A 288,358-nucleotide genomic window follows, 5' to 3' on the forward strand; every position below is an offset into this window, starting at 1 on the left:
ATTCTGATATTATGTAGCATGTCATTTTTGGAATTAGAGTTGAAACAGAAGAGGAATCTATTATTTTTCTGATATCATAATTTGCCAGCCTTATGTTAGTTTTTCTAGAATATTTGTCTAGGTAAAATACATTACAGCTAGATAAATATTTCCTCAATGGAAGCAATATCTTCAGAGTCGCCTAGAAAGTAATCAGTCATTGCTTATTAAACTATGGTTAAATCATGTGTGATGGTTAATTTTATGTGACAACTTGCTGGGCCACAGTGCCCAGATAGTTGGTCAAACATTATTCTGGATGTTTCCATGAGAGTGTTTTTGGATGAGATTTACATTTATATTGATGGACTTTGAATAAAGCAGATTGTCCTTCGTAATGAGAGTGGGCTTCATCCAAACAGTTGAAGGCCTAAATAGAACAAAAAACTAATCTCCCCAAAGAAAAAGGAAATTCTTCCGCCAGACGGCCCTCAGACTTCAACTGCAACATCAGCTCTTTGTGGTTCACCAGCAGATGGCCTTGGACGTAAACTCCAACTCCTTGAGTCTGCTGTCTGCCAGCCTCTCCCATCAGATTTTAGACTTGCCAAGCCTCCACAATCTCATGAGCTAATTCCTTATAATAAATATCTCTGTCTCTCTCAATCTCTTTCTCTCTCTCTCTCTGTCCTCTCACCCCCACCCCCACCCCCATCCTGTGGGCTGTTTCTCTAGAGAATCCTGACTAAATGTATTCATTCAACAAACTATGATTTATGATTCAGTACCCGTCATATGCCAGGTATTATGCTAGTGCTAGTGACACGAAGACAACTAAGACAGAGCCCCTGCCATCAGGGAGCCCATGAGTGAGGGAACAGGTAAAATATTTGGTAGAGTGAAGTGTTGCGGGTGTTACCCTAGTAGCGATAGGGACTCCAAGAAGGAGTGGTCAGTTTGGGGGGGTGAGAGCGAAGGGAGTTGCCTAGAGAAAAGGACAGCTGAATTGATCTTCCTTCGCTCCTTTTGGTGGAAGGAATGGGCAGCAATGGCTTGCAATGCCCATAACCCCTGCCTGGTCATCTGGATTCACCTGCCTGCTTTGTGCCTATGGCCTGACAGTCATATGAGGGCACTGTGTATGATGACAACATACTCATAAACTCAAGGACTCATCTACTGGGCCTTGAGTTTATCAGATAAGAACACTCCTACAGGGCCGGCTCCGTGGCTTAGCGGTTAAGTGTGCGCGCTCCACTACTGGCAGCCCGGGTTTGGATCCCGGGTGTGCACCGACACACCACTTCTCCGGCCATGCTGAGGCCGCGTCCCACATACAGCAACTAGAAGGATGTGCACTTATGACATACAACTATCTACTGGGGCTTTGGGGGAAAAAAAAAAGGAGGAGGATTGGCAATAGATGTTAGCTCAGAGCCGGTCTTCCTCAGCAAAATGAGGAGGATTAGCATGGATGTTAGCTCAGGGCTGATCTTCCTCACAAAAAAAGAAAAAAGAACACACCTACAAATACTAAGTAGAAGTGAAATGAATCAATCACACCCCTTTTCTGTTTTTCTGATCTTTTTTCAAAGTTAGTAAAAATTTTTTTGGTAACTGCAGTGTTCTTATATTTATAGAAATATAGCTCATAATATATTGATGCAATATTTATAAAGTTCATTTATCAGTTATATAAATTTAGAAATTGTCGGTAAAACCATCCATTTCGGGGCAGAGACAAATGACATACTTATTCATTATTCATTTATTTATTTACTTTATTAAAGTTTTAAAATGAAAGAAAACCACTTTCCCTTTGCCATAATGCTCTTATAAATCTACATGCCATGCAGGATGTAAAATATACACATGGTATGTACTTTCATAGACTATTAGTTGAGACAACTTTTATCTTTATGAGAAATGCACAAGAATGTACACCCATCTCTACAACTTGTGAAAGAGACAATTTTGCCTAAAAATTTGTCCTCAATATCCAAAACTAAAATTTTTCTCCAAATCAAGATCAGGTTTATTAAGGTATAGCTGGGATTTGAAGCAGAGTAAGAAAATGGAACTATCTAACATGAATTAAGGCTCATATCGTTAAAATGGAGGTTTTTCAGACAACAACAACAAAAATAAGATTTGGAAAACAGAAAGCATAAGCTGCTTGATGGCAGACTTTGATGCTAAATTTACTGGATGTAAACTCTGTCCAGCACATAAAGTAAATGAGAATAAAATATTCTCTGAGCTGCCCTCTGAGAGTCATAGGTGGAACAAGACTGGGAGAAAATACAGCAGCCCCAACCAAGCTTTCCAAGAAGTACGAAATAAATCATAGACGAAATAAAATACTTGTTTTCCAGCTGTCTGGTTGCTGGCTCCAACAAGAGACAACTCTATATACTGTACCCCAAAAGGTCTGGCCGGCAGCAGGACAAGCAGTGCCTGGGCTTTCAAGCTCTGAGCATCCTTCAATAGGCCTGGCCCTCTCCATCCAGTTAGAACATGAAATGCCCCGGGCATTTGTTTTGCTGATATACACAACTTGGTTGAGGAGATCAAACTCTGAAATAGAACCAGGAAGGTGCTATCTCTCACTGCAGATAGACACAGCTTGTCGTTATCACAGTGACTTTTATTTTTCCTGTTAGTAAAAAATATGAGGGATGTGTACGTGTGTGTGCGTTTAATGGTTTAACTTTACTCAAAACTGAATATTTTCCACAAGTCTCCAGAATGGAAACATACTCATTAAAATCCTGAAAACAAGAGATGAGAACATTTTATAACCGTTCAGTGAGCCCAAAAAGGATAATAACAGTGAATATGTATACTATGTTCAGATTTACAACTTTTTGATGATGTAAATATTTTGGAAATCCTCATTCATTTTCATTTCACACCGTTTATTATTAAACTTTAATACGGTAATATCTATTTTTAGAAGCACATGTGAAACATCTGCCTCAGACCAGGTATTTGCCAGATATTGCCCTCTGTAGACTGAATGCTCCATGGAGCCAGAGGTTTAGCTAAGTTTGCAAACCCAGCCCCTCGCACAGTGCTTGGAGAACATGGTCACTCCAACAGTAGGCCAATGAGTGTTATCTCATTTTGTACTCATAAGCCCTTGAGGTAGGTATTTTTGTCTCCATTTTATAGATGAAGAAACAAGTTTAAAGCAGTTCAATACAGCTAGTCACATAGCTTGTCAGTAACTAGTGACACATGGAACATGTGACAATCTTTATTCAAAATGCCAAACCCCAAGCGAGATCAGAATCCTCACATTACTAGTCCTCACTATGGTGTAATACTTGCCTTGGTGGGAATTAATATAGTCACAGTAATGGCCACTATTACAACGGGCTGCTGCATTCTGTGAATGTCCTCAGAAGGAAAGACACTGGTGGCCCCACCAGCATCCTTACTGCTCCTGAAACCACTGTGGTTTCAGAGTATTTACCTTCTTCGCCCTCTGAGGCCTTGTTAGTATCATGTAAAAGCCCAGAAATAAGCAAGATCCCTGCTGGGGATTTTTCTGACCTCTTTCAAACTTCTAAGACCATTTGGGAGGAAATTAAGGAGGTAGTAAAGAAAAGGACCCAGGAAAAAGGCAGTGAGAAGAAGAACTGACGGGAAAGGGCCAGCTCAAGCACGGCAGCCAAATATCCAAAGACTATCATCTGCCAGAAGATTTATGTGAATCCACAGAGCTTTCCTGATGTTGATTAGAGTGGTGAAAACTGGGCCTTGGAGGAAAGATTAGTGGATTATTGTATCCAGGGAAGAAAAGGCGGGGAAGTGGTATAATAATAGTCTTCAGGTACCCAAGGAGATAAGTCTCCATTTCCACGGACTGCAAAAAAGAAAGGAAAGAAAAGAGAGGGAAATAAATCTGTCCTGAAGTGGGAGGCATTAAGATTGCCAATAAGAAAACCTAATTTCATCAGTACCCTGGTGATTCTCAACCTGTTTGGGCTTGTCCTTCCTTGTTTTTGTTTGTTTTTATGACAGAGTTTTGAAAATCACCCAAGGGGAAAAAGACTGGGTGACATATGAACACACACATTAAAATTAATGGGAACTGAAATGAATTTTGTTGCTAGTGACCCAGCCAGGGTTTTAATGCATGCTCTGGCAGATGGGGCAAGCAGGCTTTGTGGGGAGGGACATTTGAGACAAGGATGTCCCAAAGCATTCTAGTGCCTAAGCTAACACATTCACACTGGGGCTTTAGAGACAGCCTCCCCCTCGCCCCAAGAGTCTGTTTCCCCAACTCTCACTCACTCAAGGACCTAGTACCTGCCCTCCTAGCAAAGTGAAACCCCCAGGTGAGGTAGATTTCCTGTGGAAGCAGATTTTCCACTGCTTGAGTGTGACTGGGAGGTAGCAAGGTGTTCTAGCAAGCCCAGGCCAGAGTTAGGCAGACCTGGTTCACATCCCTGCTCTTCCTTTGGGTTGTATGACCTTGAGCAAGTTAGGTAGCTTCTCTGAGCCTCAGTCTCCTCAACTGAAAAATGAGAAGATAATACCACCCTTGCTGGGATGCAAGAATTAGATAAGACCAAGCACGGAAAAAGCCAGGCATGTAGAGGACACTCAAATATTAGCTACCTTCCCTCACCCTTCCCCCATCTCTATTAAGTTACCTCTGGGGTCACCACAGTATGGGAACTGCCCAAGCAGAAGGCAGTGTCCTCCTGGCCCTGAGATCTTCAATTGTCTCTTGAAAATGGGAATAAAATACCTTGATTCTGCTTTGCCAAGGAAGCAGGGTGAAAACAAATCAGTCTTTCTTACAAAAGGCAATGGTTTATGCAAAGTTTACGTAATTAGAGGGCTGGTAATTAAAAATACCTTTTCCGTTTGAGGTCAGGGACCCACTGGCATCACATTCTACCGTTCTACCAACCTACCCATTCCCCCATCCCTGGAGGAAGACAACTTCACATAGATGCTAAGCTGCCCATCTGGGATATTGGAGGTGTTTGGTAGAAAATGAGTCTAGAAGTTGATTTCAACTTATCCCCAGGTGCACTTGTGAAGTTGCTCAATTTCAGCCTCACAGCTAACCCTGCATACATGTGCATGTGCATTCGCACACAAAGACAGGGAGCTTAGTCATGGATGTGGGTACTTTCATTACATAGCTTTTGTAAGTAAACCTTAGCAATGATTGACTTGCATAAGCATCTCCTTTACCGCATCTCTATAAACGATTCTTTTGCATCTACTACTGCCCATCATGGCTATACCCAAAATCAGTTTGCTGGTCCCTCACAGCAGCACCCAGAGCTGTTGTGAGGTTGATGAGTAATATAGACCCTCACTAAATATTGAATTTAATACTTCAAATCTGAATATGAACATGATCATATGGTCAAATCCGAATATGCTGATTCCTTAACCAGGTGAGAACTTCACATACTTTCTGAGTATAAGGCCTCCTTCTACGTGTCAACATCCTGCAAGGACCACCTCCAGCAGAGTGGTTATACCTTTACTTTCTGCTGATTAAGACTAAATAGGAGAAAAAGATATAATATATTTACATAATCACAAAAGCATCCATGTCCAGTTTATACCATATGTGTATTGTATCAGCCTGTGCAAAACACATGGTGGGCGTACAGGGTCTCAGATTTCACTTGCAGCAATTTCAAGTCTTCCTGGGGGGTCTGACACCCACAGGCCAAGAACTGTTAATATGGGGTGCATGAAATTGTGGGGCTGCTGCCTGCTCTGTGCATCTAAAGCAAAAATACCATGTGACATCAGTAGAAATGAACTTCCGTGAAATTATGTGGTTTGAACCATCGTGGTCCACCTTTAAGAAACTGAGCCTTAACAACAGTGTGCTGGGTCCACTGGGGATGTAATGCTGCCTCTCTCACTGTGTAATGCAGGTAATGCAAGCCTCCTTGATTAATGGACATGGCGAGATTTTTTTTTTTAATTGAATATGGTAAATTACCAGTAGATTCACAGTAATGTTAACCTGACCTGAACTCGGCATCTCAACTTGGTTTCAATTCGGCTCATATTGTCAGTGTTTCTAGGCAGCCTAATTTGCTTTAGATGTTTGTTCTTAATTTGGTTCTATACAGCACTGTGGGATGAACATATTTCCCAAAAGGTAACAAATAATGTTAATTCCAAGGGACTTCACACTTAGCAGCAAAGCATTCTCTAGACTGTGAGAGATGATAAAGGAAGTTGAAAATTTGTGTTCCTTTTTCCCTGCCATTCTGTAAAAACTCATCGTGAGATATGCTTCAGACTCTTTTCCAGGCTCACAAAGCCCTGGGGGGCCTGGCCCCTGTTGGTCTCTCTCCCGCATTTCCCAGCGTGCCCTACCTCGCTCTCTACACTGTAGCCACAGTGTTCTTTCATCCCCTCATGTATACAATGCTCCTTCCTACATCAGGGCCTTTGCACATGATCTCCACTTTATCTGGAATGTGCTTCCTTCTCCCGTTTCACCCTGTTAACTCTCACTCATTCTTGAGACTAGACTCAAAAGCATTTTTTCTCCAGGAAGCTTTCTCTTAAATCCCTGGTGTGAAAGAAAGTGTGTGCGTGTGTGTACAAGTGTATATGCCTCCTTCTGCAGGGCTTAGAGATGGAAAGGGAGGGGGAAGGATATAGCTTCTCCTGGGACTTATATCACTCACTTCCTTGCACTTTTCACAGTTTCTACTTTACATGTGTTTGTGTAATTGTTCTATTTATACAAACCTCCCCTTCTAAACTATAAATTCCACAAAGACAGAAACTGTGTCTGTATTTGTTCACTATTTTTCCCTAATACTAGGACACTACCTGAAATATAGAAGAGCCTCAGTAATAGGAAGTGCCTCATTTGTTAAATTAATGAAATATATATTATTATTTTCTGTATTTTAAAAATCATAATTGATAAAGGGAAATGGAGGAAGTGATTCTGAGATATCCCGATATAGCGAGAGGCAGTGTGGCATGATGGAGATGGATTTTAAAGTAGGAAAATGACTCGGCCTTTTCTGGCTGCGTGATCTTGAGGGAATTATTTAACCCCTCTGAGCCTCGGTCTCCTCATCCACAAAATTGTCATAATAATGTCTACTTCAAAATATTGTTGTGAGGATTAAATAAGACATATATGAAATAAAAATTGATTGGTTTCCATTCATTTTATCTTCTTATATTTTGCTGGGCAAAGACCAGGTGTGAGGTTTGGCAGTACAATATATCCAAGGGGACCAGTCTCGCTGGTCAGTGTTTAGAGACCCCCAAACACTTTCTTCTCCTTATAGCAGAATGGGCAGATTTTCAATAGAGCAGGACACGGAATGAGATTTCTAAAGACAAAACATGCCCCAGGAGTTAGAGATCACATGGGGGATGACTCGCTTAATTTGAAGCCGTTTTGGAACCAGGAGCCCTTTGTACAGATGAACTATTGTAGATTTCAGTAGCACGTCTTCATTTACCTCCTGGCTTCCTTCTTTCCAAGTTAATGTATCATTTTGGAAAAAGCTTCAAAATAGCTTTGGAAACAACTTTAAAATAGCATCAAGTGATTCCATTTATTTTAAGTACACAAATAGGCAAAGGAAGTGAGGGCAGTGGTGACTCTTGGGGGAGGGGCCGTGACTAGAATGGAGAATTAAGGGGACAAGAAAGGTTCTGCTTATTGATCTGAGTACTGGTTACCTGGGCGTGGTCACCTTGTGAAAACTCATTGAGCTGTACTCATAAGATGTGCACACCTTTCTCTACATATGTTATGTTTCATTCAGGCTCTGTGGACAGTGTGTGGAGATTTGAGATTGCCCTGTAGCTCTGCTATGATCGCTGTAATTTAAATACCAGGATCTGGAAGTCAGTTTGTGCTTTTCTCTCTCCCTCCATCCCTCCTTTCCCCTCCCTTTCTGACCCCTACCCCTGAAGAAGCACACATACACAGGTGCACACACAACATACACCCACACCCACAGGTCTTGCAGTCCCTCACTGTACTGACCCTTCTGTGATCTGTACCGACAACTGACCCCACTTGTTTCCAGCTAGAATTTGCCAAAACCCAGCCTCCGGAAATTTTTCTGTCCTTAGTAAAAGGAATTTATTGTAAAAACTCATGTAACTTAGTATCTTAGACCTTTAGCATCTCCCCTTGCCCTACCTAGCCAACACACACACACACACACATTCTATCCACACACAGCAGTCAGATGGGTAGTTCCAAAATGTCAAGTCACCCCTGTTATGGACCAAATGTTTGTGTCCCCCACCCAAACTCATATGTTGAAGCCCTAACCCCCAACGTGATGGTATTTAGAGGTGAGCCCTTGGGAGGTAGTTAGATTTGGATGAGGTTGTGAGGGTGGGATCCCTATTGATGAGATTAGTGTCCTTATAAGAAAAGGAAAAGAGACCAGAGCTCTCTCCCCCCAGTGTGGGGACACAGTAAGAAGGCAGCCATCTATTAACAAGGAAGAGGGTCCTCACCAGAACCCACATTTACACCCTGCTCTCAGACTTCCAGTCTGCGGAACTGCGAGAAATTAATTTCTATTCCTTGAGAACCACTCTCAGTACTAAAAGATACCTGCTTCCGAAAATCTTCAACGGCTTTCCCTTTTTCTTAGAATAAAATTCAAGTCCCTTGTCTCATCCTACAGGCTCATCTCACAGCACACACACCCCCACCAGGCCCTCCTCCCTTGCTGTCTCCTTTCTATTCCTCACTGGCCTCTGGGCCTTGGCCCTTGGCCCTTGTTGTTTCCTCTTGCTGGACCTCAGAACTCCACACAATGGCCACGTCCCACCTTTCCAGGCACAATACAAAAGGTATTTCTTCAGCTAGGCCTTTCTTAGCCACCTCCTGATGGTCCATCTCATTATCCAAAATTAATTTCTTAACAGCACTCACTACAATATATTTTCCTTTTCTTTCCTTTTTTCAGCTTTTACTGGGGTATAATTGACAAATAGAAATTGTGTGTATTTTAGGTATACGATTTGATCTATCTGATATTTTCTTAGTCATTGACTGATTGATTTGTCTGTCATATGCCTCCCCTTGCTAGAATGTGGGGGTCCATGAAGTCAGGGATCTTACTTGTCTTATCACCTCTCTCCACCACCAACCCTCTGGTCTAGCAACATGCTGGGCACATAACAGGTACACAGCCGAAATTTATTGAATGAGGGGATGACTAAATAAACATCAAACACTGTTTTATTCTTGCGTCTGCTTTTACTCTGTAATCAAGTCCCCACCCTGTACCCAGTTTCTTATCTGACACCTCCACATCTGGCTCTCTGCCCTAAAAACCTGCTCCGTACTCTATTCTCCCAAGCCTGGTCCTTGCCTCACTCCCACCAGGCCCCACCCAGGTGGCCCTCCCATCTGCTGCCAGTCCCTCAGAGAGCTAACTCCTGCCCACATTGATGCACATGGCCCACCCCTCGCTTCCTGGGCTTCACCCCACCCACCCCAGCCCTGCCCCTTCCCAACACCCACCACCTGCCTGTGCTTCCACACGCCACCTGCCTCCGTATTCCTGCACAGCAGGCCCCACCCTCTGGCCCGCACGCTCCCCACAGCCTGGCACTGGCGGGTGTGGCCAGCAGTTTGTCCTGCTGAGTCCCGATCGGCAACTCAAAGGACTTGGAGCTCCAAGTCTGGCTGATTCCATCTGCTAAATGTCACTCCCCCACTTCCTCTTCTCCTACTCTCATTCCTTTGGTTGAAGCCCCATCACTTCTCCTAGACTATGGCAACAGCCTCCTTATAGGCCTGACTTTTCCTCTTATCCCTGTTTCTTGATGGATCATTGGATTACTTTCATAATTAGAAAAATAAGCCATTAAAACATTCATCAAGCATATATTTTGTGTAATGTCTGCTGTCAGACACTAGAAAGCATATAAAGATGGTACAAGATATGTCCCCTCACCGCTCTGGGCCTCCCAGTCTAGGGGGGGTGATGAAATAAGTGTATAAGGAGCTGGTTTGCAAGTAAAATGTGCTAAGTGCCATAGAAGGGAAGTAAGCGATATGTGCAGACATGATGGAAACAGATGAGAAAACCAAAGATCGGAAAGGAGTGTCTGAGACGAGTGAAGATAAATATTAGCCTGCGAGCTCCAGCATGGCGAGGACCAGGTCTTCCTATTGTTCCCCAGTGAACCCTGAGACCCTAGCAGAGGTCCTTGTCCAAAGCAGATGCTCAGTTACTACACGCAGAATGAATGAATGACTCTAGTACAATGCCTCTTATTTAATAGAAGAGGAAACTGAGGCCCCCAAAAGTTAAATGACTTGTTAAAAAGTCATAAAACTGACTAATGTCTGACCAAAGTCCAAATCTGCCCCCATCCAGGGCTCTTGCGTCTGCATGACCCGGCTGACCTCAGCCGTTTCTTCTCCAAGTTAATGAGGCCAATTTATTTTATCTTTCCTTTCAGCATCATTTTTATATCCCTTTAAACATCTTTTGTAATAGAAGAGCAGGTTAGGCAATTCTTGGCATTAAAAATAAACTTTTCCCATGTTCAAAAAGTTGAATATAAAAACACAGAGCACTATGCTTTCCTTTGGCATGCTGCTTTTGTATTTGATTATTAAATATGAAATAAATACAACCGCATATGTTGCCATCTAGCTGGAAAGAACTTACATACTTTGATGTTCTCCCATCGACTTTTCTCCTTTTGGCAGGGTGTCATGAACTAAAATATGGCTTTTTTTCCGGAAGAGTTCTGTATCTCGGGAATATACTGCATAATCTGAATATTGTAAGATTTCAAAGCACACACATAAACATGCCTGTGTGTTGTTTATTTTTATTGTGGTAAAATACACATAACATAAAATTTACCATTTTAACCATTTTTAAGTGTACAATTCAGTGGCATTAATACATTGATAATGTTGTACAGCCATCACCACCATCCCTCTCCAGAACTTTTTCATCTTCCCAAACAGAAACCCTGTACCCATTAAACAGTAATTCCCCCTCCCCTCTTCCCCTACCCCTTGGCAACTACCATTCTACCTTCTGTCTCTGAGTTTGACTTCTCTAGGTACCTCATTTAGGTAGAATTATACAATATTTGTCCTTCGGTATCTGGCTTATTTCACTTAGCATAATGTCCTTCTGTATCTGGCTTATTTCACTTAGCGTAAAGTTCATCCATGTTGTAGCATGTATCAGAATTTCCTTCCTTTTTAAAGCTGAATAATATTCCATTGTATGTATATACCATATCTTGTTTATCCATTCATCCATTGATGGAATCTTAGGTTGTTTCCACCTTTTGGCTATTGTGAATAAAGCTGCTATGAACATTGGAGTACAAGTATCTATTTGAGTTCCTGCTTTCACTTCCTTTGCTTATATACTCAGAAGTGGAATTCCTGGATCATATGGTATTCCTATGTTTAACTTTTTGAGAAACCACCACACTGCTTTCCATAGCAGCAGCATTATTTTACGTTTCCACTGGCAACGCACAAGGGTTCTACTTTCTCCACATCCCCCCCAACACTGGTCATTTTCCCTTTTTTTTGTTTTTTGATTTTTTGGTTTTAATAATTACCATCCTAATGGGTATGAAGTGGTATCTCATTACAGTTTTGATTGCCTGCATGTTTCTGTGTGTGTGTGTGTGTGTGTGTGTGTGTGTGTGCGCACGCGCACAGCTAAAGATAGAGACAGAGAGTAGCTGACTCTCGTGGGGCTGCAAAAGACCTCTGTCATTAGATCCTGAGCCCCATCCTCTTGGTAAGGCCAGGACATCAGTCCCCAGAGAGAGGACATAACTCTTGATCTTGACCCAGAGGCCCTGAGCAAGTTCACAAGAGTTTACAGAAGCATGTTAAGCTGAGAAGCTGGCATCTTTCCATGGCTTTTCAAACTCGCTTCCTAAAGATTCTTCAGAACGTTGGAGGGAGAAGGTGAGGAAGCAGGGAAGAGGAGACAGAAGGATTAGGGTGCACATCAGAACCCAGCATGGCCAAGCAGAGGGACATAAAGGCCCATGAGTATCTTTGTTAGGGGAAGGGATTAGGCTCCTCTCACTGAGTTGCCAAAGCTAATTATATGAGAGTCAGGGTCCAGCTCAGCCTCAAATATAGAATCAAATACTAACAGGGGAGAAATCCAGAATCCGGGTAAGGTTACCAGGGAGGTCAGAACCTCAGAGATTAGGAGCTGGATGAAGTAGAGGCAAAATAACAGGAAACAGGGTCAAAAAATTAGAAGGCCCAACTGGGGCTTCTAAATTGAGATTAACTGATCTCAATTAGAGGCAGGAAATTAGAGGCAGAAAAAGTTGAGGAGGCAGTAGTGTTCAAGGTCACTGACTAAGACCTGTTAAGTGCAGAGAAGCAGATCACCAGTATTGTGTTGGGGTCCCCAACATCCCTGGCTATGCCCAGTGGTGTGTCTTCTTCTACCCAACTGACAGCCATTGCTACAAGCTTACCTACTCTCCTCCTGGAGGACAATAATACCCTCGAGGTCTTTCCAAATAGCTATTAGGCAAATCATAACATTTATTTCTCATTTCTTCAGTGGAGTGAGCAAAGAGAATAATTAAGGGTTCTGCCCCCGCAAAATGGATCTGCCCCCACCACCAAACCAACAAAAGAAAAATTTTAAGGCTGGTTATAAGGGGCGATGGATCCTAGAGAAAAGTTAGTAGAGGACTTAGAGACATTATATGGTAGGTGTGATTCTAACGCGGCCTCCAGATGCCCACCTCCTGATGTGCATGCCCTGTATCATCCCCTCCCCTTGAGTATGAGTGGGATCTGGGAAGATGATGGGATATCACCCCCATACAAAAGGGGTGGGCCTGACTTAATGAGAGGAGCCTTTAAAAGAAGAAGCATCAGAGAGACATTCTCCCATTGGCCTGGAAGAACATGAACACCATGTTGTGAACTGCCTGTGGGGCCACATGACAAGGAATGACAGGCAGCTTCTGGGAGCTGAGAGCATTCCTCTGCTGAGAACCTGCAAGAAAACTGGGACCTCAGTCTTAAACTGCAGGGAAGTGAATTCTGCCAACAACCTGTGAGCTTGGAAGAGAACCCAGGCCCCAGGTGAGATCACAGCCCCAGCTGACCTGGGCTTCTGACCCATGGAAACTGTGGCTAGGTTTGTGGTAATCTGCTATTCAGCAATAAAAAACAAATACACCTTGCCTACCAGATGGAGGACATAAGCAGTAGGTGTAACCTGAACCTTGAGCTTCTTTGATTTGCTCTATGTGATACAGAACAACAGATCAATACTCACTTCATAGATTCAGAGATCCACATGAGACGTTAGAGAGCATCTCATTCAACCCTCGGAGAGGTCTGAGTGGCTTGCTCAAGGCCACACTACTAATTAGTGGCAAATACAGTGGTCAAACTTAAACACACCCATCTCTGGAAGTAGTTCTGCTGTAAAATGGGTCAAGGATGCAGAGAATTATAAACTGCCAGAGTCTTAAACATCATCTTGTTGAAGCCCCACCATTTTAGATGAGAAGAAACTGAGGCACAGAGAGATGAGGGAATTTGCAGTGTTCCTTCCAATTAACAGAGCCATGTCAAAGCAGCAGGTGAGCCATATAACAACCACACGGATGCAACTGCCCTTCCAACAGACATGAGCGTGTGCCCAAAACTGCTGCCTTCTCATTGATCCCCAAATTAATAAACAGCAAGCAAGACGCATAAGAGATACGCGGCTCCCCTGACAGCCAACCGAGCTGTGCCCAGCTCACGCAGGACATAGTTAGGCAGCCACTAAAATGGCCAAGGCGTTTTCCTCTACAGGAAGCCTCAGCTGCAGGAGCAGAAAGTGGGGAGGGCCTGGCGGTGGAGGGAGGGGCAGGCTCACTAGTCTTTTTATTTTTTTTTAGAAGCTTAGAAACAAAAGAAAATATTTCAGCTTTGCTAGTCAAGGACCTTTTGTAGAGGTTGATGTGCGTCAGTCAGATTTGGGGTGTGTGTGTGTGTGTAACCGAATAGCCTGTCAGAGCCTCATTTTCCACCATGCAAGTCTCCCCTAACTGATAACACTCTAAATAACAGGTGAGTGACTCCTGGCAGGAAGGAGATTGTCTGACCTCATTGTTTGCCTCTTTCCCCCCTCTTTGTTCTTCACAAATAAAGGTTTTTTAATAAACTGAAAGGTCCTCCGCTCCTGCCTGATGATAAAATGAAAGGAACCAGTGAGGTATGGTACGACGTGGCAGCAAAAGAGGAGAAGCTCATCAGAAAATAACAAAGGTGCAAGTTAAAGATAAGGCAGCTGTCAGAGATTAATCCTGCCCGCCTGATTGTTTTCTTTAATACCAAAGCCTGCAATAGCAAGCGATAAGTTTGCTGAGTAATTTGGTTTTGGGTGAGGAAATAAAATTCAGGTAGGCCCCATAATTGATTTCCCTTTCTTTAGTTTTCTAAACATTAAACAACAACACCAACAACAAAAAGGCCTGCTCTGGCGACATTCTCGCTCTTCTAGCTGCCCTGCCTATGCTGTCCCCTTGACCTGGCCCACCTTCTTTATCCCAAAAGCTTTTAGGAGGGTAGGAATGAGCAAGAAAAAGTTCCCCGTTCCTGGCGACATTAGGTGCAATTTACAGAAAACCCTTAAATTCATGTCTGTTGTGGACTGAACTGTGCCTCTCCCAAAAAGATGTTGGAGTCCTAACCCCCAGGACCTCAGAATATGACCTTATTTGGAAAGAGAGTCTTTTGCAGAGGTAATCAAGTTAAAATGAGGTCCTTAAGGTAGGCTCTAATCCAATATGACTGGTGTCCTTATAAAAAGGGGAAATTTGGACACAGACATATGCACACAGGGAGAACACCATGTGAAGACGAAGGCAGAGAGAGGGCGATGCTTCCACAATCCAGGAAATGCCAAAGATTGCCAGCAAACCACCAGGAGCTAGGAGAGAGGCGTGGATTCTCTTTCAGAGTCTTCAGAAGGAACCAGCCCTGCTGCACCTTGATCTCGGACTTTCAGCCTCCAGAACTGTGAGACAATAAATTTCTGTTGTTTAAGCCACCCAGTTGATGGTACTTTTGCTATGACAGCCATAGCAAACTAATACAATGTCTATCTCTAATACACACACAGGCAGCAAGGAACTCTAACTTGAATGTCACCTTAATCCAAATGCCGCTCATTGTCTTCACATCCCCCAGGCCCTATCAGTTTCTTGCAGCCTTAGGCACAACACTACAGAAGGCAGTCAGGAGCAAGTAAAACCTGAAGGCACATCCCTACCCCTTCCTTCTGTGTGTGAGAGGGTGAGAGCCCCTTCCCTCCTAGGACCCAGCATATTTATGGACATGGGTGCTGGTAACCGTGCCCTTGCCACATCTGCACACTCAGCCAGTTCCCCTTCATCGTCCCTGGTTAGTAAAAGCCCAGAGGCGTAACCTAGTGCTGATCCTAGAGAATGACTGGAAGGGGAAGGCTGCTGCAGAAGCCCTGAACGTCAGGTAAAATGCTGTGGCTGGACTCCTGGATTTACGAAATCCACTTGAGCTTTTTTAGGCCAGTGCTCTTCAAACTTGAATGTGCATAGGAATGAGTCACCTGGGATTCTTGTTAAAATGCCGGCTCTGACTCAGTCCAGGGCGGGGCCGCGGAGGCTGCATTTCTAACAGGTACCCACGTGATGCCGACGACGCTGCTTGCATGGACCACTCCTGAGGCGCACGGTTGAGATCATCGTGGGGTGGCGGTGTGGGGAAGGGGGCTTGGGAGAAGGGTCCCTATGATAGCTGCCCAGAGGCAAAGCTTTAAGTGGCCACAAAACCCCCCAGATTCAGATGTCTCTAGACTGAGAAAACCTTCAGCAGGATCGGAGGGAAAAACACAAAAGGAAACATCTGTGGGGGTGAAGCTGGGGGCGGGGGCTCTCAAATGAGAAAGTGCGACGTGTGCACGCGCACCAAGGCGCACGCTCGTTGGCAGCGCCAGCAGCGGCAGAACCTTATTTATTGTGACAAAATGAACAGCCCCCAGGTTGCTCATCCAGCAGCTAATTTCTCATCTTATCTATTATGTGAATGAGATGGGAAAACAGTTTCCTGTTTCTCACAGATATCACTGACATGAAAGATACTCAACGAATTCCCTGGAAAGCCAGGCAGTCACATCCATCGGTGAGCGCGCTGGTTTCAAGGGGAGGAATTGATGCAGCTGGGGCTGCTCCCAGATGGAGAAACGAGTAAAGAAGATTCTTTGCAGACGCCCCGTGTTAATATCACCTTGGAAAACGGCTGGGGGGCTGACAAGTATTTTTCGGTGGTCTTATTCCATGGCGGATATTCCTTAAGGCCCAAGTGATTGGCCAGGGGGTGGTTTTGAGAAGGAGGCCTTACATGGTCCATCTCCAAGCTGGCTGTGTGATGGGGTGATCTCCATCAGAAAGGAGGCCCAGCCGTCAGCCACTGCCTCCTCCAACCTCACCTCTCACCCACTCAAGGAGCCCCACAGCCCCACACACCTGCTTCCCAAAGCCGGATCAATCACAAATCTTCCCCAGGAGAAGGATGATACCCCTGTTCTGATATAACTAAGAGTGTCTTGGGGAATCACAGATCTTCATGAGCATTTGGCTCAACTCTCTTATTAACAATGAAGAAACGGAGGCTGAGTGGTAGACAGATTTGCCCAAGATCACCCAGCAGGTAAATAGTTCAGCCTTGGATCCCTGCAGTGGTCAAGGTCTGGCAGAAGGGCAAGTTTTAGATAGGAAGTAGTGTGGGTGAGGGTAAGAGGGTTGTCTAAAGAAGAGAGGATATCAGAAAAATCCTCCTGACTCAGAAAGTTCCGGATTTTGACCTGGAAACAACACATCTGAGAACAAGTTCTGATGTGGAAAGACAGAGCACGCAACCCCACACGAGAGGTTCCCAACTTGGGCTGTTCATTATAATCATTTGAGGGAGCTTTTAAAAATGCTGATGTCTGGGCCACACCTCAGACAAATTGAATCTGAGTCTCTCTGGCCTCAGAGAGTCTCTCTGAGACTCTGGCCTGAGTCTCTCTGCACTTGTCAGAAATGCAGACTCTCGGGCCCCACCCAGTTTCCCTGAGTCAGAATCGGAGTGATGTCCGTGCATGTTAAGGTTTGAGAAACACTGCCCAGGTGGCACACTGGAAGCACTTTTGTCCCAGGCCAAAGAAATCAGAATCTCCAAAAGGCCTGCCATGGGTGGTTTTTAGGGAGGCAAGGACCATGGAGAGAAAAGCAGGGCACAAAATGTAAGCTTGAAGGCCCCAAAGATATATTGATCTGTATTCCAGTTTCCAGGCATCTTCTGGGAAAGGAAGTGTGGGTGAGGAAGTACAGACGAGGTCTGGTCCATCTCAGCTCAATTTTATGACCTGGAGCAAATCACAGCCAACTCCAGTGATCTAGATCTAAAGGCTGACGATGCTGTGTTCCCTTGAAACAGGGCAAGAGCAGAGAAATGACTCTGAAGGCCCAGTGTACTATACTGGATAAGTACGGGAAGGTAATGAGGTGGGCAGTATAAAATAGCTGCTAGAATCAAAACTAGGTTCTAATAGTTCTGTGTAGCTGTATGACCTTGGGCAAATTATTTCACATCTAAGCCTCGGTTTGCTCATCTGTAAAATGGAGAAAATAACAGCTAATTCATAGAGTCATTGTGACCTGCCAGGAGCTAAATGTATAAAGCTCTTGACAGAGTTTCTAGTACGTATGCACAAAAACAGTGGCTATAATTAGTAGTAATTCAACTTCAACTCTGTGGTCATTCTGAGGAAGATTTTAAGTTAGTAGAAGACTGATGAGATGTGCACAATAACCTTCTCTTTGCAGAATGAAAAACGAATGTCATGGTTTATAAATAACTGTTCTGGTTATGGAAGACTATTATCTCGTCTCCTCCAGGCAAGCCTGGTTTAATCCACCGCAGTGCTTTCCTACAAATGTAAAAAGAAGAACAATGCCCAAGATGATACAAGAAAACCTGGGGAGGCCTAATAAAGCAAAAATGCATTAACCGATAGGGAAAAGAGAGCAAGGAACTAGGTTAAAATTATGCAGAAGACCCTCCAGATAATACCAGAGTGAAAAGACAGCTAATTGAAGAATGAGAGAGTTTTCTTAACCAGTGCTAGCTGAGTAAAAATATAATTATCTTTGATTCATGAAGATTGCTACAATATGACTCATTTACCAAAACAGTTACTAGCAGAATTACATTTGTTACTGTGAGAAGGCCACGTGGGAGCGAGGGCTGTAGTAAATACCAAATATGTTTCTGCTTTCACAGTGGCACCTTGACGGAGACTTTTGTGTCCTCATTAGCAGTTTTCTGTGACGTGGCTGCTCTCAGCAGGGCCTTTGGCAATTCTCAGGAACACAGAGACCTTCCAGAGAGATGGGAAAGGCTAATGGAGCTGCTCCCAACCAGGTCCTGGGAGGGTCTCAACTTTCCTGGCCTGGGCACAGTACTGTCTGGGTCTCAAACTTCTTCTTTTGTCCAGGTGAAGTCCTAGCTTTTCAGCAGCTGGGCCCGTGGCTTTCATGCATATTCAGTTGATGTCTCTCTCCTCAGAGATTACACACACACCTAGAAACTGGAAGACATTCCTTTTTGTTGATCAGTTGTCTGATTGCTCTAAGAAAGGAAAACCAGCATTTTCCCATTTAGATGTTTTCTCTTTAACTCATCCGGGTGAGTTGAGGCTGGATGTTCATCCCCACAGCACAGAGCCATTTAAAGATTCAAACCTTCAACAATCTGTGTGTACAATTAAGGGACGATAAGTGCTAGGTCAATGCACTAAAATAGGTGGGAAGACACTGAGAAGACGGAATCTCAAGAGTAAAAGGGATCTTAGAGATGTTCTGGCCCCTCCTCCAAAGTTCTAGGGGGTCTGTGTGTGTAAGTGATGAAGAGAGCCATATGTTTTATAAAAATGGAATGAATGGTACAGGAAGAAATAAGAGGATGCATTTCTGACACAGTAAAAGAGCCCTGCAGGGAGAAACGTCCAGAAAAAGGCAGCAGCAAACAGTTCTGCAAGTACCAGAGTAATGAAAATAAATACAGCTTACAAGCCTAATGAAGAACATTTCAGAGAAGGTTGAGACCCTAACTGATACAAATGAGGATCATTATCTTCCCGGGCTCTCCTGTTCAGTGTAGGACAAGAACCATGCAAATAGAAGGAGATGACCAGAGCTATAATGGTAGAATTATAACCCCACACCAGACCTGGGTCTCTTAATAAGAAGAGCCATTTTCATCTCCAGTCCCAAAGCCACTTGAGGGCCTGAAGACCATCAATATAAATGATGCTTAGCTGTCCTCATCCTGGGGTAATTAATGCTTTAAGAGCCACCCACATTGCTTACCTCCTAATATGCTAAGTGCATAAGTATTTCCTTAAGCCCTAGAAGCTAAAGATGATTCCAGAGATGATTCTCTCTCAGGCTGAGACTGACTACACTATTTATTATTGATTCAGTGCCCGCGTGCTGGGCATTACCCTAAGTACTTCAAATGCGTTATTTCATTTAATCCCATATAGAGGCCTAGGAGGTAGGTATTATCAATATCCCCATTTTAAAGAAAAAGATAACTGAGGCTCAGAGAGGTTGAATCACTTGCCCAAGGCCAAACAGTAAGTGACAAGTCTGAGATTAAAATAGAAAACCATCTTTGATAGATTGTTTTTAGGGTCATCCCTCTGTGAGGAGGTGACAAAGAAGAAAACGAGCAGCTGTGTCAGAGCAGACAGGAAGGGAGGAATCATTCTATGCAGAGAAAGGACCTGTGCAAGTGCCAAGAGGCAGAAAAGGGCTTGGGAGGTATGAGGACCTTTCGGGTAGCTATTGCTGAATGACAACCCGCCCTAAAACTATGACTTAAGACAACAATATTCATTCATTCACTCATTGTTTTGCAATTTGGGCAGAGCGCCTAGGGACACCCCATTACTGCTCCATGTGCTGTCAGTCGTGGCAACACAACTGGAGCTAGAGAATCCACCTGTAAGGTGGCTTACTCATGTAGCAGGAAAGTTGGTGCTGGCTGTCAACTGGGAGTTCAGCTAGGGCTGTCGGCCAAGGGCCTTGTTCTCCTTCACTCAGCCTTTCCACATGGCTGCTTGTGCTTCCTCCAGCATGGCGGCTGAATACCCAGTGGGAAAAGATGGCAGCTGCCAGTCATTTCAAAGGCAGAACTGACGCAGTGTTACTTCCACCCTATTCTATTGGTCAACTCAGTCACAAGCCCAGCCCTGACTGAGTGGGTGGAATGACAAAGAGTGAAAAAAGCCAGTGTAGAGGCAGCATAGCTGACTGGGTGTGGAGGAGCAAGGAAAGGAAAGGTCCCGGAACATGAGCATGAGAGAGAGACTTTGCAAAGCTTTATTGGCCATGTGAAGGAGTTTGGATTTCACTCTAAGTACAATAAGAAACCTTTGCTTCTTTTGGACCCTTGCTCTTGTCTCAACTGTAAGACTAAGAAAAGTAGGTATTCAAGGGATTTCATTTTAAGTCTATGAGCAAATCTACATGCACGTAAGAAGCATTTAGTTTAGACATTTAAAGAATATAAGGCATTAGTGCACTGTCATCCTCAGACATAAGCTTCCCTAAAATTTCATCTGTTGCTGAGTGACCCATATAACACACTAGGTTTCCAAGATACGTATTCCAATGCCAATATACCTAACTTGGTACCATACCAGGTACTGCTATACCACTTTCCCATGGAGACATGACTGCTGCTTGTTTTCTTGTCTACCTACCACCTTTAAATATTTTATACTCCTGAAGACCAAAATTCAACAGCCCTTCAGTTTGTCAATCATCAGTCTGTCTGTGTATAAATATCCCTTTGAGGTCAGGGAGCTTGGCTGTGCCCATGCAACTGAACCACCAGGTCCAACATGACTCCTCAGTGTTTTAGTGTGTCCATGGTTAGAGAACTAGGTCCATTTGTGCTGGTTAGAGTCATTAGATGAGGGAGAATGGAGGAGGAATAGCTTTCCTTTGTTGTTAGGGACCTGAACTTCTCTGTATACCCATGGGTATAAGTGTTATGACACTATGGAAATTGGAACGATTCTACCAAGCACATATTAAATACCTTTTGTGCTGAGGTGCTGAAGATACCAAGATAAGTTAGATACCCCCCCCAAGTTCTTGAGCTGCTAAATATTGTAAAAAGAATTACCCATAAATAGATGTTTTCAATACAATGTAGTAAGTACAGTGATAGAGGCATTCAAAGGATACAATGAGATCACAGAAGTGGGGAACCTAGCTCAGCTTTTAGGGGTGGTAAGGCAGGAGAAAATTCCTGGAGGAGGTGATTTAGGCCTGAATTTAGAAGGAGGAATAGGAGTTAGAAAAAGTATTTCAGGCAGAGAGAACATTTGTAAAGAGGCTCACTAGTGGGAGACATCAAGGTGTGTGTGTGTTTTGAGGCAGGGGATGCATGACAAGGCCACATAACTGGAATATGACTTTAATGCAGATTGTGGCAAGGGATGGAGAGGGCAGATCACAGACGGCTGTGTATGCTGTATTAAAGAACTTAGCATTTATTCTGTAACAATCAGTGATTTTTCAAGAGGAGAATCACTTGAACAGATTTATGTTTTAGATAAAGTATTCTGGTAGAAATATAAAGAAAGACAATATTGGGGCAAGATTGAAGGCAGGGAGACCAATAGGAAACACTGACCCAATTTAAAAGAGAAATAATGACAGATCTATGGCAGTGGCGGGGGGAATAGAAAATATGATACAGATCTGAGAAACATGTATGTGGTCGAATTATCAGAATTTAGCAATAGGTGTGATATAAGAAGAGAAGGAGAAACTTAGGAGACTCCAGGACTTGGGAAAATGAACAAAGAATGAGAAGAATGCACAGGGAAGATGATGAGTCAAGACTAACGTGTTGAATTTGAGGTATCTGATGACATTTCAAATTGGTGATGGCCAACATTCATTTGGATATATGAGTTCAAGGTTGAAAGTAGCCATTAAAGCAAGAAAAAAAGAGATGTGTGTTCTCATCATATAGGAGACCATCAATGCACACGGCTGAGAGTCTCTGGGCTCAGAAGAGTAGTGAACATAGAATGGAATCCTAGAGCTCATCAATTTTTAAGGGAGGCCAAGAGGAGAAACTGTCATAAAGGAAGCAGAAGAATTCGCACCATCTTGTGTAATTAAAGCCAAGGTATTCAAGATTCAAGAAGGTGATGGGGGTGATCAACAGAATCAAAGCCACCGGAATAGTCTAGTCAATTAATTAACTAAGGTAAAAGTAGCCATTGGATTTATGGCCTGATGGAAGTAGAAACCAGATTATAAAAGTTGAATAGTAAGTGTGAGATGAAGATGTGAAGACAAAACAGTGTATAATAGACTTGCAAGAAGTTTGGCTGTGAAGGAGCAGGAAGCACTAGCATGATCTGGGGTGGGGTGGTCAATTGAATTTTTTGTTTCTTAAGGATAGGAGAGACTTATGAATGAGATGAGGGAAATTAGCCAATAGAAATAGGGGAAATTTTATGACACAAGATCCAGACATGATATGAGGAGTTGGAATCAAGGGGTAGGCTTGAACCTTAGAAGAGGCACCCTATCCTCTGAGACTGGAGGAAGAATGAGTTCACACCTACTTCAGACAGGAAGTTAAGGAAGTTCCTATATGGTGGTATCCCACCCCTAGCATTTTCTGAGCCCAGGGCAAGAGGACAAACAGATGCTCACACATATATGTCTGAATATTTTGAAATATAAATAAATCAGGACCAAAAATCAGTTAAATAAAATATGTTCAATAGATAGGATAAATCTGTTCAATAGAATACTCTTATCTTTTAAAGAAATACCTTCTTTAAAACTTGGGAAGCCAAGTTCTAATTTAGGATCTTGGACTCCTCAGAGTTCCATGCTGGAACATAGTGGCATGGGAGAGCCACTGCCTCTTTTCCTTCTGCTGGCCCCATTATACACAACAAGGGACCTGACAAGTACACATGTGGACACCTAAGCCTGCACTCCCAGGCTCTGTCCACATCCCTCTGCAAACAGCCATTCTTTGGCTACCCCTTAGGCCTAGCGATGCATACACAGTAGGTTCATCCATCTTTGGGAGAAAGGATTTGGGGAAGGGGCCCACGCAAGCCATGGAAGCAAACTCATGGCAATCTGTGCAAGGAATTCTGGGGTCCTGTGTACTTAGATCACGTGGGATGAGTACCCAGCAAAGTGAGGTGTAGGCTCTGGGTGGGTATGTCTCCTTAGCACCATATACCCCTTGCCCTGTAGGGAGGAGCCTAGGCAGCGGAGGCTAGAATGGTGCTCTCTAAAGCACAGGGTGCAAGGCAGGGGCTCCTCTTGCCCACGCCTATGGGTGGAAGAGTCTGGAGCCTCTATTTTCTTGATTAGACACAAAAAAGCTAAGGTTATCTGCTGAGACTGAGGTTGGGTGGGATCCTTCCAGAGGAATCAATGCCACCTTGCTGGTTTGGTTCTTTTAACACTTGAGGAACAGTATCCAAGCAGTTTGCCATGAGAATTTGTTTCTTAACTTGAAGTAGAACCACTCACCAGGCAAGCAAATGTTGATTGGAATCCCTGAGGTACTACGACTTTCAGGCATTGGCTTGGTAGAACTTTTTCTCCTTACTGCCAACTTGAATACACCCATAAAATTTGCTTTGTGACAAAAGCATGAACTGAAAGGGGGGACAAAAAGATGCATCACACACCCCACTTCTAAGCTGGAGGGCTATTAACCCTGATTTCGGCTCACGGGTCCCCAGCAGTATTGAGAGCAGGTCACCTTTAGAAAGAGATCTGATCATCATGAAGGCTGCAGGGCTTTGGTGCAGGAGGGTCTTCTCTTCTGCCTTAAAGGCAAATCTGAGTTCAGATGACATCAATGGCCAACAGAGATAGTGACCAACATAAGGTGGGACGTCCAGAGGAGCATTTAAAAAAAATCTGAAAATAATAACTTTCTTTCAAAGAAAATGAAATGCTTCAAAAAAGAGGATGATAGCATGAATTAAATAATGAAGAAATGACTAAACACGTTATACAATTTCTTAAATATTTTTATACATTTGTAAAATTTTCATAATGTTACTTTAAGGGTATTTTAACTTTTCTCCTTGTATATTACACCTGAACATTGACCAAATGATGCTTTTTTAAATATTAGGATTCTAAAGACCTGTTCTACCATTAATTTCCTATAATAGCTGCTGAAATCTTATCTGCGTTTTATTACTACAAAAGGTAAAATATGGAGCAGTTAAGTGACTACCCAGTGAACAAGTGGCAGAATTAGAAATAGCACCCAATATTTTATTCTGCCTATTAAATCATACTTCTTGCTAACCTAGAGGTGCCACTTTCTACACTAATCTACTTTCAATTCATGGCTACTGATGTCCTATATGCTGGCCTATTAGGAATCTACAATCACTCAGCACCTAGCTGTATATTAGATTCTGTTAAATAATTTCATCACAAGAGTAAGGGGATAGAACTTGAAACTTTTTCTTTGAGGACAAAGTAACTTATGACATGTCATACAATGAGCCATGTATCAATAAAGGGAGTCCTGGTGTAGAAAAGAGGTAGTAAGGAAAGTGTTCAAGAAGGATTTACATAGATTCATGTATAATGTATTCATAATATATGGCCTTATATTAAATGTCTCTGTTGTCTGAACACCCCTCTCCTACTTTAATTTACCCTCTCTCATAGCAATTGTTATTGATTACCTTATATTTAGGTCTATGCATGCATATTTTATTTTCCCTACTAAATTCTAAAGGCAGTGGTTGTGTCTCATATATTGTGTGTCCTCCACAGTGCATAACAATGCCTTGCTCATGGTAGTTGCCCAATAAAATGTCACTGAATAAAAAAAGCGAATATTTTGGATTACATCACTAGCCTTTTGAGACTGATATCCAGCAGAACCAGGTGTATTCATTGGCTAAATCCTAGGACCCCGGTCAAGGACAGAGCACTGGGTGGGATGAATTCTCATGCTCTAGAATCACAAACTGAAGGATTGTGCATTATGGAAATGCTGCTATTGGGATAAAAAAGAAAATAAAACAGATACAAATCCCTCATTTAGTTTCTTCTCTGACTGCAAAGAGCAGGATACATATATTTCTCATTAGGCCAAAAAGACTGCCTAGATGAGAAATAAAAATCTTAAGTGAAAGATATTTATTTCAACTATATGGGGAACTCCTTTATGGTGAACTTGCACTCAGGGAAAATCTGTTTATTGTGAAGTAAAAGGAAAGTCTCAAATAATTATGAAGCATCCTACACATCCAAAGAAAGGAAGTCAATAACAGTATTTCACTGTGTGTTGTATCTAAACTAAACTACAAAAGTAGCTTTTTACCGTTGCATGCAAATGATGTCTGGAAAATAGCCTAGTTTACATAATTGCACAGCTGTGGGCAGTCTGGCTTCCAAAATTCAGGATGCATCTTGATAGCATGTGTCAGACCCATAAAAGGGTTAATTTTGAAAACAGCCACTTTCATATACAGATGGAGACAGAGTGCCATCATCAATGTTTAATCAATCAATAGGCATTTATTCCTATGATATAAAGTTTACATTATGTTCCATCTGGAGCGAGTGGAGGAATAAGGAAGGGAATCTGTCAAAAGCAAAATTACTTCTTGTTAGCTTTGCCCCTGTAATTTCAGTTCAGCTTAGTACGTGTTAATCTTTTTTATGACTTAAATAAAGCAATGAAAGTGATTATACTTTAACCCTCTTGTGAATTTCTCAAACACTTTACTCTAAACCCAACAATTTAGACCATGCTCTGGGATGAGCTGTCAGGGCTCTGTCTCATAACATGATCAGATAATTGGCCAGTTACTTTGTAGATTCTATTTCCTTAACAATTCTGTTAAACCCTGTAGTTCTAGATTTCTCAACCCCTCTCTTTCTGTAGCAACTCTGCTCTGTGTTTTAATTTCTAAGTTGAGGAGGCAACGTTGTAGAATATATGAGTATGGACTTTCTGTTCAAATAGACCCACATTTGAATTCTGATTCTATGGAATTGCCTGTGTGAGTGCCTAAACAATATGTTAACCTCTCTTAGACTCAGTTTCTTTATCTTTAAAATGGTTACACTAATGCCTGTCTCTTAAAGTTGTCGTGAAGATTAAATGAAATAGCATATATGAAATGCCTGGCACATACAGACAACTTAATTCATGACAACGTCTTTTCCCTACCCTCAAATGGAATTGCTTGTTTTCTCTGCATTTAGAATAGTGTTTTGTTAGTGTTGTTGTTTGTTTCATTTGCTAGACTGTGACTCACTAATTCACATGGTCAAAGCACAGTGTAGAAGAAGCAAATTTTTGTCTTTCATTTCTGAAAATACTAATTAGTAAAAAGGAAAAAGAAAAAAGATCGACCATGCAAATGTGTTTAGTTGATCACCAGGGAGTGAGATTATTAATTATTATTTTGATATATTATTTATATATTATTATTTATTGTTATATAAGTTTGATAATTACCATTACTGAGATGTATGTAGGTGGTGGTAATTGAAAGTCCATATCTTCCTAATAGGGTAAATAATACAGAGGAAGGCACACTGCCTAAATGCATGTACTACAGAACACGTGTACTATTCTGCATTATATCTTATCACCTAAATTTTCTTAGCATAGAAAGAAGTGGATAGGAATTAATGAATTCTTGCTGTGCCCCTAGGATTTCCTCATTCATGACTATAGACTCCCAAAGGAAAGGTCTCCAGACCTCCTATACTTTCAGTAACAATCATCTATTATGTGCGGAAAACCGCCAGGTAGAAAACAGAGAGCTGCCACCATTGTGTTTAAGTTCCCAGATACATGTTGGCAGTTTAAGGTAACAGAAAGACCTAGTTCTCATTGTAGTAATTTGTATTTAGTTCAGGGCAATGTGGGCAGCCATTAGAATGCAGCATAAATTCAGTAAATACTAATGAATAATGAATAAACGTTCACTCCCAAACCTGGCCATCCAATGGAAAGTCTAACTTGATTTCACAATCCAAACCATTGTTCACCCACGTGTTCTGCTTCTTGCTCTCTGTATGTCCTACTTTTCTGTTTGTAGCCTGCTAAACCACCAAGCAGACCCATCACACATAACAAGTTTAGCCTGCTTCTTTAGTCTAACCTAGACTTTGCATCACAATCAAACATTCTTCTATAGCAAGAATCTAGAGTGCAGATGCTGAACACTCTGTAATTCTTATGTCATGAGGGTCCCACAAGGTTCTTCATTGGACATGCTCTCAACATGACATCAAACCTGTCAAGGTGGAGAAGAAGTAGTTACATTTCTGACAGGCCCTCCTGAGAGGTGCAAAGACTGGACAGAGTATAGCCAATGACCAACCACCAGGACAGAGAGTGCAAGAAATATCACATTTCCTCATTTTTCTTTAAATCAACCTAAGTCAAATTCTAAGCTCCAGCCCCCTGATGAGTAGAAAACTCAAATTTAGTCATTACAGGAGCTCCTCACCCTCAGACCACACAAAGGTCCCTGGATCTTAAGAAGCACTAATCTTAGAGAGGTCCCACCAGTCCTGAGACATTGAGGGCATGGAATATCACTGGGGTCTCTAAAGTCCTGGCCCTTTGGGATATGGCAGCTCCTTGCTTCTCCTCCACTCATTGAACTCAGAAAATCTTTGATAAACTGGAAGCCCCCTGCCTCCTGATGAGTGCCTCAGACAGACATCCCTCTGAATAGTGGTCCTCCCTAGGGCGGCTTCCACTTGGGGGTGCCTGCTCCCCACTACTGGTGAAACTCATCAACCTCCAACCTCCTCCCTGTCCAAGGTGGAGGGTCTCTCGCCTCCCTTCTCAATGCCCTCAAAAGCACTCCCAACTCTCCCCTTCTTCTGCAGGGATACCTAATCTCGCCTGAGCTTAGGCTTTTATAAAAATCAGGGAGATCTTCTGCTTTTGAGGCAAGAGAGGGCAAACCTCAGATTCCTATTAGAAATGGGAAGGGTAGAATGACTTCAAGAAGGAAGCAAAACTGAAATCTCAGAAAATTATCCTGTCCCATTGGTCTCAGAAACAAGTAGGGGGTAAGAGTCACCCTTGACTTCTTGGCCTGAGGACTGGGTAGGACCAAATGTTCCTGACAGAGAAGTAATAGGAGCCACAATCAAATGCATCAGCTCCAGGGACACTGGCCCAGTGTGAGAACTGAGAAACAATCACGGGTGTTTCAGGGCAGTGCCCCCGTGTGCCTTCCCACCCATCCCTCAAGTGATTCTGGGCAGAGGTTCACATGGGTAGGGAGTAGGAGTGGATCAAAAGGAATAGAGAAGACGAAATAAAAGAGTTTTAATACCAAAAGCATGGCGGGAATATGAGACACAAGAACATCCCACCTTTGAGCCTGAAATCCAGCTGGACATTTGGGAAGTCACTCCATCAGTGGCCAAAGGGATGACCAGAGCTATGCCAGCAGAGGGCACCAAGGAGAAAGGGAGAAGCTCAGCACAGAACACTGTTACTGCCCAGAGCCAGCTGGAAGGGGCTCTGAGAACCAAGCAGGACAGAAGAAATCATGTTTACCCAGGAGCTGTTGTGTCCATGAAATGGACACACAACGGACGAATGGCAAGGAAAGACTACAGGGCACTGGAGCAAGAGGACAGGTGAGGCAAACATGCCCAATACTCAGAGACTCTGCCAGGGGACTAGAGGCCTCCTATCCAGGGACCCTGCTGCTGGAGGTTCTGGAAAAGTCCAACCTACAGCCATTCACCATTGTAGACAGAAACTTCTGATTGTGCCCAGTCAGTCTGGGATTGCCAAGAAAACTTTAGTTACACTTTCAAACACAAGTAAAAACCTGTTAATACTCTAAGAAAACAGTTCATCTTCTTAAATGACAAAGTATCTTGGTCTGATGCCTATGTGATTTGACTGAGATTGAACTTAAGCAAATATTTATGGGAACAGGAAGCAACGATTAGCAAATTCATTAATTCAATTACAGCACAGGGTAGCTCCTCAATAAATGTTTGTTTTCGCTACTGCCAATGATAATTAAAATCCTGTTTATAGATGAGTTGTGATGTATAATCATTTCATAACTATCTAAGTCCTTATGCCTTGATGAGAACTATCATTATGTGTAAATATTGACTAAGGCTGAGCTTTACACATGCCATTGAAATTCAAGTTTATAATCTCCTACTAACCAACAGTAATGAACTAAACTGAGACCTCAGTCTGAACAAACCACCGCTTGCAATGATGGTGGAAGTGCAGACATGATCCTAAGTCAATACATCTTGTAGTCATTTTTCCACATTCTACAGATGATCTGGGCCTTTTGGACAGAAATTTTGCGTGAGATTTCTGACATTTCTTCATCATTCAGTGACTTTTAGGATTTCTAGTGGTGAAAGTCCTTTCCCTGATTCAGCCTCCATGAAGTACCAGGAGGAGGTTGAGTACCTGGAAGGTTCAATGGGCCCATGATACTCCCAACGCCACCTACTGAAATTTCCCGAGAGGTAAAGAGGAGTAGTAGCTTTTTCTTTAGGAGACTATCTTATCCTCAGAATGACCAAAAAAAATATTTTTCTAAATATCATTCAAACTGGTAAGAACTAAAGTGCTGAGCTGCGTTTAGTTCCTGGCAGGCACTCATCCACATGTCTTCCTAATTTCCAGCAGTAAGGTAAAGATTGAATGGATATAGAAATGGGGATCCTTTAGATACATACACACACACCCCATACACACACATACTATTTAATAATTTACCAGATGGAAATGATTTATAGGACACTATTTGTGAGGGAATTAGAGTGACGCAGCAACTTTAAAAATCAATAAACCCAAACTCACATTGTGCCACAAGTTACCCTTCAACACCATCCACCCCAAACAAATCAGCTGAGGTGTTTGCACCAACAGGACTACCAGAAAAAAGAAGTAGAATTTCCTCTGCATAGAGCTTTGGGAGGGATTGGAGTGGGGGGAGACTTGTCTTTTTTACAGACACGAGTAAGGTTAGTATGGAGGGGGCAATAAATATTAGTGTGCTTTTTCTGCATTTCTGTATACATATCGTCTCTCATTTGGAAGTAGCTATTGAAGGGCAGGGGTGGGGTAAAGTAGAAAGCATTAGGATTATTCAAACAGAAATTCAAAGAGAAATACTGTTTGTATTTAGCTTCTGGTATTCAAAATTGAGAAACACAATAGTTTGAAAAACAGACTTTGTAGAAAGGGGACAAAGAGAAAGCAAACTTTCTAAATTCCTTTAGTATATCAGAAACCAAGCCCAAAGGCTCATATCTTAGAGTTTTTTCCATAAGGTAAATAAGATTCCCCTTCTGCTTATGACTGTTAGGTCATTATACTGGTTGCCCTAAAGTAGAAAAAGGGTATGCCATAGAGGAAGATGTACAGATGGAGATGCTGAGCCTTTAAGAAAAATTTGGAGGTTGCCTTTTCTAGGAGTGGATCATGGGAAGAGTTGAGAGAGGCCAAGAAAGCAAGTTCCAACATCAAGATTCTCATGGCCCATTCCTTCTCCTTTGGGTGGGGTAGAGCTTTTGAAATATCCAGAAAGGTGTGGGAGATCCAGCAAAGTTTGGGATAGTGGCACACTCTCAAGCTTTAGCAGGGAGTAGTGGCAAGCCTTCCCCCCAGCTCAGGGGACGGGATAGCCTCATCAGTGGAAATGGCATGATGGGTCTTCTGACATCCCTCTTCCCAGCGGTGTGCATGGGGACTCTAAAGGAACTTTGTGCCTCTTGCAAGGCTGCAGAAGGAGATCAGCACGGGCTGGGTTAAGATGATGAAGCTCTCAGATGGGGGCTTTAAGAAAAGGGGCAAATGGCCCAAATCAGTGGTAGATGCTAGTGCATCAGCCCTCCAAAAGCTGGATGCAACCAGGCATGCCTCATTGGTCACCAAGCCAGGGAGCAGGAAAGGCCAGCCACTCTGTCTCAGAGGACAGTAGGGATACAGATGACCTTACCTCCAGGATGTCACATGCCATCTGGAGGAGAAGCAGAGCCAGGGATGGGAAATCTGAGAAACCCAAAGAGGCAGAGGCTAACCAATACATCAGACTAGGGTAATGGAATTTTACCAAAAAGTGGGATTCCCCTGCCCTCCCCGTCACTACCCAGCAGACAAGGGCTTGTGACAAGATAAGAACAATGAAGAGGTCATATTTTCTTTGGGCAGAGGAGTGTAGCATGAACAAATTTGCAACTTGGGTCCAGTAGCTTCAGGAAAAGTCTAAATCAGCTACATGTATAGATGGAAGATTCTGAGCCTTGGGAAAAGTTGATGTTACTAATTTCAAGAACATAAAATTTCACTCTTTAACAATGCTATTTTGTATTGTGGTATTGGTTTTATACCGTATTATATGTGTATGTATAATCTATAAATTTTTATCTTTAAAAATTTTTCAAATCGATGAGCATATGTGGCAGGACATTTTGTCTCCTCCTGCTTTACACCATGTTTGGATCATCCCGTACATGCACCCTTCTGGGGCAGATCAGAGGAGCTCTCCCCCTCCAACCAGGAAAAAACGGGAATGGAATAGCAGATCATGTGGCAAGGCAAGGCTAGAGAGAGGAGGAGGAACTCAGGGGTCTGTGGGTGAGGGGATGAAGAGAGAGAATATCCTCAGGATGAGAAATCTTCTCCCAAGGTCCAAGAGAGAGGCAGCCATGCAGGTGGCTGCAGGAAGAAAGAAAAGAATGAAGGCTCCTGTGTGTGGCATGCGGAGCAGATGGAGCCATCTGAACAGGTTCGAGAAGGCACTTTTTATTCTCTGGCCAAGGGGAATTATGGATTGCGATGGGGATGCTTGAGCCAGAGGTAAGGAGCTGTACTGCTCCTGTGTGTGTGTGTGTGTGTGTGTCTGTGTCTGTGTGTGTGTCTGTGTGTGAGAAAGAGAAAGAGAGAGAGAGAATAGTAAGACTGGCTAGTAAAATAAATTTCTCGGGAATGAATGTACTGTCCCTCCTTCCAAGGTGAAAGGCAAGGTCGTGAGGTTACACAACACAAAGAATCACTCCAAATGCATTTTAAAATATTAATCTTATTCTTTTATTATAGCTTGGAGAAATTCCCATAGCTAAATAATATTTAACTCCAACTTCCTTTTCTAATCAGGAAAGAAGTATATCACACATAGATACTGCTTGTCAGAAACAAAAGTAATAACTGTTTTCAAAGTTACTTTAAACCAAACGCATTCGTCTGTACGGATGTTTGTGTTTATAACCACCATGCTTTTCAAAAATCAATATATATTGAAAAATGGGGGAAGATGAGGAAGGGTGGGGTAGAGAAGAACATATCAACATTTCCAATTCCTGGAACAGTGTCCCCAACTTGCTATGAGACATTGGACTGCATGCTGGATTCTGAATGTTTGTATCTGGACAACATGTTCCGTTGTTTTATTTTACTAACTCAGCCCAAACAAGTGTCTTCACTCTCTTTCATCTTGCTCCTGAATCTCTACAGCATGAACAAACATTAAGAGACAAACGAACAGTCAAATGGAGCAAAGAGTAATCACTGCAAAGAATTACCTTGAGGTTCGTTGGGGTTTTCAGAGAGTCAGAAACGTTTATGGGCATGAGTGGGCAACTGATTTACTTGCTATAAATGTAAGTGGCTCTTCACACAGACGTCCCCCCTCTCTAAAAATCACCCCCTTTCTGGGGCGTGAGGTGGAGAAGAAAGACTAACCATCTAAAATTGTCAGCTACATAAATTCATTTCAGCATACACTCATTGCAGCCTAAAAATTTTGACAATTTAAATTTGTGAGAGAGAAACGATATTCTTCCCTTTAATCTGGAGAGAATAAGCAGGGAGTGTGGGTGTGAGGGACCATGTGTTTTGTGCTCTGCCTTTGAAAAGAGAAGAAAACACAATGTCCCCAGATAAATTGTCATTTTTCTGAAGCTACAGTTTTCTTACAAATTCTTAGGGAAATGGTGCCACCTTCTGGAAAAGAGAGCAATAAGCAGTCACCGCAACTTGGACCTCCAGCCTTTTTACAAACTCATTTAGGTGGGTTGGTGAAAACAGATTTTGCTTTGGCTTCCCTTTTCTGTCATTGTGCCTGCACAACATTGATATACTAAAAAAAAAAAAAAAAGTCACTATAAAAGCACTAATCATATGCATAATAGAACAGTAAGCCCATTTCACCAATTAAGCAGAGTCTTCAAATGAGGAATAATCAATCACACTGACAAAGTTACCAGATTTTTTTCATCTCATTCACAGACTTCTTAACTCTTACAGGGCATGAAGAGAAGTGCATAGATTCTCAACCAGGTTTTCTCTTTAGTTTTTTTATTATTAATACTTATTTCTCTTTCAAAAATAGGTTCAAGTTTGCCTAGCTAAATGGTCTTGAATTTGATTTTTTCAATATATTTTAAGGTCATCAGTAATAATTTGAGCATAAAAAAGTGACATGCCACTAGTCATAACCAGATCAGTTGTAAGATGTTTATGTTCCTTCTTCCTTTTTAGTGTGCCTCCTCCTATTAGTCAATTCTCACTAGCAAACATGTGTTCAATAAATAAGGCAATTAAGATGGAGATGTTCGTTCGTTTGAACGCCTATGTATTTGTCCATCTGAAGAAAAATAAATAGCAAAGAAGGAGCCAGCACACTGAGGCAGAACACGCCACCACAACAAAAAACTGGAAGTCGTCTTGCTGATGTTTTAAGTCTCTAATGTGAAGTCTGCGAATCTAGAAAGTGTGTTTCTTGGCTGAATGAACACGACATGGCGGACCAAATTCTTGTTCTTCTCCGCCCTCTAAATGTGTAGGCTTCCGCAGTAAGCCCAACGTCCCCATCACTAAGGACCTGGCAGAGGAGTTAGAAGAAAGCGGCACCATTTCCCTGAGAAACTACTCATTACTGTGAGGACGTGGTTGATGGTGATTGACAACCCTGCCCACCTGCGTCAATGTTGCCCCTATTTACACCAGGGAAAAACCGGTGGTGAGGCCCATCCTCACTCATTGCAGCATCTCCCCAAAGCTATTGGCGGACCATCATCCATTTCCTCACCCTTGGGGCGGGTGGCCAGGCGCCCCATCACCCCATCCAAAAGTGCCAGCTCTGTGCTAGAACACCACCTCAGTTTCTTCTCCACTCATCCTCGGGCTGGAGGCAGCAGCAAGTTCCTCGGCATCTTTGCGAATGAGGTGAGTACAAGGGAAGGAGGGAAGGCAAATTTCTTTGACCAACGGGCAGACAGTCCTTTTTGTTGTCCACCAGACGCTCGCTAGGTAACTACATCAAATATCACCTACAAGGCCAGTGATCAGGTTGTGTGTCACCACAGGCCCCTGGGGAATGGTAGGATGGTGCATAGAGAGGGAGGGACTCAGCTGCCGCCTGCCTCCATATAAAGCTCAAATTACGAGCTGCAGTGCTGACTTTAAAAGCACAACCTCAAAGCCTGACTAGCAGCCTTTCCGTGGATGCAGCATCGCATGGGGGCTTCAGTGACTGCCTGGAAAAGCACAAAGAGAACCAAAGGGAAAATAGAAAAAAATGTGTTCTTAGAAATCTTCTTGTTTTGAATTGGGAAGTCCCTGGTGCGGAAATGTCTTTGGTGCTGGTGATAATCTGGGCCTGCAAGTGCTAAATTGATTCACTGTCCTGCAGACACCCAGGGGCTGAATATCAAGGAACAAATGCATTAATCACGGCAGAGTCTGTGTGCCAACTCGCGTAAGGACCACTGCTCCCAGCAGCAGCGATAGCGTGAACCTTTCCACAGACCACACGGTCCCAAGTAGCTCTCTGAAGTCTTATTACTGAGAGTGTGTATGGGTTGGGAATGGGTGTTGTATCCGACTTTCTCTGAAACATGCATTTAGAAATAAATGCATTTACATTTAGCCTTATATTTACAAAAGGGGTGGGAGGAGGTATTCTTTGGACCAGAGTTGTTACAGATGCAAGAAACGCACGGACATAGATACACACATGCACAAAAGCTTTCAGGGAGAAACAAAAAATGATGTTTAGCAATTACAGTCCACAGCTGCTGCAGTTCCAATGTGCGCGTGCTACACAGGTGCGGCCATTATAACAATGAATAGCACACATTAAAGGTGCCATCCATAGGGGTAATAATACTAGGGTTGAAAAGGTATTTTCATTTGCAGCCTGATGTTAGGCAGAAAATAAAATAAGGCATTTCACAGCCAGCCTGATGGCTCAGCTGCCACATGGGAGGCCAAAGCCTGAGATTAATCTAGGACTCTTATGTGTGCGTCTGACAGTGGGAATCTGGCAATGCTTACCTGGAGAGACCACCAAATCTCTTCCTATTCTTAAAAAAGGCTGCTGATTGGGGAAACTGAGGCACCCCACAGGTTATAGAGTTAGCAGCATCAGCCAGTATGACATCTATCCCTGCCTAGCACCTGCTAGTCTCCGGATATTAGAAATATTGTTGGAAAAAAACTACAGAGAGAGGCTCCCAATGGATGGAGCAGTAGAATGGTTCCCACAGGGGCGGAAGCCTGGAGGAAGATTCCTCCCTCCTCCTTAGGCCTTGTCTCTGGATAGTGCCATCACTATGCCCCACCCCACATCACAAAAATGCCCTTCCCAGGGCCTGGCTTCCAAGGATTGGCCCTAAACTGAACACAGCTAATCTGCTTTGCTCACCGCTCCCTTTAAAAAGCCCAGTGGCCAATGGGCACAGTATCTCATCACGTTCACCTGCCAGAACTCTCAAATCACTACACTCTTCAACCTCAGTGGAAAAATTAATCTTCAGGCAACCAAGACATTTGCGCAGATTGATAGTTGAAAGACGCTGAGGAAGGGAGTGCCTGGGGCAGTGACGAGAGTGAGCTTTCGAATCAGAATACAAAAGGCCAGATCTTGGCGCTACCACAAGCCAGCTCGGTGACCCTGAGCTAACTACCGAGAAACTCGCTGAACCTCTGCAAAATGAGGATAATAGTGTCTGCTGTGGAGGGTTGTATTGAGGCTCCAATGAGACGAAGTATTTGAACATGCTTAACACCAAGCCTAGAACTCAGTAGGCGCTACGTAAATGGTAGAGGTTATTTGAGTAGCTTCCATTTATCCATATTCACTTTCCTCAGTAGGTCTGTGAATAACCTATAAGTGATTCTAGGCAAGAAAATGGAAATCTGTATCAAGAAAGGAGAAAAAGTGTACTATACATATTTCTCAGTATCATAGAGTCAGCTTCAGAACAAACATTCCAGGCAGACTGTTAAAAAAAAAAAAAAATTGTTTTAAAGCTCGGCAGAATAATTGTTTTCACGTTGTCTACTTTTAACAAGGGTGAAAGCAAATAATAAATAATAATGTGTGTTGTGGGGTGAATTTTAAATCTGAGGTCCATCAAACCCAAGTGGGCGTTGCCTGGCTGCTATGGACTGGGCATGCTTTCCCAGTGCCCAGGTGGAGAGCCACCCACAGCTTGGAATTCTGGAAGCCTGCTGGGCTGGCACAGAGAGACACAGGGGATGTGGGGGCAGGCAGCCCTCACCAGGCTGAAAGCTGTCCTAGGGAAATGGGATAGGCCCCAGTTTACCAAGGAAGGTGGGAACACAGCCCCTTTTAGAGGCCTTAAAAGTGAGGAGAGAATTAAAATTAATTTGAAACTTCCCAGGAAGCCTGCATAATGAAAACAAAACTCAATTGCAATGCTGGCTGGCACGCTCTGGATCTGGAAGAGCTCACACAGCGGATTTCTAGAGAGGTGGAAGTCTGCTGGGGAAATCAACAACAACAACAAAACTGTACTATGGTGGTGGTGGTGGTGATGGTGAAGATGAAGATGAAGATGAAGATGAAGATGGTGGCAGCAATGGTGGGGAAAAAAAAGCCTTGCTAGTCAAGCTTTCATGGACCACAGATCCCTGAGGCACTGTCATAGTGTGTTCATTTATTCATTCGACAATAGTTGTTGATCACATAGTATGCACTGGCACCCTCCTAAGGACCATTAATAAGACATCAGGACCTGTGTTTAATAAGCCAACAGTCTGGAAGCAGAGGCAGACATATCAACACATAATTATAAGATTGTATATTAAAATATTTAGCAGAAGAAGAAAGAGGTGCCAGGAGAACACTTAAGGGGGGTTACCTAATACAGACCAGGGGTTCAGGAGAGGTTTTTAAGAGGAGCTGATATTAGGTAAAGAAGGAGGTATGGATGCAGAATGCCCAGAGACCTAAGGATGAGAGTACAAGTCATTCCGCAAACTCATAACTGAAGATTGGAATGGGAAGGGGGAGGAGGAAAAGGAGAGCCTAGGATGGCAACAGTTGGTCCAGCCCAATATGCTGTGTGTACTAAGGAGGGGTGGGGGGGGTGAGGGGAGATCTTTGAACCAAAGTCATTACAGATGAAAACACATGCACGCGCACACACACACAAAGCAGTAGCCAAACTTCAAGATGGCCACCAATGATCCCCATCTCCCAGTATTCATACCCTTGTGTAATCCCCTCCCACACTGTACCAGAATTGGTCTGTGTGGTCAATAGAATATGACAGAAGTTTTGGTATGTCACTTCTGAGATTAGGTTATAGAAGACATTAGAGCTTTGCTCTCTCAGATCACTCACGCTAGGGGAAGCCAGCCGGGGTTAATGCAACCCTGTGAAGGGTACCCACATGGCAACAATCTGAGGCCTTGTGAGTGAGCTTGGAAGCAAATCCTTCAGCCTCAGGCAATCTTCAGATGACTGCAGCCCTGGCTGACATCTTAACTGCAGCCTCACGAGAGACCATGAGCCAGAACCCCCAGCTAAGGTGTTTCTGACCCTCCGACACTGCGTGAGATAACAAATGTTTGCTGTTTTGGGCTAATTTGTTACACAGCAACAGATAGCTAATACACCTAATAACATGGAAAAAAACATATATATTACTATGTGAAAGAGCAAATTATGAAGAAAAATGTATGTTTAATATGATCCTATTTTTTATATATTACAGGCTGGTATATTGTCTTTATAATGATAAAGTTTCTTTTTTATTACTCTTTATATCAAATGAACCACAACAGTAATTTTTAAAATCTAAAGTTCCATGATAATGTCAATTAAGGCTTGTAAATAGCGTAAGAAGCAGATCACCGGAGGCATTTTAAAATTACAGGCTAACTCTTTGGAAGGTTGTTAAGCTACAGAGTAGGCCTGCTCTCTTCCTATGCAGTGCCTCAGTTGCAAGTGGAAGGCCTAACTATGATTGGGAGCAGAAAGGAAGCCACTTTCTCAGCAGAGAGGGATAGTAACGACAGAGCAGGACAAAAATAGCTGAGGCCACATGTTTTCCAAGGCAGTTTTGGGGAGTTGAGGGGCAGGACAGACACCCAGAAAGGCCCAAGTTATTCCAAAGAAGAAAGTTAGAAGGGGCCAAGTTGGCAAGAGAGGAAAATTTACCTGCTCAAGGATTCCAAAGTTAGGAGAAAAGCACCTGGCCTCAGCAAGAGGAACCAGAAGTCCCAGTGGGTATGAAAACATGTTCTCATGTAAAGCATCACAAGGACACCCCTCAAGGTTGGTCTGAAGGGGGTCCAGCATGACAGCCTCTCAAATGTCACTCAGAAGCTATGTTAGCCTGTGTGTCTGCTCTACCACATTGGGCACACATCCCTAAGTTATCAATTATTAATTAAAATTACATTAAGTGTCTAACTGTTTTCTTGCAATCTTAACATCTTTTCTCCTAAACACTTTTGTCATATATCGAAGACCTAGTATCTATTATAAAGGTGGTGTTTAAGGTCATATTCGCTTGTTCTTTTTTGGGAAACAGGAGGTTCTCAAAGTCGATTAGCCACAGATGTTTGAGAAACTCTCCCCAGCAATGCCTCTGAATGACCATGTCCTTGTCTCAGGGCATCAGGGTGACAGATTATCATCAAATTCCCAATCAATGGACAGGACAGTGGCCCAACGGGGTGGGACGCTGCTGTCCATGCATTGCCTGAGCATATATGTGAAAAAGGGAAGCCCCATTCTGATCTCTTCATTGAAAAAGCCCACTCACCAGTGGACATCAAAGTCTCTAATGGGATTTTTGAGTGTGATTATGAATGATAATGTCCTCAAAGGAGGAAAGGTGGCCATTGGTTATACAAATATTAAAGAAATCCTGGAAATACATGCCAGGGGAAGATTTTATTAAATTTTTGTCTAGTCTCTGTGCTTAGAACAGAGCCAGATTTATCAAACTAACTTTGAATTAGTCCTCAACTTCAATAAGCATTTGCCCTCAAGACCAGGTACCCAACCCACTGTGTGTTTAGATTTAAAAATACCAGACTAATCATTTTCCACTAAATAAAACCCTATTTTCTAGATGTAAAGACGGCATTTATTTTTATTTGTGATAGATATGTTATTAATCTCAGATCACGCCATACTGCCTTTTCCAGGGTACTGGGAAAGCCCTCAGTCCCTGCAGTCGGAAGGATATACGCACTAAATTGTTATTTTTCTTCTTAAATGGAAGAGTTCCTTTTGCTCTGAATTTTTGTTAGTGCCGTGGAGTTGATTCCGGCTCCTAGCGACCCTGTGTACAGCAGAGAGGAGCCCTGCCTAGCCTTTTTGCACTATCCTCTCACCTTCTGGTGCTATATCAGACAACGCTCCACAGCTATTTACAAGGTTTTCATGGCCAATTTTTTTGAAAGTGGGTGGCCGGGTCCTTCTTCCTAGTCTGTCTTAGTCTGGAAGCTCTGCTGAAACCTGTCCACCATGGGTGACTCTGCTGGTATTTTAAATACCAGTGGCATAGCCTTCAGCATCGCAGCAACACGCAGCCACCACAGTATGACAACTGACAGATGGGTAGTGTGGTTCCCTGACCAGGAAAGGAAACCAGACCATGGGGGTGAGAGCGCTCAATCTTAACCACTAGACCACCAGAGCTGGCTGTTTTGGTCTGATACCCTCCATAAAGATAGCACAAGTATGGTAAAATATAGTTAAACCACATAAAACTTCAGAAACTACTGAAGCAACTACTACTGTCAACACAAAAGATGAATCACTAAGAAAAGGGGGATCCTTAGCAATGATAGTTTTATTGGTTATAGCTTTAATAACCACCTAAGTGAAAAAAAATCATTTATTTTTCCTCATTATATGTATACAATTGTTTGTAATCTTTATCCGAGATGCACACCATCACTCACATATTCAACTCCTATCATGTCATTCAAAATTAACAACAAAACGAAAGAACTTTTATCCCTTCTCTTTTTTTCCAAGTATAAATAGACCTCCAAATGTTTTTACTTTTTGGAAATGCCTAAAAGTATTGATTCATCTTGGAATAATTCTGTTAAATAATTTTAAGAGAGAGAAATTTCGCTCTATTCCATAAACAGGCTAATGGTCAAAGCTGACGTCTGTCAAATGGCTTTGTGACCATTTGGTGGTGACCATGATTGTGGCAGGAAGAGGGGTTTTTCACTAGATTTCTTGACTTTAAAATCTGAATTACATTGAAAATTCAACACCCTTACAGGTACATCGCAATATCTCTCTCGCGCATACTCCTTTATATTGATCTATCTATCTATCTACTTATTTATTTATTATTTATTTATTTATTTATTATAACTATGTAGTTCTCTCTGTTATTGGTAGGGATGTCTGAGATAAACCACAAAACCTGCAGACTCTGTTAACCTGATGTGACATTGGAGCTGCTAGAATTCCTTAAAATAAAAATTACCATTATCATGCTTTGAAATAGATTTAACTCAGATAATAGTGAGAAGTGTCAGAGTCTGATGGACAACACTGTCTATTTTCAGCTGCTTCCTGAGGCTTCTTACCTCTGTTATACCCTTTTGGCCTGTTGAACCAAGTTCTCAGAGCACCTGGGACTCACTGCCTCCTTATTGTAAGGTCCATTTCAGGTTAGTAAATTTTTGGCCTAAACAGTTGATCAAAATCCTTTCTATAAAGCAGATTTCATAACAGGCTGACCCTTCCCTCACCTAGTTTAGCCCACTAGGGAGGTGACACTGCTTCTCGGCCATTGGGATATACTCTCTGTGGGAAGCTGTTTAGCCACTTAGCATTGGTTTGATTTATGGCCTTGATGTAACAGGCTTGTGGGTTTTTAATTTAAAGATATTAAGACTTGGGGGCTGGCCCAGTGGCATAGTGGTTAAGTTCGTGCGCTCCACTTCAACAGCCGAGGGTTTGCAGGTTCGGATCCCAGGTGTGGACCTACATACCACTCATCAAGCCATGCTGTGGCGGCATCCCACATACAAAATAGAGGAAGATTGGCACAGATGTTAGCTCAGTGACAATCTTCTTCACCAAAAAAAAAAAGAAAAAAAGATATTAAGACTGAATTCACTAAAATTTATTCTAAGAGGGATGGAGATATTTATACTTCTATACTTTTTTAGGTATCTTTTATTTTAGCTTAAAGTTTAATGCCTAACTTTCCACTGAACATGGCAGATAAAATTGTATATTTATGAATAAGCATAAAAAATTTTGATGACAAAATAAGTCACTGGTGTGTTGGAAAGAGCATAGGCTTTACAGGCATATAGATCTGAGTTTAAATCCCAGATATTCCCTTTATTATTACCTAAACTCTCTGGGCCTCAGTTTTCTCACCTGTAAAATAAGGATGTATGGCCCCCTCTGCACCTTCCAGGTTATCACTCTGTTGTTCCTTGTAATGAATGACATTTGACTGCAGATGAGTTCTTGAGACCAGAGACTGCAGATGAGTTCTTGAGACCAGAGACTCCTAGTGCAGGCCAGGCATAGAGTAAGAATTCAAAATGTTTTCTGGCTTGAATTAAATTGATGTTGGCCACTGAGAGGTTGTGAGTTCTCCCACCTATGTGATGGTGACAGATTTTCCTGCCAAGTGGACTCACAACAAATAGGACTCCAGTCTCCACCAGTGAAATAGAAGAATGGCTCCAGATAGGGTCTTCAAGATGGTCCAAAAGAAGGGCCAGCCCAGTGGCATAGCAATTAAGTTTGCTTGCTCCGCTTCACAGCCCGGGGTTCGCAGGTTCAGATCCTGGGTGCGCACTGATGCACTGCTTGTCAAGCCATGCTGTGGCCACGTCCCATAAGCAGAGGAAGATGGAAATGCATGTTAGCCCAGGGCCAACCTTCCTCAGCAAAAAGAGAAGGGTTGGTATAGGATGTCAGCTCAGGGCTAATCTTCCTCACAAAAATAAAAACAAGATGGTCCAAAAGTAATTCCAAATTGCTGTTGACAGCATGAAATATTAGGTTCATTTGTTTACGTAAACCTTTGCCAACTATGAATTTAACACCCAGAATATACAAAATAATGGCTACATGTATCTGGACAAAAGTTCTACTCAGCTGCTAAGTGTTTTGGCACCACCATCAGGAGTGTGTAAGGAGTTCACAGGGCTTTTTGTCCTGACAACATTTGAGAACCCGAGATTTCAGTTCTAGTATTAGCTCTTCAACCAACCACTATAGGACCATGGGAAAGTCATGTAATCTCCTTGTCACTTATACCTCTCCCATGAGGGGCTTCTCTGGCATTACCATTCTCATTTTCAAAATGGAGAAAGCCAGGTCATTATGAAGTGATTTACCATGCCCAGAATCCCTTCCCAAATAGGGCTTGGGGCCTTAAGGACAAGGCAGCCATTTTTAAAATTTAATTTTCAAATAAGTAATACATTCACGTTGTTCAAAAGTTCTATATGTACTGTAAATGGACACTTCACCAAAGAGGATATAAGAACGTCAAATAAGCACATCATAGGCCACTAGGGAAATTCAAATTAAAACCATGATGAACTACCACAATGTATTAAAATGGCTAAATTTTAAAATACTGACAATACCAAGTACTGTTGAGGATGTGAGGCAACTGGGCCTCTCGTGTGTTGTTGGAAGGAATGGAAAAATGGATAGCTACTTTGGAAGACAGTTTGGCAGTTTCTTGTAAAGATACCACAACACTTGCCACACAACCCAGCAATCCAGCTTCTGGGCATTTAACCTACAGAATTGAAAACACGTTCATAGAAAAACATGTGCATAAATGTTTATAGAAGCTCCATTCACAATTGCCAAAAATAGAAGCAACACAAATGTTGTTCAACAGATGAATGGATAAACAAATTATGGAACATCTATACCATTGAATATTACTCAGTAATAAAAAGGAATAACTACTGATACACACAATTTGAATGAATCTCAAAGGCATTATGCTGAGTAAAAGAAGCCAGTCTCAGAAGATTATGTACAGTATTCCATTTATAAGACATCCTTGAAAAGATAAAACTGCAGTGATAGATAACAGATCAGTGGTTGCTGTTGGGGGCAGGAAAGTGTGGCTACAAAGGGAATTTTGGGAGATGATGAAACTATTCTGTATCCTGAGTGTGGTGGTGACTACATGATGGTGACAAGTATTAAAATTCATAGAACCGTACACCCAAAAAGAGTCAACTTTACTGTCAGTTTTTAAATAAATTTTTTAAATCCAAAAATAAAAGATGATAGAATGCAAAGTATTTTTCTCATCTTTGACCTCTGCCTATCCCCACAGCCTTGCCAAGAGGGAACTACTGTTACTAGTTTATCTTTCAAAAGAGTTTCTTTATACCCACACAACAAGCAAATTTATTTTTCTTTCTTCTTTTAACACAAAAGGTGGCCTGTAATAATTCTGTTTTGAACCTTGCATTTTTCACTTGACAATTTATCTCAAATATCTTTTCATATCAGTGCATAGAGAACATTGTCATTCTTTTTTTAATAACTGTATAATATTTTGTTGTATGGATGTACCATAATTTATTTAATCCCTTAATGAGACATCTGGTTTGTTTCTAATCTTTTACTACTACAAACACTAATCCAATGAATAACTTTGTATATATACAATTTTACACATGCAAATATATCTATAGAATAATTCCCAGAAATGTAGTTGCTGGGTCAAAAAAGTAACTGCATTCGTAAATTGTAATGGATATGGCTAAATTGCCCTCCATGGAAGTTGTATGAATTTACACTCCCACCAGCAATGTTTACAATCAGAGCAGATATCTTTGAGAGCTAAGAACAAAGAGAGAAAATGGAAAACCATGGAATAAGTTGTATTACATTTGGAAAAGTATTTGCTGCAGAAATTAAATGCTAGGTTACCTTTCGTTCAACAAATTTTATTGAATGTCAACTATGTTCTTAGCAGAGTACTTACTACAGATGAGATGCAATAGAAAATGTAAGGCACAGTCCTAGCCCTCAAACAATTTATAACGTAGGAGCAACAAGACACGTGTAGAAACCCCTTAACAATAAATGCAATCTCTGACTTAGTGGCAGAATGTGTGACCAAGACCCTGACCTGCGGGTCTCCCTGCTGTGCTCCTGAAGCAAAGTCTTTCAACCCATCATATTTTAAATCATCTGTTTTCACATCTAGAAACTTCTCAAAGTCAAGGGCCAAGTCTTTTCCATCATTGCATCTTTTTGGGAACATTTCAGGTTACAAATGTGTATAAGTAATACTTAACACTGTAACCCCTGGCACCTCGCACAGTGCCTGGCATGCAGTAGGAACACAATTAATGTTTGTCCAACTGCAGCATTGGAGTCAGCAAGGAGGGAGGAATATGAGAGGCTTGTCACTGGTTTCTAGAATCATTATGTCACAGTCAAACCTAAAGTTTTCAGTTAGTGACCTCCAAATAACACACCAAAATTTCATAGGATCAGCCAGTTGTCAAAGATTCAGGACATTGCTTGACATTATTGCAATTTCTTTTTCCTCTCCCCCTTCCCCCAAAATGCAAAAACTTCAAGTGCCTCCATAGACCATTGGACAAACGAAATGCCCTGTGATGAGAAAATTTGTTAATAATGAAAGCAATGGTCCCTGTTTTCCCAAATACAAAGAAGAGACTGCCTTTTTGTTCTACTCATCAGTCCTATGAAAGCATAGACCATTATTACTGACTTTTTTAACAGGGCACCCAGATTAAGAGTTCATAAAACCACAGCATTCTAGAACTGCACGGAGTCTGGGAGCTTTTGATTCAGTCTTCATTCTTAATACTGCTTCTACTTTAAAGAGACTCATCTAGAGCCAATTAAAGCAGTGCAAATCTTACCTTTTCACTTACGTACAATCTTGCAAATGTTTTGGTGGTTTCAGAACCCAATTTTCTGGATTTTGTTGTTGTTGTTTTATGAGCTTTAGCAGTGTCAGCATTGGCAGCTGAGAGCCCCTGACTCACAATCCTGTGCTTTATTTGCCAAGTGTAGACACAACTCAAAAGCTAGAAGAGCCCAAAGGAAGGGGGGCTGGTCCCCTCGGCATTGTGTGCTTTGCAGAGAGGAAATGAGTACCCACAAGGCCAGCTTCTTCCCCTCACCCTATCTCCTGAATGCAGTTTTTCCAATAATTTCATAACATTCACAGGGATATTAGATTAATTGGATTTTAATTCCGAATGACTGTGAAAGCAGAAAAATGAGTCACCAGCTCATACTAATGAGACAATCTATTAAGGGCTCTTCTCTGATAGACACATACAGCAGGGTTATAAATATTTCATAGCCAATTAATTGAATTTTGCCCCCTATATATGACACTGCCCTGAAACATCAATCAAACAGGACCAGAGAAAGAATAGAGGGATGGAAGAAAAACTAGAGCTTCTTTGGAATAGCAACTACATGTCTACTGGCCTTCCCCTCCCTTCCCACCCCTCAAACGCTCCCCCCACCCAGAGAACCCCTGCCATTCGCGCAGGGACTGCAGAAAGGAGCTGGAAGTGTTTACACCAACTGCAGCTGGTTCCATATGGCAGGGAAATTAATGTTAATTAATCAGACAGCAGTTTTATACAGGGCTGTGTGCAGAAGGTTATTCGAGTCCTGCTGCAAATAGATTTATAGGTGTAATTGCCATATTGAATGACCCTCTGTAAATAGGCTCATTAAACTGGCCATCAGTCAAAAAGTCTAATTGAAGCGATGCAGTAGCCTGCAATCAGGAACATGTGGCTCTCGATAAACAGAGCTCGCCCATGGCAGCCCGTGCTCTGGACGGTTTAGATAGGGCTGCTGGCCGGCCTTCAGGTGGCCCCAGCTTCTCCTGCCTCCTCCAGTTGGTTATCTCTGCAGGAAGGCAGAAGCATGCTTCCTGCTCAGCTTTACCCTGTTCCTCTCTGTCAGCCCCAGGAGAGCCCATGGAAGTCTGCTATGGCAAGCATGGAGTAGAAACCCTGTGCATGGCGGGTGAATAGAATTTTCTGAGAGACATGAAAGATTACCACTTCTTGCTCCATTATCTTGCCAGTGTGGTCATGTTTGGGCAGGGACAAGTGGCTGGCGTGCCCAGGCCTCATCCCTGTGCATCCCCATAGCCATTTATGAGCTCCTTGTCAAATTCCTAGTCTCCTTTCTTTTTATTCCCATGCTCCAAAGTACAAAGAATAAATACAAATTATTTTTCTCCATAATATGGCAAAAAAAGCAAGCTATAGTCACAATTAGGAGTCTGAAAGCTTTTCAGGGTGAATTGTGTGCATTTCAATCCTCTTTGTGGATGTTTATCACATCATTTTCTATAAGAGTGAAAAATTAGAAACAACCTAAATGTCCATCAACAGGAGTCTGGATATTTAAATTGTGATATTTATAGGCAATGAAATACTAATCAAATATTAAAAATGATTTTTAATGAGATTCATATTTATTAATCCAGAAAGCTATCTATGATGTATGTTTGTATGGGAAAAACAGATTACAGAACAGATATAGTGTGATCCCACGTAGTATATCTTTACCTGTGGCTGGATATGCAGAGGAAATGTAATTTTTTTTTCTTTTGCTTAGAGCTCATCTATTTCCTTTCATAATCTCCCATTTAGTAGCTAATGGGATAAAAATTTAAAAAACCACTAAATCTCCAATCTTGATTAAACTTAGTCCAATCTGATCATGTAAACAGTCCCTTCAGCTAATAACTCTGTCTCTTTTAGGAAAAATTCTATTTCTAGATGGTTCCCTGTGGTAGTTAATTTTACATGTCAACTTGACTAGGCCACGGGTACCCAGATATTAGGTCAAACATTATTGTGGGTGTCTCTGTGAGGGTGTTTCTGGATGAGATTAACATTTGGATCAGTAGACTGAACAAAGTAGATTGCCCTCCCCAAGGTGGGTGGGCTCCATTTAATCTGATGGAGGCCTGACTAGAACAAAAAGGCTGAATAAGGGAAAATTCACTGTCTCTCTGCTGACTGTCTTTGAGAAGGGCATCAGTCTTCTCCTGCCTTGGACTCAGGCTAGAACTATACCATTGGCTCTCCTGGGTCTCCAGCTTGCCAGCTGTACATCTTGGGACTTCTCAGCCTCCATAGTCATGTGAGCCCATTCCATAGATAGATGAGAGAGAGAGAGAGAGAGAGAGAGAGAGAGAGAGAGAGAATCTCCTATTGGTTCTGTTTCTCTGGAGAATTCTAACCAATATATTTCTTTTCCCCGCTTCTTCCCCAGGTCTGTGAGCTGAGGGCTGGGTGTTATGGTACAGGGAAGAGCCAGATCTTTAAAGTCTTTTGAATCTAGTCTCTGGGGCACTATCCCTTTGTCCCCCAAGATTCTCAGCCAACTTTGGTAGCTGCTGATCTCTTTCTCAGCTTGGCCAGAGCTGGAGCTCCTTCCTGGCTGATTTGGGCTTACCTGAGTTCCAGAGGCCTCAGACCCCAGATCTCTGCTAAGGTCCCCTTCCAGTCTGCAGGCCCAGAGGCCCACCCCAGCCTCTGTAGCTGAGTCATTCAACCCGCCCTGGGAAAACTCCCCAAGCAGGTCCAGTGGACCTCCATCCAGTGTCCACTGCACGTGGGAACTCAGGAGGATCAGGAACTTCTCAGGCCCACCTCAACTTGACTCTGCTCACCTCCAAGATAGTGCAACTGTATCCAGGCTGAGTCAGGGCTTACTGAGAGGGGGCCTCCTCCCAAGGTCCTAAATAAGGAGTCAGGACAGGGGCCCCCTTCTGCCTTCCAGGTTACCCTCCCTTATGAAACACACCTCCTGGTCTCAGGGCCTGGATCCAGGGACATCAGGACAAAGAACTCAGAGTCTTAATTATCTCCTTTTCTTTCCCTTCAGTTTCCTTCCCACCATTACCCAGGGCTGGAAAAAAAGGAAGTCTTCCTTTTACATTCCCTATTTCATATCCTCCTTTTGCCTACTAGGCTAGGCCTTTGATATATTAAAGAGAGGGAGTCAACTTACTTGGAAAACTCTCTCTCGAAACAATAGCCTGTTTGCTGTCCTGCTCTATAATCTATTTTTTATGTCAGAAGCTAGAAATTGCCTCCCTCTTTCCTTTGTGCACCTTCTTTTCATTTATTTTTTAAATTGAGATATAATTGACATACAATATTGTATTAATTTTAGGTATACAACATAATGATTCGATATATGTGTATGTTGCAAAATGGTTACCACAATAAGTTTAGTTAACATTCATCACCACACACAGTTACAATTTTTTTTTTCTTGTGATAAAAACTTTTAAGGTCTACTCTCTCAGCAACTTTCAAATATATAATACAATTTTGCTAACTAGAGGCACCATGCTGTACATTGTATCCCCATGATTTATTTATTTTATAACTGGAAGTTTGTACCTTTTGACTCTCTTCACCCATTTCACCAACCCCCTCACACTCACCAACCACCTCACCCCCTGACTCTGGCAGCACCAATCTGTTCTCTGTATCTATGAGCTTAGATTTTTGGTTTGGTTTTTTTTTGTTTTTTTCGGATTCCTCATATAAGTGATATCATATAATATTTGTCTTTCTTTGTCTGACATTTCACTTAGCATAATGCCCTCAAGGTCCATCCATGTTGTTGCAAATGGCAGGATTTGCATCTTCTTGTGGCTGGATAATATTCCATTTTATATATATACCACATTTTCTTTATCCATTCCTCCATTGATGGAAACTTACACTGTTTCCCTGTGTTGACTATCATGAATAATGCTGCAATGAACATGGGGGTTCATTTTCAAGATAGAGATTTCATTTCCTTTGGTTAGCCAGAGGAGGTTACCCAGAAGTAGAATTGCTAGATCATATCTATTTTTAGTTTTTTGAGGAAGCTCCATGCTGTTTTCCATAGTGGCTGCATCACTTTACATTTCTACCAAGAGTGCACAAGGGTTCCCTCTTCTCCACCTCCTCACCAGCGCTTATTATTTCTTGTCTTTTTGATAATAGCCTATACCATATTGTTTGGATTACTATAGCTTTGTAATATAATTTGAAATCAGAAAGTGTTATGCCTCCAGCTTTGTTCTTCTTTCTCAAGATTTTTTGGCTATTGGGGTCTTTTGTGGCTCCATACAAATTTTAGGATTTTTTATCCTATTTCTATTAAAAATGCCATTGGAATTTTGATAGGGATTGCATTGAGTCTGTAGATCACTTTGGGTAGTATGGACATTTTAGCAATATTAATTCTCCTAATCCATGAGTACAGAATATCTTTCCATTTATTCATGTCTTCTTCAATTTCTTTCATTAATGTCTTATAGTTTTCAGTGTAAAGATCTTTCATCTCATCTGTTAAATTTATTCCTAAATATTTTCCTATTTGGATGCAATTATAAATGGGATTGTTTTCTTAATTTCTCTTTATGATAGTTTGTTATTAGTATATAAAAATACAACTTATTTTTGTCTATTGATTTTGTATCTTGCAACTTTACTGAATTGATTGATTAGTTCTAAGAAATTTTTTGTAGAGTTTTTAGGATTTTCTATATATAATATGATGTTATCTGCAAAGAGAGATAGTTTTACTCTTTCTTTCCAATTCTGTTGCCTTTTGTTTCTTTTTCTTACCTAATTGCTCTGGCTAGGACTTCCAGTACTATGTTGAATAAAAGTGGCAAAAGTGGGCATTCTTTTCTTGTTCCTGATCTTAAACAAAAAGCTGAAAGCTTTTCACCATTGAGTATGATGTTAGTTGTGGGCTTGTTATATATGGCCTTTATTATATTGAGGTACATTTCCTGTATACCCAGTTTGTTAAGAGTTTTTATCATGAATTGATGTTGAATTTTGTCAAATGCTTTTTCTGCATCTATTGAGATGATCATATGATTATTCTCCTTCATTTTGTTAATGTGGTGTATCACTTGATTAATTTGTGGATGTTGAACCATCCTTGCAGCCCTGGAACAAATCCTGCTTGATCATGGTGTATGATCCTTTTAATGTATTGTTGAATTTGGTTTGCTAATATTTTGTTGAGGATTTTTGTATCTATGCTCATCAAGACTATTGGTCTGTAATTTTCTTTTCTTGTAGTGTCCTTGTCTGATTTGGGTATCAGGCTAATGCTGGCCTTGTAAAATGAGTTTAGAAGTTCTCCTTCCCCTTCTATTTTTTGGAAGAAGTTGAGAAGGATTGGTATTAATTCTTCTTTAAGTATTTGGTAGAAATCATCAGTGAAGCCATCTGGTTCTAGACTTTGGTTTGTCAGGGGCTTTTTGATTACTGATTCAATCTTTTTCTTGGTAATTAGTCTGTTCAGATTTTTCATCTCTTCCTGAGTCCGTCTTGGTAGGTTGCATGTTTCTAGAAATTTATCCATTTCTTCTAGGCTTTCCAATTTGTTGGCATATAATTGTTCCTGGTAGTCTTTTATGATCTTTTGTTTTTCTGTGGCATCAGCTGTAACGTCTCCTCTTTCATTTCTGATTTAATTTTGAGTCCTCTCCTTTTCTTAGAGAGTCTGGCTAAAAGTTTGTCTATTTTGTTTATCTTTTCAAAAAACCAGCTCTTAGTTTCATTGATCTTGTCTATTGTGTTTTTAGTTTCTATTTCATTTATTTCCACTAAGATCTTTGTTATTTCCTTTCCTCTACTAACTTTGGACTTAGTTTGTTCTTCTTTTTCTAGTTCCTTGAGGTGTAGAGTTAGGTTGTTTATTTGAGATTTTTCTTGTTTCTTAATGTAGGCATTTATCCCTATGTACTTTCCTCTTAGAACTGCATTTGCTGCATCCCATAAGTTTTGGTATATTGTATTTTCATTTTCACTTGGCTTAAGATATTTTTTGATTTCTTCTTTGACCCATTGGTTGTTCAGGATCATGTGGTTTAATCTCCACATACAGTCATGCATCACTTAAGTGGGATACAGTGTGAGAAACATTTCATTAGGCAATTTCATCGTTCTACAAACATCATAGCGTGCACTTACGCAAACCTAGATTGTATAGCCTAGTATATACCTAGGCTATATGATACTAATCTTATGGGACCACCTTTGTATATGCAGTCTGTTGTTGACTGTAACATTGTTACATGGCACATTACTGTATTTGTGAGTTTTCCAGTTTTCTTCCCATAATTGATTTCTAGTTTAATACCATTGTGGTCAGAAAAGATGCTTGATATGATTTCAATCTTTTATATTTATCAAGACTTGTTTTGTGGCCTAATCTGTGATCTATCCTGGAGAATGTTCCATGTGCCCTTGAGAAGAATGTGTAATCTGTTGCTTTTGGATGGAATGTTCTGTATGTCTGTCAAATCCATGTGGTCTAACCTGCTTTTTAAAAATCTTATTATTTCCCAAGGCAGATAAACATCTAAGACCAACCTTGACAAAGGTTCTGAACTCAGAAAACAAAAAGGAAAAGGCACAATAGTGATGTTAAAGTAATAGCATTTTATGTATCTATATATGCCTAGAGTCATGTTTGGAAGAATGTTTATCAAAAGGATATTAGTAACTATTTCTGAATAGTAGGGTTCAGGTGATTTTTTACTTTTTTTATTTTGCTGATACTAGCTTTTCTTGGGAACTGTGGAGTCTATTCCTTCATCAACAGTATGTTCTGATAAATCACTATGCCCCAGGCACCTGTCTAGGTACTGGGAATACAGTTATGTGCAGGAAAGGGAAGCCACTCAAGGACCAACATGACCCAACTTATGTTTAAGTGGAATTGCTCCAGATGCTTTGTTGAGAATAAAGTAGGGCAAGGTGTGGTGCAAGGGTGTCAGGAAGTAGGAAGACATAATTATGAGGCTACTGCAGTGTTCCAGGAGAGTGTTGGTTCACAACCTTGGCAGCTTCCTGGTTGAAATCTGAAACGGGCCCCTGTACGCAGAGGGCAAGAAGAAACTGAAGAGAGAGGCAGACCACTCCAGATTGGTAGGTGGCAGGTTTAATAAGCAAGGGAACTTACATATAAGACATATGAAGCTTGTCTTGGGCAGCCGCAAGATGAGGAGATCTCTGCACCCACCTGCCAGAATCTTAAAAGTTTATATAGAGGCCTTAACTGGGTTTAGCCACATATGTCATCCAGATGGTCTCAACAACATATTACTCTCTCAAGGCTGCATCCTTGAATATAGCTTCTACTGTGAGAACGGTGAGCAGAACATACTCCAAGGAAAGGAGAGGGGGTGAGGAGCCTCTGAGGGTCAACTGGTGGTCATGTCCTCTTGATGACCCCCTCTAATGGAGAGAGAGATAATGGCGATTTCCCTTCCCTCACAGTTTAAACTGCTGACCCTATGTATTAGTTTTCAATTGCTGCTATAACAAATTATCAGAAACTTAGTGGCTTCAAACAATATAGAATTATTACCTTACTGTTCTGGAGGTCAGAAGTCCAAAATGAGTTGGACAAGGGATAAATCAAGATGTTGGGCAAGACTAAGATAGTCTCCCTATCTTAAAGTCAACTGATTATCAAGCTTAAGTCCATCTATAACCTTAGTCTTCTTTTTCCTTATAACATATTCACACATTCTGGGGATTAGAATGTGGACATCTTTACTGTGGGGATAGCAGGAGGTGGCAATCATTCTGCCTACCACACCCCAGCTGGCAAATCAGACTCTCTTCTGTGAGATTTTATCCATTTTTTTTCAAGAAGACTTTTTTTTTTTTTTGTGAGGAAGATTAGCCCAGAGCTAACATCTGTTGCCAATCCTCCTCTTTTTGCTGAGGAAGATTGGCCCTAGGCTAACATCTGTGCCCATCTTCCTCTACTTTATATGTGGGATGCCACCACAGCATGGCTTGATGAGCGGTGCATAGGTCTGCACCTGGGATCCGAACCCACAAACCCCAGGCCACCAAAGTGGAGCATGCAAACTTAACCACTATGCCAAAGGGCCTGCTCCAAGAAGACTATTTTTTAATTGAGATATAATTGACATATACATTATATTAGTTTCGAGTGTACAACATATGATGTTATATATGTATATATTGCAAAATGATCACCACAATAAGTTTAGTTAACATCCATTATGACGCATGGTTACAATTTTTTTCTTGTAATGGGAAATTTTTTTTTTTTTTTTTTTTTTGTGTGAGGAGGACCAGCCCTGAGCTAACATCCAATGCCAATCCTCCTCTTTTTTGCTGAGGGAGACTGACCTGGGGCTAACATCCATGCACATCTTCCTCCACTCTATATGGGATGCCGCCACAGCATGGCTCAACAAGTGGTGCTTCGGTGGACGCCTGGGATCTGAACCAGCGAACCCCTGGCCACTGCAGCGGAGTGCATGCACTTAACGGCTTTCGCCACTGGGCCTGCCCCAAGAGAACTTTTAAGATTTACACTCTTATCCACTTTCAAATATGCGATTGAATATTATTAACTATAGTCACCATGCCATACATTATACCTCCAGATTTCTTAAAAGAAGACTTTTAAGAATATCAATTGCAGCATTTTACAAGAGCAACAATTTAAAACAACTTTCGAGGGCAAGCTACTTGAAGAATTACTGAGAGAATGAATAAATTATTGTATATTAATACAGTGGGGGCTTATATCATTTTAAAACAAGCTGGTTCTACATACATCATCATGAATAAATCTTAATATGAGTAAAGTGAACAAAGTAAATTGCACAGTGATATGCATACAACTGTTATGTGTAATCTTAAAACACACATAATAATACTATATGTTGTTTATGGATGCCTACACAGTTAGCAAAAGTATAAAATTCATAAACCTCAGGATAGTGATTAACCCCAGGAAAAGAGACAGAAAAATCAAATCGTTTATCTCAAAAAAATAATTCAAAGTATCTAAGCAAATGAGACAAAAAGTTAGCATGCAAACTAATGTATAGATATAGAGATGTCATTTTATATCATTCTCTATACTTTTGTATTTTAAGCAATTATTTTAAAAAGAAAATGAGTAAAAAAGAAAGACACTTGTTCCTCATAGAAACTTTGAAAAATATGAAATAGTCATTAAGAAGAAAATGATCACTCTCAATGTTTTGCTATATTTCCTTCCAGGCAGTTTCTATGAATATTTAACATAGTTAAGAACATATTTTTTCACTTTTCTATTCTGCTTTTTGTTTACTTAATACAATAGCATAAGCATATCCCTTGTTGTAATTTTGGCATGGTATCCTATAAAACAGTTGTGCCATAATTTATCCAGCCAGTCTATAGTTGGGGGCATTTGGCTTTCTCTAATTTTTCTTTTTTAATTTTTCCAGTTTTATTAAGATACAATTGACATATGAAGCTGTATAAGTTTAAGATGTACAGCACAATGATTTGACTTACATCGTGAAATGATTACCACAATAAATTTAGTTAATATACATCATCTCATATAGATACAAAGAAAACCACTTTTTTTTTCCTTGTGATGAGAACATTTAGGATCTACTGTCTTAACAACAACTTTCATATATTCCATACAGCAGTGTTAATTGTAGTCATCATGTTGTACATTACATCCCTAGTACTCATTTATCTTATAAGTGGAAGTTTGTACATCTTGACTATCTTCATCCGCTTCCCCCGCCCCCACCCCCTGCCTATGGTAACCACAAATCTGATCTCTTTTTCTATCAATGTGGTGTTTCTTTTTTTGATTCTACTTGTAACTGAGATCATACAGTGTTTGTCTTTCTCTGACTTATATCACTTGGCATAATGCCTTCCAGGTCCATCCATGTTGTCGCAAATGGCAGGAATTTCTCCTTTTTTTATAGCGGAATAATATTCCATTATATATATACCACAACTTCTTTATCCATTCATCCATTGATGGAAACTTAGGTTGTTCCCATGTCTTAGCTATTGTAAATAATGCCACTATAAATTGGGGTTGCAGAAATCTTTTGGAGTTAGTGTTTTCATTTCCTTCCAATATTTTCCCAGAAGTGGAATTGCTGGATCATATGGTAGTTCTATTTTTAATTTTGGGGGGAACCTCCATACTGTTTTCCAGTGTCTGTACCACTTTACAGTTCCCACCAACAGTACACAAGGATTCCCTTTTCTCCACATCTTTGCCAGCATTTGTCATCTCTTGTTTTTTTGATGCTAGCCATTCTAATAGGCATGAGGTAATTTTTTTTTTTTGTGAGGAAGATCAGCCCTGAGCTAACATCCGTGCTAATCCTCCTCTTTTTGCTGAGGAAGACCGGCTCTGAGCTAACATCTATTGCCAATCCTCCTCCTTTTTGTCCCCCAAAGCCCCAGTAGATAGTTGTATGTCGTAGTTGCACATCCTTCTAGTTGCTGTATGTGGGACGCGGCCTCAGCGTGGCCAGAGAAGCGGTGCCTCAGTGCGCACCCAGGATCCGAACCCAGGCCGCCAGTAGCGGAGTGGGTACACTTAACTGCTAAGCCACGGGGCCGGCCCGGCATGAGATAATTTTTCATTGTGGTTTTGATTTGCATTTCCCTAATGACTACAGGCGTTAAGTATCTTTTCATGTACCTGTTGGCCATTTGTATATCTTCTTTGGAAAAATGTGTATTTGGACCTCTTGCCCATTTTTTAGTTGGATTATTTATTTTTTAATTATTGAGTTGTATGAGTTCTTTATATATGTTGGATATTAACCCCTCAGATATAAGGTTTGCAAATATTTTTTCCCATTTCATAGGTGTCTTTTCATTTTGCTGATTGTTTCTTTTGCTGTCCAGAAGATTTTCAGTTTGATGTAGTCCCACATGTTTTTTATTTTTTTGCCTGTGTTTTAGGAGTTATATCCAAAAAATCATTGCCAAGACCCATGTCAAGGAGTTTTTTCCCTATGCTTTCTCGTAAGAGTTTTATGGTTTCTACTCTTATATTAAATCTTTAATCTATTTCAAGTTAATTTTTGTGAGTGGTGTAAGATAGAGATTCAGTTTCATTCTTTTGCATGTGAATATCTGTTTTCCCAGCACCATTTGTTGGAGACTGTCTTTACTCCTTTGAGTATTCTTGACTCCCTTCTCAAATATTTGTTGACTGCATGTGCTTGGGTTTATTTCCTGGCTCTCAATTCTCTTCCATTGATCTATTTGTCTCTTTTCATGCCAGTACCATACCATTTTGATGACTATAGCTTTATAGTATAGCTTGAAATCGGGAAGTGTGATCCCTCCTGCTTTGTTCTTCTTTCTCTGGATTTCTTTAGCTATACAGGGCCTTTTGTGGTTCCATATAAATTTTAGGAGTGTTTTTTCTACTTCTGTAAAAAAATGACATTGGAATTTTGATAGAGATTGCATTGAATCTACAGATGGCTTTGGATAGTATTGACATTTTAACAATAATAATTTTAATATCTATGAACACAGGGTACCTTTCCATTTATTTGTGTCTTTGATTTCTCCCATCAGTGTCTTGTATTTTTCAGAGTAGTGTTCTTTCACCTCCTTAGTTAAATTTATTCCAAAGTATTTTATTGTTTTTGAGGCTATTGTAAGTGGGATCAATTTATTTCTTTTTGGGAAAATGGGTTGTTAATGTATAGAAACACTACTGATTTTTATATGTTAATTTTGTATCCTGTAACTTTACTGAATTCATTGATTAGATCTAACAGTTTTTTGGTGGAGTCTTTAGGATTTTCTGTATATAAAATAATGTCATCTGGTCCAGCCCTGGTGGCCTAGTGGTTAAGTTTGGTGCACTCCACTTTGCCAGCCGGGGGTCAGTTTCCAGGCGCAGACCTATACCACTCATCTATGAGTGGCCATGCTGTGACAGCGGCTCACGTACAAAATAGAGGAAGAGTGGCAACAGATGTTAGCTCAGGCTGCATCTTTCTCAGCAAAAAAAAAAAAAAAAAAATTCATGTCATCTGCAAATAGAGACAGTTTTACTTCTTTCTCTCCATTCTCATGCCTTTTATTTCTTTTTCTTGCCTGATTGCTCTGGCAAGAACTTCCAGTGCTATGTTGAATAGGAGTAGTGAGAGTGGGCACACTTGTCTTGTTCCTGATCTAGAGGAAAAGCTTTCAGCCTTTTCACCATTAAGTATGTTAGCTGTGGGCTTATCACACACGGCCTTTATCATGTTGAGATATGTTCCTTTTTGTGCCTAATTTGTTAGGGGTTTTTACCATAAATAGATGTTGAATTTTGTCAAATGCTTTTTCTGTATCTATTGAGTTGATCATAAGACTTTTTTCTTTCATTCTATTAATGTGATATATCACTTTGATTTGTGTATGTTGAGCCATCCTTGCATGCCAGGGATAAATCCCACTTGAGCATGATGGGATCACACCCTTTTAATGTGCTGCTGAATTCGATTTGCTAGTATTTTATGAGAATTTTTACACCTATATTCATCAGGGATATTGGCCTGTAGTTTTATTTTCTAGAAGTGTCCTTTTCTGGTTTTGGTTTCAAGGTAATGCTAGCCTTGTAAAATGAATTTGGGAGTGTTGCCTCCTTAGATTTTTTTTTTTGGAAGTGTTTAAGAAGGATTGTTGTTAATTTTTTAAATGTTTGGTAAAATTCACCAGTGAAACTTTATGGCTTTTCTTTGTTGAAAAATTTTTTATTGCTAACTCAATCTCCTGACTAGTAATGGATCTATTCAGATTTTCTATTTCTTCCTGATTCAGTTTTGGTACTTTGTATGTTTCTAAGAATTTTTCCATTTCTTCTAGGTTGTCCAGTTTGTTGGCTTATAGTTGTACATAGTAGTCTCTTATGATCCTTTGTATTTCTGTAGTATCAGTTGTAATGTCCCATTTACTATTTATAATTTTGTTGATTTGGGTCCTCACTCTTTTTTCCTTGGTTAGTCTAGCTAAAGGTTTGTCAATTTTTTTTATTTTTAAAGAACCAACTCTTAGTTTGATTCATCTTTTCTGTTGTTTTTCTGTTCTCTATTTTATTTCTTTCTGCTCTAGTCTTTATTTCCTTTGTTCTTCTAATTTTGGGCTCAGTTTGTTCTTCTTTTTCTAGTTCGTTAGGGCGTAGAGTTTAGATTGTTTATTTGGGATCTTTCTTCTTAATGTAGGTGCTTATAGCTATGAACTTTCCTCTTAGAAATGCTTTTGCTGCATCCCATAAGTTTTGGTATGTTGTATTTCCATTTTCATTTGTCTTAAGATACTGTTTTATTTCCTCTTTAATTTCTTCTTTGATCCATTAGTTGTTCAGGAGAGTGTTGTTTAATTTTCATGTATTTGTGAATTTTCCAGTTTCCTCTTGTTATTGATTTCTAGTTTCATACACGGGCAGAGAAGACACTTGGTACAATTTCAATCTTCTTGAATTTGCTAAGACTTGTTTTGTGGCCTAACATAAGTTATATCCTAGAAAATTTTCCATATGTACTTGTTAAGAATGTGTTGAATATAAAGTTTTGTCTATGTCTGTTAGGTCCATCTTGTCTATGTTGTTCAAACTCACTGTTTACTTATTGATTCTCTGTCTGGATGATCTATCTGTTGTTGAGGGTGGCCTATTAAAATCCACAAATATTATTGTACTGCTGTTTATTTCGCCTTTTGGCTCTGTAAGTTTTCCCTTTGTACATTTGGGTGCTCTGATGTTGAGTGCTTTAATATTTACAGTTGTTATATCTTCTTGATGGATAGAACCCTTTATCATTATATATGACCTTCTTTTTCTCTTTTTTTCATTTTTAGTTAAAAGTCTATTTTGTCTGATATAATTATAGTACTTCTGTTTCTTTTGGATACCATTTGCTTGAAATATCTATTTCCATCCCTTCACTCTCTGTCTATGTGTGTCTTTAAGGTAAAAGTGAGTCTCTTATAGGCAGCATATCATTGGATCCTGTTTGTTATCCATTCAGCCCTCTATATCTTTTGATTAGAGAACTTAATCTTTACATTTAAAGTAATTATTGATAAGTAAGGACTTACTATTGCCATTTTATTAATTGTTTTCTGGTTCTTTTGTAGATCCATTGTTCATTGTTTCACATCCTGCTATCTTTTTTTGTGTTTTGATGTCTTTAGGTTTCAGTAAGCTTTGACTTCTGTATCATGTTCTTTTGTGTAAATACAATAGGTTTTTCCCTTGTGGTTACTGAAATGATTCTAATACCCAATTACAATGTGGAGATAGTGTCAGATTCCACGGGTTAAGGGCTCAATCCCACAAGACTGCTCCCACCCCACTTAAGATGCCAATTGCAAGTAGTAGGTCTCCAGGTTACCCATAACTTCTATTTGACTTGGCTACAAAGTGAGGGTTCCCATGACCTCTTTCTCGAGTTCAGTTAATTTGCTAGAGCAGCTCACAGAGTTCAGGGAAACACTTAGGTTTACCAGTTTATTAAAGGATATGATGAAAGATACAGATGAACAGCCAGATGAAGAGATACATAAGGCAAGATGTGGGAGGGTCCCAAGCACAGGAGCTTCTATCCCCATGAAGTTGGAATGTGTCACCCTGCCAGTGTAGATGTGTTTGGCAACCTGGAAGCTCTCCACACCACATGCTATTGGGATTTTCAGGGAGGTTTCATCACATAGGCATGATAGATCATTAACTCCATTTTCATCCCTTCTCTCTCTTCTCAAGAGAGTAGGGGAAGGCTGAAAATTCCAAGCTGCTAATCGTGGCTTGTTCTTCCCTGTGACCAGCCCTCATCTAGGAGTCATCCAGGAGCCCACCCAAAGTTGCATCACTAGAACAAAAGACACTCCTATCACCCAGGAAATTACAAATGGTTTCAGGAGCCCTGTGTCAGGAACTAGAGTCAGAGGCCAAATATTAGAACAAAAGACGCTCCTAGTGCTCTTATCACTTAGGAAATGACAAGCGTTTCAGGAACTCTGTGCCAGAGACCAATATATATTTTCTGTTATCTCACATGAGGCTTACATAAAATATCTTAAAATTATAACATCCTATTTTAAACTAATACCTCCTAACTTTTGAAAGCATTCCTGAACTTCACACTTTTACTTCTCCTCCCATCATATTTTGTTATTGATGTTACAAGTTACAAATTTTTTTGTATTGTGTATCCAATAACAGATTATTGTGTTATGGTTATTTTTACTACATTTTTTTTAACCTTTTAAACTAGAGTTGTAAGTGAATTACATACCACCATTACCATATTACAGAATCTAACTTTGACTATATATTTACCATTACCAGTGAGTTTTACACTACCTTCTTATGTTTTTATGATATTAATTATCATCCTTTTATTTATACTCTAAGAACCCCCTTTAGCATTTTTTGTAAGGCAAGTCTTACAAAAAATGGTGATGAACTCTTTCAGTTTCTGTTTGTTCAAGAAAGTCTTTATCTTTCCTTTATTTCTGAAGGACAGCTTCACCAGGTATAGAATTCTTGGTTTATAGGGATTTTTTCTTTCAAAATTTTGAATATATCATCCCATTCTCTCCTGGTTTGAAACGTTTCTGTTGAGAAATCCACCTGTCATCTTATGGAAGTTCCCTTGTGTGTAACTTCTCTCTTTCCACTTGCTGCTTTCAAAATTCTTTCTTTGTCTTTGACTTTAGACAATTTAATTATAATGTGTCTCAGTATAGCCCTAGCCAGGTTCAAATATTTGCTATTCTTTAGGTCTGGTGAATCTAGATGTCTGTTTCTCTCCCCAGGTTTGTGAAGTTTTCAACCATTACTGCCTTAAATATACTTTCTGTCCTTTTCTATTCTCCTTCTAGAATTCCCATGATGAAAGTATTGTTTCTTTGGATTATGTCCCATTAGCCCCCTAGGCCATTCTTTTTCATTTGTTTTCTTTTTGCTCCTCTGACTGGATAATTTCAAATGTCCTGTCTTCTGGGTCACTGATTCTTTATTCTGCATCATTGAATCTGTTTTTGAAACTCTGTTGAATTCTTCAGTTCAGTCATTGTATTTTTCAACTCTAGGATTTCTTCGGGTATTTTGATGGTTTCTGTTTCTTTGTTGTACTTCTCATTTTGTTCATGCATTGTTTATCTAATTTTATTTATTTGTCTGTGTGTTCTTGTAGTTCACAAACTTCTTTAAGAGGGTTATTCTGAATTCTTTGTCTGACAGCTCATAGATAGAACTCCATTTATTTAGGATCAATTATTGGAACTTTATATTAGTTTCTTTTGGTTGTGTAATGTTTACCAGGTTTTTCATAATCCTTGATTCCTTATTTTGGTATCTGTGCATTTGAGTAAGCAGTCTCCCCTTTCAGACTTTACAGGTTTGCTTTGGCGGAGACAGTTCTCTACCAGTCAGCTCAGTTTGGGTTTCTAGATATGTCTCCTAATATCATCCTTGGCCACGTGGTGATTGCTATCAGGGTCTATTTTTGGTTGAGGCCACTGCCCAGGCTCTGAGATCAGGGTGTTGGAGGTTTGCTGCTGGCTGAAAACAATTGGATAGAACTTCTGGCTTGGTTGCCTACCCAAGTGAGGCTATAGAATGGGCTTCATAGTTGCCTATGTTCTCTTGTCAGGCTTATTAGACAGTCAGGATGGGTACTATACTTAGCAGTAGGTGGGGCTATGAATTAGCCTCTCTGCCCTGGCAGGGCAGCATGATAGGCCCTGGGGCGTGCACAACTCATTGTTTGGAGGCCCAAATGAGACAGGACTATGCACTGAATTTCCTGGCCAGACAGGGCCACCAGTTTTTCTCTGCATATGGGAAAGCCATGGGCTGTGCTCTCTGTTTGTGCTCTCTGCCACTGTAAGCAGTGCTGTTCAATGAGGTATGAGGCTTCCCACGTGCTCTGGTTAGGTTCCCTGGTCAGGCAGGCTGTAGGCTATGTTCAGCGGTGGGCAGGGCTATGAATTTTTTTCCCTGCCTGAGTGGAGCAAGGAAACCAGTTCCAATGGTGGTAAGGCTCTTTGTTTTTGGTCTGGACTCAAACCAACCAACTCCCCCAAGTTACCTGGCCAAATGGTGCCACTGGCTTTGCTCTGTGGATGATCAGCTCTACCTGTCATACTCGCTGCTCAAGCTTTGCTTGACAACACAGCTTCCAGGTGTTCTGGCCAACCTTTCTGGTCAGGTGGGGCCAGAAACTACACTTGAAGTGCGTTAGGCTGTAAATTAGCTCCCTGCCTGGGGGGAATGGGAGGGCCATTTTCAAGCAGCCTCCAAGGTTCTCCCAGTCAAGGCTTTCTGGGTGAGAGGGGCCAAGAGTTACACTCAGTGGTGGGTGGGGCAATGAATTAGCTCCCCTGCCTGGACTGGGTGAGGGAACTGACTCCAAGACCAGCAAAGCTCTTCGTGGTCTTTTTTTTTTTTTAAGTTATTTTACTGAGGTCATAATGGTTTATAACATTGTGTAATTTCAGGGGTACATTATTATTTATCAGCTTCTGTATAGACTGCATTGTGCTCACCACCAGTAGTCTAATTTTTATCCATCACCATACATATGTGCCCCTTTCCCCGTTTTACCCACCCCCTAGCCCTCTTCCCCTCTGGTAAACACTAATCTGTTCTCTTTAGCCATGTGATTGTTTATCTTCTATGTATGAGTGAAATCATGCAGTATTTGTCTTTCTCTGTCTGGCTTATTTTGCTTAACATAATACCCTCAAGGTCCATCCATGTTGTTGCAAATATGATGATTTTGTCTTTTTTATGGCTGAGTAATGTTCCATTTTATATATACCACATCTTCTTTATCCATTCACCCATAGAAGGACACTTGGGTTGCTTCCACATCCTGGCTTTTGTGAATAATGCTGCAATGAACATAGGAGTGCATAAATCTCTTTGAATTGTGGATTTCAAGTTCTTTGGATAAATACCCAGTAGTGGGATAGCTGGATCATATGGTATTCTATTTTTAATTTTTTGAGAAATCTCCAAACTATTTTCCTTAGTGACTGCACCAGTTTGCACTCCCACCAGCAATGTATGAGGGTTCCCTTTTCTCCATATCCTCTCCAACATTTTTTAGTTTTTGTCTTGGTAATTAAAGCCATTCTGACAGGCATAAAGTGATATCTCATTGTAGTTTTTGTGTGTGTGTGTGAGGAAGATTGGCCCTGGGCTAACATCTGTGCCCATCTTTCTCTATTTTATATGGGGTGCTGCCACAGCATGGCTTGCCAAGTGGTGTGTTGGTGCACACCCGGGATCCGAACCTACAAACCCCAGGCCACTGAACCAGAGCACGTGCACTTAACTGCTATGCCACCAGGCGGGCCCCTTGTTGTAGTTTTGATTTGCATTTCCCTAATAATTAGTGATGTTGAACTTCTTTTCATGTGTCTGTTGGCTGTATATCTTCTTTGGAAAAATGTCTGTTCATATCCTCTGCACATTTTTTTATTGGGTTGTTTGTTTTTTTGTTGTTGAGTTGTATGAGTTCTTTATATATTTTGGAAATTAAACCATTGTCAGATATATGATTTGCAAATATTTTCTCCCCATTGGTGGGTTGTTTTTTCATTTTGTTCATAGTTTCTTTGCCTTGCAGAAGGTTTTTAGTCTGATGTAGTCCCATTTGTTAATTTTTTCTTTTGTTTCCCTTGCCTGAGAGGACATGGTATTTGAAAAGATGCTGCTAAGACCAATGTCAAAGAGTGTTCTGCCTATATTATCTTCTAGGAGTTTTATGGTTTCAGATCTTACATTTGAGTCTTCAATCTGTTTCAAGTTGATTTTTGCGTATGGTGCAAGATAACGGTCTACTTTCATTCTTTTGCACATGGCTGTCCAGTTTTCCCAACAACATTTATTAAAGAAAATTTCCTTTCTCCATTGTATGTTCTTGGCTCCTTTGTCAAAGATTAGCTGCCGATAGATGTGTGGGTTTATTTCTGGGCTTTCAATTCTGTTCCATTGATCCGTTTGTCTGTTTTTGTGCCAGTACAATGCTCTTTTGATTACTATAGCTTTGTAGTATATTTTGAAGTCAGGCATTGTGATGCCTCCAGCTTTGTTCATTTTTCCTCAGGATTGCTTTGGCTATTCAAGATCTTTTTTTGTTCCATATAAATTTTAAGATTCTTTGTTCTATTTCCATGAAGAATGTCATTGGGATTCTGATTGGAATTGTATTGAATCTGCAGTTAAATATAGACATTTTAACTATGTTTATTCTTCCAATTCATGAGCATGGGATATGTTTCCAATTCTTGATATCTTCTTCAATTTCTTTCAGTAATGTCTTATAGTTTTTAGTGTATAGGTCTTTCACTTCTTTGGTTAAATTTGTTTCTAGATATTTTATTCTTTTTGTTGCAGTTGTAAATGGGATTGTATTCTTGACTTCTCTTTCTGCTAGTTGGTTATTAATGTATAGAAACGCAACTGATTATTGTAAGTTGACTGTGTACCCTGCAACAACTTCGCTGTAGTTTCTGATTATTCCTAATAGTTTTCTGATGGATTCTTTAGGGTTTTCTATATATAGAATCATGTCGTCTGCAAACAGCAAGAGTTTCATTTCTTCCTTTCCAATTTGGAGTCTTTTTATTTCTTTTTCTCGCCTAATTTCTCTGGCCAAAACCTCCAGTACCATGTTGAATAGGAGTGATAAGAGTGAGCACACTTGTCTTGTTCCTGTTCTCAGAGGGATGGATTTTAGTTTTTCACTGTTAAGTATGATGTTGGCTGTGGGTTTGTCGTACATGGCCTTTATTATGTTGAGTTTTTATCGTAAATGGATGTTGTATCTTGTCAAAAGCTTTCTCTGCATTTATTGAGATGATCATGTGATTTTTAGTTCTGATTTTGTTAATGTAGTATATCACACTGATTGATTTGTGGATATTGAACCATCCCTGCATCCCTGGTATAAATCCCACTTGATCATGATGTATGATTCGTTTAATGTATTGCTGTACTCGGTTTGCCAATATTTTTTTGAGGATTTTTGCATCTATGTTCATCAGTGATATTGGCCTGCAATTTTCCTTCTTTGTGTTGTCCTCACCTGGTTTTGGTATCAGGGTAATATTGGCTTCATAGGATGAGTTAGGAAGTGTTCTGTCTTCTTCAAATTTTTGGAATAGTTTCACAAGGATAGGAATTAAATCTTTGAATGTTTGGTAGAATTCTCCAGAGAAACCATCTGGTCCTCGACTTTTGTTTTTTGGGAGGTTTATGATTACTGTTTCAATCTCTTTACTTGTGATTGGTCTATTCGGATTCTCTATTTCTTCTTGATTCAGTTTTGGGAGGTTGTATGAGTTTAAGAATTTATCCATTTCTTCTGTTATCCAATTTGTGGGCATATAGTTTTTCATAGTACTCTCTTATAATCCTTTTTATTTCTGTGGTATCCATTGTAATTTCTCCTCTTTCATTTCTAATTTTATATTTGAGCCTTCTCTCTTTTTTTCTTAGTGAGTCTGGCTAAGAGTTTGTCAATTTTGTTTATCTTCTCAAAGAACCAGCTCTTAGTTTCATTTATCCTTCCTACTGTTTTTTAGTCTCTATTTCATTTGTTTCTGCTTTAATTTTTTTTATTTCCCTCCTGCTGACTTTGGACTTTGTTTGTTCTTCTTTTTCTAGTTCTATTAAGTGTAGTTTAAGATTACTTATTTGAGATTTTTCTTCTTTGTTGAGGTGGGCCTGTATTGCTATGAATTTCCCTCTTATAACTGCTTTTCCTGCATCCCATAAGAGTTGGTATGTTGTATTTTCATTTTCACTTGTCTCCAGGTATTATTTAATTTTTCCTTTGATGTCTTCATTGATCCAATTGTTGTTCAGTAGCATGTTGTTTAGTCTCCACATAGGTGTGACTTCCCCAGCTTTTTTCTTGTAGTTGATTTCTAGTTTCATAGCATCAAAGTCAGAAAAGATGCTTGATATGATTTCAATCTTCTTAAATTTATTGAGGCTTGCCTTGTTTCCCAACATATGGTCTCTCTTTGAGAATGTTCCTTGTGCACTTGAGAAGAATGTGTATTCTGCTGGTTTTGGATGGAATTCTCTATATATATATCTTTTAAGTCCATCTGATCAAGTGTTTCATTTAAATCCACTATTTCCTTGTTGAATTTTTGTCTGGATGATCTATCCATTGATGTAAATGGGGTATTGAGGTCCCCTACTATTATTGTTTTGATGTTAATTTCTCCCTTTAGGTCTGTTAATAGTAGCTTTATATACTTTGGTGCTTTTGTGTTAGGTGCATATGTATTTATAAGTGTTGTGGAATGTCCCTTTTATCATTACATATTACCCCTCTTTGACTCTCACTGCCTTTTTTATCTTGAAGTCTACTTTGTCTGATATAAGTATGGCAACACCTGCTTTCTTTTGTTTGCCATTTGCTTGGAGTATCATCTTCCATCCTTTCACTCTGAGCCTGTAAACAAATATATATTTGTCTTTAGAGCTGAGGTGTGTTTCCTGGAGGCAGCATATTGTTGGGTTTTGTTTTTTAATCCATCCAGCTACTGCACATCTTATGATTGGATAATTCAATACATTTACATTTAGAATGATTATTGATATATGAGGTCTTAATACTGCCATTTTATCACTTGTTTTCGTGTTGTTCTATATTTCCATTGTTTCTCTTCCTTTGTATTTCTGACTACCATTTCAGTGTGGTGGTTTTCTCATTTTTCTCTTTATTTATGAATTGTATCTCTGCTCTGATTTTTTGTTTAGTGGTTACCATGGGGTTTATATAAAAGATCTTGTAGAAAAAATAGTACATTTTCCAATAGCCTCTTATCTCCATTAGCCTAAGCAGGTTCCATCCCTTTCTGCTTCCCCTTCTGAGTTATTGTTGCCACATATTATTCTGTTTTGTGTTATGAGTTTGTGACTGAGTTGAAGTGTTTATAGTTACTTTTGATGCTTTCCTTCCCTTTATCTTTTAAGTTATAATTAACTATTTGCTACCCTGTTCTGAAAGAGAGCTGCAGTTTTCTGATTTTGTCTTGTCTGTTTATCTCCTTGCTCAAAGCTTTGTAGACCTTTGCCTTTTTGTTTCAGTTATGAAGGCATCCTTGATCATTTCTTGTAGTGAAGGAATAGTTGTGAAGAACTCCCTCAGCTTTTGTTTATCTGGGAAAGCTTTTATTTCTCCATGATATCTGAAGGATAGTTTCACTGGATAGAATATTCTTAGCTGAAAGTTTTTGTCTTTCAGTATTTTGAATATATCATTCTATTCTCTCCTAGCCTGTAAGGCTTCTGGTGAGAAATCTGCTGAAAGCCTGATAGGGGTTCCTTTGTAGATGATTTTCTTCTGCCTTGCTGTCCTTAATATTTTTTCCTTGTTGTTGACTTTTGCCAGCTTTACTATTATATGCCTTGGAGAAGGTCTTTTTGCATTGATGTAATTAGGAGTTCTATTGGCTTCATGTATTTGTAAGTCTAGTTCCTTCCCCAGGTTTGGGAAGTTCTCAGCTATTATTTATTTGAACAAGCTCTCTGCTCCTTTCTCCCCCTCTTCTCCATCTGGGATATCTATAATCCTTATGTTGCTTTTCCTAGTTGTGTCAGATATTTCTCAAAGAATTCCTTCATTTTTAAAAAATCTTAGTTCTCTCTCCTCCTCCACCTGAAGCGTTTCTATATTTCTATCCTCTAAATGACTAATTCTTTCCTCCATAACATCAGCTCTGTTTTTTAGGGATTCTAGATCATTTTCCATCTCATTAATTGTGTTCTTCATATCCAGAATTTCTGCTTGTTTTTTTTTATAGTTTCAATCTCTTTGGTGAAGTATTCCTTTTTCTCATTAATTTTATTCCTGAGCTCATTGAACTGTCTTTCTGAGTTTTCTTGTAACTCATTGAGTTTGTTTATGACAGCTATTTTGAATTCTCTGTCAGATTGTAAATTTCTGTGACTTCAGGGTTGGTTTCTAGAGAGTTGTCATTTTCCTTCTGCTCTGAATTGTTACTGTAGTTTCCCATGGCATTTGATGAACTAATCCTTTGCTGGCATATTTGTGGTGGTATCAGGTCGCAGCTTCCACCTGCTACTGCTTGGGGGGAAGCAGGAGCTGTGTGTCTGATCCCACCCCATCTGCTGGAAGTTGTGCAGGTATGGTGGACACTCCTGCCAGCCAGAAAAGTGTTCATATGCAGGTTGAGAGCTGCTGCCGCCTCTTCTCATAGTCATACTGAGGCACGTTCCCACTGCAGTGGCACTAGGGACACTTCTGCTGGCTGGGAAATCATTTGCATGCATGCCAATCTGCTGCCTCTTCTTACAGGTGCGCCATCACTGTGCTTGGTGGGAAGGGCTTCTTCACAGGGTCCAAGCCGGGGCCGCTTGTTGGGACCACAGTAGCACAGTGGAGGCTCCCACCAGCTGGGAAAGCATTTGCACATGGTCTCAAGGCTGCTGCCATCTCTTCTTGCAGTCACACCAAGGCGTGTTCCCACTTACAGGGCTGCAGTGGCACTATGGGCACTCCCACTGACCGGGAAAGTTTTCACACATGCATACAGGGCTGCCAGGGAAGAGGAGGGGAGTGATCTCCTATCTCCATTACTTCCTGGGGGCCCAGTTCATCTACCTTCAAATGTATAGCTGCGTGAGTCTCTCAGGCACTCTGTTGTGCTGTGTGGGTGTCCTCCATTGATCAATGATTGTCCATTTAGTTGTAGTTCAAAGGGGGAGAGATAAAGGGAACAGCTCACTCTGCCATGTTGCTGATGTCACCTCCAGTTCTGTCTTTGTGGTCTTGACTCAAGTCGACCTGCTCCCCAAGTTCCCTGGCCAAATGGTAGCACTGGCTTTGCTCTGTAGAAGATCAACTCTGTCTCCTGTGCTCCCTGCTTGAGTGATGCTGGGCTTTGAGGCTTCTAGGTGTCTTTGCCAGACTTTCTGGTTAGAGAGGGCCAGGATCTACTCTCATCAGTAGGCTGGGCTATGACTCAGCTCAACTGCAGGGGTAGCCCAGACTCCAGGGCCAGCAAATCTCTTTGTTTGAGGACCAAAATCAGTCAGACCTGCATCCCTCTGAGTTGTCAGACTGCACTAACAACTTAACTCTGCAGATGAGCAAAGCCACTTCTTGGGACTATTACTTGGGCACTGCAGGTAGAAACTCAGTCTGCCAAGATCCTAGTGCTGGTGGTTGCAAACCCCTCCCCGCTTCTCCATCACAAATGATTCCCAGTGGTCAAGCCCCACAGATTTCCCCACAATCCCTTTGGGGCTATTTCAGAATGGAGGCTCCTAAGAAGTGACTCACAATGCTAAGGGAGCTAGGTGTCCACCCTGGGCTCTCTTTTCCCCCTGGAGGGACTGTAGGCTCAGGGGAGATCTCTTGGTATGGTGCTGCACTGGCCAGGGGGAGGGCTAATGCAGTCAACATGTTGCAACTCCTCTTACCCTTCTAATGTGGTCTGTCTTGGTCTCTGTTGTGCAGGGATGTGCTTTAGTTTCACCCCTATATTCTAGGATTTTCTCGGTGGTGTCTTGCCCATGAATAGCTGTTAGTTGTTCTTGTGAGGAGGAGCAAAGTCAGGAATGTCCTATATTGCCATCTTGGTGAAGTCACTACGAAGATTTTTAGTTTGACGTAATTCTGCTTGTTAATCTTTGCTTTTATTGTTTGTACTTTTGGTGTCATATTCAAAATCATTCCCCAGATCAATGTCAAGGAACTTCTTACCTATGTTTTCTTCAAGGAATTTTATGGTATTGGGTCTTATGTTTCAGTCTTTAATCCACCTGAGTTAATTTTCATGATTAGTGTAAGAGAGGGGTCAGATTTTATTTTTCTGCATATGTTCTGCAGTTTTCCTGCCACCATTTGTTAAAGAGACTACCTTTTATCCATTGAGAGTTTTTGGCTCCCTTGTCAAACGTTAGTTGACCATATATGTGTGGGTTTATTTCTGTGCTCTCTATTCTGTTTCATTGGTCTATGTATCTGTTTTTATACCAGTACCATACATTTTAATTACTATAGCTTTGTAGTATAGTTTGAAATCAAGAAGTATGATACCTCTCACTTTGTTCTTCCTTCTCTTGATTTCTTTGGCTATTGGGATCTTTTGTGGTTCCATACAAATTTTAGAATTGTTTTCTCTATTTCTGTGAAAAATGCCATTGGAATTTTGTTAGGGATTACATTGAAACTATAGATGGTTTTGGGTACTATGGACATTTTAACAATATTAATTCTTCCAATACATGAACATGGGATATCTTTCCATTTGTTTGTATCTTCTTCAATTTTTTCATCAAAGTCTTGTAGTTTTCATTGTACAGATCTTTTACCACCTTTGTTAAATTTATTCCTAAGTGTTTTATTTTTTTTGATGCTGTTGCTAATGGGATAGTTTTCTTTATTTATTTTTCAGATGTTTCCTTATTAGTTTATACAAATGCAACTGATTTCTGTATGTTGATTTTATATCCTGCAATTTTACTGAACTTGTTGATTAGTTTAACTATTTTTGGTTACGTCTTTAGAATTTTTCAGATATAAGATCATATTGTCTGCAAATAATGACAGTTTTACTGCTGCCTTTCTGATATGGATGCCTTTTACTTCATTGTTTTGCCTAATTATTCTAGCTAGGACTTCCAGTACTATGTTGAATAAGATTGGTGAGAGTGGACAGCCTTGTCTTATTTCTGATCTTAGAGGAAAACTTTTCAATCTTTCACTGTTGAGTATAGTGGTACATGTCAGTTTGTTGTAAATTGCTTTATTATGTTGAGGTATGTTCCTTTTATACTCAACTTGTTGAGGGTTTTTGTCACGAAAGGATATCGTATTTTGTCAAATGTTTTTCCACATCTATTGTGATGATCGTTATGATTTTTATCTTTCATTCTTTTAACGTAGTATACTACATTTGTTGATTTGGGTATGTTGAAGCATCCTGCATCCCAGGGTAAATCCCACATGGTCATGGTGTACAATCCTTTTAATGTGTTGTTGGATTTGGTTTGCTAAGATTTTGTTGAGAATATTTGCATCTATATTCATCAGGGATATTGATCTATACTTTTCTTGTAGTGTCCTTCTCTGGCTTTAGTATCAGAGTAATGCTGATCTCTACAAGGAGTTTGGAGGTGTTCATTTTTCTTCTATTTTTTGGAAGAGTTTGAGGTGGATTGATATTAATTCTTCTTTAAAGTTTTGGTAGAATTCAACAGTGAAACCATCTGGTCCTGGGGCTTTCTGGGAGGTTTTTGATTACTGATTCAATCTCCTTACTCATTATTAGTCTGTTTAGATTTTCTGTGTCTTCCTGATTCAGTCTTAGTAAGTTGTAAGTTTCTAGTAATTTATCCATTTCTTCTAGGTTATCCAGTTTGTTATCTCATAATCATTCATAGCAGTCTCTCATAATCTTTTGTATTTCTGTGGTATCAGTTGTAATGTCTCCTCTTTTATGTCTGATTTTATTTATTTGAGTCCTCTCTCTTCTCTTCTTAGTTAATCTAGCTAAAAGTTTGTCAATTTTGTTTATCTTTTCAAAAAACCAGCTCTTAGTTTCATTGATCTTTCCTATTATTTTTCGGACCTCTCTTTCACTTATTTCTGCTCTGATCTTTATTATTTCCTCCTTTTGCTAACTTTGGGCTTACTTTGTTCTTCTTTTCCTAGTTACTTGAAGTGTAAAGTGAGGTTGTTTATTTGAGATCTTTCTTGTTTCTTACTATGGGCATTTATTGCTATAAACTCTCTTAGAAGTGCTTTTTGCAGTATCCCATAGGTTTTGATATGTCATGCTCCCATTTTCATTTGTTTCAAGATATTTCTTGATTTCTCTTTTGGTTTTTTCTTTGACCCACTGGTTGTTCAGGAGCATGTTGTTTAATCTCCACATATTTGTGAATTTTCCAGATTTCCTCCTGTTATTGATTTCTAGTGTCACACCACTGTGGTTGGAAAAGATATGGTATGATTTCAGTCTTCTTAAATTTGTTACATGTTTTGTGACCTGTCATGTGATCTATCCTGGAGAATATTTCATGTGTGCTTGAGAAGAATGTGTTCTACTGCTGTTGGATGGAATATTCTGTATATATCTGTTGTGTCCATTTGGTCTAAAATGTCACTCAAGTCCATTATTTCCTTGTTGATTTTCTGTCTGGATGATATCCATTGTTGAAAGTAGGGTATTGATATCCTCTACTATTATTACATTGACATTTATTTCTCCCTTAAGATCTGTTAATAATTGTTTAATGTATTTTGGTGCTCCAATTCAGGTGTGTATATTTTTACAATTGTTATATCCTCCTGATGAATTGACCCATTTATTAATATATAATGACCTTCCTTGTCTCTATATAGCTTTTGACTTAAAGTCTATTTTGTCTGATATACATATAGGTACCCCAGCCCTCTTTTGATTTTAATTTTCCTGAAATATCTTTTTTCTTTTTTTTTTTTTTGTGAGGAAGATCAGCCCTGAGATAACATCCATACCAATCCTCCTCTTTTTGCTGAGGAAGACCAGCCCTGAGCTAACACCTATTGCCAATCTTCCTCCTTTTTTTCCCTTTTTCTCCCTGAGGCCCCAGTAGATAGTTGTATGTCATAGTCGCACATCCTTCTAGTTGCTGTATGTGGGACGCCACCTCAGCATGGCCGGTACAAGCAGTGCGTCAGTGCGCGCTCAGGATCCGAACCCGGGCCGCCAGTAACAGAGCGCACACACTTAACCACTAAGGCACGGGGCCAGCCCCACTGAAATATCTTTTTCCATCTTTTCACTTTCAGCCTGTGAGTGTCCTTAAAGCTTGAGTGTCCTGTAGGCAGCGTATAGTTGGGTTTTGTTTTTTTTATTCCATCTAGCCACTCTATGTCTTTTAATTGGAGAATTAAACCATTTACACTTAAAATAATTATTGATAGGTTTTGACTTTCCATCAACATTTTGTTAATTGTTTTCTGATTGTTTTGTAGTTCCTTATTTCCTTTCTTCATCTCTTGCTGTCTTAGTGATTTCATGATTTTTTTGTAGTGGTATGCTTTGGTTCTTTTCTTTTTATTGTTTGTGTATCTATTATAGGTTTTTGCTCTGTGGTTACCATGAAGTTTTCATAATATATCTTCATAATATATCTTATATCAATTTATTTTAAGCTGATAACAACTTCACTTCAATTGCATAAAAAATTTCTACCCACTTATTTGCCCCTTCACAATTTATGTTGATGTCTCAATTTACATCTTTTTATATTGTGTCCATTAACATAATATTGTAACTATAGTTGTTTTCAATGCTTTTGTTTCTGAACCTATGTTTCGCTTCAAATTGATTTACACATCACCATTGCAGTGTTAGAGTATTTTGAACTTGATTATATATTCATCTTTACCAGTGAATTTTATACTTTCATATGTTTTCATGTTACTAATTAGTGTCCTTTCATTTCAGCTTAAAGAACACCTTTTACCGTCTCTTGTAGGGCAGGTCTAGTGGTGATAAATTCCCCATAGCTTTGATAAATTCCCCATAGCTTTCATTTGTCTGGGAAAGACTTTATCTCTCCTTCATTTATGAATGACAGCTTTGCTGGGCAAAGTATTCTTGGTTCACATTTTTACTTTGAGCACTTTGAGTATATCATATCACTCTCTCCTGCCTTGCAAGATTTCTGCTGAGAAATCTGCTTATAGCCTTATTGGGATTCTCTTGTACGTAATGATTCTTTTTTCTCTTGCTGCTATCAAAATTCTCTCTTTGTCTTTGGTTTTTGAGAGCTCAATTATAATGTGTCCCAGTGATGATCTTGTGGCCTTAAATCTGTTTGAGGATCTTTGAACTCTCTGTACCTGGATAGCCATATCACTCCCCAGATTTGAGATGTTTTCAGCCATTATTTCTTTAAGATTTTGTCCCTACTCCCTCTCTTCTCATTCTGTGCTCTCATAAAGTGAATATTGTTTCTTTTCATTGTTTCCCACAGTTCATGTAGGCTTTCTTCCCTCTTTTTTCACTCTAATTTCTTTACTTTCCAGTGACAATAATATCAAGAGATCTATCTTCAAGCTCACAGATTCTTTCTTCTGCCTGATTGAGTCCGCTGTTGAAGCTATCTATTGCATTTTTCATTTCATTCATTGTGTTCTTCATCTCCAGAATTTCTGTTTGATTCCTTTTTATGCTTTCTATTTCTTTGTTGAACTCATTTTGTTCATGTATTGTTTTCCTGAGTTTATTGGCTTGTCTGTCTGTGTTCTCTTGAATCTTGCTGAGCTTCCTTAAAATAGTTATTTTGAATTCTTTTTTCAGATAACTCATACATCTCCATTTCTTTGGGGTCGTTTACTGGAATATTATTGTGTACCTTTTGTAGTGTAATGTTTCCTTGTTTTTTTGTATTTCTGATGGTTTTGTGTTAATGTCTGTGCATTTGAGTGCACAGTCACCTCTTTAGTCATTTCAGGCTGGCTACAGTGGGTAAAGACTTTCACCTGGAGGTGGCTATAAGGGCACCAGCTTGGCAGGATGCAACATCTTTGGTTCCTGTGATGGCCGAGTGGTGTAGTCTCTGTGCCACTCCATCAACTGAGGTTGACATTGGTCAGACTGTATGGGTCTTCTGTAGCTATGACTGTAGAGGAACTTCAGAGGCAAAGGCTGCTGGAGTCTTCCCGTTCTTCTTCTTTTTCTTTTTGTGCTGTGGGAGGAAGTTCTAGCTGAGGGGATCCTCAGCACCTGGTCTGGTGTCCTGGTGCTCAGAGCACTCAGAACAGCATTCTAGCCACGGTTCCTTAGATCAGGCATACACAGAACTACCACAGCACCTGGGTTCTGTGGCACAGGTCATTTGTTGCAGCTGTGGCACAGGTGTCTATGGTGTGGGCATGTGCAGATATCCCATGGAACTGTTCCTGGGTATCAGGCTCACCACTATGACTTCAGCTGGCAGGGGTGAGGGGGATTCAGCAGTGGCATGGGCCCTGGGATGACAAGGTACAGTGGTGGCTTGGGCCCAGGGGACAGGAGACAGTAGTAGCACAGCCCGGTGATGGTGGGTCAAAGGTTCAACTCTGGCCCCAGAGAGCAGTCAAAGAATAGCAGTAGCATGTCTCTAATGATGGTTTGTTAAAGCCACATGTCAGGACCCAGGAAGCTGGGCTCAGAGCAGTAGCTGTATGGCCCTGGCAATGATAGTTCAGAGCCATGACTTTGGACCCAAGGGATATCCACAGCAATGACTGTAGAGCCATGACCTGGGACCCAGGGGGCAGGGCTCAAGGGACTGATAGAACCCTTGGCAATGATGGTTCAGAGCCTTGGTCTGGGACCAGGGGGTGGAGTTCAGGGCAGCAGCAGCCCAGTCCCAGCAATGATGGGTCAGATCCTTGACATGCTCTGGGGGGGGTGGGGTTCAGAGTAGCAGAAGCCCAAGCTGATAATGGGGGTCAAAGCATGACTTGGGACCCAGAGAGTGGGGATCAGGGCAGAAGAGGCTGCCCCAGTAATAGTGGGACAAAGCCACAACATGGGGCCAGGATGGGCAAACAGTAGTGGCTCTTGTCTTGTATATGGTAAAGTGCTGTGTGTGGCACCCAATCCCTGAGAGCAGGGCACAGTGGAAACTAGGTCCCCTAAGGGGAAGTCTCACCTCAGCGACAGCTCCAGCCTCTGGGAGTTGATGCAGAAGGGGGCATTCCAGGCTGCTTCATCAGCTGGGATCAGCATTGGTGAAGACTGTGGGAGACCTCTGTAGCAAAGGCTGCAAACATCCACATTGGTGGGGCTTGCGGGGGTTCTCCTGTTCTCCTTCTCCCTGTGTGGAGAACTTCCTCCAAGGGGATCCCTCTCAGTGCTGAGGTGCTCCTGACTCGGGGGTGGGGTGACACAGGCAAAATGTGGTCTGTACTTTTCTATGCTGACAACCTCAATTTTTGAGCTCCTTAGGGATTTCGCTGGTTCTTCTTTGTAGTCCAGAGTTACCCTGATCTGTTTTCTTCAGTTTGTAGTTGTTTATTTACCGTTCTTGTTTTTTTGTGGGGGAGACAAGCATTGGGACCTCCTAGCCTTCCATCTTGCTGATAGTCATTCTTATTTCCCCTGTCTTTGTCTTTTGTAAATCGACTCTAGGTTTTTGCTTTGTTCTTGCCGTGAGGCTTATGTAAAACATCTCATAGATAAAACAGTTAATTTTAAGTTGATGGCAACTTAATTTTGATTGCCTAAAAAAGCTGTACCCTTTTACTCCCCCCTTTTATATTTTTGATGTCATTATTTACCTCTTTTTATATTGTGTATTCATTACAAATTGGCTATAATTATTTTCAATACTCTTCTCCTTTAATCTTTATACTATAGGTAAGTGGTTAACACACCATCCTATTACAGAATTAGTTTTCTAAGTCTAAGCGTATATTTACCTTTACCAGTGTGTCGTATACTTGCATATGTTTTCATGTAACTGATTAGTTTCCTTTCATTTCAGCTTGAAGAACTTCTTTCAATATTTATTGCAAGGCAGATCTAGTGGTGATGAACTCCTTCAGCTTTTGTTTGCCTGGGAAAATCTTTATTTCACCTTCATATGTGGAGGATAACTCTGCCAAATAGAGTATTCTTGGCTGGCATTTTTTTTTTTCTTTCAACACTTTGAATATGTCATTCCACTCTCTTCTTGCCCATAAGGTTTCTGCTGAGAAATCTGCTGATAGCCGAATAGAGCTCCTTTGCAGGTTACAATCTTTTTTTCCCTGACTGATTTTAAGATTCTCTCCTTATCATTAATTTTTGACAGTTTCATTATAATGTGTCTTGGAGAGGGTCTTTTTGCATTGAGATAATAGGATAATCTGCTAACTTCATGATCTTGGATGTCCAAGTCTCTCCCCAAGTTTGGGAAGTCGTTAGTGATTATTTCTTTAAATAAACTTTCTGTATCCTCCCTCTTTTCTTCTTCTGGAAATTCTATTATTCTAATATTTGTTTTTTAATGAAATCTCTTAGATCATGTAGGCTTTCTTCCCTCTTTTTTATTCTTTTTTCTTTGTTTTTCTCTGACTGGGTTATTCCAAAATTTCTGTTCTCTGGCTCTCTTATTCTGTCTTCCATTTGCTCCACTCTGCTGCAGATGTTCTCTCTTGTATTTTTCATTTCATTCATTGAATTCTTCAGCTCCAGAATTTCTATTTGGTTCTTTTTTAAGATTCCTATCTCTTTAGTAAATATCTCATTTTCTTCATGTATTTTTTTCTTGGTTTCCTTGAATTGTCTTTCTGAGTTTTCTTGTAGCTTGTTGAGTCTCTTCCAAACTACTGTTTTGAATTGTTTATCAGCTAGATCACAAAATTCATGATTCTGAGCTTGGTTATTGGAGAATTATTGTTATCTTTTGGTGATCACCATCTTTCCTTGATTTTTCATGTTCTTTGTAGTTTTGCATTGTTGTTTTCACATTTTAAGTAACAGACCCATCCTTAAATCCTTGCTAGTTGCTTTCAGATGGGATATACTGTTTGTTGGTGCTGTTATATCTGGGGTTTTCTCTGCCTTCTGGGTTTTCCAGAAGGTGGTGTGATAACTAAAGTTTGTGGTTTCTCTCTTGTCCACACATTCTGATCTGTTTTTCTGATAGCACTCCACTTATTTGACTTGCTGTTAACTGCTGCCCTGGGAAGTGAGCACAAGGAGCTGGCCACAGAGTTGGGGGAGGAGTGGTTTTAGCACTCAGGGCATTGGGGGGTTCCTGTGGACCCAGTGGGGAGATCCTTGGGTGAGGTACTCCCAGAGGCTCCTTAGCAGACTTCCTGCTGAAGTCCCAAGTGCAGTCAGCAGGAACTGCATCCTTTTAATGCCCTTTGATATTCTTATCTACCTCTTTCCCAATCTCCTCCCTCCCCCAGTCATGGAGGTCCCACCTCTGTACTCTGGGTGCTGCTTGAGAGAGAGAAGTTTCTTCAGCTGCATCCCACACAACTAAGGTAGCCAGGGACTCATTCACCACTCTCCTTTTCCCCTGTGGGAGAGGTTGCCACTACCAGATAGTTCAGCCCCATGCAATGTTGCCTTGGGGGAGGTGGCAGTGCTAGGAAAATTCCTCTTACCCTCTCCACTGTGACCAAACTCTTTTTTATTTTTTAACAGTGGCATGCTGGTATCTCCTGTCAAGAAGGCTGGACTTCTGCAAATTCTCTCTCATCCATGGGTATCTGCCCAGGTCAGCACTCTCTAGATTTTTTCCCAACTATGGCAAGAGGGGTCAGGGCAGGTTCACTTGCTTTGCTGTCTGCACAGTCTGCACCAAGGTTTGTCTGCCTATTACTGGATGCATCAGTGGATGAGACTCCTCTAAGGTCCCTTGCCATATGGTGCTTGATCCCACAACTTCCACAAAGGCACTTCTGTTCATGGACAGATGTCTAATTCATTGTTAAAAATGGGATACAGAAAGGAGGAATGTCTTATGCTACCATGATGCTGATGTCACTCCTCAACCACCATTTTATTTCACAGCTTTGAGAGCTTAATAGTGTGAACTGAAAGGAGTTTCCTGATCTAGAATAATGTGATGAGGAAAGTGTGTGACAAGCAAGGAGAGCTCAAGGATTCATGTGTTTCCAATATCCCACTCCCACCCCCACCCCCAAGATCAAGCATCAGAAGCTGAACTCTGCTTTCAGAGTGCCCTAGATCACAGATCAGCAAGGGGAGACTCTCACAGCTCTCCAAATCAGGTATAAGTCCCATCGTCACCCGGAGTCTCTGCCCAGCCACACTGATCCCAGCTGCTCCACAGTCTGCTAATATGGCCACCTTTCACTCAACCAGCATCCTTTGCTAGTACCCTGGTAAGCTGTTACTATGGTTTGTTTCTAGGACCCCCACGTCTCCATCCAAGGAGAGTTCAAAGTAGATTGCCTTATACAATGACACCATTTTCACTTCATAGGGCTTTGCAAATTAGAGGAAGAGGAATCAACCCAACTCCAAGCACAACTCCAACTTTTTGAAGATACTTGGACCCAAGTCTTTGATGGCAGATTCCTAGAAAATAAGACCATAACTAGTCCTGCATTTATGTATTACAACTCTCTTTAATGACTTGCAAATGTTCCACATTATGTAATTAGCCAAAAATGTCAAGGTTCTGGTCCTCATGTTCTTTTTTTCTTTATTTTTTTTGTGAGGAAGATCAGCCCTGAGCTAACATCCATGCTAATCCTCCTCTTTTTGCTGAGGAAGACCAGCTCTGAGCTAACATCTATTGCCAATCCTCCTCCTTTTTTTTTTTACCCCCCAAAGCTCCAGGAGATAGTTGTATGTCATAGTTGCACATCCTTCTAGTTGCTGTATGTGGGACGGGGGCTCAGCACAGCCGGAGAAGCGGTGCGTGGGTGCGCGCCCGGATCCGAACCCGGGCCGCCAGTAGCGGAGCACACACACTTAACCGCTAAGCCATGGGGCCAGCCCTGGTCCTCATGTTCTGACTTGATCCAGAGAAAGTTAGAGACACTGGAAACTACTATCATTGGGTAGCAAGCAGGTCATGTTTACTGTTAATAATAGTGCAGGAACTAGGCTAGGATTTAGCCTTCCCCTGCCTTTGTTGATTATCATACCATTGCCCATTTATGTTCTCTTAATTCTCTGATCATTTCTTCTTAACTCCTATTTTGCCCCCAAATTAAGTGTGTTTCCAAAGTTATGATCTTAGAAACAGAGATTTTCCATTCTTTGAAGGTTAGAAAGAACTCAACTATAAAAAATATCTGGGCATGGCTCCTTTTTTCAATGAAAGTAGATCTTTAGTGACCTTTACAATTTGTTCTGCAGTTATGGTCTGTCCAAGTTTTGTAACTGGTAATTTGTATTTTGCTAGAGAATTATCTATTTCCTCTACATTTTTAAGTATGTCATAAAATTGCATATAATATTCTTTTATAATTATTTTTACTATGTGCATACCTGTCGTTGCATCTCCATTTCCATTCCTAATGCTGTACATGTTTGTTTTCCTTTCTACCCATTCTTTGAATGTTAGGCTTCCTTAGCCCTCTTCTCTGTTCCACTTGCTTTCTTAGACAACCTCACTCATACTCATGGCTTCAGTTACCACCTTACCACCTATGTGCTAAACAGCCTGAAACTTTTATCTTTAGCCCTGACTTCTTCCCTGAGATCTAGAACAGCAAATCCTCACTGCCTAACCTAACTCTCCATGTGGATATTCCAAAGCCACCTCATACGTGTTGTACAAAATGGAACTCATCACTCCCTCTAAGCCTGGATCTCCTCTACTATGCCTTATTTCAGTGAATGTCATTACCATCCCCCATCAGCTCTATATCCTCATTAACTCCTGTTTATTTCATGTCCTAAATACCTCTTGATTCCACCCATTCCTCTCCATCACCACTACCACCTCTCATTACCAAGTTACCAGAACCACCCTCTTGGATGACTGTACTGCCTGCTAAATGGGCTCCACATATTCCCTTTTTTCTTCTCTCTAATGGATTCTCTTATTGCAGCCTAAGAAAACTCTTTTTTACTTTAATTTTAAAATAATTTCAGACTTACAGAAAAGTTGCAAAAATAGTACAAAGAATTCATTGTACCCAGATTCCCCCAAATATTAATATGTTAACATGTTTTATCATGATTGCTTTATCATTCTTTTTCATGGTCTTTCTCATTCCCATTAATTCTATTTATCTTATCTGTCTGTCTGACTGTCTATCTATCCATCTATCTATCCTTTTTTCCCTAGACCATTTGAAAGTTGCACACAAGATGCCCCTTTACCCCTAAATATTTCAGTGTGTAAAGACAAGAATATTCTTTTAGACAACCACAGTAATTATCAAAATCATAAAATTAACATTGATCTAACATCTAATCTATAGATCTCTTCCAAACTTTTCCAGTTATCCTACTATTGTCCTTTATAGCAAGAGAAAAAAAGTTCTGGCCCAGGATTTAACCCAGATCACTTGTTGCCGTGTCTCTTTAGTCTCCTTTAATTTGGAACAGTTCATCAGTCTTTGGTTGTCCTTCTTTTTTTTTTGAAGGGCACAGGTATATATCTTGTAGAATGTTCCTCCAGTTGGGTATGTCTTATGTTCCCCCAAGATCATATCCAGGTTATGTATTCTGGGCAGGAGTATCACAGAAGTGATATTGTCTTTTTTTCAGTGCATGATATGAAAAGGCACATGATGTTGATTTGTCCCATAACTGGTGACATTAACTTTGGTCACTTGGTTAAGGTGGTGTCTATTAGGCTACTCTACTCAAAGTTATTATTTCTCCCTTTGTAATCAATAAATATTTTGTGACAAGATAACTTTGATACTATATAAATATCCTGTTTTTCATCAAACTTTCACCCATGAGTTTCAGCATTAAGTGATCTGCTCTGCTTTGAACCTTTTAATAACTTCTCATGCCCTTAAGATAGACACTGAAATCCTTAATTTGGCCAAAATCCCTAAATGGTGTAGCTCCTGCTTACATCAGCAGCCTCATCTTAAGCTGCTTTCCCCCTTGCTCTCAGCTGTAGTCACTGGCTGCCTTCAGTTCGATACTAATTCACCATACACCTTCCCTATTCAAGATTTTCACATGGGCCGTTCCTTCTGCCTGGAATGTATGCCTCCCAGTTTCCTCTTTGCATAGCTAATTCTGGCTCACCCAGATGTCACTTCCTCAAGGAAATGTCCCTGTCCCCTCACACTAAATTAAGTCCTTTATCACTTTTTCATAATTGTAGGCATCACTGTTGGTTGCCCCCCTTTCTTCTTCTTCTGAGAGAACAGAATAAGTTGCATAAAAAAGGAACAATTAGAGAATGTAAAACATAGAAAATTAAACAGGAAATTTTAAAATTCAATAAAAATAATGGACTATAAATTAATAGCTGACTAATAAGTGTCCCAGAAAGGGAGAACAAATTAAAAGCAAAAGGAGGAAACTTTCAAAGAAATAATAAAAGCAAATTCCCCAGTACTGTAGAACTTGAGTCTCCATATTGAAAAGATCACCAAATGTCCAGAAGAATCACCAATACCAATAGATATTAGAAAGAAATATCGGAACACAAAGCATATATATAAAGAAAAACTCTAGAACCAAAAATGAACAAAAACAGCATGCAATGGGGCAACACCTTAAACCTCTAAGAGAAAATGGCTTTCACTCATAAATTCTATATCCAACCAAACTCTTAACAAAGTTTTGAGTAGGCTAGACATGTCTCATGCAAGATTTCTCCTGAAGCTACTCTAGGATGTGCTGCACTAAACGAAGGGAGTAAACTGAGAAAGAATAAGGTAAAAGATCCCAAGACACAGAGGATCGAATATTGGAGGGGAGTGAAGGCTACTAGTAGGTCACTGGAGATGGGCAATAGGCCAACAGAGCAAGGAGTCTAGATTGGAGGAGAATAGAAGGCTTCAGGAAGATATCTCCAGAAAAAAAATGGAATTGATAAAGCATCTTAAAGGATTGACCATGTGAGAAATAATATTAAGAGGCATTTTGGAGATCTGTGAGAGAGTTTGGGGAGGATTACCAATAAGTACACAGAAAACCAGGCAAACAAAAAGACAATTATTAATCTAGGTTAAATAAAAGTTCTTCAAGAAAAGAAATATTATCACAATACTCCATTTGGCTTAGTAGTGAATGATATTTATATAATAACATAAATATTCAATATTAGGAGGGTAGAGGAAGGGGAAGTGAATAGGGGGTTAAAAAGTTAAAATCTACTATAATAGGAAGTCATCAGATAAGGTCTAGAATCAGTAAATCAAAAAATATCAGTAGAGGGACCAGCTGCGTGGCCTAGTGGTTGAGTTCGGCATGCTCTGCTTCAGCAGCCCAGGTTCAGTTCCAGGGAGTGGACCTATGCCACTTGTCGGCAGCTGTGCTGTGGCAGAGACCCACATACAAAATAGAGGAATATTGGCAACAGGTGTTAGCTCAGGGCGAATCTTCCTCAGCAAAAATATATATATATTATCAGTAGAAGTATGGAGATAAAATAATAGCAGAAATAGCCGAAGAGAGTTGAAGTTGATTGCCTTTTGGGAGCAGGACTGGTGAAGGTGTGGGAGCAGAAGGGGGCAGAGAACTGTACCAGAAGACCGTTCTAAGCGAGAGACTGCCAAGATTACTCTAATCCCAGGTCAACTCACCAGGCACCTTCTTCAAACCCTGGATTTCTCCATGCAGAGATATTGATCACTTAGTGTTATGGATGTGGCATCTTGATACATAATCACATAATTAACTACACAAATATGACCAGAGAGGATGGAAGAATAAATTCATCTGCAATATTCCAGAAATTCTTAAAAGCACATGCTTGAGTTTCAATATTTATACAAAGCTAAAATTCCTTTCTAGGATTTTCCTTTGGTTACTCACAGATTTCAGCCCAGTAACAAAACCACTCCTTGAGCTTTCCATGGCACTGTCTACTTTTTTTCCCACAGTTTTATTGAGATATAATTTACATACATCACTGTATAAGTTTAAGATGTACAGCATAATGGCTTGACTTACACATATTGTGAAATGATTACCGCAACAAGTTTAGTTAGCATCCATCATCTCATATAGATACAATCAAAAGAAAAAGAAAAAATATTTGCTTCCTTGTGTTGAGACCTCTTAGCATTTACTCTCAACGACATATATATCATATATATCAACATATATATCATACGGCAGTATTAACTAGAGTCATCATGTTGTACATTTCATCCCTAGTACTTATTTATCTTATAACTGGAAGTTTGTACCTTTTGACCACCTTCCCCCAATTCCCTCTACCCCCACCCCCTACCTCTGGTAACCACAAGTCTAATCTCTTTTTCAACAAGTTTGGTTGTTTGGGTTTTTTTTAGATTCTACATATAAGTGAGATCATACAATATTTGTCTCTATATGGCTTATTTCACTTAGCATAGTGCCCTCAGGGTCCATCCATGTTGTTGCAAATGAGAGGATTTCCTTGTTTTTTTATGGTTGAATAATATTCCATTATTATATATATATATATATATATATATATATATATATATATATATATATATATATATATCCATTTATCAGTCAATGGACTCTTAGGTTTTTTCCATGTTTTGGCTATTGTAAATAATGCTGCTATGAACATGGGGATACAGATATCTTTTTGAGCTAGTGTTTTTGTTTCCTTTGGATATATTTCCAGAAGTGGAATTTCTGAATAATATGGTAGTTTTATTTTTAATTTTTTGAGAAACCTCCATACTTGTTTCTGTAGTGGCTATACCAGTTTACAGTCCCATCAACAGTACACAAGGTTTCTCCTTTCTCCATATCTTTGCCATCTTTTATTATCTCTTGTCTTTTCCATGATGGCCATTCTAACAGGCATGAGGTGATATCTCACTGCAGTTTTGATTTGCATTTCCCTAATGACTAACGATGTTGACCATTTTTTATGTATCCATCGATTGGCCATTTATATATCTTCTTTGGAAAATGTCTGTTCAAGTTGTTTGCCCATTTTTTTATTTGGCTTTTTTGCTGTTGAGTTGTATGAATTATTTACTTATTTTGAATATTAACTCCTTGTCAGATATATGGTTTACAAATATTTTTTGCATTCCATAGGTTGTGTTTTCACTTTGTTGATTGTTTCTTTTGCTGTCCAGAAGGTTTTTAGTTTGATATGGTCCCACTTGTTTTTTATTTTCAGCTTTTTCTTTAGCTGTCATATCCAAAAAATCATTGCCAAGACCCATGTCAAGGAGCATTTTTCCTATGTTTTCGTTTAGGAGTTTCATGGTTTCAAGTCTTACATTTAAGTCTTTAATCCATTTAGAGTTACTATTTGTCACCATGATCAAGTGGGATTTATCCCAGGTATGCAGGGATGGTTTAACATTCCCAAATCAATCAACTTGATACACCACATTAATAAAATGAAGAATAAAAATCACATGATCATCTCAATAGATGCAGAGAAAGCATTTGACAAGATACAGCATCCATTTATGATAAAAACTCTGAATAAAATGGGGATAGAAGGAAAGTACCTCAACATAATAAAGACCATATATGAGAAACCCACAGCTAATATCATCCTCAATGGTGAAAAACTGAAAGCTATCCCTCTAAGAACAGGAACCAGACAAGGATGCCCACTGTCACCACTCCTATTTAACATAGTACTGGAAGTCCTAGCCAGAGCAATCAGGCAAGAGAAAGAAAGAAAAGGGATCCAAATTGGAAAGGAACAGTGAAACTCTCACTATTTGCAGATGACATGATTTTATATATAGAAAACACTAAAGAATCCACCAGAAAACTTTTGGAAGTAATAAACGAATATGGTCAAGTTGCAGGATACAAAATCAACATACAAAAATCAGTTGCATTTCTATACACTAACAGCAAAGTAGCAGAAAGAGAAATTAAGAATACCATCCCATTTACAATTGCAACAAAAAGAATAAAATACCCAGGAATAAACTTAACCAAAGAGGTGAAAGAGCTGTACACAGAAAACTATAAAACATTGCTGAAAGAAATTGAAGAAGACACAAAGAAATGGAAAGATATTCCGTGCTCTTGGATTGGAAGAATTAACACAGTTAAGATGTCCATACTTCCTAAAGCAATCTATAGATTCAATGCAATCCCTATCAAAGTTCCAACAACATTTTTCACAGAAATAGAACAAAGAATCCTAAAATTTATATGGAACAACAAAAGACCCCGAATAGCTAAAGGAATCCTGAGAAAAAAGAACCAAGCTGGAGATATCACACTCCCTGATTTCAAAATATACTACAAAGCTATAGTAACAAAAATAGCATGGTACTGGCACAAAAACAGACACACAGATCAGTGGAATAGAATCGAAAGCCCAGAAATAAACCCACACATCTATGGACAGCTAATCTTTGACAAAGGAGCCAAGAACATACAATGGAGAAAAGAAAGTCTCTTCAACAAATGGTGTTGGGAAAACTGGATAGCCACATGCAAAAAAATGAACGTAGACCCTTACCTTACACCATACACAAAAATTAACTCCAAATGGATTAAAGACTTGAATGTAAGACCTGAAACTATGAAACTTCTAGAAGAAAACATAGGCGGTACGCTCTTCGACATCGGTCTTAGCAACATCTTTTCAAGCACCATGTCTGACCGGGCAAGAGAAACAATAGAAAAAATAAACAAATGTGACTACATCAAACTAAAAAGCTTCTGCACGGCAAAGGAAACCATCAACAAAACTAAAAGACAACCTAACAATTGGGAGAAGATATTTGCAAACCATACATCTGATAAGGGCTTAATCTCCAAAATATATAAAGAACTCAAGCATCTCAACAACAAAAAAACTAACAACCCAATTAAAAAACGGGCAAAAGATCTGAACAGACATTTCTCCAAAGAAGATATACAGATGGCCAACAGATACATGAAAAGATGTTCAACATCATTAACTATCAGGGAAATGCAAATCAAAACTACAATGAGATATCACCTGACGCCCGTCAGAATGGCTATAATTAACAAGACAGGAAACAACATGTGTTGGAGAGGATGTGGAGAGAAGGGAACTCTCATACACTGCTGGTGGGAGTGCAAACTGGTGCAGCCACTATGGAAAACAGTATGGAGATTCCTCACAAAATCAAGGATAGAACTACCATATGATCCAGCTATTCCACTGCTGGGTATTTATCCAAAGAACTTGAAAACACCAATGTGTAAAGATACATGCACCCCTGTGTTCATGGCAGCGTTATTCACAATAGCCAAGACTTGGAAGCAACCTAAGTGCCCATCAAGGGACAAATGGATAAAGAAGCTGTGGTATATATACACAATGGAATACTACTCAGCCATAAGAAACGACGAAATCCAGCTATTTGTGACAACATGGATGGACATTGAGGGTATAATGCAAAGTGAAATAAGTCAGAGGGAGAAGGTCAAACACCGTATGATTTCCTTCATTAAGTAGTAGATAACAACAACAATAAACAAACACATAGAGACAGAGATTGGATTGGTGGTTACCAGAGGGGAAGGGGGGAGGGAGGAGGGTGAAGGGATAATTCGGCACGTGTGTGGTGATGGGTTGTAATTAGTATTTGGGTGGTGAACATGATGTAATCTGTGCAGAAATAGAAGTATAATGATGTACACCTGAAATTTATACAATGTTATAAACCAGTGTTACTGCAATAAACAAAAAAAAATTTTTTTTTAAAAGGGTAGAGTTAATCTTTGTGAGTGCTGTAAGATGGGGTCTAGTTTCATTGTTTTACATGTGAACATCCAATTTCCCAGCACTATTTATTGAAGAGACTGTCTTTTCTCCGTTGAGTATTCTTGGCTCCATTGTCAAATATTAGTTGACCGTATATACTTGGATTTATTTTGGGGCTCTTGATTCTGTACCATTGGTTTATTTGTATGTTTTTGTGCCAGTACCATACCAATTTGATTACTATTGAAATCAGAAAGTGTGATGCCTCCTTCTTTGTTCTTCTTTCTCAGGATTGCTTTGGCTATTCAGGGTCTTTTGTGGTTCCATATAAATTTTAGAATTGTTTTTTCTGCTTCTATTTTTAAAAGCCATTGGAATTTTGATAGGGATTATATTGAATTTATACATGGCTTTGGGTACTATTGACATTTTAACAACATGAACTCTTCCAGTCTGAACGTAGGATACCTTTCCATTATTTGTGTCTTCTTGGATTTCTTTCATCAATGTCTTGTAGTTTTTAGAGTAGAGATCTTTCACTTCCTTGGTTAAGTTTATTCTTAAGTATTTTTTTTGATGCTATTGTAAATGGGATTATTTCCTTTATTTCTTTTTTTAAACAATTCATTGTTAGTGTATAGAAATGTTTCTGATTTTTGTATGTTAATTTTGTATCCTGCAACTTCACTGAATTTGTTGATTAGATCTAACAGTTTTTTGGTGATGTCTTTACGATTTTCTGTATATAAAATCATGTCATCTTCAAATAGAGACAATTTTATGTCTTCCTCTCCAATTCTCATGTCTTTTAGTTCTTTCTCTTGCCTGATTGCTCTGGCAAGAACTTCCAGTACTATGCTGAATAGGAGTGATAAGAGTGGGCACCCTTGTCTTGTTCCTGCTCTAGAGGAAAAGCTTTCAACCTTTCACCATTGAGTATGATGTTAGCTGTGGGCTTATCACATATGGCCTTTATTATGTTGAGATTTGTTCCTTTTTATGCCTAATTTGTTGGGGATTTTTATCATGAACAGATCTTTAATTTTGTCAAATGCTTTTTCTGTGTATATTGAGATGATCATATGATTTTTTTTCATTCTCTGAATGTGATGTATCACATTGATTGATTTGCATATGTTGAACCATCCTTGCATCCCAGGGATAAATTCCACTTTATCATGGTGTATGATCCTTTTAATGTGCTGCTGAATTTGCTTTACTAGTATTTTATTGAGAATGTTTGCATCTATATTCATCAGGGATATTGGTCTATAGTTTTCTTTTCTGGTAGTGTCATTTTATGGCTTTTGTATCAGGGTAACACTGGCCTCATAAAGTCAGTTTGGAAGTGTTCCCTCCTCTTCAATTTTTTGGAAGAGTTTAAAAATGATTGGCATTTATTCTTTAAATGTTTGGTAAATTTCACCAGTGATACCATCTGGTCCTAAACTTTTCTTCTTTGGGAAATTTTTGATTACTGATTTAATCTCCTTACTAGTAATTGGTCTATTCAGACTTTCTATTTCTTCCTGATTCAGTCTTGGTAGTTCATATATTTCTAAGAATTTTTCCATTTCTTCTAGGTTGTCCAGTTTGTTGGTGTATAATTTTTCATAATAGTCTCTTATTATCCTTTGTATTTCTGTGGTATCAGTTCTAATGTCTTTTTCCTTTATAATTTTGTTGATTTTGGTCTTCACTTTTTTTTCCTTGGTTAGTCTAGCTAAGGGTTTCTCAATTTTGTTTATCTTTTCAAAGAACCAACTATTAGTTTGGTTAATCATTTCTATTGTTATCCTGTTCTCTATTTCATTTATTTTTGCTCTAGTCTTTATTGTTTCCTTTTTCTTCTACCTTTGGGCTCAGTTTGTTCTTCTTTTTCTAGTTCTTTAAGGTGTAGAGTTAGGTTGTTTATTTGGGATCTGTCTTGTTTCTAAGGTAGTGTTTATAGCTATGAACTTCCCTCTTAGAAATGCTTTTGCTGCATCCCATAAGTTTTGGTATAATGTGTTTTCATTTTAATTTGTCTCAAGATACTGTTTTATTTCCCGTTTAATTTCTTCTTTGAGCCATTGGTTGTTCAGGAGAGTGTTGCTTAATTTTCATGTATTCATGAATTTTCCAGTTTTCCTCTTGTTATTGATTTCTAGTTTCAAATCATTATGGTCAGAGAAGACACTTGGTACAATTTCAATCTTCTTGCATTTGCTAAGACTTGTTTTGTGGCCTAACATATGGTCTATCCTAGAAAATGTTCCATGTGCACTTGAGAAGAATGTATATTCTGCTGTTGTCAGATAGAATGTTCTGTATATTTCTGTTAGGTTCATTTGGTCTATAGTGTTGTTCAAATCTACTGTTTTCCTATTGATTCTCTGAACAATGCATCTATTGTTGAGAGTGGGGTATTAAAGTCACCAATTATTATGGTAATAATGTTTATTTCTCCTTTTAGGTCTGTTAATTTTTTGCTTTATGTATTTAGGTGCTCCATGTTGGGCACATAGATCATTACAATTGTTATATCTTCTTGATGTGTTGACCCCTTTATTATTATATAATAACCTTCTTTGTCTCTTTTTACCATTTTTAGTTTAAAGTGTATTTTTTCTGATATAAGTATAGCTACCTTTACTTATTTTTGGTTGCCATTTGCTTAAAATATCCTTTTCCATCCCTTCACTTTCAGTCTATTTATGTCTTTAAGGGCTACAGTGAGTCTCTTGTATATAGCATATTGTTGGATCTTGCTTTTTTATCATTCAGCCATTCTATGTCTTTTGATTGAAGAATTTAATCTATTTACACTTAAAGTAATTATTGATAGGTAAGGATTTACTATTGCCATTTTGTTAACTGTTTTCTAGTTGTTTTATAGATCCATTGTTCCTTGTTTCTTGTCCTGCTGCCTTCTTTTTGTGTTTTGATGTCTTTTGGTGTCAGTATGCTTTGACGTCTTTATCATGTTCTTTGGTGTATGTACCTCAGATTTTTCCCTTGTGGTTACCATGAGGCTTACATAAAATATCTTAAAATTATAACACCCCATTTTAAACTAACAACAACTTACACTTTACTTTTCCTCCCTCTCACATTTTAGGTTATTGATGTTACAATTTACATATTTTTTATATTGTGTAACTAATATACATTATTGTAGTTATGGTTATTTTTACTATGTTTTTTAACTTTTAAACTAGAGTTATAAGTAAATTATGTATCACCATTACCATATTACAGAATCTAACTTTGGCTATATATTTATCATTACCAAGGAGTTTTACTCTGCCTTCTTATGTTTTTATGATGTTAATTAGTGTCTTTTTATGTCCACTCAAAGAACCCCCTGTAGCATTTTTTAAAGCAAGTCTAGTGGTGATGAATTTCCTCAGTTTTTGTTTGTTTGGGAAAGTCTTTATCCCTTCTTCATTTCTGAAGGACACCTTCTCTGGGTATAGAATTCTTGGTTGATGGTTTTTTACTTTCAATATTTTGATTATATCATCCCATTCTCTTTTGGCCATAAAAGTGTCTGTTGAGAAATCCCCTAATAGCCTTATGTGGGTTCCCTTTTATGTAACTTCTCTCTTTTCTCTCGATGCTTTCAAAATTCTTTCTTTGTCTTTGACTTTTGAAAATTTAATTGTAATGTATCTCAGTGTAGCCCTATTCCGGTTCAACCTGTTTGGGATCCTTTGGGCCTTTTGGATGTGGATGTCTATTTCTTTCCCAGGTTTGTGAAGTTTTCAGCCTTTATTGCTTTAAATATACTTTCTGTCCCTTTCTCTTTCTGTTCTTCTGGAATTTTCATAATGTGCATATCGTTTCTTTTCATTCTGTCCCATAAGTCCTGTAGGCTTTCTTCATTCTTTTTTTTTTTTTTTTTTTGCTCCTCTGACTGGATAATTTCAAATGGCCTATCTTCTAGGTTGCTAAGTCTCTCTTCTGCATGGTTGAGTCTGCTTTTGAAGCTCTCTATTGAATTCTTCAGTTCAGTTATTGTATTTTTCAGCTCTAAGATTTCTTTTTTTTTTTTTTATAATTTTTTATTTATTTTTCCCCCAAAGCCCCAGTAGATAGTTGTATGTCATAGTTGCACATCCTTCTAGTTGCCGTATGTGGGACGCGGCCTCAGCATGGCCAGAGAAGCAGTGCATCAGTGTGCGCCCGGGATCCGAACCTGGGCCGCCAGCAGCGGAGCGCACGCACTTAACCACTAAGCCACGGGGCTGGTCCTCTAAGATTTCTGTTTGGGTTTTTTTTTTTTTTTTCTTTGTTGAACTTCATTTTGTTCATGCATTGTTTTGCTAATTTCATTTAGTTGTCTGTGAGTTCTTGTAGTTCACTAAACTCCTTGAAGATTACTCTGAATTCTTTGACAGTTCGTAGATCTCCACATCTTTAGGGTCAGTTATTACAGTTCATTAGTTTTCTTGGTGGTGTCATATTTATCTGATTTCTCATTATCCTTTATCCCTTATGCTGAGCATTTGAGTAAGCAGTCCTCTCTTTCAGACTTTATAGTTTTGCTTTGGCAGAGACAGTTCTTCACCAGTCAGCTCAGTTTGGGTTTCTGGATGTGTCTGCTGGTAATATTTTGGAGCAGGTGGGGCCTGCTATTGGCTCTATCTTTGGGTAAGACAATTCTTTGAGCTCTGAGGTTGGGGTGGGAGGATGTGCCACTTGCTGAGAACAACTCTGTAGGACTGCTGGCTTGGTTCCCTGCCAAAGTAGGGCTGAAAGATGGGCTCTGCAGTTGCCTAGATTTTCTCATCAGGCTTACTAGGTGGTCAGAACTGGGTACTACACTGGCAAAAGGTGGGGCTATGAATTACCTTCCCTGCCCTGGCAGGCAGCAGGATAAGCCCCAAGGCCTTCACAGCTCATTGTTTGGAGACCTGAATGAGGCAAGACTGTGCACTGAATATCCTGGTCAGATATGGCCACTGGTTTTGCTCTGCAGATAGGGAAAGCCATGGGCTGTGCTCTCTGTTCAAGTTTCACTGTAAGCATGGCTGTTGTGCTTCAGCTATATGTGTGCTCTAGACAGTTTCCCTGCCCAGGCACAGTGGGACAAGCAGCTCCATAGCCACTAAGGCTCTTTGTTTGTGGTCTTGACTCAAGCTGACTCATGCCCCAAGTTCCCTGGCTGAATAAAGCCACTGGCCTAGTTCTGGAGGTGATCAGCTCCGTCCCCCTACCTCTCGGCTCAATGGTTTCTGGGTTATGCAGCAGCTTCCAGGTGCTCTTGTCAGCCCTTCCTGTCAGATGGGGCTGGACCCCACACTCCACAGCAGGTGGGGCTATGAATTAACTCTCCTGCCTAGGCATAGCATGGGCATCTAGTACTGGCTTTGCTCTGAGGGAAATCAGCTCTGCACCCTCTCCTCTCAGCGTACGAGTTGCTGAGTTATGCAGCTTCCAGGGCTTCTCGCCAGCCCCTCCTGTCAGATGGGGCTGGTGGCCATGCTCTGCAGTGGGTGGGGCTATGACTTGGCCCTCCTGCCTGAGTGGGACCAGGAGGTCCCACTTCAGGCAACTCCCAAATTTTCCCCAACAGGCTTTCTGGTCAAGAGAGGCCCTTGCTCCACAGTGGGTTTGGCTATGACTCAGCTCTTCTGCCTGGGTGGGAACAGACCAGGCTATAAGGCCTGCAAAACTCCTCATTTAAAGACTCAAATTAGGAAGACCTGCATCCCACCAAGTTCCCTGGTCAGACTGCACCATCAACTCGGTTCTGCAGATGAGCAAAGCCATTGGTTGGGGCTACTACTGGGCTCTGCAGGTAGGAACCTGGTCTGCCAAGATTCCAGTGCTGGTTGTTGGAAGCTCCTCCCTCTTCTCCATTGCAATTAGATTCCCCGTGGTTGAGCCAAGCAGATTCCCCTGCAGGTGAAACCAGAGTAGGGGCTCCCATGAAGTGACCCACAATGCTGGAGGGTGCTGTATGTCACCCCTGAGCTCTCTTTCCCCACTGGAGGAACTGTAGGTAAGGAGAGACCTCTCAGCATGGTGCTGTGCCAGCCTGGAAAAGGAGCAATGCAGTCAACATGTAGCCATTCCTCTTAGAGTTCTAATGCAGTCTGTCTTAGTCTCTGTGATGCAGGGGGTACTTCAGCCTCACTCCCAAGTTCTAGGACCCTCGCAGTGGTGTCTGGTCCATGAATAGTTGTTAGTTGTTCTTCTTGTGAGGGGGAACAAAATTAGGACAGAAATTTGTTGTCATCTTGGTGACATCACTCCTGGTACTGTCTACTTCTGTGTCCACATTAGGCTTGTATATCCTTGCATTATTGTGTCCCTGTATTTTTGACACAATTTGATGGTGGGATTCCATGGTTATAAATTAATGCTCGTTGGTTATCTTCAAATTGCATTCAAATCATTCATGTTTCTGAAGCCAAAATTATGTTATATACATATTATACATTATAGATACCGTTGCTTATTAAGCTGACCTATCTAGCTTTTTAATTTTATTATGTTAAATTTTAACATCCATGCCAATAATTGAGATATACATTTGTTTTGTTCACTTACCACAAAGTGAACATCTATGTTACCACCATCTAGATCAAGAAATAGAGCATTGCCAGCCTCTAGAAGACCTGTGATGCCCCCTCTCTCTTTCTCAAAGTAACTACCATGGCTTCTAATAATATATTTTGGGTTTTCCTGCTTTTGAACTTTATATAAAATGGGATCCTATAATATGTATTTATTTGTGTATAGCTATTTTCCTTTTCTGGTTATTATTATAGAAATGCTTTTGTATATAGACCTTGTATTTCATGACTTTGCTAAGCTTACTTATTGATCCTAAAATTTATCTGTATGTATTTGCTACAGGATTTTCTGTTTATAAAGTTATAGCATCTGCATTTAATAAAAGATTTATTTCTTCCTTTTCAATCTTTATATCTTTGATTTCTTTTTCTAGCCTTATTGTATTGAATAGGAATTCTAGTACATATTTTCTTATCCCAATTTTAAGAAGAAAACCTTCACATTTCACTATCAAATATGATAATTGCTATAGTTTTTTGTATGTATTCATTAGATAAAGGAAGCTTCTTTATATTTTTAATTTACCTTTTTTGGGGGGGCACTGGAGTGAGATACCTTATTTTTTTCCCAGTTTTATTGAGATATAATTCACATATAACATTGTATTAGTTTAAGGTGTACAGCATAATGATTTGATATATTTATATATTGCAAAATAACAATAAGTTAACATACATCACCTCACATACTTACAATTTTTTTCTTGTGATATAAACTTTTAAGATCTACTCTCTTAACAACTTTCAAATATTATTAACTATATATATAATATATAATAATATCAATATTATTAACAATATTATTAACTATAGTCACCATGTTGTACATTACATACCCAAAACTTATAAGTGGAAGTTTGTATCTTTGGACCGCCTTCACCCATTTCCCCACCACTCACCTCCCACCTCTGGCAACCACCAATCTGTTTTTGTTTCTATGAGTTTGTTTTTTTCAGATTCTACATATAAGTGAGATTATATAGTATTTGTCTCTCTCTGTCTGACTTGTTTCACTTAGCATAATGTCCTCAAGGTCCATCCATGTTGTTGCAAATGGCAGGATTTCTTTCTTTTTTATGGCTGACTAATTGTTCACTGTATATATATACCACATCTTCTTTATCCATTCATCTGTCAATAACACTTAGGTTGTTTTCATGCCTTGGCTGTTGAAAATAATGCTGCAGTGAACATGGAAGTGCGGATATCTTTTCAGAATAGTGATTTTGTTTCCTTCAGATATATACCCAGAAGTAGAATTGAGGAATCATATAGTAGCTCTACTTTTAATTTTTTGAGGAATTGCCATACTGTTTTCCATAGTGGCTGAACCAATTTACATTGCGTCCAAAGTGCACAAGGGTTGCCTTTTCTCTACATCCTCAACAACATTTATTATCTCCTGTCTTTTGGATGACAGCCATTCTAATAGATGGAGGTGATATCTCATTGTGGTTTTGATTTGCATTTCCCTAATAATTAGTGATGTTGAGCATTTGTTCATGTACCTGTCGGCCGTTTGTATGTTTCCTTTAGAAAAAGAGTCTATTCAGTTCCTCTGCCCATTTTTAATCAGATTGTTTGGTTTTTTGCTATTGAGTTTTTTGAGTTCCTTACGTATTTTGGATACTAACCCCTTATCAGATATATGATTTGGAAATACTTTGTCCCCTTCCATAGGTTGCCTTTTCCTTTTGTTGATGATTTCCTTTGCTGTGCAGAAGCTTTTTAGTTTTATGTAGGCCCACTTGTTTATTTTTGCTTTTGTTGCCTTTACTTTTTGTGTCAAATCCAAAAAATCATTACCAAGGCTGATATCAACAAGCTTACCCTCTAAAATTACCTCTAGGCGTTTTATGGTTTCAGGTCTTACGTTCCAGTCTTTAATGAATTTTTAGTTAATTTTTGTGTATGATGTAAGACAGGAGTCCAGTTTCATTCTTTTGCATTTGGCTGTCCAGTTTTCCCAACACCATTTATTGAAGAGAGTACCCTTTTCCCATTGCATATTCTTGGCTCCTTTGTCGTAAAGTTATTGACCATATATGTATGAGTTTATTTCTGGACTCTCTATTCTATTCCATTGATCTAGGTGTCTGTTTTTCTCCTAATACCATACTGTTTTGATGAGTATAGCTTTGTAACATAGTTTGAAATCAGGAAATGTGATGCCTCCAGCTTTGTTCTTTCTCAGGATTGCTTTGGCTATTTGGGCTCCCTTGTGGCTCCATAAAAATTTTAGGATTGTTTGTTCTATCCCTGTGAAAAATGCCATTGGAATTTTGATAGGGATTGTGGTTAAATCTGTAGATCGTTTAGGGTAGTAAGGACATTTTAACAATATTAATTCTTCAAATCCATGAGCATGGAAGATCTTTCCATTTATTTGTGTCTTCCTCAATTTTATTCATCAGTGTGTTATAGTTTTCAGTGTACAGATCTTTCACCTCCTTGGTTAAATTTATTCCTAGTATTTTATTCTTTTTAATGCAGTTGTATATAGGAATGTTTTCTGAATTTCTCTTTCTGATACTCATTATTATTGTGTAAGGTGTAGGTTTTTTTGTACAGATGCTACCCAACTTACAATGGTTCTACTTAGGATTTTTTGACTTTACAATGATGTGAAATTGATATGCATTCAGTGGAAACTGTACTTCAAATTTTGATCTTTTCCTGGGGTAGTGATATGTGTTACAATACTCCCTCATGATGCTGGGCAGCTGCAGCAAGCCAGAGGTCCCAGTCAGCCATGCGATCATGTGGGTAAACAATTGATACACTTATAACCATTCTGTACCCATACGACCATTCTGTTTTTCACTTTCAGTACAGTATTCAACAAATTAAATAAGATATTCAATACATTTTTATAAAATAGGCTTTGTATTAGATGATTCTGCCCAACTGTAGGCTAATGTAAGTGTTCTGAGCACATTTAAGATAGGCTAAGCTAAGCTATGATGTTCCGGTAGATTACGTGTGTGAAATGTATTTTTGACTATGATATTTTCAACTTATGATGGGTTAATCAGGACATAACCCCATCAGAAGTCAAGGAAGATCTGTAGATAAATTTTGCATCATGCAGCTTGACTGAACTCATTTATTAGTTCTAACAGTTTTTTGGGGGAGTCTTTAAGGTTTTCTGCATATGCTATCATATCATCTGCAAAAAGTGACAATTTTACTTCTTCCTTTTTGATTTGGATGCCTTTTATTTCTTTTTCTTGACTAACTGCTCTGACTAGGACTTCCAATACTATGTTGAATAAAAGCGGCCAGAATGGGTATCCTTGTCTTGTTCATGATCTTAGAAGAAAAGCTTTTAGCTTTTCACCATTGTGTGATGTTAGCTGTGGGCTTGTCATAAATGGCCTTTATTATGTTGAAGTATGATCCCTCTATATCCACTTTGCTGAGAGTTTTTATCATAAATGGATGTTGAATTTTGTCAAATGCTTTTTCTTCATCTATTGAGATGATCATATAATCTTTATCACTCATTTTGTTAATGTGGTTTATCACATTGATTTATTTGCAGATGTTGAACTATCCTTGCATCCCTGGAATAAATCCCACTTGATCATAGTGTATGATCTTTTTAATGTATTGTTGAATTCAGTCTGGTAATATTTCACTGAGGATTTTTATATCTAGGTTCATCAGGATATTGGCCTGTAATTAGCTTTTTTTTGTAGTTTTCTTGTCTGGTTTTGGTATCAGGGTAATGCTGGCCTTGTCAAGTGCGTTTGGAAGTGTTCCCTCCTCTTCTATTTTTTTGAAGAGTTTGAGAAATATTGGTATTAATTCTTCTTGTAGAATTCACCATGAAACCATCTGGTCTTGGACTTTTGTTTATTGGGAGGATTTTGATTACTGATTCAATCTCCTTACTCATAACCAGTCTGTTCATATTTTCTGTTTCTTCATGATTTAGTCTTGGTAGGTTGTATGTTTCTAGGAATTTATCCATTCCTTCTAAGTTGTCGAATTTGTTGGCATATAATTGTCAGAGTAGTCTCTTATGATCCTTTGTTTTGTGTGGCATTGCCAAGACTTTTTAAAAATCATGAGTAAATACTAAATGCTTCCAGTTGCTTTTTATGCAGCTGTTAAAATGATCATTATAATTTTTCTCCTTTATTCTGTAAGAATGTTAATCACACTGATTAGTCTTTAAATACTAGACCAAGCTGGCATTCCCAAACTAAACCAATCTGAGCAAGATTTATTATCCTTTTTACATATTGATCAGTTCACTTTGTTAATATTTTGTTTAGGACTTTTGAGTAGATTCAACCGTAGTTTTTCCGATAATGTGTGCCATGTTTTGGTATCAGTGTTATTTAGGTATCGGGGATGATCTTTTTCTTCCCTATTCTCTGAAAGAGTTTAAAAGTTTAGCATTAATTCTTTCTTAAACGTTTGGAAGAATTCACCAGTAAGACTTCTGAGCCTAAAGTTTTCTTTATGGGAAGGTTTCTTAATTATAGATATCGTTTATTTAATAGTTATAATATTATTCTGATCTATCTAGTTCTTCTTATGTCAGTTTTGGTCAGTCACAACTGACATGCTTGAGGAATGTATCAATTTCATCTAAACTGAAATACTGTTTAAAGCTGCTCATAATATACTTATAATATTTTAAATGTTTGCAGCAAGATCTATACTATTGTCTCCTTTTTTATTTCTGATATTAGTTATTTGTGTTTTTTGCCTGCTTTCGTTTAATCAGTCTATCCTGGAGTTTATAACTTTTATCAGCTCTTTCCAAGAACCAGCCTTTAGCTTTCCTGATCCTCTTTCTAGATTGTTTTCTATTTCATTAATTTTTTTCTCTTACCTTTACTATTTTCTTGTTTCTACTTTTTGGGGGAGTTTAATTTGCTTTTCTTATTCTAACTTCTTGAGATGAATGCTTAGCTCATTTATTTTTGTATATTGTTCTTTAAAAATATATAAACTTAAGGCTATAAACTTTAAGTGTGGCTTTAACTGCACCTCACCAATCTGTTTTATTAGTAGCAGTAGTACTTTGGTAGCTTTGTATGCATAAGCCTAATTAAAAAATAATATTAGACCTACTTTTATTTACCTCACATCATAAGCCTCTAAACTATTCCTTTTCTTTTAAGCTATATGCATATATTAATTTGATACAAAGGTGGGGAGGACTTTCAACTTCCCATTTTCTAGAGGATGGATGAGAAAGATATACACACTTACCTATACTTTTCATTTGACCCCACCTTCAATCTTCACTCGCCACTTCCCCAAATCCCGTCAGCCCTTGGAGTTCTTCCTCAGCAAGGCTTTCCAATCTCTTCCTTCTCTGAACTTTTATAGTATTTGATATCCATTTTACTCATTTTGACACTTGATAATAAACTGACTTATAGTATTACTTGTTTCAAGTGTGTATGTATTTTCAATCAGCCTATTGTGATAGGGAGAGACCCTATTATCTTTAAATTTATTTTGTGACTCCTTCAAAGGAGCATGTTGCATGATGCTGGACACGTGACTCACCGTTGTAATAACACCAGGAAGAGCAGGTGTATCTGGAAGGGGACATGGCCGGTGCCTGCCCACATCCTCTCAGCCCTCACCTTCCCGGTGCATGCTGCTGCTGCTTACTGCACTCGCCTGCAACTCTTCCCCGGCGCCCTGGCCTGTGTGGCCTGCCGTAGTGCCATAGTGCTGGGGAGTTGTCTCAATGACAAGTGAGAGCTGGTCCATCAATACCCAGCCTCCTCTTCTCTCAGGTGAGACAACTCTGGGGTGTGCTCTACACTGCCTCCCAGTGGTCCCCAGCAGACTGAGCCCTAGTTGCCCACAGTGGTAATCTACTAATTAATGCACCCTCTATTAGTTTCCATCCCTTCCCTGTCTCACTTCCCCATTCCGAATCCTTCTGGTGTCCTGGTATCACTTCCCCAAATAACTATTTAAAATGAAATCCCCACCTCAGGGTCTGCTCCTGGGAAGACACAACCCAAGACCCTCTGTTGGGTCTTTCTGTCTTTCTGAAGGGATCATCCCTCATTCAGAGATTAACAAGCCTTAAAAAACAACTTCTAACTACAATTTATTCAAACAAATACCACAAGAAAAGTTTCTGATATAATTCTTGAAATGAACTTACACAGGGTGGTGATACCAGACCTAAGCCCGAGAGGGCAGTCCCAGGTTCCATGCTGATGCCGTCACTCACCAGATGTGTGTCCACAGGAAAGGTACTCAGCTTCTTCAGGCCTCAGGTTCCTAACTTGAAAATGGACAGTAACACCTGGTTCTACTAACCTCACATTGTTGGTTTGGGAGGCAAAGGAGAGAATGTATGGGAATAGGTTTTATGAACTGTGAATTATAAATAAAACGTGGTATGAAATGGAATATCACCTCTTTTCATGTGGGACTGAAACTATTCTTATAATGTTTAGAAAACTTCACAAGAAAAAAAAAGAGGAAGGGAGGGAGGGAGAAAGGAAGGAAGAGGTGGAGGGAGGGAGGAAGGAAAGAACAAACTTGCCTAAAAGATATGTTGCTTTCTGATATTTTTCCCTATGACAGAGAGGCATAAATTCAATTTGTGAGTTTTATCCAAGTGCCTTGTTTTGTTGAGAAACAATTGAGCGGGGAAGGGAGACCTAGAAAGAAAGATTAATTTACTGCGTCGCTCATCCTAGCAATCTTGGGCCAGAAGAGGGCAGACACCCATGACTTACTCATGTGTGAACATTTACTGTGCCTGTTGGAAACAAGAGAGCTTTAAACATTTGTCAAAATGTTTCCCTGTTTCTTTCTAAATTCAGAAACTTGCCTAACTCCCCCAACTATAAAACTGAAATGTCAACAATGAAAGATAACATACAAAATGCCTGTATTTGCCTTTTGAAATTGGCCACTCAGAACTTATTACCCAGGAAACAAAATATTTACCCCAAAGTTACAGGCCAAAAAATAATTTAACACACACTGGCACAACCATAGGCTGGGGAGCTCACTACCAGAAATAAAGAGACTCATGACAGTGTGAAGGAAAAGATCAAATGTAGAATGTTAGAAGCAGAAGCGACCGTGACGGTCAGCTTGTTTTTCATGTACCTTTTATAGCTGAGAAAATTGATATACAAAGAGCTTCTATGGCCCCAGCCCCCAATGACTTGATGATTTCCACTATACACATTTCAGAAATCTATCAGCTTAATAACTCACATTATGGCTTAACTCCTTTTTAACCTCCACAATTCTGCCCAGTAGTTATTGCTATTATTCTATCTAAAAAGGAAAGTACTCAGGGAGTTGGTTCACTTTCTCCATACGGTCACGCAGCAAGAAAGAAGCAGAAATGTGCCTTAAACAAAGCAGTTTTGCCTCCAACATCTATGCTCCTTTGAGTCCATATAGACTCTTGTTTTTGTTTTTTCTAAGGTAGAGAGAGGACAGGACAGTATGTGAGGCTACAGGAACACAGTCATTAAAATCTGACCTTTACTCCAACAGACTGTCATTTACTGTTTAAAAGGAACACCAGAGAGGTTAAAGTGGCATTTGCTGGGTATTCAGAGTGTGAGTGAACAAATGAATGAATGGACGAACAGATGGGAAAACGAATCCTTGGCTTTGTAATGCAACACGAGTCACCTGCAATTACCACAAGTGTCCACAAGATGTCACTACTTTACACCACTTCAGAAAACCCAGCCACATTCAAGTCAAGAATTTTAGATCATCTGGGCAGAGAGATATGAGTTATCGCTCATAATTGAAGGAGGATCGGTCATTTCTAATGTCTTTTGACTGCTTCCTTGTTTTCTCTACCTCAAGAGATACTGCAAAACGTAGACTTTAAATAAGGCCTGAGACCCTTAATGCTGGGAAATATTTACCAAGAAGTCACCCACTCACGGGCCCCAGGGCTGCTCAGCAGAAACAAAGGCAAGGCTGGAGACCTTGTATTAAGACCTTCACCTGCTCAGTTGCAAAGCTCCTCTCAGCTCTCGCTTGTAATTCTACCTCCCTCACTGCTTCTGACTCATGGGAAACAGTGATTCAGCAACATTTAAAAGGCCGCGCATTGGGGTTTTAAATTGTGCTTTCTTCCTGAAATATTTGTCACGTTTTCTTTCACCAGGACTGAAGTTCAGATGACTGTAGTGAGTTTGTGTGTGTTATAGGTGCGTTTAATTGTTCAGTTCAGGGCTGTCTTGTGCTTAGTTTTTGGGGGATTTTTTTAAGTATAATTCGAATTCAATTTGCAAATCATTGTTTCAAGTTTTTACAAGTTTTAAAAACATCAAAATTATGTTAACCAGGCTCAATATTTCAACTTCAGGCATTTTTAGCATTGAGAAAACTTAAGTTTTATTTTAATTTAAATAATTCATTCACATGAGATCTTCTGATGCAAAATATGCTTGTGAATTGTAGATTTTTAAAGTTCCCAGAAAGTTTTGTTTTATGTACTTTATTAGTGTTCTCTACTAGATTCATTCTCCTAATCTTTTTATATTTAAATTGGGATAAATAATCTTCATTAATAACAATTCAAGTCTGGTGAGCCAGAGAAGGCAGTGAACTCATTCTGTTATAAGAAAAAGCTGCTTGATAGGTTTTTGGAAGATTGTTCAACTTTGCAGACCAAAAGAGCTTTTAAGTTTTGGTTTAAAGGCCCATATTTCCTGAACAAACACATGAGAAGCTAAATAAAGTCTCTTAGTAGGCAGCAGGTTAAATAGCTCAGAGAAGCTGGCCTCGGCCTCCATATTCTGATGGATTGTGAGATATGTCAAAGTAATTTCTTACTAATTATTTAAAGAGCTAAAGTTAGCACTGATTTACCTTTTAAAAAATTAAATGAATTACTAGACCATATTCAAGCCAGCCCCCATTATGGGCTCACCAGTTTTCATTCCTCAATGTGCTCACTGGAGCAAAAAGAAAAAGGGAGGGAAGATTTAATTACATGGGGACATGCTCAGACTGAAGTTAAATGAAAAATACAATTTCGAACTCTATAGGAAGTATTAGGCTTTTGTAAAAATAAGTACCTATAAAAAGTATAACTAGAAATTTTTTTTTAACTATAAAAGAAAAATTGGAAATACAATAAAATGTTAACAGGTACTGGGATTATGTGTGCCTTATTCTTTTCATGAATTTTAAAATTTTCTTTTGTGGTTTTTTTTTGTGTGTGTGTGAGGAAGATTGGCCCTGAGCTAACATCCAGGCCAATCCTCCTCTTTTTGCTGAGGGAGACTGGCTCTGGGCTAACATCTGTGCCCATCTTCTTCCACTTTATATGGGACGCCAGCACAGCATGGCCCGACAAGCGGTGCCTCGGTGCGCACCCAGGATCCGAACCCTGGCCGCCAGCAGTGGAGCACGCGTACTTAACTGCTACGCCACAGGGCCGGCCCCTTAAAATTTTCTAAAAGGATTCTTTTTTAATTGTTTCATTGAAATCATATTGGCTTATAACTGTAAATTTCAGGTGTACATTATTATATTTCAGTTTCTGTGTAGACTGCATCATGTTTACCACTAATAGTCTAGTTTTTATCCATTACCATACCTATGTGCCCATTTACCCCTTTTGCCCTCCCCCTACCCCCTTCCCCTCTGGTAACCACCAATCTGTTCTCCTTATCCATGTGCTTGTTTATCTTCCACATATGAGTGAAATCATGCAGTATTTGTCTTTCTCTGTTTAACTTATTTTGCTTAGCCTAATACCCTCAAGGTCCATCCATGTTGTCGCAAATGGCACAATTTTGTCTTTTTTATGGCTGAGTGGTATTCCATTGTATATATATATACCACATCTTCTTTATCCGTTCATCTGTTGATGGGCACTTGGGTTGCTTCCACATCTTGGCTGTTGTGAATAATGCTGCTATGAACATAGAGGGGTATATATCTTTTTGAATTACTGATTTCATGTTCTTTGGATAAATGCCCAGTAGTGGAATAGCTGGATCATATGGTATTTCTATTCTTAATTTTTTGAGAAATCTCCATACTGTTTTCTATAGTGGCTGTACTAATTTACATTCCCACCTGCAGTATATGAGAGTTCCCTTTTCTCCACATCCTCTCCAACACTTATTTCTTGTCTTGTTAATTATAGCCATTCTGACGAGTGTGAGGTGATATTTTATTGTAGTTTGATTTGCATTTTCCTAATAATTAGTGATGTTGAACATTTTTTCACGTGCATGTTGGCCACTTGTATATCTTCTTTGGAAAAATGTCTGTTCATATCCTTTGCATTTTTTTTTTTTTTTTTGGTGAGGAAGATTGGCCCTGAGCTAACATCTGCCAATCCTCCTCTTTTTGCTGAGGAAGACTGGCCCTGGGCTAACATCCATGCCGATCCTCCTCTACTTTATATGGGACACCACCACAGCATGGCCTAAAAAACGGTGCGTCGGTGCACACCCGGGATCCGAACCGGCGAACCCTGGGCCGCCGCAGAGGAGCGTGTGCACTTAACCGCTTGTGCCACTGGTCCGGCCCCTCCTTGGCCTATTTTTTGATCGGGTTGTTCATTTTTTTGTTGTTGAGTTGTATGAGTTCTTTATATATTTTGGAAATTAACCCCTTGTCGGATATATGATTTGCAAATATTTTCTCCCAGTTGGTGGGTTGTCTTTTTGTTTTGTTGATGGTTTCCTTTGCTGTGCAGAAGGTTTTTAGTCTGATGTAGTCCTATTTGTTTATTTTTTCTTTTGTTTCCCTTGCCTAATTAGACATGGTATTCCAAAAGATACTGCTAAGATCAATTTCAAAGAGCATATTGCCTATGTTTTCCTTTAGGAGTTTTATGGTTTCAGGTCTTACATTCAAGTTTTGAATCCATTTTCAGTTAATTATTCTGTATGGTGTGAGATAATGGTCTACTTTCATTCTTTTGAAAATTACAGGCCAATATCGCTGATGAACATAGATGCAAAAGTTCTCAACAAGATATTAGCAAATGGAATACAACAATACATTAAAAAGATCATATGCCGGGGCCGGCCCAGTGGCTTAGCAGTTAAGTGCACGTGCTCTGCTACTGGCGGCCTGGGTTCGGATCCGGGGCACGCACCGACGCACCGCTTCTCTGGCCATGCTGAGGCCGTGTCCCACATACAGCAACTAGAAGGATGTGCAACTATGACATACAACTATCTACTGGGTCTTTGGGGAGAAAAAAGGAGGAGGATTGGCAATAGATGTTAGCTCAGAGCCAGTCTTCCTCAGCAAAAAGAGGAGGATTGGCACGGATGTTAGCTCAGGGCTGATCTCCCTCACAAAAAAACAAGATCATATACCATAAACAAGTGGGATTTATTCCAGTGATGCAGGGATGGTTCAACATCCACAAGTCAATCAATGTTACACACCACATTAACAGAATGAAGAATAAAAATCACATGTTCATCTCAAGAGACACAGAGGAAGCATTTGACAAGATCTAAAATCCATTTATGATAAAAATTATCAATAAAATGGGTATAGAAGGAAAGTACTTCAACATAATAAAGCCATATATGACAAACCCACAGCCAACATCATACTCAATGGTGAAAAACTGAAAGCCATCCTTCTGAGAACAGGAACAAAACAAGGATGCCCACTCTCTCCATTGTTATTCAACATAGTACTGGAAGTTTTAGCCAGAGCAATTAGGCAAGAAAAAGAAATAAAAGAGATCCAAATTGGAAAGGAAGAAGTAAAACTGTCACCACTTGTTGATGACATCATTCTATATATAGAAAACCCTAAAGAATCCACCAAAAAACTATTAGAAATAATTAACAAATACAGTAGAGTTGCAGGGTACAAGATCAACATACAAAAATCAGTTGCATTTCTATATACTAATAATGAACTAGCAGAAAGAGAAATCAAGAATACAATCCCATTTACAATCACAAAAAAAGAATAAAATACCTAGGAATAAATTTAACCAAGGTGGTGAAAGACATATATGCTGAAAACTATAATTCATTATTAAAAGAAATCGAAGAAGACATAAAGAAATATAAAGATATTCCATGCTCATGGATTGAAAGAATAAACATAGTTAAAATGTCCATATTACCTAAGACAATCTATAGATTCAGTGCAATCCCAATCAGAATCTCAATGACATTTTTCACCAAAATAGAACCAAGAATCCTAAAATTTATATGGAACAACAAAAGATCCCGAATGGCCAAAGCAATCCTGAGAAAAAAGAACAAACCTGGAAGCATCACAATCCCTGACTTCAAAATCTACTACAAAGCTATAGAAATCAAAACAGCATGGTACTGGCACAAAAACAGACACACAGAGCAATGGAACAGAATTGAGAGCCCAGAAATAAAACCATACATCTATGGACAGCTAATCTTTGACAAAGGAGCCAAGAACATACAGTGGAGAAAGGAAAGTCGCTTCAATACATAGTGTTGGGAAAACTGGAATATCTTTTTAAATGAAGCAACAACCAATGTCCAACAATTAGGGGGATGTTTTTCAAAACTATGGCACATTCACTCCCAGAATATTATGCAGCCATTAAAAACAACTTTTAGGAAGTTTGTGTAATAATATGGAGAAATGCTTATGATATTTTCAAAAAGCTAGATGCAGGGGACAGAATTTCTCTGAAAGGCTGTATACAAAGAAGATAATAGTGGTTGCTTCCAGGGAATGGAACAAGATTGCTGAGGACAGACCTCGGAGGGAGAATTACTTTTCTGCATATCTTTTCACATTGACCAGATTGGCAAAAAACAAAAGTCTGGTTATACCAAGTACTGATGAGAATGTGGACAAAGGAGAAATGTTATACATTGCAGGGCAAGGGAAAGATTCCTATAACCATTTGGAGAACAATACACCTAGGCAAGCTGAAAGTCCATTTCTTTATACTGAGATCCCACAATTCCACTTCCTCATGTCTACCTTATCACCCTATATGAGCACAGAGAAATAGAAAAGGATGGTCCCTGCAGCAAGGTTTATTATCACAGAAACAGTGGGAACAAGCTAAAGGTCTGTTATGGGCTGAATTGTGTCACCCCAGAATTCTTATGTTGAAGTCCTAACCCCTAGTACCTCAGAATGTGACTGTATTTGGAAACAGGGTCTTTAGAGAGACAATTAAGTTAAAATGAAGTTATTGGGTTGGGCTCTTATCCAATATGACTGGCATCCTTATAAGAAGAGATTAGGACACAGACACACACAGAGGGAAGACCACGTGAAGATAGAGGGAGAAGATGGCCATCTACAAGCCAAGGAGAGAGGCCTCAGAAGACACCAACCCTGCTGACACCTTGATCTCAGACTTCTAGCTTCCAGAACTGTGAGACAATAACTTTCTGTTGTTTAAGCCTCCCAGTGTGTGGTTTTTTGTTATGGTAGCCCGAGCAGATGACACAAAGTGCCTCCGTAGGAGATGGATAAATAAGGCCTTGGTTATGCAGACAACAGAACCACTAACTACCAAAAGTTGTAAAAGATGAGGGTCCCAGCAATATGGAATCCAGAGGGTGAATAACCCCCAGGAAGTTAGTTCCAGCATGCTCATCTTACCCCACCTGAACCCCAGTGGCCAGAAGAGCTTTACCCAGCATATATTCAAGGGAAAGCCTGGATGTTAAAGGACAAGGAAACGTGGAGCCTTTGGTCATCACTAGGGCCATTTATAGAGCTGGTCTCTAAATGCAGGGGCCAGAACCCCACACCCAACCTGCCTCTCCAAGATGCCCTGTCTCCCTCACCCCAGAGAAATAATCCTGCCAGAGTGAATGGAATTCATTTATTCACTCATTTGTTCAACCAACAGGGACTTTTGAGTCAGGGCCTTGCTAGGTATGAAGATAGAAAGAAAAACATAACCTATAGTTGTCAGGCAGCTGGTGAGACAAAATCAAGTCACTCAGGACACGGGTGTTATTGGGGATCTATGAGCAGAATCCAGAGGTGAGTGGAGAAAGACATCACAGTGAAAGCAGCATCTTGTACATTCAATTTTTCTCTGCCAGAAAGGCCTTTTTTGCTTTCAGAAGTGCCTGCTCAAAAAGGCAGGTCTTGCAGGCAGCAGCAATAAAGGGTACAAAGACACCGAGTCAGACACCCCAGGCTGCTGGGGCAGGGCTCGGAGTGGGGCAGTTGCGTTGCCTGGCGGAGAGGCGGGAACCAGGCTGGTGAGGGTCGGAAGGGAAGGTGGTGGGTTTTATGCCATAGACAGCAGGAGCCAACAGAAGTTGTTATGAAGAAGACTGGCCTGATGGGCTGTCCAGGAAGCTTCTCTGGTAGCAGCTTAGAGAAGAACTGGAAGGAGAAGGGACTGGTGACCAGGCAGAAAAGTTGTTCCAGCATCTGGGCTTTTCCAGGCCAGTGCACACAGAGACAGTTGCAACCCGGGGCTGCAGCTGGAAATGCTGAAAGGTCATTTTGCCTGTGAAACACGAGACAGTAGACAGAAAGACAGCCAGGAATGAATGGGCAATTGTAGCTGGCAAGTGCTTAGACCATGTATATTTTATGTCAAAAGTGCTTATTCCGTATGAATTTTCTTTGAGAACAAAAGGGGTCATTTGATCCTCAGGGCTATGTGGATCCAGAAAGTCATAGAGAAAAGTGCTGCACGGTCCAGAAAAGTGCTCCCCATCTGCCTCCACTGGTTGGATCAGCAGTTCTGGAAAAACTGGGAGGCAGCCTAGGAGCTGACATTATGTCATGGCACGTGAGGGCCAACTGGTATCTGGGGCATGAGGAGGTCCAGGTCTGCTGAAACACACCCTAAGGCTCACCTGTACCCTCATCCTCAGGCCTCAGAGGGGCACGCTGATTTGAGAAAATGCCGTAGAAGATTTAGAGGGCTCCCCTTATCCCGTTTGTCTCCATGACATGCACTCTGCTGGGTGTAAGAGCTTTGTGATGCCTCGGGCAAGTCCTTCAACCCCCTGGGCCTCAGTTTCCTCAGATGTAAAAAAATGATTAAGCCTGTAGTTTCCAAGCCTGGCTGCACATCAGAATTATGTGAGGAGTGATTCCTAGTTACAACTCCAGACCAACTGAGTCAAATTATCTGGGGATGGGACCTGGAGTGAGTCTGTAACCAAATATCTGTTAAGGCATCTGTTACCTGCATATCCCCAAGGGCTCTCACTTTATAAGATATCCCTCTACTCAGAAATTCAATTAATGAGAAGCATAGCACCACTCCAACCCAATGGCCAAGATATTGGCCAGTGTTTTGGGGGATTCTCACAGGGGCTTAGATTACTCCTGGGTGTATCTTGCTCCAATCTCTAGCATCTACTGCATTCTCTACCTTAGTCTGTTCTCTTCTTTCCTCCCAGTGCCAGACCAAACTGGAACCAAGACCACCCTTTAGGATTAAAACTGTCTCTAGCTATGGCAGCAAGAGAGGAACATTCCATAACAGCCCAGCAATTCTACACCTTCCTATTCTTAAAGGTCACCCTGACCTGGCCACTCACTGGGAATTCCCCTTCTCCTCAGGCCCCAAATTTCTGCCGTCTCATTCTTCTCCTCCCGAGCAGTGAATGCTTAATTCCCCCCAAGTTCTGTTCATTTCTCCAGCAAATCAGTTTGCTCCCCATAACACACATGGATGACTGAAAGTCTAAGCCAACCGTGGCATATCTCAAAATGCGCTAAGGATCACGTTAAACAAAAGGTCTTTTAGGAGCACAAGCACTGATAGAAGCTTCAAAATACTTTCTCGTGAACAGAATCGAATGATTCAGCTTGGCTCCCACCCACCAGTCTGCTCCTTCCCCTAACCAGCAAAGAGTAACAGCAAGGTTACCATTACCCTCCGTTGATATGAATTCTGTTGCTCCCTGAGAAGATGGAAGTAGCAGCAGTCAGCATTTTCTTTCAACAGCAAATTTATTTCCCTGTTCCTTGCATGTTTCACAAGCTCCCCAAGTGACAGGGCTGCCAGTCTGCATTTGGAAACCACTGGACCAGGTGAGTTGTAGTGTTACTTTCAGCTTTAAAATTTTCTCTCTCTGAAAACAAAAGTGCTTCTGCACTAGGGGGTGTGATGGATTTCAGAGTTAGCCAAACCATGATTCAAATCCCAGCTCCGCCACTAACTAGCTGGGTGACCTTGGGCAAGTTACTTAAAGTCTCTGAGCCTTGGCTTACACATTTGCAGAAAGATAATAATACCAAGTTCTCGGAACTGTGTTAGGTAACGCATGTGATAGGAACTGTTAATAACTGATAGTTTTCGTCGTCTCAGCATATGGTAGTAGCCTTACATGAGTTTAGGGAGTTGGACAAGGCTTATGTGGGATGGGCCTTCTCTCTGCAAATACCTTTCCTCCTGGGCCTCATAAAGGCATGCAATGAGCCTAGAACCTTCACTAAAGATTCTTCCAGAGGGCAGCCAGCCACCCCACTACCTCTATGGGCAACCCATGAAAGTACAGCCTGCTCCTTTGATGGCTACTACATTAACTGGTGCTCATAATGTTGCAGTGTCAACATCCAATTTCAGGACAAGGGCAAGTTTAACTCTAAAGGACTGGACACGAGCCCTGGACATGAGGCTGGGGAGCAGTGATGTTGCTGGCCTGGGTAACCTTCAGGCACCACGAAATGAGGGAGCTCCACACTTACAGGAAACAAGGATATTGTATATTTCTGAATGCTGCTGTTCTCCTGGGCACTTCTACAGCACACGCTTTGGATCCCGTCTTCCGGTCACACTGTGAACTCTTCGAGGGCAGAGAAGGGGTCTTTAGCATCTTTTACCTGCTGTGCCTAACAGCACGACAACAACTGACAAATAAGTGAATGCATTAATTAATGGATGGACAGACCAGGGAGTTCCAGACTATGTAAACTGCCTGAGTGGTTATTTCACATAATGTGCTTTCAAAATTCCCTGAAAACAAAAGCCTTTATTTCAAGAACTAATTCTGAAAAGCAGAAAAGATGCTTCCCAGTGCAAAGGCGACTCCATCAAAACTGTCAAGTGCAATGACGCATTAAACTAATTCATTCAATCCTTCATTCATTCAACAAACACTTACTGAATCTTCATTATATGCCAGGCACTATGCCAAGAGCTAGAGACAAGAATTAAAATAAGATGTGTTGCCTCGAGGGGCTGGGCATCGATCACTTTTTAAAACACTTTCTTTGTGGTCTAATGTGCAGCCAGGGTGGAGAGGGGCTGCCCAGGACGGCCGTCTGCTCCCCACCCAGAGCCTGCACAGTAATTGAGGGTGCACCCACCCACTCCTCTTTTCTCCTCCCAATCTCCCAGTTTCTGCCTTTTTCTCCCCCCGCCAGTCAAAATCTCAGACTGAATTATTTATTGCTTTTTGTGACTACTGAATAATGTTCCTGTTCCTTATGGTTACCTTAAAAAATAAAAAGAAAAGAATAAAATGAAATAGAATATTTTAGATTTGGCCCTTTCAAAAACAAAACCATAAAATGTATTTATTTTAAACTGAAAGCTCATCAACCCAATACATAATTATTAAATGCACATTATATTTAGGACAACTTGGAACTCAAAGGCAATAGAAACAGTCCCAACCTTCTGTCTAAACTTTGGTCCTAAATTGACATTTTTTTCTATGGGTAAATAGTTCTCAGGGGAAAAAAGGTGCTAGTCACTCTTCTAAGTGTTGTCTTTTTAGTACTGAGAAAAGCCTCACAAGAAGAAAGATGTGCCCACAGGCCCAGCACTATCTGACATACAGCATCTCTAAGCCCAGATTCCAGAGGCTTGACTTCCACTCCATTCCACAAGGACTAACTGATTCTGCACAGTCACTAGGGGGACCAATGGTCCCACTTTGCCCAGGATTGAGGGGTCAGCAGAGTCTCTGGCAAAGCAAGACTACTGGTCACCCTGGCAATCACCTCTCCTCTCGCTACCAAAGTTCTTCTCTCAGAACTAAAGATACTTAGAGTGAAACCTGGACATAAATCATATTGCAAATTCAAAGACTGCACTGTAATATGGATTATTCCACAGGCTTCATGCCAGTGGTGATATATACCATTTTTGCTGGTGTGCAAGATGTGCATTGTTCTTGGTCTTGCACCTCAAAATATTCCTGTTGGAGACAGACTCTGACAGATTTTAGGTACCTACATCCCCTCCCCCCCCCACTCACCATCTAATATTCCTCCTGGGACAGCAAAGTAGGGTTGCCGCAAGATTTCCTGGTTAAATTGGGGTGAACCTCATACATTGGCTCAAACACGCAATGTCGTAACTTCCATTATCTCACATGAGAGCCAGAGTTTAGGTTCTAGCACTCTCCCCAGCACCAGTTTAGGGGACAAGAGCACTTCACATTTCACTATCCTAACAGAAGCACCAGCAAGACCCCTCATGGAAAGACCAACGGCCAACAGTTTTCTTGCGCCTGCCCTGGATTCAGATCTCAGCTTTACCACAAACTGTGACTGTGGGGCAGTTAGCAAACACCTCCTGATTCTGTTTCTTCATCTGTAACAGGAGATTAAATCCTACCTGCAAAGTTCGGAACGAAGGCTGGAAATCAAACCCCAAACCAAAACCTTCCAAGTGCCCGACATAGCGGACAAATTGAACATGTTATAATGCTCAAATGTCAAACAAGTAAAACCTGAAGCTTGTGCACATTTGTTACAACACACACAGAAACACACACACACTTCAAAATGGCAAGTCTCTACTGACACACAAAAAAAGCAATTCTTCTGTTCAGAAATATTTTCTTTATATAGAAACACAGTATTCATTAAGAAACTTATTTTTTTACCATCTGATTTGAAAAAATTCTCTCCTCCCAAGGCATTTGATTGAGGGCACACCATTATAGCATATATTTTATTATCAGTATTATTATAATTTTCCACAACAATTAATACCACGTTTCCTTTTCCCACAGAGAATCCTACCCAATAGAAGTCCCCAAAAGGAACCACAGCACATTCATAACAAAGATTGAAAAGTAAACCATCTTTCTTTCAATTTCTGCTTTCCAATATGATGATTCAACTAAAACAAGTTGGATTTAATCAGCTATGAAATCGGGAAAATGAAAACCAGCCTGTGTGTACATCATGATTGTGACCATCTCTGTGAAATGAGGGGAGAAAAGAGAGAAATGTCTGCTGTTTCTTACAAACTTCAGTTTAAATTACTTTTTTAAAAAATTTCTGTAAAAGACATTTCACTGCCTTTGATGGTGTGAACATTTGGGTGTTTTCTCAGGATCAGCCGTGGGCAGGCAGATGGTGCATATGAAATGGAAGACATTTGGACAACAGTGGCCCCACCTAGACTCCTGGTATGGGTACAGGAGACTTGCTGATTTCCAACCTTGGCTCAGTTCAGAAGGAAAAAGGCAAGAGTTACATCCCTGGAAAATAACGCAGCCTACTTTAGGGCCTGCCTGCCTCTCAGTCCCCTCAAGTGTTCATGGTTTGTCCTCCTGGTTCGTAGAGTTTTTGGTACCCTGAAAACCTCCCTCCATGCTCCCTCTCCTCCACGGTCTTCAGAGTGTAGTTATTGTGTTTGAAAACAGCAATGCCACAAGTCAAAGGATTTGGGGCTTCCAGAGGAACGACCATTTCTGGGTATGTTCTGGAAGACAAGTCATCTCAGCTTCACCTTCTAACTTCTGGAGCCCGGGTTGCCAACATTCAGATTTCAGTGGCTGGAAATCATGCCAGATAAGCACAGACCCAGCAGCCCAGAATGGACTGTCTCTACAGCTCTGGCACATTCTCCACACCACTCAAATGTCCTATAAAATATTAAATCAACCGGACATGGCTGATTTAATGGTACAAAAAGGCTTTATAAAAATATTCCCTGCACTTAAAAAAAAAAAAAAAAGATGCATGTAAACATCGCCTCTAAGTCACCGGAGAACTCTTGAGCGTTTTCATCTCATCTTTCCAACGTTTTGCAGTTCTCCTTGTTCAGCTTTTCTTGGAGGTATCAATCTGTTTTTTTCTTATTAACAGAGTTCAGAGTCTGAGGCTGCCTTTGAATATGAGCTTGTGGTTTGATTGGCAGAAATAGTATTATCAGGAGACTTATGATGTGTAAATAAAAGTACATGGACCTAGGAATAAAAACACACAAAAATTATATTTCAAACAAGGATACAAATGAGAAAGGTCACATGAACGTGATGGCACTGCTTACGGCAGCAGTGGACGTGTTTGTCCTCGGACTAGCCTTGATCCACAGCACAGGTAACTCCTTTGCTGGGTGAGTGGGCCAGGGATGGACCGAAACCACAAAACTGGCAGAGCAAACCAACCAGCTGTCTATGGATAGATGTGTGATATTGTCCCACTGACATAATAAGCAGAGCAAGAGCATTAACCCCACCACAGCCAGCAACCACCCATGTTCAAAGTCTAAGAACGCCCAGGACCCAACTCAAACCTATACTCTGTTCCCCAAACACAAATGCAACTGACACTTTGACCAATATGCTCTACTCAAGTGTAAGGAGTTCTTCTTGTGTGTATTTGGAGCCAGAAGAATCCAGATTTTCAAAACCTACTCTATAACTCTGAAAATAACTTTCATCCAAACTAAAAGAAACAAGCTTTGCTTTTGAGGCTTGTGGCCTTTTCCAGCATTAGTGTGACATTCAGCACACTGGGTACAACGTAGACTTGCAATAAATACTGGGCATATCAGTAAATGCAAGTAACTAGGAACAGCTTGCAGTTGTACAACTGTTCTAGAACCATTTGGAAAAGCTGAACTTATACTTTCCCAGTGCCTTTTTGAAGAATAAGGAAAATAATGTTAAAAGGGGGGGGAACCCACAATTGGTTTATGGATCATTCTCCAGCTTCTGTGATCATAAGGTCAGGCGCATTAGAATCAGATAACTCACACATGCCCTAAACTTCCCCACCCTTTAGCAAGAGGAACAGCTCCTGGAAGATGTCTACAGAACAGTCAAGAGCTCCAACAGAAGCAAACAGAGCTTTACTCATTTATTCTTTCAATAAGCATTTACTGCTTAGAATGTACAAAGCATTACACTGGAATCTACAAAAAGACAAAGCCCCTCCCCCTTTTCTTGAGAATGGAAAAGAAGACTAGCACAAGAGTAATGGTAATTTAACCCACAGAGGGGTGAAGAGCCACAGGCGAGTGACCATCGAATGTACTGTCTAAACCAGGACATTACTGAGAGAGAAAAAGAGCTCTACAGACAAACACGCTGGCTCAACAGGTGTAGACTGGGATTCTCCAGGCACACCCCAGCCATAGGTAACCCCAAAGTCTGCTCACCTAAAGTATACTTTGTTCTTGCACTATTTTGCCTTCATCGTTCATATGTGGCCAAGTCTACACTGGAGCAATTATGTTAAAGTCAAATATTTTGAAAAATCAAAAAAATTTCAGTCCCCTAGTGAGGCATAGTAACCTATTCTGCCAATCTATATTTCTCTAAAATTTTAAGGAATACTTGATCTTTTTATTATGGAAAAACTCAACTAACATTGATTGGGCGTGCTAGGACCGACCTACGTACTCCAGATACACAGATAAATAAATCATAGTTCCTACTCTCAAGCAGTCTGCTACCTACACAAATTTCTACACCAATTCTAAGATTCTTAACACATTGAATTTAAGAAAGTGTTATCTAGTTAAAGACAAATTAATATATGAGGATTTGCTTTTCAAAATGATTTCATAGAAAGGTTCTGCTATGGACTGAATGTTTGTGTCCCCCCAAAATTGATATGTTGAAGCCCTAACTCCCAGTGTTGATGGTATTTGGAGGAGTAAGCTTTGGGAGGTAATTTGGTTTAGAAGGGGCCATGAGAGTGGGGCCTCCACGATGGGATTAGTGACCTTAGAAGAGGAGAAAGAAAACAGACTGAACACACGCTGTCTCTCTGTGTCTCTATCTCTTCTCCCCTCTCTCTGTCTCACTGTCTCTTCCTGTCTGTGTCTGTATCTTTCTCCCACTTGTTTCTCTCTCCCCATCTCTCTGTCTCCCTGTCCCTCTCTCACTCTCTCTCTCTGTCTCTCTGCCATGTGAGGACACAGTGAGAAGAAGCCTTCTGTAAGCCAGGAAGAGAGCTCTCACCAGAAACAGAATCTGCTGGCACCTTGGCCTTCCCAGGCTCCACAACTGTGAGAAATAAATGTTAAGTCATCCAACCTACAGTATTGAGTCATAGCAGCCAAAGCTGACTAAGGTTCTTTCATAATACATTTCAATGTTCACTTGGGGCTCATTTACAACTTAAAGAAAATAAATTAGACTGAGAAATTTAAAGCTGAGATTTGAAGTCACTCTAGATCAAAAACAAACTAGACATAAAAATGAGGCACATCTGAAATTTAAATGTTCAGCAGTGGAGGATACACAGAGAAATGGATATGCATACAACTGTCGTTCACTGCCAGGGACTGAAATTAGCCCCACGTGGGGAACAGATCTGGAATGCAGCCCGACCCACCTCCACTAAAAGACCATGCAATTTTAATTTATTTTGCCAGATTCTGTAATTCTCTTAAGAGATTCTGAAAACACAGTTTTTGAGATGCAATCTATAATAGCCATTGGCAACATGTGGCTGCTAACATTCAAATTAATTAAAATTAGATAAAATTGGAATTTCAGTTCCTCAGTCACAGTTGCCAGATTTCAAACATTCCATGGCTACATGTGCTGGTGCCTCACCTATGGGACAGCATTTCCATCACTGTAGAAATTTCTATTGGACAGAGCTGATCTAGATAAGGAATTTAAATTATATATATAAGCAACTATAATAACGAGATAACACATTAGGTTGAATCATCTGAAATTGACAAAATTGACAGAAATGTCGATTTCACCCTAAACAAATTGTTTGTGGAAAGAAACGGAAATCTACTTACACATGATCTGGATTGATAACTATTTGATTCTTCCCCTAGAGCTCCTGCCTAAGTGTAGGAATTAACATACTTTAGTTGGTTAAAGGCATGTCATCCTAAACAAACCATCACTTAGTATGATCCCTAAGCCTTATTTTTCTTCCACAACAGCTTCTCCTAAAGAAATTTTTAGTAACTGTACTATTGATTTTACTGTTAAAGGAACCGTGAGTCTAAAATTCGGGTGCACACTAGCACTTACTTACTGTGTGAGTTTTGTTAAATTACTCACCCTCTCTGAGCCTCCACATCCTCATATGATAAACAGGGATACCGATACCTAACACCTCTCTCTTCTCAGCTCACCACTTTCTACCTTGATTCTACGTTCTGCCCATACTCATGTCTCTAAGGTCTTCAGTGCACGAAGCATCCTCCTATCATGAGGGGGCTTTGCTATTCTGTTCCCTGTGTCTGGAAGCACAGCCCGCAGTGCTCCACCTGCTCACCACCCTCACACATGCTGTGCCTGCTTCACTCCCACTCTGCAGCCTCCAGGACTTATCGCAAATGCCACTTCCTCCCAAAAGCCCCCCCTCGATGCCAGTCTTATTCCTGTTACACGCTCTCTTAAATCTTTGTACCATTCACTCAGAGTACGATTTCAGTGTGTATTTATAAATTTGTCAGTTGTTATTGCCTGTCTCTTCCATCAAGCTATCCCCTGCATGGGAGCAAGAATGAGTTCTATATTTTGCTCACCATTCTATCCTCTAGCTTCTAGAACAGTGCCCAGCACACTGCAGGTATTAAATGGTACTGAGTCGAAGACAGGCATTTCTGCTGTAACATGATGCATATATTCCTGAAAAATCTTGCATTTGGCAATATCATGTGCTTAAAATACACAGGCTTATGGGGCATGGGGATCATGTTAGAAGCAGACAAATCAAAACCTCTGAGACTTTGTAACTACAGCACTAACAAAAAACAATTAGCACCTAAGCCAACAACTTGGCCAGCCCAGGCAGATGGCTTGATGAGGGTAACAGCTGCTTCAGGGGGTGGCAGACAATGAAGGATAAATGCTGGCTGGAGGGTGCTGAGACAAGGGGGAGGAAAATGGACCTGTGAGCAACTGGGGCTGCCCTAAGGCTGGGCACAGAGGAGATAAACCCAGCTGAGGGCCAGGAGGTGCAGGCTTTGGGGCGGGGGGTGCCTCTTAGAAGAGGGAGCCCAGGGCTGGCCCCGTGGCTTAGCGGTTAAGTGCGCGCGCTCTGCTGCTGGTGGCCCGGGTTCGGATCCCAGGCGCGCACCGACGCACCGCTTCTCCGGCCATGCTGAGGCCGTGTCCCACATATAGCAACTAGAAGGATGTGCAGCTATGACATACAACTATCTACTGGGGCTTTGGGGGGAAAAATAAATAAATAAAATTTAAAAAAAAAAGAAGAGGGAGCCCAGTGAAGGGGTGCTCAATTTCCGGGTTCTTATATAGAGCTGAAGTGCTTCTACTTCTGTAGCAGCTGAACTGAGGGCTTTTTTTTGCTGAAGATTGTAATTCTCTTCCCACTATACTGGCCTCTTTTGTCTAGGAAAATTTATGTAGTAATAAACCAGCTCAACTTCCATGTTAGACTGACATAACTCCTATGACCTAATTGATATTATAGAAACAGGCTTTATGGAAGAGTGTCGTATAGTTCCCTCTACCTCCTTTTCCTATGACCTGAAAAACACTGATACCTGTATTGAGTATTAAAAGTGTCCTTCATCATTCCCGACCAGTGCATCGACTACAGGGACTCCCCAACTTACAAATAAGGCACGTTTGCATTGTTTATTTCTAAGTTACTCTTCTGATCATAGCTATGTTCTAAAATCAATCTACAAAAGCCTGTGCAAACCATTAAATAATACAAGTTAGCATTTACTGAGTATAGAGACTATGCCAGGCGCTGGCTGAGCCCTTTGCACATTTGCCTCATTCGATCCTAACGAAGGTGCTTTGAGGTGGATTCTATCCTCACCCTCATTTTGCAATTGAGAAAACACAGGTAAAAGAGGTTAATAACTTGCCAGGGGTCACACAACCAGTTTGCAATAGTGGAGAAATACGATGCATTCAACATAAAGAGTCAAACAGTAAAAGTAAGCAAGGATAGGTTTGCATTTATCTGGAACGCTGGTGTTTGAATATAAGGGCCTGACATCCTTTCCCTAAAGCCTCTTGTCTCTGGTTTGAACCACCTCCTCCACCCCAAATGCCACATACTCCCTTCTACGAAGGGCAACTCACAGCATAAATCCCCCACACGCACCCACCAGCACTGCCATCTCAGCAGAGCACAGAGGTCTCCTGCAGACCACTCAAGTCAGCCAGCCCAGCGCCTGCCCATTTCTGTCCTGCTCTCAGAACGCCCCACACTCTCCAGCATGGCCTAAGCCCAGGAAAAAGAGGCAAGGGCAGCAAATTCACCCCCTGAGCTTGTAATCCAGATACATCTTCTAAAAATTCCCTCCCATAAGCGTTCCTTAGTTATGTTAGGAATGGCTGAAGGGCCTCCCGTCACCTTTGCTCATGTGTATTGCTATTTGTATGTTGGTATCTCCAGGATGGCCATTTCTTCCTAAAGCTTTCTATGGACATTTTCAAAGTGAAGCCGTATTCAGAAATTCTTAGTACTGGTTGACTTAATTTACCAACTCCTAACTCAAACAGAGAAAACAGACAAGTTTACTAAACAGCAATTGGGAAAAGTGAAAACTTACTTGTATAAACTGATGGTTGGTTCAACTGCCAACATAACAAAGGGTGCGACCGTGTAACAGACAGCCAGCTGAGTGACAGCCCAGGTGATCACGTCATAAACAAGCTTGAGGGCTTTTGAAGAAAGGAAGTAATGTCTGTAGTTCTTCCTCATCTGCAAGCCCAGAAAGGCAAAGTGAGGGGAGGGGGCATGAAAAATAATAGCTTCTACTCCGTGCACGCAGGATACCTCAGGAACATAGAATTCAGATGGCTCGTATTTTTGAAAGCCTATTTTCAACTAAAAATACCATTATGGTTTTTCTTACTACAAAAAAAAAAATATGAGTCCACTATAGAAAAATGTTCAAAGATCAACTAAGCAAAAAAGAATTTTTTTCTTTTTTAACGTCTCCCAAAGAATAGCACTGTTTATAAACTTGGCACATAGCCTTCCAAGCCTTTTTCTTTTTTTTTTTTTTTTTTTTTTTTTTTCCCCCCAAAGCCCCAGTGGATAGTTGTGTGTCGTAGCTGCACATCCTTCTAGTTGCTGTATGTGGGACTCGGCCTCAGGATGAACGGAGAAGTGGCGCCTCGATGCGCACCCGGGATCCGAACCCGGGCCGCCAGCATCGCAGCGCGCGCACTTAACCGCCAAGCCACAGGGCCGGCCCCCAAGCCTTTTTCTATTCATCTATATCTACATTTATATTTCCAATGGCATCAATGTATTTCTTAGCTTGTTTTTTCATTTAGTACTATATCACGAATCATGAATTTTTTTCCACGTTGGTAAATATTAATCTCCAATATAATTTTAAGTTAATTATGGAAAAGTTAGCTTGACACCCACCCCTGCTGTTATAAACAATTGTGTGATTCATATCCTTGTAGCTAAATCTCTGCATTGTTTCCTAATTATTTCCTTTGAATAACAGTAATAAAATAACATTACTATTAGTAATAAGAGCAGCTACCATGTGTTGAGTGCTTACTGTGTGCCAAGCCTGTGCGAATGCTTTATATATATCATCTCTATTGACTCTGCCAACAAGCCTATCATGTAAGCATCATTATGCCCATTTTACAGAAAAGGAAACTGAGGTAATTCTTTGAAATAGAAAGTATTGGGTCAAAGGATACACTCAAGGCCTTTTGATACATGTGACTAGATTTGCCTCCAGAAAGACACCTAATTTCCAGATCCAAGTATCAAAGGCAGAGCTGGGACAATGGCTGGTTTATAGGTAGGTCAGCCCCAAAATAAGACAGGCTTCCCAGGGCTGCCTGGTTAAGTTAAGAATTCCTCTCCTCGGCCTTGAGTTCCTCAAGACAGAGGTCAGAGGTCCGTCCACTGGGAGGAGCCTGAGCAGTATCTGGAAGCATGTAAGAGATTTGACTAGGTAACTCCCTGGGCCTAAGACACTTTATGCCTATTTGCGTTCATTCTCCTTTCAGAAAAAAAGGGGAATGGGAACACTCTCCTCTCCACCCCCTACCTAACTCATCTGTGAAAAATGTTTCCAGGCCACCCAAAAGAAAGGTTTTACATAAATCAATGCTTTTATACCAGCTGAGATCAACAAACTAAAGAAATTTTAAGGAATAATACTCTGAATATATTAACAAACAAACTTCTGGCCTCTGTTTTAGTTTGTCCTGGCCATCTGTTCTTTAGTTTTTTTTTTATAATCCAAGTAGGTATATGAATGGGAGAAAAGAAAAGGTCTTTCCTGTTTTCTATGCACAAATATGTACAACATATATAGTATTTTGAAAGTGCGCTAATCAGCATGAATAGTAATCAATCATCCATTTTGTTCACACATATATTCAAACAAACGTTCATCTAACTAAAATAGGAATTCCATGGGGAGGGACCCTTGTCTTGTTCACTGTGGCATCCCAGTGCCTAGAACACTGACTGGCACATAGTGTGGCTCCTGAAATATTCACGGATGAATTCAAGAATGAGTGAATAGCTATGCTGGGGCTCCTCAATTCACATCCAAAATGCAGTTCGACAAATGTCATTAAAAATTTTTGCACCTGAATAAGGAAAGCCACAATCATTGTCAAAGATTGCACTGAAATCAAATACAAAACTCTATTTGACAAGAGCACCTTGAATTGCAATTACTTATATACAGGTTCATCGCATTCTTTGAGGACAGGCATATTTTTTATTCCATTATTATTCTGCTCCAGAACCAGCAGATAGGAGGAACCACCTAGAACAAACTGAAAACTACCCGAAAAACCTAGAGAACCAAATTTATAAAAGTTACAAGAATTTTACACAAACTAATTTAATTGGATCAGGCTTGAGATCATGCGTGAAAGGTTAGAACAATCTCTAACAGAACACAGTTCCCGTGGCTGCAATTTTACTGGCTGCTCAGAGACTTTGTGAATTATTTCTAGGCTTAGGATAATGAAATGAGAAATTAAGTGGAGTATAAGCAAAATGAAGTCCTACAGAGCTTACATTAATTGATAATCATCGTCATCTGTAATTAGTAGACTGTGTTTGTTTACAGCCTTTAATAACTAAAAATGTTTTCATCTCTTAAGGTATTTTTTGTGTGTGTGTGTGAGGAAGATCAGCCCTGAGCTAACATGCATGCCAATCCTCCTCTTTTTGCTGAGGAAGACTGGCCCTGGGCTAACATCTGTGGCGATCTTCCTCTACTTTATATGGGATGCCACCTCAGCATGGCCTGACAAGCGGTGCGTCGGTGAGCGCCCGGATCCGAACCCCAGCTGCCAGCAGCGGAGCGCGTGCACTCAACTGCTACGTCACCGGGCCGACCCCTTATCTCTCAGGTATTAAACATTACTCCTAAAATTCCTTTTGTTTTGCAAACACCCTCTGTAAATACTATGAAAATAAAATGGCTAACCATTTTATGACTACATGTTCCCATATATTGAGGTATTTCTCTAATGGGAAGACTTTTGTTGTTTGATTTTTTTAAAATATTACTCCCACCCATCCCCCTCCCCCGACTCCTGATGGAACCTAAAAGACAACAAACAAACAGGCATCAGATTATTAAGGAAAAGACCCTACAACCAAAGGAAGCTTACCGTTCTGGCTGCTATTGTGACAAGGGTTCCAGTTAAGAAGGTAAAATAGTATCCAGGGTAGACCCCGTGCCACAAGGCAGACAGGATGAAGGTTAGCATGGTGGGGTACCATGGAACCCGCTCATAACACACTCTGTGAAGAGAAGAAGGTATAATGAGCCACAGGTCAAACATTAAAGAAACTTCTAGCTACAGTGCATCTTTCCAGATCAGACCATGCAGAAATCATTTGATCCATTACTGAGGGCATGTCTGCCTAACCCTGTTCAGGGACTTGCAATGCATTCCAGGCAGCCTGAATTCTGGTTTTCTTGAACACTACCAGATAGGCAATTCACAGTTCAGTCCTTTGGGGAGATGAATATGAATTTTTAACTTCCATAGAAATAACTGATCTGGACCCCATCATATTATATCTAATACAAGGCCGAGTGGTCACTCTATACCCACCATGGGCTCCTTCTATAGAAGCTTATTCCACCAATGGCCTAATCTACCAGGGATACTTACGGATAAGTGTCATTGGTGCTAAAAACTTTGGAATCAAGATAAGGGTCTTTAGAAATGCATATCCTCATTTAGTCAAAATTAATTTACCTTTCCAGCCTGGCCCATATGCCTTCTAACTAATCAACACTGCAACCCTTTTCATCTCTCTTGGCAATGACTCCAGCACAAAATCTATGTGTTGGTTATATGAGCTCTGCAGCCCTTACAGTGTCCATCAGATTTCAATCCATGTATTTGCCTTAAAGAATGAGGATATTGTGAGGATTTAGAAATTGTCAAGAAATATCCTGGAGATCTTTGGCTTCTTGGTTGATTATTAAAACAAAGTGATAGGGGGCTTTCTCTCAAATTCAGTCTATGAATTGCCAGTGGTACCATAAGGAAGCCACTACATGGTTTACTAAATAAGAGGACCCAACTAAAACATAAACTAGAAATTCAAACAGTTAACACCAATCCAGCACTGTATGGGTTGTCAAAAGTAACTGATTTAAACCCAAACTAAGGATTATGGCTCCTTCTTCACAGGAAGAAACAACACATTTGGGGAGAGAAACAGGGGACTGGGACCCCATTTGCAATGTTTCTTTTTGAAATGAGGGGTAGTTTGCATAGGTATTTGTTTCCTACTCTCTGTATCGTTTTGTATGAATGACATAGTTCATTTTCTAAAATGATTTTTTAAATATTTTTTTCATTTTTGATGTGCACACATGTATGTTCAGTCATCTCAGAATATAAACTCCTAACAGAGACTGTAGGACTCTTGGTACATTGGGATTACTCAATATACAGAAATAGAAGTTTATGCTAAAATTATTTGCAAAATTAATAGCAATAATATTAAGGGCAAAATTTCAAAAACTGCATGTTCAGATCAATTTTCAGACAACACTGCACGAGCTTACTTTGGAGGGATTACTATACATTGTCACTTCTTTCACTCCAACGTTTTGGCCTACAAAAATGCTACTTATCAAAAACAGTAGAATCTACAGCTTAATAATTTTATATTCTCCCTGCACTCATATAATAGGAATATTCACTAACTAGAGTTTGCTGCTTCAAGGATAGCATATTATTAGTTCCATAATAAGTAATGTTTCTAATTTTGGAATTTGTAGGGCAACAAAAGGACGGAAATATCAAAAAAAATATAGTTAAAAAGCATCTGGGGTACCATAAAGCTTTTAATGCTAGAGATAAACACAGAGATTGTCAGTGATTTGATGCTGATATGGACCCTCCTTGATATCTGAGCAATAGACTCTCCTCTAGGTAAGAGGCAGCACAGCACAGAGGTTAAGAGCCGGGCTCTGGAGACAGTCTGTTTGGTCTCTTATCTATTACTTTACTCATTAGCTGTATGACTTTGGGCAAGTCACATAACCTCTCTGTGTCTCACTTTCCTCATCTGTAAAATGGGGATAATAACTACCAACATCTCATGGGATTGCTCTGAGGATTAAATGGGTGCCAGGTACACAAGAATGGCAGCCTCAAGTGTTTGATAAATTAAAATAAATATGCTACATTGTGACCTTCTCAAATCACTATATTTCTACTTTTACAGGGCATAAATGTTAATACAAAACAAAAGTGTCAGATGACATTACTACTGGCAGAGGATCGCTGTTCATCTAATGACTTCCATCTAAACATATCCCAGCGCCATGAGTAATGAGGTCATTTTTGTTTTTCTTACCGCTTTAGCCAAGTAACTGTCTGAATATTCCAGTTTTCTAAGTACATTTTGAAACTTGTAGCAGTCTAGAAAGAAGAAAATAACACCTATCATTAGCTTTAAAAATACCCCAAGTAATGGAAAGTCTTCCGCAGAACTTCCCTGGCAGCAGAGTAGATGTGCTATTTCAACGGTGACTACTCAGTCAAGTGTAGATCAGCTGTTCCATCATATGCAATAGAATTTTCTGGTGTTTATAAGATTTACTTTGCACTAAAACTTGGCTTGCAAAGTCTCCATTTTTCTCAAAATTTATTTTCAAATTATAGGAAAACTAAAGGAATGTTTTGTGGGTTTTCCTTCCACTGTGGTTAAGAAAAATTTTGTCATCTGAATTTTAAAACTAAATAGTCTAAAAGGGGATTTGCCACAGGAAAAGTTTAATCATGTGACTTTCATGCCTTTTTGGAGACAGCTTGAATGTAACTGTCATCTTTTCACTATGCGGCCATCTATAAACTAGGTCAGTCTTGTGGAGTTATTCTACAAATAGCTATACAGGTTCAAATGCTTCCTATTGTATCTAGAATAGTAAGAGATTTTATGCATGAAGGAGTCACAATGCAGAAAAGAAAACAAAGAAATATCACCCAACTGGCAATGACGCAGGTAATCAACCACTGAGGAGGAGAGATTCCAAAATAAGCCATCAATCGGGTTTTCTCATTCAAAAAAAAAAAAGTCTTTTCAAAGGCTGGTGGTAGAAAGCATGAAGCAAACATGCAAGAACCAGAATTCCTAATGAACTTTGAAGTACAAGTGCCATTTTTTTCTGTTTCAACCATAAGAAAATCTTAGATAGCCATACATTGGCCTAATGTAATATGTTTGGAAGGAAGGAAGAGAGGGAGGGAAGGAGAGAGAAGACAGGTAAGTAGGGAGATGGGTGGATGGATGGACGGACAGATTTTGTATTATGAGTTTTTATTTCGAAACCCTAAGGAGTTTTATTTATCCATATCTTCTCTGGCTAATAAAATGCTATATGCACAGCTTCAAGGTACCTTAACTAAATCAGACTTCCTTGGAGTTCTTTAGCTCCCTGCTGTATATCAACTCCATTGGAAATACAAACTTTCTCCTTCTGATTTTCCTTTATAATAAATACATAACTTAATAACTTAGCCCTTTACCCTGAACACATTCCCACCTGAAAGAACTCGGTCTTTCGGTGTACAGCTAAGGGGACTGGTGGGCAGCCAAAGCTCAAGGGGAGCCACTCTGAAGGACATTTACCCACAGCACTCCAAAGCAGCCAGCAGTGGTCCAAGAGTTTTGAGAGAGAGAAGAATTTTAGTGGGAAAAGGCAGGAAAGTCATAACATTTGGACTGTCTCCAACATCATCTATATAGAAAAGAGAAGCTTGTAGATTATCTACATTGCTTTTCTCAAACAGAGAAAGGTTGTTCTGAAGGCTGGAGCTTGTCTACTTAAGATAAAGAGAAGCCTCAGGCGTCAAGAAGGAGGAGGACGTCCCCCACGTGGCCACCTAACGTGGGTGGCAGGTGATCAGTCTCCACATCCCTGGGTTCCTGCTATACATGCACATCCTCTTCTGCCCAGACTCTCCAACAGCACTCTGCCTTCCCTGTGATGGTGGAAAACCCAAACCAACAGCAAACCCGAGTCCCCTGGCTAGAGAACCAATACTTCTGTATGTTGAGAATCATGTCCTTACTCCCATCCAGCTACAAGGAGGAAAAGGTCTAAGACTGGGCACTCCTATCAGCTCTGAGTTCTGACAGTGCCCAGGAAACCAAGACTGATATGGCTCCAAAGAAACCACATCTGATGATGAAGACATATCGAGGATTGTGGTCAATAATTGTGGGAGAAAGAAGACCACACTGATTCTAGTGGCCTAAATTAAGCTGTGTGCCTTGACAATTCTTCCCAAAAAGAAATGGATTATAAATGCATCCGAAGGAACCACAGAGAACACTTGAGATATTAAAATCTAAATACAGGAGCTTCCAGTATGTGCTCTCGACTGAAGAAAGCAGAACGTGAACAAGAGAAAATGACATCTGTACTTTCTAGTTGAAAGAACAGGAATATAAACAACAAAAAAGATTTTCCTGGCTCTTTTTCAGACTTGTATGTGTCATTATTCCCTGAACCATTAAAACTATCAAGAAAGTAGGTATCTTTAAAAAAACAATGAGGAAAAAAAATTTCTTAGATGCAAAGTGTCCAAGACGTTCCTGGACCTGGCGTCCCTGATAGCAGCTTCTCCTTAGACACTGAGGAAGAATGTCCAAGGATACCACACTCCAAGCAAACCATTTGCTTCACTCAGTATGGAAGCTTGATTCAAAAGCATAATAGACTCACCTCAATTTTCCAGATGTTTAGGTTAGAAAGCAGATCCCAACAGAAATTTCCATTCTTATCCACTCCGCTGAACCCAAAGCCAGCTGCATTATTCACTGCATCAGCTATGGTTTTTAAAACAGCACATTAGGATATGGAACAAAAGTCACATTGTTGCTTTAAAAGATACTAAATGTCTGTCTAGCTTTAAGATCGAGAGATATGCAGCAGTTTCCTTGGAAAAGAAACCAAAAAAATTTAAAGGCCCTGCTACCATTATGAATCAGAGAAACCTTTGATGGCCTCAATTTTTATTCATTCATTTTTATTCATTCACTAGCATTTAGTGAGCACCTGCTTAGTAAGAAAGGCACTAGATGCTCATAGGATGCAAAATGAGAATAACAGAGAAATGAAGAAACAAAACAAAGCAATAAACAGGAGGATTTAGTGACCACTTGATATAAGGGGAGAAAGGGAAGAAGGTAAAAATACATCTAAGCTCAGAAGCAGAGAGCGGAGAAACGGGACCCAGTAGTGGTCCAAGAGCTGTCATTAAAGAAGGCAGGACATTAACTGCTAGACAGCACTAAGTCAGGAGGGAACCAGCTCTGAGAGAGAAATTGGAGCTCATTCTGGACATATTACGCATGACACGTCAGTAGGATCTCAGACGGGGCTGCCAGGATGCAGTCAGAGAAGTTTAGGACACGAGAAAAACAACAGAGCTGGAGGTGTGAATTTGGGGCCAGCTGCCACAGAGGCCAAAATTACCAAAGCCATCCTACCCATCAAGTCAGTCAAAAAGCTCCTGTTTCCATCTTTATTTCACCTCACTGAACTCGAAGAAAATGTCCCCCAGTGGTATTATATTTCTAATGAATTCCTTAATGAAATGTTTTTGTAATCAGATAGAGACCTGACGAAATCAACATAGTTTTATGATGATGATGAAGAGGCTAATTTTCTCTTTTCATTTATCTTATTTTGAGTTCATTCTCTTAGAATATTTTCTGAAAAATGTAATTAATTAAATCACAGCACTGTAAAGTCTTAGATCTGGAGGGAATCTTAGAGAAATCTTTCTTTCCCGTAGCTCTATTCCTTCTGAATCTATAGAAGAGGGATTTCTGAAGGGCTCCTCTAAAGAAAAACAACCTGTTCTGTGTTTGTCTCATTTACTTTTGGCAGAGGTGATGATTTAATATTGCTTATCTTATGCTTGGCTTCACTGCAAAATGATCTGGTTTCTTTTAGAAAAGAAAGGATGAGAAGTGCTGAGTCCTGCTATGTCTCCCGAGCTGACTGGGTAGAAACTTGGTGGAAAAGAAAAGAACAAAGCAAGGGTGTGCCAGTTAACAAACTAATAGTTTTATATGTGTGGGAAGAAATCTGTGAATGACCGAAGATAAACTAAACTGGGAGAAGAAGAGCCCTTGAGGTCTGTGTTGACAACTAAAAACCAGACTGGACTGACCATGCTGGGAGCAGCATAGCAATCTCTAAACTTCTCCCATCTCCAGCCTCAGATCTGGCATACCTGGTCAGATCCAAAAGAACAGAATAATAATAACCATCTTCACTGTGTGGTGTGTGTGTGCGTTTAGAATCTTTCCAGGATTCTATGAAGCACTGTACGGACATTTCTCATTTAATGCTCATAACAGTGTGAAGATGGTAGTTAAGGGCAGGCTCTGGGGCAGATCTCCTGGGTTCCTGTCTCCACTCAGCAACGGTGCAAATGCATGGCCTTGGGAAAGTTGTCTAACTTCTAGAAACCTATTCCCTTGAGTATAAAATGGATATAATAATGGTACCTCTTTTAAAGGGATAGTGAAAGGATTAAACGAAATTAAATATGTGTCGAGTGCAGAGCACAGTGCCTGGCCCAAGTTAGCACTCAAGAAATAGTAGCTGCTGCTATCATTATTATTATTATTACCCCCATCTTGCTGTGAAAGGGACTGAGGCTTAGTGATATTAAGATCGCTCATGTGGTAACAATGCCAGAATATGAATACTAGAACACTGGTTCCACAATCTGGGTGACTGAGAGCCACTCTGGAAGATAAACGGTGAAAAACCAGAAGCAGTGATTCTCAGAACCGCTGCATTTAGACAATGTTGGAATTCCCCACTTTCCTTAGCGCATTCCGCTGCACGTCATCACAGACTTGTTTTTGTCTTAGAACAGTTAGAGGTTCTAAGTTCACCAGCCCAAAACTGGCTGTACTTGTATTGTGCATTGTATTGTATTATTACAGATAAAACAGATAAATTAATTGGGACACCCATATTTTGGAGTTTGTGATCCTTAGAACACAGCCTGGGCTCAAGTCGAGTCTCACTAATTAGTACTAATTAGTAGGGGAAAAACAACCAGAATTGTACACTGAGCCCAAAGAAAATAGCTGTATTATTTCAATATAAACAGTAACTAGAACTAGGCTAACACAGTGCAGCTCAGCAGAGATTCATTAAGAGGCCAACTTTAAGGATTAAATTTATAATCATGTATAATTAGTACATCAATTATAGGTAAATGCTGTTTTAAGGAGCTGGATAAAACAATTATTAGGTTAAGCAGTTTAAATATTCCCTATTATACTACTCATTGCTTCTTTATTCATAAATAATACAAAGGTTAATGTCAGACCAGCCCGTGAAATCTAAGCTGTAACAAACTTCAAATTGAGGCCATACAAATTAATGAAGAGTTTCTAATGGAGCTACCAAAAAAGATAAAGAAAGGGGGGGAAAAAAGAAAAGAAGGAAGCAGGGGAAAAAAAGAAAAGAAAAAGAGCTAAGTCCACAGAGAAAGCTACCCACAGAAAGGGTTACTTCTATACTCCAAATATCTGGGGTACTCCCAAAAGGGCAGAATGGTGCCAGACACCCCCTGTTCCCTGTCACCCCCTCCCCACCCAGAGCACCACCAGCACAACCCACCTTGTGTTAGACTTCCCCTATGAGGCCATGGGATGGCCTTTCTTTCCTCCTTAAATCAGGAGCTGATTTAGTCCAGAAGCCAGCCCACAAGCCCTGGGATACAGAATGTGGGAGAGGGAAGGGTAGAGAGAGGGGAAAAGAAAAGCAGGATAAGTGAGGAAGTAGAAGGTAGTAAAAGGAGCAAGAGAGTCTCTCTTATACACGCACACACACAGGCACACACACAAACATATACAAACACAGCTTAGAGCAAAGTGAAAATACTATTTCACATAGAAAAGTACTCCTGGTGTTCCAAGTAGGGTTCCAACCATAGTTGGTATCATGCCTACCTATTAAAGAAATTATCATTTTCAAGTAATGACACAATTGCAGAAAAAGGAATAAGACTTTTGAAGCCTTCCCCAATAACCAGTCCATACTCATCATCGCCTCTGTATTCCTACCACTAAGTCAGCTCTTGATGCATATTGCCTGGTGGGGGTGCACGTCTGTGTCCCCACAGAGTGTAAAAATCTTGAGGGTAGAGAATATGTCTTACTCACCTTTGAATTCCTCATAGCACAGAACCTGGTACTCCACAAAAACTCCTTGAATTAAACTAAACAGAAACAAATGTCCCATGCTGCAAATTTTTAAAAAGCTCGAGGTCAGATCTCTCTGGCCAACTGTTACATAAATATTGCATTGGACTGAACTGATCCCTGAACATTTTGACCTTTAAAAATAACTGGACCAGGAGCTGGAGAGAGGGAGGAATGGGGAGTTATTACTTTGTTTAATGGATAGTCCAGGGTTTCTGTTCGGAGTGATGGAAACAGTTCTGGAGATGGGCGGTGGTGATGGTTGCACAACATTGTGAAATAACTTAATGCCACTAAACTGTAAACTATAGATGGTTAAAATGGTAAATTTTATGTTATGAATATTTTACCACAATAAAAAATAATAAATGAAAAAAGTAATTTAATAGCTACAAACTCTAATTTGAGGCTAAAAACTTGGAGCATGAAATGAGAGAAGAGGAACTCAATTAAGTGCTATGCACTCACTCATGGAATATGGGCTAAGCACTAGGAACCGAGTTTTATCACCTATTTGACTCAATAAACCAAGTCCCTGCCCTCTGATCAAGCCCCACGTCACTTCCAGCTAAGATGTTAAACTTCCATTCCTGAAAGGGTTCCAAATGTGAAACACATAAGGCTGCCATGCCTTTTCCAAATCCTTTACCATTCTTAGTGTGTAACTAAAGGATTTATTGCCCACTTTAGCAAAGCTTTAAACTTTTCCAGTCTAAAACTGTTTGAAAGGAAAAAGATAAAAGCTTAATATTGTCTAAGTTACCTCACAAGAAAAGAAAATGTGTGATAAAACCAAATGAAGTTGAACTTTCTACCTTTAAAAAAAAAAAAAAAAAAAAAATCAGGGGCCAGCCTGGTGGCGCAAGCAGTTAGGTGCGCCTGCTCCGCTTCAGCGGCCCGCGGTTCGCAGGTTCGGATCCCAGGCGCACACTGACACATCGCTTGTTAAGCTATGCTGTGGCGGCGTCCCATATAAAGCAGAGGAAGATGGTCACAGATGTTAGCTCAGGGCCAATCTTCCTTAAGAAAAAAGGGGAGGATTGGCATCAGATGTTAGCTTAGGGCTAGTCCTCCTCACAAAAAAAAAATAAAATCACTTGAGGTCAGCTTCTTTCTAAGGCATAAAGCTTAACCAACAATTTCTTAAAGAAAAAGCACATCTAAACCAGCACGTGTGTTGATAAAATTAATTCAGTCTGTATCCTCTATGATGTACAAGCCAGAAAAATTACAAGAAAGCCAGATCATTCTGGAATTTTTCCCTAACTTTCCACTGCACTAAATGGCCAAGTTTGATTGGCGGAAGAAGCAGCTTCCAAGTTTTGACATCTGTTAATAACATTGGGTTTAAACAACTGCCAGGATTGCTTTTCTCTTTATCAGAGATGAGTTTATGGACGGCAGGAGAGAAGAGTGCTATGCTGGAAAGTAAGAAAGGATACTGGCTCAACTGCCTTCCAGAATATAGAGGAAGATTAGCCCTGAGCTAACATCCATTGCCAATCTTCCTCCTTTTGTTGAGGAAGATTGGCCCTGGGCTAACATCTGTGCCCATCTTCCTCTACTTTATATGTGGGACACCTGCCACAGCATGGCTTGATAAGCAGTGCACAGGTCCATGCATGAGATCCGAACCTGCGAACCCCGCACCACAGAAGCAGAGCACGCAAACTTAACAGCTACACCGCAGGGCCGGCCCCTGTATTGGACTTTTTTTGATTAGGTGATCCAAAATGTTGTTCTGGCTAAGCCATCCAAGGAGTACTGTTTCTTTCCTCCTTCATTTAGGGCCACTCCATCAAACTTACCTAATGTCCAGGCAAAGTAATACTTGGGCTTTGAGGCTTGCATGACAATATATAAGTAGCAGAGTCGAGTCGGAAAGTTTGCTTTATGAACAAACCAGTCATCAGCTAGGCAGGTGATGGGGAAGGTCTTGGTGAGTGTCAAAAACAAAAGGAGAGACACCAAGGTCATGCACAACTTCTGTATCACAGCTCTCTGAAAATGAGGAAAAGATCAGTGTAACCATTCAGAAGATCCGGGATGAGGAAAACCATTTCAGCAAGGGCACGTTAAGAACAAAGCTATTCCAACAGCCGCTATGACAATATTCCCTGGAAGGAGACTTTCTTCCTCATGACACAAATTGGGTGATAGACATATGTGCTATATTTAGATTATCAGAATACACCTCTGACACCTGAGGACTGAAGGTATCTAAAACGGAAGAAAACTTTTACCAGAAAATTCTACCTCCAAAGGTAACATAGATAACATTACAGAGTGGCAATCTTCCATCACAAAGAAAGAACCACTGCCTTCCAATTCCATAGGCAGCAGAGGCAAGGAAATGGGTTTGAATCACCAACAAGGAGGGGAGAAGCTTAGTCAGGAAGGATTCTGTGCAAGTGATTAAATGCCTGAGCCGGGACATGGCCGGTAATGGCAAGCTTTAGAGAGCCCCCTAGGGTGGTTACATGCAGTCTGCTGTGACATTTTAAATACCTCTGGAAGGAGTGATTTTGCCCAGTTTCCCTGACATTCTAGGTAATGTCGTTTAACATCAACAGAATTATAGTCCCCAACTTTATAAAAACAGGCTACTTGTATTTGTCATATGGGGATAGCAATAGCATCTCCCTCAAAGAGTAGCTTGGGGTTTAAAGGAATGAATATTTACCAGGTACTGAGAACAGTGTCCGGGTCCCAGTTAAGTGCTCCCCACACTTGGCCACAATTATGACACCACCACTGGGGACGCACCAGCTCGTGGCTGCCAGACCCCTCCCAGCAACGTGTCTTTAGCCAAAATGCAACCTCACCACTTCACTTTCTCCGTGCACAAAAATGCAAGAGTCTCCTTGGAGAGCCATGTTAAGACTCTCTGATAAAATTATTTTCTCAATAAAAGCATGTGAAACACAAAAGCACGACTGTGACAGATACTGCCTACAGACACCTGTGGTTACTTTGGTGTCTCATAACCATGGTGACTTCACTCCTAGATGGTTTCCTTAAAGCAGCTGGAGCTGAGACAGTTGAGCAACCATAAAATGCTGAGGACCCGACTGTGTCAAAGCTATCCGAAAATTCATGCTAAATTAATAAATCACTTAAATTTTCAAATCATTAATTTTGCCTGAACGTTAGCATTTATGTATGAAATACTTAAATTATCCTCATTTTTTGCCTTTTCCAATTTTCCCTATTCCTTCAAAATAATTACAAATTTCCCTTCAATATAGGATATTTGATCCGAATAAATTTAGCATATTTGTAAAGCTCAATAAGTTATCCTAATTTTGACTAATTTGAGATTAATAAAATTCAGATTAAAATTAAAATATTATTTCAAAAAACCATCTTAAACTTTCTCAGAGTCAATAAAACCAAGCTTCGGGCATGCCAGTGTAAAACTGGTTTCCCTTGCGATAAGCAGGCTCTGCAATAAAAAGCTCGTTGATTCTGGTCCCCACTTCCTTCCCCTCCACCTTTGATGACATATTATCCTTTGGCTGTATATGAATTTCTCTTCATAAAGACAAAACACTCATAAATTAGAATGTGTTAACTAGCACAGCGCTGAGCACATTGTAGGCACTGAAGATTGGCTGGTTGACTAATGGATCAATTGCTTTAATAGTCCCAGCCAATGAGCTCCTCTGTGAAATAAACATCTGTTGCTCCACACAGAGAATTGCTGCAAATAAATACCAATACTGGTATTTTAAACAAATGGGGAAAAAAAGTTATTGGCCAAGCTTTCTGGTAAACTGTTTGGCTTTTTAATTAGAACAATGATTAGTGAGAGCCAGCCCTGGCAGCAAAACTCTATTTTCTGGACCTCTGGGTAAATACCTGGCACTAAAAACTTACAGTGGGAGAAGGCTCTGGCAGGCTGTGGAAACCTTTTTGCTTCCAGTTCACTTCCAGCAACTTCATGTGTATATGTCTCCCCTCAATGAAGGCTACATAGTCCTTGAAATTGTTACAAGGGCCAGCTATGACACTCATGAAGTTGAGAAGGTAGCTTAAGTATTCCAAAAAAGAGGGTTTTACTCTGTGAAAATAAACAAAGTAAAAAGTTGACAAGTCTTCAGTCTTTATTTTTCTTTCATACTTGCAAATAAGCAAACTGTAAACACACGTGTTGTCTTTGTAGGTTATTAAACATGACGTGGTCTTTTCTTGTTCTGTTTCTTTAAAAATCCACCTAAGAGAAATCTTGTTGAAAGGAAAAGTTAATGAGGTGGGTGGCTTAGAGAAGGCACAGCACTCTGTACAGCTCTCTGCTAGCCAACCATGGCTATAAGCACGGAAGGTGGGGTCTAGGGTAAGGGCAACGCTGAGGCTGGTAAATGCTCTTTCTCATAAACCTTATCTGTCTACAAGGGAAGACCAAGGTAATAAACATAAGGCAGGGTGGGAACCTGACCTAATGTTAGCTGATGCTTTGAAATGCGAAAACTCCCTTCCCACTGCCAAGATAAACACAAAACAAATGATGGGTGGAACCAATTTCCACTTGAAGAGACCACACAAAACTACTGCTGTACGTCTCTTGTCTGTTTTGGCACCCAGGCATGAGGTCCTGAACAGACAAGGGAAGTGGAAGGAAAAAATTCTGTCGAGACCAGTTCTGTGTAATGTTGTTTTTTTTTAAATCTTTTTTGTGTGTGTGTGTGAGGAAGATCAGCCCTGAGCTAACATCCATGCCAATCCTCCTCTTTTTTTTTTTTTTTTTTGCTGAGGAAGACTGGCCCTGAGCTAACATCTGTGCCCATCTTCCTCCACGTTATATAGGATGCCGCCACAGCATGGCCTGACAAGTGGTGCCTCGGTGCTCACCCAGGATCAGAACCTGGGCCGCCAGCAGCAGAGTGCGAGCACTTAACCACTATGCCACGGGGCTGGCCCCTTCTGTGTAATGTTTTAATGGCATTTTAGGAGGCATGCTCTTATAGCAAGATAGAACTGTGCGGAAAGGCTTCCTAAAATGCCAATGCTAAGCAGTCACTGGAATTATGCTCTATGGCCTTTACACACCCATAAGCTTAGCGAAGAACTTGATTCATTAGACTCTTCCAATGATTCTCCATTGCTTCCAAGTCCCAAATTCCTTAAGGAATGAAGCACTCAATCTCCTTACCACCCAGGATCGTCCCTTATCCCATTTATCTCCTAATACCCTCCTGTAGGAGTCCTCCACCATGGCTGCGCCACTCTCCCGGATGTGCTACCCCACATGCCATTTCCATTCCCATTCCCATATCGACGTTATTCCCCTACTTTACATAGCCTCTCTTTCTTTCCAACACCCACCCGCCTTTCTACTGCACACCAACACTGGCCAAAGTCCGCCTTCCGCCTTCCTCCTATTCCCAGCCAATATTTATCTCTCCAGCCCTACTTCTTACCTTTTTTCATGCTGGCATTTAATCCCACTGCTATGCATTGATAACTAAGTGTGTCTTGAGGACCCCCAGACACATGCCCAATAAAAATAATTCTGGAATAGACATAACTCCAATGAAGGAGAATCCTGCAAAACTAACAAAATTACTGATCCATTTACTCTTTGGCCTAGCAATCCCACTTCTGGGAATCTATCCTACAGCTATACACGAACCCATTTAAAATGACCCATGGACAAGGTTATTCATCGCTTACCATTTGTAAAAGCCAAAGATGGGTAGACAACCCAAGTGTCCATCAATAGCAGATTCTTTAAATAAACAATATTATATCCATATAATGGAGTGAACATGTAGATACAAAAGAAAGGAGGAAGAGCTCTAGATACTGATGTACAAAGGGCTCAGGTATATATTGTTAACTTACTTTACAGCAAGTCGATGTTGCTCAGCAGAGAGGTCTTCAGCTCTTCGACCTAATCCTATGAAAAAGAAAATTTAGAAATAAGATGTTTGAAGTGAAGTAGATAACTAATCCTTAAAAAGGCTTATAAAACTCCTTTGAAAAAAGTGATTTATAAAAAGTCTCTGTAGGTTCTTATGAAAAGGGGAGAATTTAGAGGTTACTCCTATTTAATGTGCACAGTATGACATGGGTCCCAGAGAACCCTCCACATCGCCTGTACTCCTTGCCACGTTGTATATGTTTTCGTTGCTACACGAGAGAGAAGCCTGCCTTTTGCAGCCTGCAACAGCTTAAATATCCCCGTGATTATGCTGGGTGCAGACACCTGGTACAAGCTGAGAACACAAGTGTGAAATGTAATGGGGAAAGGAATAGGGGACTTTCCTCTTCCAAAAAAAACAGGAAACGTAACCCTGAATGCAGGGAAAACACAAAAAAATTAATCAGGAGATTTTTCTTTTAAAACTCATCCATGCCAGAAAAAATCCCAACCAAATCACATCTGTGCTTCCTACAAAATTTATATGTTAACTTACAGTCAAAGAAACTGAAGTGTCACCTTATAAGCAATAGAAGTTGACTTTAAAAGAGTATATAATAAATCAGTATATTCAGCTAAGACTGATTATGGTCGCCAATCATAAAGGCCACTCAAAAACATGCCTAAGAGAAGGCAAGTGTTTCTGGAATTTACTTGTTCTTCCCACACACAAGAAAAAAAGAAAAAAGCAAATAAACATTTTGCCTCATAAAGGATGTTCCAGAAAATAGGGTAAACTGAGAATGCTTTAAAAAGTAAATTTAGGCAAAAAGCCTATGTATAAAAAAACAAAACAAAACCAAGAAGCAGTGTTAAAAAAAAATCACTCACTTTTTTCTAAAATCAAATAGTACATCTCTGGCAATCCCAGAAATTACACTGATTTTAGCTATTGGTTTAAAACCACTACCGAGTGGATTTTCAGGTACAAAGATGGTGACCAACTCACCCCAGTTTGCCCAGGACTTTCGCGATGTGGACACTGAAAGTCTCAGGTTCTGGGAAACCTCTCAGTTCTGGGCCCACCAGGACACTTGGTCACCCTAGGAAGACTCCATCCTTGGTCTTACCCAGTTCTCTACAGAATGACTAAATAGCCAAGGACTATTTAGGACTACACAGGGTCAAAATGAAATTCAAGTAGTTCTCAAGATTTAAGGAAACACAAGAGGAGTAGCTAGCAGAGATTATAAATCTTCTCAACCTGTCAACATCTAAAGAAGTTTCAACAGTCAAAAAGCATTTGCCAGAGCAGTACACATCTGCAGAATATACTTTTACTAATTGCACCTGGCATCTCTTAAGCTCATATTGAAATCTTCTGCCCAGCTGAAAGTACCATCCTCCTTCCCTGGAACCCAGTTTTAACAGTGGAAATTGCACATTCTGGCAATTTTCAGGAAGGGCCTGAGCGAAGAAAATGTTCAGTTTTATACAAACAGAAGATTCTTCCTTCTCCCAGCTTTTTATAGTCAGGCTAATCCCACTAGATGATTTTCCAAGCCAAAAAAAAAACTAGCATTAAAAATATCGTTAACCAGCCAATGCTGTTTTTAATCTTTTATTACCTCGTGAGCTTCTCAGAGATTAAACCAAAGAAAAAGGATGCCATGTCTTCTTAACAGATTTGGAGATGAAGGGCAGAGAGTGTCATAAATTAACTTAAATTTAAAACATTGTAAACGTAAGCAGAAAAACACACTGTTCTCATTGCAAATAATCCTGCAAAGTTAGACTACAGATTCAGCAGGGAAATGGTAAATAATAGCTGGGAGAGTAAAAGGCAGTGATTAAAGAGGCATGGAAATTTTTGACAACATATAGCAGGATCTGCCAACACTGTCTAAACTTTGGACTGTGTATATAGGATAAAAGAAGAGCTCTGAACGTCAGGCTCACTCTTAAAACTGAAAGGAGGGCCCTTTTTCTCACCGTCGTGAATTTGGAATGCCAAGACTGTGATCTTCTGAGTGACAATCATCAGAGGCCTAAAAGGAAGATAGAAAACAGTCAAGATTGGTAAAAGTGCCACTGGAAGAAACTTTTATTCTATTTCTCTGCATGGTGGTTTTTCATCTTGAAGATTATTAAATAAAATACAAAAACACTGAATTCAAAACCAACAATTTTTATTTCCCTTTCAAATCACTTTAAATAAGTAGATATAACAACACTGTACAAGATCACACTAGAAAGTCCCTCTTGCACTGTTACTCAGAGTAAGTTCCAGGACCAGAATCATCAGCACCATCCGGGGCTTGTTGGAAACGCAGAATCTCACCCTCCATTCCAAATCCAGAAAATGAGAATCTGCATTTTAACAAGATCTCTAGGAAATTCGAATGCATACTAAAGGGTAAGCAGCACTGGTTTGGGAGATGCCTAATCCAGTGTCCTGGTTCCACCTGGACAGATGTATATTTTGGCTTCTTCACCCTAAGATGCTCTAATAAGCTTTGTTCTATAAAAGGCAGTTCTTCCATGCACACATAGTAAAAGTGTAAAAATTGGTAAAATGCAGCTGCCTGCATTTAGTGACCAAAAAATAACACCAATCTTAATTTGAAAAAAGCCATCAGATGCAAACTTGCTAAAAAGTGGCACCCATGTACAATAAGGGCGCCAAGATAATTCAATGGGGGCAAGAACAGTCTTTTCGACAAATGGTGATGGTACCACTGGATACCCTCGTGAAAAGAATACAAAAAGTAATTTAAAATGGATCAAAGACCTAAAGGTAAGAGCTAAAACTATAAAACTCTTAGAAGAAAACACAGGCATAAACCTTAGTGACCTTCGACTTGGCAGTGGTTTCTTAGATGTAACACCAAAAGCACAAGTAACAGAAGGAAAAAATAGATTAAATGAGTATCATTAAAACTTAAAACTTTTGTGCTTCAAAGGACACACATAATCAAGAAAGTGAAAAGATATTTCACAGAATACATGAAAATATGTGCAAATCATATATCTGATAAGGGACTTGTACTAGAATATATAAAGAACTCTTACAACTCAAAAATCAAATATCACAATTTAAAAATGGCCAAAGGATCTGAATGGACATTTGTCTAACAAAGATATACAAATGATGAATAAGTACATGAAAAGATGCTCAACAGCAATCAGCCATCAGAGAAACGCACATCGAAACCACAATGAGATCCCACTTCACAAGAACTAAGATGGCTAGGATCACAAAGACAGAGAATAGTAAGTGTTCCCCAGGAGGTGGACCAATTGGAACCCTCATGCATTGCTGGTGGGAATATTAAATGGTGAAGCCACTTTAGAAACAGTCTGACAATTTCTCAAAAGGTTGAACATAGAGTTACCACATGATGAAGCAATTCCACTCCTAGGTATATACCCACGAGAAATAAAAATATGTCTACACAAAAACTTGTACATACATATTCATTGCAACATTATTCATAATAGCCCATAAGAAAATAACCCAAATGTCCATCAACTGATGAATGGATAAATAAAATGTAGTATATCCATATTATTCAGCAATGAAAAGAATGAAGTACAGATACGTGCTACAACACGGATGAACCTTTTGAAAACATTATGCTAAGTAAAAGAAGCCAGACACAAAAGACCACATATTGTAAAATTCCATTTATATGAAATGTCTAGAAAATAAATCCACAGAGAAATGAAACAGACTTTGGTTGCCTAAGGCTTGGGGAATCGGGAGGAAATGAGAAGTGATGGCTAATGCACACTGGTTTCTTTTGGGAGTGATGAAAATGTTGTGAAATTAACTGTGGTAGTGGTTGTATTCCATAAATCCCCTCTGTGAATACGCTAAAAAACACTGAATTGTATACTTTAAATGGATGCATTATATGGTATGTGAATTATACCTCAATAAAACTGCAATAAAAAAATGGCACCTGTTTTCCAATCATCGACCCTAGTTTAGTACCTTTAATAGCTCTGTTCTTGCCCAGCAAGACAATAAAATCCCATTGCTCTGACTACCGTACTTTCTTTCAAACCTTCTTAGTCTAGCCTGGTTTTCTGATCTCCATTCTTGTGGCTTCTCACTGAATTTGCTGTCTCTGATGCCTATGGACTGACGGCTCATTTATATAGACAGCTGAGGTTTAGATCAGTGTCCAATGGCAGCATCCCTGGGATGACCCTGGGATGCCACACAGCTTCTGTGCCCTGAGCTCAGGCCAGGCCCAGGTGTGTGGGAGGAAGGAATCAGACACAAACCATCTTTAGGCCCAGTCTGATCTGTGTCACCTGCACTCAGCCACTTCTCTGTGAGTCCATTTTCCTCTTTAATTCCTCTCATTCTAATTCCTATTTTCCATCTCTTTAAAATAAGCACATAACATTTTAAACTATCAATATAAATTAGTAAGAGAAACCATTTTTTTAAAAAGTACCACCCAACCTTTGAAATCTTAACACCTGTGCTCAACGTTATATTTTATTTGCAAAAGCCCAATGGCCAACCTTTGAAACAAGATTCCTAATGTTGTGTGTGAGGCAAAGAGATGGGGAAGAGAGTCTGACTGCAGAAGGGAAGGGTGACTGTGCTCTGCCAGGACTGGTGAGAAGCAGGTGTGACAAGCAAAGGAACCACCATGGTGATCATTCTCGGGCAGCAAGACAAGCTCATAGCTAACTGATTTTGACTACGCTCTTTTATAGTGAAGAAAATAACGCTCTTCCAGAACACTGAGGTTTGGGTCTTAGTAATAAGGGCTACATCAAAGCCAAATTGGTCTTATAGAATAATACAACCTTGCAGCTCACCTTCTTGATAGTCAACAAAACCTCTGACCTAGAATGTATACCAGATGCCGAGAGCTGTTTTCCTTGAAAAGGACTCACTCTAAGCATCACATTAAGGTAGTTTCCAAATAGGACTTTCAAAGCACCATAGTTTTCTTTCCAAAGCCTTTATGTCTTTTTTTTTTCCTGAAAGATTCAAAGTCCTAGGAATCAGTAATAGGACCTAAACTTCAGTCTTCCTTACACAAACCCCAGTACAAAATTTTTTTTAATTTGAGGCAAACTCTCTGGTAACTATGCAATTTGCAAATCAAGTAAATTCCTCCATGCAATTTAATTCATCACTTCATTTTTTAAGGGCCTAACAAATTGATATATCAATAAAGAAAATGAGTCATGGAATTAGCCTACCTTTTGTCTCTATAGAAATATAACATTTGTTTTCCTCTATCTGGGTTAGATTTAATGTATTCCATAATTAGGCACATGTTCAGAAAAGCATTTGGTAATCTAATATTCACATATGCGGTGGCCATGAGAATACGCCTCTCAGATCAGCTGCTGGAGGAGCATAACTGACTGGGTCCAGGCGCGCCCTCTGATTCCACTGCCACCTTGTTCATGCTGAGCCTATGCCCCCCTTGAAGCCAATGACTGAGCGCAGCGGGGTACCCAGGCAGGCCCTTCCATACAAGGTGTAGTACTCCTCCGCCCCATGACTCCTTGTTGAACTTGCCGAAACTTTCCTAGAATTGCACTGCAGTCCAAGACGTCTCTTCCTTCCTTCTCTCTCTCTTTTCTCAGGGGTCAGATGTGCAATTCAATCTGATGGCTCTCCCAGCCTCATCCAGGTGCCTCTCCATTTTCCCTCACAGGCATTTCACCCAACAAATCTCTTACACTTCTGTTCCCACCTTGGCATCTGCTTTTCAGAGAACCTAGACTAATGCAATACATAATATTAAATTTCTAGATCAATGTCACTAAATAACAATTATTCAATATGAAATCTGCACCATTTTGTCTATGTAAAAACCATATTGTTGTCATTCTTTAGAAAAAAATTTTCCTTTTTTGGAAAAAAAAAGCTATGGATCAAATATTGTTACGAATCATCCAGACTCTACTGTCAATAATATATTGCTTCTGTTTTAAACATCTGAAGAAGTTTCTAGCAACTTAAATAGGAAACAACTCACACATATGACCATGGGTTTATAAAATACAATGTTCTGATAACTTGTGAAAAAGTAGATCTAAAATCCACAAACTAGAACTAGAACTTGTTCACTAAAGAGCAATAGAGTTAGAATCCTTCCACATTCTTACTTTTCTATGGGTGTAAGGAAGTGCACCCTATGCTCTTACTCAGAGGAAGTCCTCTCTGAACACTTTTTCTTTGACCAAACTATTTAAACTTATGGGTAGATCAAATGCCAAATTTAGATTGCACAAGTTACTGAGATTCAAGAGTCAAAGCTGTAGAGTTAATGACAACATAAAACTCAAATACCATCCATGCTGCATTTGAATCAAAACATAAATAGATCTAAGACATGTTTGTTGTTTTGTGATTGGAACTCATGCTTTCCTTTTGCAAACATGCAAAACCCAGCATACACAAGCACATACTACAAGCACAGGAAGGACACAAAAAGGCTCTTTGGTGCAGCCAAAGAACTTCCTCAAGACAATGAGGCCTTAGAACTCGAGCTGTACTCCAATTTTCCACCCCTTGAGAAATGTGCTCTGTCCTTGAATTTGTACAGACTCTTCAGTCATAGGCCCTGCACTTGAATCCATGGGACCATCTGACCAATCTGAAATCAAGGTTTGCATCCAGCCTGGTTGAGGTAGGGCCACTTCTCTTTTGTCCTATGAATTTTTTTCATGAGTGGAAAAAAAAAGCCAAAGAAAACCATTTTTTTCTCCCCAAATCTAAGATTATTAGTCTAATTTGGATAAAGAAATATAGGGTGAAATGAATAAGGGAAAACAGGCAGATGGAGATGTGTTTAGAGTAAAAAGAAAGACAGAACAATGCCACTCCCCCTCCCACTAAACACACACACAATCAATCAATGCCTTCTGATACAAACTCTGGGCAATTTACCAGAAGTGGTACCCATTCACCCATTTCCATCAACTCTCAACAAAAAATAACCTATCTCTAAAACATTGAACAAAAACTCAGTTTTGAGAATATTCCAATAAAACCTACCAATTTTACCTTAATCTTTGGACCTAAGGTGGTTAAGGTCTCTGTCCTGGTAAAGCTAGGATGGAACAATGAGATGATGCAGTCATCAGTTAAAGGCCTCAAAAGAGCCAACCAATCACACAGCTGGCCGGCCAGCATCAAGCCAGATCTGACATTCAAGGATCTTATTTTCTCCAACAGATAATTCTAGATCCAAAAGGTTATACTTTATATTTTTATTACTTCTTTGTTTAAAATAAAAATCTACTTGTAATACTTACATACTAGGAAAGCAATGAGTTAGACAAGCATGAAGTTTGGCAGGGTGGGAGAATACAAGTACAGCAAACTTCCAATCAGCTGCAACCTAGGCCAGGCCTGCCATCTTGCACAACAACCAAGGGCACCAAGACACAATGTGAACTGTGCAACCCGGAGCCTGGACCCAGCAGCGGAGGGACAGAGGAGGCTCAGGCAGTATTTCCTCATCTCCCCGTTGCATCTGCCCCTCTGGTACCTGCTGCTCCCTGGATAACTAAAGAGGGGGGTGATGATATTACAACTTTAGTGGAATGTTTCCAAACTCCTATCAACCATGTCAGCATGGGAGAAGAAAACAAGGGACTCTAGGAGTCACAGCAAAGAAAAAACAGTTTCATCAGGCTTCAACTGAAGGCAGTGGGAACTTCTGGACTCATTTCAGAGTTCACTGGTATCTGTTCAGAACCATCCAGTGGTCAATCAGAGTAGAATGGGTTTTTACTCTTTCCATTAATCTTTTCATAGATTTAATCTCTACACTTTGACAACAACAACAACAAAATCACCAGTTCTCCATTTTAATAGGAGCCCACCAAATATACTTGGTATAACTTATACTCATGTCCTTGGAATTAAATTCCAAGTGATTGTGCTAATTCCTGAAAAGCTGGCAGCAGCTTGAAGGAGAAACATGACATAAGCAATCTTGAAATCTTTTTGCAAATATCTCTTCTTCTTTCCATATTATAGAACCCAATTATTTGCATACTGGGCTGGTCAGGTGGAGTGATCAAGATGTCATAACCCAACGGAAGGAAACATTTCCCATGGTACAATAGGACAAATGATCTGCACCACTCACAAGGGCTGTGGGCAAGTGATATTTCTATTATGCCCCAATAGGGTAACAGGGAACACAAATGGCTATTGTTCCACTCGTGTAGGCTGCAGTTCACCGTAATATGCATGCAAATATATTTAAATAACATTTAGGATTTCTCATTATTATTATAATCATATAAAAGAATAAAACAAATATTAAAATCACCAATAAAGACCTCCCAACAGAACCACTGTCTTAGCATTTTGAGTATTTCCTTTCACTCTTTTTTTCTATGCACATGCACATTCATAAAAATGGAATCTTAATACACATATTTGTTTTGTGATTTTGATTTTCCATTATATTTTAAGCATTTTCCAGTGTCACTAAACATTCTTTGAAGACATCATTTTCACTGGATGCATATTTAATTTAATTTAATTTAATCATTCATCTCTTTGGATCATTTAGGATGCTTCTAGTTTTTCACTATTATTGACAACAGTTGAACATGCTTACGAATAAATTAGGTTTTCTTAAGGTAATTCAATTCCTAGGAATTTATCCTATTATAGGAGATGAATTTTAAAAAAAATTCTTGCTTGAAATTTATGGCTAAATGGCCTTCTAGAAGAGTTGTACCAATTTATACTCCCACTAGCAGTGTATGAGAGTTCTCATTTCATAATGTTTTCAAAAACGCACAGGCAACGCAAATTGCCAATGTGATGGGAGAGCAATTATCTGCCTGAATCTGGCCTAGCCTGCAAAGAAGACATAAGGGTGCTTCTTGCTGCTTCTGTCAGAAGAAAACTCGATCTGCACTCTTCTGTGAGCAAAAAAGAAGAGTTAGTTCACTATCACAAACTTAAAAGGAATCAAGTACCAGCTTTATTATAAGCAATAGTTGAGCATCCCCTAGGGAACCGTAAATGTTCTACTATTTTTAACAGCCCACGTTCACAGAGAAATCACAGAAGACATTCATCACTATGTGTATTGATATAAATTGTATCAGCAGCACTAATAAAAGTGTATCTTGTGTGTTACCCTCACCATTAACACCAGTCCAGCCATGAAAACTTGATTACTGTCAGAATAAATAAAATTTCAAGCCCTAGAATAATCTAAAATACAACAACTTTGTGTGTTCCCCAAAATTAAAAACATATATATATTGTTTGACACAAACACTATTCTAGTCCAATCCCATTCAATTCCTGATGTGCTCTTATTCTGAAGGTGTAATAAGATATGCTACGCCCTTGGAAGCGGATGCATGCTCAAAAGAGAACAGGTACTGCATCAGGCTGCTTTAAAACACCACGTTCAACTTCAAAACACTACTTTATTCCTCAATAAAATCTTAAATTTAAACTGAAATAAATAGTAATGTTAAATTACATTCTGAAGGATAACTGGTGGTTGCTTGCATGCATAATGAGAACAGACATTGGTAAAGAATCTAATTGACAATTTGCGATTTTAAACATCTTGTCAATTTCAGGTTGGTAGGTACCTCTCTATTTATGTTTACTGACATTCCCCAAGAAGACGGATTTATGTCAGTGCCTTGAGGCACTGTGCATTTATGGTGATAGGGAAAACATAGTGCTGCTTAATAATGCTCTATAATTAAAAAAGTAAAAAAAGACATATGCCCCAAGAACTGGATAGTATGGCCACTGAGCAATTAAGAGAACTAAACTGCATGCCATTTACAGGTAACAGACACATTTTCTTTGTACCCTTTCCCTATCAACAGTGTCCTTTCTAGTTCAAACATTCTGTGGTTTTGTGTGTAATGTCAGAGATTTCTTAATACAAGGAGATCCAAAAACCACCAGAGAACAAACATCACTTGAGGAAATTTATTGTGACGACATTGCTGAAAGTAAAGTTGACAGAAACTGATTTCCATCCTCCCCTGCTGTCAGACCCCAAATCCACCACATTCCACAAGCACATTGCTGTTTTCCACAAATGCCCTTTATTTTTTCCTTTCAGTAACTTTCCACAATTCTGATTATACTAGAAATGATGTAACAATCATTCCAGAGTTTATGGTTTTATGAATAAAACCAATGGAGGAGGAGGGTGTGACAAGAGCAGGGAGACACATGGGCAGTAGAGGCACTCTTATCCTGCATGATCAGGAGCAGGGGACAGTTGTTAGTTTACCAAAAGGTGTGCAATCATAAAATAATGTGTTTCCTAGAGCTGCCATAAGGGATTACCACAAATCGGACGGCTTAAAACCAGAAACATTGTCTCACAGATTTGGAGGCCAGAAGTCCAAAATCAGGGTGTTGGCAGAATTGGTTCCTTCCAGAGGCTCAGAGGGAGAATCTGATCTGTGCTTCTTCCTAGCTTCTGGTGGCTGATGGCAATTCTTGGAGTTCCTCGGCTTGTAGCTGTGTCACCCTTATAACTGCCGCCATCGTCACATGGCCCTCTGCCCTCTATGTGTCTCTGTCTCTCATGGCCTTATAAGGACACCAGTCATAATGAATTTCGGGTCCACCTTAATCTAGTGTGTCTTCATCTTAACTAGTTACATCTGCAAAGATCCTATTTCCACATAAGGACATATTCTGAGATTCCAGGTGGATATGAATTTGGAGGAACACAAATCAACCCAGTACACAATGAAATGCTCATATTTGAACTTTTTATACAAACTCAAAACAGATAACTGTACATTCATTCTGCAGTCTTTGCTCACTCCTGTCTCTTGTAACCGTGCCTGGCATTTACAGAGTTCTCAATCGGTGTCTGCTTAATGATGAATGAATGAACCTTTTGATGCAGGACCACAGCCTTTCCATGGAGTATGGATCTGCTGAATGACGGCATCTCTCTTACATAAACCCAATCCACTCTCTCATTTCCTCTAACATGGGCTGAGAAAGTAAAAGCAAGTACAGATGCTTGCAATCTGAGTGCAGAATCCTTAATTTTTGTAATCCTCCCACACACCCTTTCAGCATTCTCACCCACATTTAATTCAACAGCTATTACTTTGAACACACTAAACTTGCTTTGGTGGCTTTCCAAAGGACCCAACCTAAATTTAGGTTCTCCTAAATCTCTTTCACATTCATATATAATCAGCTTATATGTAAGGACAAACTGGAATGAACAAGTTTGGGGATATGACACTAGATAAGCATACAAATCCACTGATGAAAGCAGAAGTACCTGTCCCTGCCCGCTACAAACACTCCATGTACCAGGGTCTCGGTGAGAATGATTGACAGGCAACGGGCAGCACCAGCCATTGAAAGCCAGGTGCAAGGTCCAAAATGCAGTGACTAACTCGAGGTGGAGGAAGGGGACGAGGAGGGAGGGGGTGGCAGTTAGCGAAAGCTTTGTAAAGCAGTGATCCTTTGAGCTGAGTTTTAGAAAATGAAGTAAGAGATTTCCACACAGACAAGGATGGTAAAGGGCCTTCTAATCAGGCGAATGAGCAAGGCACAGGCACAGAGACACGAACTAACCTAGCGTGTCGGGGACCATAAACTTTTCAGCATTGCTGCCATCTACAGTGCACAATGGGAGCAGGAGATGGCAGGGGAAGAGGCAGATCCAGCTCCTCATCTGCCTGATATTTTAGAACCTCGTTCTGGTTGGTGTAGAGAGCACAGACTGGACCAGGGACAGGGTGGAAGGAAGGACGGCCAGTTAGGAAAGGTGTAGACATGTCCAGGGTGGTGGCAGGGGGCATGCAGAGCAGTGGATGGAGCCTAGCAACAGCCAGGCTGCCAACCTGATAGAACCTGGTGACATAGGGATGCTGGTGGTAAGGGAAAGGGAGGTGGCTTTCTGTGACCTCCACAGGCATCTGTTTCACATCTCTGTCCTCTTGCAGAGCTGTTCCCTCTGCCTGGAATACCCTTCCTCTGGCACCTGGCACTGTGCCCAGCATACTGGAGACTCAAAAATCATTGCAGAAATGAATGAATGAATATACACTTTGTGCCCTAAAAAGATCCTATAGATGAGAAACTGATAATAATCTACTTTGGGCTAAAGTCAAAGTTTTTTGTTCAATACCCCAACCAAATATTGCTGGAGGGGCTGTTTAAGGCTTCTGGAAGTATTGAAAAAAAGACTGACAAATACTAGGTACTTCACACATTCATTTATTGCACACCTATTAAGTGCCAGGAACTCTTCTAAGTATGGGGGGGCAGGGACACAGTTCTGGGGTGAAACCAAATAAATGCCATTTATTGATTAAATACTGGGGAGAGTTATGATCACTGTTTAAAAATTTCTCTTAATGCTATAACTTCCTGGCTATATTGTTATCTTTGTTGCTCCCATATGTTGCATATTTTGCTAGCAACACACATCATTAAAGAATAAAAAGAAGTCTGTGAACTTGTTTCAGACAAATTGAAAAACCATGCTCCACAATCTGGGAGGAAAGGAACGCAGAAAGGAGACAACTCAAAGAGAAACAAGTGAAATCCCAGAGGCCTGAGGGTAAGAAGGGCTGATGCACAAAAAAGCCAGGCTAAGACCAAACGACGGTCACGGAAATGTCAGTGCAACAGTCTTTGTGCCCCAAAGCAACACGTTGCCTTCCTAAGCCTCTTCGTGGTGGGACAGTTTAGTTGCACAACTTGCAAAGTTCACAGAGATGAGCTGTGAGTTGTAACCGCTTTATTTCATTGCCTATTCTCCAATAATTCATTCAATAAAATGCAATTCATTCTCTCAAATGCAATTCAGGTTCTCCCTGACCTCAGAACTGAACTCCTAAGGAAGTATTGTGGATAATATACAATGTGTTATGAGGAATAATTCTGCTTTAGCATCCATTCCTTAAGATTCATAAAAAATTCCTGAACAAACATCACCAGAGCATAAAATTTCCACTGATCCCTCCATAGTCTTCACCAGCTGACCGATCAGGAGAAGGGCGGCCCACCAGGGCAAAGCCTAGTGACAGAGAAAATTTTTACTACTAGCGTGGAGCCCCCTGCTGTGCTGGGGGCCCTTCTAGTTCCTGGAAATCTGGGGGTCTCGGGGGAGGGGCTGGGGCAGCCAGCAGGCACTCAAGGGGGTCAGGTGGCAGCTATTTATCAGTTAATATGGAAGAATTTCTGTATTATTAACTAGTAAGAGAAAAACACCAACCCTATGTTAAGGGCCTTAGAATAGGTATTGGGAAACTTTTTCTGTAAAGAGCAAGATAATCAATATTTTAGACTTTCTGGCTCCTATGGTTTCTGTTACAACTACTCAACTCTACCATTGCAGTGCAAAGGCAGCCAGAGACGATACATAAATGAGTAAGTGCCTGGTTGTGTTCTAATGCAACTCTACAAAAACAGGCGTTGAGACAGACACAGCCCACAGGCCATAGTTTGCAACTCCTACCTTACAACACAGCAGAGCTAACGGTCCTGCAGAGCAATCTAATCTTCAACCTCAACCTCATTAGCAAAGTCTTACCAACTGATTTAACCAGCCACCCATGATTCTTATGTGCATGCTTGATCTTTACAGACCCCAAGAGACTGAGTCAAAGTCAGCAGTCAAACTGCCCTCACCCAAATTAAGATACTCACCCAGAAAAGTCTGTAGTGAGAATTCCATAGCGGAAGATGTAGATTCGGCTGATGTGGCATATTGTAAGGTATCCCATTGCTACAAAAAGGGAATATCTGAAACCAAAAACACAGAGGCTCAGATTATTACGCCTAACAATTTTCTCTTCTTCCTCTCCCTCAGCCCCCACTTGAAATTAGTCACAAAGTCCTATCTGGTCTATCCACACCCCAGTCCCTCCCCTCTCCTCACCTTCCCACCACTGCTAAGTCCTTCATCTTTTCTTACCCGGTCAACTGCAGTGGTTCTCAACTTTGGCAGCATATTGGAATGACCTGGGGATCCTTACAAACTACAGATTTCTGGTCCCCACCCCCAGATATTCTGGTTCAATTGGTATGGGATGCACCTGGCAGGTGTAATTCCAATGTGCAGCCAGAGCTGGGAACCACTGACCTATAAGATCTTGCACTCAGCTTCTTCTCTTTACAAACCGTCACACTTACACAATGATCCTTTTGTAAAATAGAAATCACCATGTGCAGATCACTTTCTTTCTGACACACTCTGTTCTCTTGGCTTTCATTCTCCTTGTTTTCTTCCCACCTCTCTGGGTAATTCTTCCAAGGCTCTGCTCAGTTACCTTCCTCTACCTACTCCTTAGGTGTTAACATTCCCAGTGCTCTGCTCTGTCCATGCCTGAGGCTTCAATTACCACCTGCTCATGATCACTCCCTAGCATCCTTCAGAGTCAGAGTCTGACCCTGACCACTACAGTATAAGCTAGCAATACATACACACATGCGTGCCATTCAGAACATTCATCAATTTGTAATTATAAAGATATGTGATAATCTGAGTAACTACTGTCTCCCTTATGAGACTAAAAGCTCCATGAAGGCAAGGATGGCCATATGTTTCATTCACCAGAGCCACCTACTGTGTGTTGAATGAACAAACAACCAAATAAAAGTTACTTGTCTCAAAAGTCTCCAACAGATCCTACACCCTAGTCACATCAAAACTCCTAAACACAGCACTCCAGGTGCTTCATACCCTAAGCTGTACCTTTCCTTTCTGGACTCATCTCCAGCCATGCTCCATGTCCACCTTATGTTCCACCTACACTGGACTGCTCACTTTCCACAATTATATCCTGCATTTTCAGGCCAGATATCTTTCTGCATGCTCCTTCCTCTGCCTGCAACTCCTTTCTCCATCCTATCTAGAAACTGCCTAATTATCAGATAAGGTTCAGCTCCAATGTCACCTGGCTTGATCTGGCTCCATCCATCCCACTCCCACTCCCAGCACAATTCATTGCTCCATTGCCTGTGTTTCTCTAGTGCTACAAGTTAACATATATAATTATAATATTAAAATTATACATATCTGTTTCCCCAACTCATTGTGACCTTGAGCATCCCAACCCTTGACCATAGGAGGGGTTCACTTACTATTAGTTAGAATGAACTGAAATGAGTATGTTAAACATTTTAAATGGTTCAGGAGCCCATCAGAAACAGACATAAATTCAGAAGGTATAACTTTTAAACATGTGTCATAAAACAGGGAAGACATATATTCTGATATTCAATTATATAGAAATTTATAAATTCACATTAAAATAACTCATGAAGACTAGACAAACCTAAGGAATAGTAAAGCAGGGATAATAAAAATTCATTTGGCAGCAAGGGAAAGCCAGATAATGAGCATGAAGGAGCTCTGTAAACTCTAAAGCACTATAGAACTTTATGTCTCCTTACCATTATTTGCAAACATAGATGTTACTACACAAAAAGGACTTTTCCTACCTTGGATTCATCCTTAACCGTTTCCAAACTAGGAAGATGGAGAACAAAGCAAATGACTAAGAAAAAAGAACTCCTGTAAGAGCTGAAGCAGAAGTAGAATGGATCTAGGCCTTTTTTCCTCCAGCACCTGCTCCCTTTCTCCAGCGAGTTCATGAGGCTCAAGGCAGAAGCACAAAGCAGATTCAAAAGACAGATTCTTCCAGGGCCCTTTCAAATGCAGCCACACCTGCTGCTTCCCTTTTCTCCTCAACAGGAACTAGATCCATACGTTCTCCTGCCCCCCACCCAGAGAGAAAAACAAGTTCCATTCAATTGTTATAAGACTCACCTATCAAGAATGGTGCCAAGTACTGTCTCTCAATACAACAGGGCAAGGCATTCATCATGCCCTGGACAAACCTGAAAAATCTAAGGAATCTAGGAGTGGTAGAGACAGCATGTATTCTGAAGACAGACCAACATGAGTTCAAATCTCAGCGTTGGCAAAACTAATCCGTGGTGTGTGAAGTTGGGATGGTGGTTATTTTAGGAAGGAGGAGTGTGGTAGAGATTGGGACATGAGTGATGGTAATATTCCACTTATTGACATGGGTGGTGGTTACATGGGTGTATTCACTTGGTGAAAATTCATTGAACCATATACCTATTTACCTCTCTGAGCTTTCATTTCCTTGTCCCATAGAGTTGTCCTAAAGAGAATATATTTGCAATAATGATATGAAATATGAAATGTATATTAATACATTTATATATATTAAATGATTAATACAAATATATTAAATGATATACTAAATACAAGTTTATATATTAAAAATAAGGAAATGTAATATATTTAAAAGAACCTGGCTTAGCACTGGCACAAAGCAGGTACTCCAAAATTACTGCATCACCAAGTTCTCACACGAGGCCTCTGTCCTAGAGATACTAACTGTATTCTGCTCCAGTTGGTTCATATATAGTAAATTAATGCCTGTAACTTCTGCCCAACATAGCTGCTTGGGAATGAAACAGAGGTGGTACCCCAAGAACTCTCTAGACAAATCTTGAATAACAACAATCAGTCCAGAAATGGGTTGGTTCCACCTGGCAGCAAATCCTAATCTTCCCCTTCTCTTCCCAGCCATATGAGACAATTCTTATAACTGGCTCAGTGAAGGGAAAAGGAGAACAATTCACAAAGAATCATGAAATCCTGGTCTTGAAGAGAACTTAAGTTCAAACTTCCCACAAACCCCGCATTTTATAGGTGGGAAATCTGATGTAGAGAAGCTGCGTGACTTGTCTGAACTCTCACTGCTGGAAAGAACCAGATTTCCTGACTCCAGGCTAGTGCTTTTTCCCTGCATCAAATAGGAAACAACTTCCATCCATCGGGAACTATGAACCACCCCCTACGTCTGCAGTTCTGGCAAACACATAGGCAAAGAAGGATGGGAAGAACTTGTTCTGGCATCCTTTCTTTTTGGTCTTATGACACAGCCCTCTGATACCACAATATGATTGTGGTGAAACAGTCATCGCTTGTCTATAAACTGCTCAGCTCTGCCAAGGCTGAAGAATTCCATTCCTGGCCAGAGTATTCCATTCCTAGCCAGAGACGAACACAGCAAACCTGGGCCTGGTACGGAACAATGCATGTAAGAACTTATGCATGTAAATTCTCGACCCTCTGGGAAATGGACCACACCCCATCAGCATCACTCAAGTGTGGGCAGAGCAGACAAATTACAATTTCTGAGGTAGTTGGAAATGTGCTTGCTATAGAGATGTAGCAATATTTTTATTAATCATTTAATTGCTTCCAAAATCAAGTTTAGGAAAAGCCAGGCATTTTCACCCCCCACTAAAAAGGGCATTTTGTCATAATATGAAGCATTTCCCAAACCCATTCTTCCTAAATTAGAAATATGGATTTCCTATTTCCCTTCTGAAGGAATGACACTATCCTCTTCAAGGAGGGCACTTAGAATAGAGATGATTAGAATTCAAATTTTTGCAGCTCATTTGGATATTAAGTTGAATGATTATAAAATGTAAAAGTACAAGAAAATATTTTACCTTGAAAACCATAAATTTATTTTAAGTAATTATAAGATTATACACTGAAAAGTTAAATGTCAATGCTTTTAAGAAGGAAAACTATGGTGCCAATAGTCTTATTAATTAAAGAGCTTTCTGAAGCTGAAATAAAGCATCTGCTTTTTCAGAGAATCCATCATAAAGAAGTCATAAAAGAGTAAATGTCTTTTCAAAGATATTCAGGTCATTCATTCCATAAATATTTATTGAGCCGTTACTGATGCCAGGTATTGTTCTAGGCTCTGAGGATGTAACAGTGAACAAGAGAGACAAGTCTTTGTTTTCACAGAGCTTACATTCCAGTGTTACTGAGAGGCAGAATTAATACTGAGGTTTCAGAAAAACCATGGGAAACAGAGACAATGCAAAACAAATACCCCAGGTATCTTAATTGATTATCCAAGCATGTGGCCTTCAAGGTAGAATTAAATTACTTCTGTACTTTAAAATCAAAATATCATAGTAAGAAACTTAATAGTTTTATTGTACACATTTAAAGTATACAAAGTTTTGATGTATATACACACCCAGGAAACCACAGCCAAATTGAAGATAACAGACATATCCATCACCCACCAAATTTCTTCATGCCTCTTTATGATCCTTTTCACATCTCCCTGCACCAGTCCACCCCAGGCAACCTCTGCTCTGATTTCTGTCACTATAGATTAGTTTACATTTTCAAGAATAGCATTTGCGTAGCTTCCATCATTTGGCCTATTTATTTTGAGATTCATCCATGTCACCGTGTGTATTAATCATTCACTCCTTGTTATGGCTGAGTAGTATTCCATTGTGGTGAACATTTGAGTTGCTTCCAGTTTGGGGTTATCACAAATAGAGCTGCCTAATTTGATATAGTCTCTTTCACCTGAGGCCCAATTTGCATCCCACCTTTTTCATAAAGCTTTCTCTAAAGACTCCCAGCATTTAGGGCTTCCCCATCCCTCCTTCTGAAATCCCAGAGAACTTAGGATACACCACTGTGACAAATGGGGAAGGTACCCCTTTTACCTGGAAAATACATTTCAAAGATTATGAAAAACCTCACCTTGCATTGTTCATTCCCAGGGTCTTACCTGTGAATATTAGATACGCTTGCAGTGACCAAGATTCCATAGCACATTAACACCAGCACAAAAAGATGTACAGAGTACCTTTAAGACATAATGCGGGAAGAAGGAACACTGAATATATTTCATATTAACATACCTATTGGCCACCCACACTGCTACTCTACCTCCACCCCCGCCAAAAAGCAAGTAATCTGTTAACTCATGTTTATGTAAGAGAAAATAAATCAAGTACTTTTGTTCTATGTAATTAAGATACTATATCTTGAAATGAGACTAGGAAGTCATGACATAGTCTGCCAACTCCAGTGCTAGTAATGTCAGGAATCCAGAAATGGAATGCTTATACTATGCTCACATATACACTTGAGAGTCTGGAAGGGAGTCCTTTCTTCCTTCAAGACTTCTTTTTTTTTTAATTCTAAAGTACCAGGACCAAAACTGAGCTGCCCCAGATATAAGATTTTTATCTGACGCCTGATTCAAAACACTCATCATCGTTTCTCAAATTTTTGTTGCAGGAGGAGGAGCAGTATCCTAGTACCCTGAACAAATTCACAAATTGCCTTACGTTGGACTTCTAGAAATGTTGGTTCTTAAAATTTCTTCCCCAAGAAGTGCCACTCCCAGGGTATTTGTCCAGCTTACCTAGTACAGAAAAGTGTAATCCACAGGCTTTCTCTGTTCAAGAATAACTCCCACTCCCTAAGACGGGAACAGAAACTATTGTTCTACTCTAAGTGCAGGACTAACACCAACATCTCCAGCTGTCATGCAATAAAACATCAATATCTACAACATTTAGAAAAGGCTCCCTGTTGGGAAAATGAAACCTCATAATATTCCATTGACATGACCCAGAGGAGATCAGTAGAAGTAAAATTTTAAGAAAAAATTCACCACACTGACTTCCCATGGGTAGTCAGTTTCTTGGTCCCAGGCTCTTACAGTAAATGGAGATTCCTGCAACTTCCCCATGATTTTACAATAAGACTTAATATATTTCCTTCCTTAGTGTCTGGGAAATGCAAAAAATATGGCCACAAAACACCCAAATGATAAATATTAGAATTTATAAGGCTTATACTCACCAGCCAAAACAAAAGATGACAAAATAGATGCCAAAAATGGTGGCAAATGCGTGCCGGACATCAGGACTGGTTTTACTAGGACTTAAGTAGATGCGAAACCAGAAAGCAGCAAACAAAGCAAAGAGCTGGCATGCCACAAAATTCACCTACATGGGAAAAAAGAGAGCATCAAAACCTTTACTGTTTTGCCTGTGTGCGAATTTTCTCTTCTCTTTTCAGATTTCCATATCAAGGTGCATCTCAGACTTTGATTTGGATTTTTTTCCTCAGTAGAGTGTTCGTTTGGAGGAGATGCGAGAGATTGACAAGATAACCACAACCTCATCTGATATAAGAAGTGAGGAATTCAATAGTTTCTTTTCCAACTCTTTAAGACTAGCCAAGGTTGCTTTCCCATGCACAAAACAGGGGACTTTTTAATGCAAATGGCCTTCGCTGACTGTGAGGTCAGCTTTCCGGGTCTCTTCCCCCACTCCCCACAGCACTATCCTAAGATAAAGAATGTGTTCTTTTAGAGACACAAATGAATCAAATCAATGAGGCTTCCCTCATTTGGTATCTAAGAAATCAAATGCTTCTCCAACGTAATCATCAGCTGTTTTCTCTGTTCAAGAATAACTCCCACTCCTCATTTTAAATTAACACCAAATAAGCAAGAGCATTGCTCAAATTCAAGGTGTGACACTAAAGATCCACAAAAAAAGAAACAGCCCTGCCTTAAACTTCCAATGTCAACACTGTCTGCTTATGCAAAATAGACACCAAATTTCCTTAGAGAAAATCTCAATGATCTATCTCTCAAAAACATTTTACATAAAAGAAAATATAAAATAATTTCCTGATACTCCCGGAAAGATCAGCAGATTTAAGGCAAGACCAAAATACATTGTCATTTAACCATAAATAAAAACTGGAAAAGCAGTTTAAACTTTTCAGAGTACTCAGAATGAAAACTTCAGTATCAATTTGTTTTTAGAAGGCACTTAATTGAAAAGGGATCGAGAATATAAATATCTGAATAGACCCTCAACTTCAGCCTCGGCAGTTTTTCACACAACAACCTGTAGCTGTTAGTGAAATTCATTAGGGCTGCACTGGGAGGTAGGGCTGGAGGTAGCAGACATCAGCTCCATCTGAGCTCATTTTGTTTTCCCAACAAAAAACAAGAATACTTTGGACCCCTTATAATTCATAGAAAATAATAATTTCAGAGAATTTTTTGTTTCGTTTTTAAAAATTGACTGCGCTGAGTTTCCCCTCTATTTGGAAATCATTCTTCACCAATCTTTCCAAAAACTTACTCCCGCCACTGCCCACCCTCACATTCTACCTCCAAAGACAGAGAGGAGGTGAACCGTGATCCTATCCTGCATCATTTGGTCAAATCTTTTTATATAGCCTAAATGCACAACCAACAACTCACACACACACACACACACACACACACACACAGAAAAATAATCAGCAAGCTTCAAAATGGAAAGGAATTAACAACTTGGAAGTCAAAGTTAGGATCATGTATGACCATATGATCAGACAGTTATGATCAGTTATGTAGGCGATCCATCACACGTGTTCTTTCATTCTCTCAGCCCAGGGACCAGCCCACAGCCACAGCGGAACATACTGATGCAGGAGAGCAATCAAGAGGAAACGCGCTCCATTCCTTCTGGTTGGCCAGTAATTACTGAGCATCCCTGCACATGAGGAATGATTCAGAGGATAGAGCAGTGGTTCTCAAGAGCGTGTTCCCTGGACCAACAGCATCAGCATCACCTGGAAACTCGTTAGAAATGCACATTCTCGGGCCCCACCTCAGACCTACTGAATTAGACATTCCCAGGGTGGGACCAGCAATCTGTGTTTTAACAGGCCTCCCGAGTGATTGTGATGAACATTTAAGTTTGCGAACCGCTGGGACAGAGGAGAAAGAAGGCATGATCCCTGGCTTCAGGAATTTATAATCTAACCAGGAGAAGAGCACAAATAACCTGCAAATAATTGTGAAGTAACATTAACAATGTGTGAACCTACTACATTATTATTATATTCTTACATTATGTGCCCTTTAGATCCAAAGTAAACAAGAAGTTTCATGGTTAAGGAGGGATGAGAAGCAGGCGAACAATCAGGAAAACCGTTGAAATGGGTAAAAATTGAGGGAGATTAAGGACATTAAACATACTGCTGCCTGGGTCCTATCCCTAACCATTCTGACTTAATTGGCCTGGCATCAGGGCTGTCCAAAGTGTTCAGGTGATTCTAATATGCAGGCAAGATGGAGACCTCCTAGTTTAGAAGCATAAAGAGAGAGACCTACAGAGGCACCCATGAGGAAATGGGCTTCCCCAGAATGAAGAAACATACAAACAAAGGACGGGAAGATTGGACTGTGAAAGCTCTGGGGCAGGGATGAGATGGAATAGATTTATGAGTGATCAAAGCCTGGTGGCTATCATGCAGCCAGGCCATGCCTCTTCAGTCTCCTGAGCTGGGTTTGTCTTTTTTTTTTTTTTTTTTTGGTGAGGAAGATCAGCCCTGAGCTAACATCCATGCTAATCCTCCTCTTTTTGCTGAGGAAGACCGGCTCTGAGCTAACATCTATTGCCAATCCTCCTTGTTTTTCCCCAAAGCCCCAGTAGATAGTTGTATGTCATAGTGGCACATGCTTCTAGTTGCTGTATGTGGGACACGGCCTCAGCATGGCCGGAGAAGCGGTGCGTCGGTGCATGCCCAGGATCCGAACCCGGGCCGCCAGTAGCGGAGTGAGCACACCTAACCGCTAAGCCACCAGGCTGGCCCTGGGTTTGTCTTCTTTAAGACCACTTCAAACCTCCAACGAAGAGAAGGCCTCACTATGGGAAAACTACATCTGATCTTGTCACCCTAGCAAGTGAAAAAGAGGAAAGGAAGACTCACTTGGCCATTGAAGCAATCTGCCATATTTCAATCACCTGCCCTAGTTCTGACACTAAGTTGTCAGCTGGGCGGCCTTAGGTAATTCATTGGTTAATTCCACAATCATTTACTGGTTGACTCTATATGCCAGATACTGGGGATAGTGAGCAAGACACTGTCACTACCCTGAAATCAAGAAGAGGAGACTTACATGCTCTGGGTTTCAATTCCTTTTTTTCACAAAATGTGTGCTTTGGGAGAATTGGTCTCTAATGTCTCTTCTGGCTCTAATGGTCTCTGATTCTGTATCTAACCTGAATCCTTTCCCTTAACTATTAATGGTAAATGCCTAAACACAAGACTTTGTTATGGATTAAAAGCTTCCCCCTACACACAGACACAACTCACTCCCCCACCCTCCTCCCAGGAGTGAGTCATGGATGGCTAGCAGAACGTTCAATGGCAAACTGTTCCAAGACAAAAGTGGAAAGATACATAACAGCACCACTTAGTTCTAGCAGGAGGGTTATAGCAGAATTGCTTTTCAATTACTAGATGTACATCTTAAAGGTACAGGCTGAACCACAACTAGACACCACTTCACACCCATTAGGATGGCTATTATTTAAAAAACAGGGCCAGCCCCATGGTGTATCGGTTTTAAGTGCGCGCACTCCACTGCCGGCGGCCCGGGTTCGGATCCCGGGCGCGCACCGACACACCGCTTGTCAGGCCACGCTGTGGTGGCGTCCCATATAAAGTGGAGGAAGATCAGCACGGATGTTAGCTCAGGGCCAGTCTTCCCTCAGCAAAAAGAGGAAGATTGGCATGGATGTTAGCTCAGGGCTGATCTTCCTCGCGCACACACACTAAATAAATAAATAAATAAATAAATATTAAAAAGATCAGTTTATAAAAATAAATAAATAAATGAAAATAAAAAACAAAATAATAAGTGTTGGCAAGAATGTGGAGAAATTGGAACCCTTGTGCACTGTGATGGGAATGTAAAATTGTGCAGGTGCTTTGGAAAACAGTATGGCGGTTCTTCAATAAATTAAAAATATAATTATATATGATCCAGCAATTCCACTTCTGGTTATATACCCAAAAGAATTAAAGGCAGACTCTTAAAGAGATATTTGTCCACCCAGGTTCATAGCAGCATTATTCACAATAGTTAAAAGGTGGAAGCAACCCAAATGTCTGTCGACAGATGAATGGATAATCAAAATGTAGTATATATATACAAAGGAATGTTATTCAGCCTTAAAATGGGGGATATGCTGACACATGCTATGCATGGATGAACTTTGAAGATATTATGCTAAGTGAAATAAGCCAGTCACAAAATGACAAATACGGTATAATTCCACTTATATGAGGTACCTAGAATAGTCAAATTCATAGACTCTGAAGCAGAATGGTGGTTGCCAAGGACTGAGGGGTGGAGGAAATGGGGTTATTATTTAATGGGTACAGAGTTTCAGTTTCACAAGTTTTTCAAGATGAAAAGAGTTCTGGAGATGGATGGTGGTGATAGTTGCACAACAATGTGAATGTACTTAACGCCACTGAACTGTACTGTATGCTTAAAAATGGTTAAAATGGAAAATTTTATATTATGTATATTTTACCACAATTGAAAAAAAAACCATACAGGCTAGAGTAGGATACCAATTTCTTTGTGTTTGCTAGCTCATATCAACACTAGTAGCTGGTAGGAACTATGACCATCTCCGCGGCCAAGAGTGGCTAGCTGCCATGACAACAATTCTTATAGGAAAAGAATTAAATCTTTGCTCCTTTCCTCTCCAAAGGGCCAACAAAATTGAAGGCATTATCTTTTAGAAATACACCTTGAAATGGGTTTGATTTGATGATTTGATCTGCTTCCAAATAATCTTGAAGGGATGGGGAGAGTGGAATGATTACAAATCAGTGGTTCTCAACTGGTGATGATTTGCCCCCCAGGAGACATTTTTGGTTGTCATAACTAGAAAGTGGCAGGGGGGTTTGTGCTGCTGGCATTTAGTGGGTAAAGGCCAGCGATACTGCTAAACATCCTAAAAGGCACAGGACAGCCCCCAGAACAAAGAATTTTCTGGCCCAAAATGTCAGTAATGCCAAGGTTAAGAAATCCTGGTATAGATGAAACAAGATTGGCCATGCGTTGAAAACTATTGAAGCTGAATTTTTCATGGGCACATGAAAATTCACTCTACTAATCTCTCCACTTTTGTGTATGTCTGAACTTTTCCAATAACAAACAGGTTTTAAAAATTATACAACTCTGGAAAGCAAATCACTGGCCTGAGATGATAAAGATATTAAACTCTAGTGACTGCAAGCAGTTGAAACTGAAAAGGTCTCTTTATCCACATCAGAGAGACACCTAAGTGAGTGAGGTAATAAGTATAGAAACAAACCAAAACAACAAAGACATTATGTCTTCCTAAATAAGAAAAGAACCACCTTTTATAAAATGATCAAACTCCTATAAGAAGAGAATCAAATTATAACAATTACAAGAGAAACAGATCTACCTTCAATAATAATCAAAGTAAGTATTTGTGACCTTCCACCCCATGACCAGCGACAGATCCAGTGGTTAGAGCAGAGTTAATATACAGCCAGACTACTTGGCTGCAAGACCCAGCGCCACCACTTAGTGGTGGGAGAATTACAAAAGCTCGCCACATCTTGGCTCCTAGTTCATGTGATGGAGGTAATAATAGTAGTACACAGGGTTGTTCTGAGGCCTAAAGAAAATATATAAGATCACTTGAAACAGTGCTTGGTACTGATAAGCACTTGCTATTAATATTACTCTACATCAACTAAACTAACACACAAATTGGGTGTAGAATAAACTCAATGTGCCATAACTACTGTTGAGCTGTTAAGAATTGACTTCCCCAGTCAGCCTCCTCCCTGCTGCCCCTGCACTGATTCCCTTTTCCGCCCCACAGTCAGACATTTGCCAGAGTTTTCCATGTGTCCTTTCTTCCACAGCGAGAGGCAATGCAGCTTGGGACAAAGAGTCAATCTCTGGGTTTTCCAGCCCCTGAGTAGAGTTTTGTAAACTTAAAGCGGAGAGAAATCTGACAGTCAAAGCAATCTCTGGAGATTTAGGCAAGATATTTTTTTCTTTTTACTTCTAAAAACTTGGCTTCATAGATCAAGAGCAAAGCTGAAGAATTTAAAGCATGGAACGTCTACCACAGTCATGGAAGGAAGAAAAGTTCTTAGCGATGAAAGGGTTATTTTTCTGCCCAAAGAAAGAGATAAAGAGTTTGGCCAGTGAGCTGAAGGAGGCATTCAGTGGAGCAGGACGAGCGCTTAGACATGGGGGTGGAGGGCTGACAGCGAAGGTGCTGAGACCACAGATACTGACAGGATCCCTACAGACATCTGGAGGAACGACGCAGGTGTCACAGAAGAGATGGTTGCTGGACTTCTCAGAATGCAGCCCAGGGAGATGGCCAGCCCCGTAGAGAAGCACTGTTTCCAGGAGGCTGAGAGGGTGAGGAAGTATAGGGACTAAGGCATGACACGGACCCCTCTCCCAGGCTCTGGGAACAGCAGAGAGAACTGCTGAGAGCTAATAGGCCTGAGAAGGTCTTGCAGTGGGATTGAGGAGAATGTTGAGTGCGAACCTGCCACCAGGAGTCATGGAAGGGGCTTCAAGGAACAACAGATGATGCAGCAGCAAGAGGCCATGCCCAAGACCACAAGGAGGGGCTCCACTAGAGCAGAGGCCAGCAAGGCCTCAATGGCACAGGGACTCGATGCCTTCACCAAGGCCATGCAGGTCTGTGGACCCCTCAGGGCTTAGCTCGTTTCCAGATGTAGAGGAAGACAAACGTAACCAGTCTTAAACAGGAGGGGAGCTGCCTAAAACTGGTAATTTAGCTTGACTACTAAATACTAGTTTAGCTTGAATACTGAGTAGGGAGAAATTAAACAGCTACATTTTTTGCATATCTATGTCTGTGGCTGTAAATTTTAAACCCACTATTATTGCCACTATTAGAAATGTGCACAAAATTTTTGTACAAAAAAATATTCACCTCAGTACTATTTCTAGTAGCAAGAAGAAGGAATCTAAAAGTTCAACAATTAGTAAAGACACTGGTTAACATATGAAAAACTAAAGGGTGCACCTGGCATTGTAATCCTTTTTGAAAGGAATATGGTAGTATTCGCTATAAGCCATACTTTTGACCAATTCCTGGAAATTTATTCATTGGATGATAAAAAGCTAAATGCTGAAAAAATGTTGAGGTATTATTTATAAGACAAAATGAAGTAAAATGTACCTAAATACAGGACAACGGAGGGACAGTAATTAATGGTAAACCCATTCAATATAATAGTATTAAAAACGGGCATTATAAAGTGCCGATAATAAAATGAGAAATATTTGCTATAAGTAATAAAAAGTAGAATATAAAATTGGACGCACATTTACAACTACGTTAAAAAAACAATAGTGGCATATGGAAAAAGGGAAAGATAACATGCAGAATTGAATATGGCTGTTTAATCAGGGTGACGGAATCTAGGCAAATTTCTCTTACAATTTGTGATTGTAAAGTCCACTTGGAATTTCCCATGCGCTCACCACATACACACATACACACACACACACACATACACTATCAGGGCACTCTAAGAAACTCATCAAAGTCCTTATTTTATTCTACTTACTCTGTCCTCAGGGTTGCATTTCTTAGCACCACTACAAATAAAGTTTAGGGAGGAGTTAGTCATAAATAGAAGTCAACCTATAAAGTTTCATCTTAAAGGAAAACACACTTTCTGTAGGCAGCAAAATGTCAAGAGTAACAATGTGGATGGCCAAAGAGAATGAAAACGCGTACCATGATGCTCTTTAATAAACTCTCCATGTTTAAAAGGAACATGTGCAAGCTTTTTACTTTTCTCCTGATCCACTCCCTTCAGAGCAGCAGAGAAAGCTGCATTTTCATTCATGATCTCCAACGATACGTGCTCCACAATTAAAGCATTGTGTGGGCCCTTATGCATAAGGAAACAGGAGAGCACAGCTGTTTTCATCAGACTCTCCAACACAAGCAAGACTGACATAACTCGGCTTCAGCAGGAGCTCAATTTCCACAGCTCTTGCGCAAGATTTCCAAGTCACTGAAAGGAAATAAAACACAAGCCCAAGGTTTTGACTTCATATTTCACCAAAGCACAATCACACTGTCCTGCCATTTTCAGATGTAAGCCTCAAATCTTTCTGCTCTAATGTGCTGCTAGAATTGCATTATTTGGGGATTTCTGTTCCATGGCCTTCATATTCTTCCCTCAAAAACACGAACTTTGCCAAGAGCAAAAACATTGCCTTCCACCTAATGAAGAGAGGCGAGCAGGCTATTTTTAACAAATAGCAAATATTAACAGTCCAAAATTATTTCCTCTACCACAGTGGTTTATCAGAGGCTCACCAATGAGGCGCAGGCAACCGTCCAGGCCTGGAATGTTTTCCTCAGCAACGCTGCCTTATATGCTCCAAGACATAACCGATCTAATTAAACAATTCCTTATTTAAAGGCAAGCCGTTCCTCCTCCACAAACAGTGCTCTTTTGCATTGCCCCCTACACATAAATGTGGCTGGGCCAGAGTATGAAAAATGCTATCCTTTCTGTCCCTCAGAACAAAAAGTGTTTGTCCCACACTCTCCAGCTACTCTGCACTTTCAAAGAGATCCTTGTTATGCTTTCATTCCAGACTCCTTGGAATGTCAGCAAGAAATGCTTCCACATCTGTCATGAGCCCATTTTTCCAAGCTGGTAGATAAGCAAATATTATTTAAGATTGATAATCAATGTGTATAATTTATAACCGAACAAGCTTCCAATTGATATTTCGTCTCATCATAACAATAAATGCCATTTACTGGGTGCTGGCCATGTGTCGGGCACAGTGATAAACCTGACATAAATGATTCAGTTTAAGCTTTACAATAACTTTATGAAGTAGCTTACTCCCACTTTACATCGGAGGAAAAGGAAAAATAAAATGGTTGAATACAATGGCTGATTTCACAAAACTAGTGAGTGGCAGAGCCAGGAGTTAAAACCTGGCCTGAGTTCTCACTCATTATATTGTACCGCTTCCCCTCAACTCCCAACATTCTCCCCAGAAATACTATCATTCAGGGAGAATTTAGTAGCTGCCCGTATTAATTTGCTGGGGCTGCCATAACAAAGTACCACAGACTGGGGGGCTTAAACAATAGAACTTGATTGTCTCACAATTCTGGAGGCTACAGGTCTGAATTCAAGGTGTCAATGGGTTGGTTTCTTCTGAAGCCTCTCTCCTTGGCTTGTAGATGGCCATCTTCTCCCTGTGTCTTCATGTGGTCTCCTCTCTATGTCGGTGTCCAAATTTCCTCTTTTCATTGGGGCCCACCCTAATGATCTCATTTTAACTTAATTACCTCTTTAAAGACACTATCTCCAAATAAAGTCACAGTCTGAGGTACTAGGGCTTAGGACTTCAATATCTGGATTTGGGCGGAACACAATTCAGCCCACAACACTGCCCAATACAAATCCTTTACTCAAACACAGGGAATGAAACAGACTTCATTTTCCTTGTTCCTACAGGTAAAAAGTCAGAAGACCCAAACCAAAGGCTGTGAGGGACACCGTGCGTCTTAGCTGGAGCGCCCCACTCGCCTGGAGGTATCTCTCAGCCCACTACAAACAGCTCCTACGAGGGGCTTCCCAGATGCCGCCCCTGCCCCCCTGCTCCTACCTCTGTCAAAAGCTCATTAGCCTATAATGGGTCTATACATGTTGAGAAAGTTCATTATGCCTTAGCTTTTGTTTCAAACACACAACTTTTAAGTAATAACAATCGTCATTTATTGAGCATGTGTGTTTATTGAGCTCAACAAGTGTTGACTGTCGTTCTAAATGCTTCACATCTATTATCTCATTTTATCTTCCCAATAACCGTCAATGTACCACTGAGGAAACTAAGACGCAAAGTAATGGCCCCAACACACCCAGCTATAGGGCGGCACCATGAGTTACACTGAAATGCTTAGTCATTGCCTGTGATTGCCTCTCAAGGTCTCAGTCTGGTACAGGGGGAGCCTTGGATTAAGCTGCTGGGCTCAAAATCCACTCCAACAATTCTTCTTTGAGGCTTGCACAAACTTTCTCTCTGGAGTTTGTATACTCACACAACAAGCCTCCTTCCACCAGTTCAGAGGAAGTCATCCAGTCTCTCTGGAATGAGATAATCCCTCTCTTAATTCTCAGGAAAGAATCCTATTTACTTGGTTAGAGTTTAAATTGTACAAGAAGACTTGTGGCTTATCTTATTCTGTAAATATCACGTCATGTATCAGTTATGATTTAGAGTTAAAATCCTTTAAAAACTGACTCCATTGGATAAAAGGGGAAAAAATGTTTATGCTGTTTCTTCAGCCATGGCAAAGGACAAGCCCTCAAATATGTAGGTGATATCTTTTAAGGATCTGCCTCCAGCTTGCCTCCCACCCCATATGTCATATTCTTGAAATCTTTGGCCAAGAAAGCAGCAAAGACTGAATAGAATTCAGGACCATTTGAGGAGTCCTGAAAAACCCTGTTCACAAACATGTTGTCACCCACCTCCTCTGGAGATATAATTTCCCCATTAGAATTAATTCCATTGTTAGCCAGTTAAAAATGTTAATAACAATAATAAAATAACAATAATAGTAGCTAGCATTTAGGGTGCTTATTACCTCCCAGGCACTGATCTAAATCCTTCTGCCTGATAATTCCTTTAATATTCACAAGTCTTTGAGGCTCTTTAAGGCATTCATTTTATAAACAAGTAAATTAAGTCACAGAGAGGTTAAGAATTTTTCCCAAAAATCATACACCTAAGTATGTGGCAACACTGGAATTTAAACTCAGGAAGTCTGGTTCCAGAGTCCATCTGCTTAGCCACTATGTGATGATTCATTCAATTCAACCTTCTGGTGTAATTCCAACATCTCATTTTCCGGATGAGGAAAGAGGAGCGCAGAGATTGTCAATGATTTGGCCTGGGTGTGGCCACACAGCCACTGAGTGTCGGAGCCGGGATTAGAACTAAGGTGCCCTGACTCCCATCCAGTGCACTTTCCAGTAACTTCCCAACAGCCTTGGATGTGGGATGGCAGTAAAATGGGGTGCAGGAGGTCAGATAGGTCCATCTAGGAATAAGGTCTGAGTGAGGAACTCTGGACTTCCAGCAGGGTGGGGGGGACACACACTGCTGGAGGAAACACCCCTGAACAAGGAAGTGCAATGTTTGGAGAGACTTTATAACCTTTTCTTTTTTTTTTAATTGAGAAATAATTGACATATAACATTATATTGGTTTCAGGTATACAACATAATGATTTGATAATTATATACATATTGTGAAATGATCAACACAATAAGTCAAATTAACATTCATTATCAGACATAGTTACACATTTTTTTCTTGTGATGAGAAATTTTAAGATCGCTTAGCAACTTTCAAATATACAATACAGTATGGTATTATTATTGACTATAGTCACCATGCTGTACATTATACATCCCATGACTTATTTATTGTATAACTAGTAGTTTGTACCTTTTGACCTTTCACCCATTATGCCCACTCCCACCCCCCACCTCAGACAACCACCAATCTGTTCTCTGTATCTATGAGTTCTGTTCGTTTTTTGTTTTTTTTTAAGATTCCACATATAAGTGAGATCATACAGTATTTATCTTTTCCTGTTGGACTTATTTCACTTAGCATAATGCCCTCAAGGTCCATCCATGTTGTCACAAATAGAAAGATTTCCTTCTTTTTTATAGCTGAATAATATTCCACTGTATATATACCACATATTCTTTATACATTCATCCATCAGTGGACAATTAGGTTGCTCCCATGTCTTAGCTACCGTAAATAACGCTGTAATGGACATGAGGGTGCAGATATCTTTTCGAGTTAGAGTTTTTATTTCCTTTGAATAAATACCCAGAAGTAGAATTTCTGGATCATATGGTATTTCTATTTTTAATTTTTTGAGGAACCTCCCAACTGTTTTCCATAGTGGCTGCACCAGTTTACATTGCCACCAACAGCGCCCAGGGTTCTCTTTTCTCTACATCCTCACCAACATTTGTTATTTTTTGCCTTTTTGATAATAGCCATTTAATAGGTGTGAGGTGATATCTCATTGTGGTTTTGATTTGCATTTCCCTGATGATTAGTGATGAGCATCTTTTCATGTGCCTATTGGCCATCTGTATTTCTTCTTTAAAAAATGTCTTTTCAGATCATCTGCCCACTTTTTAATTGGATTGTTTGTTTTTTTTGCTATTTAGTTGTATGAGTTCTCTATATATTTTGGATATTAACCCCTTATCAGATATATAATTTGCAAATATTTTCTCCTATTCTATAGGCTGCCCTTTCATTTTGTTAATGGTTTACTTTGCTGTGCAGAAGCTTTTTAGTCCCACTTATTTATTTTTGCTTTTGTTGCCTTTGCTTTTGGTGTCAAATTCAAAAAATCGTCACTCAGAGTGATGTCAAGGAGCTTACCACCTATGTTTTCTTCCAGGAGTTTTATGGTTTCAGGTCTTACATTCAAGTCTTTAATCCATTTTGAGTTAATTTTTGTGTATGGTGCAAGAAGTGGTCCAGTTTCATTCTTTTGCATGTGGCTGTCCAGTTTTCCCAACACCATTTATTGAGGAGACTGTCCTTTGGCTCCTCTGTCATAGATTAACTGACCATATAGCACCGGTTTATTTCTGGGCTGTCTATTCTTTTCCATTGATCTATGTGTCTGTTTTTATGCCAACACCATATGTTTTGATTATGATAGCTTTGTAGTATAGTTTGAAATCAGGAGCATGATGCCTCCAGCTGTGTTCTTCTTTCTTAAGATTACTTTGGCTGGGCCGCCCCGTGGCTTAGTGGTTAAGTGCACGCGTTCCGCTACTGGCGGCCCGGGTTCGGATCCCGGGCGCACACCAACGCACCACTTCTCCGGCCATGCTGAGGCTGTGTCCCACATACAGCAACTAGAAGGATGTGCAACTATGACATACAACTATCTACTGGGGCTTTGGGGGAACAAAAGGAGGAGGATTGGCAATAGATGTTAGCTCAGAGCTGGTCTTCCTCAGCAAAAAGAGGAGGATTGGCATGGATGTTAGCTCAAGGCTGATCTTCCTCACAAAAAAATAAATAAATAAATAAATATTAAAAAAAAAAAAAAGATTACTTTGGCTATTCAAGGTCTTCTGTGATTCCATACAAATTTTAGGATTGTTTGTTCTCTTTCTGTGAAAAATGCCATTGGAATTTTGACAGGGATTGCATTGAAGTTGTAGATTGCTTTGAGTAGTATGAACATTTTAACAATATTAATTCTTCTGATCCACGAGCACAGAATATCTTTGCATTTGTTTTCATCATCTTCAATCTCTTTCATCAATGTCTTATAGTTTTCAGTGTATAGGTCTTTAACCTCCTTGGTTAAATTTATTCCTAGATATCTTATTCTTTTTGATGCAATTGTAAATAGGATTATTTTTTTAATTTCTCTTTCTGATAGTTTGTTATTGGTGTAGAAACACAACAAATTTCTGTATATTGATTTTGTATCCTGCAACTTTCCTGAACTCATTTATTAGTTCTAACAGTTTTTTGGTGGAGTCTTGAGGGTTTTCTACATGTAATATCATGTCATCTGCAAATAGTGACAGCTTTACTTCTTCCTTTCTGATTTAGATGCCTTTTATTTCTTTTTCTTGCCTAATTGTTCTGCTTAGGACTTCCAATACTATGTTGAATAAAAGTGGCAAGAGTGGGCATCCTTGTCTTTTTCCTGATGTTAGAGGAAAAACTTTTAGCTTTTCACCACTGAGTATAGCGTTAGCTGTGGGCTTGTTATATATGGTCTTTATTATGTTGAGTTGCGTTCCCTCTACACTCACTTTGTTGAGAATTTTTATGATAAATGGATGTTGAATTTTGTCAAATGCTTTTTCTGCATCTATTGAAATGATCATATGATTTTTTTATTGATGTTTTAATAGTTTTTAACATTGTGAAATTTTGGGTTGTACATTTTTGTTTATCCCTCACCATATATATGACTCCCTTCACCCCTTGTGCCCACCTCCCACCCCCATTGCTCCTGCTAACCACAATACAGTTTTCTCTGTCCATGTGTTGGTTTATATTCCACATATGAGTGAGATCATACGGTGTTTGTCTTTCTCCTTCTGGCTTACTTCACTTAACATAATACCCTCCAGGCCCATCCGTGTTGTTGCAAATGGGACGATTTTGTCTTTTTTTATGGCTGAGTAGTATTCCATTGTGTATATATATATATATATATATATATATATACACCACATTTTCTTGATTCAATTATCAGTCAAGGGACACTTAGGTTGCTTCCACGTCTTGGCTATAGTGAATAATGCTGCAATGAACATAGGGGTGCATAAGCCTCTTTGGATTGTTGATTTCAGGTTCGTTGGACAGATTCCCAGTAGTGGGATGGCTGGATGATCATGTGATTTTTATCCTTCATTTTGTTAATGTGGTTTACCACGTTGATTGATTTGCAGATGTTGAACTATCCCTGCATCCTTGGGATAAATCCCAAGTGATTGTGGTGTATGGTCTTTTTAATGTATTGTTGAATTTGGCTTGCTAATATTTTCCTGAAGATTTTTGCATCTATATTCATCAGGGATATTGGCCTGTAATTTTCTTTTCTTGTGGTGTCCTTGTCTGGTTTTGGTGTCAGGGTGATGCTGGCCTCGTAAAATGAGTTTGGCTGTTTCCTCTTCTACTATTTTTTGGAAGAGTTTGAGAAGGATTGCTATTAATTCTTCTTTAAATGTGTGGTAAAATTCACCCATGAAGCCATCTGTTCCTGGACTTTGTTTTTTTGGGAGGTTTTGATTATTAATTTTGATTATGACTTGAAAATCTTGACCAGGGCCTGGGTATGTCAAGTTTTAAACAAAGATGGAGATCACCACCAGCAATAGGTGTGGGTGTGGGTGTGTGTGTGTGTGTGTGTGTGTGTGCGTGTGTATATACACATATAATTTTTTCTTGTGACCCAAGTCCACTCAGCTGGGCCTGGAGCCATCTTTTCTCAATCTGGTTCCATAGTGAAAAGTAACCTCAACTAAGAGTCTCCCACCACTTACAAGATTATATGGGATCGTAGCATCATCTATTTCAAGTTTGTAATGAGCTCTAAATGGAAGGTGAAAGTACTTTATAAATTATAAAGCTCCACGAGTATTAGGTTAGCTACAAACTGTGAAGTCAGCTAACTAGCTGCTACATAGACTACTCAATGTTGCGTTGCCCGCTAGTTATCTATTGAGCAGGACTCCCTAAGACAATGGCTGTCAACACTGAGCACTGGAACCACCAGGAAAAATCTTATAATTTTATTATAAAAAAATAAAAAGGACTGATTCTAGGGTGCCACTCTGAGTTTAGGGGGGATCGGTGAGAGGGGAGGCCAGTCACCTTTTTTTAAAGGTTCCCAAGTGATTTTAATGTGCAGCCAGGTCTGAGAATCACAGCTTCATGTTATCATGTTGCTAACTGGGAGGTAAGAGGCAGTCTGGTGAGTATATTTTAGAGTAATTAAAGACTTTAAATCAGGCATAAAATAGACAAGAGAATATCAGACTATTAGCAATTATCTGGCCCAAGCCCCTAATTTTGTGCTTAAGGAAACTGGTCCATAGAGGGAAGTCACAGGGAGACTATGGCCGGAGTCTTCTAACTCTATAGATCTCCTTCCACCTTATAAATGGATTCAAAAACTTCATGCCCCACGTGAACTATGACTTGTTTATTGATTAATACTTTTTTACATATATGCTGGCTAACCAATTCTGACTACATTTTGTCTCCCTAACACTCACCACTCCATTACACTCTACTTTGTGAACTGGCAGAAGAGCTATGAAAACGGTTTAGCACACTGCATGCCTAGCTTTTTGCAGAAAGTTTAAAAATGAATAGGGAAATGAAGTGATTCGTATAAAACAAGAAAAAGTCATCCAAGCTAATCAAACTATTATCCTGTATTCCCAGGCCTGAATGACGCATATTAAAACAGCTTCAGATCCTTCTTCCAGACATCTAGTAAAACTATGCCTAAATGAAGTCAATCAAAAGAAGCCACAGTTTTTTTTTAATCTAATTTCTTTTTATTATAAAATTAATAAATGCTCATTTTAACAAATTGTACAATACAGAGATGTGCAGTGAAAAAAACCACACAGTCCCTCCATCCCCAACCTTCTAAACACACCGCCCACCATTCTTCTTAGAAAATTGGAGTATATTTTTTAATACTTTGTCTATGTTTATAAAAATATACCCATATACTCCTTTTGTTTAATATAATCTTGATATAAAAATTACCATGTAACTCAACTTTTCACTTAAATATTATAGACATCTTTTCAAGTTTAGTCATACTTAGCTAATTTATATTTTTTAAAGCTGCATGATATTCCATAATACGTGTTGCAGAGGGGAAACACACTCCACTCCTTAGATTTCCATAAGGGTAAAATAATTTCCACTCCGTTCCCTAGGAGGAAAAATATGTAAGGAGAATTTCCACCTTCTCTTCACTCTGACCCCCTCACTCCCTCCTCCCCAGGGAAGTAGTCAATCAGCTCTATCATTAATAAAGAATACTTTGCTCCCTCTGTGTGTCTCTTGGGTCTTATTTCCAATTGGTTCTACATCTAGGCAGGGAAGAAAAGGCTTTTGTTTATTTGTTTCCCAAAACTCCAATCTTATGTATGTGACACAATTTAATCAAGCATTCTCCAACTTCCAAGTGGTTCCAGTTTATTCACCATTACAAATAGCACCATAAAAAAAAAAATCCTTGTACAATATTCTTATGTGCTGGTGATTTTATGTCTGTAAGATAAATTCCCAGGACCTTGGTCAAATAGTATAGTTATTTAAAATTTTAATAAATATGACCAGATTACTTTCTCTACAAATTGAAGCAATTTTTTACTCACACCAGTCACATATGAGTATGTATCCTTTACTCTTCACCCTTGGCAGCACTAGATGCTATGAATCTGTTTAATTTTTTCAATCAGATGGTGAAAAACTGGTATTGCATTAATTTCAATTTGCATTTTCCTGACTATTGGTTGAGCACCTTTTCATTTATTATTGGCCACTAGACTAACATTTTCAAGTATTTACTGTAAAAAAGGAGAGTTATGCAGATGAATTAAGCACACAAGTTTAATCAATAGAAATGAGAGCAGCTAGAGTATGGAGTTAAGAGCACAAGGTTTGAAGCCAGCCTGCTGGGGAAAGAATTCCACCCAACTCACCTCCTAGCTATATAACCTTAGCCAAGTCATTTAATCTGTATCTCAAATTCTCCTATAAAATGAGGATAATAATATAGCTACTGTCACAAAATTAAATGAGTTAATACATGTAAAGTGATTAGCACGGTGCCTGTCCAGCACGAAATGCTCAATGTGTGCTATTATCATCTTTTTTTCCATTAAGCTGTTTACCCAACACAGTAGCAAGGAGAAAAGCTTAAATGTACTAATTAGAGTTGACTAAATTCTTTGCACATCCTTTAGTAGAAAGCGTATACATGATGAAATCCCCCCAAATCACTGATGGCCTACCAATACATAATAAGCTCCTATATGTCGAAAACCTGTCCTAAAGGTAAAAATGCAATTAGCCCATCTTCCTTCCCAAATGAGATTTGAGTTCATCACTGTGCTTTAAAGTGGCTACATTCATTACTCTAACATCTTTTTTTCAATCTCCTCATTATTTATTTTAAAATTCTTAGACATACACATTAGAAATAGTAGAATTAATCAAGAAATATACACCCAACCAGCATGGAGCATGAATAAATTATACTACGATACTATAGTGTCATCTTTTGTATAAAAAGGCAACTATACACACACACATAAAAACACACACGCACACACATGCACATATACGACACACTGTATTTGGTTGTTTCATATCACTAAGGAGGCGGTAAGTACAAATATCATCAGTGTTTTCCCAGTGGGTAAAATGGAGAGGTTAAATAAGGTTATTTAACGAGAGAGAGGGAAACAGACTCCCAAGTCACCTCTTTTCCCAACAACCTATGTTGCCTCCTAAACAAAAAATCTGACTTGAACAATTTCTTTCCTGGTGGATGTAAGTAAAAACTTTATCACTCCACAGAATGTGCCCTCCATAAACATATACACTTTCCTATCACCAATAATACACACACTTTCCTATCACCAATAATACTACTTACTATTTAAGATGCTACAATGAATGAGATCTTTGGGGACAATGGAAAATGCAGAACCAGGGCTTTATTTTCTTATGCAACACCCCAGGGTGTGACCAATTATCTCAGAGTGTGTTATGAAATTCTCAGAAGTCTCAAAACAGAATTAATTTTAATTTAGTTTAAGTTGAAAATGAAACACATCACCATTTAGCTTTTATAAAACAGAGATCTTGTAGGGCCAGATGGGATCAACACAAATGTCACAACTCCAAGAGTGGAGAGACCCAAGGCCTGGTGGCCGTTGCACAACTGGGGACCATCAAAATAGGAATATCTGTGCTTCTGCCTGGTTCCTAGGAGCTAAGCTATTTTCTGCTCCTATTATGTAATCACTTTCTCTAAAAGATGTGTTTATAATAAAAGGGAAACTCCCACATGGATCAAGAGTCAAAGAAACTGTGCCTCCTTGTTTAAAAAAACCTTGGCCTACTCAACAGCAAACTAGACGATGGTTTTCAAAGGCGAGAAACAAATCACCAACTACAGGTTAAAAAAATTTCAAGAAGTAAGCAAACCCTTCTTCGGTGCCTATTAATTCTCCCATCTATAGGAGTCATAGGAGAAAGGGGTGGGGGTGCGGGATTTGTATTTTAAAAAGAATCCCTAAAATCATACCCCATTTCTTAACCTCCCCTTCATGCCATAAACCACAACATATCCCTAGCACTCCACAACAACTGCTCTGACCAAGTCACCAATATCTCCCTGTTTGCTAACACCAATGAGCCACATCCAGTCTTGGCCTGCCATGAGCTCTTGGCAACATTTGACACTGTGCATTATTCTCTGCAATTTCTTCTTGACTCCCTGACACCAAATTCTCTTGCTTGTCTTTACCTTTCTGATCACTCCTTACCCCTCTCCTTTGAGAGCTGCCCTCCTGCCGCCCACCCCTGCAAAGATGGTGCCCTTCTGAGGGCCACCCCAGGCCAGTTTCTCTTCTCATACCACGTTATATGCCAAGGGATCTCTCTTACTCCTGTGCCTCCAAATACCAGCTGAAAACTTCCAAATCTTTTTCTCCAGCCAGATGTCTTTACTGAATTCCCAGGAATACAACCCCATGCCTACTGGAATCCTCATCTGGACAAACCACAGGCACCTAAATTTCACTGTGTCCATAACAGAGCTCATCATCTTCCCCTCACCTGTGCCTCTTGCTAGCTCTCTTATCTAAGTGCAGAGCCCTTCGACCACCCAACTGTTCAGGCCAGAAACCAGAATGCTGCACCTCCCTCTTACACTCTCCTAAATAGAATCAATCTCCTCACTCTAGTCATTCTACCTAAGTCTATCTTGAGTCCATTTGCTTCCTTCTCTACATCTATCTTAATTCAGGCCACCATTCATTTCACCTGGACAACTCCAACAGCCATTTAACTAATCTCCCTGCTTCTGACCTTGGCCAACTCTCCTTCCCTTCCTCCTCAGTCCTTATGATCTCAGTTTAGAAGTCACCTCCTCCAGGAAGCCTTCCCTTCTGCTGCTCCCACAGCACCCACAGCTTCTGCAGTCACAGCACTTCTCAGGAGCAAGGGGGGTTGGTCAGCATACTAGGAGAATAAGAAAATGCAGATAAAGGAAAGGCAGGGAAGAGAACAGGTAATAGAGGGCTCTGAAGACCATGCTTACACTTTATTCTGTAAGGAATACAGTTCCAGGCCTTTACTAGGCATTCAGAAAATGTTTACTGAAGGGCTTATGTACAAGAATGGACTATTTTAGAGCCATGGGTGACTTCATCAAAAGTGTTCTTCTTACTATAAAAAGCTTTTTATGGTAAAAGAATAATTAAATAAAATTATGTTTATGTAAATTTCAAAAAAAAAAAAAAAAAGTGTTCTTCTTGGGCCAGCCCCAGTGGCCTAGTGGTTAAGTTGGGCGCACTCCACTTCAGCAGCCCAGGTTTGGTTCCCAGGAGTGGACCTACACCACTCCTCAGTGGCCATGCTGTGGCAGTAACCCATATACAAAATAGAGGAAGACTGGCAACAGATGTTAGCTCAGCAAGAATCTGCGTCAGAAAAAATAAAAGTATTTTTCTTGGAGTTACAAGTATCACCTTTTTTAATTATCAGTTATTTCACATACACCTATTTAGATGTAACTAATACAAACCAAACCTGACGATCTCTTTCAAGTATAATCCTCACTCCCAACTTCAATGGAAAACATGGTGTTTAACTCCAACTAATCCAACCCTAGCAGTATCACTGACAGCAGGAAATCCTTTTACGTTCTTTAACAGGTGGAAAACAAAAGAGAAGATAATAAATTTGCTGTGATATAAACTCCTATGAAAAACTGATTCGTAGGGATGGCTAAACGTTCTTGTACTATACCTACCAAATCAAAGGAGGAGTTGCTTTCTCAACTCTTGCTCTTAATACCCAACAGAATGTCAAGGCACCCTTTTGCCTTTCCAAATCTATAGTTAGCAAATGCCCTGTATGTCTAAGTTTTTGTTCCAAGAAAAGTAGATTCCAAGAAGAACTACAATGAAAAGTCCTGCAAACACATAAATGTAAAATATGTCTATGCATCTATCACATTGGTATGTATCTATAGATCATCAATAGTGTATTTCAACATGACAAGACACATAAAAACACAGGTAAAAGGCAAAAAGGGCAGAAACATATGAACATGGTTTAGCTTCCCTGGATGGACTCGATGAAGAAAAGGCGGGTTCTCATCCAGGTCACGCAAAATTGGAATTCTTTTTTTTTTTTTTTGGTGAGAAAGATCAGCCCTGATCTAACATCCATGCCAATCCTCCTCTTTTTGCTGAGGAAGACTGGCCCTGGGCTAACATCCATGCCCATCTTCCTCCACTTTTTTATATGCAACGCCGCCACAGCATGGCCTGACAAGCCGTGCATAGGTGCACGCCCAGGATCCAAACCCGGGCCGCCAGCAGCGGAGCACATGCACTTAACCACTACGCCATGGGGCCGGGCCCCAAAATTGGAATTCTGCAGTCTCTGAATAATAGAAACTGGTATTTTCTAGTCTTTTGCTCCTATATAAGAAAAAGCTTTCAAAAGCTAATCTATGGGGCCAGCCTGGTGGTGCAAGTGGTTAAGTGCGCGCGCTCCACTGCGGCGGCCACGGGGTTTGCCGGTTCGGATCCCGGGCATGCACCAACACACCGCTTGTTGAGCCATGCTGTGGTGGCGTCCCATATAAAGTAGAGGAAAATGGGCACGGATGTTAGCCCAGGGCCAGTCTTCCTCAGCAAAAAGAGGAGGATTGGTAGATGTTAGCTCAGGGCCCATCTTCCTCACCAAAAAGACAAAAAGAAAAAAGCTAATCTAGGATTTAAATCTTAAAATTCCATAAAATAATCATAGAGATTAAAACAGGCTTTTAAAAGATACCACCATTTAATGGAAATATTTCATCAGAAATGACTGATGACTCATTTTGGAAAATACCTGAAATAGAGTCAAAATACATTTGGCTGTTCGTGAAGAGGAGGTCACAAAAGTGATATAAAATTTTGTTTGACTTAGGAAGAGATACACCAGAAATCGGACAACTTTTTAAATCTTAAATGTACAGTTAAGCAGTGCCGGGAAATATTTAGGAATACTGGGTTTCAAGTATGGAGAAAGGATAGAGACAAAAATGTCGGGGAAGGGAAATAAACAAGAAAGGAAAAGACAAAAAGGATCTGGTAACAGTCACTTCTTACAAGGCCATTATAAAACTCAGATGAGATCTAGAATTGGCAGCATAGCATAAATGATAAAAACTCTTGACAAAGTCTAATCATTTTTCCAATAGCATGTGAGGGTCTCATGGACAGAAACCTAGTGGCTTATTACTCTTTGGATCCCTGGCACCTAACACAGTGCCTGGCACATAATAAGTATTTATCTCTGTAGAATAAATGAATGGGAAAGGCATAAAGAAGAAAGCTAAAGAAAATCCGGAAGAGAAAGGGTTGCACTGAGACAGCCACAATAGGTATCACTCAGTGGCACCCACAACTGGTGGCTCTAAAGAATGACCCCAACTAGTTCCTCTCCCTTCTTTGCTTTACAGTAGGTCACATGCTATTCGAGTAAAAGCAAAATTATAGTCAGGCTTTACTGATTGGAAGACTACTTGATCTCTTTTTTCTCTAGAGTTGAAAAAAGGCAAGTCTAACCTGATGTTCTCATACTCCATTCACCTCTTCTCAATGCCCAAGGGACCAGTCCTACACAAACACAGTATCAACCAGGCCGAGGGGAAGTGACTCCCTCCTCATCCCATAGGCCGAGCTCCACAGGCTACCTAGCTGGCCCCAGTAACCACTTACTGGGGCATCTGTGGACTCAAATGAAAAATGGGGCTAATAATAACTGTCAGGTCTTCTGCAGAGGTTTGCAAGCTTTACATAAAATAAAGGGTTTGAAGGAACCTAAAAATAGTAGCACACTAACTAAACAAATCTGTGATGGTACTAACTGTAATTCTTGTGGTGCACTCCGGATTCACGCTGGTCCGAGGCAAATGTCTAAGTATGATGTACATGGATGTCAGTGGACACTGTGCCCATCTTCCAGGTATGGAGTTGCACCTGTCCTCTCAGAGTAAAAACTGAGCCTCATGATATGGTTAATAGTTCTTTAGTATGCTCTAAAGAGAATAACTAAGGCACCTGAGGGAAAAGTCAGAAAAAAATCTCAGGTGTCCAGGTGCCCTGGCCACCAATCTATAGAAGGATGTGCAGCAAGGTCACCCACTCAGCTCCGGGGGCCACTCCTGGACTCACACACAGCACTATCTGCACTGCTCTATGCAACAGCTTGTGGGGGGCAGGGAAGAATCAGGGCCCAAGAAGGAAGAGCCGCTTCTTCTGAGGAGCTTGAGGAAATCAGCAGTGCTTAAAAACAGTTCCACTCATGGGATCTGCACTGAATAAAAATGATAGCAAGTAACCAATTATGGAGAGGAATTTTCAAAGCAAAAATAGTTACTATTTTCCAAATTCCTTTAATTTCTATTTTCATGTCTGACATTATGAGTACCTGACAGAAGAGCGGCAGTAACATTCACGAGAGGCAAATTAATGTACCCTCATTTAATCATTTAATAAGACATTTAATATATCATTTAATAAGACAGTCAAGAAAAAGTTCACAGCAAAGCCACTGTCTGGTAAGTTCTGAATGCAGAATGAAGACTTCTGCAGGCAAGTGGGGGAACAGAGAAGCATCAAAAAACTATTCCCTCCTCTAAAAGCTGATCCCCTTTAAGAGCCTACAAAAACAATTTTTTTTAATTAATAAAAATAATATAGCGAGAAAGGTCCAAAAAGAGAAGTTATCTTCAGCACAGACATGGCTTCTTCTTAAGTGGGGAATTTTAAGCTTAGGCTCTTAAGAGAAATTTATATTTTTCTCTTCGAGAGAAAGTCAAGAAAAAAATATTACCTGTTGAAAAAGATATATACAATTGCAATGCAAATCAAGTAGCCCCATAGCATTGTAAGGGTTTGTCTGCAAAGAACTATTTAGAGCTCGAATGTGAGGGCATGTGCGTTTTTGTTTTTGTTTGTTTTAGGATTGATACAGTGCAGTGCTGTGATTAAAAGCACAGAATCTGGAGGCTACTCAGATCCAAATCTTCGACCCACTCACTATTATCTTCTTCATCTATAAAATAGACATAAGCCCTACCCCTTAGTGTGGTTGTGAGGTTTTAATAAATTAATATATGTAAAATATTAATATTTAGAATAGTGCTGGCCAGGGACTAAGTATTCGGTATTATTATCATTATAATTATTTTTACTTCAGAAATAGCTAATTGGTTTAAAGCTGAGGCTTTAAACAGTGCCAAAGTAAGACCCAGAGAAGATGATGGCATTTACTATCAGTTTTTACTCCATTTCAAAGATATTAAGAGGTCTAGCCTCATAATTATTAATTATAAAGATGGGTAAAACTTGACAGTTTACAAAGCTATTTCATATATAGTAGAAACACTAAAACTTTTTTTAACAGTCTAACCTACCATTGAGAATTATCTGCCCACAGTCACTACCTGGATGAAAACCTGGATCAAAACCTGGATAAAGACCCAATTGTTGGTGTTTCAACAATTAAAAACAGGCTGGTGGGTGCTCAGACACCTTTCACCAGGGAGTTGGCCTGGAATTCCCAGGAAGTTACATTTTCTCCTGCGTCATTATCTTCAGCAGCCAGAAGAAGGGTTCAGACCTGCCTTAGGGTGCTATACTAACAAATATGCCTATAAAAAAAAAATCCACCCCAGGGGCCAGCCCAGTGGCATAGCAGTTAAGTTCACATGTTCTGCTTCTGCAGCCTGGGGCTCGCTGGCTCAGATCCTGGGCATGGACCTACTCACCACTCATCAAGCCATGCTAAGGCAGCGTCCCACACAGAAGAGCTACAACTCTACAACTATGATACACAACTATGTACTGGGGCTTTGGGGAGAAAAAAAAAAAGGAGGAAGATTAGCAATAGATGTTAGCGCAGGGCCAATCTTTTTCAAAAAAAAAAAAATCCCACCAAGATGTGTAGATATCGACAATAAAGTGAAATACAAGATTGTGATTTCTTATGAAACTTGGCAAATGTTTCCAAGGCATTATCCTAAATGTCTGCTTTCTCTAAAACTTTACGTTTATTTTCTCACTTTTGTTCTTTTCCCCCCAAAGTTCAGCCTGTCTGCTGCCACCTCTATCAACTGACTTCCCTCTTTCCCTTTCCTCTGATGCCAGTTTCTCTTAAATCCCTGATGGTAGAATGAATGACAACTGGGCAGATTAGTTAGCACAGAGTGTCACTCACAAATCTCATGTCCTGCAGTTGGCTAAAAGGTTCTCAAATGCACAGTTGAGTATTAAAGCTACTCTCTCAATGTGGAGGGAAAAGTCCTTTGGGTTTTATATGTAACCCCTTAGTCCTACAGTGTATATAATTTAATTTTTTCAGTGGTGTAAACTTAAAAAAAAAATTGAGAGCCAGCCCTGATGGCCTAGCAGGTAAAGTTTGGTGTGCTCTGCTTCAGCAGCCTGGGTTCAGTTCCCAGGCACGGAACCACACCACTTGACTGTCAGTAGCCATGCTGTGGCAGTGGCTCACACAGAAGAACCAGAAGAACCTACAACTATATACAACTATGTACCGGGGCTTTGGGGAAGAAAAAGGAAGAAAAAAAGGAGGAAGACTGGCAACAGATGTTAGCTTAGGGCAAATCTTCCCCTGCAGGAAAAAAAAGCTAATTTGCATTTAAAAAAAAAAAAACAAAGCAGAAGCAAGATTTAAAAAAAAAAAAAATCAACTCACCTAGGAACCCCACTAAGCCCAGATGCAACTTCCTTTCTCCTATTGTGGTTTTTCTATTTCTGCTTTACATTTGAATTGGACCATTCCACAGTAGAAGGCAGAAGTTCCTGCCTGCTGCTACTAGTTGCCAGGGATATAAATTCTACAGGGAACAGGAGGAGGCACGGGGCACCTGCGTATCATAAAACAGGAAAGTCCCTACAATTTGTACATAATGTGCACACAGTCATGACCCGTTTATTCAATGAATGGACTTCTAAGCTGCCCCACATGACACCATTTTCCTTTAGAACAAAAGCTTAGCTTGCTGTGGCTACCTACTACTATGAAGATTCCATCATTGCAATCCTTATCAAGTAGCTAATGCCACAGAAACATATTAGTATTAGAAAAGTATCACAGAATTCTGGGAAATAAATATTTAAAAATTAATAGTTGTTTTAAACGTGATGGCCCTTCCAAGTACACCAGGAGTCAGAGTGAGGATATCCGTTCCCTAATCCGGGACCAGACACTGACTGGCTCTGTGACAGGCTCATCTTGGGCTGCAGTCAATGTTTATTATCAATTAATCAGATACCTCATCTAACCCCTGAGGGCCTAAGCTTTCTAACTGGGGAAATCAGGAGATCATATCAATGATCCGTAAGATCCCTTCTAACTCAAAAATTCTTATAAATGTTTTTAATGTTTTGGCTGAGATTAAGTGACTTAGCCTAGGGGAGCAGGCTGCTTGCCATCTGACAGCTAATGATTAACAGATTCACTTCATATAAAGTCACTGGTGATTACACAGACAGGATGGGACATAAATTCATTGTACCAACACCAATATAATGGGGAGAGCAAACCTATCCCACCAAATGGCTCCTCTTCCTCAAAGTTCAGCTCACCAAACACACACTGGGTGTCTGGTTGGTGTCAGGGACTTGCCAAGAGTTGGATTAAAAAAAAAAAAAACTAAAAACAATACCTACTGTCAAAGAAGTGGGGAGAGGCAAGCACTGAATCTCTCCCTGCCTTCAGTGACCATTGTAATTGGCTTATGCCAGCCAATTGCACGCATCGCATACTGTCTCGTACCCTAAGTGTCTGGTACAGGTCAGCTCCATTACTAGACTGTTTCTTCCCAGAAGAGAGGAACCTTCCGCAGTTGATCTTCACATTGCCCAGAAAGTAGACACTTCTGCTCTTTTCAACAAACCTCTGATATAGATTGATGTCCTCCCACTTGCTTTAATTTATCCCTCATTCCTTTTTCCAACCACTTCCAATCACCCCTGCCCTCACCACTTCCCACTGTCATACGTCCCCCAATCCTCCTGCCCATCCTTCCCTACACCGGCCCATTATTTTCCATCCTTTGCTCACTCCTGCCATCTCCCCGAGGCCTCCCCAGTATGGACTTGCAGATGGGCATTATAGGGTAGCTCGGTAACCCCTTTCTTGCTCCAATCAACAACACTGGCCCTAAATTGCCTACACCCTCCCATAACCCTCATAGAATCAGCTGCTCTGAGTTTTTGCTAGCTAAACTCAAGAGTCTATACTTGGTGACTGCGTCAACAAAATTCCACTTTCAGCTGCCCTAAACATTATTGAATTTCTGGCCTTTTAATGTGATGCCCACTCTTCCTTCTACCACTTAACAAATACCAATTGTTACTTTTCCTTTTTTTTAAATTTAAAAACAAGTGAATTTTTTAATTCACTTATCAGAGACAAGTGAATTTAATGAAAACTTTTGTTTAATAAATGACATCTACGTAAACTTGTAAAACATTTTCAAATTAGAGACATAGAAAGGCTTAATTAGAACTGTAAATTTAAGAATTAAAGAAAGTGAAACAACCAGAAACCAGTTTGATGTAGCCCAAACTGAGTTTTAATGAGACATATAATTAAAATGGAAATAGACGCAAATGATTACCTTGAACCAATCAGTTTTGGGTAGTGCTAACAGCAGGCTAAAAATAGAAACCAGATGGTTTAATCTTGCCTACTTCTCAGCTGCCCAAGTACTTGCCTGTTGAGGGCATTTCCTGGCTGGGTGGCTGCAATGGGGAGGGATGAATTATGAATGACACTCTGGCCACCGCTGTGGTGACCCCCTCCCCAAATACCAACACAAGACAAGGGTGATCAGAGCCACTCAAAAGGGGTAGGACCACCTCAGGTGGAGGAGGAAGCACGACATCCTGGCCCATGTCAAATACCTGCTGTGTGACCTCTCCTCTCTCCTTCTTTTTAAAATTTCTTTTCTTTCATCTCTTTATCACCTCCCTTCTGCCCTCTCCTTCTTCCTGCTCCCACTTTATTCTACTTTCTCCTGCTGGCCTTTTCTCTCCATCCTGTTTTCTTCCCTCTTGAACTCTAAAGTGAATGAAAAGTAGTCACTTAAACTGATTCAATTAAATCAATATTCCCAGAGAGCCTGTGAGTTCAGGCATTGTGCTGCAGGTACCACATGAACAAAAACGACAGGTGCTTTGGTCCCCACCTTCTACAGAAAGGGATAAAGCAAGCACAACAGTAAGGCATCACTGGTCCTCACACATGGGAGACACAAACCCATGGGCGTCCAGAGAAGGGATGTCACATCTGCATGGGACCAGATGATGAAGGAGGGATCATTCTAAGTGGAGACGGTACTTGCAAAACAGAGCACAGTTAAGGGGCACGGGCATATATGTTTGTGTTCTAGTAACTCAGATTACTAAGAGATTATTTTACATCTACAGCAAATTTAAGGAAGGGACAGCAACACACACATTTTCTCATAGGTGGCCTGGTGTGATAGGATAGCCCGGGCTTTAGAGTCAAGGAGACTTGGGTTTAAGTCCTTGCTCTCCTAAATAGATCTGGGTGAACCTGGACAAAATACCCAAATTCCTGTTATAAAATGGGAGTAAAGCACCTACATCTAGAGTTGTTAGGAGAACTTGAGTAATGCATGGTTACTCAAGCCAAAGGTTACTCAAACCTTTTACAAGCTGTTAACCTCACCTCCTGAGTCCATACATAATTGAGGACTTCTCATCTCAAGAACATTGGGAAGAAACCCTCCTTCATTTTCTCCTCCTGCTCACTCAGCCTGTCGGAGGGAGGGTGTGATTGACACTGGGGTGATCCTTCCTTCCTCGAGGGGAGGGGAGGGATGAACTGAGGGTCCACTCTCCCACTCTTTCTCCTGAGATGCCCGCCCAAAGGCTGCCCAGTCTCTCCTCCACTTCCCCCCCAAGGGGCAAGCCCCTGAGGCAGCACAGTGCAGCTGTTCCACCTGCCACTGAGATAAACCAGCTCCATGCAGGTTGCAGGAGCTCCCACTTTGCCCCAGGGCCATGCAGACATCTCCATTTTGGCCTTCCCAGTATCAAAGCTGATATCTGCACCCCTAGCTGAAACCTGTGCCTATTTCTCAACTGATTCACAACTTACAGGAGGGGGGGAAATGGAACCCTCAAACCCCAACAGTTATTATAACTATGGGAAATGATGAAGAATTTCCCACTGACGGAGAAAAATTTGGAAAACACAATGGAAAAGATCAGTGTTACATTTATAAAAGAACAAGTTGACATACAGTGCTCTTCAAACGTGCAAGTCCCCTCTCCTTATCTCTCATTCCTCTCCAGAGAGTCGAGGCTATGACTACAGCCTAGGAGAACTCCCTGTCCTCTGCTCCCCTTTGTTACTCTCTCACCAAAGGTACCTGGCAGGTCGCCCTGTCCTCTAGGCTGGAATGTAACTAAAATAAACTGTAATCTAATCCATGGTACTATGATCTACCTGGAAAAGATAATGTGTTTATAGAAAGGGGAAGTCTGCAAAGATTCTATTAAAAAAAAAAAAAAGGAAAAATAGTTGACTACGTGAGGATGCCCCCAGTACCCTATAGATGAACAGCTGCCACAACCAGCTGACCCACGTACAGCCATACGATGCACCTGGGTCCATCTGACCAGCATGGCTCAATCACCATGACCATGACACCCATCCAGTTGACTTCCTTTACTTCTGATTATAGTTTGAATTTTCAGGGAAAGTCTCCTATGTGGGATATAAATGGAATGACTTCCCAACATCAGTATTCCATCCTGCTTATCAGTTGTATTAATTACAGTAAATGGATAAAATGGCATTGTTTGGTTGGTGTCCACCCCTGAGCACCGTCAAGTGTCCACCAACAAAAATCAAGACTCTAGACTAATTAGCAAAGCAAACAGGACCCTGAACAGTTGTGACTCCACCAAATTACTGCTGCCGGCAAGACCCTACCCAAAAGGCTCACTACCCAACTCCAAAATCTTTGACATTGCTTCCCCTTAAATTGAACAGTGTCTTAGAATAGCCAGCCCTGGTGGTCTACTGGTTAAGATTCGGCACTCTCATAGCCACAGCCCGGGTTCATTTTCCAGTCAGGGAACCATACCACCCGTCTATTGGTTGTCATGTTGCTGTGATGCTGAAAGCTATGCCACCAGTATTTCAAATACCAGCAGGGTCATCCATGGTAGACAGGTTTCAGTGGAGCTTCCAGACTAAGACAGACTAGGAAGAAGGACCTGGCCACCCACTTCCGAAAAAAATTGGTCATGAAAACCCTATGAATACATTGTCTGATATAGCACCGGAAGATGAGAGGATGGCGCAAAAAGACCAGGCAGAGTTACACTCTGCTGTACACAGGGTCGTTAGGAGTCAGACTTAACTCAACAGCACCAACAACAGAAATCCATGGGATCTCTGGCCAGTAACTCACAGTAACATAAGGAGGAAGAAACAGGGACCTAGCATCAGGACCACCCAGGAGGAGAGCGTGTTGTGGACCATCCAGGTGCTGGTGCCGACGGGGAAGTCAAGCCGGGCTGGCAGAGCCAGCTGTGATGATCACAATATTCCTGATCACCATGCAGGTGGGATGGGTGGGTGGTGGTACAGGAGGAGGATGGGACACTGTCTATGGTGATGCCATTCACAACAGGTGGGCAGAGAACAGTTGTTGAAAACCCAGGGCAGACAAGACCATATTGGAAGCCCACACTGGCAGATAGGTAGACAGAGACGAGCAATTATCCTCGGAGAGCAGGACCAGGACCCTAGTCACTAAGCCAAGGCTGAGGATTAGGCCTTAATCCTTAGAAGAATGACTAGCCCCTGTGTGTCTATAAGACTTCCCAAATTTTGTGGTGAGCAATTCATCTGTACCTCCCCAAACCATCCTCCACCAAATGCAGTATGGAGAATACAAATCCAGCCATGTCTCTCCCAGGCTTTAAGCTGCTCAGGTACATTCCCACCCCCTGCCATCATATGACTCCCCACTCCCTACCTACTCTCAGAAACCGTCTCCTCATTCCCATCCTCCTACTCCCAACCCCTGGACACACACACACGCTGGGCCAGGTGTCTGCCTCTGTACTACCACTGTACTACCCGTACATATCTAACATTTTAATTGCCAAACATAATTGCAATTGTGTTTTTGTGTGTCTATATTCTAGCTGAGTTTGAGTTCTCCACAGGCACATAACAAGTTTTACCCATCTTTGTAAACCTAGCACCTAGGACAGTACCCAATTCATGAAAATAAAAATTAATTTTATTCTCTACAGTTCAAGCACTTTCCATAGGTTTTCATTCCATCCTCTTAACAAACCTATGAGGCAGGTATTATTATCTCCATTTCACAGATGAAAAGACTAAAACTCAGAGTTAGTGACTTGCTCAAGGCCGCACAAGTAGTTAATACCAGCTCTGTCAGACTCCCTGCCTTTAACTAGTCCTTCACATCAGTAAATGACTGGCAGGGAGGAAATGGTGGTGAGAGGGCTGGAATTTGCTGAAAGGTTCAGCTATGTCTTCATCTGCAGGTATTCCAGTTTTTCTTTCCCCCCGGAAACAAGAGTTTGAGGCTTTTCGATTACTGGCATTTCCACCCATCTCAAGAATCTTTTTTTTCCAGCTTTATTGAAATATAATTGACATAAAACATTGTGTAAGTTTAAAGTATACAATGTGATGATTTGATATACATATATATTGTGAAATGATTACAATAAAGTTAGTTAACACACCCATCACCTCACATAATTAGCTTTTGTGTATGTGGTGATACATTTAAGATCTACTCTCTTAGCAGGTTTCAATTGTACAATACAGTATTGTCAACTACAGTCACCATGTTGTACATTAGATCCCCAGAACTTATCCCTTCAATAACTGGAAGTTTGTACCCTTTGACCAACATTCCCCATTTACCCCACCCCTTAACCCCTGGTAACCATCATTCTATTCTTTGTTTTTATGAGTTCAGCTTTTCTAGATTCCACATGTAAGTGAGATCATACAGTATTTGTCTTTCTCTGTCTAACTTATTTCATTTAGCGTAATGCCCTCAAGGTTCATCATAAATGGCAGGATATCCTTATTTTTTTGGCTGAAGAATAGTCCACTGTGTCTATATATATATATATATATACACACACACACACACACACCACATTTTCTTTATCCATTCATCCATCGATGGACACTTAGGTTGTTTCCGTGTCTTGGCTGTTGTGAACAATGCTGCAATGAACATGAGGGTGCAAATATCTCTTTGAGATAGTGATTTCATTTCCTTGGTATGTATACCCAGAAGTGAGATTGCTGGATCATATGGTAGTTTATTTTTTATATTTTGGGGAATCTCCATACTATTTTCCATAATGGCTGTACCTACAGGTATTCCATCTTCAATGATGCTTCCAGCGTACCCATTCCCTATGTCTTCTATCTCCAGATCCAAGCACTTCAAAACTCATGTGCCCTGAGTTTCATCACTCTTCCTGCAGCCCAGGGTGAGGGAAGGAGAAACAGAAAGACAGGCAATAGTGTGACCCTGTGTAGAGTGGATAACAACTTGCTGTTTAAAGAACTTATTGGGAAGTTCTTCCCTGGCTGGCTGCTGGGTCTGAATCTGGAAAGTCAACGAGGCCTGTGTGAAATGCCATCACTTTGGGGCTGAGCTCTGGGGCAGCCTTTGAAGAAGTAGCACAAATAGGAATATTCTATCAAAGGCACTCCTTTGACAGTGTAAAGGAATAAAATTGTGTCTGGGTCTGGGGCTTAAGAAAACCACATAAGAAAACATCTACTTCTGAAAGTCAACTAACCAGAAATTCAGAAGAAATACCAAGAGCCTTAGGTTCGTCCAATGATCAATCTCTAGTTAATTTAACAAGTTCCACACTCTGACAAGTGGAAAGCAAAACATAAGCCATTAAGCTTTAAGCAAAACCTGCAGCCTGTAAATATGGCTACAAAACTATTTACCAAGTTGGTTGGAAACATTTATTTCAAACTTAAACATCTTTGGGATAAAAATAGCCTTCCATGTTTATTCCTCTAAAACATCTTTGATCACCACAACTTGCTTATTCAGATATTAATATAAACTCCTCCCAAGGACATGAGAGAGGATTCCTAAGCCGCCTGGAATGTTTAAACACCAACCCATGGCAACTCTGTTTGGGCAACTCTGTTAATTCAAAAGTCTAGCCTTCTTAACATGGCCACATTTTATTAATTCTGAAGATATAAGCAAAGTAGTAAGCATGCCATATGGAAAACAGCATGGACTTTGGTGTCAGATAACCAGTTCTACCACCAGCTTGCTGGTGTCCTTGGGCAAGGGATCTAATCTCAATGAGCCTAGACCTTCTTATCTGTAAAATGAGGAAGGAAATAAGATTATTGTTAGGATAATTCTGAAAATTCCATAACAAAATATATTTTCACATTTAACACAAGCATCTAAATGGCTCTTCCTCATGCACTTAATGGGGAGTGTTCTCCAGGGCAAGTCTCTGCTGGGGTCCTAGAGAGCTCACTTTCTTCTTCCCACTTCCCCTGTGAAAATAGTTCCAAACACTCATTTTACAAATTTAAAACAATTTACAAAACCAGAAGAGATTCAGCAATCTCTACTTTCAACAAAGAAGAGAAGGAAGAAGCAGGAGTCATGTCACTAAGAGACCCCTGGAGTAATTAATGTGAAAGAATAGCAGAAAAAGAATAATTTCCATTGGTCAGGTCAAGAAAGGAAGAAACTTAACAGACCACTGGTTTTCTCTCTAATTTTAAAAGTAAATGGGGATACTCTATGGGACATGAGTAAGAGGCAACCCTATGAACTGGAAGAACATTCAGACAAAAGGTCTTGAGGGTGCTCAGAGGTGCCTCTGAGTCTTAATAGGAACAAGACATGGTAGGTTAAGAACAGTAAACAACAAAACACATATCCACACATACGAAGGATGGCTCAGCCTTGGAAACAGCAAGTTGCCTGATCACCATGGGAGACTTGAAACTCCTGAGTGAGCAAAAATTTAGAACAAGTCCCTAAAGGAGCAAATGCTCAGACAAGCCTTCACACAATACTCAGAGTATTTATGCTATAGAAAGTCACACTTCCTCTTAAAGACCCCTAGCATGTCCCAGGCAGCTCTTGAAGGGTAGCTTTGGATTCTCTAAGAGTTTTAGCCTTAATTTATTAGGAAATTCTGACTCAGAAAGATCAGGGGTGGGGCCCAGGAATCCCTGTGTTTAAAAAGCTGCCCCAGTGATTCTGATGATGACCACTGGGAATGAGTGCTGTAAACCATGGACACTGTGAGCCACCTTAGGACATCTTAGGTTCTTAGGGCACTTTGAGGCCTATCCCACCCTTTTGATCACTCTCATTTACTTGGCTCTTTCTGAAGAATAAATAAGGATAAATTAATTTTCACATTTTCACCCAGGTATTCTTCACTTGAATGAAAAACCAAAGTGAAGGCTATTCAGCAGGGACACCCCAAACTTCGTCTCTTCTCCACCTTGAAGCGATTCAGTCCCACCCGCATCTTTCCAGGTGGAGAGGGGATATTCTCCTGGTGTCCTCAGTTGACCAAGCGCTGGATCCCCTCCCTTCTCTCATTTACTCTACTCTATACCAACAAGTCTCTGCCAGCTTCTTCTCCACAGTTTTGTGATTTCTTCTCTTCAGTCTTAAAATATGGACAACATCGCTCTTTCTTTAAAAACAAACCCAAAACCCCCCTTGGCCTTTCGTGCCATTGTCTCTTGTCTCTCTTCTTTGAAATCATGAGATTTCTCTTATGAGCTGTCTACACATACATCCATTTCCTCCTACCTCCTACCTCCTACCTACCTAAACACTGCAGTCTGCCCTCTTCACCCCTTTTCTAAAACTGTCCTCTCCGCCCTCTCCAACAACTTTTTTTCTCAAAAAAATTGAACCCTCTTCCTCCCTTGAGGGCCCTGCAACACCTCTCCTTCCTTCCCCATTTCCGTGTTACCAGTCTAAACGTCCTTTCTGATGCTGCCCTCTCGCTGGGCTCCTCCACACATGCTTAGCCAGGAGTGTTTGCCAGGGCGAGTCTCGGCTGTGGTCTCAGCTCATCTCCTCTCTCAATGAGTTCATTCCTTTCCCTGGTTTCATCTGCCCTCGTCCTCAGATGCCAATGATTTCCAAATCTCCATCTCCCCAGCTCTGATCTCTCACATCTCATATGACCTCCAGGGCATTACTTTTTTGAAATCCTGCTCTCATTTTAACATGGCTCAAGCAGAAGTCATTGATTTACCGCCATAGTCAGTTTGATTTACCTCCTCTATTCCCAGTTTCCCCATTCCTGTCAAAAGTAGTCCCATTCGCCAAGACGCTCAGGATTCCAAGTTTGTAACAACTCTATCTTCTTCCTCTTCTTACATCTCCCTCTGAAACCCTATTGGCTTTATGACTGGGAGACCCTCATAATAACCACCACACCATCTGATATTTTGCAGAATTACTTCATTTCTTTGGTCTTGAAGCTCTTTCAAGTTTTTAAATGTCAAAATACAATGTTTGTTTTAAAAATATGCAGATATAAAAGTTAAAAAGTAAAAGTTTCCTTCACCCTCCCCAATAATCTGGGTGATTCTTAAGAGGGTCAAGATCACTGTGACCACTAGCTACACTTTGGTAACTAAGTGTCACTCCAGAACTAGATAGATAGATAGATAGATAGATAGATAGATAGATAGATAGATAGATAGATAGATGATAGATAGATAGATAGATAGATAGATAGATAGATAAATAGATAGAGCATTTTGATTCTTTTTAATTTACATGGGACATAAGATCACAGTATACACACTGTTCTGCAACTTGCTCTTTTTAAACAATACGATGGACATTTTTCAATCTCACCTAATTTTCTCTAATACTTGTATATGATTCCATAGCTTGAATACACCATCCTTTAATCTACCTACAGTCATGTGTTGCTTAACGACGGGGATACGTTCTGAGCAGTGCGTTGTTAGGCAGTTTTGTCATTGGGTGAACATCATAGAGTGTACTTACACAAACCGAGATAGTATAGCCTTCTACACACCTAGGCTATATGGTACTAATCTTATGGGACCACAGTCGTATATACGGTTCATTGTTGACCGAAACATCATTATACAGCGCGTAACTGCATTCTTCCACGGCTTAACATTTAGAGATCTTTCTATCTCTAAAAACTCATTGAGAAAAGTCCCTCCTTACACCACTGACTTATTTGTCAATTAATACTAAAACAAGAATCACTGTGGACTGGCAGCTGGATAAGGAACAGAATTCAGGGCAAACAGGTAGGGAAGGAGGTAATTCCTGTTAATGGGAATCATCACCTTACAGCCTCTGCTTGAATACTACCAGCAATGGGGGACTCTTGAACTCCAATGGTCATCAATTCTTTTATCTACACAACTCTCATTAATAAGTAACTTTATGATGAATTGAAACCTACCTCCCTAAAGTTTTCGTCCCTTGAGTTTAATTCTGCTTAGGATACAGCATAATTACACTCTTCAATTATCTGAAAACTGCTATCATATCCTCTCTAAGGCTTTTCTTCTCTAAGTTAAATACCTTCTCTTCCTTCAACAATTCCACCTATATGAATGAACTAGGTTCAAGGCCTCACACTTTGCTGTTCACCTTCCTTCAGCTATACCTCAGTTTGCCAATGTCTCTCTTAAAAGCTGACACCCAGCACTAAACACCTAGGGAGGTGCGACTTGATCAGCACAGAGTGGACTACTGTGGCCACCTGCCCTTCCACAGTATCAGCTGCTACGGACAGGAGAGCAAAACAAGTCCCCTGGGTCATTTTACCACACTGGACAAGCCAAACAGGGCAGATGCAAAACTGCTTTGTATTCTGGCTCATTCCCAGATTTACCCAAATATTGTCCAAATCATCCCTGCTTTGAGGCCTCATTTGATGACCTTAGGCATAAAATGTAAGAGTGGATAAGAGTCCAGGGTTAGAACTCAAACTTCCTGGGTCCAAGTCCTAGCTCTACCACCGACCAGCCATGGGATCTTTCACAAGTCACTTACCACAGAGTGTTGTTGTGTGGCTTAGATGAGATAATTCATGCAGAGTGTTTAGTACAGTATATAGGAAGCACTCACTGCAAAAAAGTTTTACTTATAGCTTGATTAGCACTATGACCAGAAGTTCAAGGTAGAAATATTGCCATATGATAGAATAAATATACCTATGGCCCATACCTCCTCAGGAATTAAGCTGTATATTCCTTTTCATTGGAAGAGATAGAAAGAAGTTAAGTTTGGCTAATAAATAAGTAAACTGGCTAATAAATAAGTAAAAAAAAAAACAGTGGCTTAGTGTCTGTTTTAGAAGATAGTCAATTCTTTTCTAATATTCCCACAGGCAAAGCCACTCTGGTGACCATGAACACACCCAAACTAACAACCCCAGCATTTCAGTTGATAAGGAATAATGTTTACCCGATAAAAAGAGTCATTCCTTTTCGAGGTTCTTTCATACTTACTGGGTGCACTAAACTTACTTGCATTTCAGCTTAGATTTCCACTCTCTCATTTCACTATAGTCAAAAAAGGTTCTTTCCATCTGTCATCAATGTCTTTACTTACTGCCTTCTTCTGCCCCATCTTTTCTGCCTTGAAATACCCTAAGTCCCTTCATCCCCTTGCTTCCCCTGAGTCACGTCTTTTCTTCCTCTTCACTAGATAGTAACTGAAACCCAACTTCACCTCCCAACACCACCCACACCCACCTCACTGCCCAGACATCCTATCCATTCATTAAAGTAGTCCCAAGAACATATTTAAATCCAAGATGTTTCAGTCAAGTAAGACAATTGTCCAACTTAGACCATTAGAAAGCAAAACTCCTGCAAGTCATTAATAAATGTGTAATTAAATAAACTTAATTAAATACACATTTATTAAGTTTTTACAACAAAGCCTTTTACCCTATTGGCTTCAAAAATGTGATGCGGCTGCCAGTGGGGAAATAATAACAAGCAATATCCATATGTTTACTAAACAGTTTACTAAAACCTTCTCCACGGATCACTTACCTCATTTGATATTCACAACAATCCCTTAATGTAGGTATTACTAGCTCATTTTACAAATAAGGAATCAGGCTCAGAAAGTCTCAATAGCTTGTCCAAGGTCACACATCTAATAAATACCGGCTCAAGGCCTAGAACTCAGCTCTTCATAGTCCTATTCCAGCATTCTTCCCACTACTGTAGAACAAGGTGAGTTCACAGCACAGAGCTCAGAAGGAAACCCAAACATCAATTACACAGCCTGGGTCTGAAATTTGGTCTACTTCTATACAGCTAGCACTCCATTATTCCTTATGAGCAGACTTTTGCATGGATTCTTGCAGTTTAAACAATATGCACTTAGAATGGTTCTGTTGAATGCAGAACTGAGAGGCAGAATAGCATTTCCAAAGTCAAAACTTAATGAGGAAATACAGCAGTGAGCAACGGTAAATGCATGGAGAGTTTTATTTGGGGGTGGCTCTGTTGTTTGATGTTATGGGGAGAGAAATATTTATCTTATTAAACAACTATTCATTCATGGAAATTACCTGATGAGGAGCCTGAGGACTCAGGATGAATCAAAAGTCCGATACAGCTTTACTAAAAGTGACATAGATGCATGCAAAGATTTTAATAAATCTAACTTTAAAGCAAAAATTAAATCTAAAGCACAAACACATATCAGTGTAACTGTATGTTTCCATAACATTCTTCTGACTAGAAAATTCTCTAAAAACATACTGATCTCAACTTCCATTTCTGCCAATAGGGTGAGCTTGATATTCACAGATATAGCACAACTAATGATCCTGGATTAAAAATAAAAAGCATCAGTTTTTAAATAAACTCTACCTTTTAGAATAGTTTCAGATTTACAGAAAAATTGCAAAGATAGTACAGAGTTCCCCAATACCCCACAACCAGTTTCCCCTATTATTAGCATCTGACGTCTTAGGGTACATTTATCACAGTTAATGAACCAATGTTAATACACTAGTATTAACTAATGTCCATACTTTATTCAGATTTCCTTAGTTTTTACCTAAAGCCCTTTTTCTGTTTCAGGATCCCATCCAGGATACCACATTACATTTAGTTGTCATGCCTCCTTAGGCTCCTTTTAGTTATGAGAGTTTCTCAAACCTTCTTTGTTTTAGATGACCACGACAGTTTTGAGGAGCACTGGTCCAGTATTTTACAGAATTTCTCACTTGGTATTTGTCTGATATTTTTCCCATAATTAGACAGGGAATGGGTTTTGGGGAGGAAGAGCACAAAGGTGAAGTGCCATTTCACCACATCATATTAAAGGTAACATCCTAGCAATATAATCGTCACTATTGACACTGACCTTGATCACCAGGCTGAGGACATGTTTATTAGGTTCCTCCACCGTAAAACTGCGCTACCCCCTTCCTTTTCCATACTGTCCTCTTGGAAGGAGGTCACTACGCATAACCCATACCTAAGGAGTAGAGTTATGTTCCTTCTCCTTGAGGGTAAAGTATCTACATGAATTATTTGGAATTCTTCTGCAGGGAGATTTGTCTATTTTCCCCAATTTATTTACTTATTCAAATATTTATATATATCAGCATGAACTCATGGATGTTTATTTTATACTTTGGCTTATAATCTAATACTTTTATAATCTATAGATTATAGATCTATAATTTACACTTTATTCATCTATCCTTCTATAATCTAATAATTCTTTATTTTATTGCTCAAATTGTTCTAGTTTTGGCCATTGTAAGCTCTTTCAGTTGGTGCCTACATCCATTTGACACATTCTTATCATTATGAATTTTTGTTTTTATTTTTGTACTTCCTTACTTTCTGGCACTACGAGATACTGCAGGCTCATCTTGTATATTTCCTGCCCCAGTCCTAGAATTAGCCACTTCTCCAAGGAGCCCTGGTTCTTTTCTTGGAGAACGGTATTAGAAGCCAAGATCTAGGTTTCTAATTGTAGGTGTATTCATTGCTAATGGAGTGTCACTCCTTATAGACTCTCTCAGCTGACCAAGCAAGGAAATATACATGTATATACTAACCCTTGAATATATATCTATAAATATTCCTACAGGTAACCACCTATATCTATATTAAGCTAAACATGAGTTCACATTGATGTGCTTGATCATTTTCCTGCACAGCTGGTGGAAAAGTGAGAGAATTCCTCAGAAGCCAGAAATGCAAGAAAGCAGAAATCAGAGATGCAAGCACCCCTGGATCTAGCATTTGCCCTGGGACATAGAGCTTGGGCACCAGAGACAAAGCAGGCTGATAAAGAAGAGGTGCGAAGAAGAATTAGAGACTCTGCATAAAGCTAAGACGGGTCTTGAAGACAGGACCCCTCCTAAACTTCTGAAGGGTGACACCTCATCAGGGAAAAGGCCCTCCTTACAGACGGAGACAGTGCGATATGTGTTTATATGGCTCTGGGTGGAGAGATAAAATGTACAAAGACTCCCCTGAGAATGAGAGTTTGGAGGCCTAAGTTCACATGCCCTTGCAGGATAAAAAAAAAAAAAAAAAAAAAATCTAACTCAGGAAATGCAGTTTAAGAGAATGTGGATTAGGAGGGCTCCCAGGTACCCTGGCAGAAGAAAACTCAATTTCTCTCAAAAGGATTGTGCTTTAAATCCAGGTCTCAAACTACTCCCACAGATCAAGTACAACAGAGCATGAGCAACCAATCGAAAATCATCAAAGACCCTTGAAAATGAACAAAACCAATCACAAAGACACATATTATATGATCCCATTGATATGAAATGTCTAGAATAGGCCAATTTATAGTGAGAGAAAGTAGATTAGTGGTTGCCAGGGCTGGGAGGAGATGGAGGGAGGTGGGATTTCGGAAGAAAGGGGAACTGCTAATGACTCGGGGTTTTTTTCAGGGCAGATAAAAATGTTCTAAAATTAGATTGTGAAAATGGTTACACAACCTTGTGAATATACTAAAAGACACTGAATTGTATACTTTAAATGGGTGAACTGTAAGGTATGGGATCCTGGACTAGAAAGAGGATGTTAATGGAAAAATTAGTGAAATTCAAAAAGTCTAGAACTTAATAGTTATGTATCAATGTTGATTTTTCAGTTTTGACAATTATACCATGGTAATGTAAGATGTTAATACTGGGGAAAACTGGGTGAAGCATATATAAAAACTCTCCGTAATATCATTACAACTGTTCTGTAAATCAAAAATTATTCCAAAAAGAAAGTTTTTTTTTTTTTAAATTACCAAAGAATGTGATCCATCTATTATGAAGCAAAGGGCAATCCTTAAATGACGTGTAAGTCGCTTCTTGAAATACTGGTTAGACCCCTGGTACTTTCACTTGAGCTAAAGGGGGTTAACTACAAAATAACACAACAAAGGAGCTCTCCAAGGCCATCAAGTTCAAGACCTTCTTCAGGACACAAGATGCATCACTGGTACACCCAATTTGTGGTTGCCTAACCAGCCCTTTAAGGTCTTCACTGATGGCCAATCCACGATGACTGAGCATATTAGCTAGTTCATTTCCTTTGGTTTAGCAATCTTCAGCCTAGTTGTTCTTATAACCATTTCTCTTGATCTTTTCTAACTTCCCCAATTCTTCCAGAAACGTTGCAACAGAGAACCAAATCTAGACACATATTACTCTAATAAATGTTTGAGGGTTGCAAAGTACACAAAAGATGACTTTCCAGCTCGCATAAAAGCTTGTAAGTGGTCAATTTCTAAATCATTTTACAGCCCACTACTTGCCTTCAAATTCTCTCTGCAATTTCAACTAGCTAAGATGCACAGTCATCGTTCATTAGTATGATGAAATAAAGCCCCACCTTGTATCTTGATGAATTGTTTTTAGTTTATAGCCTCATTGTGCCCTTCTTTTAAACTAAGATAACAAAACTGGCAATCAAATAAACATATATATAATAAAGACACGCTAAATACTTCAGTAAAAAGATAAAAAACACATAAGTCAATTTAAGTTTTGTAACTTAGTAAAGCTAACTATAAAACTGAGGTAAATATTAACTCAGGAAGGCTGAGATTACAAAAATGAGTGTAAGATAGTCTTCTACCATACCCTTTTTGTAAACTCCACTCCCAGGCCCCATATATTAAAAAAATAAAAAATCTTTTTGTCCTTCCCTCCACAATTTGTATAAAATGGCTCTCTGAATGTAATTTCATATAAATGTTGATTTGCTTCCCTTTTGTTAAATAACTTGCAGGCAAGGTAACATTTATTGTATGGAGACAAATGGGCAATTATCTTTAGAAGGGAGAAGAGAGGAAAAACACCCGAATATTTCTAGTAGACAAGAACTAGAAGCTCTTTTTTATATGATCTTTCTTCAGAGTAAAGCACATAAGTTTCTAAGGCATTCTGACTTTAATGAGGTGAAAGAAGAGAGAAGATTCCAGAGCCCCGATAGTAAATTCACTTCAGCCTACATGTATCAAAATGCACACATTTCATTCGGAGAAATAAGAAAGTAAAATATACAGGTACAATCCTTTTAGCTACATCCGCTGAAAAGTAAAAAGAAAAACAGTCTTGGTTTGTGGGGTTTACCCTCAAGAAGTGTTTCTTTACAATCTAAAACCAAGCCTTCCTTGCTACTGTTGAAGATCTTGGAATCACAGAATTTTAGAGCTGAAGAGGGCTTAAAGAGCATCACTTCCAACAGATGGGGATACCCAGAATTCTGGAGAAGTGCCGCTCTCACCAGGCTAGCAGCAGAGCCATTTTCATCCCTGAGGCACAAGGGACGTGGGAATCTTTAAGGTCCTCATGCCTAAGTCCAGAGTGTACTTCTCTCCATCCGAGGGGAAACTGGAAGCAAACCCCAATCTTCTGCCTCCCCTGAGCTCTTCTCTCACATGTCCCATTGTAAGTGGTGGTCAGTGCTCTCCATATCCTGGGGAATGTGAACAGAGGAGGCAGTGCCAACGTGGGAAGCCCTCAACCCCTCACCCACCAACACCAGAACTTTCAGCGTTTGCCACAAAACAAGGCAGTTCCTGGAAGCACAGAAACACAACTCTCAGAAGAGACAAAAAGGAAGTCAAATGTCACAAGAGCTCTGTATACGCAGATATGAATCAATCCCTAAGAGACATTGTTAAGTTAAAAATAAATAAATAGAAAGCAAGGAGTGGAAGAATGGTACACTATCATTTCCGTCAGAAAACAGACAACAAGATTCTGTGCACATGTATGCATAGTCCATCTCTGAAAGGACCCCACTGGCTGCCAGTGGGGAGAGGATCTGGGCAGCTGCAAACTGGGGCAGTGGGGGGGGAACACGACTGATCAGCCTTCTGATTTTGATCCCAAGTACACAAGCTGCCTAGTCAGAAAACTAATTTTTTAAATTGTATTTATACAAAATACAAACAAAAACTTTAATGAATTTAAAATAAAAAACTAGTTAAAATAGATAAATAAATACATAAAATTTTAAATAAATAAATGAAATAGAAACAAAGAGCAAAAAAAATGCCAGGGAAAAAAATCAAGTCTTAGTAACAAAGAAGTCTCAACCCAGTGACATTCATAGCTGAACCGCTTCACGAAATTTCACCAAATGACTTGAACTGAGCAACTTCCTCTAGGCCTTAGCAACCTGTTGCTGTATACCTTTGCTGACTCTGTTTCAAATTAGGGCTACAGAATTATGACTGAGACAAAAGAGAGAGGAATGGAGGGAACAAACCAGTCTTTTTTATTTTAATTGGTTGTTTGAAATAAGAATTTAGAACCACCTGAACAAAACCTTTTCAAATGTACCCCTTCTCTTTTTTAGATTAGACTAGAACCTGAGCTCTGTGTTGTTGTTTTGGTAAATAAACCAGAGAATGGACGATTTGTAATGATAGGATGGTTGGGAAATCCCCAGCACCATCAGCCCAGAAATCTTCAACACTTAAAACCACTTGAATGCTGTTGACTTACAAAACCATACTTCAAATCAGATCAATATTACCAATGCATAAAAGAAGACTAACCACTGATAACTTTAAAAAGTTATAAGCAGAGCCCTACTATTACAAGGAAGTTGGTAAATGATTCACCAAGTGCACATTTTTTGGATAACTAAAAAACACATTACAAATGGGTTAACGAGTTCATCTTGTGGCAGATGGTCGCCAAGTTCCTTAAACCCAGAGGGATAAGCGGTCTTTTAATAAAACACATTTTTAACCAATATAAACTACTTGAAGTTACTTTTCCCTCTAATTACTCTCTATCTTTGTGTTATCCTGGCAAAACTATTAGAAATGGTCATCAATAAGACTGTAGCGAGTTTTCCCTTTATCTTGTTTACTGAAAGGGTTGACTTACTTAAAATAGAAAGTTCTGGAAAGCAAACAACCACTGTTATTAAATTATACACACTGAATGCTTTTCACAAGTTGCTGCCACAAAAGATATTTCCAGATTGCATCTCCCTAGATATAATCGTTTCACAAAAATTTTCTTTACAAATGTAATTTGGAGGCCATGCTTGCAGAACACTTGGCAGCACTGGGTATCTGGTGGCTTTTATATGTGTGACTTGACTTTAGACAGCTAAAGGAAATTTCTACACGTTGTTCACACAAACCTGAGACAACTGGTCCAAAAAATATTAATATCTACATTTCTAATTGCATGTGACATGTACATCAACTCCACATAACAAAAATGGGAATGGAGTATTTTTTATTTAAACAACTGAAGAGGGCCGGCCCCGTGGCTTGGCGGTTAAGTGCGTGCGCTCTGCTGCTGGCGGCCCGGGTTCGGATCCCGGGATCGCACCGACGCACCACTTCTCCGGCCATGCTGAGGCCGCGTCCCACGTACAGCAACTGGAAGGATGTGCAGCTGTGACAGACAACTATCTACTGGGGCGTTGGGGGGAAAATAAATAAATAAAATCTTTAAACAACTGAAGATTAACATTTAACTATCAGCGACTGGGCCATTAATTAACTTTCAAATCAGAAATTAGGCCTATTCAATCTGAAACGCAGGTTCCAAATAATAAACAGACCTACTAGTTGATAAAAAGAACTGGCTCCCAATTTTATCTTAATTTAGTCATTCGATCCAATGCAAGAATGTACATAGAAGTCCATTTCAACTCAACAAACATTTATTTAGTCCCTACTTTGTACTAAGCATACCAAGATGACTCAGATTCAACCCCAGTCACTGCCCACAAAGAATGTTCATCTTTTCTCGAGTCTCAGTACCTTTGCTCAACAGCTTCCTCTTCTTGGAATATTCTCCCTTTCTCACCCAGCCTCACCCAGCACATTCCCCTTCTCCTTCTAAAGCAGCAGCTCCCCATGAAGTTCGTCCCCTCACCCCCAGCCCAGGACAAGCCCAGGAGTGCTGAGACCTTGTGTCCTCAGCCAATGGTGTGTGCACACATCCCCTGGGGCATCGAGCACCTTGTATTACAGGGGTTTACAGTAATACAGTAGTTTAACAAGTGCTTATACGTTTGTCTCTAGAAGGCACAGACCCTAATTAATCTCTGTGTCCCCATATTTGGCATACCATGCTCAATATGTCACTATTGAAAGAAGCCTCTCAGAGTCAGGCAGGGCAGAAAGACCAATAAATACCTAAGACATAAAGTAAGAGGCACGATGCAGTATGGAGAGAGTGCTATGAAGAAACAAAGAAAAAGAAAGGATCCATCTGGCCCTGGGGGAGCAGGAGGTGGTCCCCCAGTGGAGGGGAGACAGCAAGGCCAGGGTTACAGAGAACAGACAGGAGGAGGTGAAAAGGAAATGAAGACCCGGATGAGGACTAATGCTCAGAGAGAAGCAAGAGTATGAGCAGAAGTATTTCAGGTATAGCAAATAAATAGTCCACTGTGGTAACAGTAGAGCGCACAGGAAATGGTGGCTGGGACGCAGTACAGTGACTAGGAGCAAGGCCTACAGAGACAGTCCTGGACTCCAGACCTGCCTCTGCCACTTCCCAGCTTGGGGGCTGCAGGCAAGTTACCTAAGCCCTATTAGTGTTGTTGTACCAATGAAATGAGAATGTACACAGAGCAGCTGGCTGAGGCCTGGTAGCATAAGCATTCAATATATGCAGTTGTTGGTGTCGTTAAGCCAGACAGGTAAACGGAGGCCAAGTGCAAAGAACCACCTCTTGTTCCACAACAGGAAGGCTGAGCTCAAGGACCCACTAGGCCTCTGCTTGAAATGCCAGGAAATATGTGTCCATTCCCGCACTCTCTCTGCCTTCAACTATTGTCAAATCCAGTCACCAGAGTGTGACACCAGCCAGCAATTTCCAGCCGGGCCAGCCCACCTCCTGGGCTCGGCCAGGGAACCTAGAATGGAGACTGCTCATGCTCCTGTTCCGTATGTGCACAGGCTCCTGTAGGGCTGGACTAAAGGATGTCCCCCACTCCACCAGCCTTGTCCTCAATTCTACGGAATTTGGGGTTTATACCTCACAGTCTTGCCCTCAATACATCTTATCCTTTGATGTTTCTGCAAGCTACCCTCCACCTCCCAACAACAATCTCTTCAGACCCACAAAGTAACTTTCTACCACATTTGTGTGTATGCAGCTCCAGGAAAGACCAAAACGCTCAGGGTCAGTCACTGGCCATGGCTTTATCAGGACGCTAGGACTCCAGAGGGGCACCTCTACCTGCCTAGGACCCTCCCTCTCATCCCCGACCCTCATGCCCAGCAGGCCAGCTCCATTCTCCACTTGCAGCCATGTGCTGCTCCTGACTTCCTCCTGCTCCATGATTCATCTCCCCCCCACTGACCTCCTTCCCTCCCTCTGCTGACCTCTTCTAAACCCTCCCTCTGCTCCTTTCAAAAACACTGGAATCTTCCCAGCTCTCTCCCTTCACTCTTAGCCTTGTTGGAGAACTGTCTGCCTCCAGGCATTTGCTTTCTTATTTCACCACTCCAACGGGCAAGTAGAGGGAAGAAAGGCACTGCTTTTCTAAATTCCCCATTGCTGCTCTGGACCATCTTTCTTCCACTACCCTTATACAAAACCTTCCTCCCTCCAGGCTCCGCCCAGACTCCTAACAGTAAATGAGATGCTGCCAGCAGAGCAGCTGGCTGAGTGCCTGATAGCAGAGTGGGTCATATCTCTCTGGTCCTTCCTCACTGTCACAATCTACCAACCTCCACATTCCTGGAGAGCTTGGATACCGCATAGTCTTTTTCTCCACCTCACAGCCCCAGTCAATTGGGCAGCTTCAATGTTTAGGAGGACAAGCCATCAAATCCCCCAGTTCCTTGGCCTGCTAAACTGAACTGTCTTGCACCCCTACTCCCATGTCTGCACCCTGACTTTCATCACCCAGAGAAGCTTCACTAGGAATCTTCAACTCTAATATCTCAGCCCCCAGTTCTCTCACTTTCTCTGCACCTGCTCTTCAAAGTCCCTCCAAGCTCTAGATATTCCCTTTTCACTTTCATCACTTCCAACTACTTGCCAGCATCTTTCAACACCCTGACTTCTTAACTCTCCAACAACCTTGTCTGCAAACATCCAACTGTCTGTTTTACTTTGTCTCCTAGAAGGAGCTGCTGAAAGAGAAAAATTACATTTTGGCACAAATTCGTGCCTCTAAAAATTTATGATTTTCAGTGGATTGAGTATACTCAGCAACCCATGAAACTGACCTTGGGTTTCTTCCTTGGGAAGAAGGACCTGGCCACGCACTTCCGAAAAAGTTGGCCATGAAAACCCTGTGAATAGCAGCAGAGCATTGTCTGATATAGTACTGGAAGGTGAGAGGATGGTGCAAAATACCAGGCAGGGTTCTCTTAGCTGTACACAGGGTCCCTAGGAGTCAGAATCCACTTGATGGCACTAACAACAATAAATATTTATCATTAGTAACAATATATGCTAATGCTAAACAAACAACAAACAAAAAAACAACCCTTTTTTATTTCTCCAACCTTGAGTCCTGCAGACCACACAAGTGCCACCCACCAGCCACTTCAGTGGACAATCGGTTCCTTGAATGAAGCACACCATTTCACACCTCCACATCTCTGTACATGCTGTTCTTTCTACACACTTTGCCTGACAAATTCTTCTTCATCCTTCAAGACCCAACTCGTGTTCCTCCTCACCTGTGAGAAGCTCTCTGACAACCACTACTCATCCCCCTCCCCTGTGCTTGACTAATTTGTATCCCCATTATCTGTGTACAGGAGGTGTTCTCAAACTGTTGGGTGTATCAGCACCACCCAGAGGGTCTGTTAAATCACCCATGGCTAGGCCTGCCCCCAGAGCAGCAGATGGGCCACCAGGCAGAGAATGTCCATTTCTTTCTTTTTTTTTTTTTCTGGGGAAGATTCGCCCTGACCTAACATCTGTTGCCAACCTTCCTCTTTTTTTTTTTTTTTTTTATGTGAGCCGCAACCACACCATGGCCATTGATAGATGAGTGGTGTGGTTCTGTGCCTGGGAACCAAACCCGGGCCACTGAAGTGGAGCGTGCAGAACTTTAACCACTAGGCCATCCAGGCTGGCCCAGAGAATGTCTATTTCTAACAAGTTTCATGGCTGATGCTCCTGGTCCAGGTACTACACATGAGCAACACCGGTTGGCATGTGTGTCTCCCACCCAACAATGAGCTTTTTGAAGACAGGCCCCATGGAATCATCACAGCCTAGCATAGTCCCAGGAATTCCTGGAACACAGTAGAAACTCAATGCTTATAGTTTGTGATCCAACCAAATTACTTTCCTCCCGTAGGCTAATCATTTTCATCCGTAGGCTAATCATTTTCATTATCAGACAATAATGAAAGGGGAATTAAATGGAGAGAAGGGATCTGACTTTGCAGGAACTACTGAGGCCAAAAAAGAAAAATACAGTGGCTCTCTGCAGGACTGATGTTCTGCGGACTGCCATATGCCTCTTGAGCTGGAGTAAACTGGAAAGCCTCAAGGTGAAGAGCAGATTGTCAAGGCAGAAACCCAAGGGTATAGCCTGGAGGCAGCAACAATGAGGGGGGAAATTACATGGACTCTTTCCCCCACAAAGGCCAATCTACTGTCCACTTTAAAAACCAGATTCTATATATTGAAATTTGATAATGTATATCATTAACATTAGCATATATTGTTACTAATAATAAATATTTATTGTTGTTAGTGCCATCAAGTGGATTCTGACTCCTAGGGACCCTGTGTACAGCTAAGAGAACCCTGCCTGGTATTTTGCACCATCCTCTCACCTTCCAGTACTATATCAGACAATGCTCTGCTGCTATTCACAGGGTTTTCATGGCCCAGTTTTTCGGAAGTGCGTGGCCAGGTACTTCTTCCCAGTCTGTCTTAGTCTGGAAGCTCCACTGAAACCTGTCCACCATGGGTGACCCTGCTGGTATTTAGAATACTGGTGCATAGCTTTCAGCATCACAGCAACACACAGCCACCACAGTATAACAACCGACAGACCGGCGGTGTGGTTCCCTGACCAGGAAACGAACACGGGCCACAGTGGTAAGAGTGCCCAATCTTAACCACCAGCCCACCAGGGCTGGCTAAAACATTTATTGAGCACCAACTATTTCCTTAGAATACAAGGAGGGATAAAACCTCGACCTCAAGGAAACTTTAAATTAGTTTGAAATTCAGCATATAAATCCAGCAAGATAACTAACAATACAAGGTAACATTTACTAAATGTCAAATGTAAACCATGTCAAAGGCACACAGTAAATTCTACAGGAGTCCAGTGTGTGCTGTGGCTTTCCCTTCTCTGTTCCACCAGGGCACCATCTACAGACCTCTCTGAGCACCTACACAGGTCTGTGAGTGTATGGCCCTTCCATATTTACATGGGTTCTTTGTCTCCTCCACTGGTCTATAAGCTCTTCCAGGACAGGAACCTTGATTTTTTTCATCCTTGGATTTCAATCACCTGGCCAGGTACCCGGCACTAACAGCATTAAATATTTAATTAATTTAATAATCAGTTTATTTAATTGATTTAATAATAAATAAGACTGTGGAATGTGAGCTGAGCTTTTAACAAAGGGCAAGACTTAGATAAGAAGAGAAATGAAGGTTGGGCTTTCCAAGAACGGGCAAGGGAACCAACCAGGTGACTGAAAGCTCCAGGCAGGTAAAGACACCTTGTGGTCAGAGGCCCCAAAGGAATAATCAAAAGCCACTGCTGGTATCACCATTAGTGGAGAGTGTCAGGTCTTCAGAGCTGGTCTTCATTCACCCAGCCTTTTAAACTCTAACACAAGCTTACATTAATTGTCCTACATCTTTGCTGCTTTAATCTCAAAATCATTTCCTGGATTCTTAATTCCTGATCTATTTTTCCCTTGTCCCTTTTTCTGTTGATCAAATTAGGGGAGAAAAAAGAAAGGAACCCAGACAAAGAATCTTAATTTAACATTGAATTGATACTTTATGCAAACACACACAAAGTGTGGGGTGCCAGTGGGTAAAAATAGCCTTGGTATCCAGAGTTCCCCACCACCAAATTGGAAATTCCTTAAAGTCAGGACACAGTTTCTTTCTCAGCTTTCACAGCTCCTAGGATATGACCGAGCATCACACAAATTAATAACATCAACATTATTGCATCCATCCTGGTAGCTCAGTCAATCTTGAAAACTTGGAAGGCTATGGTTACTTTAAAGACAGTTCCTGTCACTCTCCACAACCAAAACAAAGTGGAGAGGGCATGAGCAGATAATTTAAACAAAAAATAAAACAAAACACTCATCTTCCGTTCCTTGATTCCCCCAAATGGGAAAGAAAAGTTCTTCCCTAATTCATCCTGGGTAAGTGAAGCTTTATATCTGAATAATCCTACTAATTGGCACAGCTCCATATCTGCTAGACAAACAGGGACTCATTATTTTAGAAATGCAACTTTCAACAAACTCATCTGTGAGGCACCTGTGGATGCCCTAAGTCATCATCCATTTCTTCTATTCTGCATCTGAATTGCTGTGCTCTATTTGTTTCTAATTAAATTTTACATTTTACAACTTTAGGAGGATGTCAGACTAGTACAAGTCCCTGGAAACTAAAACCATAGACTTGTCCTCAGTATAGCCACAATTGCACACAGGCTTCCCCCCAGAGTTAACAGAACAGATAAACGGAAGAGTCAAATGAAAAATAATAAAAGAGTTCTTCAGTCATGTAGTAGAATGCTCAAAGGATATTTCAGTTTTTTGCAAATAATAAAATACTTGACATGGGGACACCCAGGATCCAAAGTCATTCTCAGAAGTGCAGTCAATTCAGAAATTATCAACATAAGTGTGAAATGTTAAGACAGTGGGAAAAAGATTCAGTGGCTTTCAGTGGCATATGAAGAACTATTAGGTAATCCGAAGTCCACATTTTATCATTTTTAGCATATCGCAGGCCAATAAAAAGTCACCTTTTAATGGGACAGGAGCAAACATTTATCAAGGACTGTGCTCTTATCCTTGGATTGTCCTCCAGGTCTGGCTCTACCTTTCTCTTCCGTGTTCTGTGCCCCGGGAGGAGCCCCCACAGACCGCATCACCCAGGCACCCCAGGCTAGCCAGCCTTGGGTGGGGTCTGACCGCCAGGGCCACTGGCAAGAGATGGAGGTCTGTGGGGTGCAGAGGAGAAGGGCTGAGGTTCTCTCTGCTCCCCCACCCCCTGCATCCTGCCAGAGGGTGGGTGCAGCTCTCACGGGCCACAGCAACAAGACTTCCTCCCCTTTCCCCTTCAGCGCCCAGGTCTTGGTACCTGAACATCTTTGTCAGTTCCCTTAATGCTGCCCACACCCCTCGAAGTAATTCATTCAAGTTTCTTCATTACAGCCCAGTGAGTTGAATTCTGTTTCCTGCCAGGAATCTGTCTGATAGAAGGACCTTCCTGATGTAGGGCATTTTATATCTATATAAATTTCTCCACTCCAACATGTAGGTCTTATTGCCATCTCTCATTTTACACATGGGGTCATGAGGCTCAGAGAGAGTAGAGTATCAGCCAGCGGTGACAGAAGTGGTCACAAAGGAGGTTTGCTGGCAGAGCAGGAATTACACCCAAGTCAGTCTGACATCTAAGACCTTAAAAGGCCCTTGAAAGTGTGAAGGAGAAAAACACATCAAGCTTCCAAACTCTCAAGCCACAATTTAGCCTCAAACCACATTATTTATGATTTGGGACTTTTCCCTGGGCCTAAAATAAGCTGTCTGGGGTATTGCCCTATAAGTGCTTCTTCCACCAAGAGTCATTCAGATTTGACCCTGCTGGAGGGCGGTGGAGCTGTCCTACGATCTAAGAGACCACAGGTGCTCTTTCCTTGCCCATCGCCCACATTTCTCCTTCAGCCCAGAAATCATTCCCTCTCAGCCTTAAACATCCCTAAGGCTTTTTTGCTTTTTTTTATAAAGTAAAAACAGAGTTCCTTTGACAGAAATCCAGATTTCTGAATTGGATGGATGGGGCGGATGCAGTTAAAAAGTGCTTAATAACATCATACTAGCACCTCCCAGTCACAACTCGCCAGGGTCTCAACTATCTATCTCTTTCCATTCAAAAAAACCTCCCTGGATTCCTCTCTCTAGCTGTGCAGAATAGTTTAAAACAGAAAAAGCAATTAAAATAAATTCTGAAGGCAGTGGAGGGGTGAGTACAAAACCAACTCCCCTAAGGAAATTCAGCTATGAGTTATATTAGTTTCAGGGCTAAAGAATTTGCTATTATTTCTGCCTTTGCCTAGGTTCCTGGGTCTCTCCTACCCTCATTACAAACGAAGAGTAATGTACAAAACTACGAGTTCACATCTGATACCTCTCCCAATTTCTTGACTTTCTGGATTTTGCAACTGATGAGAAGGCAATGGTCAGATCAGGTGGAATTACAAATTGTATCCTCAGAGCGCGCCAGGTAGAAGGGTGGCTCGGTATGTGAGCCACAGTATAACACATCAACAGTGTGTGAGTAAGGCAAACGGCCAGGTCTCACTTCCTCATTGCTGAGGGAATGTGAGTGGAAAGGGCAGCAGGTATGCTCTTGTTTGAAGAGAAGCAGAATTCAAAAAAAAAAAAAAAAGATCACTGATGAGAGGCAGGGGAAGAAAACTGGGCAAAAACTCAGCATGAAACAGTCAGGAGTGCGGTGACCCCTCCTGCAGCATGCTCTACCCAATTCTATTTAAATCGACATGTGTTTATTGACTCACTACTAAATACCAGGCAGATCTAGGCCGCAGCACCTCAAGAGACAAGAAAACGGACTAAGACAGCCCCAACCCTCAGGACAATTTCTTACCTGGCATTATGGTTCTCTGTTGCCATTTTCAGTTTTAACGGTAGCAGACAATTCCTGGCCAGCATTCCTCCCACAAATCTGTCCTACCCAGGAGCCTGGCACCTCAAGGATAAACTGGCTGAATAAACTAAGGCCCTCGGAAAACCGCAGTGTCCAGTGTCCCTCCGCCCTTTCCGACGGACATCACACATGGTATAAAATAACTGTCACCCTGATTTGACAAGTCTCACCGCTGAAGTCCAAAACCCAGGTCTCATTCAAAAGCTATAGCCTACGGTCTATAGATTAATCAGGCTTATTTTTTAAGTAGGGTCATCTAAACTAAAAATAATACAGACTTGACTACACTGATGGAAGAAACACTTGATTCATTTATCAGAATTCTCTCGAACTTGGTTACAGGAAACGAGGTAACCCAAAACTTAAAAAAAAGAAAAAGAAAAAAGTTCATTCGAACCTGCCATGCAGGGTATACCAATTTTTTTCACACTTACAGGAGAAAAACATCAACACAAAAAAGAAAAGAAAAAGTCCACCTTTTGGTCTAGTTTGTAGCAGAAAAGCCTGCTACGGGGGACAGGGACGGGCACGGAGGTAGATGACATTTCCCCCCAGGCTTCACGCCGCACTGGCCGGGAAGAGGGCTCCTGCGCTCACGCGGAGCCGCGGCCAGGCCCCGGCAGTTACCTGGTCCAGCGGGATGCCCAGGAGCTCGCTGAGCGGGCGCAGACAGGTGGAGCCCATGGTGCGGTAGGAGAGGCTGGACGGCGGCTCTGCTGCCATCCTGCATCTTCGGGAGGCGGCTGCCCCGGCTCCAGCCCGCGCCGCCCCGCTCGGCGTCCTCCCCACCGAGTGCTCCGGGGGGCTGCCCCGAGGGGCGCGCGGCCGTCCCGCTCGCGGGGACAGAGCGGCGAGGCCGGGGGACGCGAACCGGCGCAAACTCGCGGGGCGCAAACTTGGCGTTGGCGCTGCGGCCACGGGCCCCGTGGGAGGGCCGCGGCCCAGCGCGCTCCGCTTCCCGCTCCCCTCCTCTCGGCGCTCATTGGCCCGGCCGCCCGGGACGGCCGAGGAAGGGAGGGAGGGAGGAAAAGCGGCGACGCGGAGCCCGGCCCCCGAGCGCCACCCGGCCCGCCCAGCCCGCTCTGAACCCAGGCCGACCTGGAGAGGGAAAGCGACGCCAGGGGCGCGGCCGCCTCGCCCTGCAGATTGTGGCGCGCAGCCCCGGGGGGCGGGAGGCGCCTTTCCTCTCCTTCTCCCGAGCTCGCCGTCCTATCTCCCCGCCGCAAGAAACGACCGCCACCCGGGTCACCCAGGCGGGCGCCTTTCACTAGAGAGCACCCGCCCCACCCTGTTTTGCTTTCGCCGCGATCGCGGCTCCCCCTCCCTTTCCCCACGCCGGCTAAGATTTCCTGCGCTTTCCTTTCACGCTTTCTCCCTGGCAGTCCTTGCTGCAAAGGGTTAATCTACCAGTGGCTGGAAGCTCGAGCAGCCCCCGGTGCTGGTAGCCAGCGCCCTTTGACTCCCTCTCTCTCTTTACGTTCCTCTGGGCAAGACAGTTTCCTACACCCTGATCTGCTCGCTCTGTGTCACAGAAGCAAATAGAGGAGACTGCTAGTTTCTAATCATTTGGATCCGTCCCTTTGGATAGAGAGTTATTTTACCGCCGTGAGAAAGGGTGTTACTATTACATTATGTGCAGGCACGGGTTCTAAAAAGGGATACCTGCCCCTTTACTTCTCTGTCCTCAGACGCCCAAGTGTATCACTGGCACTTGGAAAACTTTTTCAGTTGATTTATAGGCTTTGAGAATCATGAAAGTCTTGCAGATCCTTTCCAGGAATTGCTGTATGCTAGCTGATGAAGAGTGCTTTCAGGAAAGCCGTGCTGTGAACTGATGGGTAGAAAACCAAAGAAAAGTGAGCTCATGTGAACCCCCAGGCCGCACCTAGAAACCAAGCCCAAAGCTTTTGCATCAGCAGTTTGCCTGGGAGCTGTTACTGAGCCAAGGACTAGTTGGTGGAGAATCCAGCTAAACAGGCAGGCAGTGACTTTGGGGCAGACCTAAAGTTGTTACCGCACAAAGAGCACAATTGCCCCGGCCGCCGCCCCCCCCCCCCCCCCCCCCCCCCCCGCCCCCAGGAAAAAGCCAATCATCAAGAGGCAAGATGGTGGAAAAGAAAGAGAAATTTATTACACCTTGCTAGCAAGGGGGAAGATGGCTGACTAGCATCTCAAAGACCCATCTTACAGAACAAAGACTGCAGGCCAGTTATATAGTGGACTGGTCTCGAATCAGGGAGGCATCTGGCCCCAGGGTGGGGACATCCATCTGATTACTGGGTGGAGGCATCTGGTCTCAGGATGGGGACACCCATCTGGTCTTAGTTCCTGGCAGTCTTTTGTTTTACTTGATATGCATCAGAGACTGGAGCAATGCCCTCTACCCTATCTTTCAGTTGTCGTTGATGATGGCTATCAGCATAGACTCTCTGCCTGGGGGTCATTACATTCCTAAAGAACTCAAAAGAACAAAGCTATCAACTTATAGCAGCTGGGAGGGGCCATAAAGTCCAGAGTTAGTCAGCAGTCATACCAAGTGACAATATGGTTTCCCCTCTACAATATTGCTTCCCTTATGTCAACCTTGTAGTGAGCCACTATCAATCACCCCCTTTTTTGTTGAATCCCTCAATCTTGAGGGATATCCCATTGTTCCATCTTCTTGAACCAGTCTCTTAGTAAAAGGGTGATGCAGGTGGGCTCCCAAAGTTAGACCTGTATTGTGGAAGCAAGTAAACAGGTAATTAATAAGACAAAAAGAAAAACAAAGTTAATGGTGGGAGCAAATTATAAACCAGTTTCTGTATCCAGGGGGCAGCCAGTCCAAAAGATTTCTAGGTGTCAGAGTCAAAGCATCTTTTGCAGTTGGAAATGTCTCTGATGATGTCATCGGGTATTTAGCTACCTCTCTGAGTGGCTTACACAGTAACAGACATGAATTTCTCTTATGTTTATATCAAGTCCACCAGCTTCAGTTTGCAAGCCTTCAGGAAAAAAAAAGGCAGGTTCAGTTCTCAATGATTCCAAATGACAAGGATGGGAAAAATTGAAAACATTAGTTTGGAGCCAGATATTTCAGGAGACTAGCAGAATTCAGGATCCAGTCCAGTTAACAGATATGAAAGAGAAACCTCAAAGACAATTATCAGAACTAGAACCTAATATCCATGGATGTGTACTATAGTTTTTATTGAAACATATATTTTTCCCTCTAAAATCACCCTCATTTTATAAAAGATAGCCAAATTAAAACTAACCGGCTTGCAAAATAAGTTTAGTTTCAATAAACTTGGCCCAATTATTTACATAAGTACAGCAAGAATAACCATTGATCATATAGGCTCTTTTAAAACTGCTTTGCTGAAACTCTGTATAAGGAATCTCAGATTGAACTTCAAAGGCCTCTTGAGGCCAGGAAAGCCAAGCCAAGGATTTTGTCATCAGACTTCGCCTGCAGTACCTACAGATTTGGGTGAATTCCTCTCTTTTAGAGGTTCCCAAAATTTTGAGGTTCCTTGCACCTGCCAGATAAGTTACTCATCCTGGTAAGTGTTGCTTGGAATGCTGTATATAAGGTACCAGGCCAGTATTTCCACGTGGCTTTATTCCATAAAGTCCAATCTTTTGTCTCTCAAAAGCTGTCTTGTAACATTCCAGTCAGAGCTTTTGTAATATAACCAATGTTTCCAATTGTGTCCTGTTATAAGGAGAACAGATTCTTATTGAACTTATGCAAATAACTATATTGCCATGAAAACAACAATACTCACTCACTAAGAGTTTCCAAATTCTGGAGGGATCAGATAGGGAGAAAAAATAAATGTTTCAGTTTTACTTACAATAGTATAATTTACCAAATTGCCATAAGTCACAGCTAGCTCAGGAGAAAAGAGAAAAAGCTTTCCTCACATCTGAAAAAACAAAACATTAAAAAAATCAGCAATGTTTCAAACAAAAGTCATAAAAATTATAATAATCCTCATCAGTTCATTCAGTCCTGCGTAATCAATTCTTGACCTTAATCTTGTTAGCAGTTTCACAAAGTCATCATTTTCTCAGGTAGAATTCTGTAATTTCTTACCCAGTTCACTTTTATGATCTGCAAGTTTATCAGAAATCTGTATTCTAAAGTGCCAGAGTCCTTTCCATAAACTTCTCTGACAATGAAACATACTTTTCAAAAGCATCAAACAATAAATGTCTGTAAACAACAAGACCCCAAAATGGCAATTGACAAAGAAATTTGGTTAATTTTGTGACATACCACACTTTAATAAGTTTAGCATCTTCCTCCTTATGGGAAGAGAGCAAATTTCTTTGAGAAGTCCCAGGGCTCTTTGAAAATTCTCAAAGAAAAAAAGTCAAAAGAAAGACTTTATTTAAGATATGAATTTTGGGGAGCTTGTCAAAAATATAAACAGTCGAGGACAAACAGAGCATTCAAACAGTCCAAAAAAAATCTTAATAGAGAGACCTCAGTCTTCCAAACATAGGAAATTATTTTAACAAAAGGTAGATCTCTGTCCTTTAGATAAACTTACCCAAAGGTAAAGAAAAACCTTTGTACATAATAATCTCCTTATCAAGAGCAGGCTAAGAGTTTAAGAAAATTATCCTTTTAAAAGAAAGAGAAAACCGAATTTTAATTTTGTACCAGCTTACTTTTGACATTAAAATTCATTTACTTAATTGGATTTAGTTTAATTTTAGCCGACTTGACCATGTATAAAACTCCTCGGGGTTTTACTTTCACCTTCTGTCACTTTCTGTCACTTGTTACATTTAGAATGTGTCCCATGCCTTCCTTTCTCCCCTTCTAGTACTTTAGGACAAAGTTGTGTTTCTTAACCAAACAAACAAAAATGTTTCCATTTTTCATACCTTCTTTACTAAAAAGCATATCTTACTTTTCTTGAATACAACCATATTTTCCTTATTAATTTCTAGTAGCTTTAATCACACATTAGAATTTTAAACCCTTAGAAATCTTAATTTTTAAGTAAAAACTAAGAAGTAAGCAATTATAAACTTTCTTGTACATTAGCATTTCATTGCTTGGCAAATTTATAAATACCTTTTTATAATTTTTAAAAATATGTTACTTCATGGTATAATCTTTTAATAAAACACAAGACATGTTTACTAATAGACCAAAAACACCTTTTAGTTTTTCTGTAATAAGCCAAAAGTAGATAAACTTAGATATGTTTAGCAATGTTTCAGTATTTTATCTTATTTGAAAATGACCCAGATACTCAACAAACTTTTATCATTAACTTAATTTAGCAAAACTCTAATGTTTTAAGTTACCAAAAGGAATTTGGAAGCTGTTTTTTTCAAATATACAGACAATAAAAGATAATTATTGTACCCAGAAACTCTCACTTATTTTTGTCTATCTAAATCATTTGTTTCCAACAATTGTCAATCAAACCAACAAACTTAAACCAGCTTTCATTTACCAAAGATTAATTTATGTCATGTTAACTTGAAAGACATTTGGGTTAATTTCTATTACATTTAGAATTTATGTAAGCACTTACTTTAAACCAATTAAACAGAGCTCTTAATTTTGACCATACCATCCAGAGGTAAAATATCACACATATGTAACATACATATAGATACATGTACACAGAGTTTCCACAGCTATAGTTCTAAGATTACTGCCATGAATCAGGTACAATAATACAAAGCTCCCTAGTTACAAATCCAAATTTTTGTTTTAAGTCCTTTTTTACTAATATTTGTGGAGAAGACACTCAAGATGCTAGATTTTTGGTGAGAGTGCTCTTATGGCGATTGTTTGGCCTTTTGACTTTTTTTTTTTCTTCTTCTTCAGTCTTAGGAATTGGTGATGATCTAGATAACACTTCCCAGAGAGGCTAGACAATAATCCTTTCTGAGATAAAGGAACTGAATGGAATCTGAACTGCCTCTAGAGCTGCTTTTCCAGTCTTACAAAGTTTTTTAAGGACAATTGCTTTTAATTTCTCAGAAATTGGGTTGTAACTGAAATGGCATTATAGGTTGATCTACCTATCCAACTACATCAAAAAAGGCACAGAGAAACCGCTCAAGTCTTCCCCAGGATGGAGTTTCTTGGGCAGAACCCATCCAATTGAATTAGTTAAAATGCACCCAAGGACGAGTCTCCAGGGATGCTTGGGGCATTCCCCATGGTGGTAAAGCACTGTCGGGGTCCAACTGACAGCAGCCTGGAGAAGGGTGCAGAAGCTAGAAGATTTAGTCAAGTCCCACTCAGCCCAGGCGCTTAGTCCCTGAGTCAGCACAAAGCAAGCCAGGGAGGCAAAAGGCAAAAGCCTGGAGCAGGTTGGGGGCCAGGGCTCCCAACGCTGGGGTTGAGAGTTAAGTCCCTGGCAAAAGGTTTTCAAGTTTTCAATTTTACAGAAGGTCCAGGTTCTGCTCAGGTCCAGCCTGAACTTAACCCCAACTTGGGGACAACAGAGGAGGTGACAAATGAGACAGACAAAGAAGGGAAAGAGGTGATCAGGCCTCGCCCTCATGGCCTCTTCCCAAGGATTATCAAGATAAGGGTCACACAAACAACAGTTCTGCGCTGGGGCACACGACCTGGGCAGGACAGTTGACAGAATAAATTACAGATCTCCTGTCCCCATAACTGACTCAGTAGGCATGTAAAGTACTCAACAGGTTCTTGACAGGAGACAAAACAGGGTTCCAGATTTCAGTCAAATGACCTAGGGCCAACCTGGAATCACTCCAGGCGTCCCAAAACCAGAGGAGAGCTCCCAGGAGTAGAGCTGGGACCCTCCGAAACCAAAAGCCAGAGGAGAGCTCCCAGCGGTGGAACGCAGAATCTCCAAAACCAGAAGCTGCAGCCTTGTCAGTCAAAGGACTGACCCATGGGCCAACCTGGAATCACTCCAGGCGCCCAAACAGATTAACAGAAACCAGAACCACCAAGAGAGGGCACCTCACTTGGGGTCGCCTGGGTGATCAGGCCAGGAAACTAGAAGAGAGTTCCCAGGTGTGGAGCCTTTGACCCTTTAAAGTCTTCTTTGTGGGGCCGGCCTGGTGGCGCAAGCAGTTAGGTGCGCGCTCCGCTGCGGCAGCCCAGGATTCGCAGGTTCGGATCCCAGGCGCATACCGACACACTGCTTGTTAAGCCATGCTGAGGTGGCATCCCATATAAAATGGAGGAAGATGGGCATGGATGTTAGCCCAGGGCCAGTCTTCCTCAGCAAAAAAGAGGAGGATTGGCATTGGATGTTAGCTCAGGGCTGGTCCTCCTCACACAAAAAAAAGACTTCTTTGTTTCTTTGTTCGAAAGCTCAAAAGGAGCCCCCAATGTCCACTGTAACTTTAAATTATCCCAGGTTATCTTGCCAGCTGTTTACCGTTATTGCCATTTTAGGGGGCTTTTCCCAAGGTGGCCGTAACTAACAAGGTCTGATAGTGAGCTAGTGGGAACTGCTCCCCCAAGAATAATCAAGGAGTTGGCTCTTTCCCTTACATGTCCTGGCACCCACAAAGTTCAGGTGATTTAAGCCCCAGACAAACTGCCACTGCCAATTGCCTCACCACGAACAATGAAGGCCCAGTATGATATGTTCTTCAGGAGGGGTCCTTATGAGGCCTTTGCACGTCATGGGCAGATGCCCCGACACCTCTGTAAAGTCCCCAGTCACCTGGGAACGTCCTGAAGGACCAGAGGGAACAGTGCCTCTTTTCTTTGGAGTGAGAAGACCCTCATAAGATTAGTCTAAGAGGCAAGTTTGTTACAGCCACTGAGAAACTCAGTCCCCAAGCAGTCAATTTCAACAAATAACAGTCAGACATAGACAAACATGAACAGACACCAAAATCCAACATTCTGGGACTCTAGCCCAGGGTACTCTGGGACTCTAAGCCAGAGCTTGGGACTCAAACCTGATCCTTTTGAATGCCTCAGCGGCTGTAACCTTTATATTGTCTCCCACATCTTAGCCTTGGGCCTTGAACCCAGCAAACAAATCTCACCATTAGGGCCTCTGTCCCACTATCCTGATGAGATATTAGACAATTAGGCACAGGCACATTTCAATGAGGTCACTCACCCAAACCCAAAAGACGTCTGATCCTGGAGCTCTTTACACAGACACAGACAAAACAGACAACATTGAAACCAGTTCCTAGATGCTGGGTGAAGTCCTATTCCTCTTCCCACTCTGGTAGGACACCCTACTAAACAGATAGTCAGTGGTGCACCACCAAAACAACTTACCCTACTCCAGAGGAGAGCCCATCAACCCACCAGAAGTAGCCATTTCTCTTTCCACCATAGGGAGGATTAGGAGGCAGCCGGCGTCAGCACGGGAGAGCAGGTAGGGCAGGTCCCCGAGTCAAAGAGGGCCTTGGCAGCCACTAGAGACTTACCCAACAGGTTGCCTGTCTGAGGTCGGCTTGCCATGAGCAGGACTTAAAATCCCACCAGAGTCGCCAGGTTCCTGTTACTGCACAAAGGGCACAATCTGTTCCCCCCGAGACAAAAGCCAATCATCAAGAGGCAAGATGGTGGAAAAGAAAGGGCAGTTTATTACACCTTGCTAGCAAGGGGGAAGATGGCTGACTAGCATCTCAAAGACCCATCTTACAGAACAAAGACTACAGGCCAGTTATATAGTGGGCTGGTCTCCGAGTGGGGGAGGCATCTGGTCCCAGGGTGGGGACATCCATCTGATTACTGGGTGGAGGCATCTGGTCTCAGGGTGGGGACACTCATCTGGTCTTAGTTCCTGGCAGTCTTTTGTTTTACTTGATATGCATCAGTGGCTGGAGCAATGCCCTCTACCCTGATTTTTCAGTTGTCATTGATGATGGCTATCAGCATAGACTCTCTGCCTGGGGGTCATCACATTCCTAAGAAACTCAAAAGAACAAAATTATCAATTTATAGCAGCTGGGAGGGGCCATAAAGTCCAGAGTTAGTCAGAGGTCATTCCAAGTGACAATATGCTTTCCCCTCTACAATATGGCTTCCCTTATGTCAACCTTGTATTGAGCCGGTATCAATGTTGTTACCAAGGTAGCTCCAGCTCAAATCCAACTGAAGGCCTTTCAGACACTGCTAACAACTTCCCCTCCAAGGCTCAGACCTCACCCTGGCCTTCTTGAGGAGTTTCATTACCAACAAGCTGCTCTGAACTTTAAAATGGCAGGCTAGAGTTTCTCAACCCATGTCCCCTGTCAAGGGGAAAAAAATGTCCCTACCGCCATTCCTTGCCCCATGGAGATTTTTTTTTTTTTTTTAAAGATTTTATTTATTTATTTTTTCCCCCCAAAGCCCCAGTAGATAGTTGTGTGTCACAGCTGCACATCCTTCTAGTTGCTGTATGTGGGACGCGGCCTCAGCATGGCCAGAGAAGCAGCGCGTCGGTGTGAGCCCGGGATCCGAACCCGGGTCGCCAGCAGTGGAGCGCGCTCACTTCACCACCAAGCCACGGGGCCGGCCCCCCATGGAGATTTTATAAGAGGTCCCCACCAACAGGTGACGATGTCTGCTTTACTCACACCGCACATGCACACACACACACACACACACACACACACAGACATGTGCTTGAGGATCAACTAAACTAGACATGCTCATTAAATACCACACAGTTCTAGAAAATGACCAGAACTGAAGCAATGTGCCTCTTATCTTGAGCAAGATGACAGCTTCAGTGAGGTGTTTGAGGGCAGAAGGAGCTTGAAAGCTCTATTTAACAACAACAAAAAAAAACCTACACTTAGATGTGAACTCCCAGAAAAGAAAAATAGGCCAGTTTGCGTAGTATTATGAAGCAAATGCTCAGGCCACTCATAATTTTTCACAAACAAAGCTATGTTCTTCAGACTTCAAAAAATAGTTTGCACATTGGCATGGATTTAAAAACAGAAGATTAGCCTTATACGGATTTTCTTTTGCTCGATAAAACAGATTATAATCTAGTCTAAAATTTTCCTTTAAAATGCAGTAACTATGCTTAGATCTTGAAAACAAAATGTCATAGAAGTTAAATATTCATAGTTCTGTTGTTCTACTGATACTATAGCACAATTAATGCTAAAAAAAGACTATTAGATGGCACAGTATCAAGAGAAAGGGTCAGTTACACTGTAGACATTAAATAGGCTTCTGGAGGACAGAATATGATTCTAAGATGTATGAGAGCTGCACACATTGCCCTGTTTTACTTCCCCTTAACCTGTTTCCATCGTCTATCAATTGCAGATTCATAATAATAATGATTAGATATGACTTTACAATATATGTAATAAAGTTAGATATAAATTTACAAAAGTTGTTTCATTTACCAGTGATAATAACCTATATGGTAGTTACCATCATCTCTCTTTTACAGATGAGAAAACTGGAGTTTAGAGAGTTTAAGTACCTTGGTTGTGTTTAGGCAGGTTAAGTAAAACATTTCTGTCTGATTCCAGAGCCCGCGGCTCTCTGTCGTTAAGCTGTGTTGCCTCCTCTAAAAAAAAAAGCATTTCTGTCTTTATCAAGAGGCCCACCCACACAGCTGACACAGGCCTGTCATTCCTGTGGGCAGGCATTACATTGCTCAAAAATGAGGTGGCTTGGGGTGATGCTGCAGGCACTCTGTCTCACCTGTTTTGTATCTGCCATAGAATGAGGCTTGATATCAGGGTCAGCTTTTTAATCTCCTTTATTGAACCACGCTCAGCATGTGAAGTCATCCAGAAGATCCAGTGCTCATCCTGATGACTGGTCTAAAACTAAAGGCCAGATGAAAAGACCTGAAAGGGATGCTGACATGTTTCAGGAAGACAGCATGATACTACAGACTGATAAAAACTCAACACCAGTCCCATGCCAGTCCAGACACAGCCAAAGATACTCAACAAAAGCGAATTAAAACCATCCTCAAAGTTTACAAAGGCATAACCCCTCAAGAAGATAAAATTACAAGATACATTCAGTCTAAAGTCAACTAAACATGATGACCAACAAAACCAAATTAAAACCATCTACAATGATCTAACCTATGTAAAAATAAAATTACAATTTTAATAATACTACGTATTTATGTAATGATACTGTATACTCACAGAGCATATTCATTTATATCATTCCCTTTAATTCTCCCAAACTTTATGAGGTTGGAAGGGTAGGTATTATTTTCATTTTTATTATAATGTATCTCAATTTTTATTCATAAGAATACTAATTTCTGGTAATTTGCAGCTAGCCTATACAGCTGGTAAACAGCAAAAGTAGGATTCAAACTTGGCTATTCCATTGTTCTTTTTATGATACAGAAATCTTTTTATTATACTAGGAGTCCACCTTCAGGAAAACAGATGAAATTTTTGCCTGCATAGGACATTAAACTCTATGTTTAACATTTGAGAGCTGATCTGAAAAACGGTCTAAAAAGACCCATGATGAGTATCACTCTTGCTTTTTAAGCAATTTCTTTAGGCATTATCCACAAAACCTTAGGGAATTTAGATTTTGCAATCAGTGCTCTGTTTCTTCATGTTTTAGCTCAACTGGTTTGCATTTACTTTGAACATATATTGCTCCCTACCTGCCTAACACAGTTTCCAAGCTTGAGATCACAGTTAAACATTGTTTTCATATTTGTACATGTTCATAAAATGAAGAAATTTATATAACTGAACACCTATCAGATTTCGCTGTTACTGCTAAGTCATAGTATTTTTCCCTAAGAGTACTGTATCATTTAGTCATTCAAGATAAATCAACATAAATCATCGCAGCGTGCTAACCTAGGTACATACAACAGGGAGATGCTAATATGTCTAAAGACAAAGGAATCCAAAATAATATACAACCTCTGAAAGAAACCAATTATGAGAAATACAAGGCAGAAATTAGTCACTGATAACTGAATGCAGAAATAAAGCCTGCTAACAAAACTCCATTAACTAAAAATACTCAGAACAATATTTATAAATAGGATTTTGTACAACTTCTGAGTGGTCAGGACTGGAGCCTACAACCTAGAAGAGGAACAAATAATGAAAATCTAAAGAACCCAGCCTTTAGAACAAAACAAACTGGATTGAAAACTGGTACTGCCTTTTACTGGTTTTGTGACTTTGACCAAATTAACCTCATCAAGCCTCAGCTTCCTCCTCTATAAAACGGGAGTAAGAATTTCAAGCTCTCGTGGCTGGTCTAAGGACTGAAGGAAAGATTATATGTGAAATAACTTGTCACAAAGTAATTGCTCAAAAAAGGTTAATTAGCTCTACTTAGCTGAAGCTTACCCTTTATGAGCCAACATTTTATTTTTAACTTTAGTCTTTTGGGAAGGACGTACTCCTAAAATGCATCCCTGCATACGTAAATGGAGTTAGTGATCATAACTGAATTTTTATTGATGAGTCGGGCATTATTGTGAACAAAAATCCATCCTGTAATAAGTACGGTGATGTCTTGGAGTCCACGGACGTGTCAAGATTTTGTCCTTGCACTGAAGTATGCCCAAAGAGGTAAACTTTCTCAAGTACTGTGTCTACTTTCTAGGTTTTCAGTCTCCTCTTCTGCTCTCATATTTCAGTTGTTGCTTCCTTGTTTGCTATTTCGGTTCTCCTATGATCTGGAGACTCTATAGACTGCCTTAGAATCACTAGGCTTTGGCTGAGTGCCTAAGGAGTTCCTAAAGAAGTGCAGTCCTTCAATTTTAAGTAAACTCCATGCTGTCTATCTTGGATATTCAGAGGCCTTTTTTTTCTTACTTCCTGCTACTTTGGCTGTTCCAAATAGTTATTCTTGCCAAAGAAGGATCCTTTGAATAATGAAGTATAATTGAAGATAATATTTGAGAATATAGAGATAGGAAAAAATGTACCTGCTTGTGCTGCCAAGATTCTTTGGTTGGCTGCAGTAAAAAAAGAGCAAGGTATGGCCGGCCCTGTGGCTTAGCGGTTAAGCGTGCGCACTCCGCTACTGGCGGCCTGGGTTCCGATCCCGGGTGTGCACGGACGCACTGCTTGTCCGGCCATGCTGAGGCCGCGTCCCACATACAGCAACTAGAAGGATGTGCAACTATGACATACAGCTATCTACTGGGGCCTTAGGGAGAAAAAGGGGAAAAAAGGAGGAGGATTGGCAATAGATGTTAGCTCAGGGCCTGTCTTCCTCAGCAAAAAGAGGAGGATTGACATGGATGTTAGCTCAGGGCTGATCTTCCTCACAAAACAAAAAAATGCTTTAAAAAAAAAAAGAGCAAGGTAGGGCCTAGCCTGATGTCCCTGGAGCCTTTGTCCTAAAACGCTTGGTCCCCACCCCATCCTCCCCCAACTCCAAACCCACCGTGAGTGTTGTTGCTGAGGCTGCTGTCATCTTAGGCTTCGGGGAGCTCTAGAGCATTAACCCTGTAACCCCAGACCTTGTATTCATCTTGGAGACCACTTGGAATCTCCCTCAACTCTTGTATTTTTACCTTACTCCTCACTCTCTGTTCTGCAGCCTCGCCCAATGATAGTGCCAAGCACAACAATATTTTGAAATGAATTAATGGATGGTTCCTGGCAATCAGGGCAGCCAGTGGGACTCATGACTGTCTCTTCTTTTGTCATTTAAGTCCTCATGACCCAGCTTGTTGTTTGGAGCCTGTGTCCTCCGGTCAGCACATTAGGCTGGCCAGCCCTAAATCCTGAGTGTACAATGAAGTCTGTTATTTATAGGACTGAAGTAGGTATTTGCCTCTATTCCTTTGGCTCCTTTCCTACACTCCTAATGTGCCATTTCTGCAGATTTCATTCATCTCTAAACATTTTTGTATCATTATTCGTCAGTTCTTTCAGAGTATCCTGTAAAAGAAGCTTAGATTTTCACAAAAATATACTAGCGGGTACTCATGTCAATTGTCAATCTCCGAGAAAGGGACATCAACCTTAGTTGACCACAGTACACTTTTTGGGGACATGGTGCATCCTTCAGAATTAGCATTCCCCAGATTCACTTGGGGAAACAGTGCTTTCACTTGTGAAGACTGATTCAACGTTCAGCAACTATTTATTGAGGAGCTATGATTTATAAAGCACCATTCTAGGTGCTTGGGATACACATTAACTACAAACAGACATAAATCTCACCCCTGGTGGAGTTTACAATCTAGCAGGGGAAGACATAAACAAAAAACATAAAAAAATAATATTAATACGACAAAAGATGGTAAGTGCATAAAATAAAAGTACAGCAGAGTGAAGGGGTGAATGGAGCAGGGTACACATGTTGCAGTGTTTAATAGGGTGGTCAGAGTAGGCCTCATTGAGAAGGTCACATTTGAACAAAGACTTGAAGGAAGGCTAGAAGTTAACCAAGCATATTTCTGGCCAGAGAACATTCCAGAAAGAGGAACTGTCTAGAGCAAAGGCCCTAAGACAAAAGCAGGCCTGGCAGGGTGGGGAAACATCAGGCTGGCCAGGAAGGCTGGAGCAGAGTGAGTGAGGAGAGAGAAGAAGGAGATGAGCCAGTGAGGTACAGGGAGCCAGCCTCTGGGGACCTTGGAGGCCGTTAGAACAACTCTGGCCATTAGAACAACTTTCTCCTAATTGCAGTGGGGGGTCATTGCAGGGATTTGAGCAGAGGAGTGTCTATCCTCTTTAAACAACAACTCCCTTTCTCTCCTCCACCTAGCCCCTGGTAACCACCATTCTGCTTTCTGTTTCTATGAATTTGACTACTTTAGGTATCTCACGTAATTGGCATCATACAGTATTTGTCTTTTGATTACTGGCTTATTTCATATAGCAGAATGTCCTCGAGTTCATCCATGTTGTAGTGTATGACAGTATTTCCTTCCTTTTTAAGGCTGAACAATATTCCATTATATGTATATACCACATTTTGTTTATCCATTGATTCATCAATGCACACTTGGGTTGTTTCCACCTCTTTGCTATGAAAACGGGTGTGCAAATATCTCTTTGAGACTCTGCTTTCAATTCTTTTGGGTATGTACCCAGATGTGGGCTTGCTGAATGATATGGTAGTTCTAGTTTTAATTTTTTGAGGAACCATCATACTGTTTGCCATAGCAGTCCCACCAACAGTGCGCAAGGCTTCCAGTTTCTCCACATCCTCACCAACACTCATTATTGTCTGTTTTTTGTGTTTTTTTTTAATAATAGCTACCCTAATGAGTATGAGGTGATATCTCATGTAGTTTTGATTTGCATTTCTCTGATATTTAGTGATGTTGAGCATCTTTTCATATGCTTGTTGGCCATTTGTGTATCATCTTTAGAGAAATGTCTATTCAAGTCTTTTGCCCATTTTATAGTCAGGTTATTTGATTTTTTGTTGTTGAGTTATAGAAGTTCTTTATATATTCCAGATAGTAACCACTTATCAGATATATGATTTGCAAATATTTTCTCCCATTCCATAGGTTGCCTTCTCACCCTGTTGATTGTGCCCTTTGATGCACAAAAGTTTTTAAGTTTGCTACAGTCCCACTTGTCTCTTTTTACTTTTGTTGCTCATTCTTTTGGTGTCATATCCAAGAAATCATTGCCAAATCCAATGTCATGAAGTCTTCCCCCTACGATTTCTTCTAGGAGTTTTCTAGTTTTAGGTCTTATGTTTAGGTCTTTAATCCATTTTGAGTTAATTTTTGGATATGGTATAAGAGAAGGGTCAGCTTCATTCTTTTGCATGTGGATTCCCAGTTTTCCCAACACCATTTGTTTTTTTGTTTTGTTTTATTTTGTTTTGTGAGGAAGATCAGCCCTGAGCTAACATCCATGCTAATCCTCCTCTTTTTCCTGAGGAAGACTAGCTCTGAGCTAACATCTATTGCCAATCCTCCTCCTTTTTTTTTCCCCAAAGCCCCAGTAGATAGCTGTATGACACAGTTGCACATCCTTCTAGTTGCTGTATGTGGGACGCCGCCTCAGCATGGCCAGAGAAGCAGTGCATCGGTGCCCGCCCAGGATCCGAACCCGGGCTGCCAGGAGCGGAGCGTGCGCACTTAACCGCTAAGCCACGGGGCCGGCCCCCCAACACCATTTGTTGAAGAGACTGTCCTTTCCCCATTGAGTGGTCTTGACACCCATGTCAAAGATCATTTGACCATATATGGAAGGGTTTATCCAAAACCCTCATTTTAAATGTAAAACTATTGAACTATCTCTTTACTTATCAAGCTCTTTGAAATCCAGCCCATAGGGGCCGGCCCGGTGGCATAGTGGTTAAGTTCGCACGCTCTGCCTCCGTGGCCCGGGGTTCACAGGTTCAAATCCCAGGCACGGACATGCGCACCGCTCATCAAGCTGTGCTGTGGTGGCATCTCATATGCAAAACAGAGGAAGATGAGCATGAATGTTAGCTCAGGGCTAATCTTCCTCAGCAAAAGGAGGAAGATTGGCAAGGGGTGTTAGCTCAGGGCCGATCTTCCTCACACACACAAAAAAATCCAGCCCATAAAGGGGCTTATCATTTTCCTACATAAAGACTGTTCTCTCCCTGAGAGGAATTCTCCTGCCAGCTGTGAAAACTGTAGATTTTCCTTCAATTATCACACCTAAGAGCCCAGTCTTTCTGGGCTGCAGTTTCCCAGTGTGTGTGTGCACGTGTGTGCATGTGAGAGAAAGAGAGAGAAATAAAACTGCCCTGCCAACTTTGTAGATTTTTTAAACTATAGTTATTGAGAGATACATCATAAGTATAATAATATATATACATATATAATTTAAATAAAAATAGTCAAATAAAACAGATATGCATGTTCCCACAACCTATTTTAAGGAATAGAACATCAGGAATACCATCAGCAATGCTCTTCAAACTAAGGTTTGCAACGCCCTTACTCCCCACCCCCACTAAAGTACATAAGGACTTTCTGCGGGTACAGAAGCATCTACCAGTTTAAGGAAATCTATTTCTAGATACCCAAATTCCATATATACTCTTCCTAAACCCAATTTGCCTGAGAACTGCTGAGTTCACAATAGCCCTCCTTCCACTTGACCAAATCACTCATGGCAAACCTCACAGTGGACCAGGGTCCTGGAGTATGAACCCTCTCATCTTCAGATGGGCCAGGTCTCCTGAGATTAAACAAGGCACTGTAAACCCACAAGGCTTTCTGTTTCCCATTTTATACATACTTCTGTTAAGAGTAAAGCATGAATTTTATTTTTTTTTTATTTTTTATTTTTTTTGTGAGGAAGATCAGCCCTGAGCTAACATCCATGCTAATCCTCCTCTTTTTGCTGAGGAAGACTGGCTCTGAGCTAACATCTATTGCCAATCCTCCTCCTTTTTTTTCCCCAAAGCCCCAGTAGGTAGTTGTATGTCATAGTTGCACATCCCTCTAGTTGCTGTATGTGGGACACAGCCTCAGCATGGCCGGAGAAGCGGTGCGACGGTGTGCACCCGGGATCCGAACCCAGCCCGCCAGTAGCGGAGCGTGCACACTTAACCGCTAAGCCACGGGGCCGGCCCAAGCATGAATTTTAGAATCAAGTATTTTGGCTCCTATTAAGATGTTCTTAAATTAGATCAATGGTGATGATAAGGATAAGGGTGGCAATGATAATTTTCACCTCCTTCTTCCCCAGCCCATTTTCAAAGAATGAGGAAGAGTCCTGGGAGAACAGAACAAAGCGAACACGGGCAAGAAATGGTCAACACTAAAAACTCGGGCTTTTTTTCATATAATATTTAAAAACAAGCATTTTTTTCCACCTATTCTCGTTACTCTTTCCTAGGGTGTGTCATCTGCTGGAAATAAAAACATCTTGATCAGCTGGAGAAGCAGAATGATTCTGATTCTTTTCAATGTAACTGGAATGTTTTATTTTAACAATTATATTATGAATCTTTTTGTAATTACAGTGATTCTTCATCTTATTTCTTCCATTAAAAAATGCTTACCCGTTTTTATCTCTTATTAATAAAAAAATTTTAATGAACTAACTGCTAGTCCCACCAGTTCTTACCAGTGTAAATCTTTCTCTTTATTAAAATCATAGAAGAAATAAGATCATGATTCATCTTATAAAGAGGTGTATTTCTAATAAACTTTACTTTTTGTTTAATGATTACGTATCAACATTTATAATATATTTAAGGAGTTTTGATCATGTATGTACTAATAATAATTATAAAGATAACAATCTAGAAGAATTTTTTTTTAACCTTAGAACCTTATGACTTCAGGAAATGAGATAAATGTTAAGAATTACATTTATATGCATATTTTGTTTTGGATAAGTATGATAGGGTAATCAATAGAAGACTTTCAAACATAAAAATGCATTAGGACAAAAATTTGTGGAGGAAGTGGCATAGAAACACGATTCAAAGAGAAAAAGGGAAGATTTACATATTTTTTAATGTTAAAGAGCATGTTTATATATGTTTTAAATGGTTGTTTTGGAATAGTATCAAATTATTATAGTTATATATTCTATTGAATACTTTTAAAAGCAAGATATGACAATTTTACGTTTATATGTCAATATTTACAACATGCTAGAAATTACATTCTTTTGCAAAGCGTTTCAACTTACAACGAAACATTTTAGATGTTAACTTTGAAATGTTGAAGCATACATGGTTTTTCAAAATTCTTTAAGGGAATAAATTAACAAAATATTTGAAAGCCAGTGCATTAAAAAGCCCTATGTGCCCCTTCTCAATGCATCACCATCTCACAAAGGTAACAATTATTTGAATTTTATGTTAAGTATGTACTTGCTTCTTTTTGTAGCTTTACCACATATGTATATATCTCTAAGCATATGTTATTAGGTTTAGCCAGTTTTGGCCTCTATGTAAGAATTCCCCGGTTACTTGTGGGGTTTTTTCACTCAATAATATGTTTTTGAAATTCATCCATATAGAGATGTGTTAAAATAGCTTAATTGTTTTCATTGCTGTATAGTATTCCTTTGTATAAACTATACCACAATTTATTTAACAGTCATCTGGTCCATTTGACATCTGGAAACAATTGATTCCAGATTTTTGCTTTTAAAAACACTAACATAACAAAAACATAACAATGTTATTATGAATATTCTTGACTCCCGGTAAAATATGTGTAAGAATTCTCTATAGCACAGACTCAGGAGTGAATATTGCTGAATCAAAAGCTAAATGCACATTCAGCATTACAAGAAAAGGCCAAGCTGTTTCCTAAAGTGAGTACCAATTTTCCCTCCCTCCAGCAGTGTATGAAACTCCCAACACTCCACATCCTCACTAACACTTGGTATTGGCAGCCCTTATAACTTTTGTCAAACTGGTGAGGGTGAGGTACTTTTATTATTTTTTCTCGTTAGTAATGAAGTCGAGCACCTTTTCATTTGTCTAGGGACCATTCATGTCTCATCTTTGAAATATTTACTCATGCCTTTTGCCTTTCTATAACTTGTTTTGTGTTTTATTTATTTTTTATTTTTAGGAGTATTTACATGTTTTAGATACTAGTACTGAACATTTATCTGCCATAATTGTTGCAAATATCTTCTCCCAGCCTATAGCTTGTGTTTCATTCTCCTAATGGTATTTTTAAATAAACTTAATTTAAATTTAGTCACACTTATCCATCTTTTTCTTCATTGTTGTGTCTTATTTAAGAAATCCATCGTACCCAGAATTCACAGATAAGCTTATTCTCTATTGTCTCCTAATTTTCTTTTAATTAATAGATTTATTTTTTTAGAGCAGTTTTAGGTTTATAGAAAAAATGATTGGAAAGTACAAAGAGTTACCACACACCTTCTCTCTTCCGCCACGCCCCAGCTTCCTTTATTATTGACATCTTGAATTAGTGGAGTATATTTGTTACAACTGACAAGCCAATATTGATACATTATTATTAACTGAAGTCCATAGTTTACACTAGAGTTCACTCTTTGTGTTGTCACATTCTATGGGTTTTGACAAATTATAATGATATGTATCCATCATAACTGTATCAAACAGTATAGTTTCACTGCTCTAAATGTGTTCTGTGCTCCACCTTTTCATCTCTCCCTCCCTCTCCCTCCCCCGTCCCCTGCCTCTGTAGTTTTGCCTTCTCCAGAATGTGGTATAGTTGAAATTGTACAGTGTGTAGTCTTTTCAGATTGGTTGTTTTTATTTAGCAACACGCTTTTAACGTTCTTCCATGTTTCTTCATGGCCTGACAACTCATTTCTTTTCATCCCACTAAATAATATTCCATGGTATGGATGCACCACAGTTGTTTATCCATTCATCCACTGAAGGACATCCTGGTTGCCTGAAATTTTTTAGTTTGGTTTCATACTAAGTCCTTGTCTCAACTGGAGTTAACTCCTGGGTATAATGTGAGAAAGAATTCAGGTTTCCTTTTTTTTTTTTTTTTCCCCATATGGATTATCAGATGTTCCAGAATCTTTTATTAACTTGTCCCTCTTTTTCTCACTGATCTAGCTCTGTCATATATTAAGTTTTCATTTTTGCTTTGATCTGATTCTAAGCTCGCTAATGTATCCCACTGGTCTATCTGTCTGTCCCGGGCCAACACCACAATGTCATAATTACAATAGATGTGTTAAAAGTCTTAGTACCTGGTAGGGCACATTCCACCACATAGTTCTTCAGGTGCGTCTTGACTAATCTGGGACCTTATTCTTCCATAAAAATTTTAGAATCAGAGAGAGAAGTCAAGATGGCGGTGTAGGCAGACTCTGAACTCACCTCCTCCCGCGGACACAGCCAATTTACAACTACTCGTGGAAAAATTACCCCTGAGACAGAACTGAAAACTGGATAAGAGGAACTCCTGCAACAACGGACAATCCTAACTGAGGTGCAAGAGGCAGAAACTCCCTTCTGGAGAGGAAAAACGCCACCTTCACAAGCCGCAGCGCCTCACGGCCGCCGGGAGCAGCTCACAGGTACGCAGCCCTCCCTGGCGGCGTGGGGCCCTGAGCCGGGGAGCGCCCCCGCTGGGGGCTTTTTGTGGACCCAGCACAATCGAGCCGAGTGGCAGAATATCTGACTTTGCCTGCTACTAAAGCATTGGGGAATACCTCCAGAAAAGCTGGTTCACAAAGACATTAAAACTGGCTCTTAATGGGCCCACGTGCAAACTCACCCGTTTCAGAAAGCAACCTAAAATCACCAGAAAGAAAGGTGCACAGTGCTTTGGTGAAAAGAGACTGACCTGATAGGCCCTGAGTGCATCTCGGTGAGGAGTGAGACCTCTCCAGGGACTTAGGACATTGGTGGCGGCAAATATTGTGGCCTGGTGTGGGCATGCTGACACAGACGCCATTGGAGTTCTCTCTGGGGCCTGCTAGCCCAGGTCTGCCCCACCCACTAGAGCACTGATTTAATCCAGCTCAGCCAAGGCAGGCAGCCCACCCTAAAGACTGGCCCCACCCAACAACAAGCCCTCAGGCAACTTGTGGGCCTGCATAGATTGATGACTGGATTCTCTGCAGCCTGGCAACTGAGCCCACTTCAGAGGGGCAGGGCATGCACAAGGAACAGGTGGAGAGTGTGGGGCACTGGTGGAGAATGTGGGGCTCCCACCGGGGAGAGACTGGGTCCACTTCAGGAGGTCAGGGTGCACACACGGGGAAGGACTGTGTTGACTGTGTGTGTGGGCCTGTGGGTGGCAGGGCTTGTCAGCTGCAGAAGATTTGTGCTTCTCAAAGACCCACATAGGGGGCTTGTCCAACCTTCAAAAGCCTAAAACAATTGGGTGACCCCGTGCCTGAGGCCAGCACCACCAGCGGCAATCCTCAGAGAGCTGACAAGAGAACTAAAGGCTGGAGGCTTATAGCAATTGTAAGCCCCTGAGCCTAACAACCTGCCACACGGGGGGCCTACTCACTTAAAAGAAATACTGCAACACAAATGTAGTATTAGAACTTGCAGCCAACTGTACTGCGGCTCCCCACACCTGATAAAGAGACCAAAGGGCCCACAACAACTACAAGCAGCTGAGCATTACAACAGCTGGCCAGGAGCATAACTCAGCCTCCCTGGGCGCCTACAGGGAGAGCAAACAGGCCACAACAGAAGGACACACGTAGCCCACATAGGGGTCACCCCTGGAACATTGAGAACTGAGGGAAGCACACTGCAGGCCTCCTAAGCCATCACTTACATAAGATCACCTATCCAAGAGCAGTAGACGTAGCTGACCTACCTAATATACAGACACAAGCACAGGGAAAGAGGCAAAATGAGGAGGCAAAGGAATACCTTCCAAGTAAGGGAACAGGACAAAACCCCAGAAAAGGAACTAAGTGAAACAGAAATGAGCAACCTACCCGACAGAGAGTTCAAACAAAGAGTATTAAGGATGCTCACTGATGTGGGGTGAAGAATAGATGAACTCAGTGAGAATGTCAACAAAGAAATGGAAGATATAAAAAAGAGCTAATCAGAAATGAAGAATACGATATTGGAAATGAAAAATTCACTAGAGGGACTCAAAAGCAGAGTAGAGGATACAGAAGAACGGATCTGCGAGATGGACGAAAGACTAGAAGAAATTACCCAAGCTGAACAGGTATAAGAGAAAAGAATTAAAAAGAATGAGGACAGTCTAAGGGACCTCTGGGACAACATCAAGTGCACTAACATCTGTGTTATAGGTGTCCCGGAAGGAGAAGAGTGAGACAAAGGGGCAGAGAATCTATTTCAAGAAATAATAGATGAAAACTTCCCTAACCTAAGGAAGGAAACAGACATCCAGGTACAGGAATCACAGAGAGCCCCAAATAAGATAAACCCAAAGAGGTCCACAACAAGACACATCATAATCAAAATGTCCAGAATTAAGGATAAAGAGAGAATCCTAAAAGCTGCAAGAGAAAGACAAGTTACACACAAAGGAAACCCCATAAGGCTATCAGGTGACTTCTCAGCAGAAACTTTACAGGCTAGAAGAGAGCGGCAAGATACATTTAAAGTGCTAAAAGGAAAAAACTTACAGCCAAGAATACTCTACCCAGCAAGATTATCATTCAAAATGGAAGGAGAGATCAAAAATTTCTCAGACAAGCAAAAATTAAAGGAGTTTGTCACCAAGAAACCAGTCCCACAAGAAATGTTAAAGGGACTGATTTAAGGGGAAAAGAGAAGACCACAAATAGGAAAAATTATCTATTTCCATGATAAGAGGGTAATGGATACAAATGCACAAAAAAGAGGTTAGATATGATATCAAAAACATAAAATGAGGGAGGGAGCGGAGTTAAAGAGTAGAGCTTTCAGACAGAGGTCAAACTAAAGAGACAATCTATTCTGTATAGAATGAGAAAGGAACAGAGAAGGACTACTAAAACACTGGGGAAAAAAAGTTAAAAAATGGCAGTAAGTACATACTTATCAATAGCTACTTTAAACGTCAATGGACTAAATGCTCCAATTAAAAGGCATAGGGTGGCTGATTGGCTAAAACAACAACACCCATATATATGCTGCATACAAGAGACACACTTCAGACCTAAAGACACTCACAAACTGAAAGTGAAGGGATGGAAAAAGATACTCCACGCAAATGGCAATGAAAAGAAAGCTGGGGTAGCAGTACTCACATCAGACAAAATAGACTTTAAAACAAAAACTGTAAAAAGAGACAAAGAAGGGCTTTACATAATGATCAAGGGAACAATCCAACAGGAGGATATAACACTTGTAAATATCTACGCACCCAATGTAGGAGCACCTAAATATATAAAGCAATTATTAACAGACATAAAAACAGAAATAGACAGCAAGACAATAATAATAGGGGACTTTAACACTCCACTTACACCAATGGATAGATCATCCAAACAGAAGATCAATAAGGAAACATTGGCCTTAAATGACACAGTAGAACAGATGGACCTAGTAGATATATACAGAGCATTCCATCCAAAAACTGAAGAATACACGTTCTTTTCAAGTGCACATGCAACATTCACCAGGATTGATCGCATATTAGGCCACAAAATGAGTCTCCATAACTTTAAGAAGAATGAAATAATACCAAGCATCTTTTCTGACCACAATGGTATGAGACTAGAAATCAACTATAGGAAGAAAATCAGAAAAGCCACAAATACATAGTGATTAAACAAAATGCTACTGAACAATGACTGGGTCAATGAAGAAATCAAAAAATACCTGGAGACAAATGAAAATGAAAATACGACATGCCAGAATTTATGGGATACAGCAAAAGCGGTTCTAAGAGGGAAGTTTATAGCAATACAGGCCTATCTCAACAAACAAGAAAAGTCTCAAATAAATCATCTAACAATGCACCTAAAGGAACTGGAAAAAGAAGAACAAACAAAGCCCAAAATCAGTAGAAGAAGAGAAATAATAAAAATCAGAGCAGAAATAAATGAAATAGAGACTAAAAAAAACAATAGAAAAAATTAATAAAACCAAGAGCTGGTTCTTTGAAAAGATCAACAAAATTGACAAACCTTTAGCTAGACTCACCAAGAAAAAAAGAGAGAAGGCACAAATAAGTAAAATCAGAAATTAAAGAGGAGAAATTACAACAGACACCTCAGAAATACAAAAGATTATAAGAGAATACTATGAAAAGCTATATGCCAACCAATTCGACAATCTGGAAGAAATGGATAAATTCTTAGAATCATACAACCTTCCAAAACTGGGTCAAGAAGAAGTAGAGAATTTGAATAGACCAATCACCAGTAAGGAGATCGAAACAGTAATCAAAAAACTCCCCTTGGGCCGGCCCCGTGGCTTGGTGGTTAAGTGCACGCACTCCGATGCTGGCGGCCCGGGTTCGGATCCCGGGCGCGAACCGAGGCACCACTTCTCCGTCCATCCTGAGGCTGAGTCCCACATACAGCAACTAGAAGGATGTGCAGCTATGACATACGACTATCTACTGGGGCTTTGGGGGAAAAAATAAATAAATAAAATCTTAAAAAAAAAAAAAAAAACTCCCCAAAAATAAAAGTCCAGGACCAGACAGCTTCCCTGGTGAATTCTACCAAACATTTAAAGAAGACTTACTACCTATCCTTCTCAAACTCTTCCAAAAAATTGAGGAGGGGGGGAAGCTCCCTAACTCATTCTATGAAGCTGACATTACCCTGATACCAAAAACAGACAAGGACAACACAAAAAAAGAAAATTACAGGCCAATATCACTGATGAACATCGATGCAAAAATCCTCAACAAAATACTAGCAAATCGCATACAACAATACGTTAAAAAGATTATACACCATGATCAAGTGGGATTTATTCCAGGTATGCAGGAATGGTTCAACATTCGCAAATCAATCAACTTAATACACCACATTAATAAAATGAAGAATAAAAATCACATGATCATCTCAATAGATGCAGAGAAAGCATTTGACAAGATACAGCATCCATTTATGCTAAAAACTCTGAATAAAATGGAGATGGAAGGAAAGTACCTCAACATAATAAAGGCCATATATGACAAAATACAGCTAATATCATCCTCAATGGTGAAAAGCTGAAAGCTATCCCTCTAAGAACAGGAACCAGACAAGGATGCCCACTGTCACCACTCCTATTTAACATAGTACTGGAAATCCTAGCCAGAGCAATCACACAAGAGAAAGAAATAAAAGGGATCCAAATTGGAAAGGAAGAAGTGAAACTTTCGCTATTTGCAGATGACATGATTTTATACATAGAAAACCCTAAAGAATCCACCAGAAAACTTTTATTTTTTTATTTTTATTTTTTTAAAGATTTTATTTATTTATTTATTTTGCCCCGCAAAGCCCCAGTAGATAGTTGTATGTCATAGCTGCACATCCTTCTAGTTGCTGTATGTGGGACACAGCCTCAGCATGGCTGGAGAAGCGGTGCGTTGGTGCGTGCCCGGGATCTGAACCCGAGCCGCCAGCAGCGGAGCGTGCACACTTAACCACTAAGCCACGGGGCCGGCCCCAGAAAACTTTTAGAAGTAATAAACGAATATGGTCAAGTTGCAGGATACAAAATCAACATACAAAAATCAGTTGCATTTCTATATACTTACAACGAAGTAGTAGAAAGAGAAATTAAGAATACAATCCCATTTACAACTGCAACAAAAAGAATAAAATACCTAGGAATAAATTTAACCAAAGAGGTGAAAGATCCTTACACCGAAAACTATAAAACATTGCTGAAAGAAATTGAAGAAGACACAAAGAAATGGAAAGATATTCCGTGCTCTTGGATTGGAAGAATTAACATAGTTAAGATGTCCATACTTCCTAAAGCAATCTATAGATTCAATGTAATCCCTATCAAAGTTCCAACAACATTTTTCAGAGAAATAGAACAAAGAATCCTAAAATTTATATGGAACAACAAAAGACCCCGAATAGCTAAAGGAATCCTGAGAAAAAAGAACAAAGCTGGAGGTATCACACTCCCTGATTTCAAAATATACTACAAAGCTATAGTAACCAAAACAGCACAGTACTGGCACAAAAACAGACACACAGATCAGTGGAATAGAATCGAAAGCCCAGAAATAAACCCACACATCTATGGACAGCTAATCTTTGACAAAGGAGCCAAGAACATACAATGGAGAAAAGAAAGTCTCTTTAACAAATGGTGTTGGGAAAACTGGATAGCCACATGCAAAAAAATGAACATAGACCCTTACCTTACACCATACACAAAAATTAACTCCAAATGGATTAAAGACTTGAATATAAGACCTGAAACTATGAAACTTCTAGAAGAAAATATAGGCAGTACGCTCTTCGACATCACTCTTAGCAACATCTTTTCAAGCACCATGTCTGACCGGGAAAGAGAAACAATAGAAAAAATTAACAAATGGGACTACATCAAACTAAAAAGCTTCTGCACAGCAAAGGAAACCATCAACAAAACGAAAAGACAACCTAACAATTGGGAGAAGATGTTTGCAAACCATACATCTGATGAGGGGTGAATCTCCAAAATATATAAAGAACTCATGCATCTGAACAACAAAAAAACTAACAACCCAATTAAAAAATGGGCAAAAGACCTGAACAGACATTTCTCCAAAGAAGATATACAGGTGGCCAACAGACACATGAAAAGATGTTCAAAATCATTAATTATCAGGGAAAAGCAAATCAAAACTACAATGAGATATGGCCTCACGCCCGTCAGAATGGCTATAATTAACAAGACAGGAAACAACATGTGTTGGAGAGGATGTGGAGAGAAGGGAACTCTCATACACTGCTGGTGGGAGTGCAAACTGGTGCAGCCACTATGGAAAACAGTATGGAGATTCCTCACAAAATCAAGGATAGAACTACCATATGATCCAGCTATTCCACTGCTGGGTATTTATCCAAAGAACTTGAAAACACCAATGTGTAAAGATACATGCACCCCTGTGTTCATGGCAGCGTTATTCACAATAGCCAAGACTTAGAAGCAACCTAAGTGCCCATCAAGGGACAAATGGATAAAGAAGATGTGGTATATATACACAATGGAATACTACTCAGCCATAAGAAACGATGAAATCCAGCCATTTGTGACAACATGGATGGACATTGAGGGTATTATGCAAAGTGAAATAAGTCAGAGGGAGAAAGTCAAATACCGTATGATTTCCTTCATTAAGTAGTAGATAATAACAACAATAAACAAACACATAGAGACAGAGATTGGATTGGTGGTTACCAGAGGGGAAGCGGGGAGGGAGGAGGGCGAAAGGGATAATTTGGCACATGTGTGTGGTGATGGGTTGTAATTAGTATTTGGGTGGTGAACATGATGTAATCTATGCAGAAATAGAAGTATAATGATGTACACCTGAAATTTATACAATGTTATAAACCAATGTTACTGCAATAAAAAAAAATTAATAAAACAAAATTTAGAATCAGTTTCTTGGTTCCACAAAAAAAACTCCATTGGGATTTGGTTGGAATTGTGTTGAATCTATTTCTCAATTTATGGAGAAATTCTCAATTTGTGGAGAACTGAAATCTTCATGATATAATCTTTTGCTCCAGGAGTTTAGTATTTCTCTCCACTTATTCAGATCTTCTTAAGGTTTTGAATAAAGTTTTATTATTTTCTCTATAGATGCCTTATCATTTTTATTAGATTTGTTTCAGGTACTTTATATTTTATATTGCACTTGTAAATTTTTCTCTTACATTACACGTTCTATTTGATGCAATTTACTTTTGAAATTGATCTATCTTCTTGTATGTAGCAACTTTTTAAATTTTTATTGTTAATTTTATTTATCTGTATATACTGTAGTCCTCCCTTATCCATGGTTTCACTTTCTGTGGTTTTAGTTCCCTGCCATGAACTGTGGTCTGAAAATAATGCTACGTCACAATGCCTATGTCATGTGCCTCACTTCATCTCATTACGTGGGCATTGTATCATCTCACATCATCACAGGAAGAAGGGTGAGTACAGTACAATATGATATTTTGAGAGAGAGAGACCAAATTCACATAACTTTTATTACAGTATATTGTTATAATTGTTCTATTTTATTATTAGTTATTGTTGTTAATCTCTTACTGTGCCTAATTTATAAATTAAACTTTATCATGGGTATGTGTGTATAGGAAAAAGTACAGTACATATGGGGTTCAGTACTATCTGGGGTTTCAGGCATCCACTAGGGTTCTTGGAACATATCCCCTGCAGATAAGGCAGGACTACTGTAGATTCTTTTGAGTTTTCTGATTAGAAAATCATGTCATCTTCTTTAAAAGATTACAGTTTATTTCTTTCTTTCTAATCCTTATATATTTATTCCTTTTTCTCATCCTATTGAGCTGGCTAGAACTTCTATCACTTTCATACAGAGTTGGATAAGACATAGCCTTTCACCTGGAAGTGCTTTATTGGGGGAAGTAAACACATCAGTATGACACAATGTGGCAGGACATAGGAATAGTCTGTATAAAGTGTATGGAAACTAAATAAGGCCACATTTAATTCCTCCTTAGAAGATACAGGTCAGGTCCTGCTACGTGCTCAACATTGTAGCTTAAAGGTACAAATTAATATCTTTCTAAGTGAAGTCAACTATATAAGCATTCACAAAGTCTTCAGACAGGTAGAATATTATTTTTGAAACAACAAGATAGATTTTTAAAACCCACAATCATTTTATTCAGAGGTTTATTGAACATATATTTATAACGCCCTAACCCGACAATGTCCGTGACCATACAGATATAATGATGTACAGACAAACACAGTCTGCTCTCACTTATTAACTGAGGGAGGAGGAGGGAATCGTTTAAATAGTGAAGCATTTTTGTGTCAACTAGTTCTACCCAGAAAATAACCAACATATGGGGTTCATATGTAACTCATGACAGATACTGTAGAAAGAGCATATTGGTTAAAATTTTTGCTCATATTGAGTTAAAATCTGCCTTCCTGAAACACTTAACCACTATTCGTAGTTGCCAAAAAAAGAAAAATAAAATGATAAAATAAAATATATTTTCTCCCAATTGACAGCAAAATTTGTGAAAGGATTCTTTTTTACCCTCTCTTCTAAGCCTTCACTTTCCTTGGCTAAACTTCTATTCCTTCAGTCATGGTGTAATTTTAAGATCTCATACTATCCTAGCTACCCTCTTCCTGAAATCCTATTATTTGTCCCTGTCTCTCTTAAAAACCATTACAAAAAGCTGAAAATGACCTGCTGAGTGAAAAATGACCAGTGCAGTGTAGATGGAGAGTATCATCAGGCTGTTTCTAGACGTTAAAAATATCCCTACCATATAGAAGTAAATTTACATTATTTCATTTGGTTCCTCAGTATAGAACTAAGACCTATTGTTATGTATTTCAGGAAATCAGATTTCAACTTAACATGAGTGAGAATTTCTACTAAGAGACTTTTCCACACAAACAGCTGTTAGGCCATGTCTCCCCAATTCTATACTTGTCAATCAGCTTTTTGATCATGTTTTCATTGTTGGGTTTTTCTTAGTTATAAATGACAGAAACCCCATTTCAATCCTAAAACAATAAAAAAATTTTAGAAAAAAGACAGCACAGAGATTTATTGGCTCACATAACTTATTAGTCAGATAACTGAAAAGTCCAAGGGTATTCACTCTTCAGACACATATAGATCCAGGGTCTCAATGTTTTCAGGACTGGTTTTTTGTCATCTCTAGGCTTCGTTTTCCTCTGTGATGGCTCCATTGTCAGGCAATGCTCCCCTTAAGACAGCAAGATAGCTGCCAGACGTTCCAGGCTAGTGTCCTATCCTCTCAGTAATCAGAGTGATTCTGTCCTCCCAACAGAAATCCCAGGATTGAGTCTTATTGGCTCTAGATAGGTCATGTGCCAATCTCCGAACCAAGCAAGGAATGCACTACTCTGATTGGCTAGGCCCGTACCACATGCCCATCCATGGAGCTGGTAATTGAATTCACTCAACCCAATCCTCTCAGACTGAAAGTGGAGAAGGAGTAATTTTCCAAGAAAAAAAATAGATTTCCACTACCAAAAGAAGGGAGAATGGATGTCAGGCTTTCAATAAAAACAAATGTCCACTTGAGGTCTATATTTTGGATATATTTATCCCTGTTAAATTGAATCCATTTTTCTAATTCTTTTTTTTTGGGGGGGGGGTGAGGTAGATCGGCCCTGAGCTAACATCTGCCAATCCTCCTCTTTTTGCTGAGGAAGACTGGCCCTGGGCTAACATCTGTGCCCATCTTCCTCCACTTTATATGGGACGCCGCCACAGCAGGGCTTGCCAAGCGGTACATCGGTGCACGCCCGGGATCCAAACTGGCGAACCCCAGGCCACTGCAGCGGAGCACGCACTTAACCGCTTGGGCCAGCCCCCATTTCTCTAATTCTTATGTTGATGTCTTCACTAGCTAGCTGCAGGGTTTTGGTCTAATCACTTAACCCCTTTGAGTTAATTTACTCATTGTAAAATGAAGGCGAGAAGGAGGTGAAATAATCACTAAAGCTATTTCCACTCTTAATTCCCTCATTTTGTGATATATAAATATATGTATATATTTATTGAGTGGAGGAGAATAGGATTTTTAAAATGTATTCTCAGGGCCGGCCCCATGGCTTAGCGGTTAAGTGCGCGAACTCCGCTACTGGCGGCCCGGGTTCGGATCCCGGGCGCACACCGACGCACCGCTTCTCCGGCCATGCTGAGGCCGCGTCCCACATACAGCAACTAGAAGAATGTGCAACTATGTCATACAACTATCTACTGGGGCTTTGGGGGAAAAAAGGAGGAGGATTGGCAATAGATGTTAGCTCAGAGCCGGTCTTCCTCAGCAAAAAGAGGAAGATTAGCATGGATGTTAGCTCAGGGCTGACCTTCCTCACAAAAAAAAAAAAATGTATTCTCAAATGAAAGCAATGATAAAATTAAAATTCCTATGGCTATCAGGTTTATCAAGTATGCTAGCTCCCTGAGAATCCCTAAATTAAATTCTAAAAATCTTCATTGAGGGCCTACTATCAATTAATCAGCAAGTACTCCTCTAAATGGAAAAAGGCTCTTGGGAAGTATTCAAGAGAGGAATTCTGATTTCGTAATGGCAAATGATCACCAAAAGACAGGGACAGGGAGAATCTAAAGAAATGGTTTTGACTGCAGGCTCTATTTAACTCAGATTTTTAAAAAGACATTCAGGAAAGGTTGAAGGAAGGAAACAACCAAGCACAAGCAAAATGTGATATTGACCTATAAGAAATAACAGGACATACAAAATCCAGAATTATTGGAGGCTTGCCCTGTGAGATGTGGCATGGTGTAGAGAAGGAAAAGGGGGCCTTGAATTCAGACAGAATTGGGTGTAAAAGCCATCTCTGCACTTACTATTTGCTGGCTTCAGGAATTTGAGCAACTTACTAACCTATCTGAGTAATTTCCTTATCTGTAAAATGGATATAATGATTTTTACTCAAAAGGAGATTATATCAAACAAAGCTGCAGGCACCAAGTAGTCACTCAATAGATTCCTCTTCCTCCTCCAACCAGCCTGACCTTATGAACATTTTTATCAATGACTTGTCTGAAACCACGGAGACATTTGCTTGATATCAAAATGATATGAAACTAAAGGAATAGGAATTATATTTAGATGAAAGTTGGCATTCAGAAAGGTTTCCCACTACCTTGCTATGTGATCTTTGGCATTTGTTAAACAGTTTGAACCTCAGTTGCCTCATCTATAAAATTAAGAATTATATTCACCTATTTTTCAGACTGTTGTGAGGAGCAAGTTAGATCACCTCTGTGAAAACTTGTCTAAACTGTAACGTACTGTATAAATCAGTGGTCACTCAAGGGTGCCATGTTTAGACATGAAGTGATGCCCTGCACAACGGCTCATTAATGGGGGCACCATTCGCTTCATAGACATAGATTTGAACTATGTCTAGCGCAACAATTTTCTGACTCATGGCAACAAAGTGCTTTGTGCTACAAAATTGATACATTTTAACAATTTTCCAACAGAAGAAAGTAAAGTGCCTTGAGAAGGAGGAGACTTTTTTCTAATTTGATAAAAGCACTTTATAGGCTAGCAGTGTCTCTGTGGCTGTTTATTCCAATTAACTCCAAAACACAGAATAAAACTAGTACATGAAAACTATGGAGAAGAGAGTTTGTAAGAATTATAACTTTGAAAGTAGAATGGATGAAGTGAGTTCCCTCTCCCTCGGGGTATTTAAAAAAAGGCTGACTCACCATTAATGAGGGATATTATATTAGAAATTCCCAGATCAAGTAAAAGTTAGAATTGATCAATTCTCCAGGAAAGAGAGTTAACCTTCATCATGTATCAACTATGTGCTGAGTATTGTGATAGAACTTCACATACCATTATCTCATTGAATCCTGATGAAAGTCCTTCACAGTTTGTATCATTATCCCTGTTTCGAAGATGAGGAGGTCAGGTAACTAACCAAAATTTATATAAAGCTAATAAGTGGTAGTGAAAAGACTATTAGACTCTGTATTAGTTTCCCATTGCTGCTGTAACAAATCACCCCAAACATCGTGACTTCAAACAACAGGAATTTTTTATCTTACAGTTCTAGAGTTCAGAAGTCCAAAATGGGTTTCACTGGGCTAAAATCAAGGTGTCAGCAAAACTGCAAGCCTTTCAGGAGACTAGAGGAATATCTGTTTTCTTGCCTTTTCCATATTCTAGAGGCTGCCACACTCCTTAGCCCATGGGCCTCTCTGTCTTCAAAACCACCAAGGGCTGGTCAAGTCTTTTTCCCATGATATCACTTTGACACTGACTCTTCTGCCTTCCTCTTTCATCTTTCTGCCTTATGATTATATCAGCCCTGGATAATAACTCGACTTTCAGGTCAGCTGATTAACAAACTTAATTCCATCTGCAACCTTAATTCTCCCTTGACAAGTAACCTAGCATATTCGCAGGTTCTGGGGATTAGGATGTGGACATTTTTGGGAAGCCATTATTCTACCCACACAGACTCCGAGGCTCATGCTCTTTTCTTTATATCATACTCCCTTCTTACTGCATCTCTAACATCCTTTCCAATTCTCAATGAAGCTTACAGAAAATGTAGGGAAAAAAAGAAGACATAGTCCCTGCTCTTAAGGAGCTTCCAGTGAAATTGGGATGACAAGACTAAGTCTTATAAAGAGCAATACTCAATTTGGGTGTGCAAATGACAAAGCTTATAATAGACACCACAGTTATACCTCACTTTATAAAATCTCTGGCTGTAGAAACCTAGTACTAATTTTTAGTCCTATCACTGCTGTGCTCATAAAAACAACTTTCTAACTTCTTGAATGGAAATGGGGGGGGGCATGGAACTGATTCGGGTGTTGGGACGCACAGAGAAGGTCATGTCCCAAAGGCAGGGGAAGAAGGGGCGTGTGCTGAGGAGGAAGTAGAGAGGTGAAGTCACAGAGGCAGTGAAGGCCCAGGGAGGGGGACGGAAGGAGAGGGACTGTGGAAGAGGCAGAAGAGGCGGCAACAGGCGATGTGTCAAGGAAAGAACCATTTCTTAGTCCAGACACCTCATGAGCAAGCCAGAGCCTAGAACCCTCCTCATGAAATTCTAAACAGAAAGCATGCCCTCAGAATGCTTTTGTTTCTTTCATTGTAATGGTAGCAAGTCTAGAAAAGGAGAGCGTCCACGTAGACCAAAGTAGTCAGTCAAATTCTCAATGAAATCATGAGGACTGAAAGGGGAATGATTGTTCTTGTGGCTGCTGGGAGGAAAACAGAGAGCATTCCATAGGAAAAGCCACCAGAGAGGAAAGGGTCTCAAGAGAGCATGAACAACTAGGAGAGCCTCTAATGGAAGGCTCTTTGGACCACGGCTGCCATTCGCATCGCCAAGCCAGGTGTATTTTAAAAGCATCTTTATCATAACCAGCACTCTGCTGCTGACAGCCTCAAAGCAGGCTCAGACCCTACGAGTATTAGAAACTTCTGAGATACTTGTTAAAAATGCAGATTTGGGGATCTTCATGTCAACCTTCCAAAGCAGAATGGCTAGAGCGGGGGACCAGGAATCTTCATTGTAAACAAGATTCTCCAAGGGGATGACTTTGAGAGCCATGGTGGCAGGTGGCACATTATCCTTCACTACGAGAGAAATCACTGAAAATAGATGAACACCTCACCATCAGGTGAAGGTCGATGAACTGGGGCAAGAGGAAGAATGTGTGAAGAAGAAAAGCTGTCTGTTTCCGGGTACTGTGGCCACTGCAGAAGACAGCCTTCAGAAATGTAAATGTGGTTGCCAACAAACATTTAACCTCCCTAAAGCATCTGTTTTCAGACCCAAACTTTTGTGGTGCAAGCTTCTTGGTAAGCTGGTAAAGAAAGGAAAAGGACTGTACTTTGCTCTGAAAAGGTATTATTTTAACCATTCTGTCTTTTCTATAGCTACAGGAAGAATATGTATTATTTGTAGTGGGGGAAGAATATTAACAGCATTTAAAGGGAGCAGATATCCTCTCACCTATTCACCAATGGCTGCCATAAATTATGGGCAAATTGTAAGAAAAGTAACAACATTGCTGCTCACTGGATACAACTGAAAAGTTTTTTTAAAAAAGGAAAGGAAACAAAACATCAACAACAAACGTATTACTTTATCTGCCGTGACTAATTTTATTCCAGATGGGCTTCTGAATGTGGCTCAGGATTCAAAATATCTTGTTGAGGTGACCCACCTTTTCAAATCCTTTAAACTTTCAACACTTCTTTTTATCACCATCTGCATAGAGAAAGAAATGCTTTCACATTACTAAACTGCACCACACCTATCTGGAGTATTTTGCCTCTAATAGGTATAGCCTTGGCTACACCTAAATCTTTTGTGTGTTTAAGCCAAGTGAGGATTCTGTGGCTGGAGACCAGTTCTTTCCGTTCTCTGGAGCTTCATCAAGATTAGTTGAGCTACTTTTTCACAGCTAGGCTACCTGCTGCTTGGATGGGCATTTAATGCAGACTACTTTACAGGGCTGTTAAGAAATTACTATTTCTCTCTCCTCCTTTCACTTCTTTAAATTTCATTTCATAGTCCATTTTCTTAGAAGATCCCACCTATTCCTCAAACTTGCAAGCCAATGCTTGAGTCATGTATTTTCCAAGGGCAATTTTTGTTTAGGTGTGTCTAGCTTTAAACCAAAGTTCACAACCTTGGCTATACATCAGAATCACCTGGGGAGCTTTTATAAATTATTGATGCCAGGGCTCTATTCCAGGCCAAATAAATCAAAATCTCCTGAGATAATCCCCAGCGAGACATAGACAAGCTTAGTCTAAAATTTATATGGAAAGACAAAGGACCTAGAATAACTAAGACAATTTTGAAAAAGAAGAATAAAGTGGAAGGAATCACTCTGCCTGATGTTAAGGCTACAGTAGCTACAGTAATCAAGACATTATGGTATTGATGGAGGGATGGCTACATAGATCAATGGAACAAAAAAGAGAACCTAGAAATAGACCTGCATAAATATGCCCCACTGCTTTTTGACAAAGATGGAAGAGTAATTCAACTGAGAAAGAACAGCCTTCTCAAGAAATGGTGCTGGAGCAATTGGATGTGCACAGGCAAAAAGTGAATCTCAGACTAAACCGCATACCTTATGCAAAAATTAACTCAAAATGGATCACAGACTTAACTACAAAATATAAAACTATAAATCTTTCAGGAAAAAACACAGGAGAAAAATCTTCAGGACCTAGGACTGATGAAGAGTTCTTAGACTGGATGCCAAACGCATGATCCGTGAAAGGAAAAACTGAAAAATTGGATCTCATTGAAATTAAAAACTTTTACTCTGTGAAAGACCCTTAGAAGAAAAAGACAAGCTACAGAGTGAGAGAAAATATTTGCAAACCATGTATCCAACAAAAGTGTTATTCCTAGAAAATATAAAGAACTCTCAAAACTCATGGTAAAGAAACAAACAATCCAAATTAAAAACGAGCAAAAGTCGTGAAGGGACATTTCACCCAAGAAGATATACAGATGGTGAATAAGCACATGAAAAGGTGTTCAACTTCATTAGCGATTAGAGAACTGCATATCAAAACCATGAACTATCACTATATATCTATCAGAATGGCTAATAAAAAAAATAGTGACACTACCAAATGTTGGCAAGGATGGGGAGGAACTGGACTTCTCATACATTGCTGGTGGGTATGTAAAATTAGACAGCCACTCTGGAAAATAGTTTGGTAGCTTCTTATAAAACTGAAAACACACTTAACATATGACCCAGCAATGTCACACTGGGTCATTTGTCCCAAAGAAATGAAAACTTAGGTTCACACAAAAACTTGTAAATAATGTTTACATCAGCTTTATCCATAACAACCCCAAACTGGAAACAACCCAAATATCCTTCAACAAGTGAATGGTTAAACAAACTGTGGTACGTCCATACTATGGAATACTACACAATAAAAGGGAAGAAACTGTTGTTACATACAACAGTTTAGATGGATCTCAAAGGAATTATGCTGAGTGAAAAAAGACAATCTCAAAATGACACATAATGTATGAACCCATTTACATAACGTTCTTGAAATACCAAATTATAGGGATGGAGAACAGATTAGTGGTTGCCAGGGGATAGAGATGGAAGGATAGCCTTGTGGTGATGGCACAGTTTTGTATATTGATTGTCGTGGTGTTTACACAAATCTACACATGTGGTAAAATTGCATAGAAACACACACACACAAGCATATGTGAAACTGGTGAAATCTGAATAAGCTCTGTGGACTGTTCCAATGTCATTTTCCTGGAATTGATATTATTACTATAGTTATGCAAGATTATCATTGGGGGAAACTGGGTGAAGGGTACACAGGGCCTCCCTGTATATTTTTATTTTTTGTAATTTCCTGTGAATTTATAATTATTTCAAAGTAAAACTTTTAACCAATAAAAAGTACATTAATAAAATACTGATGCCTGGGCCCTATTCCAGGCCAATTAGATGAAAATCTCCTGGGGTAGGACAAGACATTGATATTTTTAAAATTTTCTCCATATTATTCTAATGTGCATTCAGAGTTGAACCACTGTTTTAAGCAAGCATGGATTTCCAAAAATATGTAAATTAAGAAGATGATAACTTGCTTTATAAAAAGAGTCTTGCTCTAAAATACAAAATTGATCATGAGCAGTCTTTCAAATAGTGAGTCCTCCAAATCAAATTAAGAAATCTAATTTGCACATTATCTTTTAGGAACATAGATATCTACTGTTCCTGCTGAAGTACGTGACCAGTGACATGGAGGCATTGCTATAAAGAAAAATGAAGAGTTTCTAAATAGATGTATATTTGCAAGTGTTATCTTTAGTGGTTGTCTTTGGAAATATTACCATTACGATGGCAGTGCTCTAAACAGTATTAGAATTTTTCTGTTATAAAGCCCCAAACCCATCCCTATTATTTGAAGAGCCTGGAGCAGGAGTGCAAATTGAGACCCACGAACCCTATGTCTAAATAATTAAAAATTATAAATCAAACTAACAATTAAATGAAACATGTTCCATCCTTCTCACTTGACAAATATACCTTTGAAATAAAAGGAAAAATACTACGTGTATAGCCATGGTTTTCATGTGACTGACAGCAAAATATCAAAGACAACCGAGTTTAATTATTATTGCATAAGTTTGGACATTTTGCTGATGGGCTGGCAAAGTTGGATGAGTAAAAAAATAAAGACATATAATTTATAAATTATTTATTTCAGGAAATTTCTTTTTCTCTCCTACCTATCGGTAAAAATCACTGATTATGTAATACTAATCAAGATTTTCACATAATTTGTGTTCTGTTGATGGTAATGATTTAAAGATTAAGAAATGAAATGTATTTGTAATCAAAGCATATAAAATTTGAATGCATTTTCATAAAAGTGTAAATTAAAGTAACAGTTAATCAAAACATTAAAATGTTTACATATATACTTTCCAAAATAGTCATTTTTCTTCCAAACTTTTAAAACGGTCTATCTGGGACCAGTCTGGTGGCACAGTGGTTAAGTGCACGTGCTCTGCTTTGGCGGCCTGTGCTTCGCAGGTACACATCCCTGGCGTGCATCAAAGCAGCGCTTGTCTAGCCATGCTGCAGTGGCATCTCATATAAAGTGAAGGAAGATGGGCACGGCTGTTAGCCCAGGGCCAATCTTCCTCAGCAAAAAGAGGAGGATTGGCATCGGATGTTAGCTCAGGGCTGATCTTCCTCACACACACACACAAAAAAACACTGTCTATTAAAATAAGTGGTAGGTCTGAAGTCAAGATGGCGGCATAGACAGACTCTGAACTCACCTCCTCCCGTGGACACAGCCAATTTACAACAACTCGTGGAAAAATTACCCCTGACACAGAACTGAAAACTGGATAAGAGGAACTCCTGCAACAACGGACAATCCTAACTGAGGTGGAAGAGGCAGAAACTCCCTTCTGGAGAGGAAAAACGCCGCCTTCACAAGCCACAGCGCCTCACGGCAGCCCGGGAGCAGCTCACAGGTACGCAGCCCTCCCTGGAGGCGCTGGGCCCTAAGTGGGGGAGCGCCCCTGCTGTGGGCATTTTGTGGACCCAGCACAAGCGAGACGAGTGGCAGAATATCTGACTTTGCCTGCTACTAAAACATTGGGGAGTACCCCCAGAAAAGCTGGTTCACAAAGAAATTAAAACCGGCTCTTAAAGGGCCCACACGCAAACTCACCCATTTCAGAAAGCAACCGAAAATCACCAGAAAGAAAAGTGCACAGTGCTTTGGTGAAAAGAGACTCACCTGATAGGCCCTGAGTGCATCTCGGTGAGAGGTGAGACCTCTCCAGGGACTGGGACATTGGCGGCGGCCATTGTTGTGGCCTGGTGTGGGCATGCTGACACAGATGCCATTGGAGTTCTCCCTGAGGCCTGCTAGCCCAGGTCTGCCCCACCCACTAGAGCACCGATTTAATCCAGCTCAGCCAGGGCGGGCAGCCCACCCTAGAGACTGGCCCCACCCAACAACAAGTCCTCAGGCAACTTGTGGGCCTGCATAGATTGATGACTGGATTCTCTGCAGCCTGGCAACTGAGCCCACTTCAGCGGGGCAGGGCGTGCACAAGGAACAGGTGGAGAGTGTGGGGTGGTGGTGGAGTGTGTGGGGCTCCTGCCGTGGAGAGACTGGGTCTACTTCAGGAGGTCGGGGCACACACACAGGGCAAGACTGTGTTGACTGTGTTTGTGGACCCGTGGGAGGCAGGGCTTGTCAGCTGCAGAAGACTTGTGCTCCTCAAAGACCCAAATAGGGGGTTTGCCAGAACTTCCAAAGCCTGAAACAATTGGGTGCCCCTGTGCCTGAGGCCAGCCCCACCCAGCTGCAATCCTCAGAGAGCTGACAAGAGACCTAAAGGCTGGAGGCTTATTGCAATTGTAAGCCCCTGAGCCTAACAACCTGCCACGCTGGGGCCTACTCACTTAAAAGAAATACTGCAACACAAATGTGGTATTAGAACTTGCAGCCAACTGAGCTGGGGTTCCCCACACCAGATAAAGAAACTGAAGGGCCCACAACAACTACAAACAGCTGAGCATTACAACAGACGGCCAGGAGCATAACTCTGCCTACCTGGGTGCATACAGGGAGAGCAAACAGGCCACAACAGAAGGACACACGTAGCCCACATAGGGGTCACCCCTGGAACATTGAGAACTGAGGGAAGCACACGGCAGGCCTCCTAAGCCATCACATACATTAGGTCACCTATCCAAGAGCAGGAGATGTAGCTGACCTACCTAATACATAGACACAAGCACAGGGAAAGAGGCAAAATGAGGAGGCAAAGGAATACATTCCAAGTAAGGGAACAGGACAAAACCCCAGAGAAAGAACTAAGTGAAACAGAAATGAGCAACCTACCCGACAGGGAGTTCAAACTAAGATTATTAAGGATGCTCACTGATGTGAGGAGAAGAATAGATGAACTCAGTGAGAATGTCAACAAAGAAATGGAAGATATAAAAAAGAACCAATCAGAAATGAAGAATATGATACTGGAAATGAAAAATTCAGTAGAGGGACTCAAAAGCAGAGTAGAGGATACAGAGGAACGGATCTGCAAGCTGGACGAAAGACTAGAAGAAATTACCCAAGCTGAACAGGTACAAGAGAAAAGAATTAAAAAGAATGAGGACAGTCTAAGGGACCTCTGGGACAACATCAAGCACACTAACATCCATGTTATAGGTGTCCTGGAAGGAGAAGAGTGAGACAAAGGGGCAGAGAATCTATTTCAAGAAATAATAGATGAAAACTTCCCTAACCTAAGAAAGGAAGCAGACATCCAGGTACAGGAATCACAGAGAGCCCCAAACAAGATAAACCCAAAGAGGCCCACACCAAGACACATCATAATCAAAATGTCTAGAATTAAAGATAAAGAGAGAATCCTAAAAGCTGTCAGAAAAAGACAAGTTACATACAAAGGAAACCCCATAAGGCTATCAAGTGACTTCTCAGCAGAAACCTTACATGCTAGAAGAGAGTGGCAAGATATATTTAAAGTGCTAAAAGTAAAAAACTTACAGCCAAGAATACTCTACCCAGCAAGATTATCATTCAAAATGGAAGGACAGATCAAAATTTTCCCAGATAAGCAAAAATTAAAGGAGTTTGTCACCAAGAAACCAGTCCTACAAGAAATGTTAAAGGGACTGATTTAAGAGGAAAAGAGAAGACCATAAATAGGAAAAATTATCTATTTCCATGATAAGAGGGTAATGGATACAAATGCACAAAAAAGAGGTTAGATATGATATCAAAAACATAAAAGGAGGGAGGAGGGGAGTTAAAGAGAAGAGCTTTCAGACAGAGGTCAAACTAAAGAGACCATCAATTCTGTATAGAAGGAGAAAGGAACAGACAAGGACTACTAAAACAGTGAGAAAAAAAGTTAAAAAATGGCAGTAAGTACATACTTATCAATAGCTACTTTAAACGTCAATGGACTAAATGCCCCAATTAAAACGAATAGGATGGCTGATTGGATAAAACACCAAGACCCATTATATGCTGCATACAAGAGACACACTTCAGACCTAAAGACACTCACAAACTGAAAGGGAACGGATGGAAAAAGATACTCCACACAAATGGCAATGAAAAGAAAGCTGGGGTAGCAGTACTCATATCAGACAAAATAGACTTTAAAACAAAAACTGTAAAAAGAGACAAAGAAGGGCATTACATAATGACCAAGGGAACAATCCAACAAGAGGATATAACACTTGTAAAGATCTACGCACCCAATGTAGGGGCACCTAAATATATAAAACAATTATTAACAGACATAAAAACAGAAATAGACAGTAACACAATAATAGTAGGGGACTTTAACACTTCACTTACACCAACGGATAGATCATCCAAACAGAAGATCAATAAGGAAACATTGGCCTTAAATGATACACTAGAAAGATGGACCTAGTAGATATATACAGAGCGTTCCATCCAAAAACCGAAGAGTACACGTTCTTTTCAAATGCACATGGAACATTCTCCAGGATTGATCACATATTAGGCCACAAAATGAGTCTCCATAAATTAAAGAAGATTGAAATAATACCAAGCATCTTTTCTGACCACAACGGTATGAAACTGGAAATCAACTATAGGAAGAAAATCAAAAAAGCCACAAATACGTGGAGATTAAACAAAATGCTACTGCCCAACGACTGGGTCAACGAAGAAATCAAAAAATACCTGGAGACAAATGAAAATGAAAATACGACATGCCAGAATTTATGGGATACAGCAAAAGCGGTTCTAAGAGGGAAGTTTATAGCAATACAGGCCTATCTCAACAAACAAGAAAAGTCTCAAATAAAAAATCTAACAATGCACCTAAAGGAACTGGAAAAAGAAGAACAAACAAAGCCCAAAATCAGTAGAAGAAGGGAAATAATAAAAATCAGAGCAGAAATAAATGAAATAGAGACTAAAAACAATAGAAAAATTAATAAAACCAAGAGCTGGTTCTTTGAAAAGATCAACAAAATTGACAAACCTTTAGCTAGACTCACCAAGAAAAAAAGAGAGAAGGCACAAATAAGTAAAATCAGAAATGAAAGAGGAGAAATTACAACAGACACATCAGAAATACAAAAGATTATAAGAGAACACTGTGAAAAGCTATATGCCAACCAATTCGACAATCTGGAAGAAATGGATAAATTCTTAGAATCATACAACCTTCCAGAACTGGATCAAGAAGAAGTAGAGAATTTGAATAGACCAATCACCAGTAAGGAGATTGAAACAGTAATCACAAAGCTCCCCAAAAATAAAAGTCCAGGACCAGACAGCTTTCCTGGTGAATTCTACCAAACATTCAAAGAAGACTTAATACCTATCCTTCTCAAACTCTTCCAAAAAATTGAGGAGGGGGGGAAGCTCCCTAACTCATTCTACGAAGCTGACATTACCCTGATACCAAAACCAGACAAGGACAACACAAAAAAAGAAAATTACAGGCCAATATCACTGATGAACATCAATGCAAAAATCCTCAACAAAATACTAGCAAATCACATACAACAATACGTTAAAAAGATTATACACCATGATCAAGTGGGATTTACTCCAGGTATGCATGGATGGTTCAACATTCGCAAATCAATCAACGTAATACACCACATTAATAAAATGAAGAATAAAAATCACATGATCATCTCAATAGATGCAGAGATAGCATTTGACAAGATACAGCATCCATTTATGATAAAAACTCTGAATGAAATGGGTATAGAAGGAAAGTACCTCAACATAATAAAGGCGATATATGACAAACCCACAGCTAATATCATCCTCAATGGTGAAAAACTGAAAGCTATCCCTCTAAGAACAGGAACCAGACAAGGATGCCCACTGTCACCACTCCTATTTAACATAGTACTGGAAGTCCTAGCCAGAGCAATCAGGCAAGAGAAAGAAATAAAAGGGATCCAAATTGGAAAGGAAGAAGTGAAACTGTCACTATTTGCAGATGACATGATTTTATATATAGAAAACCCTAAAGAATCCACCAGAAAACTTTTAGAAGTAATAAACGAATACGGTAAAGTTTCAGGATACAAAATCAACATATAAAAATCAGTTGCATTTCTATACACTAACAATGAAGTAGCAGAAAGAGATATTAAGAATACAATCCCATTTACAACTGCAACAAAAAGAATAAAATACCTAGGAATAAACTTAATCAAAGAGGTGAAAGAGCTGTACACAGAAAACTATAAAACGTTGCTAAAAGAAATTGAAAGAAGACACAAAGAAACGGAAAGATATTCCGTGCTCTTGGATTGGAAGAATTAACATAGTTAAGATGTCCATACTTCCTAAAGCATCTATAGATTCAATGCAATCCCTATCAAAGTTCCAACAACATTTTTCAGAGAAATAGAACAAAGAATCCTAAAATTTATATGGAACAACAAAAGACCCCGAATAGCTAAAGGAATCCGGAGAAAAAAGTACAAAGCTGGAGGTATCACACTCCCTGATTTCAAAATATACCACAAAGCTATAGTAACCAAAACAGCACAGTACTGGCACAAAAACAGACACACAGATCAATGGAATAGAATTGAAAGCCCAGAAATAAACCCACACATCTATGGACAGCTAATCTTTGACAAAGGAGCCAAGAACATACAACGGAGAAAAGAAAGTCTCTTCAACAAATGGTATTGGGAAAACTGGATAGCCATATGCAAAAAAAATGAAGGTAGACCCTTACCTTACACCATACACAAAAATTAACTCCAAATGGATTAAAGACTTGAATGTAAGACCTGAAACTATGAAAGTTCTAGAAGAAAACATAGGCAGTACGCTCTTCGACATCACTCTTAGCAACATCTTTTCAAGCACCATGTCTGACCGGGAAAGAGAAACAACAGAAAAAATAAACAAACGCGACTACATCAAACTAAAAAGCTTCTGCACAGCAAAGGAAACCATCAACAAAACGAAAAGACAACCTAACAATTGGGAGAAGATGTTTGCAAACCATACATCTGATGAGAGGTGAATCTCCAAAATATATAAAGAACTCATGCATCTGAACAACAAAAAAACTAACAACCCAATTAAAAAATGGGCAAAAGACCTGAACAGACATTTCTCCAAAGAAGATATACAGATAACCAACAGACACATGAAAAGATGTTCAAAATCATTAATTATCAGGGAAAAGCAAATCAAAACTACAATGAGATATGGCCTCACGCCCGTCAGAATGGCTATAATTAACAAGACAGGAAACAACATGTGTTGGAGAGGATGTGGAGAGAAGGGAACTCTCATACACTGCTGGTGGGAGTGCAAACTGGTGCAGCCACTATGGAAAACAGTATGGAGATTCCTCACAAAATCAAGGATAGAACTACCATATGATCCAGCTATTCCACTGCTGGGTATTTATCCAAAGAACTTGAAAACACCAATGCGTAAAGATACATGCACCCCTGTGTTCATGGCAGCGTTATTCACAACAGCCAAGACTTGGAAGCAACCTAAGTGCCCATCAAGGGACAAATGGATAAAGAAGCTGTGGTATATATACACAATGGACTACTACTCAGCCATAAGAAACGATGAAATCCAGGCATTTGTGACAACATGGATGGACATTGAGGATATTATGCAAAGTGAAATAAGTCAGAGGGAGAAGATCAAACACTGTATTATTTCCTTCATTAAGTAGTAGATAACAACAACAATAAACAAACACATAGGGACAGAGATTGGATTGGTGGTTACCAGAGGGGAAGGGGGGAGGGAGGAGGGTGAAAGGGATAATTTGGCACATGTGTGTGATGATGGGTTATAATTAGTATTTGGGTGGTGAACATGATGTAATCTATGCAGAAATAGAAGTATAATGATGTACACCTGAAATTTATACACTGTTATAAACCAATGTTACTACAATAAACAAAAAATTTAAAAAAAAAATAAGCGGCAGATTACAAATTATAATTAATGAATATTAAAATTTAAATCAAATTATTTAAAGTTGAAATTTTTATTTTTTGAGGTTTTAATTAAACATTGTTAAAGATTTGTAAAAATATAACTACTCACAATTCTAGTCTTCAATGTCTGTCTAGTAGCTAATGTCAAGAATTAGAATCATACTTCATACATGTTATATCTAGAACTACATATATATATTTAAGAGTAATATGAATTGCTTAATATTGCAAAATCTTTCTCAACCACAATGTGCAATTCTTGTGAACTGCCTCTTCAATCTCAAATTGTAACATGAAGAGAAGGGTGCAAGTCGACGATGCTGGAAGTGAACTGGAAATGATACTTCCTTAAGTAAGAATCTATTACATTCAGCTCTCTGAGGAAATGTATTTGACTAGTTTATTAATTTATCTTTTCTCTTATCTAAGTACATCTACTACTCGAAACTGCCTGGCTCTCCAAAGCAGTGTGGGCGGAGGTACCACTCACAGCATCCAGACATTTGCCTTTTGTTTCAAGGACATCACGAGTATTGTGTAGGGCCTGTTGAGATGTAGTTCCCTGGGGCCGGAACAATGTTAATCATGAAGGCAGATGATTTAAGGATATGAGTTGTACTGTACCAGTGCTGAGCACTAGACCCTGAGTGATAGAAGCTCCATGTGTTCTTTACCTTTTAGTGTGTCTGCAATATACGCAGGGCCCCCTAAATCATGGGCCCAATATCAGGGCTCCTCTTATCCAGGACCAAGGGCAGTATGGCACACATTCCATAAAATAAGTCTCATTTTATTGTTTATATCTTAACGGTGCATGTGACCCATTTGATTACCAACTTTATTTACCATTCTGGGTTCAAAATGACTTTTGTTTTAAAAATCAGGCCTGTTCACAAATGATGGTCTTTTGCCATTAAGAGATTTCCAAAGAATATGCCAGAGACTCAAAAGGAGAATCCAAAAACAATTTGAACGGTGGCAGCATCCCAGGAATATCAGTGTGGATTCTCAAGGTAAAGCATCACAAAATAAAAATACTGATTTGTTGGGCCGGCCCCCTGGCTTGGCCGTTGAGGGCGCGCGCTCCGCTACTGGCGGCCCTGTTCGGATCCCGGGCGCGCACCGACGCACCGCTTCTCCGATGCACCGCTTCTCCCACCATGCTGAGGTCGCGTCCCACATACAGCAACTGGAAAGATATGCAACTGTCACATGCAACTATCTACTGGGGCTTTGGGGAAAAAAAAAAGGAGGAGGATTGGCAATAGATGTTAGCTCAGAGCTGGTCTTCCTCAGCAAGAAGAGGAGGATTAGCATGAATGTTAGCTCAGGGCTGATCTTCCTCACAAAAAAAAAAAAAAAATACTGATTTGTTTATTACATATCCCCTTATTTAAAATCCTATCTTGAAAGCTCATGAGTGCCTGGCTACCACGCTGCAAAAACTAAATGAGGCTCAGACAGCTTCAAAGGAGAGAGGGAAGTTTTAAGGTTACTACAAACTGGGGCTTGATGATAAAGAGAAGAGAAAAAGGTAGGGCTCCAAGAAATCTAAGTCACAGAAACTAAGCCCACTACAAGTGAGGCAGTTCAGAAGCAGTGGAGGGACTTGTATGGTGGTGGTGATTGTGGGGGACTTGGAATGACAAAGTGCTGTTGTTAAGAGATGGATAAGCAGACCAGACTGATGGACCAGAACCTCAAGTGTCCAATTGTGCTGAAGAACATTCCTCTCAAAGGAAGGCAAACATGAGGAAGAGATCAAGAGTCTTACTATTGAAGCCAAGTTGGCAGAGACCAGGGCTGAGCTTGTTGAGAGATTGACAGCCACGCTGGGAAAGACAGTTGATGATTTAGAAGCTGAATTAAAATGCGTTAGAGAGGCACCTCTAAACACAAAGAATGCTGGACCATACTTTGCCAGACCTGACGGAGGTGTGGAGCACCCTCGTTCCAGCACTCAGCTGCCCCTTCCAGACTTCACCTGAGCCTACCTGCCCAAACTGACCTTTGAACTCAGGGCTGACCTTTACCTGGAAGGCTGCTTTCTTCTCCTTCCTCTCTCCCTCCTCCCAAACTGTCTATGCCACTCACCCCAGAGATCCAGGTAGGGTCAGGGCCAAACACCTTTGGGAACAACATTTCAGGAAACGTGAGCAGCAGAAAAGTGTCTTTAAAAACATGTGATGTACACATCTTGCAATTACTTCATTGATGTTTGTAAAACATTCCAGATAATTCTTAAGCTGTATCCAAGCACTTTCTCAAGAAGGTAACTTTTCAGCCTAATGCATGTTGGTACCTCTCTCCTTAGCAGAAACTTCATTTTTCCATACCAAACACCAACCAAACCAGAAAGATGATTCCAGGAGTAGTTTTCACACCTTCAAAAATAAAATTCCCAGGCCTAAGACTTCTGAGGGCATGTTTTTTCAGGTTGTTAGTGACCAAACAAATCAACATGATGGAACTGCTATGTAAAACCAAATCCTTCTCCACTTTTATTCACCATAGTACTAAAGTTTTAGAGAAAGTACTGGAAGTTAAAGAGAACAGATTAGTGGTTACCAGAGGGGAAGGGATGGGGGGAAGACAAGAGGGGTAAAGGGGTACATAGGTATGGTAATGGATAAAAACTAGACTATTGGTGGTGAACATGATGCAGACTATACAGAAACTGAAATATAATTATGTACACCTGAAATTTACACAATGTTATAAGCCAATATGACCTCAATAAAATAATTTAAGACATAAAAAAAAATTTTTAATTAAAAAAAACAAATCTTGGTGTCATCATTTCTCTAACCATCCACCAACAGAGCCCCTCACATATCAGGTGCTCCTTATATTGTGATGTCTACTTCCTCCCATATCTCCTTTGAAAATTAATTTTTTGCCATTTATTGAGCTAAGCAAAACTCATCTTATCACATGTTCCTGGATCAAAAGCTCCCCTGGGTGTCTTTTAGAGGGAAATGGTATTTCAAGACTACAATCTGGGCACTGAGGATGCTCATTGCTACTGGATTGATCATTGTTTCTAGGCATCTTCAGTGGTCAAAACTAGGGTAGTTTTGTTTTGTTTTGTTTTACTCTTTTAAGATAAAATATCTCACAGGTTCATACTGATACTGCCTATTCAAATTTAGGACTACCGTGGTCCCCTCTTATTGCAGGGGATATGTTCCATAACCCCTAGCACACGCCTGAAATCTCGGATAGTACCAAACCCTATAGATACTACGTTTTCTCCTATACATACATATTTGGGGTGCAAAAGCAAAACTAGCACAAGTTTCTTTTCCCTTCTTCACAATTTCATGGATAGAAGATTCATTCTTACTGTAGATCTTAGCAACCTTAGTATATGATTTTTTTTCTTTCCTTATTAAGTCAAGAACTTTCACCTTTTCACTTAAAGGAAGCACTTTAAAGCTTCTCTTTGGCATATCTGAATTGCCAGCATCACTCCTCTTGTGCCTTGGGGCCATTATTAAGTAAAATAAGGGTTACTTGAAGACAAAGCACTGTAATACTGTAACAGTCGATCTGATAACCAAGACAGCGACTGACTAACAGGTGGGCAGCGTAACAGCTTGGATACACTGAACCAGGAGATGATTCATGTCCTGGGCAGGATGGAGTGGGATTGTGTGTGATTTCATCACTCTACTCAGAATGGCACGCAACTTAAAACTTAAGAATTGTCTATTTCTGAAATTTTCCATTTAATATTTTTGGACTACTGTTGACCACTGGTATCTGAAACTGCAGAAAGCAAAACCAAGGCTAAAGGGGGACTACTGTATAAGGTGTTTACTCAACATTTTCTATATTACAGTATTTCTGTGTCTCCTCTCTTCCACACTGAGAATTCTGGTTCTTAAGGTCACAGGAGTTAAGAAGATTAGAATATTCCATAATTACCTATTTGTTTATCTCATATTACACACATGATGATCTCAGAACAACAATCATCTTTTCTTTTGTAGTTGTACTACACCTACACTGTCTGAGTGTATAGCCATTACACCCCATACTCTCTCCATTTGAGCCCTCATTTATTATTCTACAAGTAACCACTTGTTTAATGTCCCTCACCAGGTTCTAAGGTCAATGTCTGCCTAGTCACTCTTTGGTTCTTTGGAGATTGTTCTCCAGTAGATTCCTTAGGGAGGGCTCATGTAAATAATATTCTCTAAATTCTTACAGGTTGAAAACAGATTACTTGTACCTTTCATCCTTGAAATTCAGTTTTCCTGGATATAAAATCCTTGACTATCATGTTTTTTGCTTGAGTATTTAAAATGTTACTCCATTTTCTTCTGCAATAAATGTAGTTGTTGAAAAATCTGATGATAATCTAAGTTTTATTCCCTTATAAGTAGCATAATCTTTGTGGCTAGATGCCCAAAGGAATTTTTTTCTTTTTCTCTCAAGTCCAGTAATTTTACCAGACTATGTCTTGGTGTTGGCCATTCTGGGTCAATATTGTCAAGTATGCAATGAACTCTTTTCAATACAGAATTTCAAATCTTTTTTACTTCAGAAAGTCTCCTGGAACTGGAATTTGTAATATTTGTTCTGTTCCCTAGCTTTGGTATTTCTCCTCAGGGACTTCTATTATCTGTATTTTGTATCTTCTCTGCCTATGTTCAATATTTGTCAGTTTCTCTCAAATCCTTTTTATATATTTCTTCATTTACTTTTGACTTTTAGTAATTTCCTCCTTTTCACTTCCTATTTCTTTTAAGGCATTTGCTCTTCTGTTCCTTCTAGTTTCGTTTTCATTAGAGAAATTTTTTATTTCTGATTTTTTCTTTAGTTCTGTCACCACATTCTGAGTTTTTTCTTTTTCTTTTTTTTTTAATTTTATTTATTTATTTTTTTTCCCCCAAAGCCCCAGTAGATAGTTGTATGTCATAGTTGCACATCCTTCTAGTTGCTGTATGTGGGACGTGGCCTCAGCATGGCGGGAGAAGCAGTATGTCGGTGCGCACCCGGGATCCGAACCCAAGCCGCCAGCAGCAGAGCGCGCGCACTTAACCGCTAAGCCACGGGGCTGGCCCTGAGTTTTTTCTGATTCTGATTTATGTTGTTCCTTCTCTTCTTGTATCATTTTCTTATTGTCTTTTAGCTCATTTTGAAGTAGAAGATTATGATTTTGATCTGCTCTGTGGACTTTTCTTTCTGCCATCCTTTCATTGTCTCTAGGGATATAATTTTGCTCTTTATTATCTTTTTCTTATAATAACTTTGTATAGGATTTGATTGCTATAAATTTCTCGTGCTCGTTTTATGTGAAACTCATTTCCTGAACTTTTAGAAGAAGGCATGTTTCAGCGCAGCTTCCCTAACTTCGTAGAACTCCCATCTCCGTTGCTTGTAAGCAACAGAATGCAAAGAATGCAGTGTCCAAGAATAAAGTGGTTTGCTTTCTGAGAGTTCTTGGATGTGTGTGCCCCCTCACATTTATCTGAGATCCTCCCTTTACTTGCTCTCTATTGTCTCTGTCCACTACCAGCATGTTTTCTTCAACGAGGAGTGCTATCTGGGAAGGGAGTCCAGGTGGACCACTTTTGAGAGTTCTTAGGTCTCCAGACCCTTCAGACCTTACTGCAGGCCCCTTGCACTCATGTGCTATTGGATTGTGTAAAATCGCTCCTAGTTTCAGCTGCTGTCTCTCTTGGTGTTCTCTGTTCTCAGGTCCATCAGACACCCTGGCACTTCCTACTGCTTCTCTTACACAGATGTAGATACCATGTAGACCTTGTGGCTATTAGCGTTTTGACCTCACCCTCTTGTATTTTAGAATTTGTGAAGATGTGTTGTCACTTAGGTTTATTGTAAATGCAGTCCATGGGTTTTTGGTTTTGTTATCTTGTTTCTCTATCTGTTTTCTAATAAACTTCTTTATCTTAGAATAACTTTATATTTACAGAAAAGTTGCAAAGGTAGTATAGAAAGTTCTGATATACCACTCACCTAGATTCCTTCATTGTTATACGTTACCACGATACATTTGTCAAAACTAAGAAACTGACAATGGTACATTACTATTAACTAAACTCCAGATTTATTTGGATTTCATCATTTTTCCATTAATGTCATCATTCTGATCCAGGATCCAGATGCATTTAGTTGTCATGTCTCTCCAGTCTCCTCTGATCTGCGACAGTTTCTCAGTCTTTCCTTGGTGGTCATGACCCTGAGAGTCTTGAAGAGGCCTGGCCAGATATCCTGTAGATAGCCCCCCGGTCTGAATTTGTCTGAGATTTTTCACATGATTCTACTGAGTTTATGGGTTTTTGGAAAGAATACCACAGAGATGAAGAGCCCTCCTCATCACATCATATCAAGCAGTACACAATATCCGCATGACATCACTGTGATCATAACGTTCATCATGTGGTTAAGGTGGTTCAGGTTTCTCCACTGTAAAGTTGCTGTTTTCCCTTGCCATGCTCTACTCCTTACAAGTGCATCACTAATGCCAGCCCACCCTAAAGAGAGGATGGCAGGAATGAAGTTCTACTTCTTGGAGAGCGACAGGGAGTATGTACGTATAATATTTGGAATTCTTTTATAAGGAAGATTTGTCTCTTCTTTCCTATTTACTTCTTTATTCAATCATTTATTTTGGATTCATGTATTTATTCTAAACTTTGGGTTGTAATCCAATACTTCTTCATTTTGTTGCTCATATTCTTACAGCCCTGGCCACCAGGAGCACTTTGAAATTGGCTCCTGTGTTCTCTGTCTGTTTTCATATGGGTATTCAGAAAGATTCAAACACTTTCTACTGCTACCGTCTTCCTTTCTTGCATTCTTTCCATTATTTTTCTGTGTGAAACTTGATTTGACACAATTTTGATCATAAATATGTACAGAAAAATTGTATATTCTTATTTGCTACTGAAGTTCTTTCTGTCTCTGCTCTACCTACAGCAGTGTACTTGTGGGAGCTACACTTTGCAGGCTACAGATATTCCCAGTTATTTTCTGAGAATTATTTTTTCTGGTTATCTAAAAGAGGAGGGTGAAGAGAAAAGCTATACAAAAATTAATCCAAATTGTCTAAAATCTTTACACTGAAAACTATAAAACACATATCAACAGAGAAAAAGTAAGGAAGACCTAAATAAATGGAGAGATTATACCTTATTTATGGATTAAAAGACTTAATATTGTTAACATGGCAAGTCTTCCCAAACTGGTCTATAGATTCAACAAAATCCCCATGTAAATTCCAGGCCTTTTTGTCAAAATTTACAAGCCTTTTAAAAAAACTTATATGAAAGTGCAAAGAATCTAGAACAACCAAAGCAATTTTTAAAACAAGAAAGTTGGACATTCAGAGGGAGCAGTAGCTCAAGTGGCCATGGTGGGCTGAAGCCCATGCTGTTGGGTGCACACATAGCCTTCATCTCGACTACCTTGGCCACTCCATTCACGTTCCCAGTTCCATGATGGCCAATGACAGAGGCCTGCTAATGTCAACTGGCCTGAATCATTTTGCCTACATGGTTGTTTAATGCCTCTTCCATGGTGGATACTTTCTGATGTGTATTAGCGTGTGATACAAAAATCTGCACACTTTCAGCCCATTTTCATATGTCCATCCATATGCCAAACCTCTTTGTCTCTGATCTTCCAGTCCTTTTCCTTCCAAACTCCTGACCAGTTGACCAGGCCATTGACCATGGCCCAGGAACCTGAGAACAGTCTCATCTAGAGCTACTTCTTCTTCCGCACAAAGTAGATGACAAGTTTTGCCCATTTGAGAAGATTTCCCCCGTCTACTGTCTGTCAAGGCCATCCTGAGTATGGCTACAATGCAGTTGCTATACATTCTCAGGTTGTATCCATGTACTGAGCCAATCACCCATTAACCAACCTTGGGCTTTTCCCTCTTCTTTCAACTCATTGTACGGGACCTACCATATAAATGGAGCTGGGGGGAGCCCTAGAGAAATTGTGGCAGGTGAGTTACAGAGTACTAGTGTAATATGAGCCAGTTTATGTAAAAATAGAAATGAATATGTTTGTATATGCATGGAAAAGATGTGGAAGGATAGACCGTAAACTGTTGTGGCAGTGGGCTTCTCTAGGGTGGAAATGAAATATGGGAATAAGAATTGGAGAAAGGAGCTTTCAGTTCTAATTTCTACAAGGTTGTCAGGAAATTCTATGTTGCCCAAGAATGTTTTGGGCATAATAGGATGATTTTGAGGAAATGTAGAAATACCGTGTTTTGGGCTCAGATGTCACATGTCGGAAATAGGGAGCCCATGAAATTAAGGGGAAAAGGAGCATCTAGGTCACATATACTTATCCACATAACAATGTCTTCAGGGTTATTATTTGAGCTTTCTCCTCCTCTTCAACATTTGAGTTACCTGAAATTTTCCCTGCTTTCAATATCTCTGCTATAATTATATTTGAACATGTAGGTTTAAAAAATTCTTTGGCACTACGGGCATACTTCATTTTATTGTGCTTCGCTTTATTGCACTTCACAGATATCGCATTTTTTAAAAGACCTTCCCCCAGCAAAAAGATTATGACTTGCTGAAGGCTAAGATGATGATTAGCGTTTTTTGCAATAAACTAGTTTTTATTGAAGTATTTACATTTTTTTAGACATAATGCTATTGCACACTTTACAGTATAGTGTAAACATAACTTTTATATGCACTGGGAAACCAAAAAATTTGTGTCACTCATTTTATTGTGATATTCACTTTATTGCAGTGGTCTAGAACCAAACCCGCATCGTCTCTGAGGTATGCCTGTATTCCCATAGATAAATTCCCACTGGGTCAAAATATGTGATCCTCTCCTTGAGTCATGTAACCTGTTGACAGGTTATCCTCCAGAAACTATCGTTCCAAATGACGTTACCAAAGCAGTCCCCACATTCCCAACTTCCTGGAGCCTTATTTATTTAGTTTCGATTGTATTTATTCTTCTGTGCACATCACATCAAAATCCAGCGAATTCTGCCAGCGTTATTTAGAAGGAGGCGAGCCCACTTTCTGCCAGTGTAGAAAACCTCTCTGCCCAGAGCTTTATCTACTGTGTGAGAACAAGTCACTAAACTTTCCTGCAGTAGTAACGTCATTCTCCAACAGGTGATCTGAATAGACAAAACAAAATAAAACACAAGATTTAATGGTAAAATAGGTTTGGGGAACACTGGGTTAAATCAAGTTTTAAAAATTTCTATTCTAGGGGCTGGCCCCGTGGCGTAGTGGTTAAGTGCGTGCCCTCGGCTGCTGGCGGCCCAGGTTCGGATCCTGGGCACGCACCAGCGCACCGCTTGTCCCGCCATGCTGTGGCGGCATCCCACATAAAGTGGAGGAAGATCAGCACCAATGTTAGCTCAGGGCTGGTCTTCCTCAGCAAAAAGAGGAGGATTGGCATAGATGTTAGCTCAGGGCTGATCTTCCTCACACACACACACAAAAATTTCTATTCTACCAGATATTGCAATGCTTTTAATAAGCCAAGTTACATTGTGAATCTCCAATAAAGGAATAAAATATTCACCGTTTCTAAAACTTATTTGACCACAAATCCTTTTTTTTTTTTTCTTTTATGAACATCTCTCCTGATTAATGTTCTATGGAACTCACTTTAGGAAATACTACATGATAGTTATATGATGGAAACAACACACATGTATTTCTTTCACCTAACAGCTTTTTCATTCCACTCTGCTGCAGCAAATTGCAATTACCACTCATTGCAAAATTTATGATATACCTCCTTCCAGTCTTTCTTCCTTCACTGTTCCAGTTAGAGTACTAACTTCTACCTCTCGACTCTGCATCAGTATTATGTCTTCATTTTAAATTTTTCCATACTTATAGATATGCCTCTTAAGATTTTCAGTGTTTAATAGAGGATGTAAGACTTATTCACAAATAACTATTAGATAGGCTACTAGAAAATTATCTAAAGATATTATAACTAAAATAATAAAAATATTTCAACTTAATTACCAATTATGATTCACATAGATATTGCTGTAACTTGTGCTCTCTGCACAAAATATTTAAACACATTGCACTGTTACATTGGTGCATATAAAAAAAGTAGTTCAAACTGAATCAACCCATTGACCAATTAGACAGCTGATGTGGTTTTTTTTTTTTTGTGAGGAAGATCGGCCCTGAGCTAACATCTGCCAATCCTCCTCTTTTTGCTGAGGAAGACTGGCCCTGGGCTAACATCCATGCCCATCTTCCTCCACTTTATGTGGGACGCCGCCACAGCATGGCTTGACAAGTGGTGCATTGGTGCATGCCTGGGATCCAAACCGGCAAAGCCCAGGCCACCGCAGCAGAGCGCGTGCACTTAACCGCTTGTGCCACCGGGCTGGCCCCCTAGGTGATGTGTTTATGTGTAATATTAGACGATGCACACATATGACACATGCACTGCAATAAAATAGTATCTTATGTGATGCAATGGTTACAGAGAAATGTAGTTCGACCAAAATGGTAGAGTTGTGTCTAGTGGAAAAATACTTTACACTGCTGCAGTTTTTTAAGTTAAAATGACAATTAGTTAAAATTAAATGAAATTTAAAATACAGGTCCTCAGTTACACTATCCATATTTCAAGTACTTATCAGCCACATGTGGCTAGTAGCTACCACATCAGGTGGTAGTTAAAGGGAAATGCAAGGTCATAGGGGAGCTTCTCAAAAGATAAGAGAGACACACATTGTGCACTGAAGAGATGCCACTGATGAAGAGGGAGAGTGGGTACTGCACAATGATGGACATTGTCCCCAAGGAGATGTGAGGACACAGGATCCAGAGGGACCAGACTTGGAGAGGAGGAGGGACATCTTGCTCCAGCCCTAAAGTTGCCACTATGTCCTTCTACTCCATCTCCGTATACCCCATCTGCCATCTCTCTAAAGAGAGAACATAAGGTAAGATTAATGTCTCCAATGATGATTATGAAGGAAGGGGAGGCAGTATGGGATACTTTAAAAGAGCATAACCCATGACACCAGATAGACCTGGATTCAAATCCTGGCTCTATCATTTACTAAGTGACCTTTGTCAAATTTCTTGAACTTCTGAGCCATTTCCTTATAACCAAAACAGGGAAACTGTCTATCTTAAAGACTGGTGTGAGAATGAAACAAGACAATGCACACAAAGAGATGCTTAGCACAGTAACTATCTCTTTAGAAGCACCCAGTCTCTCACATCAGATGTTAAGAACACCCCTCACCAATTTAATAAATTTGCCTGATACTACATCTGATAGCTATGAGGAACCCCAAGCCTAGCATATAATAAATTGTGCTGGGCAGAGCTGTGAATCCCAGAATGCTAGTGGTGGACTGAGAGCATCCTGGGAGATTTGGACATATTCTAAAGTGCTTTCCCTTGACTACCATCCCTTTCAGTAAGGCCTTCTACAGCTAAATCTCTTGCCCTCACATCAAAACCATACTGTGAGATAAGTTATAAGCAAAAATGATCAGGTATCCTAGTTTAGTATCATACATTTGGCCTTTCTTCCCTGTATGTCTGAAAATCTAAACTCCGTGTGACATTTCACAAAGGACTTGAGAGGTTCCCCCAGTTTTGGGGTGGGACACCTTTCCTAGACCCTTGGCAAAGGCATTCTTCAGTTCTCTGGTAGCCAGATCTCTCAAAAGAGGCTTAGCCAATGCTCAGCGGTGAGGGAACTTGCTCTGAGGGAAGATGACCCAACATCCTGCACTGCCCTGCCCCCACCACGCGCCTACCTGCACCTCCATCCAAGAGCTTTCAGAGTGCTGAAGAACAGAGAGGTTCTCCAAATTCCCCACTCCTTCTACCAGCCCTTTTCCCTATTCCACTAATTGGTTGGAAGTTCTAGTCATGCTATCCTGTCATTTTTGTGGTATAATTTCCCCAGCAGTAAATCAAAACACCAATATGAGTCGGTGTGCAAAATGGTTTCATGACATAAAAATGATCAGGTCTCCATAAAGCCTGTGTGCAGGTGTTTTATTACAAGGCATTTCAAGCAGACAGGAAAGGAGGGAGAAGAAAATAACAGGCTCTTAGTCACCACCATCCAGATTGTTCTGACTTCCCCCATGCTTATTTCAGATGTTTTTAAGGAAATAAAATATCACAGGTGTGGTTGAAGTCCTCTTAGTCCCTCTTCTTGAAGTTGCAGTTAATTATTAGTATCAAACTTTAAATTTAAATACTAGGTTGGGAGCATGGTCATAATAAATCTGAAAACAGCATTTAAAGGCCAAGTGAAATTTTTCTTCTCAGGTTGCCCTGGGCTCTAATTTAGCTGGTGTTAGGGTCTGTTTTCCTTCTCGTTTATAGTGCCATTGTTTTCATTTTTCAAAGGACCTCAAAACCAGAATTAGAATTCATTGTGCTATTATTAGGTTGTGACCAAAAAACTGTTCCAAATTTGCTTTGAAATTCCTACCTGCCTTAAATCTAAGTTATTAAAGTTTAAAGTGCCCAAAGATATCATGAAGATCTTGTGTAATTTTGCAAGTTAAGATATTTGATTTTATATTTTATTTCCCCATAGAGTAGCCATATAGGGTTGCAAAAATCCCTGCAAAAATAACTGAGTGCTGCTCTTGCCCAAATGAATCTCTTCCTAGTCAACTGACTTTTTATTCATTTCCATCAAAATCTGAATGTTTACTTATCTACCAATTCATTCAAATTTACATAACTCAGGTGAGAGCCCAGCAAATGTAATAACTATGTATTTTTAGTTATTAATTAAATTGTAGTTAGCAAGAAATTTTTACATCCTAGATAGAAGTTTAGAAGGTTTTTTTTTGTTATTTTCCAAAGACCCATTTGGAAAATCCAAACTTCCCCCTCTTCCCCTTAAGTTCCTTAACTCAAATTATTCTTTGTTAAAGCATTACACCCCTTCTTAGAGAAGGAAATCTCCACAGGCATGTACTCACTCTCTTTCCCCACCTAGAGGTCAAAGACTAAAATAACTCATCATCTTTCCAAGATATTTCCTTCCCAGAGCTCTTAAAACTTCTAAACTGTACAAAATTATCTTATTTTTCTCCAACATAGGAATTCCTATAACACTCTCTACTTCTTTTAATTTGTTACTACATTCTATCTTGTACTATAGTTATTTATGAACAAATCTTATATCCTCTTTTATTTTTATTTTATTTTATTTTTTGAGGCGATCAGCCCTGTGCTAACATCTGCCAATCCTCCTCTTTTTTTTGCTGAGGAAGACTGGCCCTGGGCTAACATCCATGCCCATCTTCCTCCACTCTATATGGGACACCGCCACAGCACGGCTTGACAAGCAGTGCGTCGGTGCGCGCCCGGGATCCGAACCTGTGAACCCCGAGCCCCCGCAGCGGAGGATGCACTCTTCACCGCTTGCGCCACCGGGCAGGCCCTTATATCCCCTTTTAGACATCAGATATCTTAAGGGGCAGGTCTATATCTTACCCATTCTTTTCATCTTCCATAGCATCTAGCTCAATGCTTTGCACAGAGAAGAATGAATGAAAGGACAAATGTTCAACTAGACAAATATACCAATTTGGAGCCGATTCTCATTCATCCTCATTTGATCTCGGTTATATAAGAAAAGGTGACAACAACAAGAAGATTCTTCCCAGTGGCATGATACACTAGTCCCTCCTTATCTGTGGGGGATATGTTCCAAGACCCCCAGTGGATGCCTGAAACCACGGATAGTACTGAACCCTGTATATACTATGTTTTTCCTATGCACAGAGTACAATGTGGATACGCTGGACAAAGGGATGATTCCCGTCCCAGGCGGGACAGAGTGGAACAGTGTGAGATTTTATCTCACTATTCAGAACGGCTTGTTATTTCAAAGTTATGAATTGTTTATCTCTGGAATTTTCCATTTAATATTTTCAGACTGAGGTTGACCGAGGGTAACTGAAACCATGGAAAGTGAAACTGCGAATAAGGGGGGACTACTGTAGAGGGTAAAGTGGTGCTGAAGTATGGAAAGAATGCAATCTCTGAGGATCAGATTCCTGCCTTTTTCAATCCTAGCCCTTCCACTTGCCAGTCAGGAAACTGTTGGACAAGTGGCATTTTCTCTTAGCCTCACTCTCACTGTCTCTAAAGTAAAGATAATAATACCTGTCTTGCAAAGGTGAGTGAACATTAAATAATACGGCGTAAAAGAAAGTGCCTTGCTCTCATAATAAATAAATAATAACTACCGTGATTGTTCCTGGAAAGGGCTCTTGCTCATAGAAATATGGAAGATCCAGACTCCAGGCCTGGCTCTGCCTCGGGCCAACCAGCTGTGCTACCTGGAGCAAGTCATTCACCCTCTCCGGGCCTCCCTTTTCTCATTAGTGAAATTGAAATGTTGTATGTATAAATCTTTGAGGTCTCTCCCAGCTCTGTGATTTAGAAAATAAATGTTTAACATCTTAATTATCATAGTATGTCTAAGTTGAGGAACTCCATAATTTCTCTTTTTTTTAACAGCAACACAGTTGACAAATTTATAGTAACTACTACTTCTAAGTTTTGTTTCTCTCATGAGAAAAAAAAGAATCCAACTTAAAAAAAAAAAAAACCTGGGGGCCTGCCCGATGGGGTAGCAGTTGAGTTCTCACTTCGGCGGCCCAGGGTTTACAGGTTTGGATCCCGGGCGCACTGACACACCACTTCTCAAGCCATGCTGTGCAGGCGTCCCATATAAAGTAGAGGAAGGTGGGCACAGATGTTAGCCCAGAGCCAACCTTCCTCAGCAAAAAGACCAGGATTGGTAACGGATGTTAGCTCAGGACTAATCTTCCTCACAAAAAAAAAAAAAAACCTATGCATCTTTCAGAAGAGAGTATTTAGTTGTCTTTATATGTGATGCCACCCATTGAGCATATTTTTTCTTCAATGTATTTTTGCTGAGTCAATGAATGAATAATGCTTTAGTGGGTGTTTGCCAAAAGTTCCAAGAATAATAATTCATATTCCTTACTAGGTTTGATTTCTTTATAGACAGCCAACTTAGCTTTTTTTTTCCTCCCAAAATTGGCTTTGAGTCACTGATATGATTCATAACTTTTAAAAACAGGTTGAACCTGAATTGCCCTGGCAGGAAATGAGCTAAGGAGCAGAGTACGAGTGAAAAGGAGATGCCCCCCACCAGAAAAACAATAGTTGTTCTTTTCATTTTCTAGTTCCCAAGGTGAAATGAGGAAATGTCAACAAGTAGCTTTATTCTCGTCTCTCTGATTACATTGGTTAAAATGGTGAAAGTCAAATGCAATGTACAGAGCAATTAAATCTCTAGGATCCAAAAGGCACATTTTTCAGGTGTGGCTGGCCTCCCCACTCCACCTCCAGATGAGTCACTCAACAGGAGGTAAGCAAAGGAAGATGAATTGACATTCTGTGGGAGAAAAGGCACATACTAGGTTTCAAGAGATCCAAGTCAGGCGTTGACCCACAAAGAAATCGTTGATGTCAGACGGGGAGATACTGATGGCAAGAGTAAGAGATACCTATCAGAGAGAGGTGAAGATGATCTAGCACAACCAGCCCTGTTGGTACCCTTTAAAAGGAGAGAGACGGCAGAGGAGCAAGATGTTCAGGTGACATTGGGAAGGGAGAGCTGACTGATATAAGAAGCCGATGCATTCGCTCATTGTAGAAAGTTTGCTTCAAAAGTGTTTGAAGAAGGATTCTAGAAAGGTAAAAGGGTGGTTTCAGTTCCTTGCTTTCAATATTCTCTCTGCAACCCAAACTTCCAGTGATATCTGGAAGCCACTTTGCCTTCTCCTGGGCTATTTTCCTATGAATATTGGCATGTCCTAGCAGTTGTCCAGAAGCCTGTAAAAGCAATTATTCTAGGGAAGTAAACAAGCCACTCTGGGAGAGTATAACACTGTTAAATAGGAGTGAGGGTGATTTCAGCCCTTAGACAAGTGCAAGGAAGTTACCCAGTACCACCCTACAATGTGGGCAGGAAAGGCTCCTACCCTGGACCCCATGCTGTAGAGAGCTCACTCTTGCTCTTCACTGGCCATGCCCTCCTCATGGCCAAAGGGACACACCAACCTGGAGCTCATGACCTCTCTTCTAGATCACATTCCAGGTACCTAAGACCCTGGAATTCCCTTTCCAAATGACCCTTAACCCTCTTCCAGGGCCTGTACTGGTCTCTTCTCTGGATCTGGTCCAACAGTGGACAGAAGAGCTAGAATATCCACTCCTAGCCCTGTGGATGGCCATGGACAGCTTGGTTGGGGAGGTCGTGGAAAGTAGATAGAGCTTGTATGTGCAAGGCTAGGGTATTCACAAGTGCCATGTGGCACAAGCCCCCCTGGTATAGGATGGAGCTGGTAGTGAGAAGAGTAGAGGGGTAACCTGGGGATTTGCAGGTGTACAAGTGGTCCAAGAACTCTAAATTTGACCTTGCCTTCCAATCATGAAAGTACACTCATCTATATAGGAGATAGAACATATTTTGTTTAGCAAGTTGTTAGCTTGGTTTATAACTTTGAGACCTACGACATGTGGGCCTCCATTTGTACTCTTGCCTGAGCCCTGTGAATGTTGGAAATGAGGTGGCGACATCATGTATTCCAATCCAAGATTGGTTATTTACTGCTTTTATGATGACAGAATGGTTTGAATTTGGTCAGCAGTGAAGGATTGTTTCTTTGATACATATCAATTTTTCAGTCTGTCAAAGAGATTGTTATGCTCTCCATCATAGAGCAATTTTTAACCTACTGTCAATAATTCATGACAATACTAGAAGAGGGGCTGTAGTTTTTAGTGTAAAGGAAAACGAAGGTGTCAGCTTGGATTATGGTTTCAAGAAATAACTCTAGTGAGAGCTGCTCATTTTATTTAAATTTCTAGACACTCTTTCTAAGCATCTTTATGAAAGGACACTGTGAAGTCTGAGTATTTAGCAAATTAATGAATTTTCTGTATTTCAGTTTATTTTAGAGAGACACATCAAAATATGTAAACATCTTTAATTCTAAAAAATGTTCAATGGATCTCAAAATTTGCACTGGTTATTACCATAGTAACTACTTCAGGCTGCTGTGTTCACTTGCCTTGCTGCTCTACAAATCATAAAAATACCAAATAGACACCAAAGTCTTGTTAAATGCATCCTGACACAGCACAGAACTCGGTTTTATAGACTGTTTCTAACACTGTTTAAGGGGCCTAGTTGCCAGGGAAACTTCCCTTCACAGGATCACAGCAATCTTGGGAAATAGCATCATTGTAAAATGCCAATTACCACGAATACAGATGTTCTGAACGTCTTCGTAAAAAAGAGGTAGGATATATTTTACTTTTCTTAGATTTATCACCGTATTATTTGGGCTTTGTGCATTCAATTAGCAATTTGAAACAGAGATTGAATTCCATCATCTTAGTGGTTTGGTCACACAAAGTATAGTGGTAAAAGAACATCCTGAAGAGAATATAAATTCACTAACTATCCAGATGACACCCAACCCAATAAGGATAATTCCTTTCCCGTGATAAATGTCCACAGCCCAATCCAAAGTCTTCAGAAGAAGGGGACAGTTCCTTCCTCATTTCTCCCCTTCTGAAAGAGTGCATTTACCCCAGAAAAATCCTTTCACAAACCCCAGGTATTGTTCAGGTGCTCTTCCTTGCCCCGAGGCGCCATGTTGCTTTCACTCTATGTAGCCTCTCCCTGCTGCTCACTTGCCTTGCCAGTACAACACCAAGCTGGCATTTACTTGCACTTCCTCCTGCTAGACTACAGTCATGGCTGTCATAGCTAGCACCATAGACACTCCCCTGCTGATGATGTTCCTCACCCTGAACTCTGCCAGCCATCACTGATTCCACCACCACTGACTCTGTTTGCTCTCTCACCGCATTAGTTCCTTGAAGAAGCTGAGAAAAGAAGGGACATCCGGGCTATTGATTTTCTGCTGCTTCATGCAGACCCCCTTGACATTGCTCTTTCACCAGAATGGTATGAGTCAAGCCAGCTATCTAGCCTTCTATAGAGAAGGGCTGGACAGTTCCATTTGTTTTCTCTGATTAACAGGCGGTATAAGCTCCTCTCCTCCAGAATGGTCTTTTGGCATCTTATAAGTCCCACTATAACACTTGTCTGTATCTCCTTGTATTTATTTGTCCACAAATGCTATGAGGGCAGTATGTACCTTAAAGACTATTATATCTCTAGCACCTGGTCCTGCCACCAGTGAGTGCCCTATAAATGTTCCTTAAACTGAATGGAACCTCAAAAGCTTAGGGAAACAACTGTACAGGCGTCTTTCAACACTATAATGTGAGTCTACTCACCCTCTTCTCCAGCCTTCACCAACCTTCCCAGCCCAACAAACCCAAATTATATCAAAGAGAAATCACCCACACCAGCCTTGGTCTCCAGGCCCAGCCTCTAGCTTATGCAGGTTGTTCTGGATGGCTGAGTTGCATTTTAGTCTTGGTGGCTGAGGTTTTAATACAACTACTCAAAATTAGAGGAATATCTAGGAGAGGAGGGGGAAGCATGTTTCTGTTTGAATCTGCAAGGAACACAGCACAAGCTCCCTGCCGTGGAAGCCATTCTCTACATTGTAAGGGCTTAAGCCTTCAAACAATGGCCCCACTGGGTCTACTCACCTGATTTGGTTGGGTAGTGAATATGGGATCAGGAGAGGTGGGTACTATAGAAATGGAATAGAAGAACAAGACATAGAGAGGTATGCTTACATGTTCATTCTTAACTCTTATTCCAATAAAGTCATAATTAACTAAATTATAACTTCATTTTCCTCTCACAGGAGATAATTCTAACTTTCTTCCTCGCATTTGGCATTTGTAGGTGAAACTACTCAGAACAATTCCTATCTGAGTGTGGGATGTGACTGTACCCACCAAGGTAGGCTCAGTCATCTTACGCCTTAGAGAAGATGTAAAGACTATTCCTTGGTTTGGGGCCACAGCTGCCATTTGCAGAACCATCATGACTGTTTATAAATCAGTCTCTTTGACAAAGAGCCTTTGTGGGTGGAGCTGCCCCCTCCTAGCTACCTCAGGCATGGCCTTGACTACAGTTCTTAGCAACAATAAGTAGCACTATTTCAAATTTTTCTCCAGAGAGTACTTAAAGTTTTTCTTTTGTCTTTCATCTTGGTGTACTATAGTTCATCAGATGGAAAATAATGATATTTTCTGGCTTAAAATTCATTTCAGAATAATTCAGTATCATAATGATAGCATGAGGGAATGGATGAGATTCTATCAATATAAGACAGAAAAGTATCAACTCTCAATTTATCATTTAACAAACACTTATGAAATATCTAGCCTGGGGTGGTGCTAGGTGGCAAGAATGTAAAATAACGTAGAATGCAAAAAGACAGTCCTTGGTCTCAGGTAGCTAATAGTTTAACATAGGGGAAAGATTCAACTAAAACAGCAATTATGCAAGTTTATTTGGTAAATGTTATGATAGTTATACGTGGGTACGGAAGAATATTTGGAATACAAAAAAAGGGCATCCGATCAGACTCGGGGAGGTGGTGTCAGGAAATGTTTCCAGGATTCATGCTTAATCTGAATCTTGAAGGCCAAGTATGATATGGAGAAGGTGAGGAGGAAGGAGAGAGCAGGGGCATTCTGGGAAGAGGCCTTAGCACATGCAAAGGCTCGGAGCTACAAAAGCTTGGTATGCCCTGGAAACTACAAACATGGTAGAGACGGGGGCAGGGGAATGGTGGGAGGTGAGCTACACAAATTGTCTGGAGCCAGGTCATGGAGAAGCTAGTGTGCTAAGCTCCATTTAGAGGACCACAGATTGGCTTAGGCTGTCCACTGTACTCTAAATGCAATAGAGGACCAAGAACTTCTCTTCCTTGTACATTTCTGTATCCTCAGTGCCTCGCATATAATAGACTCTCAACAGATGTGTGTTGGATAATTAGATTAATTAATTAATTAAACCCTATCACTGAGAGGGGAATACTTTTTTATCTATGACAAGAGCAACAACTTTTATTTACATTAGCATATAGTTACTAAGGAATGAAGAAAAATGTAAAATACAAAACATACTTAAAGATAACAAACACTCAGTACCTACCACAATTAACATAAAGAGGCTTAAATTCCATCAAACAGATCTCTGAAGGATGCATAGAGTTCTGGGGAGTGGAGTCCTTTTCTTATCTCATCAGAAACATGTCAGAAAATATCTTTGAAGTTTAAAGTGCTGTGCAAGTGTTCCTCAGAATTCTAATTCCACATGCTATGTCCCCCTACTTATAATAAAAAATTATTCGTTGTTTTTCTGAAATTCAACTTTAAACTGGATGTCCTGTATTTCACCTGGCAACCATATTTTATGGCCATATAGGTTTGGGAAAAGTTGAGTTAAATAAAGTTAAACAAATATCTTTTATGCTGGTCTTCACAGAGCCACTAATATATTCTGGTAGGTAATGTTCTTCTGGGAGGGGAATTAAGTATACAGTTTTTTTGAAAACTTATTTCAACATAAATCCCTTTTTTTAATGAGCATCCCCAGAAAGCTACTCTGAAGGGCAATTGCTTAATTATCTCTAGAGGTTTTGTGTCTTATTCACTAAGTATTTCTATGATTTCCTACTAGATTCTGGTCAAATCATTTCCCCATTTAATATCCTTAAATCATCCCTTCCAAGAGAAAGTCTGAATTTCTCAGCATGAAACACAGGGCCTTTCCCAATTTGTTATTTACCTTTCCAGCTTCCCTCCAGGTTTTCCTCACACACAATCCTACCTGTGTGTCTCACTGAGCTCCTCTCCACCTTCTGAACATTCCACACTCTTTCAAACCTCTGTGGTCTTTGCACACATTTCCTCTTCCAGAAATGCCCCCCCCCGCCCCCCAGCGCCCTATCTTCTCATTGAATCCTTAATCCCTTAAGATTCATGAATGATGTTCCTGACTCCCCACCAAGCGTGGTTCATCATTCATTCCTTCCTCCTCTCACAACACTGTACACATTTGTCTATTAGAACTTACCTCCTGTATTATAATTATTCATTTACAGGTCTGTTTCCCCCAGTAGACAGTAAACTTTTCAAGGGCATAGCTTTATGTTATTCATCTTTGAGTCCTCAGCTCATAGCATGGTATTTGACACATAGCAGATGCCCAATAAATGACTGATGAATTAATGAATGAATAGTAAATGTGATTTTAAAACAGAAGATTCAGATTGTGGACCTTTCTCCTTTTTCCTCAATCATCTCTTTCCTGATTCTGCAGAAGATCTAACATGTCATCCAAGAAAATAGCTATATCATAAATAGGTACCATTTTATAGAAATTGACTCAAAGTTCTAATACTGTCTCTGAAAATAATGAAAGGCAATGGTAGATGTCTGCAAGCATAGTATCTATCTGTGGATCCTTGCCTTCCCATTGATTATGATTATATGATAAATTATTTAAAAAATGTCTTTCTTTAGTTACATAGTAACATATTCAAAGAGGGTTACTGACGTAATTAACCTGTTATCTTCCATACTTGAGGTATTATTATTTTCACTTTAAGAGGCATGAAAGTGCAAAAAAGTGCATTCAAATGAGAGTGGGCCCTCTTTAGGCATTAGTCTGTTCTTGACTGATTTCACCACTTGGGAAACCAATTAAAGACCATACATGTTGATAGGTCTGTCTGACTCAGGTATCTCTCATTAAAAGCATATGAAGAGTTACTTCAACACTCAGGAATTTACAAATGCAACAAAAGGACTAATTGAGAATGATGAACCCATGCTATGGGATGAGCAATATACTAACTACAGACATAAAAATAGATAAAGAGTCAAGTACATATAACCCTACCCAATTGGAATTTGCTCTCACACAAAGTTCTGATATGTGAAGATTTTTTGAATATATTTTCAACAATGAAGAGAATTTTGCTTCAAGTATACAAAAGTCATAATTCCCTCTATCAGGGAAACTTAGAAACAGAGAATTAAAAGACAGAGAAAAGAGAGAGGAGTCAAATGAGTGATGCCAGGCACAGTGATTGATTTCTAATAGAACTGCAAACAGCATTAGCTAAAAATAAGGACATAGAGGTTTGTGTAATGAAGTGAAGAGAAAGATTTATTAAAAAAAAAAAAAAAAAAAAGCTGAGGGAAAGTAAATCCAGGACTCAGAAAGGCACTATTAGGAACAGGAGGCTGTGAGGGTAAAAAAGTGTCTGATGGCAAATTGATTGACACGAAGCCCCCAAAGGTGGGAGGAATCATTGTTGCTGGGTAGAGGGAGGCTGCTCAGAAATATGCACCAGACCAGGTCAAGAAAGCCAAGCAAAGGTTATACTGCTTTGCCCATTGTGAGCTTTAAATGGGGCTTTATCTCTGAGGCTTTTTAAAGACCCTATAATAAAAGTTTATTTATTTGAGAAATAAACTGTTCTGGATCATAAAATGAGAAAGACACTCACTCTGGGTTGAGGTCCCAGAAAGACACAGAGCAGCCTCAGAGGCCCACTGAACACCTCTCAGGGAGGGCCTGGACAGCTTCCAGAGAGCAGAAGATGATAAATGGAAAGCAACTTCACAGACCTCGTGGTCTGTAAAGGGCATGGGAGATAGCAGGAAACGTGTCTTTATTTAGTGGGTTGTCTTTATGGTTTGATTCTAGTGACATATGTGTTAGTAACAGTGACTGATAATCTTTCATATTCCAGGCTTGTTTTAAGGGCTTTACATATAATAAGTCACTTAATCCTATTAACAACATCATGAAGTTGGTAGCATTGCTATTTTCATTTTATAAACAAGGAAACTGATACATAGAAATACCATTTGGCTAGTAAGTGGTGGAGTAGCCATTTGAACCTAGTCAGTCTGACTACACATGCACACACACATACCCCCAGGGTGGGTTCTTATGGTAACTGCCCATCCTTTCTCTTCGGTGGGGTGCCAGGAATGACCAAGGTTGTCAGGGACCTGTCGTAAGGGCTGTCCAACACAAACAAATGTACCAGTGGTCATGTGTGTGCTAAGCCACCACTGATACAGAACCTGCTCACTCTGGCCCAAAGAAAGGAACATGACTCAGGCTGGGTCATCAGAGAGCCCACCCCCCAACCACAGTGATAGTCCCAGAGGTGGGCGTAAGAATCCAATCTGGACAGTCTGAGCCCTTCCCTAGGATCTTTCCAACTGAAATTCAAAGATGAAAAGACATCTCTGGTTGCAAATCTTTCAGGATGTGACTTTGACACTTGCTGAAGGCCACTTTTTCCTGCTGGGCAAAGAATGTCCACTTCTATTAAGAGAATGAAGCCTAAGTGGAGCAGAGGAGGGAGGGAGGGAGGGAGAGAGAATACGCTGACGATGTTTGCGTTACTGATTCCAGTCCCTGGGACCCAGAATTGCTCTGGGTCCTGCTGATGGTCTTTTGAGCTACCTCTGTGTTCTTCAGACAAATCACTCTTTTGTTTAAACTTAGTTTGGGTTGGTTTTCTGTCACTGGCTGCTCAAAGTGCCCTGTCTACTCTTCCCTCTTACACAGCTCCATCAGTCTTTGTTCTGGTTCTTGGTCAGCTGCTAGGGGCTTCAGAACCCCACGTAGACCACCTGCCATGCCAGCCCACATCCTGTGCTGATTCGCGTTGTCCACACCATACCATCTGTATTCTGCTCCGTGGATTGCCGAGGAGATTTCAATCATTTATACTTACAATTCTCAAAGTTTAGCTTTTCAGAACATATGTTTTGTATTTATATTGCCATCTGTCTAGATATTCCCATTTTAATTGCTATTGCACAAATCTAAGGAAATGCAGAAGTGCTCCAAAATTTGGGTACTTTTTCTTTCCTATGATGGAAAGCTTTAATCCTTGTGTTTAGGCAGAAAAGCAGTAACTTACAAGGTAAAGTATCAGCTGGAAAATTTTTTCCTAGAAGTCTGTGCCTCTCTGATTGATAGTCTCTGGTTGTGACAGCTAGGGTTAAAAATTGGCTACTTTCTTCCTCTTTCGAGTTTTGCTTTTTGTTTTCTGCGCTTTTTTTTTGTGAGGAAGACTGGCCCTGAGTGAACATCTGTGGCCATCCTCCTCTACTTGATGCATGGGACATCACCTCAGCATGACTTGATGAGCAGTGCATCGGTCCGTGCCCAGGATCCGAACCCTCGAACTCTGGGCTGCCGAAGTGGAGCATGCGAACTTAACCACTACGCCACCAGGCCGGCCACTGGAGTTTTATTTTTTAACTATGTATTTCATCTTTGCCATATGTGAGCCACAGTATGACTAAATATTTTGCTTACAGTACAGCTGATTAACAGATAAGCAGGTCCTCTCTCCCTCCCTACTATTCTAGTAGACAACACAGTCTCTAAATATATAAACAAAAATTAAAGTACCTGAAAGTATAAATTAGTGAGTCAAAGTTACAGATGACAACCAACAAAAGTTGAGATTTAACTTACTTGTATTATTTCTTCCTGTAGTTTTGAATGGAGCTAAATCTTGGATTCCAGCCAGGTTCCATCTCCTGTGGTTCTGACTTTTTCTTGTATGGTTTTGTACATGACAAACCAATAGAAGCCTTCTCCTAACATAGACCACATCTCCTTTAGATCAGCTGCCAGGGTTCTCAACATGAACATGGGAAGCTCCTGGTCCTTCCCTCTCCCGGTAGCTCTGAGGACGAGCCTGCCCACCAAAGCAATCTGGAAGGTGATTCAATTTTCCAGGTGACGCAGGAGAAAACTTCTTATACCAACTTAATTAAGCTGTCAGTCAAGAAGTATTTTTTGAGAACCAACTTCAGGACCTTCAGAAAGGAAACTAACGCCAAAGACAATTGAGAAGGCCAGTGCCAAGGGGGTCATCTGCCCCGAAGATTCTAAGAAAGATTGCAAAATGGGAGAAATTTATCTGCCCTCTTCCTTTATTTATGGTCTCTTCTTCCCTCTGCACCTATTCCTGTTCTAACATCACCCATGATTTTATGCTGTCCCACTCCCACCCCTAGAGCTACCATTCATACGTTCCTACATGCACACATTCATTCATTCAATAAATATATATTGGGTACCCACTACATATCGGACACTATTCTAGGCAATGGTGATATGACAGTGAATAAAAAAATTCCTGGCCCTCAAGGAGCTTATATCTTAGTGGTGGCAGATAGAGAGAAAGAAATACACAACAGATCAGATGTTGATTAGCGTCATGGAGAAAAATTAACTAGGTTAAGGGGGATAGAGTGTAGGGCTGTATGTGCTATTTTTTATTTTATTTTTCATTTTTATTTATTTATTATTTTTATTTTATTTTTTATTTCGTTTTTGGTCAAAGAAGGTCCTACTACTGAAAATGTGATATTTGGGTAGAGGAACAATAGAAGTGAGGGGGCCAAGCCCCTGTGGATATGGGATCTCAGTGTAGGGAGGCTCAGCCAGAGGAAACCACAAATGCAAAGACCCTGAGGCAGAAGAATGCTTGGAATGTTGTAGAAACAGTAGGGAATCAGTGTGTCTGGGGTCACGTGAGTGAGGGGAGTGAAAGGAGAGGAGGAGCAGGCCAGATCCTAAGGGCATGGACAGGAGGGTTTGGCTTCTTCTCTGTGTGAGAAGGGAGCAACTGGAAGGTTCTGAGCAGAAGAGTGACAGGAGCTGACTTTGGCTATTGTGTTGAGAAGAGATTGGCTGGGGCTGACAAAGGCAGGAGCAGGGAGACTAAGTGGAGGCCATTACATTATTCCAGGCAGAAGATGGAGGTCATGTTGAAGATCTTGAGAAGTAGTCAGATTTTGGTTATATTTTGAAGGTAGAGCCAAAGGGAATGGCTGATGAAGGAGAAAACTGTGCATGAATTACTTTATTAAGATACTAATTACTGTGGTGAAGGTTTACAGCACACAGCGGAACCACTGGAAAATTTGTGCCTAGATCTGGCTAAAATATAAGTCCTCCACTGACACATAAACTCTGTTCAACACTGTGTCCTAATCTTCTAGGAAAGGGCTAGGTATATAAAAGGTGCTCAATAAATGTATGTTGAATTAAATTCAGTTGGGGAAGTCAGTAAAGACTTCACAGAGGAGCGAGTTTTTGAGCTGAGACTCAAAGGGTAAAAGGTGTTTTCCAGGTGACAAATGGCCCATGAGCTAAATTTATCAACCACCCTGACACTTCTCCCCATTCCCAAAATAAAATGATCTTTCCTTACTTAGTATAAACTTGGGGAAGAGGAAGAGGATTTAAACCACAGGTCTATAAGATCCAAGATTTTTACATCAATAAGTATCCAAGATAGGAGTTAAGGGAACGTAGGAAAATATCATTTTGACTTCAGGGTTAGGAAGGAGTCCATAAACAAAACCCAAAAGCAAAAACCATAGAGGAAAAGACTGATTAATCTCTTTGGCATATTAAACAAAGCAGTATAACACAGAAGGGAAAAATATTTGGAATATAACTGAAAAGAGATATATAAAGATGTCTAATAAATCGATGAAAAAAGACAACTACGTATAAAATGAGCAAAGGATATAAACTGTCCATATCCAAAAAAGAATTCCAAATGACAAATAAACATGAACAGATGTTCAAATATTGATAATCTGACAGACGCAAATTTAAACAACAGGCAGATGCCATTTCCTACCCATCAGATAGACAAAAATCCATTAAGTATTGGCAATGATGTCCAGCAGCAGAAACTCATTACTTGTTACTGATAACTTGTCACAAGCATTCTGGAACCCAAATTGACAATCTCTCATAAAGCTGAACATGTCATCCCTCTGTTCCAGTCTTGTCCTTAGTCATATAACCTAGAGAAATTCTACAAATATTTGCACAAAGAGACAAGACCAATAATGTTTGTAACAGTATAAAGAAAAAAATGAATTTGAAATACTCTAAATATTCAATAGTTAAATGTATAAATAAATTGTAGAGTTTCTTTTTACAGTAGTATAGCTGTCTAGATATTCTTTTTTTTTCCTGAGGAAGATTAGCCCTGAGCTAACATCTGTCCCAATCTTCCTCTATTTTGTATGTGGGTCACCACCTTAGCATGGCTGCCAACGAGGGGTGTAGGTCCTTGCCCAGAACCAAACCCAGGCCGCCAAAGCAGAGCATGCCAAACTTAACTACTAAGCCACAGGGCTGGCCCCTGTCAAGATAGTCTAAAAATTCCTCTCACTGAAAAACAGCAAGATACTGGATTAATTACCAAAAATACTTTTAAAATGCATTGCTAAGTTATGAAAAGTAAAGAAATCCCCGTGGCATGCCTCCATCCCAGAACATAGAAGGTACAGGTTTCTGAAACCAAAGCGTTTTGTGAATACAGGAGGTAGGACTTCCCTGGGAGCAAATGCCAATTCCAGAAATGTAAAGATTTGAGGATCATGAGCCAGCTGCATGGGGAACAGGATAATAGGCTTTAGTTCCTCAAAAGGTAGCTTGAGGGGTTCCAAACCTGAGACCCCACACACACACGTACATCTGAGACCTTGAAACGGCCTTGCTCCCTGTGAAACAGAAGAAATGCTCTCTGCTTAGAGCAGAGAGCTCCAAGCAAAGAGTCAACAAAAAAATCTATATTTATTGAGGAAAAAGGGGAAAAAAAAAACTTCTGTGAGAATTTCTATCACTAAGTTTATCTATACGTGGGTCGGGGCTTTGAATTTAAATATTTGTGCAACTGCTAAATCCAAGTCAAGAAATTAAATTAAAGTGGTCCCAGGTTATTAGTACCACCCAGGGCCAAAAACTAAACAAATGCAAATCCTCTTTGGAGAAAAACATCCTCATCTCAGACTTCCCAGGATTCCCACAGATTAAGTTCTGACAAATGTGAGTTTCACAATCAAAATGTATGAAACACCCGAGGGAAGAAACCATAAACAAGAGTCAATGGAAACAACAAACAAAAGATTTACAGTTCCCAATGGCTTCAGAGGTTGGAATTATGAGATATTGCATTATCAGAGCATAAAATAACTGCATAAATTTTTAGATGTAAAACTTGGAATTTTGAAACGTGCAAGAATAACTATGAATAAATTTGCCCAAGAAGGTTTGAAAAAGAACCTAACAGAAATTCTAGAAAAGTAAAGGTTAATCATGGAAAGAAGAAACCAAGTAGGTACATAAAAAGCAGGTAAGTAATAGCCCAAAAGACAATTAGTGAACTGGTAGATAGCTCTGAAGAACCTGCCCATAATTCAGCACAGAATAAAAAGCAGATAAAAGACAGTTAAGAGACACATATTTTAGAGTAAGAGAGCCTAAAATACATGTAATGAGAGTTCTGAAGGAAAGAGTAGAAACAATAGTCTTGTCTTGAAGACATAATAGTTAAGAATTTTCTATAATTGATAATACATATAAATTCTCAAAGTTGGGAACAATAAAAATAAATATACACCTGGACCCTGTGCAGTAAAACTTTAGAACACTAAAGACAGAGATCTAAAAAGCACTCATATTGCTGGAGGTAAGGCAAAATGGTACAGCCACTTTAGAAAACAGTCTGGCAGTTTCTTGTCAAGTTAAACATACACTTACCATAAGACCCAGCAATCCCGTTCCTATCTATTTACTCAAGAGAAATTAAGATATATATCCACAAAAGCCCTATTTGTAAATATTTATTGCAACTTTATTCACAATCACCCAAAACTGGAGACAGTCCAAATGTCTTTCAACAGGTGTACTGATAAAAAACCTGTGGTACATCCATATAATGGACTACTATATAGCAATAAAAAGGAACAATTACAAATATATACAACAACATGGAAGAATCTTAAAACATTATGCTAAATGAAAGAAGCCAGACTCAAGGGCTACATATAGAAAATTCCATGGTATCCAGGAAAGAGTGAAACTATAGGGAGAGATCAATGTTTCAATAACTGCATGGGGGGAAGAAAATTGATTCCAAATGGGCACTAGGGAACTTTTTAGGATGATGAAAATATTCTGCTTCTTGATTTTTGTGATGGCTGATAAGTTATACATATTTGTTAAAATTCACAGAACTTTACACTTAAAATGGTGAATTTTATTGCATGTATGTTATACCTTCTTAAATCTGACTTTATTTTTTTAAATGTTTAAAGAAGGCAGGGAAAGCATCCAGGGATAAAAGATCACTGTAAAAGAATTAAAATTATACTGACAGCAGACTTCTCAACAACAACAAGAAAATCCAGAAAACAGTGGAAAAATAAATGCTGAGAGAAAAATAACTGTCAACCTAGGTATCCCCCTCCAAAAAATAACTATCTTTCATGACTGAGGGTAAAATAATTTTTAGATTAAAAACGAAATTGAAAGAGTTAACCTGCAATGGACATTGAGAGGGACATACAAGGAGTTCTGCAGACCCACTCCCCAGCAAAACTGGTGAAAATTATTACTTTTTTAAAAACCCAACTGTTTACAGTCTCTGGAAATGAGCGCAAGGATATACAGCAAATAAAAAAACATTTACTCAAGAAAATCTACTAAAAATTCAGTAAGAATGGTGGGAATCTGTGGTATTTGAACAGTGCCTCCCTCCCCCATCCCAACTCAGCAAGATGGAAACTCTAGTCCAGACTGGCACAGCCAAGAACATAGGGCTCACTCTTCCCCTAGCTCCCGGTCAGAGGGCTATCTTCCCAAGGGAAACAGGATGTCAGCATTTCTCATGCTGCCCTCTGCTACCTGTTACTGAGGCAAAGTTCCAGACAAGAGTGGCTGGGAGGTGGGAGCTCCCTTCTTCTACACAAACCTCATTTGTGGGATGAAGGCTCTACCTTGGGTATGGCACTGCTGAGAATACTGGGACCCTAATTGCCCTTGACCCAGCTCATAAGGCAGCAGTTCCATACCAGGACAACCTAAGAAGACTTGAGACTACTACCCCTTCCCTACCACCAAGAACTTAGCTCTTTAAGTGGGGGTGTCATTCAGAAAGAAGCACACCATTGTCCCCACCCCCTTCCCCCAGAGCCAGGCTCAGAGATTTTCAGAGAAGCAGGGCATAAAACAGATAGCTCTTAATTTCTTTCCAAAGTTACTGACTTCATTTGCAACAGAGTGTGGCGAAGTCCAAGCCTATGGACACTCTCAAAAGCAGTGGAGGTTGTGTTGATATGCAATTGGGAGGAGAGTGGTAAATGCATTTGACATATAGGGTAACCTGTAGATTTTTACCTGAGAGAACTAGGGAAAGAGACAGCTGGGAGGAGCCTGCCTGGATTCAGAACAAATCTCAAACACTGACCTAGGGAACTATCCTTTCAAAGGAACCCAAATTTGATTTGTTTAGTCTATGGAGAAATATATGCCCCAAGGCATTGTGGAAAACAGTAGAGCAATCAGCCAGCAATTAGTGGAACTTAACAGCTAGGTGTGGTCAGGGAAAGAGACAGTCAAAGAGGGTCAAAACAACTGTCATCTCAGGGTGACTCTGAGCATATTCAAGGCTGTGCCCCTTGAAGAGCAACATCAGAAGCTTAACACTGGGGGAGATAAATGGCACTAAAATAATGCAGTCAATCACTAAATAAATAATCAAGCAAATAACAATAATAAGCCCTGGAGTGGAGAAATCAGTACCCAGAGTTGCTACAAGATACTATCTAACAAGTCTAGTTCCCTTGTGAGAAATTACAAGACATGCAAAGAAATAGGAAAGTATGACCCATACGCTGTAAAAAAGCAGGCAACAGAAACCACCTATAAGAACAACCAGATGTAAGATTTAACAAAGCTGTCAATGTAGCCATTATAAATATGCTCAAAGAACTAAAGGAAACCATGATTAAACAAGTAAAGTATGATGACAATTCATGTGAAATAGAGAATATTAATAAAGATATAGAAATTATAAAAAAGAACCAAATGGAAATTCTGGAGTTAAAAAGTATAATAACTGAAATGAGAAATTCACTAGAGAAGCTCAATAGAAATTTGAACTGGCAGAAGAAAGAATTAGTGAACTTAAAGAAAGATTAATATGGATCACGTAATCCTACGAACAGAGAGAAAAGAGAATCAATAAAAATTAACAGAGCAGCCAAGAAATGTGAGACACTGTTAGTACACCAACCATGTGTACCAGAAGTACCAGGAGAGGAAAGAGAAAGGAATAAAAAAATTTGAAGAAATAATGACTGAAAATTTCCCAAATTTATCAAAAAATAATAATCTACACATCCAGGAAGCCCAATGAACTCCAAGTAAGATAAATGCAAAGAGATCCACAGACACATCATAGTAAAATTGCTTAAAGCCAAAGATAAGGAGAAAGTCTTGAGAGCCATAAGAGAAAAATTACTTATCAATTGCAAGAGAATTCCAATATGATCAACAACTGACTTCTGAGCAGGCAATGGAGGCCAGAAAACAGTGGCATATCATATTCAAAGTCTCAAAGAAAAAAAAATCTTCAATCATAACTCCTATATTTAGCAAAGCTATCTTTCAAAAATGAAGACTATGGGCCATCCCGGTGGCATAGCAGTTAAGTTTGCATGCTCCGCTTCAGCAGCCTGGGTTTGCTGGTTCGGATCCTAGACATGGACCTACTTACTGCTCATGAAGCCATGCTGAGGTAGCGTCCCACGTAGCAGAGCTACAACTCTACAACTATGATACACAACAATGTACTGGGGCTTTGGGGATAAAAAAGAAAAAGAAAAAAAAGAAGAAGAAGATTGGCAACAGATATTAGTGCAGCGCCAATCTTCCTCAAAAAAAAAAAAAAGAAGGCTAAATAAAGACATTCCCAGATAAACAAACATTGAGAGTATTTGTTGACAGCAAACTTGCCTTACTAAGAATACTAAAGGAAGTTCTTCTGGTTGGAGAAAGTGATTCCAGATGATAATTTGAATCTGTATGAAAAACAAAGAGAACTGGAAAAACTAATTATATAATTACAGAATGAATATTTTTGTAAAAATGCATGTTTCTTTTTTTTCTCTTAACTTACAAAGCCATTATATAAAACACATGTATATAATGTATTGTCAGGCCTATAACATATATAAATGTAATATATATGTAATATATATGTAATTTTATTTACCAATAAAAGCACAAAAGAAGTATATGGGAGCAAAGCTGTACTGTGCTAAGGAAATGATTCTAGGTGGTAACTCCGTAAGAACAAATGAAGAGAAACAGAAATGACAATATGCTTATGAGATTACCACAAATGATAAATAAGCTTAATATAACAAAAGCTATGGGTATAAACTTGCACTGTTTACTTCTCTCAATTTCAGTAAAAGAGAAAAAATTCTATAAAGTAATCATTATAACAATGTATTGTTGGGTTTATAATATTTGTAGATGTAATATGTATAACAATAATATCACAAAAAATAAGTAAGAGAGAATAAAGCTAAATAGGAGTAAAGTTTCTATATCTCACTGGAATTAAGTTCATATAAATCTGAAGTTGATTCTGTTAAGTTCAGATGTATATGGTTCTAGAGGACTCACTAAAAAAATAACAAAAAATAGTAACAAAAAACAATTAAATGGAGAAAAGCAAAGGCAATTCAATGGAGAAAGGATAGTCTTTTCAACAAAAGGTGCTGAAACAACTAGACATCCATATACAAAGAAATGAATCTAGATACAGACCTTACATTTTTTATAAAAATTAACTCAAAATGGATCACAGACCTAAATGTAAAATGTAAACTATTAAACTTCTAGAAAATAACATAGGAGAAAATCTAGGTGACCTTGGGTTTGGTGATGACTTCTTATATACAACAGCAAAAAGATGATGTATGAAAAAGAAAAA

At 40.2% G+C, this 288,358-nt stretch overlaps 1 protein-coding gene across 3 annotated transcripts; it reads right to left on the reverse strand.

Moving 5' to 3' along the window:
• Positions 1-113,138: 113,138 nt before the first annotated feature.
• MBOAT1 (membrane bound glycerophospholipid O-acyltransferase 1) lies at positions 113,139-210,928 on the reverse strand. 3 transcript variants are annotated; one of them, XM_004432086.2, is made up of 13 exons: positions 210,626-210,928; positions 156,581-156,726; positions 155,496-155,573; positions 150,541-150,636; positions 138,846-138,901; positions 136,835-136,889; positions 134,870-135,053; positions 132,799-132,991; positions 127,479-127,582; positions 125,105-125,169; positions 122,890-123,022; positions 119,823-119,974; positions 113,139-114,267 (listed from the first exon to the last, which is right to left on the reverse strand). In XM_004432086.2, exons 1-13 carry the CDS (start codon positions 210,719-210,721, stop codon positions 114,141-114,143), a joined length of 1,485 nt encoding a protein of 494 aa, XP_004432143.2. In that variant the 5' UTR covers positions 210,722-210,928; the 3' UTR covers positions 113,139-114,140. The 3 variants fall into 3 exon arrangements, with proteins under 3 accessions (XP_004432143.2, XP_087294199.1, XP_087294200.1); XM_087438073.1 differs by lacking the exon at positions 210,626-210,928 and adding an exon at positions 164,365-164,602; XM_087438074.1 differs by lacking the exons at positions 156,581-156,726; positions 210,626-210,928 and adding an exon at positions 156,138-156,173.
• Positions 210,929-288,358: the final 77,430 nt, after the last annotated feature.

The sequence above is a fragment of the Ceratotherium simum genome, chromosome 13, assembly GCF_057802395.1.
Source record: "Ceratotherium simum simum isolate JZ-2026a chromosome 13, ASM5780239v1, whole genome shotgun sequence".
In the NCBI taxonomy this organism is placed as follows: Eukaryota; Metazoa; Chordata; class Mammalia; order Perissodactyla; family Rhinocerotidae; genus Ceratotherium; species Ceratotherium simum.

Excerpts from the sequence above, each read along its gene's own strand:
- MBOAT1 (XM_004432086.2), bottom strand. The coding sequence starts at position 210,721 with ATGGCAGCAGAGCCGCCGTCCAGCCTCTCCTACCGCACCATGGGCTCC. Across the intron at positions 123,023-125,104 it reads ACAGTTACTTGGCTAAAGCG|AGTGTGTTATGAGCGGGTTC; the intron begins GTAAGAAAAACA and ends TTCTCTTCACAG. Across the intron at positions 119,975-122,889 it reads TCACAATAGCAGCCAGAACG|ATGAGGAAGAACTACAGACA; the intron begins GTAAGCTTCCTT and ends CTGGGCTTGCAG.